Source organism: Siphateles boraxobius, unplaced genomic scaffold, assembly GCF_051911475.1.
Source record: "Siphateles boraxobius isolate OS27281-9 unplaced genomic scaffold, OSU_SipBor_1 66, whole genome shotgun sequence".
In the NCBI taxonomy this organism is placed as follows: domain Eukaryota; kingdom Metazoa; phylum Chordata; class Actinopteri; order Cypriniformes; family Leuciscidae; genus Siphateles; species Siphateles boraxobius.
In genome coordinates, this window is record NW_027509193.1 from 9,685,199 (window position 1) to 9,887,646 (window position 202,448).

The 202,448-nt window shown below is 38.8% G+C and overlaps 5 protein-coding genes across 14 annotated transcripts; all 5 read right to left on the reverse strand.

Annotated features, from left to right (window-relative positions):
- Nucleotides 1-45,231: 45,231 nt before the first annotated feature.
- Nucleotides 45,232-56,804, reverse strand: LOC143721582 (beta-1,4 N-acetylgalactosaminyltransferase 1-like). Its single transcript, XM_077212117.1, has 12 exons — nt 56,746-56,804; nt 52,040-52,171; nt 51,884-51,922; nt 51,621-51,749; nt 51,417-51,523; nt 51,121-51,158; nt 50,762-50,942; nt 50,499-50,585; nt 50,232-50,413; nt 49,212-49,355; nt 46,936-47,164; nt 45,232-45,658 (listed from the first exon to the last, which is right to left on the reverse strand). Exons 2-12 carry the CDS (start codon nt 52,156-52,158, stop codon nt 45,477-45,479), a joined length of 1,437 nt encoding a protein of 478 aa, XP_077068232.1. The 5' UTR covers nt 52,159-52,171; nt 56,746-56,804; the 3' UTR covers nt 45,232-45,476.
- Nucleotides 56,805-77,504: 20,700 nt separating this feature from the next.
- nags (N-acetylglutamate synthase) lies at nt 77,505-89,043 on the reverse strand. 2 transcript variants are annotated; one of them, XM_077213825.1, is made up of 9 exons: nt 88,964-89,043; nt 88,550-88,883; nt 86,906-87,192; nt 86,163-86,376; nt 81,966-82,146; nt 81,245-81,284; nt 79,179-79,310; nt 78,076-78,258; nt 77,505-77,986 (listed from the first exon to the last, which is right to left on the reverse strand). In XM_077213825.1, the coding sequence occupies exons 2-9, from the start codon at nt 88,868-88,870 to the stop codon at nt 77,809-77,811; spliced, it is 1,536 nt and encodes a 511-aa protein (XP_077069940.1). In that variant the 5' UTR covers nt 88,871-88,883; nt 88,964-89,043; the 3' UTR covers nt 77,505-77,808. The 2 variants fall into 2 exon arrangements, with proteins under 2 accessions (XP_077069940.1, XP_077069939.1); XM_077213824.1 differs by having other exon boundaries at nt 88,550-89,043.
- Nucleotides 89,044-91,019: 1,976 nt separating this feature from the next.
- On the reverse strand, nt 91,020-94,977 carry LOC143721571 (uncharacterized). Its single transcript, XM_077212092.1, has 2 exons — nt 94,297-94,977; nt 91,020-92,183 (listed from the first exon to the last, which is right to left on the reverse strand). Exons 1-2 carry the CDS (start codon nt 94,567-94,569, stop codon nt 91,416-91,418), a joined length of 1,041 nt encoding a protein of 346 aa, XP_077068207.1. The 5' UTR covers nt 94,570-94,977; the 3' UTR covers nt 91,020-91,415.
- A 2,143-nt stretch (nt 94,978-97,120) lies between these two features.
- lsm12a (LSM12 homolog a) lies at nt 97,121-109,183 on the reverse strand. The gene is made up of 5 exons (XM_077212093.1): nt 108,992-109,183; nt 105,837-105,970; nt 105,627-105,736; nt 104,835-104,961; nt 97,121-98,577 (listed from the first exon to the last, which is right to left on the reverse strand). The coding sequence occupies exons 1-5, from the start codon at nt 109,116-109,118 to the stop codon at nt 98,482-98,484; spliced, it is 594 nt and encodes a 197-aa protein (XP_077068208.1). The 5' UTR covers nt 109,119-109,183; the 3' UTR covers nt 97,121-98,481.
- A 1,164-nt stretch (nt 109,184-110,347) lies between these two features.
- hdac5 (histone deacetylase 5) lies at nt 110,348-202,080 on the reverse strand. Of its 9 annotated transcripts, none has more exons than XM_077212111.1 (26): nt 201,763-202,080; nt 175,119-175,349; nt 140,393-140,676; nt 140,170-140,314; nt 138,665-138,770; nt 138,378-138,511; nt 135,540-135,671; nt 134,602-134,714; nt 131,155-131,274; nt 129,892-130,132; nt 129,004-129,227; nt 128,613-128,897; nt 123,679-123,844; nt 123,462-123,595; nt 122,434-122,554; nt 121,768-121,817; nt 119,247-119,354; nt 119,057-119,112; nt 118,727-118,814; nt 118,456-118,575; nt 118,040-118,137; nt 117,770-117,888; nt 117,304-117,437; nt 116,522-116,606; nt 115,245-115,401; nt 110,348-114,223 (listed from the first exon to the last, which is right to left on the reverse strand). In XM_077212111.1, exons 2-26 carry the CDS (start codon nt 175,138-175,140, stop codon nt 114,184-114,186), a joined length of 3,282 nt encoding a protein of 1,093 aa, XP_077068226.1. In that variant the 5' UTR covers nt 175,141-175,349; nt 201,763-202,080; the 3' UTR covers nt 110,348-114,183. The 9 variants fall into 9 exon arrangements, with proteins under 9 accessions (XP_077068226.1, XP_077068230.1, XP_077068227.1 ...); XM_077212115.1 differs by having other exon boundaries at nt 129,022-129,227; nt 131,155-131,271; nt 201,763-201,972; XM_077212112.1 differs by having other exon boundaries at nt 131,155-131,271; nt 201,763-201,972.
- Nucleotides 202,081-202,448: the final 368 nt, after the last annotated feature.

The following is a 202,448-nucleotide window of genomic DNA, read 5'->3' on the forward strand; positions in this document are numbered from 1 at the left end:
AGTCAAAAGTCACTTAACCTCCCCACTATTTACCATGAAGCCTATTGGCACTAATCCGAGTACCCACGGAAATGGTTGAGCGAGCGCCCACGGGGAAAAACAAGATATTCTCAATTCATTTTATCCAAAAACCCTTTCGGCAACCTCTCTTATTGATGCACCTCTCACATCGGGTCCTGGAAGTTCATAACAATTCTACCATTATAACAATGACAAAAAAGCTGACGAACCTAATTTCACCAAGTACAACATGTTCCTGGAACAACATTTCAATCAACCAATCAGATTTGAAGGACAATTTTACAGTTAATGTGAAGTTTAAGCTTATTTAGGGGTAAGGATAGGGTTAAGAGTACATTTTCAGAGAGGAATGTTGTTCCTTGGTGTCATTTAGCAAAATCATGGTGACCCACAAAAGATTGTGCTACATTCTACGTTCACAAACCACTGTTAAAAAAGGAAAAGCAAGCACACTGTGTGTGGGATTTGGCATTCCAAAAGGGCATTTCTTTTTAATCACTAAAGCTGTCACTTATTTTAGATTTTCACAATCTCACAGAGTTCTGTTATAATAAATGAAGCTGACTGCACAAAGAATCTCTTTTTTAACGTCTACACTGTTTGTTATGAGATTTGAGCGTGCAGAACTCAGAATCTACTCCATTCACCGCTCAAAAAGCAAGAGTTTTTGTTCAGTGCTAACTTGAACACCTCTAATTGGCCATTGCATTCAAGAAATCAACAGATATGTTTATAATTGGCTACATTGCTCAACGCTGCAAAACATAAATCAGTGCCTATGTCATAAAGGTAAATCAAAGATGTTATGTTCGTATGTTCACATTTGTGACAGAACGAACCAGATGAGAGACGTACAGATCCATTTGCAAGGCTTTATTCCAAAAACGTAGTCTTAGTACAGGCAAGGTCAATGAACAGCAGACAGGTATGGCAGAGGCATAGCACAGAGAAACCCTAAGGGCAAGCGTGGGTCGACGAGGTGCAAACAGAATCCGAAGGGCTAGGCTGAGGGAGAATCCAATTGACACAGGCAGGAATCAAAACACGAAGGACAAGGCAAGACTAGAGTTCAATGGAAGGCTCAGTAAGTAGCTAACACTTGGGGAGTGTTACACGCTGACAATACAGTACAAAGAAACAATATCCGGCAACAGAGAGAGGAAGTCCAAGGGTTATAAAGAGTGTGAGAGGGTGTGTGATGGTTCTCAAGTGTGAGCGTGATTAGTGGAATCAGCTGTGTGAATCGTCAGTGCAATGAATGATGGGGATTGTAGTGAAGTGCAAGAGTCCATGCTGTGAGTGGGAGACCTCTGGTGGTGAGTGTCCGGAAGTGAATGGACCAGATACGTGACAACATTAACCAACAGCTTAATTTGGCTTAGGTATTTGTCATTTTATTTAAAAGTAAATACAGCGCAATCAAATCTGTTTTGCTGGAATGTAGAATATTTTATGCCATTATTATATTTGTGATATAGAGAAACATACCGTTCTGTCATCTGACGTTTAGTTGCTCTTTTTCTTTCTTTATTTATTTATTCACTTGGCTTTTACATTAGTAGCCTATCTTCCACTTCTTACAACAGAAACTGTTGCCTACAAACTTGCACCATTTCTTCCTGTAGGGTGAGTTTATAAGGTCTGTGTTAGGAGGAGGGCTTGGTTTTCGTGATGAGGACTAATCAGGTAGCTTGTGTGTTTAATTCTTTTTTCTGTATAATCACCACAAATAAATATTACACATTGGAACTTCTCAATGGAACCACTTTAAAAAAATTCTGTCAAAACAAAAACAAAATATTATAAAAAGCAATTTGGATAAAGATATGAATGTTAGTTAATAAAGAGAAACAGTTTAATTTTGATTTATATGCATGTTATCAATTATGATACCTGATTGAATGTAATAAACACCAATATTCAGTAGTCAATCATTCTTTCAAAACCTGACTGTAGTGAGAATGATTTTTAAGTTAGATTTCATTGTCCTTACAATACAGCACACAATATAGCTTCACCAAGACATTTCTCTCCTCATGTCATAACAGCCTTTAAAATACATTTTAAATGATTCTTGAATAAATAATTAAGTTTTTCTTAATTTGTTAATAAATGATAAATGAACCATTTATCCTGCTCAGGTTTTATCTGGTGGCCAACTGGACGTCCTTTGCAAGAAGCAAATTAAAGTATAAAGGCCCAGCTCACCAGGTGACTAAACTCATCATTCAAGATGCTGACCGAGACCTCCGTCATCCAGGCTCAGACTGACTCTTTGCAGAGCTTCGCCGACGGTACTGGATCCTTCGTGGAAGAGAAGCTATGAAGCGGCACCAGCACTCGTGCCCTGATTGTCGGAGATGGAGAGCGAAGCCTGCAGTGCCACAAATGGCAGACTTCCCTCTCGCCCTCCTGCGGTTGATGAAACCACCTATCTTCTCTACAGGAACGGATTGTTTTGGGCCCTTCATGGTCAAAATCGGACGGCGTAATGAGAAGCGTTGGGGTATATTATTTAAGTGCCTTACTACCCGAGCTGTCTACATAGACGTCCTGACTAGTCTAGACCAGGATTCCTTTCTGATGGCCCTCCGCAGATTCATCTCACGCAGGGGAAAACCAGCGGAGCTTCTGTCGGATCAGGGCACAAATTTCAGAGGAGGTGAGAGGGAAATTCATGAGTCTTTCAAGGCACTGCACCCCACTCTACAGGCAGAACTGGCCAAACATCAGATCAAGTTCAGATTCAACCCTCCAAGTGCGCCTCACTTTGGTGGTGCATGGGAGAGGGAAATTAAATCTATCAAAGCTGCCCTGTATGCCACAATCCAGATGCAGACTGTGACAGAAAAAGTCCTGCGCACGGCCCTGATCGAGATAGAGGGCATCCTAAACTCTAAGCCCTTGGGGTATGTATCCAGTGATGTCGCAGACCCTGACCTAGTAACCCCCAATCTGCTTGTGATGGGGCGGCCCGACCCATCGCTGCCCCAGGTGTTGTATCCAGGTGTATGTCTTCCTGCCCTGCAGACGCGCACCAAGTGGCAGAAAGAAGTGGCCCCACTACAACCTGGTGCTGTCGCCATGATCGTTGACCCACAATATCTATCTGTGCTTTTTTGCTGGTAATGTATTTTTTTTTTTTTATAAATTCATGATTTTTCATTAAAATCACATTATTTAGTTCCGTATCTCAGTAATCCCTCAACCCCGTTACACATCATTCTCCCCCCATAAAAATAATGAACAGATCCTTATGTGACATCAACAACAGGAAGTAACATTATATAAGTCTTCTGAACAACATTGTGTGCAGACACAGACAAGCTACCAACTACTTTTATAACTATAACTTATTTAGAATTGTGATATTGTCGTTGTCAAGCTCAACGACTCAACCCTGTTATATCAAAAAAGATAGAATTCTATTACTTGTGAAAATGATCTTTGTTATTACATGATTTCTTACTATCATGCATGCCATGTGCTCTCCTGTTATTCACTACATATAGAGCAGTGGCCATTTTTAGCAAAGAAATCACAACCCCGTCACACTCAACCCCGTTACTTCTTTGCCACGAAGCGTGCGCACATGTAAAAAAAAAAAAACACGCTCACTCTCACACACACACACCCACACATACATCAAAAAACCACACAAGATATAGGGTGAATTTTTTTGAACTTCAGACTTCTGTGACATATTGCGATGTGTAACCAAAACATATCCACACCCAATACCTTTTTAAAAACCCCAGTATTTGTCCTAATCAAATCAAAAGAGAAAATTCAGATAACCCATTCATAAGAGAAATTACAGACATATTAGTGCTCTTATTGCAAGTTGTCTGAGAAAATCTGCAGGTTCCTAATGTGGGACAGTTGTGTTCCCAATATGGGATACTAAAAAATCGTCTCAGGTTACGACTGTAACCTATATTCCCTGAGAACAGGGAACGAGACAATACGTCATCGACGCTATGGGGAACGCCTCAGGCGTGACAGGTGTTTGAAATCAAGTATCAACTCACAGCAATCATGTTGACCGGCGACAGCCCGTGCTTCATCAGCTTGAATGATGAGCACGCAACCTGGATGTATAAAAAGGGCGCCTTGAGACCGTGACAACATCCTATCGTCTTCAGGGACTGTTGCAGGCAGGCCCCGAGGTATGGCAGGGAGACGTATTGTCTCGTTCCCTGTTCTCAGGGAACATAGGTTACTGTCGTAACCTGAGACGTTCCCTTTCGAAGGGAACTCAACAATACGTCATCGACGTTATGGGGAACGAAATACCCACTCCGCCATGCTGAGGGGAGTGCATGCCCAAGGGCAGTGACAACCGTCAGAACCAGTAATTCAAAGAACACTGAAACCACTCACCCTAAGGTCACATTGGGGTGTCAGGGACAGCACTCCCTACCGGTCATAGCCCAAGCTAATGAGCCGAGAAACTGCCAGAACATAGTTAATGGGGGAAATATCTGGGCCAGCTCAAAGGCTTAGGACCACAACTTCCTAATAGAAGGGGTCACTTCTAGGGAGTGTGGCTAAGGGACTCAAGGGACCCCAGCCAGTCACTATTCAGGAGAGCATGCCTCCTGAAATGCCACCAGGCTGGCCTGGTGATCTATACTAAGATGCACCGACTGGCCATTGCCTGTCTGTCCGAGACAGAGCCTCCGGAAATTGCCTTAGATAAGGCATCCGAAAAACCGAAGGCCTGCGAAGCTGGCAGAAACCATTCAGTTCCGGATCACAGAGACGGGATTCCCCGGAGAGTGTGACTCAACCTCAAGAAATGACGGAAGACGTCCACTCAATCCATGGACCTACCCAGTGTTCGTTCTGAACACTGAGAAAGTAAGAGGGATCAAAACCAGGAAGGTCTTCTGAAGCCTAAGACCTGATGACCCCCTATGTGGGGAGCTCCAGTACATGAGGGCTCATATCAGGAAGGCCGGTGAGGCCTGAAACCTGACGACCACAGCATGTGGAAGTATATACTCAGGAAGGCCGGGTGAGGCCTGTAACCTGGTGACCACAGTATGTGGGAGCTCATATTCAGGAAGGCCAGGTGAGGCCTGTAACCTGGCGACCACAGTAAGTGGGAGCTCATATTCAGGAAGGCCGGGTGAGGCCTGTAACCTGGCGACCACAGTATGTGGGAGCTCATATTCAGGAAGGCCGGGTGAGGCCTGTAACCTGGTGACCACAGTGTGTGGGAGCTCATATTCAGGAAGGCCGGGTGAGGCCTGTAACCTGGCGACCACAGTAGGTGGGAGCTCATACTCAGGAAGGCCGGTGAGGCCCGAAACCTGGCAACCAAAACCTGTGGGAGCTTACTTCCAGGAAGGCCTGGTGAGGCCTGTAACCTGACAACCACACCATGTGGGGCTACTTCCAGAAAGGCCATAAATATGGATTTTAGAAAGTTCATGAAACAAAACTGCATGAACTTAGCCATTCTGAGTCCAGGAAGGCCTGGATCAAAAGTGGAAGGTAGCTAGAGAAAGGCGTCTGTCGTAGCACACTTTGACGACAGGACGCATCTAGAGTGGGACCCAAGGTGAAAGACCGGGGTCAAGCCACATAGGAAGGGACTGAAGCGTACAGCGCACGACCCTTACCATAAAAAATGGATTTTAGAAAGTACACTAGACGTTTCGTCATGTGACTTACCATAAGTATGGGTTTAAGAAGGTACGGAACATACAAAGAAAATAGATGAAGTAAATGCGCATGTACTTCATCACTCTAAATTCAGGAGGCCGGTTTTGAGGCCTGAATTTACCCATGATCAGGAAGGCCAAATGAGGCCTGTAACCTGATAGTCATAGAGGGTGGGAGCTCACATTCAGGAAGGCCTGATGAGGCCTGACATGTGAAAGCTCACAACTACACCCTAGCGACCACAGTGAGTGGGAGTCCACATTCAGGAAGGCCTGGTGAGGCCTGTAGCCTGGTGACCACAATATGTGGGAGCTCATAACCAGGAAGGCCGGGTGAGGCCTGTAACCTGGCGACCACAGCATGTGGGAGGTCACACCCAGGAAGGCCTAAGAGGCCTAAAAACCTGGTGACCACAGTGTGTGGGAACCCACATTCAGGAAGGCCGGATGAGGCCTGTAACCTGACCTGTAGAAGCTCATGAGGGCTCATACTCAGGAAGGCAGGGTGAGGCCTGTAACCTGGCGACCACAATATGTGGGAGCTTATATCCAGGAAGGCCGGGTGAGGCCTGTAACCTGGCGACCACAGTATGTGGGAGCTCACATTTAGGAAGGCCGGGTTAGGCCTGTAACCTGGCGACCACAGTAGGAGGGAGCTCATATCAGGAAGGCCAGAGAAGCCTATAACCTGGCGACCACAGTAGGTCGTACTCAGGAAGGCCGGTGAGGCCTGTAACCTGGTGACCACCGTATGTGGGAGCTCATATTCAGGAAGGCCGGGTGAGGCCTGTAACCTGGTGACCACAGTATGTGGGAGGCCATATTCAGGAAGGCCAGGTGAGGCCTGTAATCTGGCGACCACAGAAGGTGGGAGCTCATCCACAGTGCGTGGGAGCTCATAACCAGGAAGGCCGGATGAGGCCTGTAACCTTGCGACCACAGTATGTGGGAGCCCATAACCAGGAAGGCCGGCTGAGGCCTGTCACCTGCCACAGAATGTGCCGGGCCACAATATCTAGGAGCACACATTCAGGGAGGCCGTGTGAGGCCTGTGACCTGACATGTAGAAGCCCATCACCAGGAAGGCCGGAGAGGCCCGTAACCTGGCAACCACAGTATGTGGGAGCTCACACTCAGCAAGGCCGGGTGAGGCCTGTAACCTGGCGACCACAATATGTGGGAGCTCACATTCAGCAAGGCCGGGTGAGGCCTGTAACCTGGCAACCACAATATGTGGGAGCTCGTAACCAGGAAGGCCGGCTGGGGCCTGTCACCTGGCGACCACAGTGTGTGGAAGCTCATAACAAGGAAGGCCGGATGAGGCCTGTAACCTGGCGACCACAGTATGTGGGAGCTCACATTCAGGGAGGCCGGGAGAGGCCTGCAAGTGTCTGTGATCCTCTGTGATCCTCAGACCACGACGGACCAGGCCCTCCCGCCTGCCTGGGCTGGGCCGAGGACCTCAGCGGTATGCAGCTCTTAAACGTCGCAGAGCGCGCCCTCGCCTCCCTGAACTTGTCGACCACCGTCTCGACGGAAGGTCCGAAAAGCTCGGAAGGCGAAACCGGCGAATCGAGGAGAAAGGTTTTTTCTTTCTCCCCGATGTCAGCCTGGTTGAGCCACAGATGCCTCTCCGTGGCCGAGACAAATCCGTGGTACGCCGCAGCTCTGCGACCGCGTCAGGGGACAGACCGGCCCCCTGATCGAGGTCCCGCAGCAGGTCGGCCTGGTAGGCCTGAAGGATCGCGAGGGTGTGCAGAACCGCTCCTGCCTGACCTGCTGCTGTGTACGCTCTGCCATTCAAGCGTGATGTAGTCTTAAGCAGCTTGGATGGTAGGGACGGAGCTCCTAGTGACGAAGACCGACCAGAGGCGAGATAGTTGGCCAACGTCTCGTCCACTGGCGGCATCGACACATACCCGTGCTCCGCGGCCCCATCCACAGCAGCGAAATTATTCCGCTGATGCAGATGAAGACGCGCAGAGAACGGGTTCTTCCATGCCTTCTCGATCTCAGAGTGGAGATCAGGAAGGAATGGAAGGCTCGTCCGGGCTGGTGGCTTATGGGAAGGGAGGAACCGATCGTCCAAAATACCACGAGCAGGTTCCTTCCGGACGCGCCTCCACTGTAGCTGCAATATGTTGGTGGCGCGCCCCATAACATCCACCAACTCAGCGTACACTGGGCAGGAGGGCTGAGATGATTCAGTCTCAACCAGACTGACATCATCAGCAGCCAACTCCTGCCCGGCCCGAAGAGAACCAGTTACAGATCCATCAGAAAGAGAAAGAACCTCTTCAACATCGACCTGTAACTCACCCTCGTCAGCTGGCAGATCATCCGCGAGGTTAACGCCCCTCTCCAGACGATCTGCCAGCTCCATCTGAGAGCCCCACAAGCTCACGCGCCGCTGAGCCTCAGCCTGAGCGGGACCAACACCGCGGGGTTCAGATGCCGTGCCCACTTCCCTCGAGAAGTGGGACAGACGAGAACGGAGCGTTTTCAGAGAAAAGCGCTCACAGTTTGCGCAGGAAGCTCCCTCGAGAACTTCCCGCGCGTGCTCTTCTCCCAGGCAGAAAACGCACAGATCGTGTGAATCCTCCGGTGTCAAATATCTGGGACACGGGTCGGCACACTTGCGGAAAGTATTTCTCCCCTTCTATGCACGCTTCATTTTTGTTGACTACTCAATAACAGACAAACAGTCCCTGAAGACGAAAAGGACGTTGTCACGGTCTCAAGGAGCCCTTTTTATACATCCAGGTTGCGTGCTCATCATTCGAGCTGATGAAGCACGGGCTGTAGCCGGTCAACATGATTGCTGTGAGTTGATACTTGATTTCAGACACCTGTCACACCTGAGGCGTTCCCCATAGCGTCGATGACGTATTGTTGAGTTCCCTTCGAAAGGGAACTATGATAAAAGACCAAAAATCACATTACATGTAGAATAGTATACCGTAATCTTATTTTATTTTAGATTCTTTTTTAAATCTTAGTTAGTAATTGTCTTGGTTATGAATGGATGAAACATGTAAAATAACAAATTTTTTAGTTATATTATGCATTTCCAGTAAACCAGTATCACAATCCATAAACAAGACCATTATATCAGTTATAGTGATGAATTTCTAAAACACCTAACAAATAAACAGAGAACTTTGGACCAAAATAATTTGGTATAATTACAACTAAAAAATAAATGTACAATTGTTTCTGTTTCCTCTTTACAAAAACAGCGTAATGGAGAAACCCCTTCTTTAAACTTACTGTTAAAATCATTACATGGATAATATCTATTTATTATTTTAAAGTGAGTTTCTTTGACTTATTTATTAGGAATTACATATTTATTCATATCTGACCACAGAATCTGAAAAAAGGTAATGAAAATCTTTTTCACGTTTCCATTTCATCAATGCCTTAAGTGAAACATTTTTTTCTTTAGTTAAGATTTGTCTAATATAAACATTAATAATATTTGTATTAAAATTAAAACAAAACAAAAATTAAACCATGCCCCACCACACATTTTTGACTCATTGAAGTACTGTCCCACATTAGGCTGATCATGCTGTCCCGGATTTGGAAACCATATTTCCTAATGTGGGACACTAGGAAATTTGATACAAATATAAAATATATAGTTTATACACATAAAGTTACACTATTTTTTGATGGACAAACATTTCATAAGCATATTAGGCTAAAAAAGTAGCAGGATTGCTTTGTTTAAAATCTATTTAACTCCTTAACATCAAATTTGTTAAAACTCTATGTCATTAACCTTCATATGGTTTTCACACAAGGTAGGCTTGTTCGACTTGAACCGGCGCTGCGCAGACCGATCGGTTGATGACATCAAAGTACCGCGAGAGCGATTCAAAAGCATAAGGAGCCGTCTGCTCTCTAATCGCTCTCGCGGTACTTTGATGTCATCAACCGATCGGTCTGTGCAGCGCCGGTTCAAGTCGAACAAGCCTGGTGTCTCCTGTTTGATGATTGCTCCACCCTCAAATATGATTGGACAATTGAGAGGTCATATGATTTTGATCACATGACATCACAGCTTTGTCTAACCGAGGGGTAGGCAAGTTCGGTCCTAGAGAGCCGGTGTCCTGCAGAATTTAGGTCCAACCCTAATCAAACACACCTGAACAAGCTAATCAATATCTTCAGGATTACTAAAACTATAGGCAGGTGAGGTCTTTTTTCAGTGTTGGAGCCAAACTCTGCAGGACAGCGGCTCTGTAGGACCGAACTTGCCTACCCCTGGTCTAACCCATAGTTTCACTGTCATTCATTTATTTATGGGGGACCTACAAACACTAGACCTTAGGTGTCCCACATTAGGCAGTGTCCCACATTAGGGCAATTCACCCTATGTTTTATTTTGATGACCTATCCAGTCATTTTATAATGTTTATATGTATACTACCTTATTGTTGTTTTTCCTGCAGTCGGGGTTAATAAAACTGAGTTGCAATTGCAATTTATATCTGTTGTTTTTCTTGGTAACATAATAAAATACAGTGCTTATAGAAAATCGTACAGTGAATTTGAGTAAAAAAAACAACTACTCATATGTTAAGCTGTATTTGTCTCTTCAACTCCGTTACCATTTTCGCGGATGATTTGGCGGATCAGCTTTATTTGTATGGCAATCTTATGATTTGAAATAATTCGTTTCAGTAATTTTGAATGGAAGTTCCCCAAACCGGAAGTGCCACCCATAATTCAAAACGCAGTAAACTCGTCAGGGATAAGGTGGATTGGTTGTCGCTCCCGAAAGTCGCTCTTCGTTTGCATAAAGTTAAACAGATCTCAACTTTGTCGTGTCACCCCCCATCCGGTCGCCAACGGTCACTGTCGCTCGTGTCCTATAGGAATGCTTGCAAATAGCACCACAACCAAATTGTTTCCAGGGGACCCCAATAAGTGACGAACCCGACTGGGACAATGCAGCTCAACTCAAAGTCTACTTTTTTCCAAATAGATGACATGTTTATAACATACAACGTTGTATACAATCTAGAACATGTATTAACAATATGTTCAATGTCATCAGAATACAAATGAGAAAAGAAGAGTTAACAATGAGCTGAAAACTAAAATTAAAAAGATCAGTTACATTGTACACATTTTGTTTGTTTAAATAAGTTTCATAAGAAATGTTAGGTAATGGCGTAATGCAGGGTCCAAAGATGAGACAGCAAGTTTTAAAGTTGAGACAGACACAGATATAGCATATAACCTATATTTTAAAAACTTTTTTGTATAAAATGTATATTTATTTGCAACAGTTATGTTAACAGCAATAAGAAATTTCTGTCGTAAGAAGATATTGAGCTTATATATTACCAAAGATGGGTTGATAACAACATTCTATTAGTTGAACAACTCATGAACACAGAAGGTCAGTTACTAACATACGACGAGTTTCTTTCAAAAGCAAAATTTCCTGTCTCCCCTAGGGAATATGCTATCGTTTTTGATGCTGTGCCAAGAAATATCATTCAGTTTTTAAAATATAACTCAACTGTTGTAAGTGGCAGTTATTTGACAACACAAGAAATTTTCCTTGGCGACATTGACATCACTACCAAAAAATGTCCAAACAAATACATTAGGAATCTAATGCACACTAAAACACTTCCTGCAGCACGATCCTTTTGGGCTTCTCAGTTTGAAGAAATCAAATGGGAAAGAATGTGGTTGATTGGGGACAAGTTCCTCTTAAATGATAAAATAAAGGAGGTGTCTTATAAAATTGTACATAGAATATACCCAGCAAAGAAAACTTTAGAGAGATTTAAAATTGATATTGAATATTCCTGTACCTTTTGTGGTAATTATGATGAAACAATTTGTCATCTGTTTTATGATTGTACATACAGTAAGATATTTTGGAGAGATGTTGAAAGCTATATAAGACGTAAAACGGGACAAACTTTAACATTGAGGGGAAAAGATGTGTTTATTTACTTCGAAGATGGTGGAACAGATAAGGATTTTTCTTTTTTTGTCCAATTGTTTTTAGTCTTAGGAAAATTCCATATTCATAAGAAGAAATGGGCAGAGTCCAAACCAAATTTTGAACACCTTTTAGCAGAGCTAAAACAATATCACAACACTCTAAGAGGTCTTAAAAATAGAAAGGCTATTAAGACCGATCTTGTACTCTCTAAATATGTTTAATTTGCATCCTTTTATATAATTTGGTCTTGTTTTATTTTTTATTTTTATTTTATGGTTATTGTTTGTCTTGTATGTCTGTTTTAGTAGTGTATTTTGTGTATCAACCCTGGCATAAACAGATGTTGTTGTATTATATTGTTAATAATACTGAGAAAAAAAAAAAAAAAAAAAAAAAAGATATTGAGCTAATGGACACCCTACTGCGTTGTCATGGGAACATCCTAGGTGAAAATGAGGAAATCACATTGTCTTTCATTGCTCCCTTCACCAAGTGCGTTCCTAACGGCTACATGATGGCACACACATGCTCTGCTCACTCCAAAGTAGGGCATAGGGATGCTCATGAGCTATAAGCATGTCTCAGCCATGTTCCATTTCTGTTGTGGTCTGTGCTATTTGGTTGTGCTGTGAGTATTTGGAGCACACATGTGTTGTGAAACTGATTAAGTTTTGTTTTGAACTTCGTTGCAGCGCATTGAGCTCTTTCGGCCACCGTACAGAACTCATGGTCTGAGAAAATATTTTGCCTTGTAGCCTACCCTTAAACGTGGTATTACGTGGATGAATATGCATATGCTAATGATATGCAGATGAGGATATGCATATTTGTAAGCTCCATATATGGTTATTTCAGAGTGGAGGCGCATGTGCGCGCAATCTTCCGCTAAGTGGGATTTATAAAGGGAATTTTGCGCAGGTTTTGTAAGTCTGAATATTTGTTTTAGTCTGTTATATAGCCTACTTTTATGTTCCCTCGCAAAACCTGTTGTAAGCTCAAACAAACACGTCCGCTGGCAGTGTTTCAGACAGCTCATACGTTAAAAATTGAGCGTTTCATAATGTTTGAGCTTTGACTCCAATATAAAGAAATGGGCAGTGCTTAACTCAAGGAGTTCAGTGAAGTTGGCAATCTATTCACAGATTCGAACTTCCCAGATCAATATTTCGTGAGCTAAACGTTGTTAAAGGGGTGGTTGATTGCGATTTCAGTTTTTTCATTTTAAATAGTGTGTAATGTTGCTGTTGGTGCATTAACAGTATGTGCAAAGTTTCTGCGCTGAAAGTTCAACGTAAGCAGAGATATCGTCTTTTAAAAATCAGGAAGTTTAATGCCTACAAAAACGACTCGAATGGGACTACAACGAGATACTCCCGGGTTTTATACGTAACTAACCCATAATCAACCCTCCCTCCGGAATATTCAAAAAAGGGGGCATGGCCAAATTTCTGCTGCTTTGTCGAAGAGGAAGAGTTATAGTGGAGAGCAGTAGTCATGCCGTCGAAAGTGTGTTATTTTCACCCAGCTGTCAGGTCTTCTGTGTTCGGGCTTCCTACGGACGCTGTAGTTCGTCAACAATGGCTACAATTTATGTTTGATTATGTTCCTGAATATTACAATCGTAATTTAGCTCTCTGTGCTGCGCATTTTACGGAAAACAGCTTCCAGAATCTCCACAAATTCAATGCCGGATTCAACAACAAACTGTTACTAAAGCATGAAGCAGTTCCAACTTTAAAACCAGAGGCAACAGTTGTTGGGCCACAGCCAGTAAGTAAGACTTAATCATTTTAAATGTATTTGCATATATAATTTTAGTAATGCTTTAGTTTTTATCAAGGATGTAAACAAATGCCAGTGCTGGCTTTAGTAGCCACTTAGTTATGCTATTTCGTGTGTCTATGACAAACGCGTACAAACATTTTGGACCTGAATTTGTAATTATCTAGGCCTACTAATTTTGTAAATGTATTTTCCATGTATACTTTATGACGTAATTTTTCGATTTGATCAAGAACGTAAACCAATGCCAACGCTGTTTGTAGCTAGTTAGTTCTTTGCTATTTTGTGTGTATAAGACAAACATGTATAAAGTTAAAAAAATTATATGTAATCACAACAGCAATCTTCAGCTGCTGTTATCAGATGTTTTCACGTTCTTTTGGCATTTTAACACAGTTGCCACATGTACACTTAAAGAAAACGATACACAGAGTAAACTAAGTTTTGTGAATAGATAAACGGTTGTTCATTATATCGACAAAACAATAACTTTAAAAAACGGTATTACTCAGTCATTTATTCAGTAAACATTTAATCAGGAGAAAACCGTATCTCAAAAGCTAACAAGCAGCAGTAGCATTTTCAAATAACAGCATATTGAAATTCAAATATAATACAGTAATAGTAGAATAGAATAATAATAATGATTCAAAAATGTACCATTCAGAAATGTTTTGTAAGAGCCGTGTTTGGGGAGGTTCTGCTTGACTCTCTTCATTGCCGCTTTCTGGGTCCGATTCTGGCTCAAGCTGATACACAGTATTGACACCATTATTTACATTTGACCGGAGCACATGCAGCTTTCGCCTGTAAAGGTAATGGGCGTGAACTTTCCGCCACGCAGTTTAGCCAATTGCAACACAGCGGCCCAACTAACCAATCTGAGCCCATTGCCTGTTTCTGAGGGAGTGGTTTCATAGAATCAGAGACAGAGGAGAAAGCGGCTTACAACAAAGGTGAAATTTATGAAAAATAAGGCATAAAAAAAAAAAAACCCGAAGACATGTTATATTGCACCCCATAAACACAGTCATGCACAGAAAAAAAGCAGTAATCAGAATCAGAAAGAGCTTTATTGCCAGGTGTGCGTGGTACTGAGGCTTCCAGTGCACATATACAAATACAGATACAACAAGTAATAGTAATACAAATACTAATACAAATTCTACAAATAAAATTATAAAAAATATGAAAATACCATAAAAATATATGGTCACAGTTGGGTTTTGTCAGAATAAACATTTACAGATAATGAACATATTTACAGTATTTTGTATAGTATGAATAAATATAAATATCACCTGAATTTTTGAGATATTGCACTAAACAGTGGGAGTATTGCACTTACAGGCATGCCTTGGGAGATATGTTAACTGTTCAGAAGGGAGATGGCCTGTGGGAAGAAACTGTTCCTGTGCCGAGATGTTCTAGTGGCCAGTGATCTGAGTCGCCGTCTTGACGGTAACAGTTCAAACAGGAGGTGTCCAGGGTGAGTGGAGTCTGTGATGATTTTACCTGCTCTCTTCCTCACTCTGGAAGAGTACAAGTCCTGGAGGTTTGGCTGGGGGGCACCAATGATCCTATCCGCAGTCCGGACTGTCCGTTGTAGTCTCCTGATGTCTGATTTGGTAGCTGAACCAAACCAGACAGTGATGGAAGTGCATAAAACAGACTCAATAACGGCTGAGTAGAACTGAATCAGCAGCTCCTATGGCAGGTTGAACTTCCTCAGCTGGCGAAGGAAGTACAGTCTCTGCTGGGCCTTTTTCACAGTGGAGTCAATATGATTGTCCCACTTCAGATCCCGAGAGATGATAGTGCCCAGGAACCTGAACGACTCCACTGCTTCCACAGTGCTGTTCATGATGGTGAGTGGGGGGAGTGCTGGGCTGTTCCTCCTGAAGTCCAAGATCATCTCCACAGTTTTGAGCGTGTTCAGCTCAAGGTTGTTATAACTGCACCAGACAGCCAGCTGTTCAACCTCCAGTCTGCAGGCAGACTCGTCACCGTTTTGGATGAGACCGATGACAGTGGTGTCGTCTGCAAATTTCAGGAGCTTGACAGTGGGGTCTTTAGAAGTGCAGTCATTAGTGTACAGGGAGAAGAGCAGTGGGGAGAGAACGCACCCTTGGGGAGCACCAGTGCTGATTGTGAGTGTCTTGGATATGTGTTTCCCCAGTCTCACTCGCTGCTGCTGGTCCGTCAGGAAGCTGGTGATCCACTGACAGATCGAGGATGGCATGGAAAGCTGGGTCAGTTTGGCTGTGAGAAGACCAGGCATGATGGTATTGAAGGCCGAACTGAAGTCCACAAAGAGGATCCTTGCATAAGTCCCTGGACTGTCGAGATGTTGCTGGATAAAATGCTGTCCCATGTTGACTGCATCATCCACAGACCTGTTTGCTCTGTAAGCAAACTGAAAGGGATCCAGCAGGGGTCGGGTGATGTCCTTCAGGTGGGCCAGCAGCAGTCTCATGACCACAGACGTGAGAGCGACAGGTCTGTAGTCATTAAGTCCAGTGATTTTGGGTTTTTTGGGGACAGGAATGATAGTGGAGCGTTTGAAGCAGCAGGGAACTTCACACTGCTCCAATGATCTATTGAAGATCTGCGTGAAGACCGGGGCCAGTTGGTCAGCGCAGGCTTTTAAACCACCCCTTTAAAACAAAAACGAGGTTTAGGCCCTATAATATAAATTTGTCTCTAAGCAAGCGGTTGAGAGACAAGTCCGAATAAGGGACGGTCTGCAAAGTGCAAAACCCCTTTGCACATTTTATATTATGAAAAATATTCAATAGCGTCACTGTGACACACTGTACTGTCACCAAATTCAGTTCACACATCTCTGCTCTCCTGCTGATTATACTACAACACTTATATGATTAAAAAAACTTTTTTTATGATTATTTATAATGTAACAAAATCCCCGTTATTAGAAAAAATAATGCCATCATAGAGCTATAGTTGTAAATATTAGGTTAGCGGTGTACCTGTAAAACCCGGCTGGATCGGCCCAAAGAAGGTATTCCGATTAGTAAAGGTCTCTGCGCGTTCCCGTCTTACCACGTGACAAAGTCATTTGATTAAATAAAATAAATTTTCTCATATGTATTAACTCGTTATTTCATCTGACTCCATAAATGAAAAAAAGTTTTAATGATATCTGGGCATCATTAAGTGTGTGTGCGAATGTTTGATTATTCTTTTTTAACTCTTTACTGAAAATAATGTCGGAGTCGATTAGAATAATATCAATTTTACAATTTATTTTGTAAGGTAAATGTATCACGCCAGTTGCATGATCAGTTCAAAGATAATAGAGACAAACATTAAATGCTCTAGAAAAAAGAAAGAACATGCAATACCTTCACATTATAGAAAATCTACATGAATGTGAAGTGTTTTGGTGCATTTCGCATCACGGACTAATCTGGTTACAGAAAACGTGCCGAGCTCTAGTTGCATTTCATTATATGGACAGACCTCATTTCAAATGTAAACATGAGTTCACAGAGGGAATTCACATTAATCATCCAATCCCAGACTTACTGGGGGCAGAAGTTGATTTACATGGAACCATTTGCTGTAACTGTAAAACTTATAACAGTAGTAAACTTTGAGTACACAACTAGTTAACAACTAAGTTTTTCGTTATTTGTTAAGTTTTTAATTGAAGTGGTTGCCGTGGTAATGAACAACAATACCTTAAAGGGTTAGTTCGCCCATTTAAGACATGAAGTTGTATGGAATCCTTACCAGCACTATAGTGCATATACACTGACCCACTCTGTAGTCACCTCCCTGGTCAGAGTTCTGGCCGCTGGAAGTTTTTCAAGAAAGTACTCCCGGTTAGTTTCCGGGGCCTCAAAACTGTGCGTTTTTACGTAAAAAAATTATTTGCGTTTCAAAGCTTGATTAATTTAACACAAAAAAAACGCCGGTCAAAATTCATACCTCAGTTTTAATGGGCACTATTTTCTTTCCATTTCTATCAATCCGCGCAACGTCAACAGTGCGCAAGTTCCGATCAGCTGTTCCATAGTGTTTACACAGTCGATTACGAAACGAAGTAAAAAATAGAAAATGAATGATGATGCGAACTTGTAAATTTCCAGGCTGTGACCACAAGCATGTGCCGGGATCACCGTTCAGATTCTATCGTTTTCCTGTTTCAGATATAGCTACGAGACAGCTTTGGCTGGTTGCCATCGGCTATACTCTGCGGGAGCTAAAATATCCAGAATCAAGGATTATCGTGTGTGCAGTGCTCACCATTTGTCGTTCATCCTGGCTCTTGCTACAGCTGTGGACCCAGCATCAACTTGAACAACTTCATCTCTGTCCTCTCGCTCTCTCTCTTCCCGTTCTATCTCCATCTGTTCAAGCTCGGCATCGGTATACTCCGGTTCATAAAGGTATCCCTTTGGCGTTGTGCTAAAATTACTTTCATCCTCATCTGTTCCGTCTGACATTGTGCTAAAATTGGTTTCATCATCAGAAGTTTCGCAGTCAGACATGTTGTCAGCGAGTCGCGCTATTAACAGCTGATCGGAACGTGCGCACTGTTGACGTTGACAGCAGCGCGGATTGATAGAAATGGACAGAAAATAGTGCCGATTAAAACTGAGGTATGAATTTTGACCGGCGTGTTTTTTGTGTGTTAAATTAATCAAGCTTTGAAACGCAAATAATTTTTTCACATAAAAACGCACAGTTTTGAGGCCCCGAAAACTAACCGGGAGTACTTTCTTGAAAAACTTCCAGCGGCCAGAACTCTGACCAGGGAGGTGACTACAGAGTGGGTCAGTGTGTATGCACTATAGTGCTGGTAAGGATTCCATACAACTTCATGTCTTAAATGGGCGAACTAACCCTTTAATGCTTTAGTGAAGGGGTTGGGGGTTAGACTAGTTGGTTGCAAAATTTCCATTTAAACTTTTATGAAATTAGTTGTTGCGTACATCCCTAATAATTGTAGCAAATTGAAAGTAGCCTACACTTTGAAGTATACTTTCAGTAAACTTCTAGTTTTCTAGTTTTATACTGCAAGTAGGCTATATTTGTAAGTTCCCTTTAAGAGAACAACATCATTCTTACAGCTCGTTTTATATTTTGCACTTTATACTATTGTAACAGTTACTGTATGTTTAGTTAGTTTAATTCTCATGGACTTTTAGTTGATCTTTAGTTTTCTGTTTCCTTTGTTCTAGTTTCCCACCAATATCTGTTGTCGTTGGAATTAATTTAAAAGGTGGGATAAGTAGTTTTTGAAAAACACTCTTGAAAACTGTGCCAGAGCGACTACCAAAACACACTTGTAACCAATCAGCAATAAGGGGTATGTCTACTAACGATGGGGAGGAGAGAGCGCCCAGTGCACACATTAAAAAGAAGGCTTACGATCAAGCAAGAGGTAAAAGATCACGTTACAGTTTTTCTCCATTGGTTTGGCTCATTTCTTGAAACAGAAATTGTACATTATCAAAACTCTAAGATCGTTTGGCAAAACAGTCTTACAATTCAGCACAACACTATAGCTCACTTGCAAAAGCTCATATCTCTCCCAAAACTGTTCACTCATGCTTCAAAACTAAATTCATTTCCCATATAAAGAGTCAGTGCCACAAAAATGGCAAAGATCCTTCTCAATTGCTTTGGCTCATTTCTTGAAACAGACCGGACGTTCTCAACACTCTTGTTGCTTTTGCCAAAATAACGTGGATGGTTCGGCACAACACCATGGTTCATCTTCAAAAGCTCATACCTCTCCCAAAACAGTTCACTCATGTGTCAAAACTAAATTTCCTTCTCATTTAAACAGTCAGTGCCCTCAAAATGCTTCGTCCCTTTGGCATTGTGTAAGCACTGCAAGTCAAAATGTTTAGATGTTTTGTCACTATGGCAGAGGACCATTGAAATATCCCTCAAATCCACCTTTCAGTCTTAGCCCAGTCCTTCATTGACAATGGTTACTGTACTGTTTTTTTGTGCTAACAGAATACAATTGTGTATAAAACTGAAAAAAAGAAATAGGATTTTACAAACATTTATAATACAGAATTTTATTATGTATCATTCACACACACACACACATAAAGTAACTCCCATACATCAGAGTAAAAAGAAAATGTATACAGCATAATATACTGTAATACTGTAATACTATACTGTAAACACAAACAAAAAACAATGAAAATGATATGCACCCTACAGTGCTGTAAATAAAGCTGGAGTTTTACAACTAACAGTTCTTCACTGGTCGCTGTCCTCACCTTCCCTCTCCTGGTCACCGTCCTCACCCTCCCTCTCCTGGCCACCGTCCTCACCCTCCTGGCCATCCACACGCTGCTGTCTGTCTGGCCACAGATTCTCGTCCACATCACAGCGTATATTCTCCCTTGCGATGCAACGAGGGAAGAAACGGCGTGCATGTCGGAACCATCCCCATACACTGATCTCCTGTAATATCCTCACACGCAGCATCCATTGCATGGAGTAGGGACCTCTGATCTTGAGCCCGATGCTCATACACTCTCCACCTCCAAGCGGAGAAATACTCCTCAATAGGATTGAGGAAAGGAGAGTAAGCTGGTAGGAACACCATGACCATCCTTGGATGGGTAGTGAAGCAGGCCCTGATGAGCGGGCCACGGTGGAAATTCACATTGTCCCATACAATAACATATTGTGGTAGGTGAGGCCCTAAGAGACCTCTCTCATTTTCAGGGATCAAATCAAAATGAAGGCGGTCCAAGAAGAGGAGGAGCTTCTGTGTGTTGTATGGGCCAAGACTGGGGATGTGAGTGGCCAAACCATTCTCAGATATGGCAGCACACGTAGTTATATTGCCCCCTCGCTGGCCTGGGACATCCACCGTGGCCCGGTGGCCAATAATATTAGGGCCACGTCTTCGGCCCTTGGCCAGGTTGAAGCCAGCTTCATCCACAAACACGAGGATATGATGGGTCTCGTTTCCTTCCAATGCCATTATGCTCTACAATAGCGTAAAAAAGAAATCATCAAATCAGTCTTACAGAAGAGTCATACACTACAGTTACAGACAATTACAGGCCACTACTCCAGTGGTTCCAAACCTGGGGTACATGTACCCCAATGGAGAGGTACTACAGGGGTGTTTGACAGAAAGGGGAGGGGGAAAATCATCAATGACTAGACTTACTGAAATGTTACAGTAAAACCCATGATTTATATTTAGTATTAGATAGATTTACATGGGAGGCACTAATTGCAGCTCTTTGAGCCCTTTTCTCATTGTATGTTATATTCTTCAAAATAAGGATTATAATGATAATTGCATCAAACAGTAAGCTGCCGTTTTTAGGCGAAATGTTGAAGTCAGATAAACCAAATACTTTCATACCTGGATTACCTTGATACACAAATCAGGTAAAGTGGGTACTGAAGCCAAAAAAGTTTGGGAACCACTTCTTAACCCTGAATTGGACACTGGGGTCTATATGACCCCCAATCGAAGTTTCCTTAGTAAAAAAAAATGGTTCCCTTCATCTCAGTGGAATAAGATTTGGTAGCTTTTCCTACATTATCTATCTATACACACACAAAAAAACTGGGCTTGATTCGGTGGTTCTATAGGTACGTAAAAAAAATTTTTACACTTCTGGTCTTCGGGGTCAATATGACCCCACATTGAAATGAATGGGAAAATCGAAAAAAAATTGTTTTTTATTTTTCATTTGTCAAAAAAAATCAACAAATCCAGAATAAATCTGAAAATTTCCATACCGCAATGAAGTCCTGGTACTAGAGCACAAATGCAATGTGGAACGAACATGATCACTTGCACACACACGTGTACACGCACACAAACACACATAAACGTATGACTCCAATAGAAAGCATTTTTATTGAAATTGGCAAATAAAATCAATAATTCCTGCATAAATTTGAAAATTCTCACACATAAATGAAGGCCTGGTACTAGATCACTAATGCAATGTGGAATGAACATTAACAAACACACATGTGTGCCCACACAGACACAGACACAAATACACACACAGATAGAGAGAGGTGTGACTGCAATAGAGAGCATCTTTATAGAAATTGGGAAATAAAATCAATAATTTCTGCATAAATCTAAAAATTTTCACACACAAATGAAGGTATGATATGAGAGCACAAATGTAACATGGAAAGAATGTGACTGCACACACATAACATTCACACAGAGAGACACACAAACAAACAAACAAACAGGTGTGACAGCAAAAGAGAGCATTTTTATAGAAATTGGGAAATAAAATCAATAATTCCAGCATGAATCTGAAAAATGTTCACACATAAATGAAGGCCAGGCATTAGAGAAAAAATCAATGTGGAATGAGCATGATTACACACACACACACACACACACGCGCGCACGTGTGCACACACAAACACACACAGACACAGGTGTTTATTCTTCGCTCCTGTTCATATCCGCCTATAGCTGTTTGTTTTTTGTTTTTATTTCCATTTGAAAATTAATTTCTGATTCTAAAGTTAATAATTTTATACATTTCGATAATTGAAATAATATGAAATTGCAATCAAGTATTTTCTTTTAGTTGTAACTTGTGGCATTATTGCAAATTTATTTGGCATTACTGCAAAATTTATATAGCATTATTGCAATAACAAGATATTTCAAAAGACCTCAAACAACAACAAAAATAATTCTAAACTTTGACAAAATACTGATTTAATGTATTTTAAGCGTTTAAATATATATATTCATTAAAAAAAGCTGTTATAAGAGCAGTAAGTCACATCCAGAAAAATGAATGGATCTCTATGGGGCCTCTGCTGGATGCATATGGTAATTACACTTTAAGGCTAAAAACATATTATATACAAAAAAACATCTAACCAGCAGATGGCAGAATTATGCATCTAACACCTAGACCAATATCCAGAAACAATTCCCATTTAAATTTGATCATCATTAATGTGTTTTTTTCATAAAAAATTAATATTTCATACGTATGCTAATGGTGTAGTGGAGGAATTCTGCAGTAATTAGGTAAAAAAGTACTTCATATCTCCCAAAACACAGCATTAATGAATAGATTAGAAGTAAACAAAAAAAATGATATATTATTTGTATGAATAAAAATGTATATTTTTTGTACAATTACTCAATCAATTGTTGGGGTCATATAGACCCCAAAGCCCTGATTTGTAAACAGGAAATGAAGACCTTTTGAGGGATTGTAAAAAGGTAATGATGGACAACCAGTAACTGACTTACATGTACATACTGGTACCGCAGCTCTTACACTCTATCAGAGTTCCTCTCAAATGGTACCCTGTAAATTTGCTTCATTGTCATCTGATGCTTCTTCAATGTCCGGTCTATTGTGGAGATGCTTATGGAGTTGAGATTTTGGAATATGGCATTGTCTTGTAGGATTGCAGCACGGATCTGTCTCAATGTGATGGCATTATTTGCCATCACCATGTTACAGATCTCTTGTTCTTGATGTTCATTGAGAAGTTTTCCTCTGCCACCCGTGCAAGGTTGTCGTCCAATCCTAGACATAGAATTCAAAGGACAACACTTCATTCGTAATGTATACCTTATTCCTTACAGAATGAGTTATCTATGTAATAGTATTGTTGTTTTACTTACTGTAACTTTACCACAATTCTAATGCATCACTGCACAGTGTCTGGAATACAACTGTAAACTGTATCATCAATACTGTAGAAAATAAACTATTCCATAGTTTTTTTTGTCCAATGTTTTTCTTGTCATTTTTATTAACATAACATTGAGGTAAGATATTACACACACATACACACACAAAATGAATAGGTAAATGTCAATGTGTAAATACATATATTTCTTGCTCTATGCACAGTGTCCTGTCCTATATAACATATAATTCCATCATTGACTGACTACACACCTGTTTTCCCTGCGAAAGGTTTGGATGATGGAGGAGACTGTAGAGCGAGGCACATTAGGCTGCACTCGGCGACCTGCCTCCGCCATTGTGAGACCATGGTTGATGACATGGTCTATAATTGTTGCCCGAAAATCATCCGGGACAGCATGATGTCTTCGTGCTCCTCTGCCTCTCCCCCTATTCCACCACCACGCACCCTTACTCCCCCTCCTCCTCTTCCTCTTCCTCCTCCTCCTCCTCGTCCTCATCCTCCTCGTCCTCCTCCTTCTCCTCCTCGTCCTCCTCCTTCTCCTCCTCCTCCTCGTCCTCGTCCTCCTCCTTCTCCTCCTCCTCCTCCTCATCCTCCTCCTTCTCCTCCTCGTCCTCCTCCTCCTCCTTCTCCTCCTCCGCCTCCTCCTCGTCCTCCTCCTCCTCCTCCTCCTCGTCCTCCTCGTCCTCCTCCTTCTCCTCCTCGTCCTCCTCCTCCTTCTCCTCCTCCTCCTCCTTCTCCTCCTCGTCCTCCTCGTCCTCCTCCTCCTCCTCGTCCTCCTCCTTCTCCTCCTCGTCCTCCTCGTCCTCCTCCTTCTCCTCCTCGTCCTCCTCGTCCTCCTCCTCCTCCTCCTTCTCCTCCTCCACCTCCTCCCCCTCCTCCTCCTCCTCCTCCTCGTCCTCCTCCTCCTCCTTCTCCTCCTCCTCCTCCTCCTCGTCCTCCTCCTTCTCCTTGTCCTCCTCCTCCTCATCCTCCTCGTCCTCCTCCTTCTCCTCCTCGTCCTCCTCCTCCTCCTTCTCCTCCTCCTCCTCCTTCTCCTCCTCCTTCTCCTCCTCCTCCTCCTCTTCCTCCTTCTCCTCCTCCTCCTCCTCCTCCTCCTCGTCCTCCTCCTCCTCCTCCTTCTCCTCCTCGTCCTCCTCGTCCTTCTCCTCCTCCTCTTCCTCCTCTTCCTCCTCATCTTCCTCATCCTCCTCTTCCTCCTCCTCTTCCTCCTCATCTTCCTCATCCTCCTCTTCCTCCTCCTCTTCCTCGAGCAGGCAGTTGCCCTTGTTCATTAACTTGGCCAGGTGCCTCCATGTTCAGAAATTGAACTGGTCCTGCATTGTCAAGCTCTTTACATACATGTTTGGCAGCATTCCCAGTCATGGACAGCACCTGTTATGTAACTAAACATACTGTTTGATTGGTCATCTGAGATGTGTGAAACTCCTCCTTCGTTAGTCAAGTTCTAGTTTCACCTGACTGTCAATTGCTGTAATAAATGTATCAAATGTTCCAAAGGATTCATATATGGTATTCATGGTATTATGTTCTTGACTAATTTTGACAATTGAACAGACTATTGTGCATGCGATGACTTATACAATGAAATGACACTGACACGTTTTGGAGCGAACAACCATTAGACTGAGAATCGACAATCAGTTTAGATCAACAAGATCTATTCACTTTGAAATTGTGCTAAATGTAGGCTACCTGTACTTAATCATTTGCAAAGATGTACTGAGACATTGAGACATGTACTTAGACATTTGCAATTTGATGAAATGAATGAGAAATTCAATTCTGTTGTGAACAATTGCCAAGTGGTTTGGAGGTTTGTCCATGTTGTTTTGAGAATGTAATTTCTGTTTCAAGAAATGAGCCAAACCAATGGAGAAAAACTGTAATATCGGTGCTGGAGAGAACTCGAGGAGCGGAAAGGCCTAACATCAGAGACAAGTTTGCTTTATTTCTTCTCGATAGGCGTAACATTGTTTAGGTTTGTTTCACAGAACTAATATATAGTTCATTCGTTTTTCGATTTAATATTGAAAGTAGAAAAATGAGAAAACGGCTAATTTATTCTTTTTCCCTTTTTCCAAAAAAATTAAAAAATGAGAATTCGGCTTGATTTTTATGATTTTATATTCAAGGAGAAAAAATAGATAAATGTCTTGAATATTCGATTTCCACCTGTGGGCGCGCATGAAACGCCCCTTTCTGCTGAATGGTCAACCAAAGATCAACGCTTTCAGTACTTCCACATTCCTCCGTTGCTGGGCGGATTCTGGGGCCGTGTGTCCACCAAAGCGTTTTTTCACGCAGCTGGCGTAAAATTCCAATTGTTTTCAGCAGAGCGCCTAGCGTTTTCAGCCGGCTAAAAACGCTTTGGTGGACACACGGCCTTATATAAATGGATTCGACAATCTACACTAGAGAAATATTAGCTGATTATTTCAGAAATATTATGTAGAATATCTCGCATCTGCACCCACATGACCCATCATTAGTTTACTTCACAGCTGGGTGACCCACTGACAGCGCGCAGACCAGTATCCATTTAAGTGTAAATATGCAGCAGTCATAACTATTATTTTAGACTGCACATTGAGTTTTGGACAAGGGATGAAGCTGAAATATGATAGATATGAAAATATATAAATTGCATTATTTAGTGTCAATGTTACAGCGCATCTATTTTGGTTGTTATTCTATTAGTTTTTTTGTTGTTTGTTTTTCATAGCTTACAACCAATTGGCTGTATATGGGACATTGAATCATTCACTCCGATTTGTTCAAAGAATCGAGTTCGAGTGAGTCAGCCGTGTATTTCTTTGGCACGTAGAGAAGAAAACCCTTTCTTGTCCCTGCCCAGCGATTTGTGTCAAAGAATCCGTCCAGCAGTGGAGGACTGTTAAACTGTTAAACTGTGGAAGAACTGAAAGCGTTGATCAGCGAAAAGGGGCGTTTCATGCATGCCCGCCCACACGTGGAAATCGAATATTCAATCCCTGAACAAAAAAAATATAAAATCAAGCCGAATTCTCGTTTTTTCATTAAAAAAAAGAAAAAAAAGAATAAATGAGCCGTTTTCTAATTTTTCTACTTCCAATATTAAATCGAAAAACGAATGAACAAGGACCCGGTCGCTTGAATATGCTTGTATGTCATCTTTGCTTGTTTTTTCATTTGCGATCTTATTGTCGTTCACTTCAGCTATGAAAAAGACACATTCATTTCCACACCATAAGCCTGGAGTGTCTAAACCTCCTCCAATGTCTGTTTCAAAAGTCAGCTCCCAAATTGTGTCTAAAAAGTATATACTCCTATGTGTGTGTTTCCTTTGGTTCCTCATTTAGTGATTGATATAACCCCCTAATCTTGTTATAGTTGTAATATATTCATTACTATGACTGTCGTGCTTGTGCTATCGAGTTGATCACAATAACTTTGTGGGTGTTGACCATCATTTTCTACATGAAACGGAGCCCGACCTATGAAAACGTGCCATTTTGTGTCTCTGACACAACCCCATAAAGCCGTATTAACAACAAAATATTTAAAAATTTAGTTGGTATGATATGGTAAACATTCAATAATTCATACATTGATTTTTTAAAAGAATATTAAAGATTTTTGTATTGTATATTTTTTTAACATTGTAAAAAAAGGCTTGCCCCTCAGTAAAATGTTTCTATTACAACAGGCTTTTAAGGAGGATAAACTGATGCATGCATTTTATTCTTGACCCTTTTGGAATATTGAAAAAAAATAACATTTTAGTAGGCCTAACTGTCCCTACGTTTTACATCAAACCTGTTACTTTGGGTAAACACAACCCTCAGGCAAAGAGTAGGCCTATAGAAGAACAAGAGGCGAAACTCTGATGCTTTTTTGGTAACAGACACTAGGTGGCGCTTCGGTAGCGCGGCCGCCATTTTGGGGTGAAAATTCCAACTGGAGTTACTGGACAACAGCACAGATAACAGTTAATCCAATCATAAAATACACATTTTTTTCTTGCTTTATTGAGTATTTCCATTTTATGCAACTGTACACATTTATTACTGTTATTAGTTACCAACTCCACTAGGCCTGAAATATATTTTGTACGTTTTACCCATACAAAAATGTAATATATGGCCATATATGTTCATATATTTGAAATAGCATGACATATATCTATACATATATTTTACTTATCTGAGAACACAATATATGCCTGCAACATTCTAAAGGTTTTGTAGGGAAAAAGAAGAAAACTTGTCTTAGTCTGTGAAATAAACTGTTATGATTGTACGTTATGTGTTGTCATCATTCAGTTTGGAATTGATCTTTAATGTAGGCTACTTTTTTTTTTTTTTAAATTACAAAGCAGCTGATATTGCCAAATCTCTGCATGAGATTTTTCTTATGTCTGACTTTGTTACTGGCAACGTTACCGTGGGCGTACGGCCCTCCTTGCCCATTGAAAATGTAGCGATGATACTGGGTAATGATTTGTGTGGGGTAAAAGTTTTGCCTTGCCCCATAGTGTCTCATGCACTTCCAAAAACGTGTACAGATGACTTGTCCATTAGCTTCCCTGAAGTTTTTTCCTCTAGCGTCGTTACTCGAGCCATGGTGAGAAATGAACTAGAGAATGGAATTGAGGAACAGCTTGACCTTAGCGATACTTTTATTGCTCGACCTTCACTCTCAAGCGATAGTGAGTTACTTTTGAATTCTGGTTCACTGTCGTTTCCCTCTGATGTTCATAATTTGTCTATGAGTCGAGAGCAGCTCATTAAGGAACAGAAAAGTGACCCATCTCTGTCTTCTTTTTTTTCAGAAAGTTTGTCTGAAGAAGATATTGAGCATACGCCGTATGGCTATTTTTTACGAGATGGTGTCTTAATGCGCAAGTGGAGACCTCTGATGGCCTCAGCGCAAGATGAGTGGAGAGTTCTTTTTCAAGTTGTTGTCCCAGTTGCTTTTCGGGATAAGGTTCTCAGTTTGGCTCATGACCATCACTTGGCAGGTCATCTTGGCGTAAATAAAACTACTGATAGAGTTCAACGCCATTTTTTTTGGCCAGGTATTAAGAGAGACGTTGTGAGATACTGTAGAACATGTCACGTGTGTCAGGTTACTGGTAAACCTAACCAGGTGATTCCACCTGCGCCTTTACAGCCAATTCCGGTTGCTTTTGAGCCTTTTGAAAATATTATACTGGACTGTGTTGGTCCATTGCCTCGAACAAAGACTGGGAATCAATGGTTGCTCACCATAATGTGTAGCTCGACTCGTTTTCCAGAAGCTGTCCCGCTCCGCAAAATCACAGCTCCGGTCATTATAAAAGCCCTGATGGGTTTCTTCTCTCTTTTTGGCCTCCCAAAAACAGTTCAGACAGACCGCGGCACCAATTTTATGTCTCGTGTGTTCGCACAAGTTATGCGTCAGCTCGCGGTCCATCATGTTACATCCAGCCCGTACCGTCCGCAGACTCAAAGTGCACTCAAGAGGTTCCATCAAACTTTGAAGAGTATACTCAAGTGTTTTTGCCTCGAGTTCCAGCGTGATTGGGACGAAGGGGTTCCGTCTGCTCTTTTTGCTGTGCGCGAGGTGGTACAAGAGAGTTTGGGTTTTAGCCCGTCGGAGCTGGTTTTTGGGCACACAGTTCGGGGACCTTTAAAGCTGTTGAAGGAGTCTTGGGTTGCTGAGCCTAAAGATTGTCTCAGAGATGCGTAGTAGACTCAGTCGTGCATGTCAGTTGGCTAGAGATAATTTAGGGGTCTGTCAGAAGAGAATGAAGCAGAGATTTGATCAGAGGGCTGTTTCTCGAACTTTCAGTCCTGGGGATAGAGTTCTCGTGTTGATTCCTGGGTTGGGTTCTGCTTTGCAGGCTCGTTACAGTGGTCCCTATCGTGTCGAACGACGAGTGGGTGACTTAAACTATGTTATCTCTACTCCAGATCGAAGGAGAAAGACTACGTTGTGTCACATTAATCGTCTGAAGCTGTTTTGTGATCGAGGAGAAGGTTCAGTTACGGAGCTCAAATCGCCTTCCACTTCAGTTAACAGAACTGATGTTCGCTTGCCAAAAGTGGCGCTGTCCAAGAAGTTGCTGCTTCGCTGGCGGTGACGGCGCATGTTGAGAATGTGTTTCCGTCGGTACAACAGGGCGCTGTGTTTAGTCCTTTGTTGGAAGATGAAGGTCGTATTCCCTCGAGGGAGGTTATTGAAGGAAGAATGAAGAATTCTGAGGTTCTTAATGATTTAGATTCATTTTTGTCTAACTTGTCCACCTTGGAACGTAACGACTTAGTCTCTCTGTTTAAGCAGTATGAGAACCTGTTTCCTGATGTGCCGCATCGGACAACGAAAATTGAGCATGACATTGATGTGGGCGCTACATGCCCAATTAAACAACATCCGTATCGTGTAAATTCACATAAAAGGTTGTTGTTTTCAAATGAGGTGAAGTTCATGCTGAGAAACGGCATTGCAGAGTCTAGTAATAGTCCGTGGAGTTCGCCTTGTTTACTTGTTCCAAAGAGTGACGGCTCCACCCGGTTTTGCACGGATTTTAGGAGGGTGAATGCTGTCACAAGGCCTGACAGTTACCCATTACCGCGCATTGACGATTGTGTTGATCGTCTGGGTTCCGCTGTATTCGTCAGTAAAATAGGCTTTATGCACAGCTTCACTACTTCCTGAACTTCAGCCAGTCCTTTGTTTCCTGTCTGTCATTATTGGACAAACTGATTAGTCCAGGTGTGCCTGATTATTGTTACTGAGGCCAGGCACACCTGAATTAATCAGTTTGTCCAATAATGACAGACAGGAAACAAAGGGCTGGCTGAAGTTCAGGAAGTAGTGAAGCTGTGCATAAAGCCAATTGACCTATGGAAGGGTTACTGGCAGGTTCCGTTGACGCTCCGTGCCAAGGAGATCTCAGCCTTTGTAACACCTGATCACTTCCTCCAGTACACCGCTATGGCCTTCAGCCTTCGTAATGCTCCTGCCACCTTTCAGAGGCTTATCAACGGCGTTCTTGAAGGGGTGTCCAACTGCGAGGCTTATTTAGATGATTTGATCATCTATAGTGACTCCTGGTTTTCGCATATGACCCATCTTTCTACTGTGTTTGGCAGGTTGTCTGAAGCTAATTTGACCATTAACCTGGCTAAGTGTGAGTTTGGCCAGGCCACTGTGGTCTATCTGGGTAAAGTGGTTGGTCGGGGGCAGGTGCGCCCTGTCCAGTCTAAAGTGGAGGCGATTTTGAATTATCCTTCTCCAACAACCCGCCGCGAACTCCGCCGCTTCCTTGGCATGGTCGGCTACTATCGGTCGTTTTGTAGAAACTTCTCTGCTCTTGCCTCACCTCTCACTGATCTGCTGAGTCCGAAGGTGTCTTATATCTGGACTTCACGGAGTCAAGCTGCTTTCGACTCTATAAAAGCACTGTTGACTACTGCGCCTGTGCTAGCCGCTCCTAATTTTTCTCTGCCTTTTTCCATCGCTGTTGACGCGAGTGATCTGGGAGCGGGAGCCGTTCTTTTGCAACAGGACGGGGATGGTTTTGAACACCCTGTCTGTTTTTTTTCGCGTAAGTTCACCCGCTGTCAGCGTGCTTATTCGACAATAGAAAAGGAAGCCCTTGCTCTTGTGCTTGCCTTTCAGCACTTCGAGGTCTATGTCGGAGGTGCTTTGTGTCCGGTGGTGGTCTATATAGACCACAACCCTTTGGTTTTTCTTGATCGCATGAGAAATTCCAACCAACGTTTAATGCGGTGGAGTTTGATCCTTCAAGGTTGCAACTTGGAGATTAGACATATTCGAGGACGTGACAACGTAGTTGCAGATGCATTGTCTCGGTCCTGTTGAAAATTGCCAAATAAATTGCTTAATTTTTTTTCTCTTCCCTGTTTTAGTTCAGCATGTTTGGGAGTCCTTGCTGTTTGTGGGTTTGTAAATGTTATTTATAATCTGTTTATTGGTTATTGATTTAATCCCAATTTATTTTCTTTAAGGGTGGGGGTGTTACGTTGGTCAGCCTGTTGGGAACAAGGTCTGTGCTGTTCTTTCTCGCTGTCTCTCCCCATAGGTCACGTGACGTCTCGCCAGCTGCGAGTGGGCGGGGCTTGCTGCTATAAGGACGCCGAGATCAACATCCGCTCTCTCTCTCACACCTGGTTGACGCTCTCACTTTCATTCCTGAGTCGTCTCTGATGGCAGCGCGCGCGCCCTTCAGAGTGCTCGCAGGCGCTCGTCTCCACAGAGGCGTCTACATGATCAGCGTCATGTTTCATGTTTCTTTCTTATGCCGTTCTTAGCGGGACGCTTGTGTATGTACTACGTCTTACCCGTTTTTCTTTTGTTTCGAGCTGGTGGTATTGGTGTTGGGTTATCACGTTGTTTAGTGTAGGTTTAGCTAGAACAGCAGTCAGCGGACCCGGAAGACTCACCGGAATATTGTCTTTCTTTTTGGACGGGAGGCAGGAGAGAGCTTTGATCCGAAAGACAGCTGTGAGCAGGGTTTTTCTTTCTGTTTGTTTTACTATTCATTTTACCACCATGCTTTCTTTGTGACTCAATTATTTATCATTTAAACCATTGACAATACATTGTTTTTGTATTGTCATTTGACGTTTGAGGTGTCGTTTTTATGTGTTATGTTGTCCCTGTTCAAGCTCATTCAGTGGGCACGTAACAGACAGGAAAAGCTAGTGGATAGTGATGGGAAGTACGGCTCTTTTCAAAGAATCGGCTTTTAGAGCGGCTCGTTCGCGAACGACACATCAACACTAGTGGACTGTAGAGTCGCTTTCACCCCAAAATGGCAGAAGCGTAGCACTGCTGCTGGGCACAGGTGTTGCAATGGAACGTTTTATTGAGTTTTGTCTCTTGGTACTTCTATACTCTTTGCCTCAGGGACAATGGACTATCCTAGAAGTGACATCATTGTCAGGAAGTGACATCATAGGCCTTTTATAAGGAAGATGCCAAAAACAGACAAGTAAGTGCTCCTCTAATTGAATTAATTTTAATTGAGTTGTGTTTAGTCTGACAGAAGGGGACGATCATATTGTGTCAACCACATTACCATGATATCATATATTAAAAAGTAAAAAAAAAAAAAACTTTAAATAAATGTACATATAAACAAGCATTTTAGCCTCTCTAGGATGCACACCATGGCTGGCTAAAACATATTTCATCAACCCCAGTACTGTCAACCCTGTTACTATTAACCCTTTCCCTGCCATATCCCAATAATTATTGATCAAAACCAGAATTAATTGTAATTATTTATATAAGAGTTGCGTCGCACAGTAAAGAACTTATCTGAAGCAGCAGAAAGAAGCAGCAACTGGCTGTGGTTGAGACGGAAAGATTCTAGCTGGCTGTGTACAGGCCGCCATGCTACGGTTTCGTAGAATTCTTGAAAACTTGAAGAGTCTGTTGGTTTATTTGTATAGGTTGTATAGTATTTACAGTCATTATGTTCCTGTGTATATTGCGTGAATGACGGGTGGTTGGCCAGATATTGTGTTTTGCGGTAGGTGGTATGCCATACGGAACCGTTGCCACTGAAACTGCATATTAACGCACCAGTGGGGCTCGACAGCCTTAGTCAAACGGGTTGGCGCGTATGGTTGGGTTGCGGAGAGATAGTGAGATTGTGGTTCGGTCTCATCAGCAACTGTTGGTTTATTTGTATAGGTTGTAAAGTATTTACAGTCATTACGTTCCTGTGTATATTGCGTGAATGACGGGTGGTTGGGCAGATATTGTGTTTTGCGGTAGGTGGTATGCCATACGGAACCGTTGCCACTGAAACTGCATATTAACGCACCAGTGGGGCTCGACAGCCTTAGTCAAACGGGTTGGCGCGTATGGTTGGGTTGCGGAGAGATTGTGAGATTGTGGTTAGTAGGGGTGTGCCATACCATACCGTCCACGATAATACCGGTATACATTTTTACATGATAAAAAAGTGTCATATCACGATATCAATGATATAGCGACGCGATGACGTATGGCGCATTTACGTTCCCTAGCACGCACAACAACAACACCTGTCTGAGCTCAAGAGCAGCCTGTCAGCCTCCGATGACGATTTAGCAATTTCACAAACAGCTTGAGTGTTCAGCGGGGCTGCCGACACGCGTCTTCTCGGGACATGACTGAATGGTCTCTTGCACAATCTAGCCATCAGTGCATCGTAACTAAAGTTTATAATTTTCAAGTCTTCTTCATTTTTATCAGTTTAAACATTCAAGCAGTTTTAAACTATCCAGTAAGCTACTCGCGCACTCTCTGAGAGAGTTGCACTGCGTGCATACATAGAGTACCTAGGCTACAGCTCGCGAGAAACTAAAGTCATTTTTTGCGGATTATATCGCTTTAATGGGGGGAAAAACGCAAAATTGTGTAAAACTTCCGGTCTTGGTAAGTATACTCATAAACACAGTCGGTTATGTATAAAACGCATGTGACAGTGTGACAGACAGTATAATGAAAACTGCAATGGATCCATGCACTAGCTGTAAAAGTGACAGCAGCCATAGGCTATGTGTCTGTCATTAATGTTGTCGTCAAAACAACAAAAGCCTTAGTCAGAGTCTAAGGGTCACTCGGCAGTGACGCCAGAGTCACTGCCGAGCCCTCTTGAGGTGTCGTGGGCTAGTCGACGAAACACTGAGGACGGAAGGTGCCCACTTGAAGACCCTAGAGATGTTGCCTACTCCGCTCAATCCAGAGGGTTGTTATGGGGGGACTGCACTGTGGTTGCAGCCGTTGTGTGTGCTGACGCGCAATACACTGTAGCTATTAACACCAGACAGAAGGAGATTCACGTCACCAGATGGAAAGAAGTGTAAATGGATGGAGAAGCATAGGTTACTGTAAAGCTACGTCTTAGTTGGTGCTTATCTTGGCGAAAGCCGAGTACAAATCAGCATGAAGTTTTAACATCTACTCTTGTGTAATTGAAATCTTGAAGATCTGGATACATCCAGTGACCAGTGAATAGTGCTGCTGGCAACAAGGGAAAGACCTTGTGACAGCCTGGAGAGACCGCTGACAGGAGGAAAGAGACCCCAATGGGGCTGGTCAGGGTTAGTTACCCTTGTCGGCAGTATCCAGCTCTGTGTTTACAGGATGCTGGAGACACCCGCCCAAGGCTTCAAAATTAAAGAGGAAAATACCCCTAGAGTCTGCGAGAGCAGGGGCAGAAGATGACTCAATGGTGGACAACATGGTAAACGACTTTGGAATGGAAACGGATATGAGTATGTAGAGTACTTCACAAAAGACTAGTTCAGGTTCTGCAGTTAGCAAAGCCATTGAACTCCAAGCTTGTGTTTGTGGCTGGAGCAAGGCGACAACGGTCAGGGGTTTGAAGATTCATCAAGAGAAAATGAAATGCTTGAGGGAGAAGGGACAAGGGCCTCGTATTGATCAGTACTTCTTACGAAGTCAGTCAAGTCAGTCGAATGAAATCCAGCGACAGGAAGCAAACCACAGTTCGCAGGATATCAGCACCCCTGTCATAGAGGAGAGGAGGGTTTGCACAGTTAGTGATGAACACATTGATTCTTGTGAACCCGGTCAGACTAACCAGCATAAGAGAGAAAAGAACCTCAACGGGCATAGGCCTGGAGTTAGATGGCCAAGAGCTTGTGAGAAAACTGCATGGGACACGGTAAACACAGATCTATGCTTTGCATTGGAAATATTAACTGGTACAGTTGAAAAGAAGCTGGATAAATTTGGGGACATCATTTACGCATATGGAAGTGAGAGGTTTGGTGTGGAAAAAAGGAAGGAAAAAGTACAAACTACTCCTGGATTGTCTAGACGGCAGCAGAAAATTGAAGGGTTAGTTAGAGAAAGGAGACAGCTGAGGAAGCAATGGAAAAGAGCGGAACAAAGTCAGAAGGAGGGACTCAATCTCTTACAAAGGGCCATAAAAGATAAGCTTGCAACATTACGCAGAGCTGAGCGCCTACGGAAACGCTACAAAAAGGAGCGTGCAAGGGCTAATTTCTATAAAGATCCATTCAAATTCGTAAAGAAGTTATTCACCAGTGAGAAGAATGGCACTTTAAAGGCATCTAGGGTTGAGCTAGAGAGATATTTGGAGGAAACGCATACAGATGCAAAAAGGCATGAGCCTATGTCAATTCCGTAAGACATCCCACCTGTCAATCCACCAGAATACCAAATGGAGGTCTGTGCACCTAAGTGGAAAGAGATAGAGCAGGTTGTGAGAAAGGCAAGGGCTTCAGCATCTCCAGGGCCTAATGGAGTTCCGTACAGAGTGTACAAGAGTGCTTCAGGAGTTCTACGAATTCTGTGGAAATTGATAAAAGTGGCTTGGGAAAAGCAGGTTGTACCTAGAGCATGGCGCCGAGCAGGGGGAGTCTTTATACCCAAAGAAAAAGATGCTACAAGCATCAGTCAGTTTCGCCCTATTTCACTATTAAACGTCGAAGGCAAGATTTTCTTCAGCATTATTGCTCAGAGAGTGTCAACCTACCTATTAAAGAATGGCTTCCTTGACACTTCAGTTCAAAAAGCGGGCATTCCAGGATTCTCAGGATGCTAAGAACACATCAGTGTTATCTGGCAACGAATTCAATAAGCTAAAAAGGAGAGGAAGGAGCTCCACGTGACATTCCTGGATTTGGCTAATGCATATGGTTCAGTGCCACATGAGCTTCTTTGGGCATCATTTGATTTTTTCAGGGTACCGATGTCGATAACAAATTTAGTGTAAGCCTATTTTGGAGATTTGCAATTTAGTTTCTCAACTCCAGAATTCAGCACTACATGGCAATGCTTAGAGGTTGGAATAATGGCAGGATGCACCATTTCTCCACTGGCTTTTACCATGGCAATGGAAGTAATCATTAGGGCATCAAAATGGGTAGTAGGAGGAGAGCGCTTGGCTTCTGGGATGCGACTACCACCAATCAGAGCATACATGGATGACATGACAACCATGACTACAACGGTAGCCTGCACTAATCGGTTATTGGGGAAGTTAACAGATAATATTGAATGGGCACGAATGCAATTTAAGCCCTCTAAATCAAGGATAATCTCAATAATTAAAGGCAAGGTAGTGGATAAAACATTATTAATGGTGAGGCAATACCAACAGTTTCTCAGAAGCCAGTGAAGAGTCTACGGAGATGGTACGATGGGGATCTAAAGGACACAGTTCGAGTGGGAGAAGTTAGACGACAAGCAGTGAAAGGGTTGAAGAGCATAAACAGCTGTGCTCTACCAGGCAAACTAAAACTCTGGTGCTTTCAGTTTGGTCTACTGCCAAGGTTGCTTTGGCCACTGACTGTGTACGAGGTTTCTTTGACAACAGTGGATAAGCTGGAAGCGTTAATAAGTTCATACATCAGGAAATGGTTGGGAGTTCCACGCTGCCTCAGCAGAGTGGGACTTTATAGTAAAGGAGTATTGCAGCTGCCAGTCTCTGCTTTAACCGAGGAGTTTAAGTGTGCGAAGGTCAGACTGGAAATTACTTTAGCAGAGTCACGCGACAAATGTGTAAGGGAGGCAGCCCCTGTGGTAAAAACTGATAGAAAGTGGTCAGCAAAGAAATCTGTAGTAGAGGCAAAGGCTGACCTTCAAATTGGGGATATCGTGGGACAGGTACAGCATGGAAGAGGGGGTTTTGGGCTCAGTTTAGCTCCTCCTAAATGGCACAATGCAAGCCCAGCTCAAAGAAGGAAGCTGGTGGTCAACGAGGTGAGAAAGCAGGAGGAGAGGATCAGATGTATAAAGGCCATTTCCCAGGCCAAGCAGGGAGAGTGGATGAGATGGGAGAGTGTGGAACTACGCAAAATGGGCTGGTAAGACCTTTGGTCAATGGAAGAGAGTAGGATCAGTTTCCTTATTAGGTCAACATATGATGTTCTCCCATCACCGCAGAACCTAAACCTCTGGGTAGGAGAGGATCCCTCTTGTCCTTTTTGTTCATCACCTGCCACATTAAGGCACATTTTGACAGGATGTAAGGTGGCTCTTAGCCAAGGTCGGTTTACTTGGCGCCATGACCAAGTATTGCGATGTTTGGCTTTAGCATTGGAAGGCAAGCGTAGTATGACCAATAAGTTGCCACCTGTTCTAGCAAAACATTACACGCAGAAAACAATATTCCTCCGCCCAGGCGAGCAACCACCAAGAAAAGGTGCTAACACCAATTCTCGCCCAGGACAACTGGAAGCTGCTAGGGACTGGAAGATGCTGGCTGATCTTGATCAACGGCTTATTTTTCCACCTGAGATTGCCACCACTAACCTACGACCAGATATTGTTTTGTGGTCTGGGTCAGCAAGCATTGTTCAACTGATAGAGTTAACAGTGCCATGGGAGGATGCGGTAGATGAGGCATGTGAGAGGAAGAAACTGCGGTATGCTCATCTGGCCACTGAAGCAGAACAGCGAGGATGGAGAGTCCAGGTTTATCCAGTGGAAGTGGGGTTGTCGAGGTTTTGTGGCACACTCTACAACCCGGTTCCTCAGAGACGTCGGATTCAGTGGCCAAGAGTTGCGTCGCACAGTAAAGAACTTACCTGAAGCAGCAGAAAGGAGCAGGAACTGGCTGTGGTTGAGTCGGAAAGATTCTAGCTGGCTGTGTACAGGCCGCCATGCTACGGTTCGTAGAATTCTTGACAACTTGAAGAGTCTGTTGGTTTATTTGTATAGGTTGTATAGTATTTACAGTCATTACGTTCCTGTGTATATTGCGTGAATGACGGGTGGTTGGGCAGATATTGTATTTTGCGGTAGGTTGTATGCCATACGGAACCGTTGCCACTGAAACTGCATATTAACGCACCAGTGGGGCTCGACAGCCTTAGTCAAACGGGTTGGCGCATATGGTTGGGTTGCGGAGAGATTGTGAGATTGTGGTTCGGTCTCAGCAGCAACTGTTGGTTTATTTCTATAGGTTGTATAGTATTTACAGTCATTACGTTCCTGTGTATATTGCGTGAATGACTGGTGGTTCGGCAGATATTGTGTTTTGCGGTAGGTGGTATGCCATACAGAACCGTTGCCACTGAAACTGCATATTAACGCACCAGTGGGGCTCGACAGCCTTAGTCAAACGGGTTAACGCGTATGGTTGGGTTGCGGAGAGATTGTGAGATTGTGGTTAGGTCTCAGCAGCAAAAGGGACGGAGGGGGGTGACTCTGGGATGGCAGAGTCACTGTCGAGCCCTCTTGAGGTGTAGTGGGCTAGTCGACGAAACACTGAGGACGGAAGGTGCCCACTTGAAGACCCTAGAGATGTTCCCTACTCCGCTCAATCCAGAGGGTTGTTATGGGGGGACCGCACTGTGGTTGCAGCCGTTGTGTGTGCTGACACGCAATACACTGTAGCTATTAACACCAGACAGAAGGAGATTCACATCACCAGATGGAAAGAAGCGTAAATGGATGGAGAAGCATAGGTTACTGTAAAGCTACGTCTTAGTTGGTGCTTATCTTGGCGAAAGCCGAGTACAAATCAGCATGAAGTTTTAAAATTCTAATTTCGTGTAATTGTAATCATTACAATAAAAATTATTAATGTTGTTTATATTTGAATTGCATGTTTTGTCCCTTAATACGTTTGTAAGCCCATTAAACTGATATACCAAATCCATATAGGTAATTGAACACAAATGTGTATTGACCCCGTATCATTTCATTAGGTTGAAACTTCTTCAAATCATACTAAAATAAGTTACAATATTAAATAACCTATTGTGAATAAGATAGGTGATTTAATATGCATTTGTAATTTAAATGCTTTTGTTAGGATGCCTGTTTCTGCAGCAGAAAAACTGCCGATACAGGCAGCGTAGGAATGCTGATTCTGAGAAATGACAAGAGTATGTAGAAAAAGAGAGAGGGAAAGATAGAGGAAGGACAAAGATGCCAGCAAAAAGCCATCTATTAGCGAATTCAGTGAAAGAGAGGTGATTTGATCAGATAGTGAGATGATTTGATTTGACACTGTATTTGAGAGGATGCATCCAATAGCATCATTTCAAACGGACGGATCAGCTTTATTTGTATGGCAACCTTCATGATTTGAAATGATTCGTTTCAGGCTTTTTGAATGGAAGTTCCCCAAACCGGAAGTGCCACCCATAATTCAAAACGCAGTAAACTCGTCAGGAATAAGGTGGATAATTAGGGGCGAATATCCTTTTGGGGTTGTAGGGGCGTGTTTGTTTGGCGATTTAAAATATCAGCATTGGCCAATAGTTTTTTTCAAAAACTACTGATTCCACCTATAACGAGCACAGCTGTCTGCATTGAGTTCATTATCATTGTGTATTTAAGTCCCTCAGTTTGTTTCCTTCATTGCCCAGTTTTGTTTGTGTCTACTGTTTTGTTTGTGATTTCCTTACCTTTGTTTACCTTATTTTAATAAAGACTGTTGCTACTTGAACCTTCTTTGTCTTCCTTGGAACTAAAAGGTGACAACTATGTTCCTATTTAGGTATTTTTTTATATACTTGAAATATACCTTTAACTGTATTTAAACTCTTTCCATTTTAAAATCAATTTATTCTAGCTTAATGCATCCTCACTGGTGCAAGCTCTTTAGCTGAATTATTTCCGGCATAACGTCACGAAAGTGAAGACCCGCCATTTGAGAAAGGGCCTGAATCTTTCAGAACTTTGACCGTGAGTGGATTCTGACTAAATTTAACACCCCTGAGTGGTCATTGCATTCAAGAGGGCAACAAACATGTCTGTGATTGGTTACATTGCTCACTGCTTCAGAAACATTAAGTAAAAAGAACACAGATGGCAAACACAAATGCGCACTGGAGTTTATCGGTTTCAACGATAAGGTATTACAGTATCATATGAGGGTTCTCTTACTTTTGTTTGAGAGTGCTAATAGCTCTGGATAAAATTTATTTATAAGTTAGTCACTGCCTGGACTAAAAGTATAGTTGACAAACATTCCAAGTATCCCAATAAGTGTTAAGAGTCATCTGTATTGGCTTAATTTTCCACAACGGAATGTATTCAATATAAACAGTCCCATAATACCATGTAAAAGAATCTGTCTGAATGAATTAGGTAAATAAGATAAACAAATAATAACCAAATAAACAACAGAAAATACATGATTGTCCTTAAATAGTTTGATCTCAATTATTCCTTCAAAATGTAAGATATATCCAAGTTCATGCATGTAAAATTTGAAATTAATCAGTTCAGCATTTCATGGTTTTTAAGTGTGTGTATGTGTGTATATATATATATATATATATATATATATATATATATATATATATATATGTATATATATATATATATATATATATATATATATATATATATATATATATATATGTATATATATATATATATATATATATATATATATATATATATATACAGGTCCTTCTCAAAAAATTAGCATATTGTGATAATGTTCATTATTTTCCATAATGTAATGATAAAATTAAACTTTCATATATTTTAGATTCATTGCACACCAACTAAAATATTTCAGGTGTTTTATTGTTTTAATACGGATGATTTTGGCATACAGCTCATGAAAACCCAAAATTCCTATCTCAAAAAATTTGCATATCATGAAAAGGGTCTCTAAACGAGCTATTAACCTAATCATCTGAATCAACTAATTAACTCTAAACAACTGCAAAAGATTCCTGAGGCTTTTAAAAACTCCCAGCCTGTTTCATTACTCAAAACCGCAATCATGGGTAAGACTGGCGACCTGACTGCTGTCCAGAAGGCCATCATTGACACCCTCAAGCAAGAGGGTAAGACACAGAAAGAAATTTCTGAACAAATAGACTGTTCCCAGAGTGCTGTATCAAGGCACCTCAGTGGGAAGTCTGTGGGAAGGAAAAAGTGTGGCAAAAACCGCTGCACAACGAGAAGAGGTGACCGGACCCTGAGGAAGATTATGAAGAAGGACCGATTCCAGACCTTGGGGGACCTGCGGAAGCAGTGGACTGAGTCTGGAGTAGAAACATCCAGAGCCACCGTGCACAGGCGTGTGCAGGAAATGGGCTACAGGTGCCGCATTCCCCAGGTCAAGCCACTTTTGAACCAGAAACAGTGGCAGAAGCGCCTGACCAGGGCTACAGAGAAGCAGCACTGGACTGTTGCTCAGTTGTCCAAAGTACTTTTTTCTGATGAAAGCAAATTTTGCATGTCATTCGGAAATCAAGGTCCCAGAGTCTGGAGGAAGACTGGGGAGAAGGAAATGCCAAAATGCCTGAAGTCCAGTGTCAAGTACCCACAGTCAGTGATGGTCTGGGGTGCCATGTCAGCTGCTGGTGTTGGTCCACTGTGTTTAATCAAGGGCAGGGTCAATGCAGTTAGCTATCAGGAGATTTTGGAGCATTTCATGCTTCCATCTGCTGAAAAGCTTTATGGAGATGAAGATTTCATTTTTCAGCACGACCTGGCACCTGCTCACAGTGCCAAAACCTCTGGTAGATGGTTTACTGACCATGGTATTACTGTGCTCAATTGGCCTGCCAACTCTCCTGACCTGAACCCCATAGAGAATCTGTGGGATATTGTGAAGAGAAAGTTGAGAGACGCAAGACCCAACACTCAGGATGAGCTTAAGGCCGCTATCGAAGCATCCTGGGCCTCCATAACACCTCAGCAGTGCCACAGGCTGATTGCCTCCATGCCACGCCGCATTGAAGCAGTCATTTCTGCAAAAGGATTCCCGACCAAGTATTGAGTGCATAACTGAACATAATTATTTGAAGGTTGACTTTTTTTGTATTAAAAACACTTCTTTTATTGGTCGGATGAAATATGCTAATTTTTTGAGATAGGAATTTTGGGTTTTCATGAGCTGTATGCCAAAATCATCAGTATTAAAACAATAAAAGACCTGAAATATTTCAGTTGGTGTGCAATGAATCTAAAATATATGAAAGTTTAATTTTTATCATTACATTATGGAAAATAATGAACTTTATCACAATATGCTAATTTTTTAAAGGACCTGTGTATATTCAGGTCCTTCTCAAAAAATTTGCATATTGTGATAAAGTTAATTATTTTCCATAATGCAATGATAAAAATTAAACTTTCATATATTTTAGATGCATTGCACACCAACTGAAATATTTCAAGTCTTTTATTGTTTTAATACTGATGATTTTGGCATACAGCTCATGAAAACCCAAAATTCCTATCTCAAAAAATTAGCATATTTCATCCGACCAATAAAAGAAGTGTTTTTAATACAAAAAAAGTCAACCTTCAAATAATTATGTTCAGTTATGCACTCAATACTTGGTCGGGAATCCTTTTGCAGAAATGACTGTTTCAATGCGGCGTGGCATGGAGGCAATCAGCCTGTGGCACTGCTGAGGTGTTATGGAGGCCCAGGATGCTTCGATAGCAGCCTTAAGCTCATCCAGAGTGTTGGGTCTTGCGTCTCTCAACTTTCTCTTCACAATATCCCACAGATTCTCTATGGGGTTCAGGTCAGGAGAGTTGGCAGGCCAATTGAGCACAGTACTACCATGGTCAGTAAACCATTTACCAGTGGTTTTGGCACTGTGAGCAGGTGCCAGGTCGTTCTGAAAAGTGAAATCTTCATCTCCATAAAGCTTTTCAGCAGATGGAAGCATAAAGTGCTCCAAAATCTCCTGATAGCTAGCTGCATTTACCCTGCCCTTGATAAAACACAGTGGACCAACACCAGCAGCTGACACGGCAGCCCAGACCATCACTGACTGTGGGTACTTGACACTGGACTTCAGGCATTTTGGCATTTCCTTCTCCCCAGTCTTCCTCCAGACTCTGACACCTTGATTTGCGAATGACATGCAAAATTTGCTTTCATCCGAAAAAAGTACTTTGGACAACTGAGCAACAGTCCAGGTCAGGCGCTTCTGCCGCTGTTTCTGGTTCAAAAGTGGCTTGACCTGGGGAATGCGGCACCTGTGCCCATTTCCTGCACACGCCTGTGCACGGTGGCTCTGGATGTTTCTACTCCAGACTCAGTCCACTGCTTCCGCAGGTCCCAAAGGTCTGGAATCGGTGCTTCTCCATAATCTTCCTCAGGGTCCGGTCACCTCTTCTCGTTGTGCAGCGGTTTTTGCCACACTTTTTCCTTCCCACAGACTTCCCACTGAGGTGCCTTGATACAGCACTCTGGGAACAGCCTATTTGTTCAGAAATGTCTTTCTGTGTCTTACCTTCTTGCTTGAGTGTGTCAATGATGGCCTTCTGGACAGCAGTCAGGTCGCCAGTCTTACCCATGATTGCGGTTTTGAGTAATGAAACAGGATGGGAGTTTTTAATAGCCTCAGGAATCTTTTGCAGGTGTTTAGAGTTAATTAGTTGATTCAGACGATTAGGTTAATAGCTCGTTTAGAGACCCTTTTCATGATATGCAAATTTTTTGAGATAGGAATTTTGGGTTTTCATGACCTGTATGCCAAAATCATCAGTATTAAAACAATAAAAGACCTGAAATATTTCAGTTGGTGTGCAAGGAATCTAAAATATATGAAAGTTTAATTTTTATCATTACATTATGGAATATAATGAACTTTATCACAATATGCAAATTTTTTGAGAAGGACCTGTATATATATATATATATATATATATATATATATATATATATATATATATATATATATATATATATATATATAAAACATAAATTAATAATAACAACAACGAAAAACAGGAAATCCAAAACGTGTATACAATTTCACTTCCATTCCTCAGATAAAATGAATTAGCCATGCTAGGTTTTTCAGGTTGCTATACAATAACACCATTAACCATACACATAATTAAAAATTAATACATTTATGCACAGGAACAACCTTCACACAAAGTTTAACTGTAGATTTTTTAAGTTTTTCCCTTCAAAAAAGGACAATTATTATTACATTTTATATGAAAAGAAATACAGTTCCAGTTCAATTCAGTTCAGTTCAGTTCAAACTATAGTGAATTTTTGCCCACTCTGTAAACATATTCCGTATTTCTATGAAGTAAAACCATTATTGCACATAATCATATTTATACCACAGCACTCTCAGAAAAATGTGCAAAAATGTATGTATTGGTACTGTAAAAAAAAAAGTTACAAATATATGTCCTTTCAAGGGTACTGCCCCTGTGACATGAACCACTAAAGGTACAATAATAAAAAAATTTGAGTGTATATATTTAATGATGGGCATTTATTTTATTGCACAACAGTAACCCACAGTGATAAATGATGATATAAATATCAAAATATTTGTTCCCTTAAAGAGATAGTTCACCCAAAAATGAAAATTATGTCAGTATTTATTCACCCTCATGTTGTTCCAACCTCGTAAGACCTTCGTTCATCTTCGGAACACGAATTAAGATATTTTTGATTAAATCTGAGAGCTGGATCACTCAGGCTTTTAAGGGATTGAAACTTGCCGGCCCGGAAAACTTATTAAAGACATTGTTAAAATAGTCCAAGTGACTACAGTGGCTCAATCTTAAGTTTATCAAATGACAAGAATACTTTTTGTGCGCAAAAACAAAACAATAATTTCCTTCTCTGTGGGCCTCGAGTCAGTTCACATAGTGTAACAGCGTAGCATTTTTGTGTTGTACGTCACACGCATCACACACATGACCAGCGTCGGCCAATAGTGAGCCTACGTGTGACGTACAACACAGAAGCGCTATGCTATTACACTACGTGAACTGACTCGAGGCCCACAGAGAAGGAAATGAATAGTTGAAATAAAGTCGTTATTTTTGGGGGTTTTGCGCACAAAAAGTATTCTCGTCGCTTGATAAACTTAAGATTGAGCCACTGTAGTCACTTTTGTAACTACACTTTTGTGACTACACTTTTGTGACTACATTGTAGGACTATTTTAACAATGTCTTTAATAACTTCTTGGGGCTGGCAAGTTTCAATCCCTTAGAAGCCTATGGAGGAGTGATCCAGCTCTCAGATTTAATCAAAAATATCTTAATTTGTGTTCCGAAGATGAACGAAGGTCTTACGAGGTTGTAACAACATGAGGGTGAATAAATACTGACAGAATTTTAATTTTTGGGTGAACTATCCCTTTAAATCAGTTCTCCTCCTGAAGACAAAAACTTGGTTCAATTTTTTTGTTGATGGTTGATTCCACTGATTGAATGGCTGATTGTATTAAAATGCAAGTAAAATGTCATACAATTTCACTACTCTTTTATACACCAAAACACTTCTGATGTGAACATTCCTCATATCCATTCTTTCAATCACTTCGACAATAATTAAAATTCTGTTTGCTCTCTGTGGGTGAATGATCACCTTTCTTCTCAAAAGTCTCTCAGTACTTGATACATTTCAAATAATTCTTGAAGTAATGATGGGCCAATTTCTTTTTGCCATCATTTCGTCCTGGAGACCTAAATTGACTGTATTTGCCTTGTTTGCGCTTCTTCTGGTGGCCGACTGAAAGTCCATTGCAAGAGGCAATCAACAAATCTCCGAGACCATCAAGAAAAAACTCTGTGGGGTTTATGTGAGAGAGACAGCAGAAGATGAGCAATCATAAAAATATCCTCACAAAGTTTAAAGGGATAGTTCTCCCAAAAATGAAAATTATCCCATAATTTACTCACCCTCAAGCCATCCTAGGTGTATATGACATTTCTTTCAGCCAAACAAATTTTGAGTTATATATATTTTTTAATATCATTGCTCTTAAGCTTTATAATGGGAGTGAATAGAGCTTTTGATGCTCCAAAAAGTGCATCCATTCCTCAAATCTATTCCATACGACTCCTAGGGGTTAATAAAGACCTTCTGAACCAAAGCGATGCATCTTTGTAAGAAAAATATAAATAATTATAACTTTATAATCTATAATCACATGCTTCCGGAAATGGGCGTCGCGATTCTAGTTCCGGCGGAAGTGACCTCTGACCCTGCGCATGACGTAGGACTAATAGGGCTGGGCAACAAACTCAAGCTCCTCTGACATTTCTCTTTAAAAATTCTCGTTTTAGACTTCTAATTCGTGGCTGGTGTTTTGTTCTGTCCATCATCCTTAAACCGCATCAAAGTGGCCGCTTCAAAAATATTGACAGGCAGGCAAGTGTATCAGTACGTAGCCGAAAAAAAAAATGAGATCCTCGCTGGTGGATAAGTTCAGCTCTTTGGTGATATCCAGTGCCTTCAGCTGGATGAAGGCTCTGTTTATAGGCAGCCCCTCATTTCTTTTTTCGGCTATGTACTGAAACACTTGCCTGTTAATTTCTTCTAAGCGGACGCTTTTAGGACCGCAGTAGCTAAGTTTTTCTTTGACTGTTAGCATTTTTAAGACTTGTCTTTTAGGGCTTGCCATCTTATTTCATTATACACTGACACACTGTATTTCTTGGCTGCTTAATGAGAGTTGTTTGATGACTCCACTGCGTTTATCACCATGCTCTGTTCTGGACAGTCATTCGCCATCATTTGGCATCGTAAACGACGGGTAGTTTACAGGGGCGGCCCGTTTTAGTCCTGAGGTGTACACTGATTTTACACGCATTTAGCGATGCCTATTGTTTCGGGTGTATTATTGACGACATGTAAAAGTCTAGAACCTGAATTTAAGATGACCCCATTTTTTCAGATGTATTTCCAAGAAATACATATTCGGAATTATATTTGGAACAATACTGTAGCCTATATATGAAAACCTCCAGTTTCACAGGCAATCAGTGTGCAAAGCATGAAATAAGGTAAAAATCTGAAATGAGAATAATGTAGTTTAATCTGAAATCCCGAGATGTACCTACCAGTGTGAGCCACCCTCTTCAGAAACGGATCAAAGCCAACCCGTCGCACTGCATCTGTCCGTGCCAGGAAGTAGTTGACGACCCCATCTACAAAGAAGCAGTCTTTAAAGCCTGGGACTGATTGATGGGTCTTCCTATGAAAACGTCTGAGACAACCGCCCTCTTCTTCATCCCCTTCCTCGTAATGAAGGCGGAAATAGAACCGATTTTTTCCCACTGCACCACCAACCTGGAAAGAGAACGAGTGAAGACCTGTTCCTACGCCTGAAATGTATTTTCACTGAATTTCATTACTGCATTCTATTGAACAGTTTAATAGCTAGAAAACACATCATCTTTCCTGCATCCCGTCAGAATAAAAACTAATACAAAGCTGAAGTGAGGGAGCAAAAATCATTCCCATATCTGGGAAAGAACAATTGGTCTCATTCACTATTGATTTTGTGAATTATTCATGTTTACGCACAGGAGTTCTCTTGAAAAATTTCCACATAATTCACAACATGTGCATACACACAAAATTCTTCTTAACCTTGTGGTAGTGTTAATAAATTTGGAGTATCCTAAATGAGTGACAACATGCCGCAGTTAGTAAATTGCATAAAATACTGTATATAGAAATGGTTTGCAAACATACAATCATCTCTAACATGTTGAAAGATCCTCAAGCAATACCATGTGCGGTCCTGAAATCAAGTTCAAACAATATACAGATACAGCGTCTAGCTCATATATATATATATATATATACTCACCTAAAGGATTATTAGGAACACCACACTAATACTGTGTTTGACCCCCTTTCGCCTTCAGAACTGCCTTAATTCTACGTGGCATTGATTCAACAAGGTGCTGAAAGCATTCTTTAGAAATGTTGGTCCATATTGATAGGATAGCATCTTGCAGTTGATGGAGATTTGTGGGATGCACATCTAGGGCATGGAGCACCCATTCCACCACATCCCAAAGATGCTCTATTGGGTTGAGATCTGGTGACTGTGGGGGCCATTTTATTACAGTGAACTCATTGTCATGTTCAAGAAACCAATTTGAAATGATTCGAGCTTTGTGACATGGTGCATTATCCTGCTGGAAGTAGCCATCAGAGGATGGGTACATGGTGGCCATAAAGGGATGGACATGGTCAGAAACAATGCTCAGGTAGGCTGTGGCATTTAAACGATGCCCAATTGGCACTAAGGGGCCTAAAGTGTGTCAAGAAAACATCCCCCACACCATTACACCACCACCACCAGCCTGCACAGTGGTAACAAGGCATGATGGATTCATGTTCTCATTCTGTTTACGCCAAATTCTGACTCTACCATCTGAATGTCTCAACAGAAATCGAGACTCATCAGACCAGGCAACATTTTTCCAGTCTTCAACTGTCCAATTTTGTTGAGCTCTTGCAAATTGTAGCCTCTTTTTCCTATTTGTAGTGGAGATGAGTGGTACCCGGTGGGGTCTTCTGCTGTTGTAGCCCATCCGCCTCAAGGTTGTGCGTGTTGTGGGTTCACAAATGCTTTGCTGCATACCTCGGTTGTAACGAGTGGTTATTTCAGTCAAAGTTGCTCTTCTATCAGAATCAGTCGGCCTATTCTCCTCTGACCTCTAGCATCAACAAGGCATTTTCGCCCACAGGACTGCCACATACTGGATGTTTTTCCCTTTTCACACCATTCTTTGTAAACCCAAGAAATGGTTGTGCGTGAAAATCCAGTAACTGAGCAGATTGTGAAATACTCAGACCGGCCCGTCTGGCACCAACAACCAGGCCACGCTCAAAATTGTTTTAATCACCTTTCTTTCCCATTCTGACATCCAGTTTGGAGTTCAGGGGATTGTCTTGACCAGGATCACACCCCTAAATGCATTGAAGCAACTGCCATGTGATTGGTTGATTAGATAATTGCATTAATGAGAAATTGAACAGGTGTTCCTAATAATCCTTTAGGTGAGTGTGTATATATATATATATATATATATATATATATATATATATATATATATATATATATATACACGCATACATACACACATATATACACACACACATATATACACACAAAATGAAGTACATTTAAGAATATCTATGTATAAAATGTAATCCTAACACGTTTAAGGCCAAGAGAGAGAGTGGCCACAAAATATGTGGTTTGAGTTGTTCCTACACTTTGCGTAAATTGATTAATCAAAATTTGTTAGTGAAAACGTTTGTACACAGATATCACACACAAAGTTCATTATTAAAAAAAAAATATCTCTTTACTGACCACATCCAGTTCTGCAACTTTCTCCATTATCTCCACAAAGCTTTCAATCCGTGTGTTGTTATTGAATATGTAGTCATCATCAACCCACAGGAAGTATTTAGTGGTGACTTGAGAAACAGCCAGATTCCTTCCCGCAAACCAGCCCTAAGTAAACAAATAAAGAGAAATTCTGGGTTTAGCTCAGTAGGCAGCCACAAAAAGCAATTTTAAACTCCTCATTTTCTTTGAAAAAGACAAATTCAAGATTTTAGTGAGGCACCTATACAATGGAAGTGAATTAGGCCAATTTTTGGTGTATTTAAAAGCCAAAATGTGATGCTTGCAAAATAATTGTTTAAAAGTCTCTTCTGTTAAAAATTGTGTTTAATATCATCTTCAGTCATTTTACAGTAAAAGTGTAATATAGGCATTTTCACACTTAATACGGCTCGAATGGTTCTAAGAACGGTAGAGAGTGGTTCCGGTTATATTTCCACTTGAGCTTGGTTCGGCACGGTACAATTAAACTTTTGGCTGAGTGTGCTGGTAGAATGAATGTAGTTACTTCGCCACTGATGATTGGTCACTTGTCTGTTGCCTGGCTATCAGTTTCTCTGTAGCTGGAGAAGCACACTATTTGAGTGTCATAAAAACATAAATTAATAATAAAATTTAAAAAATTTGGCCCGATGGTGGAAAAGCAGCTATTGGCTACTCCAGTTGACGCGTTTTCCGTCTCCATTTGCCATTTTCCCCCTCAAACACTGAAACAACCGTTTATATAACGTTCACCATTACACGTTTACGTAAATGACCAAGGCACATAAGTATGAGGCACACGATTGGCTGTCGTTTGATCTAGCCCATATCATTCCCCGCAATGCAGAGTTAACAGCGCAAAAGCAGTGATTGATAACCCCGCTCCAGAGCCGAAAGATTCTCTCTCTGGGGTTAAAAGTGGGGTTTAGAATGACGATAACACGGGATTGAGCACTGTGTGAAAAGCCCTTACATGTCACTGTGGCCTTAAAATGTATTTACCTGTGCAGGAGGCATGATGTAGTGCTCTATGTTGTCGCCAGTCACATTTTCTGGCGTCAGGCTGTCATCTGCAACAATGATCTTGATTTTGGGGTAAAGCTGTCGGATACTGTTGATGAGGATATTCAGCTCTTCATATCTCAGAAAGGTCTTTGTTGTAATGGTTACCTGCGAGTTAATATCTAAGTTGAGAAAGAAGGGGAGGGTCATTGACTAGACCAAATCTAGATTTGTGTGTGTGTATTTATTTATTTTTTGTGTTCTTACCTGTCCCTGGGTCGTACAAAACAGGAACTGAGGGTCTCTTGATCACAATGGGAAATATGGCCTCATAGTGCTCAAAATAAAAATGAACTAAGGAAACAAGGAAACGTGAATTTGGATTTTTTTTTTTTTTTAAAGGTAAGCTGAATGTAAATTCAAAACTAAAAAAAACAAAGTAAACTGGATTAGACAGCTCAATAGTTACATATTATAGCTCACAGCCATTCTCTGAACTTAATGGATATATGGGGCACTGCAGACATTACCCAGATCTTTAGTCTTGACATGGTAGACAGTGCTGGTGTAGGTCACTCTGGATAGCAGATCATTGAGTTGTGTGAGGCTGCTAGATGAGATGCTCAATTCACTCTGACCCTGTCCATCCACCTGCTGTCCATCCAGAACATCCTCTACTGAGAGCACTCCACTCTTCACTCTCAAAGACACCTGTTGCACAAAAGTGGTGATATTCATTAATTGCCTCATTGCTGGAAACTTCTCCTGCAAAGAAAGTAACAAACTGTCTTGAGTTTGCATTTCAAAAAATGAGAACTGAGAACTCAGACCTTTACTGAGAACATAAAACCCGAGAACCACCAAGAACCTCACAAATTTCAAAACAAACCTTATATAGTCTTCTTCTTTGTGCATGCAGAGCCAAACCTGTGAATATGGGCAGTTTGACAATTCATGTCACATTAAGAGTAAATAATGACGAATACAATTCTAAAATTCTTTGAAAGTGCATTCTTACCTGGTACTTACATCTCATCTTCTAATTAAGTTTGAAAGTAAATGACTAATTTTAAAAGAATGTCTGCATGTTGTTGCACACATGACGTTTAACATAACAGATCGAGTGTCTTAAAGTAAACGCATCTGAGATCTGAAACATGTATTACATGAAGAAAAGAGTTTTACCTGGTATCACTCTTTTTGTAAGAGGTGGCACTTCGAAACCCTGGATGGGATATTGGAGGGGCGAGTTTGCTTGGGCAAGTATAAGTGAGTCCATCTTTGTCCCCATTCTAAGAATTACAGAATTAGAACTTTTAGAATTAAGCCAAACCAAAATTGATTAAGCGGAAGGAACTGGAATGCAGTTCCAGAATGCAGAATTTTGACCTGCGCTGGTATTTCTGGTATTCCTCCGACCGACGTTTCTGAAGTTCACCCACTTGCACATTCGGCGCAAGTATAGTAAATCCATTACAGGAACAAGACGAACGATTTTTACTGGGAAATGGCCCAATGCTAAAGTCATATTTGAAAAAATTAGGGCAATAATAAGGAAACATTGCACAGATAAGACATTATTTAAAATGATACAGAAGTAATATGTTACAGAGACCAAGTATAGTATTCTGAATAAATAACCAACCACTGACCTTTGTTTAGGAAAGACCCCATGTTGGAGGTACCTTTTGCTAAAAAGACAAAAAAAGTCACCCCTTGAAATGGTTTTTCTAATGCCACAAGAGGAAGAACAACCAAATTGAAAACTGACAAACAAATATGACAGAGACACTGTTGTAGGGTCATACCTTAATGGAAACAGTCTATTTGTGACATCTGTAACATCCAGAAATCCATGTTGTATACTGTAACTACCCAATGCAGTAATACTGAGCACAATCAGGAATAACTTGAGGAGAAAGTTCATTTCTGGAGATTATCTGAAAGGAAGATGTGTTAACAGTAAATTGCAGTGAAATGTAATACTTTTAAAATGTAATATAAATTACTAAATAACTGAAAACCAAAAAAAATGGTGAAGAACATAATTGCAATTTGTTTTGTAATGACAGATACCTTGCGCATCTTACGTTAATGTGGAAACATTAACCCTTTCATGCATGAATTATGACAATCTCAGACATGATTTTTTTTTCCTTATATGTTTTTATTGCTCGTGGGGCATGAAAGATGTTTCAAAGAGATTTTCAGATGTCTACTTGGGTCGACAGTGTGCATTTTTGCTTTTAACTAAATAGACACTGTATTAAACATAATACAGTAATAACACTGCAATACCGTGTGTATTTAACAAACCAAGTAATAACATCATATAAAATCATGTAAAAAACTATAAAATATTGTCAGAGAGCACCAAACGCAAGAGGTGCAGATTAACGGAATGTATTCAGTCACAATGTAGGCAGTCTGTTATTGTGAGGGGACAAAAAAAACAATAACAAAGCCATTTTCATCATATTAGGCACAAGGTTAATAATGAATGTACAGACTACATATTGAGAATTAATATAATACAATTTGTAGTATTCAGTTAATTTTAAAAAAACCCTCTGCTTTAGGAGGGGAAGAGACAGGGCAGAATAAGGAACCTGAGAGAAAAAGAAAGAGTGATGGCGGAGAGAGGTATTGACAAATAGTCTTCTGCTCACTGACATGGTTTAAAGCTATTGTTATATCATTTTATTGGCCTTCAAAACATCTTAAAATGCACAAATGTAGGCTTCATAAGAGAAATCAATTTTCTCTGAAAGCATGTCCCCGAACCCCCTAACTACTAATAAGCAGACGATATCCTAGTAGCCCAATATGCATGTTAATAAGCAACTTGTTAATAGTGAGAAATGGACCCTAAACTAAAGAGTTACTTTTTTTTTTTCATACCCTAAAATGAAAATCCTAGAATCACCCCTGCCGGACAGAAAGCAGGTGAAAGAGACACGACACAACAGACTCGACTAAGATAAAGACTCACAAGAATCAGAGTTGCACAGATGAGTAATAACTCCACAAACATGATGTGGCAAGCAATAATCTGGCAAAGAAACCATGACTGAAGCAGGGGAGAGAGAGAGAGAGAGAGAGAGAGAGAGAGAGAGAGAGAGAGAGAGAGAGAGAGAGAGAGAGAGAGAGAGAGAGAGAGAGAGAGAGAGAGAGAGAGAGAGAGAGAGAGAGAGAAAGAGAAAAGGAGGAAAACAAAACAAAAAGTTGCTGCAGATGAAGTATTAACAAAAGTCAGTAATAGTATGAAATGCAGCTGAAATATATCCTATGCATGATGTTAATGTAGAAGAGATCATTAATCAGAATTTCCTCTCAATATAAAATCAATACGTAGAAAACTTACGTTAAATATACGCTTTCTTAGTGTCACAGTCACCCACTAGTCACATGACTTCCTTTGTTCTGTTTTCCCCACTCATCTGCTTCAATGGTTTCTTTCATTTAGTTCATCATCTGTTCCATCTGTCTAGTTAATCATCATCTGTGTCACCTGGTTTCTGTTACAATCTTTTTTTACCTGCAAAAGTCTCCTAGGTTATAAGAGATGCATTGATGTTTCGGAGCAACTTGGCATTTCTGATTGTCCATTTTCTATCTTTGCTTGGAGAAAAAAAAATCCACATACAACAGCTTGCTACTTGGTGGCAATGTACAGGATGTTGCACTAGTGTCCACTGTAGAGGTTGATGTGGAACTATGCCACCAAAACCCATGCATACCGGTATACAAGAAAATGCTTTGTGAATAGCTGTCCACTGAGTGACCTCTATGCGTGAAAGGGTTAAAACTGAATCATTTCCATCTATGCACCTGACCTATTTGTTTCAGGTTTAAATCTGGTCTCCTCTGTTGGAGTAGAATTGGTGGCGCTGTCACAAATAATAATAATAATGATAGCATTATTCTACTATTAGAGGGAACATCTGTATAATAAATCCTCATGGGTTTCATCCATGGTACATATGTGGATTATTTGGATTTATTTGAAACACAGAAGCATTTGCATCTGCACACATTTTCCCTGGAATGTAAATTGACAATTCTTATTTTATTAAACATTGGTTATTTGTTATAAATAATTTACAGTGCACATCATTTAAACAAAATGCAATCTTTAATCAAACTAACATATCATTTTTTTGGCTGATTAAGGGTTTACTGGTGTGAGGGTGGGGCAACTTGTCACTCACATAACATCAGCAATATAGCAAGCCACAGATCACATAATCCAATCAATTACCCATGGACATAAAATCAAGTCCCTACATTCCCCTGCTAAACTTTTAAAGAATTTACATGTGTCTGTGTGTATAAAATTATACACAGACATATGAATATTTACATATTTAATTGCCCATATTCTAATTGAATGATTTAACTCAATTCGCCTAGGTTAATTTAGAAAATAGAAATCATCTTTTTACTTGAAAACAAACAACAAATCTATGAAAACTTATATTTTCACAAATCCCTAATTAACAAACAGACAGAAATTAAAACATATTATAGGCCTACAATGTCTCACTAGACATTAAATTAGATAAATTAACCTCAAAACTGTTTTGGATGACTAGGGGGCTTTCACACTGGCAGTTTAGTTCGGAACGGGGCACGGTTCGCATGAAAAATCGCTAATGTGAACGCTGTCATGGGACCCGGGTGCGCACTGGGGTACCGAACCCGAGACTACCTGGAGGAGGTGGTCTGAGTTCGGTTGCTCCCGAACCGTGCCGCGGTTCGCGTGTATGTGAAAGCAACACGGACTCGGGTGCGCACTTGTTCAGGAAGTAAAGTAACCTGCGAATGCGTTTTAGCCGATTAATAAAACACACGTAAGGGATGTAGATTTACCTTGCATACGAGCAAGAGTGAGTCTGCAGTGTATTCGCGCATAGTGCGTGCAATCAGGGCAACAAATTAATGGAAATCCACTGTCTCCTCAAAAGAGTCCATTTGCAAGCAGCGGAAAGACAGCTTATGCGACACACACACACACACAGTAAACCTGTGTTGTTTGCTCAGCTATGCATAATAGCACCAAATTAATAAAAAAACACAATATATTGACCCACGTCGTGTTTTCTATCATGCGCCGTGCACGTTTCCAATGACGTAAGATGCACGCAAACGCACCAGAGTTCGATAGAATCAAGTTGAGTGTGAAACCAGACCAACGTTGCGGGGGGCGTCGTGAACAATCGCGCTCGGCCTCCGACCGCAGCAAACGAGCCCAGTGTAAAAGCACCCTTACGGAGGGTGAATTAGGGTAACCTGAGACACTTTTTGCAATTCTGAATTTTTGTTGCATATTTCACTCATGAAGCCAAACTAATTTATCAACCAACACCTTCTATCATTATGAAATCTATATGTTCCCTTATAAAGTCAGATTTTTCATATATTGTACTCAAAGGTAAATGTCACCTATATTTGAATTAAATTCTACTGTAAAGCAGCTCTAAAAAGAAGTGTCATTGTTCAGCCGAAGTCAGTTGAGTGTTGATTCCGTTCAATTCAACTACTGTCTTAATCAATTATGAAATGAAATTAGTTCAGTTCAGCTATAAGGCAGCCTGTAGAACACATTGATGTCATTATTTAACTAAAGTCAAGTTTACTTATCATCCATTAGTGTCAGTGCAGTGAAATCAATAATAGCTATTGCTGAATAGCTAATTCAATAGCTAATTACGAGAACATCTGAATCCTGACATATATAAAAAAATATATATAAAAATATAAATATATAACACATGCCTGTCCCACTTTAGTCAAAACATGCTATTCTTTTTGAAAACAATTAACCTTTTCTAATGTGGGACGACAACAATTGCTTCAAACGGAAAATAATTGATCACATTTTCACAATATTTCTGCAACATCTGTTGTACAAATCGAAAACATTTTAGAACATTGTTTTATTCATAAGATATCTAAATCCTTAACATTGAGTTTGTCTAAATCCCATCAATAACCTTTTATTTTATTACAGCATTTGCCTTTTTTGAGAAATTGGTTCTAAACGTAGCCTAATAAAAATATGTTTTCTTCTTTTATTCCTTCTGTTGACCACCTCAAAACAAGGGTTTCCATAGCAAAAAAGAAGCACCAAATGAATTCACATACACAGTCGCAACCCTATAGCCTGTGCCCATATAGGCGCCGAGCACCCACGGAAAAACAGGATATTCTCCATTGATTTTAACCAATAGCCTACAAATCGACGTAGGGTACGGTAGGGTAGATTTTAGTAGACTGAAAAATCACTAAAACTAAAGCATTATTACCTACATTTTTCACATCGTAAGCATCACCAATTTCAAACCCCACTGTAGCCTACATGAGCAAATTACAAATGACTAAACTAATTTGACTTAATTATATACTTTTTTACTTAGGTTAAATATTTACAAATAATCTAATTAGTAATTATTGAAGATGATAGGCCTATAGGTCATGCTGCACTGACAAATTATTAAGAAAAGAAACTCACCTTAAATTCACACGGAAAATTATTTTCTTCCGAGAACGGACGCTGTAACTGAGGCAATAAAGGCTGCAGTTCAACGGGTTTATACAGGGGGAAATGACAGTAATTCTCTGAACTCACCCAACAAGTATAGCTAAAATGCAGTGGGTCATCCACTTTTCTTTATTGTTTTTATCTCAGTGGGGTTGGCCAGGCAGGAGCCAGAAAGCAGTTTGGCTATATAGTGCATAGCCTATAACACAAGCCTACTGGGTGAATCTGATCATTTTTGTCTTATTCTTCACCTCCAGGAATATTAATAGAAAAGAAGCTCAGTCAGTTCTTCAACAAATCTCTGGGTTTTTTGAAAACGTGCAAATGAAAATTTAATGTATACATTCTACTAGTTCTCAAAATAAATTTATTGCTACAGTTCTATCATAACGAAACTGAACCAGACCGAAGGGGGGAAAATGTGTTTTCTTTCGAATGTTCATGTCCAAGAGTGTGAAGGGCATCAGTCGGCAGCATAACATAATGTGAAATTTTGCACATTTAAATGTGATTCATTTCCATTTTTACTTTTCCAACTAACACAAAATGTGCACATATTTTCGAATAGGCTGCAAATAAAATAACATATCGTGTAGGCCTAAATTAAAATGACAAAGTAGCTAGGGTATAGGCTACATCAATCTGTTTTATGACCTCAAATTACAGCATATTTAATCCATACATTTTATAGACATGCTCTTAAATACGACACATAACAACATACATGCAAAGTGTTTAATCATCTTTAATCATGTTGTATTAACCCAACTGCCCCACTATCTCGTATCTACGGTTCATCTGAAGCTCGCGCCTGCATGGTATAAGGCGAATTTGGTGTGCGCGCCTTAAACATATACAGTAAGCCGGTTGTACGTCTAAATAAACTTAGTTCTTGTCGAGAGAAAAAAAGAGAAAGAAACGGCAATTGTGAATGGGGTAGCTAAATCCTTACGCGCCCCTGTTGCCAGAAATTGTAGGACATGTGTGCCTCACACACAACAAATGACTACCAGCAAAACGGTAATTTATGTAATTGTAAAAAAAATAATTTCCCAGCACTAAATAATGTACACAACATTTATGCCCTATAAACACCAGAATAGGCTACATACATTCCTCATTCTAACTTCCTGTCAACCAATTTGCACGTTGCAAATGTCTTTCCATTGTCTCTGGTGAGTCAAACTTACCCAAAATGTTGTTTGAGACGACTAAAGAACCAGAATCTCTTTTTATTCAAATGACTGAGCATTCACAGCAGAAATGCAGGTTTGACTGCAAGTACCACTGCTTCACCCTTTTGTAATTTTTGCATGACAGAAGATGTCATTGTTCTGAAGAATTTCATGGTTTTGTTCCATTGAAACTGAACATATCATTACGTTCACTCTAAAAATGGCTGGGTTAAAAACAACCCAATTGACAACCCAGCGCTGGGTAAATATTGGACAGAACACATGCTGGGTTAAATTAACCCAGTTATATATTACCTAGCACGCTTGGTTGTTGAGAAAACTTTTTTTTTTTTTTTTACCATTAATGGATTTAATTGCTATTCTGGGTTATTTTTGCTGAGTTATTCTTATAATGTAACGTGCTTTTCTGTAAAACTGAACTAAGAAATAATGAAGAACATGTTTAGACTTAAAATAATAATTTTTAATGCGTGTCAACTGTCATTCACAAATGTGTTAAAATTGTAAAATACAACACACTGCACATTAAATTTAACTGCAAAAATCATTTAGTGCTGACATAAAAGTTAAATATTGTTAGTTTTAATAAATAAAAAAGATTAGTTCAAAAACGATTACATGTTAAACGGTTTTACAGACATTGACAATTATATTTTAAAGTTAGCGAATGCAAAATCATTTAAAAAACATCAAGTATTAAATAGTCAAATTAAAGAAAGAAAGAAAGAAAGAAAGAAAGAAAGAAAGAAAGAAAGAAAGAAAGAAAGAAAGAAGATTAGTTCTGAACAATGACATGTTTAACTATTACATGTAACACAACGGTTTACATGGATTTCTCGGCGACGTCATCACTTGCGCACGCAGCCAGGGGGCAAAAGACCCGTGGTCTTCGTACCGGAGTAAAGGGTTTCTGATGGCAGATACATTTTGATAGACTTACCCTGCCATGCATTTGCATTTAGCCATAAGGATGTAACCAAGGCCCTTATGGACATACACCCAGGCTTCATAAGGCTTGGCTTTAATGCCTTGCCTTTGACTAGGGAGGACATCTGACCTCAACACGCAAAAATTCGGTGCAGCATCAATGTATTTGACGAAAGTATTTCAAAGTATTTGACGAGCTGCACATGACCACATAGTAGCCACGTAGTTGTAGGCCTATGCATCAAGGGATTTGTACGCTCGAATCATTTCTCTTGTATAGCCTACACACTTGGTGTCTGAATTAGACAATTATATATATATATCAGGCCATACAATTGCTGGCCACTTCTTGTCATCCACAATCCAAAGATCGTCAGGAATTGCGTAGGGATCCGGCAAGATCTCACCATTGCTGAGAGTAAGTTTTTTAATATAATCGCCACGGTCGGAGCCTTCCACATAATCCATCGTCAAATCTTTGATTTACAGTAGAGTAACGTTTTATGTGTGCAGTCATGATATGTTGCAGGTCGTAAAGTAACGTAAACAAGGTTAACTTATATAAAAGCAAATTCGGGCTCTATAGAGGCTATTACACTACCAACTTAGTAAACATGATAATTCATGCATGCATCACAGTATGTCCGGATTTTGATTCGTAAACAGTTGGACGTTTTATAATGTTATATGAAACACAAACAAACAGATCCAACTCTGAAATTGTAGTTTATTATTGAGTCAACAAGAAATTACAAACATATGCGATATCTACGTTAATTACAAAAGTTCTTTTACATAACTCGGCATAACAGATAGCGGTTTTTTGCCCCCTGGATGCGCGCGCATCCGGTAGTGTTTGTATTCAATTTGAAAGTCAGCGAATGCAAAATCATTTTTACTTGATTTTTTATATGCTAAAATTTACATAAGTATAGTTAAAGTCAAATACAGTTAAGAAAGAAAGAAAATTAGTTCTGAACAATTAAATTTATACCACTTAATTTTTAGGAAATTAAAGTGATAGGCCTATTTAGGCTACACAGTGAAATGTACATTCACAAAACCAAAGAAGAATTCAAGAAGAATTAAGCAGTGTGCTTTGTTTCAAAGCTTCTCCGTTGATGATGCAGGATTGCGATATCTGCTGGGCGTTTCCCATGGCCATCTAGGGGGCCCTGAAAGCTCATTGTGCACCCCAGATCTGATAGGTAGTTGGTCAAGTTTGTCTACACAAGAAACAAAATAAATGCTGTCTATCAATGATGACAGCTGATCAACCGATTTAGAGCCAGTTTTACATTTTAACTAACACAGTAAAGGCTGATTTATACTTCTGCGTAGGACCTACGCCGGAGCCTTTACGCCGTAGAATACGCTTTGGTTTTATACTTCTGCGTCATTGTCCGCGTTGACGCACGCAGAGGGAGCATGTGAAACCCGAGGGAGCGCTTGGAGCAGACCAATCACAGCGCTTGCGTCCGCGTAGAATTGACGCGTGTTACATTTTTGGAGAGGTGCACGTCGTACGCGCGCTACGCACAGCCTACGACGTATACGGCGTTCGACGCAGAAGTATAAATTGGGCTTAATGGTCGTACTGAAGATGCTTCTGCGTCAACTCCACGGCGTAGCTACGCCGTCACTCCTACGGCGTCGTTGCCGTTTTATGGTTCTGCGTCAGGTTGAGTTGCATCGCGGTTTTTCTCACTGTTTTCCTGGTGCTCGTGTTCTTGATGTCGCCGCACAGATTCCCGAGATCCTGAACGGTGACGAGCGCGTCGGAGCTGTGGTCCTACACGCCGGGACGAACGACATCAGGCTGCGGCAGACGGAGGTTCTGAAGAAGGACTACAGAAGCCTGATCGAGACGGTTCGCAGCACATCGCCTGAAGCAACTATCATCGTGTCTGGACCGCTTCCCACGTACCGACTAGGACAAGAAAGGTTCAGTAGATTATTTGCTCTAAATGAATGGTTAATGTCATGGTGTAATGAACAGAAACTGCTCTTTGTAAATAATTGGAATCTGTTCTGGGAGCGACCTAGGCTCTACCGTGCTGATGGCCTGCACCCCAGCAGAATCGGAGCGGCTGTTCTGTCCGACAACATCTCCAAGACGTTACACACCATATGACTAGTAAGTCAAAGTCCAAATCACAGTCTTTGCTGTCCCAACTTAATTGATATAAGTAGTGTAGAACATTATATAGAAACTGTGTCTATTCCTCGCTTAGTGAGGCCAAACAATAAATCTAGTGTAGGATCTAGCAAAAATCTTATTGTAATTAAACCAGAAAATCTAAATATCAGTGAACAAAAACAATTTCTAAAGCTAGGTCTTCTAAACATTAGATCGCTCACACCTAAGGCGGTTATTGTAAATGAAATGGTCACAGATAATAGTTTCGATGTACTTTGCCTTACTGAAACCTGGCTTAAACCAAATGATTATTTCGGTCTAAATGAGTCCACTCCACCAGGATACTGTTATAAGCATGAGCCCCGTCTGATCGGTCGTGGCGGCGGGGTTGCAACAATCTATAGAGATATTCTTAATGTTACTCAGAAAACAGGTCACAGGTTTAATTCGTTTGAAGTACTTGTGCTAAATGTTACGCTCTTAGATGCAAGAAACAAATCCATATTATCTCTAGCCTTGGCTACCCTATATAGACCTCCAGGGCCCTATGCTGATTTCCTAAAAGAGTTTGCATACTTTCTCTCAGATCTATTGGTCAATGTCGATAAAGCAATAATTGTTGGAGACTTTAACATACACGTAGATAATACAAATGATGCGTTAGGGACTGCGTTTACAGATTTATTAAACTCCTTTGGGGTCACGCAAAACGTCAGCGGTCCCACTCATCGTCTAAATCATACACTAGATTTAATTATATCATATGGAACTAATCCAACTGATATAAATATTATACCGCAAAGTGATGATCTCACTGATCATTACATGGTAACTTGTATAATACGTACTGCTGAAATTTGTCACGTTGCGCAACGTTATCGACCAGGCAGAACAATCCTTCCAACCACTATAGATAGATTCTCAAATAGCTTACCTGATCTATCTCAGCTGCGCAGTGCACCCAAACAAACAGATGAACTAGAGGAAATGACTAGCAGTTTGAGCACCATTTTCTCTAGTACATTAGATATTGTTGCACCAATTAGATTAAAAAAGGTAAGAGAGAAAACTAAAGCACCATGGTACAACAGTGCTACGCATGCAATCAAGAGAGAAACTCGTAACTTAGAGCGTAAATGGAAACAAACTAATTTAGAGGTCTTTAGAATCGCGTGGAAAGACAGTATGTCACGTTATAAAAAGGCTCTAAAAGCAGCAAGGGCTGAGCATCTCCGCAAACTAATAGAAAATAACCAAAATAATCCAAGGTTTTTATTCAACACCGTGGCTAGACTAACAAATAAACAAACATCACCAGAGCAAAATATTCCATTACAATATAGTAGTAATGATTTTATGAATTACTTCAATGAGAAAATAGAAAGCATCCGAAACACAATTGTAAATATACAATCCTCTATGATGTCTTATGATTCAGCCTCAATTATGGCCCCTCTAGAACAACTACACCGATTTACAACTATAGGACAGGAAGAGCTAAATAAACTTATCATTGCATCGAAACCAACAACATGTTTATTAGATCCAATACCCACTAAACTACTGAAAGAAGTGTTACCTGTAGTCGAAGAGCCTCTTCTTAATATTATTAACTCGTCTTTATTTTTAGGTCATGTTCCAAAAATATTCAAGCTGGCAGTAATAAAACCTCTCATTAAGAAACCGCAATTAGATCCAAATAACTTAGCAAATTACAGACCCATCTCAAATCTTCCATTTATGTCTAAAATACTAGAAAAAATTGTGTCCGCTCAATTGTGCTCTTTCTTACAAGAAAATGATATCTATGAAAAATTCCAGTCGGGATTCAGACCGCATCATAGCACAGAAACTGCGCTAGTTAAAATTACAAATGATTTACTTTTAGCTTCTGACCAAGGCTGTATCTCAATACTAGTTCTACTCGATCTAAGCGCTGCGTTCGACACTATCGATCATAAAATACTCCTGGATCGACTACAAAACTACACTGGTGTTCAGGGACAGGCATTAAGCTGGTTTAGATCTTACTTATCAGACCGTTACCATTTTGTCTGTCTAAATGGGGAAAAATCAAAGATAACGTCAGTAGACTATGGAGTGCCGCAAGGATCGGTGTTAGGCCCTCTGCTATTCTCAATATATATGCTGCCACTTGGTAATATTATAAGAAAACATGGAATTAATTTCCACTGTTATGCTGATGACACTCAATTATATATCTCATCACGACCAGATGAAAACACTAACTTATCTAAATTGACAGAGTGTCTAAATGATATAAAATGCTGGATGACGTGTAATTTCCTGCTATTAAATTCAGATAAAACGGAGGTACTACTTATTGGTCCAAAAAACTACCCACAAAATCCCTTACAATACAACTTTAATTTAGAAGGATGTCCTGTTACTTTATCCACTACAGTAAAAGACCTGGGTGTTATACTAGACCGCAACTTGACTTTCGAAAATCATATTTCATATATTACAAGAACAGCCTTTTTCCACCTTAGAAACATTGCTAAGCTACGCAACATGCTATCTGTTTCTGATGCAGAAAAGTTAGTTCATGCTTTCATGACCTCGAGACTAGATTACTGTAATGCTTTATTAGCTGGCTGTCCTACATCCTCAATTAACAAGCTACAGTTAGTGCAAAATGCAGCTGCTAGAGTTCTTACTAGATCAAGAAAATATGATCATATAACACCTATTTTATCATCTCTACACTGGTTACCTATTAAGTTACGTATCAATTACAAAGTATTCCTACTGACCTATAAAGCCCTAAATGGTTTAGCTCCTGTGTATTTAACAGACCTTCTATCGCCATACAATCCATCGCGCTCTTTAAGATCACTAAATTCGAGGCTTCTGGTCATTCCTAGGATATCTAAGTCCACTAAAGGAGGGAGGGCGTTCTCGCATTTAGCTCCTAAACTCTGGAATAGCCTTCCTGATATTGTACGAGCCTCAGACTCGCTGTCCCAGTTTAAAACTAGATTAAAGACGCATCTCTTTAACCAAGCATTCACTTAATGCTTAACCTTTGATACTGCTGAATCGGTTCGAATGCATTAACATTATGAACATCAGCTATGCTAATTATTTCCCATCTGCCTTTCTGCTGTTATCTCGGGACGCTAGTCCCGAGGTAAATAGCGTTCGTCAGCTCCAGTTTGTATCCAGCCTCTCACGGAGACTTCAGATGCCCCAACGCCTGTGAAGAGACGACTCGACGCCTGTGAAGAGACGACTCAAAGCCGGCGATATGTTATGCCATAAATTAATACTTGATTAACTAACTGTATTTTTCTATGTACATTTCCGAAATGCAATTTCTGTAAAGCTGCTTTGAGACAATGTGTATTGTGAAAAGCGCTATACAAATAAATTTGAATTGAATTGAATTGAATTGACCAATCACAGCCCTTGTGGTCTGCGTCGCCTCGACGCGTAGTTACAATTTTTTGGAGGTGCACGTCGAGCTACGGCGGAGGGGTTCGCGGCGACGCAGAGGGGTCTGCGGGGGTACGCCGTCGATTCGACGCAGAAGCATAAAACAGGCTTGAGGCTGTGAGAGCTGATTTCAGCTCACCGGACGTTTGGCCATGCAGGTCAGGTGACCCATGAGATGAGCACGAATGGCACCTGCTGCTGCTGCTGCTGCTCCGTGAAACAGGAGGACGGTCACAGTTACAAGAGAAACAATACAGCAATGATAAAAACGCTGGAATCTGTCGATTGAGAGGTAAGGTATTTAATGTTTAGTTACATCGTAGTTCCCTCTGAATGTGTAGGAAAACTTTATCTAGCAACGTTAGTTGCTAAAAGTCGAACCACACTGCACTAGCTAGCTTAGCAGCCTCCAAACCAAGTTAAGCATTGAAAGTTAGCATTTTGTTTTTTTTGTAGTGTTATTTGGATACTGCCATAAAATATGAAACGCTATTTTCTGGACTGAAGACTGAGGGTGTTTTTTTTTGTTGTTGTTTTTTTTGCAGATGTGTACAATAGAGCTAATGTTATATATTTTTGGTCCACCAGTGTGTGAAATATAGTGTGACAGTGAAGATTTAAGTAGCTATAACTGAAGAACCAACTTTGACTTATTTATTTGCTCTGTGATTTTGCTCTGGGCTGTTTAAAGACTTTTTTTTCTCTTGAAGACAATTTATATCAATTAGCTCATCTTCACAGTTTTCATATTTGTAGACGTTTAAATAGGCAGAGCAAATTGCATTCAAATGCCACAACTGCTTGAGATGCAATATGTTAATTGTGTTATTAAAAGTGAGTGGTAAGAGTGGTAGTTCTTCTAAAAATAAACCTTTGTAGATCCTATAAATAGACATTATTAGGCACACTGTTGACACCTCCTTTCTTTTTGACATTTTAATGGAGTCAAAGCTGTTATTACAGGGTTCCAGAGCTCCATGAACACCTGTATTTTGCACACTGATTCTAACCCAATTAGACAATGATCCTGCTTGACGTTTGTAGTTATAGCTATTACTCAAAGTGAATTGACTGACTGATTGAGTGAGTGACTGATTGATTGAGTGATTGAATTACATTTCCTCCCTGAAGAGAAGCAGATATATTCAGAGCTGCTTCTTAAAAAAAAAGAAAAGAGCCAGCCACAGCTTCTACCAGCAGCAGTGAAAAGAATCAGTCAAGTCAGCATAGGTACAGCAGTGATGAAGAGCAGTCAGCTCCTCCAGCACAGGATGGTAAATCCTGCTTGGATAGTTTGAATTTACCATGTTGGCTCACATTCAAGTTGTTTGTCACTCCAGTTATACAATTACAACTGTCTGAAACATCACTACTCAAGAACAATTCTTACAGTTGTAAAAGACAAAAGAACAATAATAAAATGTGCATAATAGCGAGTCAAACTTTTGTGTGGAAAAATAAGAATAATAAGTATGCAAGAGAGCACTAGTGATGCCTTGCCTTTGAAAGTTTTCATGGTGCTGATAAGTTGATAAATTTCCGGGAATCATTTTGTTTCAAAATTGGCGAACCGGTTTATTTGAACCGGATGGTCGATTCTTTTAGACCTGCGGTCCCATGACATTTTACGTACTTTTTATGTCTTTAAAGCCTAGAAATCTAGGCAAATCTAGCGGCAGCAAATGTGATTTGCAGCCAGGGTCGTCTAGCAACTGTCTGTTGGGTTGCGAGCTGGAAAAACCAATCTCTAGTCCGGCCAATCACATCGCGTATAGAGTCGGTGGGCGGGCTTAACATAATGACGGCAGAGTTCCGACGGTTCTGTGTGAATTCCCTGCTACTTGAAAACAAAGAAGATGACCGCTGCTGCTGGCGAACAGTGGTCTTTCAAATTGCAAAAAGCTTTTCTTTGAGAAAAGAACAACTGTGATTCCCTTGTGCTTTTGTGTGTGTTGAACGCTCTGTGCAGGTCTTGTGATATGCAACAACAGACCCCGAGACGTATTTCTACGACCTCCGAGGTCATCACCGGACCAAGTCTTGGACTCGATGACAATTATCTTGATTAATGTCGACTTACCCTCCTATCTATCCATAAGTGTAGAATTGTTTAGACTTTGTTTTTTTAGCCAATCAGAAGTAGCCAACATGTATGTACTGATGTCATTCATGCCCTTAGAAATGGTATGACTGGTGTGAGATTTTGTGTACGGTAGAGTCTCTGGCCTGCAACCTCCTCGATGAAACTGCAAACTATTCTTCAGTAAATTTCTACTTATTTGATTGAACCTCACGACTCTTGGTCTTCTTTCATCATATCTGGTCCTGGGTCTTTAAGCTGTTATCCCCTAACACAAGAAACATGGTAAATCTTGTTAAACCATTGGTAGACCATTCTTGTTAATGAATCATGGGTAAACTCGCTAACCAGGAAAAAGGTGGATATATTTCATTATTTAACAAACATGTATACTTATTCAAAAGTTACATTTATACATGTACAAATTCATAATTTCAAGTGTAGCTTTTTGTTTGTTGTTTTATGTCTATGATCTTCATAAATTGATTTTAATCAAATAATATAAAATAATTACTAATAGAGGTATTTTATGTAAATAAGTACTAAAATTATATATAATAATATTATATATAATAAATGAATATTAATAATAATTTATAATTATAATGATATAATAATTTATTTGCCTGGCTAAAAGCGGCATACACCTCCGACTTCCGGTTATTAGCGGCAGTTGACGTCCGGTTTATTGGCAGGTCCTGTCTGCTGCCAGTGGCAGCTACTTCCTGCTGCCAGCTGCCGATTATTTCGCTGAACCCCCTCTCCTTTGTATTCTCAAAGTGACAGTTTGGGAGTGAATTTAAACATCTAAGCGCAAAGCTCGTGAAACAACCCAGCGTTGCGACCCAGCTGGATTAACTCAACAAGTGGAAAATTAAAAGTACCCAAAAGTGTTTAAAGTGTGATAAAAATAACCCAACAAAATTACCCTACAAACTCAACCCAGCATTCTGGGTTAAAAAACAACCAAGCCTTTTTTGTTGTAGCACTGAAATCCCAATTGTGTTTAAAATAGGAGAACCCATCTTGTATTATAAAAAATTATTTTCATTATTTGTTATCACAACCTTTTATCTTTTGTCAAATCAACTTTAGACAATTAATGTGGTTCAGATAACACAATATTTTGAGTTTATATTGATTAAACCAATCACTATTGCAGTAACTCAAATTTCAATGAACTAAAAATTAAGGCAACCAGGTAACTTATTTAAGTTAAACCAACAATAATTTTACAGTAAAGGCTAAATAAAAACATTTTGCCTTCTCATCTTCTTGACACTTTTCTTAAGAACACAAAATAATATTTGGTAAAAGCTGATTTTATCCCATACACTATAGGCTCTATACAAAATAGACATACAAAAAAATCCTAAACCCATTTAAAGGGAAAAATTTAATTGATGTTCAACAAATAAAAACCAAATATAATGGAGTTGAACAAATGATAAAGCTTGGGTTGCTGAATATTCTATCCCTTTTTTCAAAAGCACTTATTGTTAATGATCTGATTACAGACCCTAACCTAGATGTGCTGTGTTTGACAGAAACCTGGGTAAAACCAGACAATTGCATTACTTTAAATGAGTCAAGATTACTGCTATAAACACAAGGCTTGTTTAAAAAGAAAAGGGGGAGGTATAACTGTAATTTATAGCAATATCGTCAGCATTACTCAGAAGTCTAGTTTCAAATATAATTTGAAGTATTGTAGTGATGGTGCTTTCTGTAAAGTTATCTAGCGTAAGTGATCAATCCCGTTTGACATTTATGCTGGCTACTGTATACAGGCCACCAGGCCACCATACAGATTTTATCAAAGAATTTGCTGATTTTCTATCAGAGTTAGCACTGGCTGCAGATAAAGTCCTAATTGTTGGTGATTTTAATATCGGTGTAGATAATGAAAAAGACGCATTGGGATTAGCATTTACAGACATTCTAAACTCTATTGGAGTGAGACGACACGTGTCAGGACCTACTCATTGTCGTAATCATACTTTAGATCTAATATTGCCACATGGAATCAATGTTGATGCCGTTGAAATTCTGCAGCAGAGAGATGACAGCTCAGATCATTATTTAATCTCATGCATACTTAATTTAGCCAAGGTTGCAAAGCCGACTCTGTGTTGTAAATATGGTAGAACTATCACTTCTGCCACTAAAGATTGCATTATAAATAATCTTCCTGATCAGTTTCATCTCGTCAGCATCCCAGACAGCTTAGAAGAACTCTAATGTTGGAACAGAAATTATTGACTCTCTCTTTTCCAGGACGTTTCCAAACAGCACAGCAGTTATGACTTTATGAACTTCTTTACTTACAAGATTAATAATATTAGAGAGAAAATTAGAACTATGCAACCGTCTACTACAGTATCGCATCAGACAGTACATTGTAGTCTCCCTTAGGAAAAAAAATTCATTCATTGCTATAGGGGAGGAAGAATTGTCTAAACTCGTTAAATCATCTAAATCAACATGTATGTTCCCTATACTGACTAAGCTTTTGAAATAGATTCTTACAGAGGTCATAGATCCTTTTCTTAATGTCATTCATTCATCTATGTCACTAGGATATGTACCAAAAACGTTGAAGCTGGCTAGGATTAAACCTCTTATTAAAAAAACGCAACTTGATCTTAGGGAATTAGTCAATTACAGGCCGATCTCGAATCTACCTTTTCTGTCAAAATTAATAGAAAAGGCAGTATCCTCACAACTATTTTCCTTTTTAGAAAGAAATGGTACCTGAGAGGATTTCCAGTCAGGATTTAGACGGTACCATAGTACTGAGACTGCTCTCATTAGAGTTACAAATGATTTGCTCTTATCATCCATTTGTGGTTGTATCTCTTTTTGTGGCAAAACTTAATCGTCAAACCATCATCACTGTGTAAGAGACGCTCTGAAACCAAACTGTCTTTTAAAAGAATTTATTCTTGCAAGAAGGACCCAGTCACCTCACAGAAGTTATGCTGTAGTGTGAGTGAGACCATACTAGGAAGGGCTGAACAGTCTTTATAACATTTTCCAAGATTACAGTCTGTGTCTTTCTTGAGGCAGGCTGCCAAATAAGGAATGCACTTGTTGCATGTGCTCCTCTTTGTCACTTGACTGACAATAGGACCATTGAATTTAGCTGCCTCCTGACCTCTAGGACCAAAAGACCTTGTTCAGCTTCACTCTGCACGTTCACAGATACAAATATATCTCTTGTTCAAACATCACTACAAGTGAGAAGAAAAACATGTTGCATTCGCTTGCAATATCTATTACTGATCAATGAATTTTAAAATTTCTACTACACTCTCTATTAGTGTTACTGGATCTTAGTGCTGCATTTGATACCATTGACCACAACAATCTTTTGAATAGACTCGAAAATGACGTGGCATTAGTGGAATTGCACTAGCTTGGTTCAAATCTTACTTATCTGCAGCAGTAAATGAAGAGATGTCATATCGATCAAAAGTTCAGTATGGCGTACCACAAGGCTCAGTACTAGGACCATTGCTGTTCACTCTGTACATGCTACCCTTGTGAGAAATCATCAGGAAGCATGGCATTAGTTTTCACTGTTATGCTGGTGATACTCAACTCTATATTTCTTCGCGCCCAGATGAAACGCACCAATTCACAAAATTAACGGAATGCATAGCTGATATAAAAATTTCGACGACTAGTAATTTCCTACTACTTAATTCTGAAAAAAAAGAGTTACTAATTATTGGGCAAAAGACCTCTGCACGTATTAACCCAGAATACTGTCTAACAATTCATGGCTGCTCTGTCAAGTCTTCTTCGTCGGTTAGAAACCTGGGTGTGCTCTTTGATACCAATCTTTCTCTCCATTTGAAAGCCCCGTTTGTAGCATCTGTAAAACCGCATTTTTCCATCTTAAAAATATATCTAAATTACGACATGTGCTTTCAATGAAAAATGCAGAACAGTTAGTTCATGCACTCGGGTCATTCCTACTATTCGGTGCCATTTCAGCTTGGTAAATTTCTATAAAAAAGTAAAAATTTCCATGATTTAATATTTTTTTCTGAAGAATGTTGTTACACTACAAGACAAATATATTGGTCCAGCTCAGGATATCACTCTTTAATAATTTTGACCAAATTCTTCACACACGCAAAGGCCAAATGTCCACCCTGTTACAGGACATTCTCATCTAAATTAATAAATGTTTTGAATTCACAGTTATTGTAATATTTACATTTTCTAAGAGCTCAAATGTCCCTCACTTTACCCCACAAATGTATTTTAACAAAGTGTTCATTAACGAGCATTATCTTGAAAAAAGTTGTTGTATTTTAAGCCACAGTGCTAATTTCAACACATTTCTTTTTGAATAAAAATACATTTCAAAGGAATTTTACCCCTTTTTTTTATTATTTCATTTTACCATTTCATTCCCTAAAATTAACCACAAAGATATGCATAACATTTCTTGAACTTATTTTATTAATTTAAAAAAAACACAGAGGTAACAGGGTGGACAGAGGGGTAACAGGGTGGACATCACACCATTGAACAACAAAATATTTCTACATGCATACCATTTCAGCTACTCTTCTTCTTCTTCTTGAAGGTATATAACAAATCCATGTATAATAAATTAATTATAAGTACCAATTCAAGCTGTAAACACTAATTTATTTAGCATTTACACCCACTCTGTTACAATATGTCCATCCTGTTACTGTGCAAAACAGTAACAGGAGGGACATTTTATGCTAAAGTTAGCCATTGCTACAAATGTGCTGAAAAACAAGCTAGTGCGCAGTGATTACTGAGGAAGATTTTTAACCTGTTTATTAACCATATTTTCAAAATTACAAACAATTATCAGTTTCCACTATAAATAGGCATAACAGGATGGACATGTTATGCTTTACCACTTCAGTGAATCATTCTAAAACATTGAAAAAAGAGTGAATTAAGTAGTGATACTTACTCTGCTTCTTGAAGATAATTTGCCACAAAAAAGTATTCAAATTCTTGAGAGACATGTGATTAGAGGAACAGTCAATGGGCGTGTTCAGAGGGATTTTCCATCAGAGTAACAGGGGGGACACTCAATTCAGGGACACAACATATTTTAAAGACTTTAACCATTAAACATGTATAACTAACAAAAAAAATATTTTGGTGAGGAATATTATAATAAGAATATACAGCAATATTGAAAAATTTGGAATTTATTTGATTTTTATTACTTATATTTGTGGCTGAAGTTGTGCAAGCTTACTTGGGGACATGGCAGTTTAGCCTACTTGCACTAAAATCAGAGTAATTATTTTTTTTAATTAATTAATCCTGTGTACATTTATTGTGTTCTATGGCAAAGGAGGATTAACTAGTTAAGATGATCATTTAGAAACAAGTATTAGCCCATTTTTACTCAAAATATACCACATTATGTCATGAGGACTCAAATGGCACCGAATGCTAAGAATGACCCATTCATGACCTCAAGGCTGAATTATTGTAATGCTCTACTGGGTGGTTGCCCTGCACTTTTAATGAACAAATTCCAATTGGTCCAAAACGCAGCAGCTAGAGTTCTTACCAGAACCAGAAATTATGACCATATTAGCCCCGTTCTGTCAACACTGCATTGGCTCCCTATTAAACATTGCATACATTTTAAAATATTGCTGACTACTTATAAACCACTAAATGGTTTAGCTCCCCAGTACTTGAGCGAGCTCTTAATGCATTATAGTCCTTCACGTCTATTGCAATCTCAAAATTCTGGCCAGTTGATAATACCTAGAATATCAAAATCAACTGCAGGCAGTAGATCCTTTTCCTATTTAGCACCTAAACTTTGGAACAGTCTTCCTAACATTGTCCGGGAAGCAGACACACTCTGTCCCTTTAAATCTAGACTAAAAACGCATCTCTTTTACCAAGCATATTGAGCATTATATGTTTCTATTATTCAAATCAGTTAAATAATCATTAGGCTGCATAGATTAGGGCAGCCAGAACCATGGACACTTCCTATAACACCTGATGTACTCGTTACATTATAAGAATAATGGCATCTACGCTAATGTTAGTCTTTCTCTTTATTCCGAGGTTGTCTGAACTCAGCCTATCCGGGCCATATCCGGGCCGTATCCAGATCAGATGGTGGATCTGCGCCCGGACCCATCCACAACGCATCGCTGGAGTGCCAGCCTCAACAGCCCTGTGAAGGCCTCATCGACATGACTGCCATCGGCACTGATCCTCAACAAACTCGTCTCCATACCAGCGTGATGACTCCGACTTCCAACCAGATGGAACTGGATAAATATTCTGAATGTTCTGATCCAATCTAACTTCTGACCTGTAATGCTGCCTGAATCATAATTATACCAGAGCCCGTCTACGGAGAGCCTGGTCACTCCCTATCAAGTCCTATAGTACCGAATTTTGGTTGTAGTTCCACCAGAGGTTCACTGGGGGCGATCGCCCATGAGTGCAAAATGAATGGTCGTCTATGGAGCTAGACGGCTAAATTTGTTTTTTTTCACCCAATTGCCTGATAAAGTTCAACATGGGTTATAGGTCTAAAGATGAATGAACGAGTACTTATGTCCTTTCGATTTCTTACAGGTTGAGTTGTTGTTGCCCATTACACGCTAGGACGAACGCTGAACGCTGATTGGTCAGTGAAGGACTGATTACGTCCAGAGATACCGCTTGATGGTATCATGGCTTCTGAAGTGGGACCAGAATGTGTGTGTGTATTTCCGGCGTGGTCTATTAAAACAACAAAACAAAAACTCTTCTAGCACGTGTATTTACCTGTGTCAGCTGTGTTGTTGAAGCCTCGAGAGAAAAGACTGAAAAGACAGTCACCAAAGTGACTGAAGGATTGCCGTAAAGCAGTATCTCTGGTCGAACGATGTGTATGACGTCATTGACATTTTAAAAACTTTTTAAAGCAAAAAAGTGACTATAAAAAATCTAACACCCAGCAATGAGTAATTTATTTGCATCTCCTTTCGAATACAACATTCAAATTACTAGACAAAAAATGATATCCTGAGAAAAGTGGATTTTGAGGGGTATAGCTCCATAGACCTCCATTCATTCTGCACACTTGTCCTGTGAGCGCCCTCATATGGAACCAGAGTGGAACTGCAACCAGTTCAGAAGCCGGAAGTTTACTGAGAGTGAAAGTTCTCCCCTTATTAGAAATTCTCTGATCATACACTGTTCGTTCGTTGGCCAGAGGAGAACTGTCCCCCGACTGAACCTGGTTTCTCCCAAGGTTTTTTTCGTTTTTTTCTCCCTGGTTTCGGTTCCTTGCCACTGTTGCCTTGGCTTTTGGCTTGCTAGTTGGGGACATTTAATATTCAACAATATTATTGATCTGCCTTACTTAAGGTGGACGATGACGCAATTTTCTTCTAGAAACAAACTTTGTTGTATTATTTTCATGTTATCACTGTGAAGCTGCTTTGATACAATCTGTATTGTAAAAAGCGCTATATAAATAAAGGTGACTTGGCTTGACCTGTACATATATGAACCTTTATGTTATGTCATCGCAGATTAAAATATCTGAAAAACTAAACATTTCTTGCATTTACGAAGAAAAGGCTCAGCCCCCATTGCTCTATCGCCAATTGCCCCAAAAGTGTACAATATCTTTGAGCGGATTGCAGAGGCGGATTGCTGGCAACAGCCTTTTTAGGACTTAGGAGTCCTCTTGAGTAACCGTAACTTTTCAGATTTAGAAACTCTTTTTTTCCTGGTAGACGGCTGGGCTGCGTTGACCTTGGACCTCAGAAAACACAGTGGACCAACACCAGCAGATGACATGGCACCCCAAACCATCACTGACTGTGGAAACTTTACAATGGATTTCAAGCAACGTGGATTCTGTGCCTCTCCTCTCTTCCTCCAGACTCTTGGACCTTGATTTCTAAAGGAAATGCAAAATTTACTTTCATCAGAGAACATAACTTTGGACCACTCAGCAGCAGTCCTGTCCTTTTTGTCTTTAGCCCAGGCGGGACGCTTCTGGAGCTGTGTCTTGTTCAAGAGTGGCTTGACAAGGAATGCGACAGCTGAAACCCATGTCTTGCATACGTCTGTGCGTGGTGGTTCTTGAAGCACTGACTCCAGCTGCAGTCCACTCTTTGTGAATCTCCCCCACATTTTTGAATGGGTTTTGTTTCACAATCCTCTCCAGGGTGCGGTTATCCATATTGCTTGTACATTTTTTTCTACCACATCTTTTCCTTCCCTTTGCCTCTCTATTAATGTGCTTGGACACAGAGCTCTGTGACCAGCCAGCCTCTTTAGCAATGACTTTTTGTGTCTTGCCATCCTTGTGCAAGTTGTCAATGGTCGTCTTTTGGACCGCTGTCAAGTCAGCAGTCTTCCCCATGATTGTGTAGACTACAGAACTAGACTGAGAGACCATTTAAAGGCATTTGCAGGTGTTTTGAGTTAATTACCTGATTAGAGTGTGGCATCAGGTGTGTTCAATATAGAACCTTTTCACAATATTATAATTTTCTGAGATACTGATTTTGGGGTTTTCATTAGTTGTCAATTATAATCATCGAAATTAAAAGGAATGAACACTTGAAATATATTAGTCTGTGTGTAATGAATGAATATAATATCCAAATTTCACTTTTTGAATGTAATTACTGAAATAAATCAACTTTTTGATGATATTCTAATTATATGACCAGCACCTGTAAAAATGGCTTGATTTTGCTGCAAGATTTGAAGATCAGTTGGAAAGTCAATGAACTGCCATACAGTATTAGCCAAAAGTGATGTCTGGTAAAGGAAAATGTAAATATCCACCCTTTATTCAAATAGTATTAAAAATGTGTTAAATATTTTGTAATCGCATTGTGTTGTGCTTGGAGTCAGTTGTTTATTTGTGATAACACAATGAAACATGCCAGATTGTACAGACATAATTTCTAGCCAGGCTGCCGTACAAAGAAATTATAAACATGAAAAAACAAGAGAGGACAGTGAAATATTAATAATTGAGTGTTGCAGTCAATGTATGATTTTTTTTCCTGAGAGCTTTTTAGTTTTTCTATAACCTCTAGCTGTAGTTTGCCTTTTTTTTCACTTAATATTCAACAATATTATTGATCTGCCTGCATTGACACCATTGTCTGAGAACGGAACTGAGCTGGACGATGACATCTCTGTTTTCTCCAGAGCGGCTGTATAGATAAATGAACTAAATAGATATCGAATGATTTTTACAATGGAAATGAATCAACACTGAACTTACTTAAGCTGGACAATGACACAATTTTCTGCTTGAGCTTCTGTACAGCCAAAACTAACTTTGTTGTATTTTTTTCCTGTAATCAATAAGCTTCTTTGAAACAATCTGTACTGTAAAAAGCGCTATATAAATAAAGGAGACTTGACTTGAAATAATTTCGTCAGATAAAGACCTTCACTAAGTTTAGTGTTTTGTTCTTCAATTAAAATATTTTTAAATATTAAAAAAATAAAATAATATTAATAATTATTAAATAATAATATTTAAAAATATTAAATATTAAAAAAATATAAATATAAAAATATTTTCCTCATTATTTGATGGTTTAAAGGGACTATGTGTAGTTTTTTAGGTATTTTATTATCTAAAATCAATATTTTTATTTATAAATATGTCCTCAATGGTGTTCAAATACCTCTGCCAATTATCTGACTTATCCTCGTAAACGAAGAATTTATTATCTTTATATAGGCCTACATGTGACGGGTAGGTCCACAGAGGCTTCCATGTTGTTCCGCCATCGTGAAAAACTATAATAGCAGAGATGGTCAAAAAGTACTAGGCCAGCGCATTTTTGTTCAGAGCCAGCGTCACACGTAACTGAAAGCAGCAGAAATGGAGGAGCAGAGCAGTGAGAGGTGCTTGTCACTGCCCCGGCAAGTTTAAAAGGTTGCATAATGCACTGTTATTTTTAATGGGGGACCATACATGTGCCAGGCCTCAGGAGAAGAAATCCTCGTCGCCAAAAAAGTCCAAAATTGAAAGTAAAAGGAAACGTGACCGGAGATTACAAAAAACAAGAGTTGTTAATGCAGGAGAAAGCTTTCAAAAGAGATGCTGTTGCCTGCTTTCTCCTCTACAGGTAGGCTAAGTCATATTACAGTCTTAATTACATGCTTTTTTTCATTGCTTGGTTGTGTACTTTATTGTATAGAGAGTAGAACATTTATAGTTAAAAGTTAAACAGGCTCTTTGATGAATAGCATCTATTGAGTAATGTAGAGAAGGTGCTAAAAACAAGGTTTTTAAGTTTACTTTTTGTAACCTAGAAATTCGATAAGAATATATTTGAATAGAGCATATGATTGTTCTTGCATTTTTTCTTGCAGTTTGTCATAGCTTTTTGGTACATAACAGCTACAGTAGATGCAACACGCATTTGAAAAAGCGAGGCGCTGGAGAGCACAATTCGTTTAAATGCAAAATACAATTTCACCGCTATATGGGAGAAATTCCTACACAATGTCCCTTAAAGCAAACGTGAAGGGTTATTAAAAAAAAAAAAACTCTGTACATCACTTTTGCCCACTACTGTATGTTTGGTTGTTTGGTGTGGTCAGTGCCACATAATGCTGCTTACAGTGGACTGATGAGCCCAAGTCATCATCGGTGCATTGCTCCATATTTCAAGTCGCCAAAAATGAAATTATTACTTTCATTTCTGCAGTTAGAGCATTTATTTGTAGAGTGGGAGAAGCTATTCAATTTCTTAAAGAAAAGTTACAAAAACAATACCTTGATGATCAAACTTTTATCGTTTGATCAACTCCGTCATCATTCAACTCCAATACATTATATTTTCGTTGAAAAGTCCGCTGCCTCCTCCTCTCTGCTGCCATTTTGTTATTCCTAACTAGGTTAGGATATTCTATGGCAGTGGTTCTTAACCTGGACGACATGGTTACCAAGACTGAGATCCACTGTTATATCTGGCATTGCTACAAAAAACGTTTTTTCTTTTTTTTTTTTTTTTTTAAGAAAGTGATGGGGGCTAGTAGTAGATGATCAGTTTCAAAATTCCTTTTGTGCTCAAGAAATTATGTCTTATGGGTTTGAGATGACATTCAATTTGTTCCTTTAAATTACTCAACCAATACTCCAAGGAAATGTGAAGATATGTCATATGTGAAGATGCAATGACCTAACAGGGCTTGGGATGAGTATGGTTTTATGACCCTTGGGGTTGCAGAAGAGGTTTCACTTCTGTTGCGGTGTGAGAGAAGAAAGAGTCAGGAAGGCACTTGGCGTACTCCACCAGCTCGTAAGAATCACGGATGTCTGCAAGGCCAAGCCAGAATACAATCCAGTGACCATTTACAAAACTGCCATCACAGTGCTTGAAATACCTGAGGATTTGAAAGCAGAATGAGAGATGAATGATGGGATTGGCAAAAAATGGGAATCACAACAATGCAATGCGGAGGACGGGACACACCAGGGATTAATGCGGTTAGTGGCGCAGGATCTCCAGAAGAGCTTGCCCAAGTCCTGACGAATACATTCCCACAAGATCTGGCCAGTTCCTTGACCTTGTTTACTGCTGCTGACCACAAATTTGTCCAGGTACGGAGTGCCACTGTTCACAGGCTCTGTGGTGATTATAGCAGCCGCACTGTACCTGCAATAAAATCAGTAAGCTTATATTCTAGAACCATAAAACTACGAGCATGATTTACCACAAGGGTGAAACGTCATTTAAAAATACCACAACTGTGTCATGTAAAAAAGTGAGAGGGGTAAGGTGTGTCGGTCAGTGAGCTGTGTTAATCCCTTTCCCTGCCATTGATGGAATTTTCAGGCAATCTGTGTTTTTACTGTTATACGGTAGGGGGCGCTATTAGACATCTTCTGAAAGAGTACAGAATCTCCAGATCAAAACACAGCCGAAGAAGCAGAAACAAGCAATAGAAGCACTGCTTATGCACATATAAAATAACGCAATCATCAAAAATTACACAGCATATAAATCAAAACTGCTTAATGTTACCAAATAAAATGTCAACCCATGAAGAGGTACAGGACTACGCATGTTTTAGGGTGTTGATGGAAGCGTCTACTCCATCTATGTTTTGATCATCTTTCTGAATCCGATCTGGTGTTGTGCCGAATTCTGGCCCCCGCCAGATTATTACCTCCCTAAATCCCCAGTATGGGTAGGTTTAGGATAAGGCAATCAGGTAGCGGCCTCAACAAAGAGGGTAATAATTTGGCAAAATTCACACAACACCGGACGTAGTCTTTGACAAAAATACTATTACTAATGCTGAGAATACGCCTATTTACTAATGCCTATTTACTAAGAATACGAATACTACTACCACATGTTAATTTTTTTTTTTAAATATTAAACCTGGTCCTGGCTATTTTTTATAAGTTTTCTATTGACTTTTCTCATTTCCCAATGATTCAACTTTCCCTTTACATGGAGCAAATTGTGACACTGGATCATTTTCTTTCATATTTCTTTGGCCATACAGTATGTTGTAAAACAATTTCATTCTCATTGAGGCTTGATGTGTAGAAACAACTTGTTCTTACCCTTCAGACAGGTAAATAGAATGCAGTCTACCCTTGAGAGATGCTATGTAATCCTCTCTCAGGTTCCTCTCGAAAGACTTGTTTATCAGTGCCAAGAGACGGCCAATGTCAATGTCATCTAGGCTGTTGTATCTGTGAAGAGTAAAGATCCTCACATGACATATACTGGTAAATGAACGATTAAATTCAATCCCGTTATCCCGTATGCTGATATTTGTTCCGTTGAACACCAAAAGAGACATTTCAAAGAATATGTAGGGTATCTGGTTAAATCATGGGTCGTTCATCTGAACACATATGACTGCACATTCCTTCTGAAATCACAAAGCGTTTAGCCTCTGAACTCATGGGGGCAAATTGAACATTAGGCTCCGGCCAGTCTGCAATAGGCGATTCCTGTGACAATTTTAGGGCACCCAGAGGTTTACCAGACAACAAGACACCGAGCTTCACAGAGATGTGTTATCATCTCTCTCTCTTACTTCTCCTCTCTTTGCATCATGTAACTGCTCCGCGTGATCCCCCTCCGGGGATCTTTTCCTTTGTTTGTTTCTTTAAGTTTTTATTTTCCATTTTCGAAATTCTCCTTGGTTCATTTCCACCGACGTGTGAAATTAACTTAGTCTGAATTATCAACCGGCAAAATCAAAATCGCCGCGCTTGGCTCGCTCTGGAAGAACGAGTGAACACGTGACGCTCCCAGGATCGAGACCCACACGCCTTCTTCATATCAGCCACACAAAAGAGCTATAAATGTGCAAGTATTTCGTTTACTAAGCTTTCATAGCAGTAAGATTTGATGTTGATTTCTTGTGGTCTCTCAGAGGGTTTTGTCCAGGTGAAGTTAGCAAAACTGTGATCCTTACGGATCTCTCGCTCTCTTTCTCTCTCCCTCTCTCTCATTCTCTCTCTTTATTGATGAATTCTCTTTCATTGTGTCGTTGACATTATGGTGTTTGTAAATACATTTATTGTTTGTTATAACCGGTATTCGTAACTTTGCCTTTATTAAATGCATTATATTCATTTATTGATTCTGTCTCTATGCTCATACAAGTCCCTTTAAGGTATAAAGATCCAAAGCTACATGCTTTACAAATGTATTGATAGCCTACTTAAAGAATCGTATAGAACAGGAAAGTTGTCCCTTCTGGCCAGAGGGATAGCTTCTCCTGAAAGTCTATAAAGTAGGATAATTTTGTGAGGTTTGATTGAGATCGAATGATCAGGTTTTTGCTGGACAAAAAAGATGATTTGGTCATAAATTTATCCCCTTTAAGATTATCCCGACGATCGATCTATGATAGACATAATTGATATATCAAACATTTAATTATAACCCGTTTTGATTAAGTATTGATATACATTTGAGCTAATTTTAACCTGTCTGTAAAATATAGTCTACATATGCAATTAATTATAATCCTTTGTGGTTAATTGCCTAAGTACATAAATGAATGCAGATGCAGGGAAATATTATCCCTTTTTGGGAGATTTAAAATGTATGATTATCTGGGTCAACCTGTATGGATGATTATTAATTGTAAATTACTAATCTTTGAATACGTATCCCCAAAGCCTGACCCAGGTTTAGTTACAAATATTTTACTCAGATCTTTCCCAAACAACCATAGTTTATTTTGAGCCTAATTCGACTTCTGGATTATTAAAAAAGCTTTTCTATGAGGAACAGACAGGAAATAAAGCTGTCATTCACTGCTAATCTTTGTCAGGTTTGAAGTAATTCATATCAGATGACACACAGTGAACACAATATCTTAAATATTTGTCCCTAATAAACGCCTATATGGTCTAATTATACAGTACTTCCGACTGAGATATCCAGCCAGGCACTAAAAACTGCTTGATAATTCTTGATTATTTAATGACAGCCTAAAACTCTGACAAAGCTGATTGTGAAATAGGGAAACTGCGATTTTACACAGATATTTTAGCAGCAAACAGCACTGTAAAATGTTCCAAATGGTGGATAGATTGAAAATTTGGAGTTAAAAACATAATTTAAGGGAAAGACTAAAGGAAAAAAATCAGCAAAAATCACATACCTGTGGATGGGATCTCCATTTTTAAACAGGGTGCCTGAGCCTGAAAGACGGATAAAACAATACACGTTTCCTTAATGTTACATTGTGGGTTTAAGAAATACAAACAGTAGAAAGTTTGCTCTTTTTTTACTGGTCAAGATATTATGTTATCATTAATCAAACTATTAGTCTTAACCAATATTAGTAAACCTCGTAAAATCCACCGCATTCAGCAGCTGCAAGGGGCCGTAGTATTCCATCCAATGCTATGACAAAGTCACTCACTTTGCTCTGGCATTCAGAACAACAGCATTTCAGATCGGTTTCCCAGGTTTAGTTCAGATCGGTTCTCTGTTATGCCGTCCCATCGCGTAAAATCACATAATTTTTTGATGCGCATCGAGGAATTTATTCGGTAGGCCTAGCCTAAATGTGTGTCCATCGTAGTTTATGCGCAGGCTCATTGGATAAAAAATGTATCCGACTCAAAAGAGCGCATTTTCAGAATGTATGCGCATCTTGGCGTTTCCATCCAGCAGTTTTTTATGCGATATCCCAAAATGCGCATAAAAATAGGTGGATGGAAAATGTTAACAAAACAAAACCTCACAGTTTCTGCTTGTGAGTTGTCTCGGAGTCATATGGCCTTTTGACTTTAATGAGAGAAAAAAAGAGTAGCCTACATACATATAAGTCAAGTGTAATTTGTCTCGGTACGTGTGTGTTTTCTCTCTTATCTCACCTTTATGGCTGAAGAGCTCGGTGAGAAGCGTGCCAGCTGAGGTGAGTACGGCCGAGCTGTCAGCCGGCAGCAGGTTGAGCAGCTGTGCAATAGTACTGATGCGCCTTTTCTCCACTTCACTCAGCCATTTCGCACAACTAAGGCCTGGCAAATCTCCCGGCAGTGACACTAAACCCAACACCTGAAAAATAAAAACAGACCATAATTTTAATTAGGAACACTTTAGCCCATGATTTCAAATGTGTATTCATTATGTGCATATTTATATTTGAGGAAAATAAATAAATAAATAAATAAATAGAATAAAAAATAGAGAAGACATTAACTGCTGCATACCACCCAGAAATGTAGAGATATTAACACTGCCATCTTGTGTTCACTTTACGCTATTGAAGCAACAATCATTTCTTGAACACATTTCTGCCGTTAAAGGGTAACTAAACCCCTGGTCAAAGCCTGACTCCACCCACTGGCAATATTTGAAAAATGCTGGAAAAGTGAGATGGTTCTCACTGCGGAACATGAAATCCACGGGGAGGAGTCGGATCCAGATCCAACTCATCCCACCTTACATACACCTAATGTCATTAGGTGAGGTCATTTGAAGTCGAGAACTTTTCTCCCCCACCTTCACCTGAAGTGGAGGTGGTATTAACTACCTATCTACACGAAATAATCTAAATAACTATATGCTATGCTAACTATAGATGTAATATCTATCCTGATCGTTTTCAATACTCGTAATTCCAACTCCTGACTCGCTACAGTAGTTTTGACGGAACCAGATGCTTTTATATCAGGGGCTGCCAAGGGCGTGGTGAGCTCGCACCAAGGGCGTGACGTCAGAGAGTATTCTACGTCAGAGAGTACCCCTACTGCAGGAGCTTTCCGTTTAACCTGAAGAGGGCAGCACATAGACATTTTTACACCATATATTTGAAAATTAAAACACTTTATACCCAAATGTCAAAACATTTACTCAAATCAATGAACAGCATTTATGAAGCTCCATTCTTACAGATAATTAACTAAAAAAAGTTGTTTTAGTGTTTAGTTACCCTTTAAACCACTCTTTATGGAAATTTATAGCTAGACATTTAGTTTATGACAGTTTTATAAACTATATATTTTGAGTTGGCTGCAAAGTAAACCTGTTTACAATGCTATGACAATTTAAAAATACAGGCAAGTAATGAGATATATAGCTTCTAATATTATTTTACATTTTATAGTTTTAGAACGATATTATATAATAGCAATAATAATAAAAAATATATAAATACAGTGCTGGTCAGAATTATTTTCCCCCTTGGTAAATATGATCAAAGATGGCTGTAAAAAATTAATCTGTCCATTCCTCCATACAGAATCTCTCCAGATCAACAAGTTCATGTTGGCACTTCTTCTCTTCAGTTCAGCCCACTCCTCTTCTATAGGGTTCAGGTCAGGGACTGGGATGGTCATTGCAGATGCTTGGTTTTGTGCTCAGTGACCAATTTTTGTTTTGATTTTGATGTTTGTTTTTGGATCACTGTCCTGTTGGAAGATCCAAACATGGCCTTTTATAAGATTTCTAGCAGAGGTTGTCAGGTTTTGATTTTGTATCTGTTGGTATTTGATTGAATCCATGAAGCCATGTATCTGAACAAGAGGTCCAGGGCCTCTGGCAGAAAATTAGGCCCACAGCATTAAAGATACAGCAGAGTATTTCATGTTACACATTGGGTACTTTTTTTTATCCCTGTGTGCACCAAACCCATCATAAGTGTTTGCTGCCAAAAAAGCTTCTTTTTTTTTCTATCATGACCAGAACCCGTCCCGTTTGAAGTTCCAATAGTGCCACTTACTTTTTTCCAAAGGTTCTATGGAAAGATGAAACAAACAAAAAAATAGCTTTTTGGCAGAAAATACTTAATATGGGTTTGGTTCATACAGGGACAAAAAAGTACCCAAAAAGTACCCAAAAGTACTGGAAAAGAACTCTATAGAAAATGAGTGGGCTGAACTGAAGAGAAGAAGCGCCAAAATTAACTTGTGAATCTGCAAGATCTGGAGAGATTCTGTATGGAGGAATGGACTCTGATCTCTTGTCAGGTGTTCTCCAAACTCATCAGGCATTATAGGAGAAAACTCAGAGCTGTTATCTTGGGAAAAGTATTTAATAAAAGGGGGCAAATAATTGTTCCCAATGTGTTTTAGAGAAAAACATTTATTTCATAATGTGATTTTCCCCCAACTTTCAATTATTTTACTTCAATAAAAGGTTAGATTTTAGCATTTTTTTTAAAAAAAATATCAAAAGGATAAACTTTTTTCAGATTTTTTTTCTTTACAGCCATCTTTGATCATACTACCAAGGGGGCAAATAATTCTGACTAGCACTGTACATATTACTTGAATATGTACTGCCGAGCCAAAAAATAAAATGTCGCTGTTTGGATTTAAATAGGCAAATGTCTATGACCTGATCATTATTGCAGGGATTATAATGGTCTAGCATGTTATATGTTTGGCAACAGTTCTTCTAACTATAATTGAATAAAGAGTGTAGCTTTTCATTTCTTAAACAACCATGTAGGAAGACGCATCATGTCCATTTTCCAGGATGACAATGTTAATATTCATCAGGCTCAAAATGTGAAAAAATGGTTGGGAGGGAGAATAAAAAATCATTTTCACACATGAATTGGCACCTCTGAGTCCAGACCTTAGTTTCAGTTAAAATCTTTGGGATGTGCTGGAGGAGACTTTACAGAGTGCTGGACTCTTGGATTGTCAAGAAAAGACCTTGACCAAAAATTGATGTACTGCTTGATGGAAATGAATGTTGTGATGTTATGTCCATGATCTGTCCTCCTATATGGTTATATAAGAACTGAAAAACTACACACTTCATCAATTAGGGTTTGAAGAACTGTTGCCAGACATATATCAAGCTAGAAACACAATAATCACTGCAATAATGATCCAATCATGGACTCTTACGTATTTGCCTATATAAATCTAAAGAGCGATAATGTTGATAACACGATAACGTTTTCATATTTACAGAGAAAAAAATTTTTGTTGTGAAAAAATGTTTTATATATATAATATATTTTTTTTTCCACAACAAACATTACATATGAAAACATTATCATATATATACACACACACTGCCTGGCCAAAAAAAGTCACTGTATATATATATATATATATATATATATATATATAAATACATTTGTTCAGCAAAAAAAGAAAGAAAACGAAACACCCTCCCTCTTTCAACTGCTTTTTACCCTAGCAAATTTCTTATATATATAAAAAAATATTTCTTATTTAAAAAAATTCTCTTTCATTAAAACATTCACCAACTGAAACATAAACAACAAATTTGACTGACATTTGACAAACAGAAATGGAATAATGAGTCCGTGAACAAAGCTCCCATTCCATTCAATATGAAACGTTTTTCAAAACAAAAACGAGAGACGGGGGCAGGGGAATGGGGGGGAAACGCAAGGTCTCAAGACGTGTTTTTTAAAAGTTAAACTGATTTTAACAGCATTTTTAGAACATCTAAGACAGTTCTACAGGGAGACTTGGTGGAAGAATGAAGTAACATCTCACAGCATTTATCTGCTGCAGTCCATGAAGATGAGATGCACTATAGGACTTAAAGCAGATAGTGGACACCAGATTCTGACTGCTACTTTTGATACTGACCCTCCCTTTGTTCACACACTCATTGTTCCATTTCTGTTCATCAAGTGTCAGTAAAATGTGAATGAACCCCAAGGCATGTTCATGTAGGGAATCAGGGACCCTGTGCCTCTTTCTCCTGGTGTTTTTCAGTGTCAGTAGAGAGGTATCTTTACTGTCCCGAGTTGATGGAACTGTGATACCTCCTGTAAAATGTTAGTGTCTTTAGGACTGTTCCATAGCATGTGCAACAAATTGTTACTGGTTCATTGAATAAGCATGAAAAACACTGCTTAAAAACTTTAAAAAATAAAGATCTGTAAAGCTTATTGGAGTGTACAAAGTTATCTTTAAAATACTGTATCCTGAAAAAGGGACATTTAAGGTTTAGCTGCAGGTAAACCTTACTCCCCTGGCCACAATACACAAACACACATACACAAATGCCTCCATTAATAAAAATAAGTAATACAGCGATTTCTTGTTAGTCAGATTCACATATGACTCCTTCTGTACCTTGTGGTTTTGGTTACGGAGCCCCCCTGAGCTGTTCAGGAATATGACTTTCTGAGGCTGGAGTGACTGCGAGACGGCTGCCGTCACCTGGATCGAGCTGAGAACAGAAGAACGACCACCTGCATCACGGCCCACTGGACAAACCAGCGGAATGACTCTACAGTCCAGAGTCCACTGCAGAAGAGCTGAGTCCACAACAACTGAGGGACCACTGCTGATAGAGGACACAGTAAGTGTTTGTGTGTGTGTGAGTGAGTGAGTGAGTGAGTGAGTGAGTGAGTGAGTGAGTGAGTGAGTGAGTGAGTGAGTGAGTGAGTGAGTGAGTGAGTGAGTGAGTGAGTGAGAGAGAGAGAGAGAGAGAGAGAGAGAGAGAGAGAGAGAATGGCACCACAGCCCATTTACACAAAGGATGATGACAATATAGGCCTAGTTTTAAAAATCATTCTAAATTTGAAAGAATAGCATCAATAGAGTCCACACCACAACTATAACAATAACGGCAATGTTGTTGGAATCACTTTTAGAAATTTTTTTTTTCAGCTGATGAACAATAAAAACGTTGATATCCGTTCAGAATCCACCTGACTAAAGCAACCAGCGCAAGCATTTAAAGAGGCAGTGACAAAACTGCAGTGCATGTTTATAATAAACAATGTTATTGTGTGTTGGTCTGGACGTTTATTAAGTTATCATTTATAGTTATCGATCTTAGTGTTGAACGGGCCTTAAAGTGGTTTCTAAACCTGCTCTTATCCTGAGGGTCCCACAGTTGTAAAAGGGCCTCTGAACTAAAGAAGGGCATCACATTGGCTGAGTTGTGCTGAAGTGCTTCTGTTAAAGCTTGGCAATGTTTCACCATCACGGTCCTGGCGAGGGAGGAATTAGTCCCAGTTTTGTTGCTGTCCTCTTCTTCCATCTCAGGAGGCAATCCCATCACCACCACAAGCTTCATATCCATTCTCTGCAGGAAGGAGAGTCCAAAGGCCAGGCTCTGAACCATCTCACGGCTATCAAACACTGACGTGTCAACCTTAGGAGGACAACACAGAAATCAGCTTCAGATGTCTTTTTGAAATGTCATGAACGCCAACGAACAACTGCGTGTATCAGCTGCCATTAAGGTTTTTACAAAATAACTACAAACACAACAAACATAACTTTTATTTATCATTTAGACTACTAAGTTGGGAAGAGTCTGCTTCTATTAAGAGCTCAGATATCTGCAGCGTATAGCAGCCTATCTAAGGATAATTTAGTTTGACCAGTGATCCTGAAACAGAAAAGGGCTTCAATTGTCTGCAGAGTCAACAAACCAACAGAAAGGATATGTACACTCGTGCACAATTTGAGCAGCATAAATGACAAGTCGGCAGAGTCTTCACATAAAATGTTCAAGTTTGGCTTCTGATTAAACCCGGTTAAATATGATACTTAAACTATTTAACAAAATATTTTTTATTTAAATAATTGATTAATAATAATGCAGGCATATGTAGCTATAAATATTTAATATATACTTAAAGTATATACAATTATAATAAAAATGACCTGCATTGAGATTTTAGTATTAGGCAAAACTGTAAAAAATATATATTTTTCATGGTTTGTTATCACAACTTTTAATCTTTTGTCAAATCAACTTAATTAATGTGGTTCAGATAACATACTATTTTGAGTTTCTATTTATTAAACCAATCTCCTTCATTGTATTAACTCTAAAAAAAATTATTTCAATTAACTCAAAATTTAGGCAACCAGGTAACTTCCTTTTTTAAGTTAAACCAACAATAATTTTTCACAGTGTATACATACCAGTTATGGTCTTCTCATTGAAATAACTTATATTTAAGCATAGATGACTTAATATGCAAATAAAGTAGACTCAAATTTTCCAATTTATATTGTTGAATTTACTTATGAACAAGCAATACAATATTAAAACAAGTTATTGCTTCACATAAACAGATTTATTGAGGTTTGATCCGTTACATTGCTTAACTTTATAGGCTAACCACATGCATTTCATCAATGAACAAAATACAATGATAGCCGTTTGAAGAGTTAAAGTAGCCTACTAATTAGCAGTGTAAAAGTATAGCCTATAGTCTTAAAATGTTATTTAATAAGCTATTAAGAGTAGGTTGAATAGGATTAATTTATATGAACAATTAAATGATAGCCTACACTTAAATATATAAAATCCAAAATGTATAAAATATATAAGGCAATATATTTTCAATATAAAACAAACATTATTATAAATATGAATTGTTTTAAAAAGAGCATTAAAAAAACATATGTAATATAGTAGGCCTAGGCTAATTCATAAAAAATTGCTTTCGCATAGGCCTATGTGTATTCTCACTCTATGGTCGCAAGATACGCACCTGCAGTACCGCAAACGCTGGAGATAAACCGGCCCGCTGAAAGTGTGTTAACCAGTACCGAGCCTCACGTGGATCACCTCCAATTTGATTGAGAAAAGCCTTGACATCTCTGTAGATCAGCGTGCGGTTGGACCAGAGGTTGAGCTCGCTCGGGGTGGTGTAGTTGGGGAGCTCCTGTGGGGTCCACGCCGGGGTTTTGCTGCCGTGTCCCGCAGCACTGGTTGACCTCAAGCGTAGGTTCACTGGGACCAGTCTCCGCTGATGATGACCGCTCCTCTGCTGACTCATGGCGGACGGTTTTGTCCAAAACTGGTCAGCCATGATAGCCAGGGCCCTGCAACCGGACGAACCGCTGTTGACTTTGGCCATGAGTTGTGCAGAGGAATCTATTCTAATGGCCCCCGAAAGCTTTACCTTCAGCTGACCACATCAGGATTTGGAGTGGTGAATATGGTCCAGATGAGGACACGTGGCTGAATCAGCTGTCAGGAGCTCCCGTGGTGTGCAATAGAGAATAAATTGTTACTAATTTAATTTAAAGCAGTGTAACATATGCTAAGATGCTAAAGTATAAATATACACACACACACACATATATATATTTATTACGACAGTAAGCTAGCAAGCAAACCAATAAATTATAATAATGATAATAAGCCTACCTAAATAGCCTACATATTAAATCTTGTAAGATTATAGTTTTTGATCTTATCATGAAAGTTTCCTAGAGCTGTTGAAGTCCCAAAAACCCTGATTTACACTAAACCCCTTTTAAATGCAGGCACTTGAATGTAGGCTTATACAAAATGCAAAATATAAACATTTACACACAATCTAAATATCTTTCGCCAACGTTATTCTCATATCTGTTTTACAGAGGACAATTCATAGAAAATAAAATAGAATGGAACCTCAAAATTGACTGGTATAATGAATATAAAAAATTTATTTCAAAAATATCCATAGTTTTGGTTATAGTCTTATTTTCCTTTTCTTATTAACTGAGTTCGGGTGTCCTCTACATAGGACATAAAATGTAAAAAAATAAAATAAAAAAATATAATCCACCATTTGATTCTAATACTCCAAACAATGTAATTATGTAAAAATGAAAAAAAAAAAAAAAATTTGTTTCTATGGGTCTCAGGAGGATATATCAGACAGACAGGAGAATAGTCTTATATCGGCCATATGAATTCAACTTGAAAAGCTGGTATTTCCCTCAAGAAAGGAATGGGCACTAGGCAGTCTCTGTTAGTCTGTCAGCAATAAATGATGATGCAGCTGTCAGTGAGCTCCATATGGCGCCAAACACTCACTGACCTGGATATCTTCACTTTCTCTGTCCACAAAAATCCCCACACAAATTTGTTTAAACTCCTGTTTAAACCCAGCCTGTGCCACAGCAATGCAACAGAGGATAGAATTGATATTTTGTACTTGTTTTAAAACAGATCGATATAATAACCTAAAGGGCTTCGCCATGTGCAATGATACTAAATCTGTATTATGAAATTATGATTTGAAAGTTCAATAAGGGTGCTTGAGGAACCATGCACATTAATTGATGCGTAATCCTTTGACAGCAGTTGCAGAGGATTAAGCTTTTAGGCTTTACAGCCAACCAGAAGAAAATTCATTTAACAGTCTGTTTTGGGCCTACAAGGACACATGATGGCTGAGTCCGAAAACTTACAAATGCTGCCTTTCGGAGGATGCACTGCAAGGTTAGAAGGCATCAAAGCACATCCGAATCCAACGTTAGCTTCACTTCCTGTCTCCTGATATACCTTCATCTGATCGATTTTTTAAGGTAGCATAGAAGTATCTTTCGCTGCATTTGATATCCCACAATCCAGTGCTTTCTATTCTGTTACAGTTGAGCTAAAAACAAAGATGGCATCTGAAAGTCGCTATTGGTGGTCAGTTTGTGTGTAAATGTATGTTTTGACCAACGTTTTACACTTTTGCTGTCATTTCTAGAGAGAAATTACTACTGTAGTAATTCAATATTTTCTTGGTGATCACCTCTGTTGTAGATCTTTTAACCATTACACTGACACAGAAGCCTGTCTAAAATCAGTTTAATGAGGTACCTGTATCCTTCGTTCACAAATGCTGCCTCTAAAGTCATTGCCTGATAAGGCAGCAAGGCAAGTCACTGCCTAAGTTTTCAGACGCAGACGATGAGTTTTGTCAGAAGGGGCTAGTAAACACAATTTAAATGTATTAATCTATTTTGTTTTTATTGTACTAAGGAACATAATTATTAACATATCCTATTAAAACAGTATAAAACATCAAGATTACCACTAAGGGTGAGAGAGCGAGAGAGAGAGAGCGAGAGAGAGAGAGCAAGAGAGAGAGAGAAAGAAGGAACAAACCAAAAGTAAAAAAAAAAAATATATTAAAAACTGATTGCAAGAGGCAAAACTGCTTATAAAGGAGTATAATATAATAAATTAAGAAATAGCAAAAACAACCTTGCCATTTTATGTATATGTAATAATAAAGTTGAAGGTAGCTTTTGACAAGAATTTGTAAGTGGCAAAGAGGATGTCTGAAAGAGGCTACTGTACTGTAATATAATTCATAAAACATCTACTCAACTAATTGGTTATCTAGCACAGATTGTAATCTGAAAACATCCCATATTAGAAAGATTTACATCAGATTCAAGTTACCAATACTTTTATACAAGTATTATAAGAGTCTTAATTTCAATCACCACATCAACTCAGAACAAATGGTATCAGTCCAGTGTTTTGCTTTATTCAGTGTATTTGCTCTTTTTTGGGAAAAGAGGCCAAAGCAAGACCATCGTATCTGTATTTTCAATCTGTATTGTCCTCCTGTATAAGTCATCTCACTGCTCTTGCGGTTCCCCCTCATTCTGTTCCCAGTATTTTCTCTTGCGTTTTCTCTCCGCCATGACCAAGGCACCAAAGACAGTCACAATCACAGTAGCAGTGATGACTAACACCGTAACGGTCTCAGCCACACACAACTGGCTGTCCACCCAAGCCAAAGAGGCTCCGGCAAGCTGCCAGGGCTCCCGACATGTTACGTTGTGATAGTCGTCCAGAAGGAGGTGCCGCACACTAAGCAGCTTGCTGAAGACACGGTGCAGATCGCAGTCACAGTTCCATGGGTTCCCAGCTAACTGCAGGTGCGTAGCAGCCGTATGCAAGCTTAGCAATGTCTTGAAGTTCAGGTGTTCCAGATGATTCGCCTCCAAGCCCAACAGAGAAAGACTGTGTAATGGTGCTAGTGCATTTACCTCGATCCGAGAGATGTTGTTGTTCCCCAGGAGCAGAACTTCCAGTCCGGGCAGCATGGTGAGGGATCCGTCAAGCAGAACACCCAGGTAGTTCCCTTGGAGGTAAAGGTGGCGCAGGCGGGACAGGCCACGGAACGTGCCAGGTTCAACAGATTGGATACGATTGTGGCTGAGGTCCAGCTTCTCAAGGTTCTCCAGATGTTCTAGGCCTGGAGGTTTCAACAGCACCAGTGCATTGTGGTCCAGCCGTAATTCACGCAGGGAAGACAGGCTCTCAGAGAAATTAGGAGGGATCTTAGTGAGGTTGTTACGACTCATGTCCAGCTTCTCCAGAAAGGACAGAGAGAAAAAAGCCTGTGGGGAAACAGACATTTGGGTAAATGTATATGGAAGAGGTTGAATGACTGCGATTTTTTGAAGTCGACATTTATGTGATTAAAGTCGAATCGACTAGTCGCTGATAACGTCATTGATTTACAAATAAGCCTGAACCTCGAGCTGAGACTCGAACGCGGGTTGCCTTGTGCACAGCAATGCCATATGACACAGCGCTGCCCACAAGGCTATTGCTCCTACATAACAGCTTCTTTTTTATCAGTTCTTATGTCAATGGGTAATTATATTTCTCAAAGATTTCTGCTCGGTCTGAATCAGATACAGATAAAGTAGAAATTTTGGGCTATGTTTTAGTTTCAATTTTGGCTTCCAACGATTATGAAAACATGATTCCGCGTTCCGTTCCTTCCTTTAAAGTGGTGTGCTGTCACCCATACGTAACACCCAAATCAGCAGAATCATCTAATGCCACGTGTAAAAGCGTATTGAGCCACGAAAGAGGTGGCTTTCTGCCCGTCCAATCCAAGATGGAGAGAAAAGTACAGGCTTCTTTGGGCTTCGGGTGTGCGCTTCAACGGAAAAATACATGCAAAAATGTCAAAATGTCCGTCTTTGGTCCTTTAACAAACGCATTCAGTTGTCTTCAGTGACATAACAGCTGGGAAAGTAATCGAATGCTTGTTAGTATATTAGGTCTGTGCATTTGGTCTTAAAGTGACAGCAGCCTAATAAACCTTCTGCTCTCTCTGTCATTTAATGTTAATCAAACAACAAAAGAAAATGAGAGAATAATTCACTGCTCTTCTCTGAATAACATTAGTTATTCATTTAATTCATATAGTGATGACTATGCAATGTTTTTATTTTAATTGTTTTCCATTTGATTAGTTTATTAAATTTTTGTGTTAGTATAGTTATAGTTATGTTCTGTATAGTTATTAGTTGTAATATTTGAGTAGTAGACTTAATTGTTCATTTTATTTACATATTTTTTCCTGTTGTATTTGTCCTATTGTTTTTACATTTTTTTTTATCGTATTACTAAACGTTTCAACTAACTAATGTTTGTTGACTATGAAACTGCTCTGAAACAACTGATTAAGGGGTTGGGGGGCCTTGTAAGGGTTTTATGAATGCACTGACAGGGGCTCCCAGACAAAGTTTTGCTTAGGGCCCCAGAAGTCTAGGCACTGGTGCAACCCCTAGGGTCTCGATATTCAGACAAAGATTTGACAGTGGTTTTGTCAGTGACAGTCCTAACTGACAAAACCAAGCAACACTCTTCAAAATCAAGGTTCCAAAAGGGGGGTTTAGAAAGTGATGCCATTTAACAACCATAATCCCCTAAATTTCACAGACAAGGCTTAAGTGTAGTCCCAGAAAAAAAAAATCATGTTTGAGCCGTTTTAACTCAAAGCAACTTGCACTGGCATATATTAAAATATGTCAGTGCCATTGATTTGTCTTTTGTCTGTTTTTCTAAGCAAATTTTTTAAAAATAATTAAATGTTCTAACTGAACTAAAGCTTAATCCAAGCCCTCCCAGATAGCAAAATACACTCGGGCCAGTTCCGGTTAGACTCTCGCCTGCCGGAGACTTACCCGTCGGCCCGCTTCCGTCTGCCTGTTTACTCACTGGCCGATTCCGACCCGTATCAATCGGGCCAGATGCGGCAGCCGTTAACTTGCCGACACTGCTGCAATCAAGCCGGAATGAGGCCGTTAACAGGCGGCGCGGGGCAGCCGAGCTCGGGCCGATTACTACATCTAGGCTGTCTGAGAAACCAGGCCATTGTTTTCTTATTGTAAATAACAATTTAATAATCTGTAGAACCTTTTTTCCACTAAATAATCATTTTATGGGCATCAATGGTTCCATTAAGAACCTTTAACATCCATGGAACCTTTCATTTCCACAGTTTTCTTTTAAATGTTCTTCGCACAACTAAAAAAAAAAAGATTATTTTAAGTTAGGTCCCCCTTTAGGAAACTGTATTTTTAAGAGTGTAAAGAACCTATAGTGTAATGTATGGAAAAGTTCCCTGAATGTGAAATGTTCCTAATGGAATATCAATGGCAATAACTTTTTTTTTTTTTTTGAGCAGGCTATGGATTGAATAAATGGTCCTACCTGCGTATGAAGAACCTGGATGCTGCTGTCCGAGAGCACTAGAATACGTAAAGACCAAAGGCCAGCGAAAGCTCGACTCCGGATCTCCGTAAGCTTGTTTCCTCCAAGGTCTAGGAGCCAGGTGCCGTGAGGAAGTCCATGTGGGATATTCTCAAAACCCCTGGCATGGCAATCTACCAGGTCTGAGTGTTCATAGCACTGGCAGAGGTGACACAGTCTTGAACTCCACGACGGAGAAAGAAAGAGTAAAAGCATCGCGACAGAAGGCAACATGATGTGATGACAGATTCAAGAGATCTACGGAGCGCTACAAAACGTGAAATGTTTGACCAGGACGTCGATGAACGGATCCGCAGCTTTCTACGGAAGAGAAGTGAGATCTCTGTGATAAACGCAGTTTCCATTTGTTTCCGTAGGCTATTGGAATAGCAAAACAGACTTTTACAGATCAGCAGAATAATCGCAGTCTGCAGTGCAGCTGAAATGTCTGTCAGAAGCACTTAATCGCCTTAAAACCACATGCGACTCAATTTCTAAGCCCCCCTCCCCACACGGTCATACACACAATAAACAGATAATAAATTACACGTGTAATAGCAGCATACAAATAATGCATAAAACAATTATTATTATACTGTTTTATTCCTTTCCTCCACTATATACAGATACACATGGTTCTTGTCAGCGCTCTTAGCCTACTCCGGCTCCATACCATGACAAGCGCACAAGTGATGGGAAGACAGAATAATTTCCGCGAATCGGTTCTTTCAACCGTGTTGTTTCAACTAACCGGTTAAAACAATCAGGGATTCTTTTACGTTTTAATGACCTGCTAATTTTATTATGTATAAGTAGCCTACACATTGCTGATCAATGGAAATGGATTTGTAATTTTTTGTTGTTGTGCCAGTTCAGTTGGCTGCAGCCATGATTCAGCTAAATAAAAAAGTAGGTTGTTTGTTTTAATACATTATTTTAATGTGTTAAAATTGTATTTAGCCTATTTAAGTATGACTACATATGTATTCATTTACACAATGAATGTGCTAATAAATCGTGTAAACATTTCCAGAGCGATTTGTAACACTCAATCTATTTCAAACGAATTAAGATGATTCGACTCAAAATAATTTTGACCTCTGAATAAGGGCAGGGGCAGCTGTCACATTTGGTCATAATCTAATTTTAAATCTAAAATTTAGAAATACGTCAATGCCAGCCGAGAGATTAATTATAGCCTATAACACAGAATTACTGCTGTATAGTCTACTCCCTGAATTTAGGGTGTATTCACACCTGCCTTGTTTGGTTCGATTGAATCGAACTCTAGTTCGTTTCCCCCCTTGGTGCGGACCTTTAGGGCAGGTGTGAATACAGCAATTGAACTCGGGTGCGGACCAAACAACCGAACCGAGACCCAGCTGAAGAGGTCGCTCGGTACGGTTCCAAACGAACTCTGGTACGGTTCGTTTACGGTGTGAACATGAACCGACCCAATTGCAAGAAAGCACTGCGCCTTTGAGTTAACAGGCTTCCGTAGTCGGAGTTGCGTTATGGGAAAGTGATGTGTTGTAGCCTACTACATTCCATTCCGGCGCGCTGTCTGGCCACACGATACTGTTGCACGTTTTTCTGCGCGTCGTGTGTGCATCATTGGAATGGAATGCTCTCAAGTGTCACGCATTGAGCGTGACAGTCACTCATTTCGGTCTTTTGTCACGCTCTCCCACCACACATTGTATTTCTCACGCTGAAAAACTATTTGTAATATATTTAATATGCCGCAGCGCACAAAACTCTGGCCGCGCCGCTCTCACTGTGGAACCGGCAGGAATCAAGCGCGTCTCCTCTGGTGTTGTTAGCCAATCAGAAAATAGCACTATTGTATCTGGGTAAGATTTAACGCAACAACCAATGACACCGCGTCGGCACGAAACACGTGTGGTTTTGTTTACAAATTTTGGTTCACTTGCAAAAAGAGCAGTGTGAAAGCGAACCGTACCAAAAAAAAAAAAAAAATTTATTTGGTCCGGACCAAAGCAAGTGAACTATCGGACTTTCCTGGTGTGAATACACCCTTAGTCTCAAATGGATTTTTGGAGACGCAAGCGGATTACACAAAGATTCACCGTTTTAACCCATTTTGAACGGATCCGCCTTATATGCCGACTTAAAGAGACAGTATAGGCTACCCGAAATTAGTCATTATTTAGTCACCAATTGATACCCATAGCTTAACATAGGTTTCTTTTTTCTGTGGTACACAAAAAATTATGCATGAATGAAAGCCTCCCTCAGTCACCATTCATTTTGGTTATATGACAAAAAATAACATCAATGAATCTTGACTGAGACTAACAGTCCCTACTATTAGGTCTGGCGTTTCTTTTTGTGTTTCAAGTACAAAACCCCCTCTGTTACATATGGGTGTACGTGCCAAACTCACGGCTCAGCGGTCCAACCCCAACACCATGTGCGATTGGGGTCAGGGGCAGAAATACGAGACCATGTGGGATTAAATAATGCATGTTTGTACATGAATAATGGAGAAACCCTCAACATAATGATTCATTCCAGTCAACGGCATATTGTGGCTGTAAATATTCATTCAAACTCATTAAACAATGGCAAGGGATCCCCTTTGATTCACTGAAAATGAGTCAACAACTTATTCTGTCCACATTATGTTACCAGAACAAGGGGTTACTATTGAAGATGCAGTGGAAGACAGTTGACTCAGACCATTATTATAGGCTAACAGTATATAATTTAACAAATTAAACAAATTAACATGAACAAAATAGAGGGATAAAAACAAGACAAGTGAGATTTTTCTCTTTTTATTTCTTCATAACTATTTAAAATAAAAAATAAAATACTGCGAAAGAAACCTATAGGCGAACAGCATCCTTGTCAACACACAGCGATATAAACTGGTATGCAACCCGGATACACGTCACAGCTTGGCGCCACTGCTTGAGCCTCAATCAGGCTACGAGGTTCACAAGGCTGGGATGGGGAGGATTTCGGCTTCGAGCCAGTGCCACCTATAACCCCCCCCGTCCCAGTCTCTTAACATGGCAAGATATCACTTTAACATTTCTTTGTCCCAAACAGGTGATTACAAATATTCCCGTTCAGAAAAAGATCAGTTCTGTCGCGAGAGATGAGCAAGATATGAGCCGTCTTACGCTTACGCATATCTGAAGAAAATTGACCGTCGCTGGAATAACGAAGGAATGCAAGAAGTCAAAGAGAGGTGTGAGTCTCTTATTGGTCACTGCATGTACCCTTCCAGTTTGGATGTGTTTGGAAATAATAATACAAACAAACATTGCATCATAGAAAATGGTCCCACTATGGAAGAGGTATTCAAAATGGCAAGTACAGGACCAATATGGAAGAAAATGACAAAATATACCACCAAGTAGTCTTGGCTCTCCATTTCTCTCTTGATCAAATGCACCTGGAGCTGAAGAGAGACAACAAGACCACGTTCTACAAGTAAACTGAAAGGATGCTTACAGCACTCAAGAGCGTTACTCCATCTATCACGCAAAGTGACAAAAGTAAAAAAAGTAACTTTTATATAAAAATAAGATGTTGGATAAATGCTAAGTGCAATTCAATCTCCCGTACTGTGCCTTCAGCCCTCAATAATCCTAAACCTAAAAAATAAACCATGTATTTGCTGCTAAAGAAATCTTACAATAGTTATGCAGTCTAACTTCGGAAAATTGTTTTTGTTTCACCCTCACACCCTTTCTACCACTAAAAAATGTGGCATAAAGTAAGATCATGGGATTTGAACAGAAAATATGATTTTTTTTTGGTGGCAAACCAAATGAGATGAAATAAACACATGGGTTATATTTAATGACAGGAGGAAACAAAACTGGAGATCCAGCATGGTAGGTTTAGTGAGTTAATGATGTTGGAAAGGATGTTTTCTATATGAAATGATATTCTAAGACAGCACTCTATTTTTGCTCTCTCTTTTGTCAGTGGAAGCATTTTTTCTCTTCAGATGTGTAGGACCCTCATCCCTGCTCAAAACGCTGAGTATCAGCTATCTCAACCTTTGTCTGGCAATTGGTTTAAAAAAAAAAAACATCAGAAATTATTCATTTAAAACAAACAACACTTCCTTTGTCACCATATTGTTTCCTCTCTCTGAGCCTGGGCTCAAGATGATAAAGCAGAGTCCTTCTGTGTTTGTTGAGCTTGTTGTGAATGCGGCACTGATTTTTGGCTCTCCACATCCCGAAAATGTTTCTCAACCTGTGGACAGAGTACAAAGGCTAGAACAGTAAAACACCTCACAATAATATACTTATGTTATTTATATCAACAGGATATTAATGGTACTTTTCCATTTAGTTAATGCTTGTACCTTGTATGCATGTAAATTCCTGAGGAAAATGATTCTATGAAATCTAAAAGCTGACTTGTTCAACCTTAAAGGGAAAGTTCACCAAAAAATAAAAATTCTGTCATTAACTACTTACCCTCATGTCGCTCCAAACCTGTAAGTTTTTTCGTTCATCTTCGGAACATAAATGAAGATTTTTATTTATGAACTCAGAGCTTTCTGTTCCTCCATAGACACCTGCACAACTGACACTTTGATGCTTAAAAGTTCATAAAGAGATTGTAAAACTAATCCATATAAATTGAGTAGTTTTAGGGGTGTGCACGAATATTCGATCTGTAATTATTATTCGAAAAATAAAATACAATTCCAATTTTTGCAGGCCGTTAATGCAGTGAATCCGTGATAAATCCCAAGCACTAACTCAGTTATAATTAAATGCACTGGGTGGCGCTGTGGAGCGTGTTAAGTTGATTGTGTTTGATCACATAATATCATTGTCTGACTCTGGAAGTTTGGAATTAGGCTACTTAGATGAAAATTATCTTACTAAATTACAAAATGGAATTACTTTTAATCAAATGAATTAATGAAACTGATTTATTATCATAATATCACGACACCACTACAATGAGAAATTTCAATAAATCCAAACAGCAGTTGAATGAGGAAAGGCAGCGGTCCATCACTGCATTCACGACTGTAGGCAAGCGCAGCTATAGCTACCCCGAGTGAATCGTGATCCGAGATGATAACTTAACTGATAGCAAAATGATTTGAGGCATGGTTCCTTCAAGTTTCGTTAAGGGAGACAGTTTTATGAACAGAAAACACAAAGTGCTGTTAGAAACTTCAATTGTGGGTATTATTGTTTTTCTCAACATGAACGTGAAACAATATGAACACGATAATGCTGACTCTGCATGTAGTACGATACATGTTCAGTACGATAACTGCAGTCTGCTTTTATTGGCGTTTTTTTTTAGCTTAAATGCGTTTGTTCTTTATATTTTTTGTTTACACATTGTTTAATGTTTTCAACTAAAAGAACACCTTGAGACATCATACGCTTGTTGTGCATATTGCTTAATCATAAGCTTGTTCAGAAATGGTGACAAACAGTGTGACTGCTGGTCTTTCAAAGAGGGGAAGCTCATTTTCGGACACCAACTAGGTGTCTTTTCCAGTTACTCGACCAGTGTCCTCTCAATGGCCTGCAGAGCTAGGCTGCTTAAACGGCCTTGACCCATTGTGTTACAGGTTTAGAACTTGAGCCGCTTTAAACAATAGAAGCTCCTTTCTACACCAACAGATGTAGACCTCCAACTGTTGCCACTGTAGGAATTGAGGGTGAACCAAACATGAATGATTCTTCCAGGTGATTCGTTCAAACAAAATGCCACACAAAACTCAACATTCCAGGACCGTAAAGATCCCGGCTCCAGCTAGTCTACAAAACGACTTTATGGCTAGCAAGCTTCAAAGAGATGAGCCTAAATAGAGGAAGAACTGGTCAACATTAGATAGTTTGGAAAAGACTGATTGGTTCAGTGATGGCATGGCTCAGAACCCACCAAGATAACGGCAGAGGTTGTGTGATCCCAAGACAGAGGATTGAAAACAGACCTCCTCCTCTGAATGACCCCGGTTGAAATCTCTTAAAACCACAGAGACTGACACTTTACATTTAAAAATACATAAAATCATCCCAAAACAATTATTGACGGACTTCTAATCAAACATTGTCCACTACATAATCCTGTATTGCATCTACAACCTCTGTATGCATCTATTATGCTTAGATCACATACAAGTCATGTAATTGTTATAACTATTAGATGTTTGAATGAAAGTGTGTCTTGTTTCCTATCAGTACGATCATATGTTCTTAATTCAGAAGATGGCTTGAGTGAAATCTGTGTAAAATATGTCGTGTTCTTATAATAGGAATCATGTCTAAACTGTACCATTTTTACTCTCTGCTAGAGCTGGAGAAGTAAAGGGATCACAGATAACATGATTTACGATGAGAGGTGACGAAAATACCGCCTCTCAAATAACACAGTGTCTTATTGTTCAGAATCATCCAAGAAGTTTGACAATCCATTGAGTTTAAAATCTTAGGACCCGAAAAAGACAGGAGAGTTTTGTTAGTAGAAGATTTTGTTAAGTTGGGTTGAGGTTTAGTTGGTGAATTTGTTCGCTAGAGCAAATTTACAGAAGTCATGCAGAAGCCATGACGAGTAACCGGACAGACGAGGAACCATGTAGACCAGCAGACAAATGAACCCAAAACAAGATCAGAAGAACATGGGTTAACAGCTTCATTCAAGCAATCTACTTTCGTCTCAATTTTCTTTCTCTTTCTTAGTTTTCTTTTCCGTTGAGAGTCTGGGTTCTAAGTTAAGTTTTGCTGTAAAGTTTTGTTTAAACGATTCGACAGCAAAGCCCTCTTTCAACTTCAAGGATTTTTCATCCATCGCCAACACACCACGTGATTGGCTGCCCAGAGACATCTATTCAGGCACGAGGACCCGCCAGTCAACGAACCCGGGAAACAACCTTTTACGCTGACAAAAGGAATTCCCAAAGAAACGCACAGACAAACGCAAGTATACCTCCAGACTCTTAACTGAACTGGTGCATTGAGATAAAATTGAATAACCCGCCTAAGAAACGATAGAAGGGTTAAATTAATGATTGATGGTTCGTTCAGGTCATGTCTTATAAGTGCATATAGAAACTTGGGATTTCACCATCTCACTCTTGAACTCATTTTTCTTTCCTCACTCTCTTTCTTTCTGCAACTCGTATGAATGTGTGTGTGTGTGTACATGGGTTTGTTTTAGATATTAGTTTTATGTTTTAGAATAATCAATAAAGTCTTGTTTATATTTTAAAGATAATTGTCTTGTGTTATGTGCTTAAAGATTTAATGTCTTAAACTGCTGATCTAAGTTACCTTGCTAATAAATAGTGTTTCACTATAGTTTGGATATCCGTTTTAGAGCTGATAGTTACGGCCCGTTCAAATGAACGCTGGACGAGTCATTTGCGAGCCGTTTACCCCTATAAATGAATTAATTCCTTTTGAGTTAAATTTACCTGTCTAACCCTGACACGTTATTGAATTACTTATTTCCTTACACCACTAATGAGAACAGTTTGTAAAGCTGAGGCATTGCACTGTCCAACTCCATGTCTATGAGGAACACCAAATGATCACACAGCTTTCCCCTGTTACCCTGCAAGTCCTAATCTGAATACAGGACTTTGATTTCAGACCTCAGTCTCCCTGAATCTAAGTGATGGCCATAACCTTTCAGCACACTTTGGAAGGCCTCCTCTGGAACTACTTGTCTCATGTCATCAAATTTCCCTGGATTGCTAAGAGCAGCACATTTTCCAAATTTGAAAAACGTCGAGGAATCTGATCCAAGATGTTATCAAGGACGGCCATGTACAGATTTCTGTAGCGCTCTTTGGGATCCTGCAATCGACACTTTCTCATGGGCTCATCTTGTGGGTCTGATGTGAGATCTGCTGCTTTGTCATAAACAGCTTGGAAAGCCCCCTCTGACCTCTTCTCTTTGACAAATGCGAGACTCGACTCTTTTCTTGCAGTAAAGTACATCCATCACCCTCTGCTGGACAATATCAAAGACCACATCAGTCTCAGAGACGATTTGTTTCTGTGTACAACATGAACAAACTCAAAATCCTCCAGTTTCCTAACAAAGCCTTTGGCACAATCCAGTGTATCATCATCCATTGTTGTATCTGCAATGATGCTATTAAATGCCTGCAGGAGGCCATCATAATTGTTTGCCACAGTGCTCACTATCCGTAATGTGAAATTCCATCGAGTAGGAGCGTTTTTGGGCAACCCTGAACAGCCTGCAGACTCCAGAAAAGAAGTCCTCTGTGGCTTTTGAAAAAAAATGTGGCAAACCCAGTGAGTGATGCAAAAAAAATTCTCCACTCAGGCAAGCATTTAGCCCCCTGTGACAGCACCAGATTCAGTCTGTGTGCATAGCAATGCACAAACATTGCACTGGGGGCTATTGCTTTCACTTTGGCCTGCAGACCATTGAGAGCAGATGCCATGACAGCAGCCCCATCATAGGTCTGTGCCACCATCTTATCCTTAAAAGTGTAGCCCTGCATGTTCTCATTTAATACATCAAAAACGGACTGAGCATCTCGCCCCCCAGAAACATCAGAAAATCCAATAAAGCGCTCCTGAATTTTACCTGCACTATCCGCATAGCAAACAATGACAGAGAGTTGGGCGCAGCAGGATATATCAGTGGTTTCATCAACCTGCCATCCAAAAAAGGGAGCATCCTGAATATCATCAATGATCTGATCAGAAACGGTGGGTGCAGGAGCAGAGATCAAGTCATTTTGAATAGTATAGGACATACCAGAAAACACAGTTGAGGAGTAGAATTGTGTGGACAGGACAGAGTCATATTTAGCTAATGTTTCTGTGAACTCCCTGCAATTCCCCTTGTTGGATGATTCACTACTCTCATCATGTCCCCTAAATCAATGGTTCCCAACCTTTTTTTATCTGAGACCCCCTTTTTCCCAAGAAAATATTTTAGGGACCCCCTTCACATTTAATGATATTGTCGCTCTTGTAAGCTTGCAACAAAGATGACAAAATGTTTTGTTTTTAAACAAACAGTAGGCCTATGTTTATTACTATAACCAGATATGTTTATGCACAAATAATAGCGTATAATATTGAAAATACTATAACAAAAACATCAGTAGGCCATTTGTAACTTAAAAACGTAAAGCTAGGAGTAGCCTATTAATTGGCCCTATTTGAAATGCAATAACAAAAATATCCAGATTCACACTGTGTGTAGGGAAAAAATAATTAATATAGGCTATAACAAAATGACTGGTGTCTGGGACCTCGTTGACCTCGGGACTGAGTTCGAATAGCTTCCGCGTCAGCGACTTTTTATTGTACAAAATCGCTGTCAATCAAAAGGAGATGCCGTCTTTCGACGGACCGTCCAATCATCACGCAGAAGCAGGAGTCCAGCCCCGCCAACTCCTCCATTCACCCCAGAGATGCTGAGCGTCCGTGGGCGGGACATAATCGCAGCATTTATCCAATAATTGTCTAGTTTCGAAGCACTGAAAAAAACTGTTCAAAGCAGCCCCACTGAAGACAATGGAGGCAAGGCTTCAAAAGGGAAATGCACTTTGACGCTACGGGAATGTATGAGAATGAAATCGAGACAGCCGAACTCGTCTTCGAAATGAACGTGTTCTAATACGATTTTTATGAGCCTGAATATTCAAATACACTATTTTTGAAACATGCCCATCCCACTGTGGTTTAGTACAAATTTTCTGAAGAGACTATCGTTTTATATGATGAACAGATTTAATTGAAGTATTTAGCTATTATTCAAATTTAAACACTGATTAGCAAATATAAACAGAAGCTCTACTGAACCTGCTTGACGTGTGAGAACAAACCTCATTGGTTCCTGTGGAAGCTCAAACATGCTGTGTAACATGAGAATGAACCTCATTGGTTCTTGCAGAAGCTTAAATGTGTTGCGAAACATGAGAATGAACCTCATTGGAGCTTCCGTTTACCAAGTTGATAAATGTTAATATGCGAATATAAGCCTAAATTCAATCTGTTCATCATATAAAGTGATCCCTTTTATTCAAAAATTTTGGACTAAACCACTCAATTCATATGGATTAGTTTTACAATCTCTTTATGAACTTTTTGAAGCGTCAAAGTGTAGTTTGCATAGCGGTCAATTGAGGGACAGAAAGCTCTCAGAATTCATCAAAAAGATCTTCATTTGTGTTCTGAAGATGAAAGAAAGTCTTACGGGGTTGGAACGACATGAGGAAGAGTAAATAATGACAGCATTTATTTTTGGGTGAACTAACCCTTTAAAGATTAATTAAAACAACCTGATCAATGCAGTTTTCTGTCCTGTGCCGACTTATTTCTAAAAGAAAATGAGCAAAAACCTATTGAAGTGCTCATCTGCCCCCAACAAATACATTAAAATATATGTATTTGAATATATTTTAAAACGTAATTTTATTGTGATCTTACGGACCTTAAACTTTTTAATACTTGTGTACAATACAGTGCAGAGTTGAGATGACTTACTATTTTCCGCACGTGGCTTAAAGCGCTGCCCTCTTTGCCTTTACAGTTGTCCACTTGGTATGGCGGACTGATGACCACATCATCCATCACTAGGATGTTTTTCTCCTGCCATTTGCAGTCTTTGATGCTGCGGATGAAGACAAGGAGGAAGAAAGTGAACAATTCATTCTGTTAGTAGCTTGTAAAGTAGCTTGATATAATCACATCTCTTAATTTAGCGACAATTCTGAGGATCGTTCACCATAATAAACAGCGCTCTAAAGCAGAACATATAGATCCAGATATCAATTTCAATTAGTATAGACTGTGATCAGTGTACTCTAAAAAAAGTCATTAATTACTTATTACATTTTCAACGGTGTAATAAGATTATTGTATTAATTACTCTCTCGGTCAGTTGAACAATACAAGGATAGATATTTATTTGAAAGAATTAAAAGAAGAGTTTTATAATATAAAATTGAATACATTTTTCTTGAACTGACCAAAGTATTTAAAGGGAGAAAGTTACATTAAAAACATTTTATCATTAGACGTTACATTTTGATGTTAATTCCACTATTGTTTTATATAGAATTGCTCTATACTCTATACAGTAGTAAATGCAATTACATCTAAAGTAACGAATTAAACGACAGAATTATTAATTTAAGAGTAAAAAATTAAGAGTAATCCCTTTCTTTATTTTTTCAAGTAATTAAATTACTTTAATTACTCGTAAAAAGCCGGATTGCAGAAAAGTCCAAAGGTTTGCCAATTGAAAGTGAAGGCATCAATTCGAGTCTCACTTACGTTTTATGAATGGTCTGGAACAGCAGTTGACCCTCTACAGAAACACCAGCACTAATTGCATAAGCTTGAGACAACTTATCTTCCTTTTCCGCCCGTGCTCTATTCACAAGCTGAAAAATGCAATGGAGAAATAAGATGACACGAATTATAAAACCTCTTAATCATAGAGTACTAGATAGCAGAAGAAAATGGGACATAATGTGGGCTCACCTTGCTAAAATTGAGTGTTGCTAAAGGGGGAGGAGTTTCAGCACGGTCACTGATGATGTCCACTTCGGACACATAGGCCAAGTTAACAAGCACCACATCGCTGAGGTTGGGTTTACCACTGGACGGGGCACATTCTGATACGGTCAAGAGTCAAGGTAGTTGTTTGGCAAATGTGTATTTATTAAAGCAATGTATGAGATAGAAGCCTCCTAGATGGGTATTATCATGGGATCAATGCTGTATATCAGTTGCGAACCCTACTTTGTGTATTTCTCCACTCCAGTTTCATGTTTAGAATCTCATGTTAAAAAACAGGATTCAATTACATGAATGTCTGTAATTTAGGAGATGAGGGTCATGGTGAAGACTGCTAACTAGCATGACAGAGTGCAATCAGATATGAGCCGCATTTAACCTGGAACGCGCAAAGACAAGACAACCTGTCACTCAAATGACATCACAGCAATAACAAACCACAACCATTTAACGATACAATCAAGTCTCGCCCTATATTTTTTCTTATTCGAGAAGCCGTTTCAGTAACAATACAATAGGGAAGACAAGACTATTTGTAAAGACTTCCAATGGTATTTATGCCGACGTTAAAGGTATTCAGATATTTTTGAGAAGATGTGCAATGGTTTAAACAATAAAATCAAAACTGTCTTTAAGCCTTCATAAACCACTCAGTTCTATAAAACAAGCATACCGGATGGCTTTTCAGATGTTTTATGTAAACAATTCTTTTTAATACTTAAAACAGGAAGAAAACCAAAGCAGCAAGCTAGTGATGTCAGCAAATTCGACATTACATTAGCTGACGAGTGGCAAAAGAGCTGCTGCATGACTGGATTTGTAGCATTTGTGGGGAAATGGTTTTGGACACCGGGGAAATACAATAGAGCAAATCTCATCTAGCCCTAAAACTAGTATAGTTTTTGTCAGTGTTTATTTAAAAGCATCCAATTATGCAGAAAATAATATGGTAAATATTTAATTGATGAGTTGTCAATACTAATAAAACATATATATATAGTGTATGATTTTACACCAAAATTCAACATATTGACTAAATAACTGCAAATCCACGTTTTGCTGCCTTGAGTCCAGTCGTTTCTGTGAATTGCAGCGATCCATTTGCCTCCCTCTTCTGTAGTTTTCAGCAGTCAGTAAAAATATACCTCAGATTTCTTGTCAAATCTATTTATAGTCAAATCTCTTATCCATTTTAGATGTGTTTAGTGTTTTTTTCGTGGCATTCACGCTGAAAACCAATGCTGCAGCTTAAGTCTTTTTGCCACACAGTGGGCGTAACCGCAGTCACTCCGGCCGACATCACACACATTCTACCCTCTATTTTGATTTCATGGTGACTTTAAATATCAACATTTTTGTGCTTCATTTAAATAACATTTCATGCAATTTGGCTTTCTATGCATTTTCAGACCAAGGACCAAACTGAGCTTCTTTTGGTGGTGGTTATCCACAATCGGTCATTGGAAAACTAATGCAATAGCTAGCTGAGCTAACCATCTGAAGAGGTCTGACAAAATCAGTTATGTTAAGTTTCAGAAACCTCCCTATTCAGTATAGGTAGTTAATGGCTCCTCAAACAAAAATATTTTAACACATAGTGACTGTTATTTGAATGCTGGACAGGAATGGCAGCACATCAGGAGGTTAGCCCTCAAACCAGAGGCAACTCTGCAATTTTTATCAATCCACTGATAAAAATAGGGCATGGTGCATGGGAAAATGATATACTTTGTGTATTAATGCAGTGAAAAGCTTAATTTAGATGCACACACCACAGTGATTGAATGTTAGGGTGCGCATTATGTGTCAGGCAGAGAAACTCGGATGTTAGCGTTCAGGCTAGCTGACACCCCCTAAGAACGCATGCGCAGATGTGTGTATGGGAGAGCATCAATGCTGTAGTTGACAGCCTGTCCACCCCTCATTCACTTCCATTATGGCTTAGGCCGGGACTGCAGTTCAAACGATACTACAAATAAACATGCTAATCCCCTTCATTTTAAGTCAGAAGTATCAACGTTTTCGAGGTTGTATTTACCAGACTTTTCTTTGACCTTTCCAGTATCTTGAGATTACTGTATAATGAGGCTAATTCACTAATGAATCATTCAGACCGATTTATGAACCCGTTCGAGTGAAAAGAATGTGCGAATCAAATCATCTAGTTCACCTATAACGTTATGCACCGACTCGTTGTTCGCTCTCACAAAAATCTGAGGGTTGCAAACATAATAAATAAAATAAGGGAGATTCTCCATTTATTTATAATAACGTTACATACGTCATTTTATATTTACGGTGGTGAAAGAATTAAGATTGTGTAAACATAACCATACATTAAAATGACACAAGGACAATAACGAAAATGGTTTAAATTTTGGCCTGTTTTTGTCACACTTTCTTCATAGTTTGATACCCAGTTTTACAAAATTAAATTAAAATTATTTTTATTATACATAAACAACAATGACTTGTATTGGGTAATGATGTAACCTACAGAAAGGTCCAGCGAACCAATTCAAAAGACTCGAACTCACTGGGATGAATTAAAAAAAACGGCCCCAATTAAAAGAATGTCAATCAGACATTACCACGGCTTTGCGAACGTTTGATGCACCGCAGAAATATGCATAATGAACCACTAAATAGACAATATGTACAGCATAACTAGACAATTAAATATCCAATACAGCATTTTCTACATTACAGCGCACTTTTAATTATCTGATATTTCAAGGTGTTCTATGAACAGGTCAGGACCCAGTAACAGTTACAATTAGGCCTATTATTCGTCGTTTGAAACACCATATTGCTTATAGTACACCATAACACATTAGAGCTAATTTCATGTTGTGCGAGTCCAAATTTGTGTTTGGTTGACATAAAGAGGATAGATTACACTCACATGCTACGAACTAAAGTGCACGAGAGAAAAATCTAATAACCAATCGGAGATTCAAATGCGAACCACCTGACTCGGCATGCGCGAAACACGGAAGCGAACGCCTGGTGGAGTAACTTAACCGTGGTGAAAATATCTTTAGCATACCCGCAGACCAGGCCTCTTGCAGTTGTGGATCCCGACGATTCAATGACAAGCTGAGACGACAAAAGGATACTCAAAGTCAGCATCTTGGACGGGTAGTCAAAAGCGACGACCTCTCCTTGCAAGCGCTGCCCCAGGCAGGTGAGGCAGGAGACATGGCTCCCGACGCTGAAATACTCCCCTGGTCCAGGAGCCGCCATCTTCTCCGCCAGGAAACGGGAGCAGTCGACTCGCCTCACGTAAACACGCGCAGCCGCGTCAGCATGGGTGGGCGCGCGAGTGGGCGTTCCGCGGGATGAATGAAGTGACGCAAAATCGGGCGCTGCAATTGAAGCCACGCCCTCTTTACTATGGAGTAGTAGATCTTGAATATCTTCCTACAGTGCACTATACGCCCTCATTTAACCACTTCTCACTTACTCATCTTTCTGGTTTATACACACGATTCTTTTGAAATGATAGGGGATCCAGTCGTTACCTTCTGTGACCTAAATCAGAGGTTTTCAAACTTTTTGATGCCCCAGACCCCAAAATTTGATGTCAAATACTTTATATATTATAAAATTGCTTAAAAATAAATAAATAAATATATATATATAGTAATCAACTGTTGAAGTGGATCAAAAAAGATGTCCTAAGACAAGAACGGGTATTGTTCAAAATTCATGTATAACTTTGATGAAAGGTTTTGATCCACTTCAAATGTTGATATATATATATATATATATATATATATATATATATATATATATATATATATATATATATATATATATATATATATATAATTTTTTTCACTTAACATGTCCCACAAAAAAGCCTTGTTACATGTTTTCTCGGCTAAACATGCATCTCACACTCACAATATTTTTATTTTCTATTATGCTATAGAACAACATATGGTATAAATACCAATGAAAATATTTCTATATGCATTAGATTACAAATACTCATAAAACACATTAGAATATGAAATAACAATATAAAAAAAGTTTTATAAAAAATATATTATAAATATAATCAAAAATACAAATAATAATAGTAATAATACATTATTGATAATTATCAGTGATTTGATTATTTTAAAGAACCTTTTAATATTACAAAATCTTAAATATAAGAATAGAGACAAGCGATATGAAAACAAATGCATCAGGGTATGTTTAGATTTAAAATGAGATATTTGTCACAAATATCCATGCATCGATTTGAACCCATTTAAGACAATAAGCAGAGCGTACAAATCTAGACAACACTGCAGGAAGTTAAGACGAAGGGCAACAGACTTATTTCACAAACTAAATGTCTTGTACAATTTGTGTATCACCACTGGCCCAAAAGTTTCCTTGTATATACTGAGCAGTTCATTGTTGCTTAAATAAATGACAAAACTAACAAACAAACAAACAAACAAAAAAACCCAGCAAGATTCAAAGGGACAGCAATTTTTTTAATGATTAATAGTCACAGTAATAGATTGCTCAAATAGCGTGTATTGCACATGTGTACACATATATGCACCCTATATACACGTGTGTAGCAGTTAGTATACACACCTTTGTATTGTCGCAACATGAAAGCATTGAAAGAACACAATAAATCAGGGAATGTGCTTTGATAATTTCAGATAACTTCTGCATATCAATATGACCAGAAGATAGACAAAAAAGAGAGGAGATTAGAGAGAGAGAGAGAAAGGATCTTAAAAATGTAAGGTTAAAAGTTCTCACAAATTGAAACGACCAATCACAACAAGTGATGTAGAACAGCAAAGAAACAAAGGGACAGTGAAGGAGTCACAACCTCTCTTTCAAAAAAGTCAAAAAATATACAAGCACTCTTTGAACCTTGACGAGCATAGGTCACAACATATACACAACATATGAATTATCAATAAATATACATATTTACCCAATAGCAAAATATGTGGCAGAGACAGTAAAGCTATCTTCCATGGCGAATGTCGATGTCTTTTACACATCCAGAGGTTTCCCGGTGTCCGTCGTAAGGCCGTTCATGTTGTTTTCTTTGTGTAAAGATCATTGCGTAAAATGAACAGCCTCCCTCAGTGCCTTGTTTAAGAAAGCCAAGCGTCATACTGTATTACATCTGATCGATTATTTCCCCTCTCTATGTATTGCTTAACCCAACACACCTAAGGAGAAGGTTTAGGTCTCAAAAAGGGACCAACACACCAGCTGGATTCATCCTTAAAACTAAAAAGAGGAACGAAAAATAAGAGAGAAAAAGCTTTCACCATCAACTGCACGCCGGTCAATAAACGCTTTGACACCATATAGGGTGAAGATACAAAACTATGCACAAATGGTTGGTGATCTACATCCAAACGTTACAAAACCTGATCACAGTAGTTCCTGATTCAGACAGCCACATAGAAGAGGGAAATTCTCTTAGTGTATATTACAGTATCTAAGTACAGAGGCTAGTGTACAGCCTGATTTTCACAAAGTTTCTCTTTAACCGCAAAACAGTTGACTTTAGTGTTTCAACGTACAGTTCAGACGTATAAATACTTTATCCAATGGTGACATGGCTCTTCTTAGAGGACTGTTGTTGTGAAAAAAACTGGCCTTTTTAAAAAAAATCACTTTGTAATGTTATTGCCCAGAGGCTATGAGGCTGTCGAAGAGAAGAGACAAAATGCAGGTACTTAATTTTTCATAGATTTACAATGACACAAGCATTGATCCAGAAGCAATGCAACTTACTTTCAGCAGCCATTTCTGACTCCAAATAAATAAATCAAATGAGAGCAGAGTCAAGAAACGCGCATCGAAATGTCTGTCGCTTCAACATCAACAGTTCATCAGTGAACCAATCAACATACACAAAGAAAAAACGCTGACGAGAGAGTTCACGTGTCATTTAAACGCATTTGCTGAGATAAGTCACTTTGCTCTTAATGCCTCATAATTTGTGTCTGAGAACCAAAAAAAAAAAAAAAACACAATTAGGTTTGGACCTACAGTGTAGTATTAGTGCAAGATGCTTGATACCCAGTTCAGGCTCACTGAAAGTACTTGCCATTAGACACGTTGTCACCTCTCAGACCAAGTAATGTTGCTTCTGTGACATTGCTGAAGGAAGAGGGTGACGTTAAATAAAGACGCAACAGATTAAATTGAATTTGGCCCCCCAAAACTGTTGTCACACAGTGAAAATGTAAAAAAGGATCATTATCTCAGGGTCATAAACAAGCCATTGCATTTCATCCACAAGTGCACAAGTGATTAATCAGAATACGACAAACTGTTATGAACAGTTATGAACAATACTAATTAGTCTGGTGAAAAATAACCATATCGATAGCACAAATGCTATATCAAAAGATGATGAAAATGTAACCAAAAGTTTGTAGTATTTTAGTATTAAACAAAAAAAGTGGTAGTCACTCTTATTGCTGGAAAAAAAAAATCCTTAAATCCTGAAAAAGGACAATGCCAAATGCACTGCGCAGTGACATAAATCAACATCATCGATAATATCTGTACCACGCTGTACATTCCTTATCAGAGAATACTTCAAATCAAAAGATGAAATTAACACTGATATAGACTTTTTTTTTGTTTTCGTTTACATTTTTGTACAAAAAAAGGAAATGTTTTATTAAAAAAAGTCACCGCTAACACTCTCTCGCCAATGGAAATAAAGTAAAATCAACGAGTGTAAGGGAGCCAAACAAATACATGTACAAAGGAAGGTGGCGTTAATGTAAAGAAAAGAAACAGGAAGTTGGTCACGACATTGTCAGTGTTTCCAAACAAATCACGTCATGTGCTAGTCTATTGCACAGGACTGATAAATATAACAATCGTTGAATTTCTTTCATTCGTTCTTTCGTTAACAGTAAAATAAAAAAGGAGTATCAAAACCTTTTCCAAGAACTCAACATTTACATCTTAAAAAAAAAAGAAAACAATGAGAAAGAAAGAAAAGAAACCGGGGCAGAAGGAAGATAATAATCGTTTTGTGCTGCTCTCTGTCATTCATGGCTGAAATTTGTTTTCTTTGAAAAAATTAAGGCAATTTGAAAATCAAACAAATCAATGAAAGTGAAGTCTGAGGATTTGCGATTTTTGTTAAGTATTGGTGTTGTTAAATGTTTTCCTTAGTATAAAAGGCACCAAGTTCTTTGAAAAAAAAAAAGTCTTTCTTCAGATATTACCACAACGCGTCTTTCCTCGTTCTCCACGAAGGTCGAGATGGACGCTTTGAAAATCCTTTCTTCGTATTTTACACCTTTGTCGCAAAACGGATGGGTTGCCGTTATTCATGTTTATGTGCGAGCATGTTAATGCAAAGCCGTATATTCCCAAAAAAGTACTGTTTTCTCTGAAAGAATAGAAATGCTTCTGGGAAAAAAGGCTAACCATCATTCTTCCTCTTCCAGATAAAAGTCTGCAGGCTCTTTCACTGTATATACAACCACAGCTGATAAAAAAAAAATTCATAAAGGGGATACAAAGTATTTATATATTTTCTGTGTTCAATTGTGTATACGGTACACACAAAACACATATGCTTATGTATGTATGTATATATATATATATATATATATTTATATTACTCATATGTTTGTGTGCTTTTCACAACAGGTTATTATACAGATGCAAAAGTATACCAAATAATCAACACGGTACAGTGTAAACGAGTATACTTGTCTGCAAAAGGTGTTTTGTCACGACCCGAACATCTGGTTCCTCTTTTGGGAACATGAGTGTATATGTGTGTTTTGTGCTGAAGTATTTTTGCTGCTTGTTGGCTTTTTTTGGAACTTTGTACATTTCTTATACTTTGTACAGAAAACAAAGCTTATTTCGCGGCCCTCCGAGCAACAACATCCACATGCTGTCGTGTCGTTTCTCCCTTCCTCCTCCTCTTCTTTTTTTTTTGTTGCATTTTCTTTCTTTACGTCCCCAGTTCAATACAATGATAAAGTGAAATCAAAGGCCTTCTCTGAAGAGTTCGACCTTTTCCAGCTGAGCAACCCTCACTGAGTGGTCCTGCAATTACCCATCATCCCTTTGTCGTCCCCTTTCGGCAACAGTTTGCTATGCTTTACCCTCAGAAAAGCGAAAGTGGGTGGGCTGTGAACATGTCAGTCAAGCACCTGGAAATGAGTGAAGGACCGAGGGAACCATTCAAAGAGCTGGGAGGAGGAACATGAGGCGTGACGTCAGGGTGACTAGTGCCAAGCACACGTGGACAAGAAGGTTGGAGCAGTGATGTACTTTACTCGCTCTTCTACAACACGGGCTCCTCCTCCATTGGCTCCTCTGCAGATCTGAGGAAGGAATAATTGGTTAACAGTAGGGCTGGGCAATGTATAAAAAAAATGTGATATCTCGATATTGTCAATTTTTTTTACGATATTCAATATATATCTCTATATTCAATATATATCTATATATATGTTTGCATTTGCTTTTAAATAATAGAAAAAAACATGATTTTCTTTTGCCCCCATTAAAAAAAAAGAACAAAAACAATTTAGAAAGAAAAGCTATTGTTACAAAGTAAAAACGAAATGTTTAGTACAGATTTAAGCAGTTAAAAAAAAATCTAGACCAAGTGATCACTTACTGCTTTTTATTAAATGAACACATTTAAATGTAGCTGAAGTAGTGCAAAACAAGTACAGAGAGCGGAATTGTGCGATGATCTCCGCCGATATCTGAGAAAACTTCTGTGACAGCTGTTCGCGAACTTTAAAATACAATTTTGGGGCGCAAAGTGTTTACAGCAAGGCAAATTGTATCGGGGGTTAATTTGCAGCCGTTTTAAGCCTGGTTTTTCCACGGTACTGACAGGTATCATATCTTTGGCTATGTGAAATGTGACCGCCAATGTAATGTCTTCCCACTTTTTACTATTTCTCGCATATGGCACACCGCAAGAGAAGGAATCGACCAGTTTTATTTGTTTAGGGACGTCAGGCCTACCAGATTTTTCGGCAGGTGATGACGGCTCACGGAGTTTCATGCATTGCTTGTCCTGCACAGGATGCTGCTTGAAGCGATGAAAGAGATTAGTGGTGACCCTCCCCCACCTCACGTCTCTTGTGCGGTAATACGTGACAAGACGAAAAGGTCACGCAATATTGGACGTTCTTTGGGAAATTATGCTTGAATTTGAAATATTCGATATTCACGATACTTTCACATTTTACATCGTCGTCAAAATGATTGCGATATTATCACAAATATTTGATATATCGCCCAGCCCTAGTTAACGGTTATAGTTAGGCTAAAGTTATATGTTCGGTATACGGTGTATAACAACAGACTCGACTCCAGTTGCGATACCTGCTGGTTTCTGTGGAAGCCGTTTGCTGATCGTTGTCCACTGTGAGAGAGGCCATGGCGGTCAAAGTATCTGCCTCGTCCTTCTCTCGTCTCTGAGCGTCCAGGAGAGATTGACCCACTGTAGGAGCCAACCTCTGCAGAGACGTCCAGTGTTTACCTACAGATCACGAGAAGATAAATAAATAATGATCAGCGATTACATATCAAGACCTCAAAACTGATTTTTAAATATTTCATTAACATTTTCTATGTCAGAACGATAAACAAATAAACTTACAATAGTAAAACTATATAAGATCATTCAATTTAATATTTAACTGAAATTTGGCAGTTTTTCCTGGTAAGATATTTATTTTAAATAAACATTAAAGGCACACTATGTGATTTTTCACCGTTAGTGGTCGCTTATTTAAAAGGCTTGGCTTGATGATGCCTTGATTTCGCAGAATCATGGGAGTTGTTGTCTTTACCTCTACAGCCGGTGGAGAATACGACAGTGTCTCGGGCAGAAATCATATTCATGGAAGACCTAATTGTCATATTCATGGCTAATGAGAGACGAGCGCGACACACGGCTCGAGAGCAGTGGAGCTTTTATTATGCCCGCTTCCGCTATTCCGGTCATGCGTATGTGGGGTAACGCAGCGCTGTTTTATCATATTAGATACATTTGAGTGTGATGAAAGTTGTTATAATGCTACTCTGTACATTCGCTCGGCGTCTACTATATGACACACTTGTTACACACTGCAGAGAGCTTGATCGATATTAGGAATGGTAAATATGGTACTCACAGTAAATCAAGAAAATGAGATTTAAACAAAAAGACTAACTGTTGAGCTATACAAAAATGATTTGTTTTCTGTTGATAAATGTATCCAAACAGTTGATCACCTGTCTAATAAAACATAATATATTAAAGCGTCTTTGGTGTTTGCATGGTTTCTACAAAATAAAACCCTAAATCGAGGGTAACGAGGGTATGATGTCATTGATAGGTGACGCACGGACACGATTCAGTAAAACTTCTTATTTCTTGGATTTAAACATTCTTAGAAACATGTAGGATAATGTAAGTACACAAATCAACAAAATATATAACATTGCCCTAGTGGTTTTTGGACATTTTAATCCAAAAATCTTCCATGATGTGCCTTTAAAGAAATTTCTAAATATAAACCCTACTGAACACACTTTCTTGTACTATAAAATAAAGAGGGACTGAATGTAGAAATTAATGTAATTCTTAACCAAGTTTCCTTTGGTTTCTCACTTACTCTGAATCTCAATGACCCTCTCTAGAGAGGCTGTTGCTTTTGGACACGGTTTCTGTTGAAGCACCGTCAGTGGCAGAGGATCCAACTGCAACACACACACACACACAAAAACATTAATAGATCAAGAAATAAAATAATTTATGTTTATTTCACACACAGGAACACTATAGCTGAATCAAAAATTGCATATTAACCAACTATATAATAAGTAAAAAACAGTTAGTGTAGAATGTCTGAATTCCCAGTATTCGGATGATCTACTATTTGCGGTGAGAAGTGCACATCCAATGGACACCATCCCATGAGGCTTGTAGGTCACATGACAATGACAACATGTCGTATGTAGTACATCTGTATTATTCATATTACAAACATTTATACTATATATAACTTTTTAAGGTTCACTGGTAATTACTTATTCAAAAGTAGTACCTACTGTACTCCAGAGAGTATGTGATTTATTTTAAGCTATTAAAAGCTCATGTTCTGCTGATACTGACCTTACTGTTTTTATGTTTAGGGTCCCAGGGAAACCAATGATGTGTTTAAAAATAATAATAGCAATTTTGAAGTGAACTTATTTACTCTACAAGATCTTTTAATATATACTGTACCCTTGGCATGATTAAATGCTAGCAGACAGATATTATTTAAGATTTAACCCTTTGTTTTATCACTGAGACCCCAAAAACAGAACATGAGAATTAAAATAGAACGGAGTTATGCAGCCTATATAATCCTATCGTGTTCTAGTTGGATGTGTGTGAATGAATGACGGTCACCTCGTCTCCAAGCAATGCAGCCACGCAGGATTCAGATGCGTCACAGATGGCGGTAAGGTCGTGACCTCCTTCCAGTGCCAAAACCACACGGCCGCCAGCCAACTTCATTAACTGCTTAGTGAGATGGCCGAAACCTACACGGAGAGCCAGGATTATGCTGGGTAATTCAAGAACTATAAACAAACTCAAAAGCCTTCAGTAAACATTAAACACCCCCAATTTTAACAGGAATGCAGTATAAAAGTGAAAAAGATTATAATTCTATCGAGTTAATACTGTCTAGTGGTACGACCAGTATGACAGCAATATTTATTGACCCAGAAGAACTTAGGTAGTCCATGTATGACTGCATTTTAAATGGTCTTTTATGTGTATAATACAACTCATTTATGCAATTAGGGGGTACAAAATGATCATTTGTGCCATCTGACCTCTGGTTCTGGAAACAGAAAAACAGCAAACTCACATTTGGCGGTGACGTTGTATCCACCGAGGGGGGACTGGTGGCCCTCCACTGCATCAAAGCCAGCTGACACCAGCACCACATCCGGGGAGAACTCATTGGCTATGGGCATCACCACCGTTCTACAGGCACACAGACAGGAAGTGTTTGAATTACAAATGATCTGCACAGCTCCTCAAACCGTTTAATGAGGTCAGAGAAAATGTTTTTAATGTCGAAAGAGAGTTATATTTTTCAATTTTCCCCCTTATAGACAGAAAGTGCATATCTCACCTGAAGGCAGTCAGATACTCCACATCACCCATAGGTGGCTCCACTCCGCCCGTCCAGGCAATGTTGACGTTAAAGCCCTCTCCTGGACCCACACCTACCTATAAAGATCCCACGAGAAACCCAGTTAGAAAAAAGACAATTTTGATCATATGACTACAGGAAGCCACCATTAACAAAAATTAAAGGGATAGATATTTTGAAGAATGTCATTCATCAAACAGTAGATGGATCCCACTGACTTCCACTGTATTTTTTTCCCCAATACTATGAAAGTCAATGCCGCCCTGGGCCTGTTTTGTCACCCACATTCTTCAAAATATTTTCTTTTGTGTTCAGAAGAAAGAAGATGACAGAAATTAAATTATTGGGTGAACTATCCCCTAAGCATCTTCACATAGTGACTGAAATTTTTTTACCTCCTCAGGAGCGCCACTGCCTGGGAAAAAGTTTCCATCGTCATAACGGTGCAAGGAAATGTACAGCACATTGGGGTCATTATAAAAAGTCTGCTGGGTCCCGTTTCCATGGTGAATATCCTATGAAAATAATTGAAATCCTTTAGAAAAGATTTTAATCTTCTTATTCTTCAAAATTAAACTGAATCAGTACAATAATTTAGCTTGATACATGTGGACTGTAACATCACAGGAGGCTGTGTATCGCATGGAGCTCACCCTAAAAACTCACCCAGTCTATGATTAGGATCTTGCCCACCCCGAGTTTCTGCTGCAGAAGTTTGGCAGTGATGGCCACTGAGTTGAAGAAACAAAAACCCCTGCCAAGACACACACAGAGCAGTGGACTCATTTATGTGAACGCACATAAATGATTTATACAGTGAATCTAGATATCTAACATCTGGCCACACAAAACTCACAGCAAGACATAAAGCAATCCAATGTTCAACATGTTTATGTAGAATAAACATGATAAAGAAAATGGCTTTAAATGACATATTAAAATGTTTGAAATTAAACATTTTATACAGACTCTCAATTAAAGTTTCAAACTACTTACATGGCAGTGGATTCTTCAGCATGATGACCAGGAGGACGCACCACCGCAAAACCGTTCTATCCATCAAACAAAAATAGAAGAGAAGGAAGATGAGGACAACAGAAGAAAATGTGATGTAATATAAGCAATTCATATTTATACCAGAACATCAAATATACATGAATCCGTGGTAAGAGAAGCGAATATGAACCTTCAGCTCCCCAGCAGCAACTTTAAAGGCCAGCTCAATGACGCAGCCCACAGCCATGCGGACGGCACCTGACGAGTGCATCTCGTTCCACACTGTGTCGCTGTCCACCTACAGGACATAAAATCATGTTACATATCATTGTTATATTAACCTACTATCACAAACTGATGAACTCCGTATTGATCCTATTCACTTCCTTAATATAGGTCCATCATTTTATTGGGGACGATTCATTAGTGCAAAATTGAAGTATCAACATCAATAATTATTATTATTATTTAAATGTTTTTTTATTTTATTTTAATATTATACTTAATACTAATAGTGAGTATTCTAATTATTATTTAGATGTTTTATTTATTTGAAATAATTTAATATAATAATAATAATAATAATACATACAAATATTATTATAAAAATATATTATTATTATTAGTATATTAAATCATAACATTAAAGTAAAACATTATTATTATTAAAGGTGCACTATGTAACTTTTTTTTTGTTCAAAATTAACAAAATTTAAATAATGAGTAAATACATCAGCAAACCTTCCAAAATATGTTCTTGTCTTGCCTGATTCACTATGGTAATGCTTATTATAATTATTTATACTTAAGACCGAGCGGGATGGTTTTCGCAGGAAATTGCGTACTTGCATGATTCGTTTGAGCATGTCTCATCATATCCATAAATAGAGAAAAGTTGCACCGGCTACTTTGACGCATGTGGGAGTGGCATTAGTTAGTTGTCACAACGAGCAAGAAAGATCAACATGGAGCAGCTAAAACTTGAACCTCTGGAGAATCACTTGTTTAAAAAAACCTTCTGCTGGCAAAAGGAGATCCCAACAAAGCTCATAATAAAACCAGAATCAACATTGGCTTTTTGGAGATGGCTAGAACTGAAGGATTTAAAGGAACACTCCACTGTTTTTTGAAATAGGGGTTATTCGCAGTCTCCACTACACTTAGATCGGTGGGCAAACACATTTTTGTCTCAGTGCATGTATTGTCTTAGCCTGGCAGCGCTGCCGCTAGCTTAGCTTAGCATAATGAATGGAAACCTTTGTTGCCGGATACCATGTCGTGAGTAAAAGTGATTAAAAAAAAAAGCTTGAAATGTCTACTTTCAAACAAAACAATTAAAAACAAAAAAAAGAAATTGGCTACTCTCTGCTTATGTAGGCTAATTCGTATGAAGTGTGCATTTCTCTCTATGGCGCGTTCACTACTGTGTCAACTTTATCTTTGCAGCCAACACTGACATAGAAAACACTAGTTTATTAAAGGTGCTCAAAGCGATGTCACACGTTTTTTAGGCCAAAACATTTTTTTGTCACATACAACAAACATCTCCTCACTATCCGCTAGCTGCCTGTCCCCTGAACACACTGTAAAAAATCACGGAATCTGCAGACACCCCAGGCTCCACAAACGGCAACAAAAACAAACTGGGCTTACCCGCACCACGGAATATTACAAACTGTTCCAGGCAATAACTGATAAGAAGGGTTTGGGGGTGGGGTTTGGGGGGTTAGTGCGCGGAGGAGGAGGAGGGAGGGTCTAGCTAGCCTTCGTTTTGTTTGACAATACTTTAAACGTCAACAAGAAGTGATGTCACCCGACATAGCTTAGAGCAACTTTAATAAACAATACAAATGTTTCATGAATAATCATTACTTTTGCCGGTTCTTTGTGGCAAGCTTTATGTCAGGTGTTGCATGATATCCCTGCGCCCAAGTAGCAGTGCTTCGCCTGTGCTTCCCCCAATATAGTCCCAAGTCAATCTCTACCTAAGAAGTCGCCTAGACTTAATCTGCATTGCTATTTGTACTCGTTGTGAATAAGCAGGCCACAAGAAGTAATTACGTTTTTTTTGGATCACTTTTACTCACGACATGCTATCCGGCTACAAAGGATTCCATTCATTATGCTAAGCTAAGCTAGCAGTGGCGCTGCCAGACTAAGACAATACATGCACTGAGACAAAAATGTATTTGCCCAACTATCTAAATGTAGGGGAGATGGTGAATAACCCCAATTCCAAAAAACGGTGGAGTGTTCCTTTAAACTGTTTGAAATGACATATTGATGGCGTTTTTATTATTCAGGTGATTAGGGTATTTTATTGGACAGATGAATTGCCATATGTAGCTTTATAACAGAGTTCAATGTAAAACATTATCTATCGTAAGAGTCATTTCATTAAACACGGTCACGCAGAGCAGGAGCACAAACAAAACAATGTACTTCTGAAAAATGCATTTAGTTTTGTTTTTTACTGCTAGAGGGCCAAAAGTTACATAGTGTACCTTTAATAATAATAATAATATTAACAATAACCAAAAATAAAAAAAAGTATCCAATAATATCTACATTTCAAAATCCAAACAAATCCAGATGTATTCTGTTTTGTTCATATATACTTCCTTTTACATAGAGTTGAATGCAATGTGAATTCAATTTCATTCTTTATTATATAAGTGGGACAAATGGACAGAAAAATGGAAAAAACTTACCCCAATGCCTCCACACGGTAGGACAGCATACATTTTCTGACTTATTGGGCCTAAAAAAATTAAAAAAGGAAATTAGAAGCTGATCTGAAGGAGTGTTATGTTTAGGGACACATCTGTTGTTCACAAATGATCTATTTTCAGGTAATGACATAATTGGCTATACTTATTCAATCTCAAGGATGCTCATAGGATGGCGCTGACGCAACTATCATCTGTCTCACTGTTCTACAAAGAGCACTCAAGGTCAAAACAGTCTGCACTTCTTCAAAGTGTGTCTCACATAAAAGTGGAGGTGGTGATGGCAACTCTGTCCATAGATGAACCTTCTCACCCTCACACACACACACACACAAACGCGCGCACACACACACACACACACACACACACACACACACACACACACACACACACACACACACACACACACACACACACACACACACTTTTCTGGTGACTCAGAAGCGGGGGTGGGCAAATGTCTAGGACCTAAAAAAAGCCAAAGCGTCTGTCAAAGGAGGTTTGCTTAAGCAACCCATCAAATAGGAAGCAAGCAAGGGAAGCTTTTTGTGGATGGTGTACTAGGAGGAGAATCCTGTTTTGGTGTCCTAAAATCAAGACGGCAGAAACTCCATTCACACATCACAACAGAGAGCTTCTAAAGCACACCTAAAAGTTTCTTGCTGTCCAGTTTCTGTCGGTTCAGTGGACTGGTGCCGTAGAGCAGCGTGTGGTACTCAGAATGAACGGTTTGGATTTCATCTAGTGTGGCCTTCCTTCCCCTGATCCTCTGCACACAAACAAACAAACATAGAAATTACATTGAGACAGCATCCATGATTTACCAAACCACTACAAGGGGCCCATTATCTTTACAGTTATTTGTAAAAATCATTTTGATTGGTATAATGACTGAGCCATTATAAATTATTCAACAATTTTGTTTAAAATGTCATAATATTTTCAGATTTTCCGTGACTGATGGAACCCTGAATCACATTGTAAACAATAGCTGTGAAATTTTACCACTAAATGCTTGCTTAATATATCTTATATTTAAAAATATGCTGCTCAAAAGTATTTAACAATTGTGTGCAATGAGATTTTTTCATGCACTTGCAATTCTCACCAAGCCTGCATTTATACAGTAAAATCAGTAAAAATATTATTGTGAAATATTATTATATTATTTGAATATATTTTAAAATGTAATTCATTCTTGTGAACGTAAAGCTGAATTTTCAGCATCATTACTCTAGTCTCATGATCACATGTCACATGATCCTTCAGAAATCATACTAACATGATGACTTGCTGCTCAAAAAAAACTTTTTTTTTAAATGTTATTATCAGTTGAAAACAGTTTTGCTGCTTAATATTTTGTGGAAACCCCAATACAATTTTCTTTGATGAATAAAATGTTTAAAAGATCAGCATTTATTTGAAATAGAAATCTTTTGTAAAATAAATTACTTTACTGTCACTTTTAATCAATTTACGGTGTCCTTGCTGAATAAAAGTATTAATAATTTTTTTTTTTTAAAGTTACCCCAAACTTTTTGAACAGAAAGAGCTGAATTTTTAGGTAAATGGAGTGGTGTTGTTTTTTTAACAGAAAGAGATGAGCTTTAAAATGAAGCTTCCCGTTGATTGTTTGTGGCTAATTCTTCCACCCTTCCAGAAGGTGGCGCACTCACCTCACAGCGACCAAGCAGCCCCGTTTCCTGCAGCCTAGACCAAACACTCTGAATGCGACCGGCGTGTTCGGGATGGATGTGTGTGTTCCCACACATGCACTGGTGCTTTAGCATGAAGGTGTCGTACACCAGGCCTGCAGAGGGTGAGGAAATGATTAAAAACACAATCTACTAAGGATATTGTCTTGTTCGACTGATGGACAGCGGTGCAGCGTACCAGTTGTGAAGAGATGCTTAATGGGCACCTCGTTCACGGGTGTTGCTTTAAGACTAGAAGTGACGGGGGAAGACTGTGCCCTTCCCAGAGGTCTGTGGGGCATTCCCGTGATGGACAAGGAGGCCTGGAACACATTCAGTTGCTGCACATGCTGCTGGTCCAAATACTGCGGAAAAAGCACACAATCATCATTAATTCATTACAATTCAGCAGTTCAGCACACTTCAGCTGTTGTCAGAACAATTTAATTCAGTTCTCTATGGTTCAGTACTGTTTTATTCATTACACTCTAAATAAATTCAGTTCAATTTACTTCAGTAGTTTCATTAGGTTCAGTACACTATCAACATTATTTCATGTAATTCAGTTACATGAACGTTTTGGAGTCATTTCAATAGAGTTTGAAAAAGTCTCAAGCCAAGATCAACCAATCAGAAACAAGGACACAGTCACATCAATATAACCCGTGTCATCTGACGGGCGAAATGTCTGATTTTGACACCCTAGAGACTTTGTTTTTATTGTTAACTAAAACCTTAACTATAAAAAATAGTTTCTGTAAACTGAAATAAAATAAAAGAATAAAAGAATAAATTTAAATAACTGAAATAAATTGTATAATAATAACAATTATTATTTTATTAAATAATAAAAAACTTAAAATGTTGCCTTGGCAAATATATAACTTTAGAAAATAAAGTGCTAAAATGACTAAAAGTAAATCTTTAATCAAATTGAAAGCTACAGAAATACAAAAAAACAAGAGCTAATTAAACTAGTAAAACATAAAATTGACAAAAGCACATAACAAAATGACACAAACTTTAACTAAAATTAAAATGAACACTTAAAAAAACTTTAAATATTAATAAAGACTATAATTCTATATAAATACTACTAAAATAACACAGGAGTGAGTGAGTGTAAAAAGTAAGTTAAGATCATAGACTAAACATCAGTACATGATGTACATGTACATCAAGTACATGGTCCGGAGCACGTCACCGAAGAAACCCAGCGAACATTTGCCAAAAACCTACTCGAAAGTCTTTTGCAGTAAACAGCCCTAGAGTCTGCTCTACATCAGACGAGCGCAATGAACGTGTGTGTGCGTGAGCAGCGAGACAGCTGCTGATGCAGTACAACGTGCAATGGAGGCCCATGCGAGATGATGGGATTCTTATTAGTTGTTTTTTATTCTAGCATGAGACCTTGAAGTTGAAGTTAGGTCAACACACACAGACGCACACATATATCTACAATTCTCTTCTTCATACCAACTCTCTCTTTATTCAAGACACTATACCTATGCAGCATCTGTCTCTCTCACTATGGCAGGTGACGGGGGCTCAATTTGTATTCAAGACACACACACACAAGGATGTAGGTGGGGGTGTTTTAATGAGAAGGAAAGGCCAGCTAGGGGCCGTGACTGTCCAAAGTGACATGGAGTGTTTCGTATATCGCTGCCTCAATGGTGACTGCATGTCAGCGCATAACAGACACACACAAACTGCGGCGTGTCACGTCACCCTGGTGGGCTGTGATTGGGTGTGAAGTGCAGGGCAGCAAAGGCGGGCGGGGTCCGGAGGAGGAGATGAATCACCAAGGAGAGATGAGTCAGAGAAGGTCCATTCACGGAGGAGTATATGTGTAGATGTATGTGAGTGTGTGAGTCTGCCGCTGCAAGAGGAGGATGCAGCCTGAATTCTAATGCTGCTCTCTTTTGAAATTTTTTCTCAATGATTGCAGGCAGAGTGAGCGCGAGGAGGAGGGTGTTGCTCTTCTTTCAATAATTTCCTCTCCCTCTCATTCACTCTCACTCATTCATTTGTTTTTCCTTCCTCCCTCCCTCCCTCACAACCAGGGGTCTGTTTTAAGATCAAAATGAGCTCTTTTGGAGGATTAAATCTGCAAATGCAAACGAATAGGCTGGAATACATAATGCATAATCTCAGTGGCATGCAGTGGTGTTCTGAAATGGGGAGCCAAAGACCTCAGTTTTGTTTACGTTTTTTTTTTTTTTTTATAAATCAAATGTAGATTCATGTCCCAGTTACACTTAATGTTGTCACATTTTCCTGGTTAAAAACAACTTTAATTTCACCAAGCTAATTGCTCACTCAAAAATCCTCACAACTATAATGTTTTTAGGCAGTTTCAAGTTTGATTTTGACATGACAAAGCAGTGATATCTAAGTGGGTGTTGTTTACATACTTTTTAATTAGTCTTCCCATTAACAAGTCGTTCCCAAAACTATTTTGTTCTTTCAGACCGATTCGCAAACACGTATGAAAACAAGAGGCGGGATTTATTGCACGAACCAATCATATGACTTTTCCCCATTTGTTCTCAATTACCCCCTACCAAACCCACCGCATGCTTTAGGTGGTCTGTTAAAACTCACAAATGTTTAAAATCACATTGTGCAATATTTGGTGTTTTATTTTTCTAATATTTACTATTTTCTCATTTCATTTTTTGAGGAGGCACTGTATATATTCAGATTCACTGATTCACGATTTGTAAAATATAAAATAATGCACATTTATCAATAGATTAATAACACATTACAAAACTAATGTTTTGTTAATTACAAGTATTATACTGCAACGTCATTGCACTTTTCATGCACTTTCATGCACTTTTAAAGTCTTTATGAAAAGTGCAATGACGTTGCAGTATAATGATGGTATCAGATCAGATGGTACTGTTAGTACTTCTAAAAATACCATCATGGCAATATTATGGTAAATTCCACAGTTACTTAACTATTAAAAATACTTTTTGGTAACTGAAATAAAGTTGAAAAAAAAAAATATATATATATATAAATATTAGATGAAGAACTTAAACGAAGTTGGCACTAACGTTGAATGACTAATGCCTGGTTTCACAGACAAGGTTTAAGTCTAGTCCCAGTCTAAAATGCATGTTTGAGCTGTTTTAACTGAAAGCAACTTGCACTGACATATTTTAAAACATATCAGTGGCATTGTTTTGTCTCAAGATTCACACCACCAGTAATTTTTTTTCTACGGCTTGTTTATAAAAGCTACTTAAAATTTAACTAAGGCCAAATCCTGGCTTAATCTAAGCCCTGTCTGTGAAACCGGGCCTAAAATTGCAAACTGGAAATAAATGAAAACTTAAAAATAAAACTGAAATAAAAATAAATTAAACCAAAAAAGTTACATTTAACTAATTTATATAAAATTGAAAAAGGCACATAACAAAACTACTTTAAATATTAAACAGAAGAAAAATATTAAAGCTAATTCTAAATATTAATAAAAACTACGATAGAATATAAATAATACTTAAATAACACTGGTAAGATATGAATAAACCTGCTCAAATATGGTTTTATTTCAAATTTCATAAAAAATTATAGTACCTTGCTAAAATGACCATATCATATTATAATTCAATGGTATTCTTCAAAGTACTGTTTAAATAATATGGTATTTTAAACATTATTTTGAAGAATACCATGGTATTACAATCATAGTAATGTAAAAAACAAACAACCAAATACAAAATTCATGATAATACTTTTTTGTAAGATAAGAATAAACCTGCTGAGTAACATTTTAAGAGCTCAACCCGTTTAAAAAGTGCTATAGTACAGATATTGTATCAGCTGGTAAAACCATGGTACTTTTTTTGCAAGATAAGAATAAATCCAAGAATAAAGTGCAGCTCTATGAAAATGAGCTCTTTGGCAAATACTGATTTTTACACTTTCTGAACAAAATGTGAGTGTTGCTTGCCACTATTGGCACCACAATGCTAAGAATTGTTTTTAGCTCAGATGGCAAAAACTTGCCTTAAGCCTTTTCCGGTTCCTAGATGCCTTAGTTTCATGTCAAAGTTTAATCATTTGGGATAGGGGTTTGTTTATATCTCTAACTCAGAAGTATCAGAAATAGTAAAACCCTAAAGCTAAACACCTAAGCAAGCACCGCAAGATAGATAAACCTTTGCTTTCAGAGGAACCTCCACCAAGTCGAGTTCATTGCGTCTTCCCATCTAGCAATTATTTATACGTTTTCTTTTTCCCTCTTCTCGTCCACTCCCCTCCAGCCTCCAGTAGTGAGTCACTGGTGGGAGGAAGAGAAGAGAGCAATCTTCCTCTTTAATCCCTCCTTTTCAGGGGGCGAAAAAGCTGCAATCCCTCTGGTTGAGAGGGATACCCTCGATCTCCAGTCAACAAGCCCCCGCATGTGTGTCGCAACACTCATCAGGAACTTGCCTACGCAATTAAGCTTTCGAAATGTGCAGTGACAGAAGCATTGGAAAGATGTCAGATGGATCTTAAAAGCTGAACAACAACACGAAATCCACACAAATTTGAGACACAGCTGGTTCTAGTTCAATAAATATAAAATAATGTAAAAACATGTTTCATATCTAAGGAAACACTAAGCTAAGTTGCACAGGTGCATAGGTTTTGAATAGTGACTCATACATAGTCACTGCTCTGCCTTGCTCGCTCGCACTAAAGTCGAAGTTTATGAATAAGTTTTGATTGCTTTGCATGTTATGCAAAATAGAATGGGGATGGGGAACGGCAATAAAGGATAAATATAGAAAGCTGGCCATTTCAGTTGTTATTGGAATGGTGGACAAAGGTTAACAGTAGTATTAGAAGGTTAGAGATCCCTAGAAGTTCAAGAAACTAGCTAAACCATGCAAAGTACATGTTGGTGGCTCAGTAAATCACATTAAAGGTTATGTGTGTCATTTTTTACCCATGTTAAAATACCAATGGTGTTAGACCTATGGCAGATGATGGCTTTCAAGAAACCTCTTTGGAAATCATTTTTGCAATTCCGTTTAGTGACACTAGTGCTGCAGAAATTATACTCTTCACCTTTAACTTACAAACAAAACCTCAGTATAAAAAAGGCAACACGCTGTGATTTCTCACCTGGCCATAGGGGGCGCCCTCTTCATCACATTCCCTTAGTTCAATGGCTTCATCATCATCATCTTCTTCCTCCAAGTCACTTTCTGTGCTTTCTCCCTTAAACTGGACCAGATGTTCCGAAGGTGGTGTGGTCTCACCAGAGCTCTCTTTCTGTAGCCCCTCCCTTACATGATCAGCCCCCTCCCCTCGCTCGTCTTGCATTTCTGTGGTTTCCGTAAGGTCCTCCTCCGTCTCCTCTGGGTGAGTGGGAGGCTGTCTTGGAAGCTCCACCCCTTTGGAGAGGATCTAAAAGAAGGTGGGGCTCGTTAGCAATTTTTACTAAATCGTTCAGACCACATAAACCAAAGAAGATTTTTGCTTGAATAAATGCTGGCCAGAGCATCAAACATACCATCAGAGCTCCCTCTACCTTATGTAGCTGGTAGTGTTTCTGTTTCTCAAGGAAGTGCTGATGCTGCTGTTGCATTACGAGGTGCTGCAGAGCCTGCGGTGTTTGCGGCAGGGGCGCTGACTGAGTACGGCTGAGCGGTCGGTGCCTAGGCAACTTATTTACTGTACGCATGCTGTTGGACACTCGCTCACCTGTTACCAGCGGAGACTGTCCGTACATGGGAACTATGGGATAAAGATAAAGTGTGAGCTAATACAAATTCCCATATTAACTTTGTTGGGACATTCCAGTTAGGTTACGAAGCGATGCAAACAATGTAGCTAAATGCCTTCGCCATAACACTACTGATATTGTAGAAAAACTGGTAATGTTCATTGTTTTTAATGTTAGTTTTGTCAACTTGGTACCGAAGTACTATGATTTTTCACATTTCTTCTTCGCACACAGTCCTTCTTATGCAGCCGACATACTGTATATACACAAAACTCTGTGTGATAAATTAATATTATCAACCATAATGTTAGCCAAATTATCAAGTCATCAAAATGACAAAGTAAAAAGAGGGAAAGTATGGCCACAAGGCCTGAAACAAGTGCAAGTACTTGAACTAGACATAGACTGTCCTAGCTACACGTGCTCCATTTTGCATGTTGCTTATTTCTAAACAATGTGCTGTCTCAAGAGTGGGCATTAATACATTTTCTATTTCTATGGTCAGTTTTCTCTTTCAGGTCAACTACTTGCAACTCGTGACAGTATTTATCGTCCCATAAACACTGAGACTTCTTGTTGCCAGAACAACACAAGAGTATTTGCATAATGTTTTTACCCAAAGCAAATAACAGTGTATTTGAGGTAAGATGACTGTATTCTATTCATTTTTTGTACCTGCGAGAAGTGCGTTCTGTTGACGAGCCTGCTCCAAGAGTAGGACGTGCTGGAGCAGCGAGGAATGGCTACTGTGGCTATTAGAGGCAGAAGGGGGCTCAGGGTCATGGGTTGCCCCGGTGGGAAGGCACGTCGGCAGGGACGATGTGCTGATGAACTTCCCTGTCAGTGCCCCACCTTGACGCAGACTCTGGATTGTCTGCCGCTCTGCCTCCTGCTGGGGACTGAGTTTCTGGGGGGCCTAGAGTAGAGAAGAGAACGAAAATGTATTCTGCAGACTTGGTAATATTGTTGGTTGTTTGTGTTGTATTACAAATTTATTAAATGTCTAATTTAGGTTCAACAGTATTTTAACTGAGAAAGTTCACACAAGTGTTTACCATTTGGAGGCATAGATGATGACATTAACCTTTTGTTACTTCTCAAGAACAGCTGGGCTTTGTTTCTCTATGATAATGCAGGTCTGAGGAATCTCCGGGAACAGGCTGACTTACTGTCTTTTATTTACATTTACAAATCCCTCCCCCTTGAAAGGTATAAAACACTGTGTTTTAGCTATTGAGTTTAGATTTGATGACTGCAGCTACCGACAGCTCGTGTTCTCAATAAAGAATCCTGCTGAAGATACAACCAAGTCTCCTGGTCTTCGCTTCTGAGTTTCCAACAGTTGGTAAACCTATATATAAACCTATAAAAAAAAAAAACTCTAAAATGGATTCAGGTTTAACTGTTTAATTTTCTTCTAAAAGTGTTTCCAAGGTAGTGTATGTCCTGATCAGCATTATCGGTATATTTGATCTAGCTGAAAATAAAGATGCAACTTTTACACAGAGTAAGGTTAATTTTATACAGTTGGTTGTTTGTACACTGATCCTATTAATTTAGCCATTTCTTAGGAATGTTGAGATGCTTTTTGTCATAAAGCTACAAATATAGTCTATAAGGCTATTTCCATTGCTTGGACCAAACCAGAACAGGTTCGATTCCATTTCAACTGCCCCCCGCTCTCCATCTTTTGACATACGTTTGGGTCATGAACAGTATCCAAGATCACATTTTCAAGCAGACTAGGGTGTGGTTTGATGGTGTGCATCTGACTTCTGAAGATCAGTTCAACCAAACTCTTGAGTCTAAACCAAAAGCCCTAGTGTGAAACCACCCTAATAATCTAGCAAGCCCACTAGGGTTCAGCCGACACCACTTGCAAACTCTGAATCATCTCAACTATCACAAAGCCACCAGGCTTTAGCAGAGGACACTTACTGTGATGTGTGCGTTGGCAGGCAGTCCCAGAGAGATGTTGGGCAGAGATGGAGAGGTGTAGAGGCTCAGGGGACTTGGTGTCCCATCCCCAGTCAAAGTCTGATGCAGAGAACGCAGCTGCTGCCGAATGAGAAAAGGAGAGAAAGACATAAGTCCAATAGGACAAACAACGAGACCTACAGTTGTATAAAAAAATAGCAGTACAACATCAGTAACCTGATGAACAACTGTTATTTAGTAGTAGTGATTTTTCGGCACTGCAATTTACTTGTATATGTAGTAGTGTAATAGAAAAAGATCAGAGCCTACTTGTTCTGGGTAATTGACTCATTCATTGAAAGGGGTGCGTTCAAAATAATAGCAGTGTGGAGTTTAATTAAATAATTCACTCATTCTGTAAAATACAGTTGTCAATGTCCTTTATTAAGGAAGAAGGGAAGCAAATGTTTCACACATTGTTATAAAATATATTTCTTTCTGAATTGCTAAGTAAAATGGGCCGTTCCAAACATTGTTCACAGGAACAACGTAATTTGATTAAATAGTTGACTGGAGAGGAAAAAACGTATAGGGAAGCTCAGTTAAAATGATCTCAAATGCTTTAAAATGGCCACAAAAACCTGAAACAGGCGGAAGAAAACAAGCAACTACTGTTAAAAACGATCGAAGAATAGTCAGAATGGCAAAGATTCAGCCAATCGTCACCTCCAGAAAGATCAAAGATGATCTAAAATTACCTGTAAGTACTGTTACAGTCAGAAGACTAATCTAACAGCAAGAAGCCCCCGTAAAACACCACTGTTGAAAAAACGGCATATGCAGAATCGGTTCAAATTTGCCAATCGATTGCCCCAGAGAGAAAATGCCATAACATTCTGTGGACGGATGAGATTAAAATTGTTCTCTTCATGTCTAGGGTCATCGGCAGTACGTCAGGCGACCCCCAGGTACTGAATTCAAGCCACAGTACTGTGAAGACAGTGGAGCATGGTGGCGCAAAAATGATGGTATTGGGATGCTTTTCAAACTATGGTGTTGGACTTATTTATCACATACCAGTAATAATGGATCAGTTTCAATAAATCAAAATACTTGAAGAGATTATATTGCCATATTCCGAAGAGGAAGTGACCCTGAAATAGGTATTTTAACAAGACAACAGGGCAACAACCCTAAACACACGAGTAAGCGAGCAACATCTTGGTTCCAGACAAAAAGGATCGAGGTAGTGTAGTGGCCTGCTCAATCCCCTGACCTCAACCCCAATGAAAACTTGTGGGGTGACATTAAAAATGCAGTTTCTGAAGCAAAACCCAAAAATTCACAGGAACTGTATTTTGTTCATTCTGGGTTGAAATACCTGTTTCTAGGTGCCAGAAGTTGGTTGACTCGATGCCTCGCAGAAACAATGGTTATGCAACTAAATATTAGTTCAGTAATTTAAAGTAAAGTTTAATTTTAAAAAAGTTTGAAGAAAAAAATGTCGACTGCTACTTTTTAGAACAGATTGATATTACTTTTCTTTGCTTCCTGTAAAAGAAATAATGCAGACTTGATCATATTTGTTAATGCTTTGATTTGGAATTAAATGTGTAATGTTTCCAGAATTAACAGAAATATTAAAAAATATTTGCACTCACTTTTTAACGCACTGGTATTTATTTGAACACAACTGTATAACTCAGGTTGTACACTTCAAACACCACAACTTTGAGGAAAGAAGCCGTTTTATCTCACGAAGGAATCCCAGACAAGAAGTCTCGGCATGACTTGATCACTTAAAATCATTCTTCTTTAGAAATCCTTACTAAGTTTTTGACAGGAAAAGCAGCATGCGGGAATGGATTGTCTGTATTTGTGAATGGACGAGCACCACCTGAAGAAGACAACAGTTTCTGTGCCATGTTCAAGAAATGGGCAAAGCAGTTATATGGATGGTTAAAAAGAGTTTGGCATTGTCTCATTTTTTAATTCCTAATGAATAAAAATTGACCCAAAAAGAGCCAAGTGAGAAATAAGGAGGTGTTTCTGAGTGCTGGTAATCCAATCATCTGACCCTAGACTTGGAGTGCAGCCATTTTCTAAAGCCAAAGAACAAAAACTAATGGATCTGTTTTACAAGGCAACGTTTATTCATCCCCAAAGACACAATTTAAATCTATCATTATACTTTGTTTATTGAGCTACGTCATTCTCACTCTGAATCAAATGTTGCACTCAGAAAAGACGAGCTAGAGAGAGACAAAGCGGACATTCCGTGGCAAAGTGCCCTACTTGCAACTGCAATGATGTCAGCATTCTGTTCTCCTTCACATGTATCCATCACATCTCTTGAGGTTGTACTGCTAGGCTACAGAGGCGCTCTGGAATAACGATCTAAAACACTATTTTTGGGGGTTGGTATGCAGCCTTTACATGCTGGACAGAGCTAATGAGGTGATTCTTAAGTCATCTCCACTGGTGCCTATTTGAAGGGATTTCCTTTTCTGCTGGTTGATGAGACTGAAAAATGTTTTCTTTTCTCTTTGAAATATTTCAACGCAACCCATTCTCCATCTTATCACATCAAATCACAGCAATAATGTAACAAGTTAAAAGATACTATGCAATGGTACATATGTTAAAGGTACATAATTGCAGGGGAAAAAATGCATATTCAAATAAAAAACATTATCATAAAATACTATAAGTAAATATTTTTATTCTATGTATATTTTATACTGTTAATATTATATATAAATATTCATATCATATTTATAATACCCATTTTTATATACATTTCTTTTAATTGGATTATTTTCTATTTCTCAAAAGATACAATTATTCATAACAAATAAAAGATAAGTCTGACCTTCGTGCATTGCATGATCTATTTTGTCCATAATACAATTACATGGAATTATTTAGCATAACTAAAGAAATTATATAAGCATAAACGACATGTAAACGTTATAAATGGTAACATTTGTCTGAAAAAGAGTGTTTTGAGTGATATTTAATAGAGTGGTCATCCAAAATCAAACACAAACTAGCTCATTCAAATTCAGCGTTCCTCCCCTACAGCTTCAAGTCCTCTGTGGCATGTGCACACACAATTTCTCCAGCTCTCAAGGTTAAGGTGATGCTCAAGGCTAGCTGCTTAGCATGCATGGTCAACCCCAGGCTGCTTCCTGCTGTCCATCCAGAGCAGCTGTGGCCATTCTAGAGCCTACAGACACAACTTACTGCAAGGATGACTTTCAGAACATGTGTTTTTTTTTTTAGGATTAGCATATCAATGTAAGCCCAAGCCATCACAAGGCTCTGTACGGTAGACTGTTACCATAGAAACGCTGTCATTACCTAGGTGAAGCCAATTTATTGTCTTTTTTCATCCCTAACCTTTTGTGAACCAAGGGGAGTGCAAGAGCAGAAGAGAAGCAAACGTGTTGGGGGTAAGTCTCTCACCTCAGCGTGGATGTTTGGGACGGATCCGCTGGAGCCATTCTCTGCAATGGCACAGTTAGAGCTGTTCGGAGAACTGGGACCCGAGCCAGGGGCACTGCTGCACATAGAGGACACTGAAACACACACAGATTTCATCAATCACATTTTAGCTGCATCGGTAGGAAATATAGCTGATGATTTCACAATATTTCGTGACTGATTGAACCCGTTTTAATGTATCAGCAGGATGTTAAACTGTTCCCTTCCTCCAAGCATTTTTGTCTTAACAGTACAGAAATCACACGATACCCACGTGTTCATTACTTATGTTCGAAAAATATTCACACTTTTCATCTGATGGCAGAGGTCTGTTATTCACAGGCCAACACAACTCAGGTGCTGATACAATCTCAGAATTACATCTTCCATATAAACTCGTGCTGAACGCACACCTATCCCAAACCTTTTTATTTGTATTAAATGTAAATAAACTTAAATAATAATGTTTTATCTAAATCTGAATTGCAAACTAATAAACTAAATAGTGTTCAAAATACATATAATTACAATAAAAAATAATTTATAAATAATAACTAAACAAATAAATACATTTTAAATAAAAATGCACTGAATTTGACATTATTTAGTTTCATTGCTGGGTCGAAAAATAATGAAATAATAGAAATTAAATATTTTTCAATATAATATTTTATACATATTTGGTGGCCCCTATCCTAAAATTTAGACAGCTATATATATTTATATTCACGAAAAATATATGGTAAAACTAAATCTCATCATAAATGTGGATATGTTTATAGCTGCCTTTATTTTTAAGATCTGTCAGATAGAGATCATCATATTTGGAGAGTCCTTAGCTTAAAAAAGTGAATGCCTTCCTGTCCCATTATTACCCATAAGGTTGTGCAAACAGTTCTGTATTCTCACATATTGTTTACCTGAGATCTCAATTGCCCTTTTCTTGAAGGTGCTGATCACAGTACCATCTTTCCGTCTAAGCAGTGGGCTGCTTCTCCTCTCAGCCACCTTCTGTTTTAACCGTGAACGTACCTTCAGATTGGGCTCAGAGGCTGAACGAGAGAGAGAAAGAAAAAAGTTCAAATCACTTGATTTCAAGGTGTCACGTATGTCCTTGGCACAAACGGTGCAAGATTAGTTAAACAGCAAAGTTTACTAATTACACTTTGGGGCTTGTTCAAAATCACCAACCCTATGTATGTTGCCTCAATGAACACTACTAATGAGGCTTTGGATCTGTCGCTCATGTGCATCAGGACCATGGACAGCAACCGCCCATCCCTCCCTGTTTCTCTCTCTCTCTAACATACACACACACACACACACACACACAGGGCTGTAGATAAAAGTTATATTTACAGTGTGCCGATTTTATCTCTTGTTGATTCCGGAGATGATGGACCAAATTAAACTAATTGAAGTAAAAAGGGATTTGAAACAGAAAAAAGACAAAGGAAGTGGGTCAATTACCCGAACACGCCGTGTGTAATGCGGCTTGACCGAGCCCTATGTTTTTTCTGGGCCGTTTGTGCGTCACAGACACACTAAGCATATAGAGCAGAAAGGACTTTAGTGCCTAATGCTATCAGTGACTTTAGTATGAATTTAATTCGATTTAAAATAAAAGTGTGAGACGAGGGGGTGGGGACATGATGGAAAGATACACACACACAAACTGAGGGCAGGTTATGTAAGGAGATTGCTGTGGTGTTGCCATAACAGTGGTAATATGGAGTAAGCTCTTCGCCTACGGTAACAGACCCGTCTGTGATTACTTTATCAGTGTGCTGAAGTCCAAGCTAGAGGGTGTGTGTGTGCACGAGTGTCCTCCTATCCTCTGTATGGTATATGTGTGTCAGTTCTATTATAGTGAGCTTTATAAAGCAGCGTGGGTGTGACAGTTTAAAAGATAGCTGTGTGTAAAAAGCAGATAGCAGATGTATGTGTGTGTGGGCACAAACTCACTGAATCTGTGTGGGTGTTTTGGAGTATGGCTGGCAGCTATGAGAGTGAACAGCAGATGACCGGTATGAGTGTGTGTACTCAGGTTATACTTTGAATACATCCTCACAAATATAGTCAAACAACATCCAAGACATTTGAGTTGGTCCTTGGTGAACTTTTAAAATCTGGACAAATTGTGTTTTGCTTAAAATGTATTAATGCCAATAGGTTGTGTGAGGGTTAGATTGTGAGGTAGGGTATAATAAATATCATTATTTTAGTATGAAATCCATTTCGTCACTAATATAGACTCGAAGGTTTGCGTTTATGTGTTGGTCCACTGTTCTGATGACTCATTATGACTCACACCTGCAGACTCCTCACTGAAGAGTCTTCAACCCTGCGTGCGCACACGCACACACACACACACACACACACACACACACACACACACACACACACACACACACACACACACACACACACACGTAGTGTTTCCATGTTTTATGGGGACTTTCCATAGACATAATGATTTTTATACTGTACAAACTGTATATTCTATTCCCTTACACTAACCCTACCCCTAAACCTACCCATGACAGAAAACTTTCTGCATTTTTACATTTTCAAAAAACATCACTTAGTATGATTTATAAGCTGTTTTCCTCATGGGGACCAAAAAATGTCCCCACACGAACAAGGATTTCAGATATTGAACTTTGTCCCCATAAGGTAGGGTTTACCAGGCCACACACACACACACACACACACACACACACACACACACACACACACACACACACACACACACACACACACACACACACACACTTGCATCTCCTGTGATACCTCTAGACTGTGTTAAAGAGCTCAAACTTCTCCACACAAACACACTGTTGACTCCATAACAGCGTCATTCATGCACAGAAAGAAAATCATCATCTGACATTTACATGCAAACACAGTAATGCTTTATAATGCAGTGTCAATGTCGCAACTATTACTCATTGAAACAATTAATTAAAATAACAAAAACAACTACATTTGCATTTCCCGGAGGAAATATGAGGGTTTGCATGGCAGTACAAGCCAAGCATAGTGTTTATTGGTATAATAATCCAGAAAAGGAGAAGAGAGCCAGAGGAATGGGAGACAAAGAAAAGGTGACCCAGCTGACATCAACAGCTGAACCAAGTGGGCCAGTATTACATCATCATTAGACGTCGTTACATTCTTACAGTGCAAGTTGATGGGAGATTTTCAAACATTAAATGTACAGTACCGTTCAAATGTTTGAGGTCAGTAAGATTTATTTTGTGTTTTTAAATGAAGTCTCTAATATTCACCATGGCTGCATTTATTTGATCAAAAATATTGTACAAACAGAATGAAATATTATTATAATTTAAAATAACTGTTTTCTATGTTAATACAGTACATTTTAAAATGTAATTTATTCCTGTGATGGTAAAGCTGAATTTTCAGCATCATTACTCTTCAGTGTCACATGATCCTTCAGAAATCATTCTAATATGATGATTTTCTGCTCAAGAAACATTTATTATTATTATCATCAATGTTGCCTAATGTCTATGTGGAAACCATGATACATCTTTTTCAGGATTCTTCCATGAATATAAAGTTCAAATATAATTTTTGGTAAAACTTTACAATAGTGTTTGATTAGCTAACATTAAATAACTTCATCAGTTAACATGAACTAATAACGAACCGCACTTCTACAGCTTTGTTAATTTCAACATTTATGCAAAACATTTATGCAAACCTTTACAAAACACAAGACATCTACTCACCGGTCTTACGGAGAGGGAAGTCATCCTTGCCCTCATAGGACCCTAACAGCGGGGGGAGTTTGTAGGAGGGCGGTGTGCCCGGTGTGTTGCTCTGTGGAGGGGAGCTCTGCTCCAGCGATGCGTGGTGAGCCCCCCTGAAAACAAACACAAGCCATTACAAAGACTCATCCATCACAATGCAAATGAGTATGAATGAAATATATATATATTTTTTAAATGCACTTTGAATTTGGGTTTACCAGCACATAATAAGGCCGAGTGATATGGACTAGCAAGATTCCTCTTACCAGCACTTCTGGGGGAAGGAATGGTTAAGTCCACCGGGGCCAGGTTCCTTTTTGCTCAACAGGAACTCCTGCAGCTTCAGTTTGACCTCAGTACTGGCAATGGCACCTAAGAACAAGAGTCAAAGGACACAGGTGAAGTTGGATTGGAGGAGAATGCTTTTGAATCAGTTTTTTACATTTTTTTAATTTTATTTTGTTAAGTGAGTTTCGTTCACCTCTGCAAAAGTCATTATCATGGGTTTTCAAGTCATTAACATACCAGTGTGTTGCAATGCGGTTGCTAGTGTGTTCTATGTAGTTGCTAGGGCAATGCTATACATTTGCTAGCGTGTTCTGAAGGTTGACAACAAACCAAAGTCAAAAGAACACAACTCTATGAAGTCTTTGTGATATCATGGTCTCTATATATGGTTGGTGCTCCTCCTTCAATGAAAATCTATGGGCTTTTCTCATTCCGTTTTATTGTCCGCTAGGTGAAAATTCTACATCTAATCACAGAAACGTTTTAGAGCACCTCTATTTAACAACCTGCATGATTTTATGTTACAGCACAGGACAAATAACGTAAAGTTGGGGATTTGTTCAAACAATGTATTTGTATTTGTAAATGTAAAAATTTATTTCCATCAAGAGGTGCGTCAATCTTTGGTCAAGATCTTACACTGACAATGCATTGACATGGTGTGTCTTCCTATTTGGTTGTTCAAGGAATGTAAAGATACACACTGCACCAATTAGAGTTAGAAGAACGGTTGCCAAACATATAACATGCTAGAAACATAATAATCACTGCAATAATGATCCAATAATGGACTCTTAAGTATTAGCCAATTTTTAGACAGGCAGTATATATACATTACTGGTCAAACATTAGAAGTCAGTAAGAATTTTTTCTTTTTTTTCTTTCAATGAGTCTCTTATGCTCATCAAGGCTGTATTTATTTGAACAAAAATACAGTAAAAACAGTAATATTGTGAAATTTACAAGAACTGTTTTCTATTTTAATGTATATTAAAATGTAATTTACTCATGTCAAAGCTGAATTTTCAGCATCACTACTCCAGTCTTCAGTGTCTTAGCTGTCTCAGAGGTTCCATCTCTGTTAGAATACTACGTAGGGAGCTCACAAGGTTTTGGTACAGATCCAATATGTTAATTTTGTGGCTTAATAAATCCTATTACTCCATTGTGTTATTTTAATAGTAAACAACCAAAGAGAAATAATAGAGCAATTTGTGCCTGCTGTGCCTAAAATATTTTAAAGAATATCCATGACAATGCATAATTATAACAGCAAACAACGATAAACATCACTTACGTACTGCTCAGCAAGGCGTTTACTCGTTGAACTAAAAGGTGAACAGTGCATTTAAACTATTCCCATTTTGGAAATTAGCAGCAGAATAAATAACAGAAAACGATGAGCGGTGAACATGCCATGAAATGAGTTTGCTAGCTGTAGATCAATTGTACATAACAGATGTATTAATGGAGAGATGCATACTCTCTTTGCCCTTCTCTTTGTTCCGTAACATGAGCAGTTGTTGTTCCAGTCTCTGCTTCTCCATCTCTTCGTGACGCTGCTGTTCCAACTTTCTCTTCTGCTCCAGCTCCTGTTGACGCTTTGCTGCAAGGATCTCCTGCTGTTGCTGGTCAGGAAGAAAATCAGAGTCAAGAATCAGAGCTCAAGGAGATGATGTGTACCGAGAGGACAGCAACGGTCATACCTTAAGATGCTCCTGTAGCTGCACTTCATGTTGGCGTGTCAAAACCTCGTGCTGCTTCTGGAACTCGGCGAACAGCAGCTGCTTCTGGAGCTCTTGCTGTTGTTTGAGTAAGAGCAGCTCGTGCTGAAGCTGTTTTTCTCTCATCGCCGGGTCCACTGTGCTCAGTGCGCTCAGACGCGGGTCTGTACGCAGGTCCACCGGCCCTCCGCTACCTCCGCCCTGATCTCCTCCACTTCCCACCGGGCTCTGCATCCCAGATGGTAACAAAGTCTTCACATCCACGGCTGGAAAGAGAGCGATACAGTTAATTAAAGTGTTATCTAACTGCCATTAGAATTAGGATAACCTGTTAAACCTAACAACTGAAGCGTACATTTTACAGGCACGCACGCATGCATCCACACTCACACACACACACACACACACACACACGCACACACACACACGCACACACACACACACACACACACACACACACACACACACACGCGCGCACACCTGTTGCATTTGTATTTTATAATGGGTCACCTCTGCCTGGGTTCAAACCTGTTCCCATAACCTCTATGCTGCAACTAGTAGCGCTTAAAATAGCATGTTGACACATAAACATACAATTTGTTTAGAGCACAGTTGCATAAGCAAAGGCCAGGGGTACTCTGTGGTTCATGTATACTGTTTCTGTAAATGCAGTGCTGACATTTGTCTGTGTCTGCCCATGTTACCGTAATCAGGTGTAATCAAGCTCAAATGTTGACAAGCTAGTTGACGTTGCCTTCTTTTGTATCACAAGCCCGATGGGAATTTATCCAACTGAGCTCGGACCAGTTTTATCAGGGACGGGCAGCACAGAAAAATGTCCAAAATTGTAAATTCAATGTAAAAGAGCGACAGCTTCCTTTTAGATCATTAAAAAAAAAATAACAGCCAAGACCTTCCTTAAGGTAGGGCACTGTACTGGTAAAGAGAGCATGTGGTTATATAACCTAGAGGGGAAACCAAGGTGATGGCCTGAGGCTCGTCCAAAAAATCAACCCAACCAGTCACTTTCTCTCCATTTCTGCTATTTCCAATAGTACCACTACCCAAGAATACTGAGCTTCCCAAAGCTTCTGAGCAAGTTTTTTGCACGACTGATGTACTAAAAAAAGACCCCGGAAAACCCAACATTCCTGATTTTGTTTGTGTTGTACCTTTTTCCCCCTCCATCAAATACTCTTTATTTTCACTGCAGTAAGATGGCATTAATGAGTTGCCATGGGGAAAGCCTGAGCTCTCTACAAAGGCAGTCAGGCAGGGAAACAAATCTCACCAATTAAAGGTGACCAGATCAAAGCAGCCTCCAAACATTACTCAACTTCAACGGAATTGGGGAACAAAAAGAATTGAACTCGTTTTCTGAGGCATATTATGGTTGGATTATGAGTAAGGAAAGCTCATAGGCTGCAATTTAATTTGTAAATTATATTAGACATAACAATACACAGCAAATATTTACAAATATTGAGTGCATTTTTTCGGAATTCTCTGATGAAAAAAAAGTTCAAAAGAACAGCTTTTATTTAAAAAAGAAGCCTATTGTAACATAAATTTCTTTACTGTCACTTTTGATTAATGCATCCTTGCTGAATCAAAGTATTAATTTCTTTAAAAGAAAAACAGTATTAGTTTCTATTCCCAAGACTAAACTGCACTGAAATGGTTGGTATTGCATTCTTGTAGCTCATACAGTAGAAAATAGCACAAGCAACAAAGCCGTGGGTTAAGGTTTGAAAAAAAATATACCCTCGATGTATAATTTAGCCGCTGTGTATAAAAGCATCTCACAAATCAATGCATACATGTAATGTAAATGTAAATGCAATGTGACAGACAAGTTAGCATATAGAATAATTCATTATCTTCAAGGGCGGCATCATCATCACATTTATTATGTTTTTAATACATTTTTTTTAATAACTGAAAAATAACCAATTTTGGAAAAAGCATGCATACTTCACAGAATACTACACCACCTGGACATGTCTGGCATACTTTTTCAATCAAACTATGAAAAGCACTTTAAATCCTTGCATTGCTGTATACTAATAAACCAAGTTTTTAATGCTGAAAATCGGCACATCACTTAATCGAAATAGGCAGTATGAAGTAGTATGAAGTTATAGAGTCTTTGTGGCGTCCTTGAATCTGCAGAGACCTCGAGTGTGAGGTAGGATACCACTACGCGGGGGCCACTCACAGCTGAGAACACATTAACTCACATGTCACTCAGCCTCTACCGTGGGCCGGGTTGCCCTCCCAGCATCGGCTAAAGTTTACCAACATGATAATGATCCGGTTTCTTTGCTGGATGCCTGGCGGAAGCGTTCGGCTTACATGAAAATCAGATTACTCCCCCTTCATCAGTCAGGGGCTAAAAATATCTTTCCTCGCGCCCTCAGGCCGACTGACTGTGTCAAGCCATTGACGTCAGAGCATGGCCAGCCGAGGTCGCCAGGGCTACCGCTACTGTTCTGACCAGACGAGCTTAGCATAGATTTCCCCAGATACCCTTAGTCTTCCAGGAAAAGAACAGGTATGATTCCCATGTGTGAAGTTCAGTGTGGTCTGCAACAAATGGCCCAAAAGTTTAGTTAGTGAAGCAGCCTGTGCAAAAATAGTGAGATTATGGGTGAATTCCATGTTAAAAGACAGTGAATTTTGAAACAATAATAAGGCTATAAATTATAGATAGACTGTTGTGTTGTCTTCATGGGCTGCATAAACAAACTGTGAAATACTCAAAACATACTGTGAAAACACTGTCTGATTCACAAAAGAATGACTAAGTAGGTATGTGCGAGACTAGTCAGCCAGAAAAACTAAACAATACTGCTGCTGCTAGTCAACATAAAACTAGCATAAAACATGTAAGCTTGCTTATAGGCTTGTTATACAACCTGCTATGAGGGACAACAATACCCAAAAACAATAACTTGACTTGCTGACTTTTGTTGGCTAACATTTATTTGAGGAATTCTGTTCATAACAGACTGTTGAGTTTGTACTTACTGGTCCTGCACTGCCTATTGATTCAGTTTATTCTAATAAATTTCTACATTGGTTAACGTTGATTGAATGCTTTGGTTTAATGTATAGTAATCAATGATCATGATGGAAGGCAGGCACGTCACATGTATATGACTTATTTTTCAGCGGCATTCAGTATAGATTTTCACTATTTGATCTATAGATGAATTAGGCTTTTTTTTTTTTGGATGCTGTCAAAAGGATTTTTTTGTAATTCAATTAGGCGATTTTTAAAAGGATAATTCTTTTGACTTCAATTTAAATGTTAATGAAATTACTCATGGCGCACATCCCTACTTATAAGCCAGTTATTTAAATGAATCACTCAAATAGACTCAAGTTAGGGTGCGTGAATTAGTCTAACAAATGTAATGGTCTCCTCACTGCAAAAAATCAAATACTGCCTTTTGTATCTTTAATTCAAATTTATTTCATGTCATTTTTTGCTGATAGTTCCAGAGTGTACAAAAGCAATCGTAAAATACCAGCTAAATAAATTATCCTGACGAATGCGCATATGACTGTACCTATGATTGTGAAACTTCCCTTAAGACTTTACATATTTAGAAAGGAATTCAAATGAAGCTCTATTAATATTGAAACTTGGTTACAGCCATTAAATGTTTTGTTAACATGTGTTCACAGTCTACCGTGTATGCAGCAGCCCCACAGATAAGTAATCTGTCCAAACACAACATCTATGTGAAGGACTCCCACATCCCTAAGGAAAACTCCTTTGAGGTGATAATTAGCAAGTACAGAGACCTTTAAAGACAGCCTTCCTATCAACACTTTCCTGTCCAACAAAAGACAATGGCAATTCCGTCACAGCTAATGTCTATCCTTTTTCAAACTTCTCGTCCATTTGAAATATCACCCGCCTCCAAATTGGTAGTTACTCATTAAGGACCTGTTTTTAAGTTGAAAGGAAGAAATGAAAAACGCACGGAGGACAAAAATAGAAAAGGGGGAAGTACTCTGGGACTGGAGTCTTCGAGGAAGTCCTCAGTGAGGAGGTTGGGCAGACTAAGGGGGTTTCCAGGCAATTTCCCTCAGAGAGCTCTGACCAAAGTGGAGTCTCGACTGATTACTGCAGCGCCCACACATATACACAAACTAGCAGACTGATAAAAACAGAATCAAGCATGCATGTTGTCAAATGTACAAGACAATATAATTAGGCCTTAAAAAGATAAAGTTATTGTCCCTTGTTGAAAAATAAAACTATTTTAAAATGGGAAAGGCAAAATAAACTTAATTTAAGATGTATTATGGAAATCTGCTTCTCGAGTAAATGTAACATTGTTAAGGATGTTTATAGTAAAGCCAGACAAAAACCTAATATCCATCGTTATATTAAAATTCTAGACAATATAATTATATATTATATAAGCCAAGAATTATTTTCAACTGAAAAAAGACTGATATTAAAATTCAATACTATTTTGTTTATATACATTATAAAAACAAAACACTAAATAATACAATTAAAATGTTTTAAATGCAATACAAGGGAATTAAGGCATCAAAACAATGTACAGTATGAAAAAATTAATATTCATTTTGAGATTTGCTTAATATATTTTATTGAATTATTAGTATTTTTAAAGGGGACCTATGCAACATTCACTTTTATAAGGTGTTTGAACACAAAGATGTGTGTGCAGTGTGGGAGAACAACCAGCCTATAATGGTAAAATTCCACTTACTTTTTGTTTATAATTCCCATAAATCAAAAGCAGTCTCTTGAAACGAGCTGATTCAGATTCCCCCCTACAATGACATTACTGTAGGGACAAGCCATGCCCACAGCTGGTGATGATCTGCCCTATTAGCATAGACACAGCCCTGAGTGTGAAGCACAGAGTCCGCCATTTCTGTGTCCTCGCTGTGGCAGCTGGATATGTACAATGTCTGCGCCAGTGTCATGTTTTGGGATATCAAAGTACATAAGAGTCTCCATAGACTCCCGCCATTTGAGTCATTGAGGACATTGTGGTTAAATTTCATTTTCGAAGGAAATGTCTCCCCCCAAAAAAATAGCTAAATAGTCTTTTCAACGCTGGATTATAGTCGGCTCAATAAATGTTACATGCGTTCTGAAGAGAACACGTTTAAACAAATAGGCCTCAGTCAAGGATGCTCAATCATACACATTTGTGAGTCTGCTCAAGCTGGCTCATCCATCTTTTCACCTTTATTACAATACAGTACTTAACACAAATGCAGTAGCATGTCATAAAAGCAAGATGACAACATAAGTTATAACCGTAATTAAACTAAACTATACCAGTTTTATCTCCATGCAGCATATATTCACTGGCTCTGTAGGCATTTTATAACAGTTCCCACATGAGCACCTGTACAAGCGATTTATAGATTATAATGACGGAACATGCTAATCGATGACTTGAAGATAATTAACTCCACATCAACTATTTCATCAATTAACCATTCAGAAACGTCCTGTTGAATTCTACATGTTGTCACTTCTTCTTGAGTCTCTCCATCATTGTCAGACTTCGGCTCGAACATGTAAAGCTAAACTCCGCTACTGACAGTTTCTGCTATTTTCAGTGCGTGAGATTGTCTTGTTTTGTTGTTGCCGGTATGCTGGAGCATGAGCTCTTGAAGCTCCGCCCTCTTCTTGAAAGGGGGCCGGGTGCACCAGCTCATTTGCATTTAAAGGGACACACAAAAAGTGGCAATTTTAACATTATACAAAAAATTATCAAAAATTTTCTGTGGGCTATTTTCAGCTAAAACGTAACATACACACTCATCAGAGACTTATTTTACATCTTGTAAAAATGTTACATCGTTTTGCACACCTACATGTACATCTATATATGCACATCTTTCCATGTTGTTCAAAGTTTTTCCAGGTGATGTATAAATGAGGACAGTGGTGAGCTTGTCCCAAGGGAAAGGCCTTAAAAAGCAAAAAATAAAAATAAAAATTCTGCTGAGGCACTTACGATGTATTAAAAACTAGGGAAGAGCATTGTGACCTGACAGGATGGAAAAAGAAGAGTGCGAGAGAGGTACCTCCTCATTAAAAATAAAAGGAGGTGTTGCATAAGCTATTGGTGAGGTTGGGTGAGTGAGAGAGAAGGGGAAAGGAACGAGATACGACAGACAGATTTAAGATCTTAAAGATCGCGCTCTTTAAGATCACTAAATTCGAGGCTTCTGGTCATTCCTAGGATATCTAAGTCCACTAAAGGAGGGAGGGCGTTCTCGCATTTAGCTCCTAAACTCTGGAATAGCCTTCCTGATATTGTACGAGACTCAGACTCGCTGTCCCAGTTTAAAACTAGATTAAAGACGCATCTCTTTAACCAAGCATTCACTTAATCCTTAACCTTTGATACTACTGCTGAATCAGTTCGAATGCATTAACATTATGAACATCAGCTATGCTAATTATTTCCCATCTGCCTTTCTGCTGTTATCTCGGGACGCTAGTCCCGAGGTAAATAGCGTTCGTCAGCTCCAGTTTGTATCCAGCCTCTCACGGAGACTTCAGATGCCCCAACGCCTGTGAAGAGACGACTCGACGCCTGTGAAGAGACGACTCAAAGCCGGCGATATGTTATGCCATAAATTAATACTTGATTAACTAACTGTATTTTTCTATGTGCATTTCCGAAATGCAATTTCTGTAAAGCTGCTTTGAGACAATGTGTATTGTGAAAAGCGCTATACAAATAAATTTGAATTGAATTGAATTGAACAGATTAAAACTGGGTGATGTTATTTGGATAAAAAGCCAAGGATGACTAATCAATGGAGTGTCTGGAACAGGGCCAGAGAATGCTTGAGTAGCCAGATTTACTTTTCGTCAGATTACATCGTACTCCATGGATTATGCTAATCACCTGGTGGAAGGACTAGAAATAGCTTCCTCTCACTCCATGTCACTACCGTTAAAGCATGGTGCCAGTGTGTGTGTTTGTATGTGTGTGTTTATTTACACTTGATCCCCTTATGCAGCAGTTAGCTTAGTTTGTTTAAAAGCAGCAAGGCAATTGTTAATCACAATTCCAAGCACAGTCGGTTTTGAATCTGACAATAAGTCTAGAGCACACAGGATTGTTTTTTAATTATAACACCCTAGACCAGGGGTATTCAATTAAAGTTCCAAGAGGTCCGGTCTCTATATTTCCTTGGTCCGGACAATACTTTTCTGGATCAGTACATTTCCATTGGGGCAGCCCTAGTACAGCCCTAGTATCCTAAACATTTAAAATAGTCATCCAAGATGTAAATCTTGGGCCCCGAGAGCCAACGCAGTGATATCTGAGAATTTTTATCAAACATTTACCCAAAAAGTAAATATTACTGTAAACTCTATATTAATATAAAAAGGTAAGATAATCTAAAAATGTTTTATCAGGCTATTATTAGCATTATTATTTTACATTCAGACACCTACGTGCATGGCACATAGATTGAGAAAACATACTGCGATGCAATGAAGAAAATTATGGATAATTTAAGAAAAGTATGGACCATTTTTATATTTTGCTCAAAGTAATAAACTCCAAAAACTAACAATCTAATAAACAAAATGCTCATCATTTAGCACATCATTAGCATATTTAAAGTTTATTGTCTTCCCTTGCCATCTCTAAATAATTTTCCAAATGATAACATTCTTGATTATGAAATTTACTTTAATAATGCTACATTTATGGAAAAAAAATGTCTAAAGGCGCCACCAGTAGCTTGTCACAAACCTGGTTTAGTTAAATGGTTGGAGTCATCTGTATGACAGATAAAAATAACTGTATTTACGCCATTCTCGTTTTCTGTTGTGTTTTAGCAAAAGTGTCTATTTTGCTGCTCACCGTGTTTCTGCTACTGTTAAAATGACCGCATCGTCTGCAGCTCTTAATGCGACGCTTTACGTCTTTAGCGGGAGAGAGAAGCAATGCGCACGGAACGGAGAGAGCTTGAATGAAGCGTGTTTGGCTCTAAAATATTAGAGGATGTAGTGCCTTAAATATCATTACGACCCTATATAAACAACCCTGAGCGCTTGTGATGTGAACCGCTCCATTGTTTTGACACGTTGCTCACTTTAATCTGTAGAAATTTTAAAATGTTGCAATTTTGTCCCATGGTCCGGATGGAACCGGACCGCTGTCCGCCATTTGGATACCACTGCCATAGACTGAACGTGAATGGTGTAACATGTCAAAAGTAAATTGTTTACATTATAATCAATAAATCTACATTGAAAGTAGTGGAAATAACATATTAACCTAAAGACCTAAATGTACTACAGGAACATTAATTTAATTTTTTTTTTAAATTATTTAATAATAATAATTTTCTTTAATGCTGGAATGACCCTGGACCTCTTTTAGTCACAATAAATAAATAAATAAATAAATACATACATATATTCTGTTGGCGCTTATGTTTTAATCTGTTCTGGGAGTGAAGGGGAGGACGGGGAGGATATATATATATATATATATATACATACATACATACACACACACACACACACACACACACACATATATATATATATTGACTTGTTGGCTATTTCTCATGTGATGGAGGAGCTGTACAGGTGAAAAGTTCTGCAGACAAAAGGTTTGATTGCCTATTTCCTCAAATCCCTTTCCTGCACCTTCATACACAGCTCTGTACTTCCACAACAACAGAAGACAATCATCTAGAGAGACCCAAGCTTGCAATAGGCCTAGTTGGCCCATGGGACGATGTTTATCACAATATGGAATTCTCTTTGGTTTAAAAAAAAAAAAAAGAAATGTTAAAAAGAACCCATGCTGCTTTTTCCCTCGTCTACTGTTAGTATTGAAAAAAACTACCCTATTTCCACCATAGCAGGGGGTCTTTCCTGGCTTCAAACTCCTTCCCCTTTGTCTTTCCCGCTTTCCTCTACACCTTCGCCTCCCCCTCATCCTCCCCGGTCCCCGTTCTCCCCTTCACTCCCAGAAGAGATTAAACACAAGCAGCGACAGAACACAGTCTGCCTGCGAAAAGCGCAGTTATAAATAGCCCTGGATTAATAATGCTCTGGGGGGAGTGGAGGGGAGCGAGGGGGGGATGGGGGGCATGCTGCGCTTTTAAAAGTGCGCAAATCTATTTTAGGACACTACATTGCCAGGCGGCTGTGCTTCTCTCTTTCTCTCTCTCGCTGTTCCCTCCCTCCCATCTCGGATCGGCATTACAGACGTCTGAGATGAATGCAGCATGTAGTTTCTTTGCAGAAACCTGAGGACCCTCGTGAAAAGCATGTTGTTAGCCTCTCAATAATGTCATAAAAAGCTCTAGCCAAGAACTCCAAGCAAGGACAATCCATATATGTGAGCCGATGTGCTGTGATCTAAACCAGCACCTGACCAGAAAATAATCTGACAATGAGTTACACAATCTTGCTGAAGCACTGAAACATGTTTAAGGATAACTTTCCATCGAAAAACAGTGTTTAAGTTGACATCTAACCGCTATATCCTCAGGGACGATATCCCTCATGGCAGCAACAACCTAACGCTCTCCTCTCCTCTCTCCCGAAGGGCTTTCCTTTTGTTTTCAGAGCTCAGTTGAAAGAAAAACTTACAGCTGACACAATTTGCTGACACCATTTCCTGCTTTCATTCCAGCCAGGGGAGCTTTATTTTAGCAGTTAGTCCAAAGCCCTGTTGTGCAGAGACAAAGAGAGACGTTGACAAAGAGGAATAGACATATAGAGAAAGAAAAAGAGTAGGGATGCTCTGATATCGATACGTAAAAAATACAAATTCAAGTTGCATGTGATTATTGTGTGACAAGAAATAAATCTCAGAAATTTAATTTAATTTAATAATTAATAATAAATATATATATTTATTATGTGTGTGTGTGTGCGCGCAAAAGTATTGGGACACCTGACCATTACAGCAACAAGGACATTGCACTCTAAATACAGACATTAATATGGAGTTGGTCCTCCCTTTGCCGCTATAACAGCTTCCCTCTTCTGGGAAGGCTTTCCACAAGATTTTGCAGTGTTTCTGTGTGAATTTTTGCCCATTCAACCAGTAGAGCATTTGTGAGGTCAGGCACTAATGTTGGACTAGAAGGCCTGACTCGCAATCTACGTTCCAGTTCATCGCAAAGGTGTTTGATAGAGACTCTGTGTGGGATAGTCAAGTTCTCCCACACCAAACTCAACCAACCATGTCTTTATGGACCTTGCTTTGTGCATTGGGGCACTGCATGCTGGAATAGAAAAGGGCCTTCCCCAAACTGTTTCCACAAAGTTGGAAGCATAGCTTTGTTCAAAATGCTTTTGTATGCTAACGCATTAAGATTTCCCTTGAATGGAAGTAAGAGGGCAAGTTCGAAAAGAGCCCCATACCACAGTTATTTTAATAGTAAAGACTTTATTCTTCAATGTCACTAGCCTGACAAGCCAGACCTACATCAAGATGTTGGGTCTGGGAACACACCATTGGCAGGGCTCAATCCGAGGGGCGGGATTTCCGGTTGTCTTTCAAATTTCCTCTGCACGCAATAGGATAGCGCTACAACCAACCAGAGCAACGAAGAACGTGAAGTAGTCAGAGCGATGGACTTCAGTGCCCTTCTTTGTACTTTTCTCAAAGAAAAGCTGGACTCCAAGTCTTCCTGAGTCACGGCCAAAGCCGATTTGAAAGACCGCTGTTTGCCAGCAGCAGCAGCGGTCATCTTCTTTGTTTTCAAGTAGCAGAGAATTCACGCAGAACCGTCGCAACTCTGCCGTCATTATGTTAAGCCCGCCCACCGACTCTATACACGATGTGATTGGCCTGACTAGAGTTTGGTTTTTCCAGCTCGCAACCCAACGGAGAGTTGCTAGACGACCCTGGCTGCAAATTTCATTTGCTGCCGCTAGGGTGCATTTAGATTTCTAGGCTACAATGTCACATGATCCTTTAGAAATTAAATTGCTGCTCAAGAAACATTTCTTATTAATATCAATGTTGAAAACAGTTGTGTTTCTTAATATTTATGTGGAAACTGCTGAACATTTAATCAGGATTCATGGGCCGGATTCACGAAAATATTCTTAAGAAATAAGTTAAGAAAATTCCTAAGATAAATTCTAAGATGTTTGTAAGAATGTTACAAAGAATCTTCTTTAAAAAAAATACTTACTAAACTTTTTATACAAATGATATATAATCATTACCAAGCAAAAATTTATATTATAATATATTGTTTTATATTTTTAAATTATAATATAGTTTTTTTTTTGTTTAAATATACATATACATACAAACATACATATATACATATATATATATATACACACACACACACACACACACACACACACACACACACACACACACACACACACACACACACACACACACACACACACACACACACACACACACGAGAGATAGAAAAAGGACACTAAGTGAGTAAGAGAAGCTAAGGACGCTGAGGTAGGACCTCAAGGACAGTCATCAATAAATGTGCCTGCATTTCCCTCTGTTCTGCAGAAGCATCTCTGTTGGTAAGCTTTGGGACACGGCAGTGAATCATGGGATGTGTTTCCCCAGCACAGAAAAAAACTAGGGGCTTATAAGGTGCAGGCCTGTGATATATTAAACAAGAGACCGTACAGACACCCACAGCAAGAACAATATAAATTTGTACTATAAACCAACAATATTCAGGAGCCGGATTCACAAAACATTAAGAATAAAATTAAAAATTCTGCTATTTGTCGTCTTATTTTCTAACCTAAGAAAAAAAGATAAGAACATTTTGTATTCGCAAGAGCTTTTCTTAAGAATATTTGGTAACTTCTTTAGTTTAGATTCCAATTCTCACAATTAACTAGTTGTGTCTTAGCATGCATATTACTAGGATATTGCCTGTTTATTAGTACTTATAAAGCACATATTAATGCCTTATTCTGCATGACCATATTCTACATCCCTGAATCCTACCCAATACCTAAACTTAACAACTACCTTACTATTAAAGGTGTAATGTGTAGTTTTTCACCGCTAGGGGTCGTTAACCTCTTCAAAACAATAACAAAGGTTGATGATGCAGTGAATAAGAGTGGAATCATGGAACTTGTCGTCATGCCGATGGATCTAATAATGTTTATGGGGAAATAATGTTTATGGATGCGTGAATAAATTCATGCTTTTTAACATGACTATGGTATGAAGAGGGTGCGATTGCTAATGGGAGACAGATATCAGCGCCTCTCGCAAGTCCCATGGATATAAAGGAATGAGGTTTCACTTGGTCTACACTATCACACTAAGCTGCATTTGAGTTTGTTGAAAGTTATATTGTTATTCTATGTGTTAGTTTGTGGGCTGTATGAGACTAGCAGTAAGCTAGATTAACATCATACTGATCATATTCTAACATTATCATGTTGAGCTATATAACATTAATTCATTTTATGTACATTTACTCACCTGTCTAATAAAGCACATGCAAGAACGGCGTCTCTGTCAAATCAAAGTTTGTCGCGAAGCTCTCGGCATCTCGAAAACGCCACGCTGATATTGATCCTTGTTTTATTTCTCCTTTCGTCCCAAAGTCTGCTTGCTATGGTCCATAATGTTTGAACGAAACAACAACAGCGTGCCGCTAGACATTATGTAGTTGTTCACGTCTGTTGCCATAGTTACCATGGCAATACAAGCGGGAACCAGGGATAACGCAGATATTACGTCACTGATAGGCGGCAAGTGACGGGCACCGTTTAAAATTGTGAATTTCTCAGAATTTACAAATTCTTGGAAACATTTAAGATAATGTAAGTACACAATTGAACTAAATACATAACACTGTGCAAGTGGTTTTTGGATATTTTACTACAAAAATCGTACATATTGTACCTTTAATAAGCAGTAATTAGGAGTTTATTAACGCAAAAGTTATAGTTAGTTAGTTAGTAAGAAGTGGACCCTAATCTAAAGTGTGACCAAATGTTCTTATCTTTTTTCTGAAGATTGTTCTTAAAACATTTAAGAAGTATTCATATTCCTGAAAAGAATGTTCTTAAAAACAATCGTATAAAACTTCAAAGTTAGGATACCCCAAAACCTGTCTTTAATCCCCCAAGGTAAGGTTTTAAATGAATTGACATGAACATATTACTAGTACCAGAAATGTGGACAAGTGAAACAAATCCACCATTAACAGTTCACTAGAGTGGACGCGCAGGCTATACATGATCCATTCACTCTTGAAAGAGCGCAAGAAAGATGGAGCGCAAATGAATGGGAAAGACCGCTGCATCTTGAGACAGGCTCTTTTAAAATAACTATTTTAACTGAGAACTTCTTAAGAATTGTTTAAGATTTGCACTTAGAAACATTCTTACAAACTTCTCAGTATTTATCTCAAGAATTTTCTTAACCTCTTTCTTAAGAAGCTTTTCGTGAATCCGGCCCCAGGACAGAATGAGGGGAGGAAGAAAAAAAATAATATATATTTTTTTAGGAGCCCATGGTGGTTTGCCTTCAAATAAAAGCTGTCAGTGGAAACCACACTGCAATGAGCAAATAATGGCTGTAAGAAAAAGTTGCAATCAATCAATTTGGACTTTAGTGCAAGGGGTGACGTTTTCAGAACCAACAGGGCTGATTACTTTTCCCTTAAATGTACTTCATTTTTATAAATAGTTTGTGGTTTCATATTGATTTTAGTGCTTTTTTGACTGAAACGAGTTCTTGCCTCCCTGGAGGAACCATTTATTATTTGAGCTTTTTGGGTGCTTTCTACCATCCCCCTGTTTTAAAGTCTATTTTGCAGAGAGCCCGGTTTACGTCATGGTTATTTTCTTTAGCAACGGTACACCAGCTACGCTTCAGAGAAACGAGCGGGAGAGATGGAAAGGCAGAGAGAGAGAGAGAGAGAGAGAGAGAGAGAGAGAGAGAGAGAGAGAGAGAGAGAGAGAGAGAGAACCATGAATATTGCTTTCCAGAAATAGCACACAGCGACGTGCGGTAGGCTGCCCTGTCAAATAGGTTCTGCATCCTCTCCTTGTTAACAGCACATAGATGAACGAGCGCAAGAGAACTAGGAGAGAGAGAGAGAATCAAATGGAGTCGGTCAGATCCAGCCAATGGTTTGCAACACTGAGACTAAAACTGGAGGAAAAGAAGAGGTGCAGGAAAGCTGGGTGATATTTACATCCTTTGGAAGGGCTTCTTGGCAGCTTAAACTTGGGGTTTGAAGCTGGTAAGGGAGAGTTACAAATAGCCAGTGTGATTTATGGGCCCCAGGAACCTCCGATGCCTTGGCAGGCCTAAAGGAGGGGTAGGCTCCCCTCGCCCTGGGAAAACAAGAAACTAGCAGTTCCTTGGTGGAAGTCCAAAAAAGACAGCTGTAAAAAAAGGGAAAGAGAGGGCTTCTGCACCACATGATTTTAGTTCATAATAACTCTTGATCCATAAGACATGCGGACGATGACGTCAATTAAAGTGGATAATGACACTGCTGGAAGTCAACAGCATTTATCGGCTAATGCATGTCGATTTGTTCACGTCATGCTTGCTGAATGGTGCCATATTTGATTTTAGCGAGAGAACAGTGCTTTTTATTTTAATTGTTGGCCTTTTAATTATTTATAGGAAAGCTGAGAGAAGACAGCATATTCAAAGTGGGGCTAATGTTATCGGGATATGGCGCCAGTTTGAGCAAATGCACCTGTCACAGGTGTGTTCTGTTTAGTTAGGTTTCATTGGAGTTGTCTGCCTATCTTCATGTCATGTGTCATCATCATTATCAGTTCATCTTTATCACCTGTGTTTAGTTTAATCATCATCATCATCATCATCTGTTTCACTTGTGTTCTTGTCAATCAATGTTTATTTGTGTTTGTATTTAGTTCCCTTCTGTTCAGTCTTGGTCCGTTCTCCGTTGTATTAAGTGTGTGTACCTTCTGCCCGTCTTCTACGTACCTGTTTGAGTTATTATTGTAAGTAAAAGTTTGCTTTGGAACTTTGGATTCCTCGACAACTTCTGCCTGCACCACACCGTGACAGCACCAACCGCTACTGCTCAATTTGTATTCCTATTGCTTTGAGCGTGGAAGATTACGTATAAGGTTTATAACTACTTGCATGATGATCATTAAAATTCTATACTAAAAACATAAAAAAAGAGTAATAACAAAAGTCAAAAACTAAAATAAATTTTTTTAAATGCTAAGTGTGAATTTATGCTTACAATATCGCAGGCCTTGTCCAAACTAATATGTTTCCGTTTGAATTCTCATCCTTTTCTCTCTGTTTTGGCCTTCAGTCCACACTGGTTTTTGTCAACAAAGATGGAGCTTTTTGAAAACGCACTCCCAAGTGGATAAATCTGAAAACGCTGTTTTTGTGTTGTAGTTTGGACTGTGAAAACATAGGTATTTGATAACTTTGTATGCTCTTCACTTTCACACGGTTGCTAAAAATATGTTTCTTTCTTCAGATCACAGTCCTGCAAAGGGCAGTTACGTTTTAGACCAAACAAATAATGGTGAGTGAGTGCAACCCGGACGCATCAGTTAATGGTGAGATATTTTTCTAAACAAAATGATCCTGCTAGAAGAACAGCATGAGAACTTCATTATGTCTGTTCCGTCTGTATCATAAGTGTTTATGAAGTTTTTCGCACGTGCAATAAGATTAATTTGCCACTTTCTGACGTTTTAGTGTGGATGTGAAACTTTTGAAAAACACTTGAAAATGCGGATTAATGTAGATGTAGCAGCAATTTAGAGTATGAAAATGGATATTTTGTGATCTGCTAAAGATTACATGTAACATTATTATTAAATTATTAAATTAATATTGTTATAAAAATGTAATGCAAATGAAACTGTAAAAATATGCAGAAATGAGCATGCACAATTAAATATAGAAGGCTAGATATAGGTCAGTCAGTAAAATTTAATTGTGCATGCTCATTTCTCTATTTTGTATAATTAGATAAAATTTGTCAACTAACACTTAAAGTTGATACTTAAAAAGTCTAATCTTTTAATAACGCTGTTAAACTTTAGACATCTCTAAACTAATATACATTTTTTATACAGCACATTATAATGTTGTGATGCATAAGTTCACTTTTAGCATCTATAATGATTGATTTTAGCCTATAGTATTCTATTTTCTATTTATTTTTGACAAAATATTGAATTTTAATATCTGCCTTGTACCTGCATTGGTAACGGCAGTGGCAGAACCAGTCCCTACCAATATAACAGCTGAATCCATTGTCATTTGTAGGCATCATATGGCACTAAACTTGAGCCACCAACTCCATTTCCCATCACCCCCCTCCTTCCCCATCAGTCCCAAAACAGTGTCCCATTCAACAGCAAAACCTCTACCAATCATAGCGTGAGCTGCGTATGCCCAACCACCATTCCTTAGGGCTCTGGTTCAAATGGTACAACCTTTCATGAGCAGGAAAAAAAGCAGAGAAGAAGATGAAGCCACATGCAAAGCATAAACATTCAGACGATGAAATGTCATCGCTAAGTAGCAGGCTGAGTGCCGGCCACTGTTTACAGGTTCTATAAATGCACCAGCATTGACGTCAAACGCTTGCATGAGAGGAATGTTGTTTTCTGGGTAAACTTCAATGTGTGGTGCGGAATTCATCTCACACCACTTTTTAGAAAGAAGCAGAGAGGGGGTCGCAGGGTGTATTCCAGCAGAAAAAAAAAGATTTTCCCCCCCCAAAAAAGACATGAAATATATATCAAGGTGGTGTTATGGTTTTTCAAGATAGTATTGATTCATTTTCAAATACTAATAACAGTACTTTCACTGCACCATTACTATTCTGGAAAGCATTCGGGAGGGATGGGGAAAAGCTCCTCCAGAACTAGAACCTTTAGAAATGATCATTTAATTATGACCATTTTTATTAAGATTATTAATTAGTAATATTCAGTCTAAACAGCAGATAATCAAGTGGCCCACAAAAGGGACCATCCCTGACAAAATGCCACCAACAGTGGTTTCATTTCTCTGGCCTGAACTGCCTCTGGTGGGTACAAAAATTAACTCCCAACATCCCAAATCCCCATAACACTTTTAATTCTTCTTACAAACATTTTTCATTTGGGTAACCGGCAACTGGAAAAAAGTCAGTGAGGGAACTCAATCTTTGCTTTGAATATGAACCCTCTACTCTACAGATCTCCTGAGGGGTTTGGGTGGCATGTGTCGAAGAAAGGTTATTCTTTTTCTTATGAAACTATTTCCAGTAAAGGATATTAAAAGATATCAGGAATTTACAGTCATGGGTCATTTGGCAAGAGGCAAGAGAAACAAAATTGATCTGTATCCATGTTTGAGAAACCATGCTTGCTGCTATTTCTTATTAAGACGAGAAAGGAAATGAAGATGAGCAGAACATACAGCAGACAAAATTTCAAAACCATTGTTTTCTATGAATGTACACACATCACACCACCACTATTAAGCACCCAGTTTTTCAGAGGTTGCACAAATATCTTCCACGCCACTCATATAATTTTGCAATAAATTCAAACGGTCACGTTCAGTTTAGTTCATGGACATTCATTGTGTTTTCATCTGTCACATGTTTCTTCGTTCAGTTTCCCACAACTCTTTCTTCTCCTAGGTTACCATCATTATTAGTTCATGTGCTTCAGCTGTGTTTAGTAATTATCCTCGTTCTGTTCACTACTTAAGTTGTTCCTTTTCCTGCACACCTTGTGCGGTCACTGTAATACCTACATCGTGTTAATGTGAGGTTCCCTGTCTGTTATCTGATTCTTGAGTGTTGCTATTAAAGTGTTTGGATTTCATCTTCTGAGTCTTCAGCCTGTTCCTGACTGCACCACACCGTTACACTAACAAAACCTTCAAAAAACAAACATAATTTTTCATTATAAATGTGCCTTTTAGTGGTTTGACAGCTTAAATAAAGCCTAGGCTACATAAAAACAAAATCTATCAATATAAAATGCAATAACTTTGTCCAGTTTGCAGCTGTAATGTTTCTTTATTGAATTATTTTAAATCTCATCATCTGTTGACTTTTATTTTTGTTCAATGTGCACCCCCCTTAAAGGGATTGTTCACCCAAAAATGAAAATTCTGTCTTCATTTACTCACCCCATCTGGTCATAGGATTATATGCAAATTATAAAATGATGACAAAATGGCCAAATCAACATTATATTGGATATAAACCGATGTGGCTCTTTTGACTTATAGTAAGTTAATATGCAATCACCCAGAAAACCCTAGCAACAACAAGAAATGAAGTGCAGACTGACACAACAACCAGGACACAACCTCAAAGAAGAGGGCTCACCCCTCACCAATTTATGCATATTGTTTTCTGCAATACTATCTTGCATCCAGAAATATCCCTGAGTGCCATAATAAGACTATGCTATACTAAAACCCAATAATAGTCGATAATACAATGAGACCAGTGAGATATTATTAGCTCATCATGTGTAGGGTACAAACAGAACATCTTGGAGTATACATACTGTATACTATGTCCACTCTACTGCACAATGTCCTCAAATCTGAACTGAATGTTCAGTGTTCGCTATGATCTCCTGATACTGAACTACTAGTGAAGAACATTTTAACATTAATTATTTTCCATGTGGAGTATCTTTTCGTTAAACCTAAAATAAGCTTCACCTGTCAACACCATGGAAAAAGCATCCAACTTTCCCTTAATGATTATGTGATGCATTTTGTAGTCCACCACAGATTGTAATTTTTGGCATCATCCTCCCATTGTTGTAGATGGGGGTACTTTTATAACCCATGAAAAGAACACCTACACGGAAACAACATCGATAACTGCTGCAACACGAAGAAAGAGCAACAGATAAACAACTGATCACTTGAATCATCCACTGAATCAACGTCTGAATCACTGATTGACTGACTCATGTTTGTTTCATTTAGATCGTCTGTCAACCACGACACCAAGTGCACCGCAGTTTGAGAATAGACCTCAAAGTAGGTGTTGAAAGGTTATAGTGGGTGGGGCAAATCCATTCCCATTGTGCCCTGAAAGCTTCGGTTGTCATTCAAGACATGGGGGTGAGACCATAGGGCTGTAAACAGGCGTGCTGCTTATTTTAGCACAGGGCATCACTAGGGAGACTGGCCATGGTTGGAATGATACACCTAAATTTAGAGGAGCTCCTAATTTTGGCAACTATAAGAAAGCACACTTGGAATGCAAATGAAAGTTTAAGACTAAGAAGGCCTGAAGTTCACCTCTCTCTTGGGCTTACAGAATAAAACATTTCCCTATTTATTTTAATGCAAATTGCTTGACTTGTGAATTATTCATTCCCAAATAACAAAAAAACTTTTTCTGAAACGATTTTTCTTGTTGTCTGACATCACCAGTCTCTCTTACTTTTTAGCCACTCCCTCAAACCACATTTATATTCTTTTGCATTAATGAAAGAATGTTTTCCGGTGCCAAATGACAGCATGGCTTTGCAAGACAATTCCAGTCTGTTTGGCTAAGTCCATTAGCTATTTCTGGCATATAACTCGGATGGCACTTGTATACCCAATACGCCATCCATATTCACTATCGTTAATGTAGCATTGTTTGCATGTCCCATTACTTACAAAAAATATTGATAATGCTTTTTTGTTATTTGGGAAATTTGCCAAAGATCTTTATAAATGGTTTATCCCAGGGGAATTAATGATATAATATCTAAAACATATAAAAAGAGTGTAGGTGGTGAACCGAGAGGATGGGGGCATGTCAAAGTCATGCCATTGATTTCTATATCAGCACCCCAATTCAATACATTTATGTAATGTTTTGGCTTCAGTGTTGACAGTTTCTGTCTCTGATTTCAAAGATACTGTTCTTTGCCTTTGTTTGAAGTGATTGGCACAACACAAACTACTATTAAGGTCTACATTTCTGCAACGCAGATTATATAGACCACAGAACAAAGCCGTTTCAATTGTCTAAATTTTGTTTCAATCAAACCCGTTTAATCTTAGCAGGGGTTTTCTTTATCACAAAGTCAACTGTTTAAAGTTGCATTTAAAAATGTTCTCTTTATTCTCTAGGACTGTTTTACAGTCAGATAAAAGCTCGGACAGGCAGCCACCAGTCGGTCATCAAATATGCTATCCATCTAATCCATAATGATTCAGCAGCATGTTGCAAGACTTTTTCCATTACATAACACAGGTATAATTAATTAAAAACCTCCTCAGGGAGTATCGACTTATAATGATTCGATCTCAGTTCAGCAAGTTTAGAAGATCAGCTCAGCTTATCCGGTAAATTCGTCATAGCTTGCAAAATCTGCAAATAAATGTTCCAACACTGGTGAGGGAACTCATTTGGCCTCAATCATAAAGTACTTAAAGGTGCACCGAATATTTTTTGACCGATGTCAGAACATTTCTTTGTAGAGTCTGCAAATTTGAAAGCGTTGGCTGGAACAAAACACATCCACACATGTCAGACACCTCCCGCTTGCATATTTTACAGAATGTCTTGCAGCTATTCCACTTATAAACAAACTAAGTAACCAGTGCAGAATGCACACAATTACACAGACAGATGTCTAGACGCGTACAATAATTGTGCAAACCCTGACACTATACACTGTGTTGCATAATCAGAACACATGCTGTACATGATGTGTTACAGCATATGCGGATGAGTGTCAGGTTCCCTTTAGGACAATTAGACATGTCAGCACTCTATTCTACACTAGTGTTGAAGAGTAAACAACTATGACACACGCTAAAACACCTAGCGTGTTTTATTAAAGGAAAAGGTTCTGCTCTTTTGACATTTTTTGTCTAGTCCTAGTCAAAAGATCCTAAAGGAATTGTATTGGATTTTATTATAGGATTGAAACAAAATACAAAACAAAATATTTTTAGAAAAAAATTATGGTAACTTTTTAAAAAAATTATGTTGGTTAATATTAATGCTTTAATGTTACATTAACTAACAACAGACAACATTTTACAGCATTTATTTATCTTGGTTAATATTAATTTAGGACTGACTATTGTTATGTTTTTTTTTTTTATCAATTATTATTGTTAATCCAGGTTTGGTCATAATCCAGTAACTGATGTGAATTTATACAGCTTCAAAAGTTTAAAATGCATTAGTACACTACTAACATTCAAATATTCAGGGTCAGTAAGATTTTTTAAAAGAAATGAATACTTAAATCACATGATACACTTTATCATAAAGTTTCATTTGTTAACATTAGTTAACTACATTAGTTACCATGAACTAACAATGAAAAACACTTCTACAGCATTTATTAACCTCAGTTAATGTTAATTTCTACATTTACAAATACTTTTATTAAAATCAAAAGTTGTATACGTTAACATTTGTTAAGGCTCTGTGAACTAACATGAACATTTTTAACTAACATTAACAAAGTTAGTAAAAATGCTGTAAAATATATTGTTCATTGTTAGTTCATGTTAGTTAATGCATTAAAGCTCCAGTAGGTAACTTTTGTAAACAAATATTTGCTAAAACTGTCATTATGTCCTGACAGTAGAATACACCGCTCCCGGTCAGAAACAACCAATCAGAGCCAGGAGGAATGTCTTAGCAGTGTCAATCACGCTCGTGTACGCGCTGATCACCCCTCTCTTGCACAGCGCGAGCGCGTACCGTCGTTCGTGACTCTCCTGTTCGAACTCGTTCATCAAAATGAACAAATCTTTTTTGAGTCATTTCGTTCGTTGAATGAACGAAATTATTCCAAAAAAGACTCGTTCAAAATGAACAAATCTTTTTTCGAGTCATTTCGTTCGTTGAATGAACGAAATGACTCGAAAAAAGATTTGTTCATTTTGAACGAGTCTTTTTTGGAATAATTTCGTTCATTCAACGAACGAAATGACTCAAAAAAGATTTGTTCATTTTGATGAACGAGTTCGAACAGGATCACGAACGTGCATCACAGAACAGAGCAAGGCGAGCATTTGTGCTTATAAAACTTAAAGTTTTTTATTTATTTTTGAAATGACTAATCGTTTCCCTAGATAAGACCCTTATTCATCGTCTGGTATCGTTTAAAGCCCTTTGAAGCTGCGCTGAAACTGTCATTTGGTCCTTGAAACGTTTGTGTCCTATTGAAGTCCATTATATGAAGAAAAGGCCTGGAATGTTTTCATCAAAAAACTTTATTTCTTTTCGACCGAAGAAAGAAAGACATGGACATCTTGGATGACATGGGGGTGAGTAAATTATCAGCAAAAGTTTTTTTTAAAAGTGAACTAATCCTTTAACGTTATCTTACTAGCTATTTATAACTTATAGAAAGAGTGCAACGTTATAAAGTTACATGTATTGCAAAATACATAATGATTTGAGGACCAAGTTTGTAGTCAAAGTATGGGCAGGCCATAGTCAATGTAAAGCATATTGTTGATGTTTCGTCACTATTAGTAAATGTTTCATAACTGTTTATAATCCGCCGTCATCGGTGGTCCTGCTTACTAGCCTGCGCGTTCACGGCAGGCTCCGCTGTGGGGGAGGAGCTGTGGAGGGAGGGCTGTAGCGTAGCAGAGAGCAAGGGGGTTGGACCTGTAAGTTGTGCTTGTTCAAATTTTCAGGCTAAGTCAACATTTTCTCAAAACTCCCTACTGCAGCTTTAACTAATGTTAACAAATAAGACCATGTAAAGTGTTACCAATTTGTTTAAGTTGCCAAGATATATGACGAAGACAAAGAGAACATAATTAAAATAAAACCTATATGACGAAGACAAAGAGAACATAATTAAAATAAAACAAAGTATGAATATTAAATAAAACAAAGTATGAATGTTAAGGCTCCACTTCATAATCTGTACAATAATAAAAAATATAAAATTGTTATTTAAATGGAAAAACGTTTTGGGTAGAATTGTCAACACTAGACTGAACCTTTACAGTAGTACATCTAGTTCAATTGTTGTCCTAAATCAACAGATAAATGCCTTAATAAATTTCAAACATATACAAAGGGATCTCTTCTACACATAAAGAGGTGAATGGATCTAAAATAATGGCGTATCTATCTATTTGAACAAGTGACAGATAAACAGGGCCAGTGCGAGGCAAAAGAAGCGCTTACACACCCACACACTGTTATATAGTCATTCCTCGGTGTTGATTCAAGCGCAGGTGAGAGATGGCAAAACCTCGCAAAGCTCTGACGGTAATGTTGACGTCACTTCTGACAAGGACGAGAGACAAGTTTGCTCTGCCAATATAAGGCTAAGAGCCTCTCGAACTCTGGGGAACAAAGTTGTATTATTTTAAAATCTTACAACTTCACAGTGGTCAATTGCAACTGCCACAACACATTTGCATCTAATACCGGGTTAAATACTTTCAGGAGCATTCGAAACCACATGTTGACCAAATTAATTTAACAATCTTAACCTAATATCCTCAACAGATTAACCAGCCGAAGAGAATGCAATGAAAAAATTAGCAAAAGAGTGACATTGCTCATGGTACTGTGTAAAGGAAAAGCAACCACCTTTGTTTCAGGTATACACCATGACCCTCGTGGTATTACCCAAACATAGCTTGACCCAGACAAAACAAAGTCAAGGTGTAGCCACAGCACGGCAGTTGTGCTATCACAGAAACATCAACACCTTTGACTTCAATGCATCCTCAAATGAGAGCAAAGCAAGCACATTCTCAAACCAATACACTTCTCTTCAAGCATGCTTGCATTTGTGTATCTGCTTTTCTCTAGCCCGTTATCTCTCTCTCTAACTCACCAGTGCTAGGCATGCTGGTGCTTCTGGATTGAGGAAGCAGCTCCACGGGTCGCTCTCTGCTGGACGTGCTGTCTGAAGAAAAGCAGGATTCGGTCTCATAGATCGTCTGCAACATTGCGCACAGTCCCGGTACGGTTGGCTTCAAAAGCATGCCAGTCTCAAAATACCGCCACACAATAAATGCAAAAATAAAGCAAAATCAACATGAAAAAGGAGATGGCAACCCACTCTCCATCAAAAAAAGTGAAAAATGCAAACACATTTGAAGGAAGAGGGGAAAAGGCAGAGCGTCCTTTTTATCAAAATGTAGATGCATGCAAAGAAACATCAATCGCTTTGCCCGTTAGCTCCATGTTTTAATAAAAAATAAATAAAATTAAAAATGCAAGCAGAACCAGTCTCTGTGGAAGGAAATGCAGCAGACAAATCCTTAAATTGTCCACTCAAAACCATCAGCTGTACGACACACAAACGAGTCTATTCATAAATCACATCACCTTCTTTTCTAATCGTCTATGTCAGAAACAAACTGCTAATTCACGCCGACAAGTCCAAGTGTGGCTTGTATCCAAGTCCCCCCTGTCTGAGCGTGCCTGTATCCTGCAATCATCTGAAGTTAAGCATGTGGTATCGGCAGACTCCAAAAGAGAGACTTCCCCATGACGAAATGTGACGGAGCTTGGAAAGACGAGATGAAAGCGACCGAAACAGGAGAAACGATCACAAAATAGATCACTGGGGGATTTTTTGCCTGCCGGTCTCTCTGTTCCTTCCTTCCCCTCGCCTCTCTGTACAGCCAGCCAGTCCTCGCTACAGCACAGTACAACTCGCTCTCCTGATGAATGGGCTTAAAGTGAACCGTCCGACGTTGTTCTGTTTAGTGTGACTGTGTTGCTTTTATGTATTTGTTTAAAGCCGAATCTCTGCAGCTTCACCCGCTGTGCGTGGCGAACAGGAGAGCAGAGGTGTAGAGACGTGGAGTTTACAAACAGACTGGAGCTGCTTCGGGCTGCTGGAAATAGCTGCCGAGCGACAGGGGAGGGGCGGGACCGTGCTATAAATAGAGTCGGGAGCTGAGAGCTTGCTTGGAGAAAGAGAGAGGAGGGGCGAAAAAGAGAGAAAGAGAGGAAAGATGGAAGAGAGGAGATGGTTGATTGTTTATCACGTAAATAAAGGAGCCAAAAAACAATAATAGGAGCCAAAAAAGGAGCCAATCTGACACAAGACAGTGACAGGACTGGAGGAGTGAGACCAAACAGAGTTTAACTTGATAACACAAGCCAACACGAGGGCAAACGAGATACAAAGCAACACGAGCGCTGCTAAATTTGTGCCAATGCACGCTATAATGATTGGAACTAATTCACGCATTTGAAACGCAAGCGTTTAAATCTAAGCTTTTCGTTCTGAGAACTGCTTGCTGCTTACACAAGGAATTTGCGTCAGCACTATTGACACAGAGAACAGAAGGGTCACCGTTTCACAAGCGCATGTGGGTCAAAAGACTAGGGTGGCCAATACAGCATTCCCAAACCTGCGAGGGCACTATAATTATCATTCAAATCAACAGCAGCAACTTACAAAGCACATAAATGCTAAATTAGCCATTTATTAAAACAAGAGAATAAATACAAAAATTTGTGTTTAAACTGTATTGAAAAATAAACTGTAATATGTGACCCCTGAGCTGTTGAAATGCACATTTTCCAATAGATAATGGTGACCTACATGATCATTTCAATGTTTAAAGAGACCAGAATGATGTCTGGAGGTGAATTTAAATCAGTAATGTACTAAATCTTTTTGACGTTAGGTTTTGAGGACAGCAAAATTCATCTATTGTGAAATGCACCATTGATTTCATGTCCTCCTGAATGATATATGACAAGGTTACCGGGCATCTGCGTTCTGCATCAGTTTAGAGACCCACTGCCTAATATTCATTGCATTTATTATACAAGACAGACAGACAGACCTGTTGCACAAGCACAAAGCTCCAGAAAAGATGTGTCAAGACTAAAAAAGAAAGATAAAACGAATCTGAGACCACACTGTATCACATTTTTCTTACAATGACGGCTAAACATTTGTTTCATGCAAGGAAAGTTGGTCGCAGACCAATATTAAAGGGTAAGATTTATCCAGAGCGCCTAAATTAGACCTCTGACGTGCTTTTCTTAGAGCAGTCTGTCACCATGACCACTAGTGTGTTGGAGAGTGAAAATGGATTTGGTTCAAGAGCAGGCAACAATCAAAGAGAAGCTTTGTCAAGCACTTGTTTGAAAAAAGGACATGTTTAAAAACAACATGGAACAGAAGTGCACATACCCAGCTTCGACTATCATTGCTTGGCCATAGGGCGAGATCTGAGAGGGCAAATACAGGCTGCGCACATGTGTGTGTGTTTACGCTGGCGAAATCAAAGCAGTCAACTTTCAATGTTTTGGCACCCATTGCAGGGCCAACACATAATTTGATCTGAGGCTGTAAATAGAAGCAAGTTTTCGACAGCATGCAGCATGCATGATCAGTGTGTACATATGCAATGCAAATCGCTTAGACTTTGCACTTGTTGCTCTTTAGGCATGCTTAACTGCTATCTGTCCCACAGCTGCACGCACGTTGAAGATTTTACGTGGTCCTTATAACTTCAGTCTCGTCTGTTTGCTTTAGTTTCCAGCCGTCCCTGTTATTTATAGATGGATGTACCTTTTAGGGTTACTGACGTTAGTTGGGCTTATATTTAGCCATGGGAAGGTGGGGGGGAGCACACCACTTGTTTTTAAACCCCTTTTTTTACGAGTGATGAACTCATGTTGGTAATGTCAAGGACTTTGGCAGCAGACTTTGTTTGACAGCTAGTCTCTAGCCTTTAGCCAGACCTGACCCAATTAAGGCCAACCCAAAGCGAGCCGTAACCTTTTGCCGTAACCTTTTGCCACCGGGTTCTGAAGGAATCTTGGACGCTGGAAAAGAATGGTAAATAAATGTGGCCGTTCCTCACTGTGGCTGTGGACAGATGGGCTAAATATGCGTTGAAGCTTTGGGAGCATGTGAACTCTCTCTCCAACCCTAAATAACATGGAGTATATTAACTCAAACTTACGAGCCCACAAAAATAGTCTCGGTTTGGATGGGATGAATTAAAACAAAGCCAAAATAAACCAGCGGTTTCTCACACAGATAACCAACTCTCTTACTGGTGACTCTCCTGTGACCGCTGCCATGTTAGGAAAATGTATTTTAAGTATGCTTCAATTTTTTAAATTTTTTGCTTTCAAATTTAACCATTAAACCTTTTTTTAACAAATAACTGAAGGGAGCTCTTTAAAGCTTCTTGTGTTGATAACAGATTTATAAATGACTCTCATCACAAATTTGGGAAGATGGTTGGCACATGTTGCGTTTTCAAATGCACGACCCAAACTCACAGCGTCAGCCAACTGGCGAGTATTTTTTACAGTATACTCGCCAACATCGATTTCTACTCACATACGCCACTTGGCGGGTGTTAATTTTGGACCCTGGCTGAGATGTTAAGGGAGTCCCACACAGTCACTAGATGGCACTGCTAGCTTGTGCTGTGGAATCGGAAGCTACAGTCTCCATGCATGAAATTAAAATATTTTAAATGTGTTACAAAATGCAGCTATTTTTTCCCCTTGGATTCACATTCTTCAATTAACATAGCAAACACTTTTCTTAGGTCGGAAAATACGGATATCTGTATAAATACAGACAAAAATCACATCCCTGATGTAGAGACCAAAATATCATAGACTTGGTTTTTTGGGCAAGTGAGCAACCATCTAGCAATGGCATAGGCTATAGCTATGATCATCACTCAGATCACCTTAGCAACAACCCATAACAGCCTAAAAAAAAAATTGTGCATTTTATTTTTGGAAAGTAACATGTCGCTGCACCTGAATCCAACCCAGTCACTCAAAGAACCCGGCTTGTGCTGTGATCCATCACTGCAAGTCAACCCAACACAGAACAGAAGAGTCCATGGCTTTTTTATACCGCCTGAACAACAACAACCAACCATGAGTAATTTGTTACCTGTCTTCATTATGAGCAAAGAGAATTTCTCAGGTGTGCAAAATTTATTTTGAAAGCGCTGTCAAGTCCAAAAACAAACCCAATAAGAGAAATTAAACGGAATCACCTGGAAGGAATGAGAAATTAGCTCCAGTTTGCAAAACTGTTTCTTAAATGTCCTTGTTTGAGCGACTGCCAGACATTCTTGTGAGGGAAAGGCAAAGAGAATTAGCTTTCAGTTCTGCTCTGCAATGGGGTCTAAAGGACATTCACACACACAGACACAGAGCTTGCTCCTTGGATCACAAAATCCTTCTGTGCAAATGCGGTCAAACATATCAATAAACTGCCCATGAAAGCTTGATATGAAGCGCGTATACATTCACAGCGAGAAAAACAACCTTTTTTAGAATCATCATTTGATGACTCATATCAAGGCATAGACTGATGCACTTACACCCAAAGTGAGGATTCACACAAACTCACTCACACACACACACACACACACACACACACACACACACACACACACACACACACACACACACACACACACACAGCACAGGGGACGCATACAGATTATTTCTCCTCAAATAGAACGCTGCGATGACTCATTCTCTGCACAGCCCCAACTGCAATGCTCCTCCCTGCCAGAGAACACGCACACGTTCACATATACATACACACTTGTGTGTATTTATTCCACCGATTCAAATATTAACACATGCAGAAAATGACAAGATCTTTGTGTTGGAGGAAGGCCTCCTGCAGTATTCCAGAGAAATCAATGTTTCAAACAGGCTGACTCATTTAAAGCGTTGCTTACTGACCCGTGTCTCGCTCACTTTTAAGATAACAAACCGGTTCAATTATAATGGGAGTTGAGATGCAACTGCAAACAGAGGTTAAAAAAAATTATGCATGAAGAACAGCGCATGCACATACAACGCAATGTTTATTTAATGTGTGTACTTTCTTCTGGAAAATGCCTTTTTTAGAGCTTTTGGTTAAATGTGATGTGTTGCTAAAACGGATGTAAGAGCATTATTACGCAAATGCTTTTACCACTCTTTAATATCAGATATATAACAAATTTGCACAATTTTTCACAAAGAAAAAGCAGATTATAACAATTGGACCCTGACCAGATCTGCATATTACACAGGGGTACTTAGGGGTACTTAAGGGGTACTTCATCGCTTGCAAAATGGGCTTTCAATAAAACTTGGCTCCCTATACAGTAGAAAGGAGAAAAAAAATTAAAATCCGTGCTACTTGACAAGAGAAAAAAAGGCGGTTCTCTTTTCTATTGCCAAAAATTTAAGCAAACTTCAACACTCATAATGCACAGAGCATGTTGCCGTTCAAGGCCACTTTCACCAGTCTGCTATGGATACACTTGATCAGAGTCAAATACCACCTTGTTTTATTCAGAAATACTTCTTGGCAAACTGTTAGTCATGGTTTCAACTTGTATTGTTCCCGGGTACAAGAATTCAAAGAGTAAACGTTTAGCGGGACCGAGTTACTTTGCTAGGCACCAGTGAAGGATCCAGCGCGTTGTAGGCAGTAGCTAAAGGATGCAAGGAATGGTAAATATGGAGAGAACATTCCAATGGAAAATTTGAAAAAAACTCTTGTGTTTGTAGTTAACATTTCAAACTTGATGATAACGAACCCAGTTTTTTTAGGCAAAACGGAGGGGAAAAAACTCAAAGAACTGTCAGTTCTGCCCGAAGCAAAATGCTGTCGCGTACAGATAAGAAAGCTGTTGCCATAGTGTTACACTTTTTCCATAATGCTGTTTAATGAGTAGACAAAGTACAATACAATTTTCATTGACAAACCTACCCTTACAATAACTGTTTTGTTAATAACCATCTGCCGATCCGACTGTCTGTGGGCGGGGATAAAAAAAGCACTTTTTTCTGACGAATAAAAGTAAATTTCTCGATCCAGGTAACACGGAAAATGACTAAACATTGTTCATTTACATGTAAAATCTTAAAATATTAAGTTAAACTTTAAACAAAGAAAATGATCAGTAAAAAAAACTAGGCTGGATTGGTTTATCGCTATAAATTTTGTTTTATGTATGTGAATGCACAAATTTTAGGATTTTTATACACAAATACTATATTTTACATATAACTCGAGATTTTCCACATGATGCACTCTTTTAACAGATATAACAGCGTTTAATAAGAAATCTCTCATTATTAGGAATTATACACAATCAGAATAACATCAAAATGGCTATTAGGCCAAATACAACCAAAGCAAAACCATATTTGTCTGTACATGTATTCCTCCCGAATAGTCATGGTATGGAAGTCACGGTTCGGTGCATGCAGTCAGAAAACAAATACAGTCACTCACAGGTGAACCACACTACAATCCAGAAGGGTGCGTGCGTGGTAATGCAACGCTGTCTGCTAACCGCCACAACAGGAAAAAGCGCAGAAGAAGAACAACAGACGATTTAAGTATAGATATGTTTACATGTAATTTCTCAATCAGTGTTTCAAACGTGAAAAGACATAAATGAATCAGCTTGAGAATAATATCTCACACAGCATCACATTTACCTCAGGCAAGTCATTTAGTGTCCACAGCATGTTAGTTCACTAGAGAAATGAACTCTATGGGGAGCCTTTCACTAAATATATGCACTATATTAGCTTATATAATAATTAGATAAACTTAACATGTTAGTAATATCTTCTTAATTATTTTAACATGTTTAAAAAATTGTCATTGACAGTAACTGTGTACATAATTATATTTAAAAAATGAATTGGAGAAGTTAATGCAAAACCTGCCTAATGTACAATTTACCTTTTTTTTTAGTGTTGATTATTATATCTAAAAATTAATATCAACTGAATTTAATAGTTTGGGCTCTGTTGTTACTTGTTACCTTTAATATTATAGTAATGTGCAAGAAATGGCTTCCTAGTCCCTATATATAGTTTATAGCATTAACTGAGATAGAAATGTTTATCCTTAAGAAAATGCTAATTATAATTGAATTTATTTAAAGAGAGAGACACAATTTATTCAATAAACCACTGTTTAATAAAAAAAGAAAAAAGAAGAATTGTGTTTACTCCCCTCTGCTGTACAGAACCCATACCGAACCGTCTTGTTTATATACCATTACACCCCTAGATTTGACCAAATCTACTCATTATTAAAACTAAAAGTGAGGAAGGAGAGTAGACACTAAGCGCATCATATTATTAAACAAACAATAGTACATTCTTCAATAAAAAAGTCTTTAGAAGTCACATATTAGATAATATCTAACCCGAGTTCAAGAAACCATCAACTAAAAACTCAAAGGGTATAAAAATAAATGTTCTCTTCACTCCATAGCTTCTCTGAATGTGTTTACGCTTTGTGTTATTGGTGATAACTTCATTAAAAACGCCATTAAAGACACCATTATTATATCACAAATTCCTGATTTAATTCAGCAAGACATAATTTAGACATGGACACGTTGTACCAAATGACCACCAAAAGAATATGAGCACAAAGTGACAGTGTACAACGTTTGACACTTGTGTCCCTGAACTTGACTGGTGCGAAGCATGGAGCCCATTATGGTGAAGGGCTTCAGCAGATGAACTGGCCTTTTATTGGTGGAACAGAACTGTACGACATGTCCCCAAGAGAACAAAAGGCCTAACTGCATGGTTGAATGGATTGACACTTGTTTCTCCTTGATGGGCTTGGATGTGCTGGATCACATGGAGCTCCGGGCTCGCTGGAAATAATCACAGACAAGCAAAGCAAGGTCCTTTGATACTCTACAAACATCAAAAGCATCTAGAGATGATTAACATGAAGCTAGCTGATTATTTCAGCTTGGAGAATTTGGCTAATCTATGACAGACAGCTTTACAATAAAGCAATGTGCCAAAAGATGTGGAACAACATTACAGTGATTTTACTGTAATTTAAGGGGTGTTTTTGGTACGTGAAGTTATTACAACAATAATATGATACAAGTAGGGATGCGATGCGGATGCAATGCTATGAAATAATTAATATCAGACGATAAGAAAACATGGTACACATATATTGCTCATCCCTATATACAAAACAGAGATGTCCAAAAAATACCTGCATTTATTTTAAAAAATAATCTTTTTTTAATCAAAAATATTTTTCCTGTTCATTAGCCTAACTGAATTAGCCAAACCACCTTGGCCTACACTTCGGATTACAACTTTGAAATATTCACCATACCAAGGCCACAATATAATTGTAACATGTTCTGTTCCTGTTTGCCTGTCTCTATGGTTTTTGATTTCTGTTTATATGAATTATCCCTGTGTATTTAAACCCTCTGTTCATTCCGTTTTTTTGTTCAATGGGACCTCAAAGAGAGAAGATGGTAAAACTCCTCAATGTGATGAAAATGAAAGGATAAGACTTGAAACCTGCTTGCTGAATAGCTATCATGACAAATCAGCTAATCACATCAATACAGAAACACAAAACGTTGCACACACACACACAAAAAAGACTCCATCTGCAGTTAAATATTAAGAGCACCTTCCTCAGCTGGTTTCATTGGAGCCGCACGCTCAATAAAATGTCAATCACAATGGCATACACACAGAAACCATAAGCAAAAGAACCAATGAGTTTGCATCACAGTGAGCAAACAGGCCAATCAGCAAAGAGCCCTCTGGGCAGTGTTGATGTGGAGTGGGGCGAAGCGTAGAAGGTTGCCACGGCATCCAGTGACATTCAAAGACGTCATGAGGAGGACAGAGGGTTAATAGAGGTTGTTACCGGTTCTAATTATAAACAGCAGAGAGTCAGAGAGAGCCAGGCGAGGAGAGGATGGGGAGGAGCGAGTGGGGGCGGGCACAGGGCCGAAGGTATGAATTAAAGGTGCATTAAGAGGGAAAAGAAAGGGGCGAAGAGGAGAAGAAAGCCGCAGGGTACCGCAACAGATAAAGAACGATGGACAAAATCCACAGGTTTTGTTTGCCTGAGCAACAAATCTGGCTAAGCTTATCCTGAGACGAGACAATTACACGCAATTACGCACGCAATCATAACAACGGGTTACTCGCCCGCTGACAGACCAAAAATCTTCTTCGAAACGTGATCTGTAATTGCTACAGCTATGAGTCAGGTTGCATTACCACTACTACTACTACTACTACTACTACTACAACAACAAATGCCTTTAAATAAAACTGTGTTAATCATTAGTTTTCCAATAGATTAATAGATTTAATTGCTGCTTTGTCACCAATTACAGTGCAGATTTTAAAACATCACCACATTTTATGAACCAGGGAAATTCACAGTTTTAGTTTAAGTGCTTTTGATGCTTAAAAGAGCTTTACACAACGGACACAGTAGTGATTATAACTAATATCTATCCGATGCAAAATGTCAAAAAACATAATACTGACAGACAATTTGCTAATAAATTGGCAGTTCTATAAGGTGTTCAGAGGAATGAAATCATCACATCCGGGGAAATTGGTGCAAAATGGAAACGGAAATGGAAGTTATAGCCACTATACAGTGCTGGTCAGAATTATTTGCCTCCTTGGTAAATATAATCAAAGATGGCAGTAAAAATAAATCTGCATTGTTTATCCTTTTGATTTTTTTTTTTTTTTAAATGCAAAACCTTTTATTGAAGTAAAAGAATTGAAAGTGGGGGGAAAATCTATTTTTTTAGCCTCATTTTCTGCCAGAGGTCCTGGACATCTTGTTCTATAAAAAAATCAAAACCTAACAGCCTGTGCTAGAAATCTTATAACAGGCCATGTTTGGATCTTCCAACAGGACAGTGATCCAAAAACAAACATCAAAATCAAAACAAAAATTGGTCACTGAGCACAAAACCAAGCATCTGCAATGACCATCCCAGTCCCTGACCTGAACCCTATAGAAGAGGAGTGGGCTGAACTGAAGAGAAGAAGTGCCAACATGAACTTGTGAATCTGCAGGATCTGGAGAGATTCTGTATGGAGGAATGGACTCTGATCTCATCAGGCATTATAGGAGAAAACTCAGAGCTGTTATCTTGGAAAAAGGAGATAGCAAATAGTATTTAATAAAAGGGGGCAAATAATTGTTCCCAATGTGTTTTGGAGAAAAACATTTAATTTATAATGTGATTTCGCTGTGACTTTCAATTCTTTTACTTCAATGAAAGGTTAGACTTTTGCTAATAATTTATGTTAGAAAGATTCACGCACTTCATCACATTTAGATACACAGTTAAACTATGAAATGGGTACAACACTTTTTGGTTTTCAAAATGGTCAGTAAAGCGATATTTGAGAAATATTGATTGTCAACATCAGGTCAAACTAAATATTATTTGAGCTCTTTTATTTTACATTAAACAAACCAGTTCACCTGAACGAAAACTCAACGAAGTGCTATTGGAAGACATCCTATCATAGCTTTTTGGTACATAACAGCTACCGTAGATGCAACACGCATTTGAAAAAGCGAGGCGCTGGAGAGCACAATTCGTTTGAATGCAAAATACAATTTCACCACTAGATGGAAGAAATTCCTACACAATGTCCCTTTAATAGAAACCAAATATCTTTCAAATTATATTTTAGATAATATTTATCTATTTTAGAAAGATAATATTTATATATATATATAATATAAATTATTCACACTAAAAATTGGATCTTTAAAACATATTTTTAAAACATCTGATACTTGGAAGAATTATCAACTGAAACAAAATCTTCTATTAGCAAACATCAATGTTTCAGAGTGCAACATGTATGAATGAGTAAAAACTCTTACCGGGTGTGTTTGGTGAATTCATGGATGACGCCACAGATCTTCTATGCCTCTTAAGTTCTCCAAGTAGCAGGCAAAGATGCTTTTTTGGATAAACCTCAGTGTGCAAGCTCTGGTTCAGAGGCAAGATGCCGCAAGACGGCGAGTTCTAAAGGGGGTCTTCAGCGTCAGCCATGACCGTAACCCTCACGGGGAGGGCTGTGATGGCCGCTGGTGCCAGCTGAACAACCCTCACTGCAACAGATACAAACACACTGACGTTAATGAAACTGAGACCACTGACATCCTTCAAGCCAAAAAATACAATGCAAAATACCCTCCTCAAAATTACAGTAGATTATGGCTGTGACCTGTCTGAAAAGCAAAAACATTAATAAATAATAATATAAAGCAAGACAGCTCATTTGTTTTTCAAAGAGTGAATAAAGTCCCCTAGCTGCATATTAACAGAGTTTGTAAGAGTCATTAACGCCTGTGTCAGAATGTTGTGCTCGTAACTGAGTTGTATGTTTGCTGCTTACAAAACAGATCCAGAGGATGTTAATGGATGACTCACCCTGCCTCTAAGTCAGTGGAGACGCACTACAATACCCACGCTGCCTAGCAGGAACTGGATACGCAGCAGGATAGCACATTACCCACGCTGCCTTTCATTCTACCATGAGCCCGGCCCCAAGCAAAGAATAGAGAGGTTCTCGACCGTCTAGTTTTAGTGATTATTAAAACACTGGCCCACACTTCCTGAGCCTTAGGTCTGTTCAGTATTCAAGTAGATACTGTTATGCATCACAAAGCATTCGAGTTTCTGAAACGCACATTCTTATGCAAATCAACACACCAACATGAAATATTAATATATAAACTGAAAATAGGTCAAAAACTTTTCTGTGCACACCAGGTGCCTTTTTGGACAAATCTGCCGGATACTTTTGAACAATATGCACAGACTAATTGCATTAAATCATTGGTGAAACTGCAGCCCTGCATTGAAAAGATGACAAGCTTCAAGTGGCCTTGTATGCACTGGGACGGTAGCCTCACCTGCTGGTTGAATCATGCAAGTAAAGTCTGGCTGTCCTCCGACAGTGCGATTTGTCTAATGACCCAGTGTGACCACAGCACACTACCTTTGGTATATGGAATAGTTCAATCCATCAAACAATCAGTTTTCTTGAATTATTGAGTGAACAACATTGTTCCAGGTCCCTACTTGCATACCTAAATTAATCAATATATGTACGAACACATGTGTGTTTTCAGCTCAGAGCCAATAAACCATAATGAGTGACTGATGATACATGTCGGAAATAGTCTTGTTTTTTTGCTTTGACGCACTAATAAAGTAATTTGAACTTGGGCCAGGACTTTATGGTAGCTGGATTTCTTGAGTGTAATGTTTCGACTGCTAATCTCAAACCGTTAATCTCAAACTGCAAATCCCCAATTTATGGGCATTTAAGAATGTGGCTCAACATAATGAAGGTCTTCAGGACTGTTCTTTAGATCTGAGTGTTTCTCAAGTTTAACAACCTGCAATCGTGTTGATGCTCACCAATGAAATAAGAGAAAAATCAAGTCATCAATGACTGATAATCAAGTAATAAACAGTTGGAATGGACACTTAATGCAAATAAATATTTAGTTAAAATTTCAAAGCACAGTAAGCACTGCTTCTTAAAAACATATAAACGATGAATTATGTATAAAAAATAGAACACAATCAAGAATGGATGCAGTTTTGCATGGAGGTGTATATTGGTTAAGTTAACCAAATAGCTTCAATCTACAAATACTTTCTTATATTTATTTATTTATTTAAATCAATGTTTTTTTTCTACTAATATCTAGGGATGCATCAACAATATTAAATGAATGAATGATATATTCATTTATTTATCAAAAAATAAATGATATATTAAATGTCAATTAAATTTTGTCTAATGAACTTAAAAATAAAATTACTGAAAACTAAATTCAATTGTTTAAATGTGCGCCCAATCGAGTCATTGAATATTGAGTATCTGCTAACACAGAGTCCCTATCCGATACTTGTATTTTCCTAGTGATTTGAGCACACTTCAAGTACATTCATGTTAAGTTTCATATGTACATACATGCACTTCCAATATAACATTTATTACAGTAATTATATTTATAGGCCTATAAGCAGAATAATTGCAACAAAAAGAAAAAAAGTGTATATAAAGTTAGAATGAATGAAGCTTGTGGCATCAGAATGTCAGTCTGTCAGTCAAGTCCAAAGCAAGACGCAACCCATAGCAACACATTATGACAACAACGTCTCATATAGTCTGACGGCAGATAAAAATAAATAGTAAATAAATTACTTTCGAGTGATTTGTTACAAAGGTGCACATCAAATATGTTAAACATGGAAGCTTGAACCTGCATGTGATGTGCTAAAACAGACTCAATGATTCTCGGGCACCACACATTTGAGCTTCTGCTTTCCTTTCAATGGCGGTTGGCAAATTTATTAGCATGACAGCTGACGTAAAATAAAGGATCAGGCCGAAAACGATCAGTTAAAAAATCTGTTTAAAAAAGTGCTAAATAGGGACATCCCTAGTATTTGCATTATTTACCACCAAAAAAAAAGATCTTTCCAATCCCATCGGCGCTTTCATTCAATTGTGGCATAAGCACCACTTACATTCACTCATGAAACCATAGAAATCAAGTTTCATTACAGAAAGTCTGAGTATTTTATTTTCTGCCATGGTCTGCTTATAAAACTATGGACCAATATGGATTGTTTCTTCTGTCATTCTGAAAGGCTTGTTCTTTTCTTTGGCCACATTCAGCTCTGACATGTCCCAGGGCTTTGTGGGGCGCTAACATTCTGGTACAGTTCCTGGAAAGCCCTGTATTGACTAAAGAGCAGTCTGAAGCTGGTCTCTAAAGCTCTGTCAGTGATTTAATGGAAGAGCTGAAAGCTCCTCCTGTCCAAATCTTTGTCACTTCTCTCTCTCTCTCTCTCTCTCTCTCTCTCTCTCTCTCGTACAGGTCAGGCTTCGTGCCAGAGTGCTGATCAGCGTTTAATACTCTTTAAAAGGATAGGACATTTGATGAGAGCTTTAACACTGGTTTGCTTAAGAGAATCATCCTTCTTGAGGTGCTTAGCTCTCTTTCTTTGAGGCTGAGAATATGAGAAGGCATCAGTCACTCAACAAGGGTGTGAATAGCGTGGGGGTGGAGATGTGTTGATTAGTGTCCGTGCTTGATGTTAAAGCCTCCCGCATCTCTCTGAATGAAGGTTTCCAGACCATCAAGGTCCACTAATTTTACCATCTGTGTCACAAAATGGTGAAGCAAACCCCAGAGTAATCGGTAAACCATCGAGGCACACTTCATAATCTTTAGATTCATGCTAACCTTATTTAAGCAATATAAGCAACAAAAAAAAAAACTTCCTATTCTGTATCAAGAACAAAAGTGCAGATTTTCTAAATTCATACTACTGAAAGCAAAGCTCCAGCTCATTTCACACACTAAACTGCACTACAATTATTACACTCATATTGTGTTTGTTGTGTTTTGTCATTTTGGGGAGTAATCTTTTGTTGTCTTGTATCATTTTGGAAGTGTTGTTCTTGCTTTTTTTTAGCCTAAACACAGTATATCATGGGGCTGGGTTGACACAAATTTCGCAATTTGATATTCGAATCAATGCTTGCAATTCTGAAGTACTATGCTCCTACCTATTTCAAGATTAGCTATGGTAATTTAATTACTTTTCTTATTGAACTATTAATTAAAGCCAAGTAATTTTCTGCAACACTAGAGGCACTTTAGCGGAACTACAAAAATAAAGCATGTTCTGCAAACGTGTCTTTCGCGCATTTCATCACAGATCTTACAGGTGCTTGTGAAGGCATGACTAAACAGGTTAACGTAGGCTACTTTCAATAAAAGGTCCAACATATTAGGAATACTTAGCTGTGTTGTTTCATGAGTTAGCAACTGAGCAGCTAATTCTCTGTCTAGAGTGAACGCGAGCATGTCGCTTATAATAAAACCAATCTAAAGTATCTGCACCGGGCACATTTTTGACATGAAGCGCCACAGCTGTTTGAGGCTGCCTACATTGGACACAATAACGTAAATCATATAAACCATATAAGAAACATTTGTCTTTCTGAAAGGGTACACATGATGATGTTATATTGAAGTGTCCATTGTAACACGTAGCATAGCAATGCCCTGTTCTCTTCGAAGAGTTCATGACCCGTTTAATCTTTGAAGGTCGAAATGCAGCAAATTTTTGCTTCCACTTCTGCAATCGAAGCTGAATGTCTTTTACCATGTAATGCGTCAGTCTTCATCTTACCGGCTAAACACCCTCTGCTACAGTAGCCACGCCCTCAACAAACACTATAGGAAGTAAAGAGATTGACAGATTTGAGCAGGCCACTCATGTTTTGATGAGTGCCCGGGGGCTCGATGTTTACACTTTTGGGGGAGATAAACCCATGAATGGAATACCAGTAGTCAATGAACAATAAACTGGGTGAAGGGTGTACTCATACTAGGCATGGTTGCATGATTGTCCAGCGATTGAAGATGTTTGCTGTCGTAATGATGACAGTGGAGCACTGTTCTGTGCTCTGTGTTCCGAATCGAAGAGAACACCTAAGAGTATGTCTCATGACTCATTCAGTATTAATTTCAGGATTCAGGCTACACTGTTTTTGATTCAAAAAGTTTACATGCCTCAGATGTCCAAAAAACATATAATTTTCTTTAATTTTCTCATAATATACATTGCACATCTCCTCATTTCTCCTCATTTCAAAGACACTTAAACAACTTGTTCGAAGATTGGGTCTCTTTAAACCCCTCCTTTCCGAGAGCCTACTCTGCTCTGATAAGTTAGATGGCCCAGTTTGTTATGATTGGTCTACTGCTTACAGGGCATGTCGGAAACTAAACGCCCATTACCATAACTGGACTTCAGCTCCAGAGGCTTCCTGAGTCCTCAGCGATTGTACACACTGTAAAGACAGTAACGATGAAGTCGATTTTACACACTGTAAAGACAGTAACGATGAAGTCGATTTTACCATATCAATCAAAGCGTGAGTACGATGATGAAACATTGAAAGAACTAGGCTACTTACAGTATTCAACCCAAATCCATCGCAAGGACGATTTGAGCAAGATGTTTCTCAGTGAAACCCTACACGGTTTTATGTACATTATGAGATGTTGCAACTGTAATTCCTCACCATTAGCATTAACGAGTGCATATCTATCAACAACCCGATGAGTAAATGTCTAATTTATAGTGTTGCATATGTTAGCCAAGCACCAAACTGAATGACTGATGTAACATTACAGTTTGTAAAACAAATCTTGCTCCAGCTTTTTATCGTTACTCAAAGTAGCAAGAACAACAGACAATCTGCATTAACAGATACAATTTTAGGTAATAGTAGGTAGGTTGGGGCCGATAGACAATGTCATTGTCCATTGCGATGGCTGACAGACATAATGATGTTGAGCCGGTATCGCAATAGAGAATGACACTGGAGTGGAGATTGAAGATAGATCGCTGAGAAGTCAGGCCGATCGTCGGAAGGCAAGGCAAGTAGTCCTAGGGCTGGGCGATAAATCGATTTTATCGATTAACTCGAATGTGTAGTTTACGTCGATTTGTTTGAATGAAAATCGGTTTTATCTTTAACATCTGCCGACGCTCCCATCTGGGCTCCCATAGTTCCGAACGGGCTCAGCGCTTGCCATAGATAGGGCTGTTCGATTCCGGATTTTTTTTAATCGATTCCGATTCATGTTTCTGGAATCGAAAAGAATCGATTCCAAGAATTGATTCCTCAGTGTTATTTTTTTTTAATACCAACACCGTGTCTAATATTGTCGCGTCTTACCGTGCCACACAGCGAGAAACTCTCTACACCAGGAGTGATAAAGTGACTGTTGCAAATCCATTTTTCCTTCCTATTAGATTATTGCGAGTGCTGCTCGGCCATAAATAGAACGAGGCATTTACTTCCATGCATGAAAACGGGTCTGGGGTGAAATAGGTGAGAAGGATATTACCCCTCGAGGGGGGAAGAAAATTTTAAATATTCCTTATTTTAAAGCATCAATCTGATGCATTTTTAAATGTTTTTTTTGCCAACCTGGGGAGAGCTGGAGAAACTTAACTTCAGCCATGAGTCAAAAATATTATGGCCTCCGTAGCGTTTAAAGCACAAAGGAAAGACATATCGATGCATAGTGTATTATACAGTATCTATCTATGCAATCGTTTAACAGTTAAAGTAAACCTATGTAGTTTTTCAACCTTCATAATATATTTCCAAGACCCTTGTGATGGTACATCGACTTACAATAGGTTAAATGACATGTCTGCCATAGCCTGACGTGGTCTGTATCGCTTTTACTGGCACTATGTAACTTCGGGTTTCGGGTAGTAACCGGAGCCCAAAAAGAACTACGAAATTCGACTGCTTTACGGCATACATAGTTTTTCTTCGTTTGTGATGTCTTTCATAAGATCATCCATCATAGTCTCCCTTGTCTGTGGCCATTGTTGATTCCAAAGCCGGTGCTGGATAAACAGAGAGCGTGCGCGTGCGACAGTAGGCTGCGGTAGGCTAAATTATTTACGACAGCGTTAATGGACATTTCCGCTTCCAACCTGTAGGGAGACCGCAGAGGAAAAGTTCTTTGGTGTTGCTTTAACGTTCTTTTAACAGTTTTCAATTTCAGTTACTGTGCGCCTGAAAAACAATTATAGTGCTCTCAGTGTTGTGATCTAACAGACACACGGTAGAAAGGAACATGATTAAAGGGTTAGTTCGCCCATTTAAGACATGAAGTTGTATGGAATCCTTACCAGCACTATAGTGCATACACACTGACCCACTCTGTAGTCACCTCCCTGGTCAGAGTTTTGGCCGCTGGAAGTTTTTCAAGAAAGTACTCCCGGTTAGTTTCCGGGGCCTCAAAACTGTGCGTTTTTACGTGAAAAATTTATTTGCGTTTCAAAGCTTGATTAATTTAAAACACAAAAAACACGCCGGTCAAAATTCATACCTCAGTTTTAATCGGCACTATTTTCTTTCCATTTCTATCAATCCGCGCTGCTGTCAACGTCAACGTTCCGATCAGCTGGCTGGTTGCCATTGGCTACTCTGCGGGAGCTAAAATAATGCCTAATGTCTAAACAACAGCTTGTTTACAGTACAGTTTAGACATGGGATCATAAAGTTAGTAAATAGAGCTTACCCGTGGTACTGGTACAGCAAAACTTTGAAATCAGTTTTTTTCTTTCTCCTCCTTGTTTGGGGATGTAATCGTCTTCGCTGAAGTGAGCACTGCACACACGATTATCCTTGATTCTGGATATTTTAGCTCCTGCAGAGTAGCCGATGGCAACCAGCCAAAGCTGTCTCGTAGCTATATCCGAAACAGGAAAACGATAGAATCTGAACGGTGATCCCGGCACATTCTTGTGGTCACAGCCTGGAAATTTACAAGTTCGCACCATCGTTCATTTTCTACTTTTTACGTCGTTTCGTAATCGATTGTGTAAACACTATGGAACAGCTGATCGGAACGTGCGCACTGTTGACGTTGACAGCAGCGCGGATTGATAGAAATGGAAAGAAAATAGTGCCAATTAAAACTGAGGTATGAATTTTGACCGGTGTGTTTTTTGTGTGTTAAATTAATCAAGATTGAAACGCAAATAATTTTTTCACGTAAAAACGCACAGTTTTGAGGCCCCGGAAACTAACCGGGAGTACTTTCTTGAAAAACTTCCAGTGGCCAAAACTCTGACCAGGGAGGTGACTACAGAGTGGGTCAGTGTGTATGCACTATAGCTCTGGTAAGGATTCCATACAACTTCATGTCTTAAATGGGCGAACTAACCCTTTAAGGTACAGCAATACAGTCCAGCAAGAAAAGAAGAAAAAAAATCTTAAAGGAGTCGTCGATTCCCCTTAATGGAATCGATTCCAACCTTTGGAATCGACTCTCAGTCAATTCCCAACGCCTCGGAATCGATTCCCAGCCCTAGCAATAGAGAGAGATACACAAACAACATGGCAAATGAATAAGACCGCAGCAGCACAAGCACACCCGCAAAAAACATTTACAAACTGAATTCGCAGGGCTGCCAACTCTCACGAATTCACTGTGAGAGACACACAATTGTCACTTTTTAAACGCTCTCACGCAACACATCTATTTTCTCATGCAGAGAAAAATCACTAAGCAAAGAGGACACTGACACCGACAGACAAGACAGAGAAGGTTACTATTGATATGAAACAGATTCTCAGCTCTCAGATTCTGTCAATTTAATTACAAAATTCAAACAATAAATAGGCCTACCGTTTTGGCACTTGTGACGTGACAGATCACTGACAGATCTCAGTTCAAGCGGGCACGTGAACCGATCATCTGTTACTCTTTACTAGTCTACCAGTTAGATACAGTTCAACTTACCGAAATGTAATAAAAATCGATTGATCACTGTTTTTCAACCGCGGAAAGAGGTCCATAAAACAGCTGGAGAACAATGTCACGCAAGTTACATTTACCTCAGGAAAGCCATTATACCGGATGTTAGTTGATTGCTATAAAAGATTGCTATAGAGAGGAGTATTTTGCTAAATATGATAACTATTTTACATATTTATTATATTTTTACCTATATCATTAAAATATTATAACGTTGTTATTTTAAAAACACATATTTCATTTCAGATGTTATTTTTAACCTTTGATAATACTAATAACAGTTGACAGGGCTCTGTATGTTTACAGAATTAGGTGAGGTTTTTTTTTTTGAGAAAAATTAACATAACACAATAACGTATCTACTGTACCTATTATATTTACCCAAATGAAACAATATTGAATCAAGATCTGGATCAAATCACAAGAATTGAATTGAAATTGTGAAATTTGTGTCAAGCAATAATGAAAACAGTAGCATACCAGTCATTGTACCGTGTAAACATTGTGTTGTCACTAAAGGTAATAAAATTCTGTTTAGTTACCAAATGTTTTGACAATTACAATACACTTATTGTGATGCAAGTTTTTTGTTTTGGTTTTTTTTTTACATTCCCCCAATCCCAATCCACATATTTTATGTTATGTTATGTTATGTTACATTTTCACTGTTTACAAAGGCAGCGCCTGCCATCTTGTCTTTTTGGGTTCTTGTTTCTGATTCGCACTTTAAGCCCAAGGGGGGAATCCAGATCAAATCCCAGAAGGGAAAATCTACACAAAATTAAAAACTTGTTTTGAACAATTTCTTTGTCATCTGCAGATTGATTTTAAGTGTGTGTGTGTGTTTGGTTGGGGGGTCCAATTTAAATCCTAAATTGGACCTAGTCCTTTATCCAACAAACGAGACCGGACAGTGAACTGTGGCAGAAAGCAGTCACAAGAATAATTGTAGTATTTAAAACCTTTAACCACCTCTGAATGCTGGCTGGAGCACTTCAGATGCATTAGCCAAGTGAGGTGTGAGGATTAAAATACTACAACAGATTTAGCGTGCTGCCGCACTCCCTGCCGCTCCACCTTCCCCTGGGACGAACATGCAGACGCGGGCCGGCGGGAATAAGCGGCCTGTTCGATTGCAGGACGACGGGTGAGCTGTTCCACAAGAAATCAGGTGAACGCTGCCTGGTGACCCAGGAAGTGTTCACCTTGGAGACGGCGGAGACAAAAGCCCTTGTGGCATTCTACTGAGATGAGAACAAGAGGCTTGTGTGACTTGATTTTAAAGGAGGCCCTTCAAATTCAAAGATACACACCAGAGTTAACACTAATTTAAACAAATACGGACAATCAGTCACGTGTCGTCATGCAATGAACACGTTAATAACATTCTACAACATATAAGGTCTATAATATTTACACTTTTAGTAGCAGATGTATGCAGTTAGGTAAGGTTACAGAGTCCTTGCTGCTTTAGAGCGGTCAAACGAAAAGCTGAAATTGGTCATTAGCATGCAGCATGGAGCATGACAGGTATGGCAACCACCCAAGAGATGGAGGTGTCCTCCGTCAGACCTCGAGTCTCTGTCCGCTGTGTTCCAGGATCCTGCGTGGCTCACATCCACAAAGACAAATGAATCTCTCTATCCCTTTAGCAACGGCTGCATGACACACTTCAAGCACTAATCTAGTCTTTTCAGTCATTTGGATGCCACAATACGATCACTTTGGGACTTAAAAGAGACCCACCTCTCAAATACAATGGCAGCTATATATTTGCAATGTATAAAGACCAATAATAAAGATAAAAATAATATTAAAGCTGCAAGCAGCATTTATCGGTGTTCAAGCAGTTAAGGCAGTTAAGCTGAAAAGCATCAAAAGACATTAAGTTTCATGTAGCAAGCATTTAACCACTGACATCATAGATGGAATAGACCTTGTTTTAGCATGATTTACCATGATATACCAAATTTTAGTGTGATTTTTCATGATTTACCATGAATCTAGCATGATTTACCATAGTTTACCATGATATACCAAATTCTAGTATGATTCACCATGATTTACCCAGCTCTAGCATAGTTTACCACAATTGAACACATTCTATTATGATTTAATATGATTCTAGCATGATTTACCATGTTATAGGATGATTTACCATGTTATAGGATGATTTACCCTGTTATAGGATGATTTACCATGTTATAGGATGATTTACCATGATATACCACATTCTAGAATGATTTATGATGGTTTTAAACATGATATGAACATTATATGATCATAGATAGAAAAGACCATTTACAGATAATACAGGCAATTTACCATAGGAAATACATGGTTTGAAGCTTTTTGACAGTTATAGCGCCACCTATGGTCCGATCTCCATGAAACTTTGCATGCTTCTTCACCATGTTATGACACATATGCTCATCAATTTTTGATGAGCATGTCAAGCTACCATCTGGTCAAGTTTCAAGTCTCTAGGCCTTACAAGTTTGGGCTGCACGATGTGTTTTAGGGGAATTTTTTTTTTCAAATAGCAATTACAATAGGATTTCAGCACTAAAGTGCTTGAACACCTAATAAGAATGAGACCTTTTTGACAGTTTTAGCGCCACCTATGGTCCGATCTCCATGAAACTGTGCATGCTTCTTCACCATGTTATGACACAAATGCTCATCAATTTTTGTGAAGTTTTGACTTTTCCTTTCGGATTTATAGGCTTTTGACCGTATTTGCCCCGCCCCTTTTCTAAATGACCGTGTTACAGCCACCCAAATGCAAAATTTCAACTTTTTATCGATAATTATTGATCTAGAGAGTCCAGAGAATAGGCCTAGACTGGTTTGGTTCCGATCTGGCGAAAAACCAGGGACTAGTTCGCAAAAGTAGGTTTTGGACAAAATTCGACATAGCGGAAAATTCTTCTTGCCTAAATCGAAATTGAAGATATATTTTTTCCACCTTGAGCCAAGGATCACAGTGGTGTAAAAAGCTTGAGGCTAGGACCAATGGTCCAGGAGTTATGAGCAATTTAGTACTTTTGGTTGCTGTAGCGCCACCTATGGGCCAATCGGGGTCATACTCTGAAAGGTTCTCCCCAAAAGTGTGGCCTACCATCTGGCCGAGTTTCAAGTCTCTAGGCCTTACGGTTTGGGCTGCACGATGCGTTTTGGGAGATTTTTTTTTTTTTTTTTTTTAATCCTTACAATTACAATAGGTTTTCAGCACTTCGTATGGAATGAATACAGTATTAAAATGATTAACACGTGCAAGCACACTTATCAATGAACTTGATACATGTTGCAGAAGCGCTTTATCCATGCCTTTCAACTTGCGTGTGCAAAATTCAAAATTGAATGAATGTGTAGCAATTTGTACAAATAGAGACATTTTTGTAAATACAAATGTTTTCTTTTGTATTAGTGTATCATAATATGTGCATGCAACAAAGAAGATGTGCATGTGTGGATCAGGTGACGCGCGTGCATTCATTGAGTTCTTTTCTGAGTCGATCTAATTTGATTCATTTGGATTTTGAGACTTTCTTTTCACTGTTTTTAAGCATTTCAGAACCCACACACAAACAACTACAAATGAATAGGCCTGGTGCTAATTATTAATGTGTGCACAACTACCCATTTATTTGACAAACTCACAAATGTGCGTCGCTACATTTAAACTAATACAATACAACTTGTGTGTGCAAAATCCAGAATCACATGAATGTGCAGCATTTTGTACAAATAGAGACATAGTTGTTAATACAAAACCTCAATTTTTTATTAATGTAGCCCAGAATTTGTGCATGCAACAAGTAAGATGTGCATTTGTGGATGAGGTGACACGCGTGCATTCATTGACTCGTTTCTGAGTCGATCCTATTTGATTCTTTTGGATTTTGAGACTTTCATTTCGCCGGTTTCGCCTTGCACGATCCACACACACTGTCTGAGAAAACTGCTACCACTAGATGGCAGTATTCTGCTAAAACAGACAACGGCAGCGTAATCAAGAGTGATCCCCATTTAAAGGTGCCCTAGAATGTTTTATTTTTTTATTTTATAATGTTTCCTGGGTTACCCTTATAATGTTAGTATGTTTTTTAGATAAAAAATAATCATAATTTAGAAATAAATGGCATTTTTCCTAGCCTGCTTTTAGCCTCTGATTTGAACACTCTGTTTGAAGGGGCGTGTCTGCTGTGGGATTCAGTGTAACCGCGGCCACTGCTGTGATTGGCTGACATGCTTGCATATGAAATAGCTACGCATTAGATGTGAAACTCTCTCCCGAATACTTTTACTACTGCTATTATACGTTTTTACTATAACAGCTATCGAGATTAACGAATCGTGAGATGTTTTTAAAGTATTTAGATCTATTCCCATCACATAAAATGTTGCCGTGATGAGCATTGAGCCGATGACAGTGTGTTGATCGCGAGAATGAAGATCTTATCATTGCAAAGCAGTTTCTGCACTCTCTAATGCTTTCACCAATGCAAACACGATGATGTAAATACAGTAAGAGCTTCGTTGTGCAGTAACGTGCGCCATTGATTTCATAACGAGTTTGGCAAGTGTCCAGATAAACTCGCGCTGTGTGGAAAGATTGTTCTTTGATCGCTTTCTGTATATAATTTGTTCACAATTTAAATACGATTATTTTCATCCTACTAAAAGAAACGATGTGAAGCTGATATTTTAGTCACTGGCTTGACTTACTGATGCATAAACAGTATTGAACGATTTTGAGAGAAAGATTACCTGTCTGAACTTGAACAATTACACATCAGAAAGTGTTGCTTGGTAGATCGATCCGAGGCCAGCTCTGTATTGGCCCAAGTTGAGGAAACAGTCGGTGAAATGTTTGGAAATTTCCAGAGAAAATAAAATTAACCCATTGTTTCTTCAGAGGCTCAGATGAAGGAACTAAAAAATACTTTTGTGTTCATGTGTACATCCACACTGAGCAACTGCCATGCTTCGGCTGCGCAGTTCCGCCTGGCATTGAGGGCTGGCATTATGCAAATATTTGGAGGCGTACATATTAATGATCCCGACTATTGCGTCACAGTCGGTATTGTGTGGAGAACCGACCGTTTTTCAGGGGTGTTTTTCATAAACGTGAATTAAATGAGAACGCGAAAACAATCCAGTTTGAGATTCACTCTATGTCATGTCCACGCACTGAACTCTTGTTATTTGACTATACCAAGGTAAATTCAATTTTGAATTATAGGTCACCTTTAAAACACTTAATGTGAGTGATATTAAATTGAAGCACCAAATTAAGTACACAATATAGGCCTACTACCTTATTAATAAAGCACACTTTATAGAGGCAATCAGATTATGAACAGCCCACATTAAAGCCATTATAAAACTCTTCACGTGCAATAGTGCATTGCATGTTCAATAAGGTGTAGGCAAACTATATAGCCTACAGACAAGAGCCTATGTACTCGACGCGCAACGTTTCACGTTAATGGCATTTTCCTTCCTGAGCCTGTTAAAAAGAAAAAACGTAACATGAAATTCTGCAGTTGCGTTTAATTTTGCATGGGTAGGGGAGAGCAACCGGTCCGAGAGCGCAGTAAAGTAAGTTTTAGGTTTAATATTCGCTACATTTTCTAAAGGGACCATCTGCAAATTCCACTCACTGTCAAAAAAAATATAAACGTCCAGTCATTCATTCAAATGAACGATACCAAGGTTATAGTAAATGCCTAGTGGACAGACTGACTTAGCCTACTGTATGTCCAGCCAATATCTCGATTGAACAGTAACAAAAAAACAATTACTGTAAATTGTTTTTCTATTCATGTTCCAAAGGTTGTAGTACGTTCCTAGTGATAGTCAGGTTAGATTTTGCATCATTGATCTGTAGTAGCCTACCAAAACCCTTTTGGTGAATTACAGTAATTTTTTTATTAAAAAGTAATTGTTTACTGTAAATAGGCTATATGAAGGGAGGTATTGGGACAATTTCACCTGTTATGTAGTAAGCCAGTCTAGTCACTAGGAACATACTACAACCATTTTGAACATGAAAAAACCCTTTTGGTGAATTACATTATTTTTCTGCAGAATACAGGCTACATAGGCTACATGAAGGGAAGTATTGTCCAAATTTGACTTGTAAGTGAGTAGGAACCTTATACGAGCTTGAAAATTTGAAAATGTCTGTTTTTAAATATTAAGCCCCGTTCACACTACAAGCGTCTTTGTCGCTGCATGTCGCCAGTGGCTGGCGATGAGGTCGCTAGTGGCCGTTCCCACCACTGGTTGCCTTTATGAATGACATCCAATGATGTGGAGAAGGATCATGCGCGCTCCGCTCCTAATTGGTTGTCGCTTCCGAAAGTCGCTCTTAATTTGCATAAAGTTAGACAGATCTCAACTTTGTCGCGTCGCCAGACACGCCCCATCCGGTAGCCAACGGTCGCGACTGCGAGTGTTGCTGGAAGTCGCACGCTCACCATTGAAAATGAATGGTATTGTGTCGCTTGGTCGCGTGTAGTGTGAACGCAGCTTTACGGTACTGATCCACTTGTCCGTGCGACACTTCAGTCGCGCCGCACTCCGCTTTATTCCTATGGGTGACGTCACGTGACTTTAACGCGCCCGCAAAGCATCCCGGGAAGGCGGCGCTTCATTTGGAAAAATGCTGCGCGTCAAAAAGCTGGCCGATGCCCATCTTTATGCAAATGAATCCGTCAAACGCGACGCGTCTATCCAATAGAAGTAGTCTCTCGAGAGGCCTTTGTTCTAGACTGGCCGCTGGGTCAAAACCACGCCCATAGCGGTAAACTTGAGGAACGCCCATCAACTTACAAATGTGGAGAGGCGTGCGACACCGCGCTTCAGACGTGTCGCAAAAGTGGATCTCTACCGTTAAAGTTATTTGAATAAAAACGTTTTAACGCAGATAGTGGAATTGGCAGACGTTCCCTTGTGCATCATGAGCTGTGGTAGCGCGTCAAAGCATTCTCATGTAGGCTATGCAGCTATACACACGTAGTAGCCTACGTGATTTTCAATTAATATTTAATGTCGATATACAAGGGTTGCATATTGTTAAAACTCATCGTGCTATAGTAAGACTATATAACAGTGGCAGGCCAAGGGTACAGGGAAAACAAATGTCCTGCGAAAATCGTCTTTTAACATTTAAAAACAGACATTTTCAAATTCCAAAGCTTGAAGCTTTGGAATTTAAAAATGTCTGTTTTTTTCTGTTTTGAAAATGTTTGCTACAATGTGTAGTCATAAAAAAATATAAACGCAACTGCGATAATATGAACGCAATTTCATGAGTTTTTCAACGAAATTTCATGTTAAGTTTTTTCTTTTTAACAGGCTCAGGAAGGAAATGCCATTAACGTGAAACGTTGCGCGTCATGTTCATAGGCTCTTGTCTGTAGGCTATATAGTTTTCCTCCCATAGAGCCTATTATAACAAATTATATACAGAAAGCGATCAAAGAACAATCTTTCCACACAGCGCGAGTTTATCTGGACACTTGCCAAACTCGTTATGAAATCAATGGCGCACGTTACGAAGCTCTTACTGTATTTACATCATCGTGTTTGCATTGGTGAAAGCATTAGAGAGTGCAGAAACTGCTTTGCAATGATAAGATCTTCATTCTCGCGATCAACACACTGTCATCGGCTCAATGCTCATCACGGCAACATTTTATGTGATGGGAATAGATCTAAATACTTTAAAAACATCTCACGATTCGTTAATCTCGATAGCTGTTATAGTAAAAACGTATAATAGCAGTAGTAAAAGTATTCGGGAGAGAGTTTCACATCTAATGCGTAGCTATTTCATATGCAAGCATGTCAGCCAATCACAGCAGTGGCCGCGGTTACACTGAATCCCACAGCAGACACGCCCCTTCAAACAGAGTGTTCAAATCAGAGGCTAAAAGCAGGCTAGGAAAAATGCCATTTATTTCTAAATTATGATTATTTTTTATCTAAAAAACATACTAACATTATAAGGGTAACCCAGGAAACATTATAAAATAAAAAAATAAAACATTCTAGGGCACCTTTAAATGGGGATCACTCTTGATTACGCTGCCGTTGTCTGTTTTAGCAGAATACTGCCATCTAGTGGTAGCAGTTTTCTCAGACAGTGTGTGTGGATCGTGCAAGGCGAAACCGGCGAAATGAAAGTCTCAAAATCCAAAAGAATCAAATAGGATCGACTCAGAAACGAGTCAATGAATGCACGCGTGTCACCTCATCCACAAATGCACATCTTACTTGTTGCATGCACAAATTCTGGGCTACATTAATAAAAAATTGAGGTTTTGTATTAACAACTATGTCTCTATTTGTACAAAATGCTGCACATTCATGTGATTCTGGATTTTGCACACACAAGTTGTATTGTATTAGTTTAAATGTAGCGACGCACATTTTTGAATTTCTCAAATAAATGGGTAGTTGTGCACACATTAATAATTAGCACCAGGCCTATTCATTTGTAGTTGTTTGTGTGTGGGTTCTGAAATGCTTAAAAACAGTGAAAAGAAAGTCTCAAAATCCAAATGAATCAAATTAGATCGACTCAGAAAAGAACTCAATGAATGCACGCGCGTCACCTGATCCACACATGCACATCTTCTTTGTTGCATGCACATATTATGATACACTAATACAAAAGAAAACATTTGTATTCACAAAAATGTCTCTATTTGTACAAATTGCTACACATTCATTCAATTTTGAATGACAGTTGAAAGGCATGGATAAAACATTTCTGCAACATGTATCAAGTTCATTGATAAGTGTGCTTGCACGTGTTAATCATTTTGATACTGTATTCATCCCATAACTTCGTGCTCGAACACCTAATAAATGTGTAAACTATTTTCTGCAAAATATTAACTATGAAGTCAACAATGAATCTTTTTCTGTCTAGTGTCTACCATGTACTGAGTACTGATAAATGATCAATTGACATATAAAACTCAAGAGAATCATACAACTGATGTCTGTCTATAAAATTGTAATAAAAAAAGTGATAAATCTTATGATTTCTGACCATTAGTTAGAGAATGAAACAGTGATAAAATGCCAAATTTTGTCAATTTTAGCATAATAGAAATAAATGCATACAATTAAAAATGATGTCCTTTTTAATAAATAATAATAAAATAAAGAAATATTAATTACATAATCAGAACAAATAGAGAAACACATTTTATTTTTCTCTTAACTTCTTTCTACTGTCCCCAGACCATGAGCTGAACATGGAAGAAGATATTTTGAAGAATGATGGTAACCCGACAGTTGACAGTAGCCATTGACTTCCATAATAATTTTCCCCATACTATAGAAGTCAGTTGCTATTGTAAGCTGTTCGGTTACCCACATTCTTCTGAAACAAACCTAACCTTTGATAGTGACTAGATTACTCACCGATTACATGGCACTTTACTCAGCTCTTTTTGAACCTGTAATGCCCAGAGCAAAAAAAAAATGCATCTTGTGGAGGTTGAAGTGGATTTCCCAAAAAAAATAACCTGGCTTTTTGTCCCTCAAAATTGGCAAAATTGTGCAGTTAAGGGTCAGTGGGATAGTCTACTCAGCGCAAATCACCCTGAAGAGACCCATTAAAAATATAAACCCAGAAAACTGTCAGAAGTCTATTGGGAAATTTGGTCCATTCCTTTCAATATTCTGCTGAAATATAGACCAGTATAAATTAAAACGGTAATGTCTAAAATAAGCTGTGTGACACAGTTCGCAAAAAGACTGCTATTCACTCACCCAATAGTTCACTACATTTTGACAAAGAATGATATTCAGATTCACACAGAGCTCTGTTGAGCAACACCACACAATCCAGAGCATTACTAAGAAATCAGACGTCAGAGAAACCGACAAGAACGCTTACAGACAAACACACAAAAGGTTTGACTACACAGAAGTTCAGAGGGAGGCTGAACAGTGTGTGGGCAGGGGGGTGACCAATTCAGAATGATGAATAAAAAGACTAATTGTCTGACATCACCTTAATATTTCAACCATCTTAAAACCCTAACCACAATGGAAGAAACTAACTAATTAAAATAAACAACTGACTACTTGATTATAATGTGGTGCTTTGTATTCAATAATCCTCTAAATTTACATTCATCTCCACCGCTACATTCTGGATAAATTAAGATTCTGAACAGACCACTGTAATAGAACCATTTATATTACGTAAAAATTCTGAAGAATTTTGGTAGATTTACAATGCTAATAACAATGGAAATGCGTCATTACAGTCTGTAAATATCTCTTAACAACACAATGCAATCACTAGTAAGATTTTCTGTTAATAAAGTATCTGTTAAGAATATATTCTATATAAATATTCTTAAAGACAATATTCTTAAATATAAAGACTATATATTCTTAAAGACAATATTCTTAAATATAAAGACTATATATTCTTAAAGACAATGCATTAAATCACATTACACATTAATAAACCACAATTAATAAAACAAATTAAGTGATGTCTCAAGTCAAGTGAATAGAGTGCCGAAGTTATGACGTCACTTTGTAGGCAAAAACGCGGAAGTGAGTTATGGCGCTTTTCCACTGCATGGTACGGTACGGTTCGGCTCGCTTCGGCTCGCTTTAAATGGTACCACCTCTGTTGAGGTTCCAAGCGTACCGTACCGATACTAAAATGTGACGTGGAAGCACTGTAGATCACTGATTGGTCAGACAGACAGAATCGTCACTACCAGCGTCATTGTATTTGTGAGACATCAAACCCGCTAGATTTAAATAGCCAGTAACAGCCACCGCTGTAGCACCTGTTTTAAAACTACTTGCTTGACTTGCTTGAAGAAGAAAAACTTCGAAAATAGAAATGGCTGAATCGTGGTCAGTGGACGAGAAGCGCAGACGTTCCTCTTGTTGTTTGCCGAGGAGCGGATAAACTATAACAATCAGTCATAATCCGACCCACTTTGAAGCGGTACTAACTGCAGTGGAAAAGCAACCGAGCTAAAGCGAACCGAACCGTGCCGAGCCGAGTCGTACCACGCAGTGGAAAAGCGAACCGAGCCGAACCGTGCCGCGCCACGCCGAACATTAGCATTTTAGCACTTCCGGTTCCCTCGCCCTAAAGTCTATGGGTTTTTTGAATGGGTTTTTGCTAAATCGCCTGAAATAAGGTCTGTGGTTAACGAAGCCTCTAAATATTTTCACGTTTTGATCTATGACATAAAACACACCAGTTATAACCTGCTTGTGGTTTTTTAAACTTTATTGTGTAGGCCTATGCTTGTGGTGTTTTAAACTTTATATAGGCTTCAAAATGTATACATTTTTGATTAACTTGTAAAGAGTAACGTGTAAGGGTCACAACTCTTTGTTCAACACAGATCTTATTTTTTGCGATTTTCCAAAAGTCTATGGGGAAAATTTATAGCTTTTCAATCGAGGGAACCCTTTTATTTATTTTTTTAATTTTATTATCAACAAAAAGTTTGTACAAACATTTGTGTATACATTGACATACAACATATATATAACAAAGATTTTCATACTAGGGGGCTGTTGTTGATTTACATGAAGATATTAAAGCAATTACAAATTTTCAATGTTTTAATTGCTTTTTGCTTCATAGAGAATCGGAGTGAATCAATATAAAGCTCAATTTCTTTTCTGAATGAAATAAAATAAGGTCTTTTACAGGAGAATTTACATTTATGAACATAAAATTTTGCCATTAAAAGAATAAAATTAATTATATAAATCTGATTATGCTTGATTCTACTGTTCTCCCAAATACCAAATACAATATGTTTCCAAAACAACATAAATTGGTCATCAATGTTTCTTGTTATAAAATCAGACATTTTGCCAAAATGGTCTTACATATGGGCAGTGCCAAAACAAATGAACCACAGTTTCAGGGCAACTGTCACAAAAGGTGCAATTAAATTTTTAAATTTTATAAAGTAATGTTTTACAGGGTATATTCTATGTATCAATTTGAATGATACCTCCTTAACTTTGTTTGTAATTAAATATTGATTAGGTATAAGCCAAACCTTTTTCCACACAATATCTTCTATAAAACGATTCCAATATGAGTAAATATAAGGCAAAGACACATAATTTCTTTGAAATAACTATATTATAGATCTGTTCTTTGCGTTGAGGGAAAAACAGATATTACCTACATAAGTACTTACTATAGTTGGGGACAATTGTTGAGTATTAATTCTTTTTTGATGTCTAAACAGCATGAAGATTTCAGGAGAAATTGCTCCAAAAACTTTTGCATATTCCCCTGGTGTTACAGGAATCTTATATTGCGCCAAAAACGATCGAGGGAACCCATGCCGCTAACTGTCCTACAAAGTGACGTCATAACTTCGGCACTCTATTACGAGTCATTGGACAGGCTATAATCACAACTGACTGCCAAAAAGGGGTAAGTAACCAATGACATTTGAGGTTATTAAAAAAGTAAGTCCCGCCCCTCGACTGTCAAAAATAAAAAGGCTTGTTCGACTTGAACCGGCGCTGCACAGACCGATCGGTTGATGACATCAAAGTACCGCGAGAGCGATTTGAGAGCAGACGGCTCCTTATGCTTTTGAATCGCTCTCGCGGTACTTTGATGTCATCAACCGATCGGTCTGCGCAGCGCCGGTTCAAGTCGAACAAGCCTAATTTGTTCGAGCGAGCAAAAGCAGCAGGCTAGAGCAGATCAAGCGTGAGAGCGTCTGGAATGATCATGCACGCGCGCGAGAGCGTGTGGAATGATCATGCGCGCGTGCGAGAGCTTGTGTTGTGAGAGGAGATGTCATGAACTCGCACATTATATGAATGAGCTCGTGAGTTCCTGTTTATTTCGCGTGTAGATCTGTTATCCTCTCGCGAAAGTCATTTACCTCGCGCGCCAGCATCAGTTGTGCGCTCAGTTCTTATTGACATTGATTTGCCGCCATATTTAATGCATTTGATAATTCATAGAGTAGAACTGGAATGATATTCATTGCAAGATAATTAGTTTAAAAAAAAATCAAAATGCACCTGCAGACTATTTTTCCAATCATGAATTTTGTCATTGAGGATTTCTATAAAATATTGTGCAAAAATCTCGTCTTATTCTCGTGAACCCAATCTCTTGTCTCGTCTCGTCTTGTGAGATAAATGTCTCGTCACACCCCAAATAAAAGACATTTATTAACAGTCCCTTTATAACCGCTTTCTCAGGGACAATAGACATGGTCGAATCATGTTTAAATTGAGTGTTTAAATTTAAAATCGTTTTAAATCGCGTTTTTTAATCATTCAGCTCTAAGAAAAAAGTCTTACGAATTAGCTATGTTTTTAGGACAATGTAGCAAGTGGAAAAAAGTAAATGAAAATAACTAGAGAGAGCATTCTATTCCATCTATATCTACTGTAGAGTACCGGTCAAAAGTTTGAAAACATTACCATTTTTAATGTTTTTGAAATACGTCTCTTATGCTCATAAAGCCTGCAATTACTTGATCAAAAATGCAGAAAATAAACTGTAATATTGTGAAATATTATCATCATTTAAAATGATGGTTTTCTAGTTTAATATAGCCTACTTTAAAATATATTTTATTTCTGTGATGCAATTCAAAGCAGAATTTTCATTAGCCATTACTCCAGTCTGCACATGCCACGATCCTTCAGAAATCATTCTAATCCGCTGAAATGATACTGAAACAGTTGCGCTGCTTATTGTTTTGGAACCTGTGATACTTTTTTAAGGATTCATTGATGAATAAAAAGTTAAAAAAGAACAGCATTTACTCAAAATATAAATATTTTCTAACAATAGAAATCTTTACTATCACTTTTTATCAATTTTAACACATCTTTACTGAAAAAGTATTTATTTACACTGACCCCAATGTTTTTGAACGTTAGTGTAAATTGTTACAAAAAAATTATATTTTAAATAAATGCTGTTCTTTTTTAACTTTTTTTTATTTTAGTTTTTATTATTTTATTTAGAAAATATCATCGCCCTTCAAAGATAAGCAACAGGATACAAAAAGATAAGGGAGGCACTAAATGTTCTTAAAGACACCGTTGGAAGCATTGTTCACAAGTGGTTACACTACCTGGACGGGGCAGAAAAAAGGCAGCTATCAACGGCCGCAATCAGATTTCTGTGAAGGCAGGTTCAGAAAACCCCTCGAGTGACTGCTAAAGACCTGCAGCAAGACTTGGTGGCAACAGGAACTGAGGTTTCAGCTTACACAGTACGCAAGGCGCATGTCAGAACTCCAAGACGTACACCACTACTGACTCAAAATCATACAAATAAGCCACAGACGTTTTGAGATTTTGTTCTGTGGAGCAATGAAACAAAACTTGAACTTTTCTGCCCAATGGATCAGTGGTATGTCAGGAGGAAGAAGCATGAAGCATATGCTGAAAAGAACACTGTCTACAGTTAAGCATGGTGGTGGTTCGGGGATGCTCTGGGGCTGCTTTGCATCCTGCATGAAACCTGCAGCGTGTGGAAGGCAAGATGGATGCATCGCCAAGTAATATGGTGATCAAGACACATTTATTATTGTTATCAATGTTGAAAACAGTTATGCTGCGCAATGTATTTGTGAAAACCATTATATATATTTTTAGGATTCTTTGTTAAAAGAGCCTTTACTTGATTGATCAATTTAATGTGTCCCTTGCTGATTAAAAGTATGAAATCCATTTAAAAATAGAATAAATACGAGACTCAAATTTTTAAATGCTAATGTATATATTTAAATATATGACAAAAAAATCAAGTAATATCACAACATATTAAAAATAGGACTAGCTTAGATGGCTGTGGATGCTGCACCCATTAAATCCAAAGACAAATGACTATTCTTGTCTTGTTTTTTGACTTCTCTTTCATTGCAGAGAGTGCATGAGGCACAGCTAGGCCTACATCACCACCTGATTCCTGCCCCTTTGATCAGTATACCATGTTCACAAGCTCATTACACAAACTCTTCCTAGAACTGGAAGTCACACCATCTGAAACACACCTTGATTATACATGCCACTTTAATCAACTGCTTTTGAGCCTGTAATGTCCAGAGAATTATGGAAGAGAAAGTGGATTTCCCAACACTGACTGAAGCCCCCCTAAAATGTACCTCAAACATAAATGTTTATACACTCAACAGTCTGCTGAAATCCTGAAAGGGAGTAGTTGGACACCTCAGAGCGGACAGGATCATGAAAGAGGGTACAGGTCATCCGTGTAGCGTAACCACGGCAACATCTGTTTTCAACGCATCAAAATATTTTCGGATTTTCACACTCCTACATTCCACACTCACCTTCTGGCCCAGAGGGGTTATGCTCATATTGTTAAGCGGCTGAAGGAGCCTAGTGTGGCTGTGGGTGGTGCAGAGGTTCAGATCTATTAATTACTAGGACTCATCGTGCCCTTCATTTAGAACGCAAAACAGACCAGAATTCTGCATTCCATTCTGACAAACCACGTCGTAAAGATGAGGGTGTGAACGTGAATGTGTAGGTGAGGCACAAGGCAACCAAAGAAGTGGAACAAGTTTTACGCACAGACACAATTGGAAAAACTACAGATGTCCAGTGCAAGAATTAAATTAAATGTTTTAGGCACCTTTTATTGACCTACTTTGAAAACAAAAGTACTATGTGCACCTATAAAGTACAATTACTTTACATTTATTGCAAGCAATGTGAAACTCAGCTTCTCTGAAAGAGCGGATCAAAGTCCAATAGCCTGTCAGATTGAGCCAATCAAAACAAACCACGAGCAAACAGACAAAAATAGACAAAACTAGGCATACTGTAAGATAAGACCAAATGCAATTGAATAAAACTACCAAAATATAACCGTTATGCAATTTTGAATAACCTTTTAATGCATCTGTGGTCACCTATAGTGCCAATATATTGGCCAAATAAACAGGAAAGTAATCCTAATCTAATCCTACACACATTATCTTGAATCTGTATTGTATAATCAAGTCAAAGGTGATGTTTAAGAGAATACAAGGACATTCTTAACTTCAGAAACCACTGTCTTGTACTCCATTTCTTCTCTGATCATAGACTACTGCTGTACTGACACCTAATTTGTGCTTCTAGTTTGTAGATTGCACCTTATTCATCCAATTATTTGGCTGGAACGATCAACCCTGTGCTATTCAAGCCCACATAAAGCACTCATAACCAAATCGCAGGTTTGGAAGTTATATTCAGCAGATATTTTGTGAGTGAATTTGGGTCAGTTTGTGATCTGCATAAATCTAAAACAGTGCAAACAGTGTGTGAAAATAGCAATGTTATTAGGGGGCACAACTCATTTTTAGCAAGTTCCCCTACTAGGCCTAAGTTTTCTTAATATCAACAATTTAGGTTTACATCCAAAACACATGAGCACAGACCAAGACTCATGGCTAAATATGAAATTCATCTGATTTGCATACAAATCAATCCTGAGTATTCATAACCAGTTCAGAATTTTCAAAATCTACATGGACACATCAGTGTATCAATCCCTGGACCTATTGTTTTGCCAATTCTAAAATCACATTTTTAAGGAACACTTTTTTTCTCTCTTCAAAAACAGACGGTGGCCCTTACCAGATCCATAAGCAATGAAGACAGCATAATTTCCTGGAAATAACTAATGGCACTAGTAAACCTGACTAAGGCAGATTGTGTTTGTATCCTTGAGCACGGTCATAATAATATCCACTATCAGCTGACCCCTCTCATGCCCTAAAGAGCAAACACAGCTTTTTAAGCTTCTTTAATGGTTTAAAAACCACACATCCAGTCAATAATCTTCTAAATGCATGTAAAAAAGTCACTACTTTCTGAAGCACCACCAAAAAGTGCACCCAAAACTATTTTTGTTGCGGTTCACCTAGCCTAATTAATGTTACATAATTGAACCTGAACCTGACCTGACCAGCAATACTAACCTACAATGACGTGTTCATTGTTACACCCATTTTGAAGTCATAACATAATAATAATAATGCTATAATGGCATCATCTTCCATTCACACAAATCAAAACAAATGAGCAACATTCTGCTATAGCCAAGAGAAAAATGTCAATCTTGGTGCATGAGTGATACAGCAGCCTATTTCCTGGGACAGTTGACATCGTGACTCAGTTTGATGAGTTAACCAGGAGAAAAAAAACAACAACTGAGAGATGATTTGATTACTTGGAGTCCTCGGTCAACCCACTCAACAAGAGAGGTGAAAACGCTCAACAGCGGACAGACAGCCTTGACCTCTGAGAAATAGATAGATAGATAGATAGATAGATAGATAGATAGATAGATAGATAGATAGATAGATAGATAGATAGATAGATAGATAGATAGATAGAACATAATGTTCTCTCTGATAAAAAATACTTCAGTTGACGTTTTGTCTAAAAATATATACAGCATATTTTGCTTATAACCATTATCTAGAACTTATGTTGAAACCAAATCACACAGAATACATTAATAGCTAAATAAAATACTTCAGACGTAGCTCCTTTATTCTGATCACTGTAAAATGGCATCATAACCTTGCGGTATGTCTGTAAATACCGATTCTATTTCTTTTCACACATCGTTGCGCAATAAAAGAAGATAATGATGAATATGATATAATCGCTTGCTTGTCCTCCAGCTCAGGAGAACATCATCTTCTGCGTTATACTGGAGTTCAAGCCGATCAACCTTCAACTAACTGTATAAAACGCTCAGATATTATATTGGGGGTCTGAGGGTCATGAAAATATCAAACTCATCCCGTCAGGCGATTCCCACGGGCAAAGAAATGTCGATAGTTTGAAGGAACTCGGACTAAATCAGACAAACTCTTAATGTTTGTTTAAGGCTGTCCAGTGTACGAATTCGCCAATGTGCAAAAGGTCTAAAGCTGTCTAAATGCAATACAGAATACCTGCGCTGACAACATAATGTGTTTCCCTGCGGGTAAGACCGTTGCCTTTCGGTGGGTGTCAAATCCAGGAGGGAAAAGACAGAACATAAACCATCACTACCATATAATGTAGCCTGTGTTTCTTTTTACTTTACCTGATACTTGTTGTCGTTCCGGGCGCCGTCACAGCCCGTGTTATTTTAGCGTCTGTCTTCCACTTTATCACTTTTGCAAAGCTATTTTCCGCCCCTGTTCATGAAAAGTACAAATTTTCCTGTCTCAACTCTCTTTCCTCCATATTTGCAGCTTCTCCACCAACAACAACATTAATGACGTGCTCTCGACGGTCACGTGACCGCGGCTGTGGGTTCTAAAAATAGCGCTCGACACGACAGATTACAACCCGCAGAGCGGGTCTCGCGGGTCTCAAAGATTCCGATGTGAAGACCGCTGTTAATTATGACTCTGTGTCTGAGTTTGCTTCAAAGCATGATCTAATTTTACCAGGAGTTTTCTATTTTTTATATATGCATAGCCTATATATTTATATTTGAACAGGAACTAAACTGGTTTTAGAGAGGAGGGCGCCCCCTTTTGGTAGGTTAAGGAGTACTGTATGCGATGCGTGGGGAGAATGTGGTGGGCGAGCGAGTATGTTACAACACTTACTTACAACATTTCTTAAAGGTGCTGTATGCAATGGCTTTTCAATCTATTAGATGCCATGGACCCACAAATATGATTAATTTATTTTAATCTTATTTAAAAAAAAAAAGAAGCATATATATACACTATTGTTCTTAATACTTTTCCACAGACCCCCTTAACCGTCCACAGTCTG

Excerpts from the sequence above, each read along its gene's own strand:
- nags (XM_077213824.1), bottom strand. The coding sequence starts at position 88,918 with ATGGCCAAAGTCAACAGCGGTTCGTCCGGTTGCAGGGCCCTGGCTATC. Across the intron at positions 82,147-86,162 it reads TCCGTAACCAAAACCACAAG|GTGTTGGGTTTAGTGTCACT; the intron begins GTACAGAAGGAG and ends TTTATTTTTCAG. Across the intron at positions 77,987-78,075 it reads ACTAACCGCATTAATCCCTG|GTATTTCAAGCACTGTGATG; the intron begins GTGTGTCCCGTC and ends TCAAATCCTCAG.
- hdac5 (XM_077212110.1), bottom strand. The coding sequence starts at position 164,409 with ATGCTTTTGAAGCCAACCGTACCGGGACTGTGCGCAATGTTGCAGACG. Across the intron at positions 140,677-164,258 it reads CACCAGCATGCCTAGCACTG|CCGTGGATGTGAAGACTTTG; the intron begins GTGAGTTAGAGA and ends CTCTCTTTCCAG. Across the intron at positions 118,138-118,455 it reads GCAGTGGCGCTCCTGAGGAG|GTAGGTGTGGGTCCAGGAGA; the intron begins GTAAAAAAATTT and ends GGATCTTTATAG.
- lsm12a (XM_077212093.1), bottom strand. The coding sequence starts at position 109,118 with ATGGCGGCTCCTGGACCAGGGGAGTATTTCAGCGTCGGGAGCCATGTC. Across the intron at positions 105,971-108,991 it reads GTCCAAGATGCTGACTTTGA|AATGTGCCCCGTCCAGTGGT; the intron begins GTATCCTTTTGT and ends TGACCGTATCAG. Across the intron at positions 98,578-104,834 it reads TAAGCCACGTGCGGAAAATA|GTTGAGAAACATTTTCGGGA; the intron begins GTAAGTCATCTC and ends CTCTGTCCACAG.
- LOC143721571 (XM_077212092.1), bottom strand. The coding sequence starts at position 94,569 with ATGTTGCCTTCTGTCGCGATGCTTTTACTCTTTCTTTCTCCGTCGTGG. Across the intron at positions 92,184-94,296 it reads TCCAGGTTCTTCATACGCAG|GCTTTTTTCTCTCTGTCCTT; the intron begins GTAGGACCATTT and ends GTTTCCCCACAG.
- LOC143721582 (XM_077212117.1), bottom strand. The coding sequence starts at position 52,158 with ATGAACTTTCTCCTCAAGTTATTCCTGATTGTGCTCAGTATTACTGCA. Across the intron at positions 51,923-52,039 it reads AATAGACTGTTTCCATTAAG|CAAAAGGTACCTCCAACATG; the intron begins GTATGACCCTAC and ends TTGTCTTTTTAG. Across the intron at positions 50,943-51,120 it reads AAAGAAGAAGACTATATAAG|GTGTCTTTGAGAGTGAAGAG; the intron begins GTTTGTTTTGAA and ends TTTGTGCAACAG.